Source organism: Peromyscus maniculatus, chromosome 3 (genome assembly GCF_049852395.1).
Source record: "Peromyscus maniculatus bairdii isolate BWxNUB_F1_BW_parent chromosome 3, HU_Pman_BW_mat_3.1, whole genome shotgun sequence".
NCBI classification, from domain to species: domain Eukaryota; kingdom Metazoa; phylum Chordata; class Mammalia; order Rodentia; family Cricetidae; genus Peromyscus; species Peromyscus maniculatus.
In genome coordinates, this window is record NC_134854.1 from 75,066,214 (window position 1) to 75,344,987 (window position 278,774).

The 278,774-nt window shown below is 48.2% G+C and overlaps 13 protein-coding genes and 6 long non-coding RNA genes across 49 annotated transcripts; 7 read left to right on the forward strand and 12 right to left on the reverse strand.

Moving 5' to 3' along the window:
- Positions 1 to 15,141: 15,141 nt before the first annotated feature.
- Hoxa1 (homeobox A1) lies at positions 15,142 to 17,928 on the reverse strand. 2 transcript variants are annotated; one of them, XM_016000769.3, is made up of 3 exons: positions 17,423 to 17,928; positions 17,119 to 17,213; positions 16,513 to 16,642 (listed from the first exon to the last, which is right to left on the reverse strand). In XM_016000769.3, the coding sequence occupies exons 1-2, from the start codon at positions 17,777 to 17,779 to the stop codon at positions 17,154 to 17,156; spliced, it is 417 nt and encodes a 138-aa protein (XP_015856255.2). In that variant the 5' UTR covers positions 17,780 to 17,928; the 3' UTR covers positions 16,513 to 16,642; positions 17,119 to 17,153. The 2 variants fall into 2 exon arrangements, with proteins under 2 accessions (XP_006982263.2, XP_015856255.2); XM_006982201.4 differs by having other exon boundaries at positions 15,142 to 16,642; positions 17,119 to 17,928.
- Positions 17,929 to 17,988: 60 nt separating this feature from the next.
- LOC143272351 (uncharacterized) lies at positions 17,989 to 21,574 on the forward strand. 15 transcript variants are annotated; one of them, XM_076566819.1, is made up of 4 exons: positions 17,997 to 18,247; positions 18,753 to 18,961; positions 19,167 to 19,264; positions 20,719 to 21,574. In XM_076566819.1, the coding sequence occupies exons 1-3, from the start codon at positions 18,178 to 18,180 to the stop codon at positions 19,248 to 19,250; spliced, it is 363 nt and encodes a 120-aa protein (XP_076422934.1). In that variant the 5' UTR covers positions 17,997 to 18,177; the 3' UTR covers positions 19,251 to 19,264; positions 20,719 to 21,574. The 15 variants fall into 15 exon arrangements, 4 of the variants coding, with proteins under 4 accessions (XP_076422934.1, XP_076422935.1, XP_076422936.1 ...); XM_076566820.1 differs by having other exon boundaries at positions 18,001 to 18,247; positions 21,446 to 21,574; XR_013049836.1 differs by having other exon boundaries at positions 18,007 to 18,247; positions 19,167 to 21,018; positions 21,446 to 21,574.
- A 462-nt stretch (positions 21,575 to 22,036) lies between these two features.
- On the reverse strand, positions 22,037 to 24,899 carry Hoxa2 (homeobox A2). Of its 3 annotated transcripts, none has more exons than XM_076566813.1 (3): positions 24,747 to 24,899; positions 23,793 to 24,003; positions 22,037 to 23,150 (listed from the first exon to the last, which is right to left on the reverse strand). In XM_076566813.1, exons 1-3 carry the CDS (start codon positions 24,756 to 24,758, stop codon positions 22,411 to 22,413), a joined length of 963 nt encoding a protein of 320 aa, XP_076422928.1. In that variant the 5' UTR covers positions 24,759 to 24,899; the 3' UTR covers positions 22,037 to 22,410. The 3 variants fall into 3 exon arrangements, with proteins under 3 accessions (XP_076422928.1, XP_076422927.1, XP_006982264.1); XM_076566812.1 differs by having other exon boundaries at positions 24,767 to 24,888; XM_006982202.4 differs by having other exon boundaries at positions 23,793 to 24,888.
- Positions 24,900 to 25,146: 247 nt separating this feature from the next.
- LOC143266850 (uncharacterized) lies at positions 25,147 to 39,632 on the reverse strand. The gene is made up of 3 exons (XR_013049849.1): positions 39,518 to 39,632; positions 25,538 to 25,899; positions 25,147 to 25,394 (listed from the first exon to the last, which is right to left on the reverse strand). It is a non-coding gene; the product is annotated as an uncharacterized LOC143266850 (long non-coding RNA).
- Positions 25,895 to 28,692, forward strand: LOC121827976 (uncharacterized). The gene is made up of 2 exons (XR_013049850.1): positions 25,895 to 26,534; positions 28,144 to 28,692. It is a non-coding gene; the product is annotated as an uncharacterized LOC121827976 (long non-coding RNA).
- Positions 28,665 to 73,006, reverse strand: Hoxa3 (homeobox A3). Of its 2 annotated transcripts, XM_006982206.4 has the most exons (5): positions 72,867 to 73,006; positions 60,513 to 60,616; positions 43,348 to 43,430; positions 31,743 to 32,394; positions 28,665 to 30,382 (listed from the first exon to the last, which is right to left on the reverse strand). In XM_006982206.4, the coding sequence occupies exons 4-5, from the start codon at positions 32,272 to 32,274 to the stop codon at positions 29,577 to 29,579; spliced, it is 1,338 nt and encodes a 445-aa protein (XP_006982268.1). In that variant the 5' UTR covers positions 32,275 to 32,394; positions 43,348 to 43,430; positions 60,513 to 60,616; positions 72,867 to 73,006; the 3' UTR covers positions 28,665 to 29,576. The 2 variants fall into 2 exon arrangements, with proteins under 2 accessions (XP_006982268.1, XP_015856251.1); XM_016000765.3 differs by lacking the exons at positions 43,348 to 43,430; positions 60,513 to 60,616; positions 72,867 to 73,006 and adding an exon at positions 35,232 to 35,370.
- On the reverse strand, positions 49,928 to 51,452 carry Hoxa4 (homeobox A4). Its single transcript, XM_006982226.4, has 2 exons — positions 50,857 to 51,452; positions 49,928 to 50,366 (listed from the first exon to the last, which is right to left on the reverse strand). The coding sequence occupies exons 1-2, from the start codon at positions 51,365 to 51,367 to the stop codon at positions 50,020 to 50,022; spliced, it is 858 nt and encodes a 285-aa protein (XP_006982288.4). The 5' UTR covers positions 51,368 to 51,452; the 3' UTR covers positions 49,928 to 50,019.
- On the forward strand, positions 51,630 to 52,729 carry LOC107401841 (uncharacterized). 2 transcript variants are annotated; one of them, XR_013049848.1, is made up of 2 exons: positions 51,630 to 51,875; positions 52,205 to 52,729. It is a non-coding gene; the product is annotated as an uncharacterized LOC107401841 (long non-coding RNA). The 2 variants fall into 2 exon arrangements; XR_006070336.2 differs by having other exon boundaries at positions 51,630 to 51,760.
- Hoxa5 (homeobox A5) lies at positions 61,481 to 64,411 on the reverse strand. The gene is made up of 2 exons (XM_006982205.4): positions 63,517 to 64,411; positions 61,481 to 62,559 (listed from the first exon to the last, which is right to left on the reverse strand). The coding sequence occupies exons 1-2, from the start codon at positions 64,409 to 64,411 to the stop codon at positions 62,309 to 62,311; spliced, it is 1,146 nt and encodes a 381-aa protein (XP_006982267.2). The 3' UTR covers positions 61,481 to 62,308.
- Hoxa6 (homeobox A6) lies at positions 66,111 to 73,307 on the reverse strand. Of its 3 annotated transcripts, none has more exons than XM_042273333.2 (3): positions 72,867 to 73,307; positions 67,887 to 68,001; positions 66,111 to 66,370 (listed from the first exon to the last, which is right to left on the reverse strand). In XM_042273333.2, exons 1-3 carry the CDS (start codon positions 73,257 to 73,259, stop codon positions 66,111 to 66,113), a joined length of 768 nt encoding a protein of 255 aa, XP_042129267.1. In that variant the 5' UTR covers positions 73,260 to 73,307. The 3 variants fall into 3 exon arrangements, with proteins under 3 accessions (XP_042129267.1, XP_076422929.1, XP_006982266.1); XM_076566814.1 differs by having other exon boundaries at positions 67,887 to 68,148; positions 72,867 to 73,303; XM_006982204.3 differs by lacking the exon at positions 72,867 to 73,307 and having other exon boundaries at positions 67,887 to 68,552.
- A 1,030-nt stretch (positions 73,308 to 74,337) lies between these two features.
- On the reverse strand, positions 74,338 to 81,588 carry Hoxa7 (homeobox A7). 3 transcript variants are annotated; one of them, XM_076566817.1, is made up of 4 exons: positions 81,380 to 81,588; positions 81,087 to 81,095; positions 76,848 to 77,115; positions 74,338 to 75,841 (listed from the first exon to the last, which is right to left on the reverse strand). In XM_076566817.1, exons 1-4 carry the CDS (start codon positions 81,458 to 81,460, stop codon positions 75,525 to 75,527), a joined length of 675 nt encoding a protein of 224 aa, XP_076422932.1. In that variant the 5' UTR covers positions 81,461 to 81,588; the 3' UTR covers positions 74,338 to 75,524. The 3 variants fall into 3 exon arrangements, with proteins under 3 accessions (XP_076422932.1, XP_076422930.1, XP_076422931.1); XM_076566815.1 differs by lacking the exons at positions 81,087 to 81,095; positions 81,380 to 81,588 and adding an exon at positions 77,594 to 77,897 and having other exon boundaries at positions 76,848 to 77,431; XM_076566816.1 differs by lacking the exons at positions 74,338 to 75,841; positions 81,087 to 81,095; positions 81,380 to 81,588 and adding exons at positions 75,890 to 76,486; positions 77,594 to 77,910 and having other exon boundaries at positions 76,848 to 77,431.
- Positions 81,589 to 82,985: 1,397 nt separating this feature from the next.
- Positions 82,986 to 88,047, reverse strand: Hoxa9 (homeobox A9). Of its 2 annotated transcripts, XM_076566822.1 has the most exons (3): positions 85,742 to 88,044; positions 85,479 to 85,568; positions 82,986 to 84,380 (listed from the first exon to the last, which is right to left on the reverse strand). In XM_076566822.1, the coding sequence occupies exons 1-3, from the start codon at positions 86,022 to 86,024 to the stop codon at positions 84,142 to 84,144; spliced, it is 612 nt and encodes a 203-aa protein (XP_076422937.1). In that variant the 5' UTR covers positions 86,025 to 88,044; the 3' UTR covers positions 82,986 to 84,141. The 2 variants fall into 2 exon arrangements, with proteins under 2 accessions (XP_076422937.1, XP_015856259.1); XM_016000773.3 differs by having other exon boundaries at positions 85,479 to 88,047.
- A 1,366-nt stretch (positions 88,048 to 89,413) lies between these two features.
- Positions 89,414 to 92,644, forward strand: LOC121827978 (uncharacterized). The gene is made up of 2 exons (XR_006070338.2): positions 89,414 to 90,398; positions 92,001 to 92,644. It is a non-coding gene; the product is annotated as an uncharacterized LOC121827978 (long non-coding RNA).
- Hoxa10 (homeobox A10) lies at positions 91,288 to 101,318 on the reverse strand. Of its 4 annotated transcripts, none has more exons than XM_006982210.2 (2): positions 100,678 to 100,845; positions 91,288 to 92,884 (listed from the first exon to the last, which is right to left on the reverse strand). In XM_006982210.2, exons 1-2 carry the CDS (start codon positions 100,685 to 100,687, stop codon positions 92,610 to 92,612), a joined length of 285 nt encoding a protein of 94 aa, XP_006982272.1. In that variant the 5' UTR covers positions 100,688 to 100,845; the 3' UTR covers positions 91,288 to 92,609. The 4 variants fall into 4 exon arrangements, 3 of the variants coding, with proteins under 3 accessions (XP_006982272.1, XP_006982270.1, XP_015856258.1); XM_006982208.4 differs by lacking the exon at positions 100,678 to 100,845 and adding an exon at positions 94,067 to 98,544; XM_016000772.3 differs by lacking the exon at positions 100,678 to 100,845 and adding an exon at positions 93,131 to 94,041.
- Positions 101,319 to 102,495: 1,177 nt separating this feature from the next.
- Hoxa11 (homeobox A11) lies at positions 102,496 to 106,169 on the reverse strand. 2 transcript variants are annotated; one of them, XM_042273336.2, is made up of 3 exons: positions 105,443 to 106,169; positions 105,072 to 105,182; positions 103,883 to 104,019 (listed from the first exon to the last, which is right to left on the reverse strand). In XM_042273336.2, exons 1-2 carry the CDS (start codon positions 106,167 to 106,169, stop codon positions 105,079 to 105,081), a joined length of 831 nt encoding a protein of 276 aa, XP_042129270.1. In that variant the 3' UTR covers positions 103,883 to 104,019; positions 105,072 to 105,078. The 2 variants fall into 2 exon arrangements, with proteins under 2 accessions (XP_042129269.1, XP_042129270.1); XM_042273335.2 differs by lacking the exon at positions 105,072 to 105,182 and having other exon boundaries at positions 102,496 to 104,019.
- Positions 106,170 to 106,334: 165 nt separating this feature from the next.
- Positions 106,335 to 110,235, forward strand: LOC107401842 (uncharacterized). Of its 2 annotated transcripts, none has more exons than XR_013049853.1 (2): positions 106,335 to 107,253; positions 108,223 to 110,235. It is a non-coding gene; the product is annotated as an uncharacterized LOC107401842 (long non-coding RNA). The 2 variants fall into 2 exon arrangements; XR_001578796.3 differs by having other exon boundaries at positions 109,535 to 110,235.
- Positions 110,236 to 113,257: 3,022 nt separating this feature from the next.
- Positions 113,258 to 121,129, reverse strand: Hoxa13 (homeobox A13). 2 transcript variants are annotated; one of them, XR_013049854.1, is made up of 3 exons: positions 120,138 to 121,129; positions 118,860 to 119,413; positions 113,258 to 116,166 (listed from the first exon to the last, which is right to left on the reverse strand). XR_013049854.1 is itself a non-coding variant. In XM_006982227.4 (2 exons), exons 1-2 carry the CDS (start codon positions 121,051 to 121,053, stop codon positions 119,169 to 119,171), a joined length of 1,161 nt encoding a protein of 386 aa, XP_006982289.3. In that variant the 5' UTR covers positions 121,054 to 121,129; the 3' UTR covers positions 117,172 to 119,168. The 2 variants fall into 2 exon arrangements, 1 of the variants encoding a protein (XP_006982289.3); XM_006982227.4 differs by lacking the exon at positions 113,258 to 116,166 and having other exon boundaries at positions 117,172 to 119,413.
- Positions 121,130 to 121,406: 277 nt separating this feature from the next.
- LOC121827979 (uncharacterized) lies at positions 121,407 to 128,584 on the forward strand. The gene is made up of 2 exons (XR_006070339.2): positions 121,407 to 123,628; positions 125,280 to 128,584. It is a non-coding gene; the product is annotated as an uncharacterized LOC121827979 (long non-coding RNA).
- A 42,756-nt stretch (positions 128,585 to 171,340) lies between these two features.
- On the forward strand, positions 171,341 to 176,359 carry Evx1 (even-skipped homeobox 1). The gene is made up of 3 exons (XM_006982212.3): positions 171,341 to 172,320; positions 173,811 to 174,067; positions 174,577 to 176,359. Exons 1-3 carry the CDS (start codon positions 171,894 to 171,896, stop codon positions 175,114 to 175,116), a joined length of 1,224 nt encoding a protein of 407 aa, XP_006982274.1. The 5' UTR covers positions 171,341 to 171,893; the 3' UTR covers positions 175,117 to 176,359.
- The last annotated feature ends 102,415 nt before the right edge of the window (positions 176,360 to 278,774 follow it).

Consider the following 278,774-nt stretch of genomic DNA (forward strand, 5'->3'; position numbering starts at 1 on the left):
AACTTAAAAGAGGCTTGGCATTAAAGCCCACTGATAAGATACCTGCCTGTCATGGGTGAGGTACTAGATTCAATCCTCAGTACTGTGAGGAGGAAAAAAGAGCTACCAGGTGGTTCTAATCCAGGCTCCTTTTGTCTTCCAACTAAGAAATGGTTGCCTGTGATATCAATAAGGTGAGGTAGTCTTGGAGTTGAATCGATATACTATAAATTAATGTAGAAGAAAACATCAGGTCACTGTCCTGACACAACAGATTTATTATTACAGTAGGTAACACCATAGCAATTGAGTACATTAGTTTTTATAAAGTAAAAGTCATGAGAGATCAATGGTTATGTTGCCTTGCTGTTGCTCTTAATGGTTCATTTATAATAGCCACTTATCTCCTGTTATTTCAGCTTGCTTTAATAATGTCGGGCCAAGAAAAAAGATAATAACCATTATGGGAATATGCATTTAATTCAAGTCTCTCTAGCTGTTCTTTAATCTGATTCATGTATTTGTGGAGTGGACGGAAATAATTGAAAATGCATAGTGATTCTCAGGTATGTAAAGCCCTCACTTTATAGTCCATAGTAGGTTCAGAGTCCATACATCTTGAGGCTCTCTGTGTGTACTTCCCTGGGTATACTATTAGATAAGCAGATGTTTTTGCAGTGCCTACCATGGCCCCCACTAGCTCAGACCTACCTGCTGCTGTCAACACCAAGGGTAGCAGCTGAAGGACCACTTAGCCTCATTGTGTTTCCAAGAAACTGCTGTCTTTGCAAATAAAGGGCATATTTTTCCTCTGGAGGTGGAACTTTACCCACACCTCATTCAAGGATTCTCTTGCCACTTCTGAGTGGATGTTCCCTTGACCTCAGTGGATGATGGTGAATGAAATCGACTTCACCTGCTTCTCAACAAGGCTCAGTGGAAAAGGTCCTTACCAACCAGCCTCCCAAATACTGTCTTCTAGGGAACAGAGGTAAAATAGATACTAAAATGGAGAAGAGAAGCTTGAGCTAGAGAAGGAAGCCTCCCTGCTACCACCACTGAGGTTAAACAGTAACTAAAAGGAATATGGGTCCTTCTGGCAACATTAGGCAGTTCCACCACTGTTTGCTCCTGTTGGTAGCTTTGTGAAGCCTCTACCAGAAGCAGACTATGACTGATTGTCGCTGAGTCTCCACGCTTGTGGATGGCACTATTGGTTCTGTACATATAATTTCAGTCTAGGTGTATAAAACAAGGCATTGGGGTTGGGGATTTAGCTCAGTGGTAGAGAGCTTGCCTAGCAAGCACAAGGCCCTGGGTTTGGTCCTCAGCTCTGGAAAAAAAAAAAAAAAAAAACCCACAAGGCATCGGGTCACTGTCCCGACACAATAGATTTATTTTTAAATTGTTATTAAAATACACACTCCCAAAAGACTAAAGACTGGCTGTATTAAGCCTTGGCAAGGAGGTGGAGTATTTGCAATGTTCTGACACGGATGATGAAGGTAAAATCAGTGTAATCATCTTGGCAATTGTCTAGTGGCATCTATGAAAGTGTCATAGGCTTAGCCGATACCACAGTTTCACACTTAGCAATAGATCCAGAGACAAGGGCGAAGAGTCTGAAAAAAGATAGCAACAAAAATGTCCATAAAATATTTCCTTAAGTAGCTGAAGAGGTGGCTCAGTGGTTATGAGTGCGTACTGCTCTTGCAAAGGACCCAAGTTCAGTTCCTAGCACCCATGCTAGGCAGCTGACAACTGCCTGAAACTCTAACTACACAGGCATGCAATGCCTTTGGACTCTGTGGGCACCTGCACAAATGTGCATGTAACACACACACAAATTACAAATAAAAAATAAAATCTCTTTAAACACTGACTGACTTAGAAGCTGAAAGTGTAGCTCAGCAGGAAGCACTTTTCTGACATGGGCAAGACCCTGAGTTTATTCTTCATAACCACAGGATGAGGAAGAAGAGGAGGAAGAGAGGGAGGGAAAATAAAACACCTTAAATGCCATCACAATAAATAGGTAACTTATACATAGAGTATTTATTTCTAGAGTGAACTACTACACAGTGGTCTTTTTAAAAGAACAATTATTGCTAGCTATGAATGCTAATGAATCATGGAGATATTAAGAGACATACAATACTGAGCTTGGGATGTAGCTTGATTGGTAATGTACTTGCCTAGCACATAAGAAGCACTGGGTTTAAGACTCAGAACAGCGTGAATCAGGTAGGGTGGTACATGCCTGTAACATGTGTGCTTAGGAGATAGAGGAAGAAGGGTCAGGAATTAAGGACATCATAGCAAGTTTGAGGCCAGCCTAGGACCCATGAGACAGAGAGAGAGAGAGAGAGAGAGAGAGAGAGAGAGAGAGAGCATATAACACCTACTACACAATTTGGTTGTATGAAACATAGAAACAGGAATACTAATCCAATGGTAAAAGTTAGGGACAGTATTAAATGGACAAATAACCAAGCTTTTGGGGTGCTGAGAAAGTTCTGTTTTCTAAGGGCATTCTAGCCAGGCATAGTGCACACCTTTAATTTTAGCACTCAGCTGGCAGAGGCAGGGGGATATCTATGAGTCTGAGGCCAGCCTGGGCTGCACAGAGAGTTCCAGGACAGCTGGCCATGGCTAAGTAGAGAGGCCCAGTCTCAAAAAGAAAGTAAAAAGGAAGAAAAGAAGGAAGGAAGGAAGGAAGGAAGGAAGGAAGGAAGGAAGGAAGGAAGGAAGGAAGGAAGGAAGGAGAAGGGAAGGAGAAGGGAAGGGGAGGAGAAGGGAAGGAGAAGGGAAGGGAAGGGGAGGGGAGGGGAAGGGAGGGAGGAGAGGGGAGGGGAGGAGAGGGGAGGGAGGGGAGGAGAGGGGAGGGGAGGGGAGGGGAGGGGAGGGGAGGGAAGGGAAGGAAGGGAAGGAAGGGAAGGAAGGGGAGGGGAGAGGAGGGGAGGGGAGGGGAGGGGAGGGGAGGGGAGGGGAGGGGAGGGGAGGGGAGGACATTCTAGTCCAATCTCTGCTACTAGTCTGCTCTGTGAACTACTTTCTAGTCGTTACTATTGAATAAAACTGTACAGAATTAGTTGACTTGGAATGGGCTCCAAGACTCTCTAGCATCACCAGAATCTGAAGAGAAAATGTCCCACTGCTGGTCAGTTGTGGAGCCAGAAGTAAAACCTAAGACATTTGACTCCTAGGCTCTGCTTGTAGTTTAAGGGGGCTATAAATAATAAATAAATAAATAAATAAATAAAGTGGCAAACTGATCACTTGACATGGGATGAACAACATGCTTCAACCCATTGAATAGCTCCAGACCTTGGCACCCATTGACTTCCTACTTCTAAAAGTGTTAAGGAAACAAACCAGACGTTTGCAAAGTGCCCTGAGCTACTTAAATAGCCCTATGGGAATAATCTGATAAATCGAAGGTTCTTTGATATTAGCCATTTATCAATATATATATAATATAATATATATATTATATATAATATTATATATATAATATTATTTTTATTATATATATATATATATATATATATATATATATATATATATATATAACTCGATTTTGAGTTGATCGCCTTAAATGAGGGGTGGTTATTGAGTTGAGCTCAACTCAAAATCAAGTTATGTTTATCTTTAAGCATTCCCTATTTAGCAAACACTCAGCATCATTTAGTTAATCATGTAAAATACTCAGAGGATTCTGGTAAGATGTTTTAGGATTCAATCTAGATTATAAAACCCTTTCTTTAGTTCCTCTGGAAACATAATTACTTTGTAAGGAAGTCACTTGTTAAAGCATACATACACACACACACACACACACACACACACACACACACACACACACGCATTCCAGATCTTTGTAGTAATATATTGTGTACCCTAATAAAATTTGCCTGAAGATCAGAGAACAGAACAAGCCACTAGATTAAACATGGATTTATGCAGTGGTGGCACACACCTTTAATCCTAGCACTCTGGAGGCAGAGCTCCATCTGGATCTCTGTGAGTTCAAAGCCACCCTGGACTACATGAGAATGACTCAGTCTAGGAGAGAAACAGAGCCAGGCAGTGGTGGTACACACCTTTAATCCCAGCACTTGAGATCTCACGCCTTTGCTTGGGAAGCACACATGCCTTTAATCCCAGCGCTATGAAGGAAGTGATATGGCTGGGTGGAGAAAGGTGTATAAGGCATGAGGAGACAGGAACAAAAGGCCCTTTTGGCTATAACTTTCCAGGCTGAGGAGTCCTAGAGGTGAGTCATGTCAGTGGCTTGTTCCTTTGTCTCTCTGATCTCTCAGCATTTACTCCAACATCTGGTTTTGGGTTTTTCATTAAAAGAAAACTGGTCTTAACTGAAACACTGTTTGTGGACTAAAGAACCCCCAACACTGTTTTCACAGCATAAGCATCGTCCACCTCTCTAAATATGAGACATTAAGGAAATACGAAATCCATGTCCCCAAGGCTCCCTGTCTATGTTTTGTAGCTTCCCAGATGACCTTTTGAACTCCTGTCCCTGGGAAGGCCCAAACACCGACTTCTCCCTGACCCCTACCCCCTGTCAAAACAGAAAAGACCCTAGTATCAGTTATTTACACTTTTTGATTGACTGATGGGTTACACTTCAGTTTCAATAAGCTTTAGTCTCTATGTTAATTTAAGCGACATTTGCATTATAAGCCCTTTACTCCTTGTTACATAATAAAAAATAAAACGGTTGATTGATTCTCCTTAGAGAATTTAAACTTTAATTTACCTAATTTTGAACTTCAGTTTCAGCAAACAACGAGAAAATTTTTCAGGAGCAAGGAGGAAAATACAGCCTTGTGAGGGCAGGGTGTCCAAACCACATTGGAATGCTACGGAAAGGACCCAAAGGACCATTTGCTCTCTGAATCATTCACTCATTCACAAATTCTCCATATACTGCCAAGTACTCACCATGTGCCAGGGTGGTGGCAGAGACTATGCTGAATGGTTTATCAAGAGCTGTCATCCAGAGCTACACAGTGAGACCCTGTCTCAAAAAAAAAAGTCACCATGGGCTGGAGTGATGGCTCATCAATTAAGAGATCTTAATGCTCTTGCAGAGGACCCAAGTTTGGTTCCCAGCACCTACATGGCAGTTCACAACTGCCTGCAACTCCAATTTCAGGGGATCTGGCCTCCTAGGGCCCCTCTACACACCAGCGCATGGTGCACATAAACTCAAAAATAAATAGTATATATATAAACCATGACATAAATAATATAAATAAAAATAAATCTTTTAAAAAGATAAGAAGAGTCACCAACGTGTCAGAAGAAGGTAAGATCCAACAGTGAGAAGAGGAAAGTGCTGAAGGAGAGCAGAGCAGGCCTCCTTCGCCTGAGAGAAGGCTTTACAGAGACCCGGCAGGTCCAGCTTGAAGGAGTCTGACAGGCAAAAGGCCAAGACTGGAGCAAGGTGGATTTCCCAACTTTTGGCCAAAGATAGGAAGCAACCTGAGGAGAATCGCTATCTTTTATGTGCCTACAGGGTTTAGTACATGACAACCCATGACACACCCAGTGTCCCCCAGAGCCACGAACCAAGAGGGTGATGGTGGCAGCTGGGGCTTTCATCTTCAGTCACACAGAGTGGCCAGTTGGCCACCAGCCTTGCCAGGATGGCCTTGATGACTTTCAGAGGAGGACAGGTGCCACATTTTCAGGAATCTCCAAACCCGGCCAACACTGGTCAGAAAGTTACTTTGTATCAGGATACACCGATAGGACATGACTTTTATCCAGATCTTTAAAAATTATACTTTGGGTTTGCTTTCTCTTTAGCCTTTAGAATCTCAGCATTTGTTGTCCAATTTAGGGTAACAAAGGTTTAGGATCAAATAACATTCTTGCTTCAAAATAGTCTCCAATACGATGAGATGAGAAGGAGATCCTCCTTGCTTTTACAGTTAGCAGTATATTTCTGGAAGGCGGAGAAGTTCCCATTCCGTTGTCCTCTAAGTCTAACACAGCAGGTGTGTTCCTACAGAGACATTGCCCTGAACTGCCTTACACTGACTTTGCATAATTGCTCAGCCCAACTCTCTCAACAACGAATCCAAAACGCCCTCAGCTTCCAGAGCGCCTAAATCAAACAGAGACTGAGGGGCTGGCATGCTGTAATAGTAGCTTGGGCAAAGCAGTTAAGGAACTTGAGTCTCATGATGTTGTCTTTGCCTCACCTAGAAAAATATGTCTTTTTTTTTTTTTTCCAAGACAGGGTTTCTCAGTGTAGCTTTGCACCTTTCCTGGAACTCACTCTGTAGCCCAGGCTGGCCTCGAACTCACAGAGATCCTCCTGCCTCTGCCTCCTGAGTACTGGGATTAAAGGCGTGCACCACCACTGCCCAGCTAAAAAATAAGTCTTAAAAATTCTGAAATAGGCCAGTGAATCTCTGAGTCCGAAGCCAGCCTGGTCTGCAGAGCCAGTTCCGGGATGTCCAGGGCTACACAGAGAAACCCTGTCTCTGGCAGGGGACGCGCACGTGGAGCGGGAGGAGGGTGCGGAGTGGATCTGAACTAGAACTGGAAGATGGCTTAGTGGGTAAAGTGAGTTCAGATCTCCAGCACCACATAAAAGCCAGATGTAGCAACACATCACTGTAACACCATCGCTGTGAAGCAGGTAGGGAAAGATCCCCGAAGCTCACTGAATATCCAGTCTAGTCAAAAGCATGAGTTCCAGGTTCAATGAGAGATCCTGCCTCAAAAGATAGCATGGAGGGCGATAGAGCAAGAGGACAGAAGTCCACACAAGCATGCACAGACGAGTGCACCTGAACACACATGTGGGCATACACCATACACTGCACATACACATGCACAGAAATAAATTTTGAAATTCTGGAATGGAAGAAACAAAGTAAATTGGCTAGTTTCTTTTAAGGTATGAGAAAATGTCTGACCAAAATCTGGTTATTCGGATTTGCTTATTCTTAATAACTTCTAGTTATTATATAGGACCTTTAATATTATTTTGTATATTACATATAATGTATATAAAACCTTTAATATTTAGTTACTACTGTAATTGCTATGCTTACTGTAGTAATTATTAATGTGACTATATCCAGCATGCAATTAATTTTTAAAATATTTATCCAGGAAAGGCACAAAGCTACACAGAGAAACCCTGTCTCGAAAAAATATATATATTTGTTTGGGTGTGTGTGTTCATGTTTGTGTGGAAGTGTGAGCCTGTGCCATGGTACTGGCAAGGAGGTTAGAGGACGGCCTCTGGGGTGGTGCCCAGCATCTTGTTTTGGAAGCAGGACATCATTTGTCACTGTACTGTGTACTCCAAGCCAGCCTGCCCAAAGCTCCTGGAACATTCTCTTGTCTCTGCCTCCCGTCTCACCTGAGGAGCGCTGGGGTTACAGGCCTGTGCCAGCACATCTGGCTTTTACACAGGTCCCAGGTGTCTGCACTCAGGTCATCAGGCTTGTACACGAGTCACTTTTACTGGGGAGTCATGGGCTCAGCCTTGACTTTTGATTGTTGTTGGTTTTTTGTTTTGTTGGTTTTTTGTTTGTTTGTTTGTTTTGTTTTTCCAGACAGGGTTTCTCTGTGTAGTTTTGGTGCCTGTCCCGAATCTTGCTCTGTGGACCAGGCTGGCCTCGAACACACGGAGATCTGCCAGTGCTGGGATTAAAGGCGTGTGCCACCACCACTGTCTGGCTTGATTGTTGTTTCAATACGGGTTTAAAGGTATATTTGAGATATGAGTAAATATTTTTGTTACATTCTTGCTGTTAACATGTTTTGACCATCAGTGGCTTCACTTTTTAAAAATAGCTTAAGAAGCTGGCATGTGGTGGCCTATGCCTTTAATCCCAGCACTGGAAGGCAAAGGCAGGCAGATTTCCATGAGTTCGAGACCAGTCTGGTCTATAGAGCAAGTTCCAGGACAGTCAGGGCTACACAGAGAAACTCTTGTCCCTCAAAAAAAAAAAAAAAAAAAAAAAACAAAGGAATAATAGTAACCTAATAAGTTTTTTTGGGTGAAGATTTATACCAGTTCCCTCAGTTAACTCTGTAGAGAAGTAAACAGCACTTCATTCGGGATTCAGTAGATGGGTTACTTAACATCCTGGATCACTCCTTTTTCTTATCTACAAAATCAAGACAGCAAAAATAGCTTCTTCTTGGGGCTAAGTAAGGATTATATGAGTTTGTACTTGTAAAATATTTCTCACAGGGCTTGGCTCAGGACAATTCTAACTCAGAATTTCAGGAAATTGAAAAACCACATAAATTGGATAGGACAACTTAAACATTAGCAAGAATAGTCATTTTATAGTTTAAGAATCGGAGAGACAGAGCTAGAACTCAGTGGAAGGGCATGTGTATGAGGCCTTGGGTACAATTCCCACCCTTCTCTCTAAGTTTACATTGTAAGTGAGAAAAAGAAAACATAGCTTTGTATGCGTACTCACACTCATAAGTATAATCTAAATCTTGATCTCACAGAAGCTGAGTGTGTGTGGAGTAATGCTTACCAGAGACTGTGGATATATATATATGGATATATATATATATATATATATATATATATATATATATATGAGGGAGGAAGGGAAGGCCTACAATAATATTTTTGATAAAGGAATCAATTCTAGGGTCCTACAATATAAGCACCCATACAATGAATAATAATGGCTTATATATTTCATATTAGGAATTTGACAATACAACAAAGAAATGATGAGAACTTAAGGTGCCCGGCTTGCGTTGATCATTACAGTGCATACTTGAACCCCATTATACCTGAGATTTTTTTTTGTTTGTTTTTTGAGACAGAGTTTACTCTGTGTGGCCCTGTCTGTCCTGTAACTCACTTTGTAGACCATGTAGACCAGGCTGGCCTCGAACTCACAGAGATCCGCCTGCCTCTGCTTCCTGAGTGCTGGGATTAAAGGTGTGCGCCATCACTGCCCGGTTTTATTTTATGTGCATTGGTATTTTGCCTGCATGCGTGCTTGTGTGAGGGTGTAGAAATTCCTGGAACTGGAGTTACAGACAGTTGTGAGCCATGTGGGTGCTGGGAATTGAACCAGGGTCTTCTGGAAGAGCAGCCAGTGCCCTTAACCGCTGAGTCATTTCTCTAGCACCTTAACCCAGAGTTCTTCTGGCTACAAAGAACTCCAAGTTACCAGAAGTCAAGAGCTGTGACCTCAAGAAGCTTGAGATCCATGTGAAGAGTCAAGACTAACATTATGGATAGCCTAGTTCACATCCTAGCTAGGGGTTATACAAAAAAAAAAAAAAAAAAAGTGTTCCCAGGAGGTGTTTAGCAAAAAGAATAGAAAGTAGAATAGAAACTTTCTAGAAACAAAAGTAAGACTGGAAGGAAAGTTCTATGCTGGAGCCTGATTCCACTCTGGAAGTAGGAGCGTCAAGGCTACTTTCTGGGCGCTCACTCTTGAGTTTAGAGCTGAAGTCCCAGCTCACTCAGTGGAGCACTCCCTCAGCCCACGGGAACCCCTCAGAGATGGGGCGGGTGCGGTGATGCACACCTGTAATCCTAGCACTGGGGAGGCAGAGGATGGAGGATCAGAGATTCAAAGTCATCTGCTGAGTTCCAGGCCAGCCTGACATACTGTGGGGCGGGGTGGGGTTGGGGGGGGGGGAGACAGACAGACGGGATGGGGAGGAAGAGAGGGAGGCAGGCAGAGAGACAGAGACAGAGACAGAGGGACATAACGTTTCTAACCTTCTACCCATCACTCCTCGTCCCTGTCCTTGCCGTGTAAGACTGAACTAGAAGAGTGAGGTTACAAAAGGAAGCTCATACTCAAGTTTCTTGGGGTGGGGGCTGAGAGGCAAGCCGCCTTCCTTTCAAAGCCTTAGAAAGATGGACCCGTAAAGGTAGCTAGCTCTCTAGGCCTTGAGCCTGGGTTTCTCCTAAGGAGCGAAACTGCTAGGTCCTTCTTCCTCCTGTCTTGGTTGGGAACCCCTCCCATCCCACAGAGGTCAAGAAAGAGCCGCCCTTCAGCAGCACCTGGAAGCAGGGCTGTGCTGGCGAGAAAAGAATACAGAGAGGTTTTCTTGTTTCTTGAACAAGTTGGGGTTTTGGCAGCCAGGGAAGATGAGCTCCCAACTCCCTTTCCATTGACTCCCAAGAGAGCTAGCAAAGGCATGGACCCAGGGCGCGATGCTGTCCTCTGGGGAGCGAGGCGGAGTTGCGGGGGGGGGGGGGGGGGGGGGGCCGCTGGTGAGGAACGCGGATCTCAGGCCCCCTGCGGCTGGCCCCGCGGGTACCCTCGGCACCGCCAAGCCCGTCGTCTGCGGTCCTGCAGCTGGGAAGCCGCAGCTAAGCGCCGCCGGCACAGGCTGCCACAGCCGCCCCTGAAGGAGGGACCCCATTTGTTCCTCCGAACGGAGCGTCTCCTTTCAAACTTGACCAGAACAGCATCCTCGCCACTCTGTGAGACTTCGGGAGGGGGCGGAGGAGCGGAGTCCCCCCTTCTAAACCGTCCTTCTTGTGGTGAGCGGTGATTCTTTACCATGAGGCAGGCCATAGTTTGTAAAAGATCCAACGCAGCTAAAAATATGCCAGTCTGACAAGAAAAATGTCATTTTTTTTATCTTGTGTTGCAAGCAGTTGCATATTTTTTTTCCCTAAGCCATTAACCACACACGCCTGAAGTGAAAACCCGAGAGAGTCTGATGCCTATAGATTAGCTTTGTGATTGAACCTTTGTGCAGCACGTTTTTAATTGGAATAACTCAAATTTTTGAAAGATGGAAATAAGCGTTTTAGTTGTGCCCGGAAACGCTGAAAAAGAAACATTGGTCTCTTCATGTATTTCCAATAAACTCTAAACACAGTATCTGAAGGGAGTGCTACACGATATAATTAGAGCGTTGGGTTGTCCTGTACCCTGTACGTCCACTCCCAAACCCCGCCCCCCAAAAGCCAAAGCAGTTGTTTTGTGTGGCTAGCCTCCATGCAACGGAGTTGCCTGACTGACGCTTGGTTTGCAGGGCGATCCAAAGCCAGCTGTACTTAATGGCGTTATTAAAAACAGGGCACTAACTGTCTGAGGGTTCCAGTTCAACTCTTCAGCATCGACAGCCCTTGACGTCCTTCGGGCAACAGGTTCTGCTGAGATTAGTGGGACCCCATGGGGATGAGAAGGTGGAAAGTGCTGTCACAACAAATCTATATGTTAATGTTTCAGATTTGGAGTCTGTGCATCTTAGGAACATGAGTGAGTCATGGATAAATTAAGAAATATGGGTCAGAACAAGTCAGGAGGCAAACCCAACAAGAAAAAACAAAACAGGAAAATAACAGAAGACTCGGGGCTCTGGAAACGTTACCTGCACTTTGAATCTTCTTTACATTTTGAAGAAAACTACTATTTCACTTATTCTTCTCAAGCTTGTGTTTTAAAGGCAAATCGTGTGTGTGTGTGTGTGTGTGTGTGTGTGTGTGTGTGTGTGTGTGTACGTGCCCTTTCTGTGTATTTTTTAAGACGGTATACCTTGAAGAGTAAGAGGCCAAAACTGTACTGCTTAAACAAGATGATAAAAACATGTCATTTAAAGGTTGTTTCAAAGATTCAGTGGTTCCACTGTAAACAGTAACTGGAATGAGAGAAAGCACATAGGATAAAGAGTGGAGAAAAAGAGCGAAATTAGAATTCTAGAACGTAGAAGTGGGCTGGACTTGGGCTCTAAGTTATCCTGGTTTTTATTTGAGAATTGGGTACTGCTCGCTGGTTCTCCTTCAAATCAATTATCACTGGCTTCTTCTGATTCTCAAAATGAGTGGTTAACTAGATGGGCCTCACTCAATTCTGGTCTTGTACGCACCAGGGGTTCTAAGGCAGAGCTTCTGTGAGGCACCAAGCAGGCTTCCTATCTGAGGAGAGCCGCCAGAGTTAGCCATCCAAGGCGTAGCTCATCTGACATGGACGCGCTAAGTTGTGTTCTTGTGTGCATTGAAAGAGCCCGAGCTTTCCTAGGGATGAGAGGCATTTTGCAGTCCCATCCAATGTAGAGAAAGATGCTGCCCATTCACTGACTTCAAATTTTTACAACAGAAAGGTCGCCTGTCTCTCAAAATGGTAAATTAGATGGGAGCACCTAGAGTTGCTACTTCAAGAAAAATTATTCTTAAGGAAGAAAAACAAACAATAGTGGCCATTTTTCACAGGCATGTTCAGCCATCAAGAAAGCTTAATAAACCCCTATTTAGTATGCATTTATGCAGTGATTACATGAACTTTGACCTCTGAAGAGCTGTAGCAATTAGGTTCAGGGATCTCCTACACACCATTCCCCACAGGCTTCCTTCCTTCCTTCTCTCTGTAGTTTATGCTCTCGGAGGGTGTAAATTATTAAAGCTGGCTTTCCAGCCCAAGATTTTCTTCCTCACAAGTCAGATCTGCCCTCCACTCCTGTCTGAACATCCCTCTTAGATATCGGGACTCTGATTATCTATATTGCTCAAAAGCAACGCATTTCAATTCAGTCTTAGCCCACACTTTCACGAAGATTAGCGCTAATGACCCAGTGAGTTTCTTTTCTTAGTTCATGGCATCTGAAATAAGTCTGAACTCTTTCGCCGGAATAAGTTAACATTTTAAAAAGTATTCAGTGTCACTTATTTTAACTAAGACCTGAGTGGGTTGGCAGAAAAACTGGAGGAGACGCAGTGGGGGGCCGCTAGAAGTGCCTCTCTTCCCCCCCCCCGAAAAAAAAGAGCTAAAAGGGAAGAGGAAAGTGTTTTAAGTTTCTAGTAAACATTGTTTAGCAAAAGAATAATAGGAAGGTTGCCCCTTTCCCAAGGAGGGATGGAACTGTAATTGTTGCCTTTAGCTGAGAGCTCAGATAAACTGCTGGGACTCATTCTAAAGTGACCCATCACTGCCTTCATCTCTTCTTGAACTTTCGGTGAACCTGAGATTAAACAGGGGTGAGCAGCTAGGCAGTTTGTTGTTAGCAGCCTTTTCACCAACCCTTTCAGACTGAGTAAATATTGATCGGTTTGGATCTGATTGCCCCAGAGGAAAACACCGCTGATCTGAATAGCCTCCAAAAGTAAACTCTCAAAGGTGAAGCCACAGCAGACTTCACCGACCACGCCGAGCCCTAACTCAGCCAGTTTGAGGACACCCCCGGTTTAGCCAGTGCTTCGGATGAAGGCAGAGGAAATAGGGAGAGGGCGCATCTGAAAACAAATTTTGTATTGCAATTACCCGGGATCCCTGATGAAGACCTTTGTTTCATTTTTAAACGTGTGAACAAAATGTTATTTTCTGTTGTCCCTATTTAGGTTGTTTCCGTTACAATTGCTGTCATTTTTCAAGGCGTTTAGCTATGCCCCTCAGAGACCAGAACAGAAAAAAAAAAGAGACCTTGAAATAGGATGCACTAAACGCCTTTGATTTAATCGATTGGGACAGCTAAAAAGATACAAATGTTTTCCTTGTTGAAAGGTGTATTAATGTCTCCTAAATGCATTGCTTGTTAGCTGATTTATTCTACAACCTAGGGAAGGCTAGGGATATTTAGCCGTAATTTATCGTTCTCTTTCCTCTCAGCTACATGAAAACAGCACCTTAAAGATAGGAATCTCCAGGATTCCAGCAGGTCGGACCCTGCTTTCAGATATTGAAATCAGGACAGTGGTATGCAAATGACACCTTAGCACATTAAAGTATTTGAAAGCCAGCCATCTGTTTTGCTTTGTGGCCTTACACTAATAAACAAAAGATACAGTATAGCCAGGCGGGAAAGGAAAGAAAAGGGTGGTCTCTTTGAAGTTCTCTCCGTCCACTTGAATCCTTTCAGGCCACCTCAGAACCCAGCAGCTGAGAGGAGGGTTCCCAGAGCTCTTGATATGCACGCAGCAACTGCTCCCACAAAGTCCATCCCACTTAACAGGGGTGTGCAGGAAATCTCACAAGTGCTCTAGAAGGCCTGCAAATTCCCAAGTTTGGTAGCTTTTTCTCCCAGCCCATCCTTTCAAGGCCCCCTCTGAAAAGGAAGGAAGTCATACGTCTGTGTTTGTGATGCTGTAGATTTCCTACTCTGCTCTTAGGGCTCAAAACCTCCAAATAGGTGTGAAAAAACTGACAATGGAGACTTGTCTTTTTGGTCCAACACTTGCCTAGAATGTACAAGGCTCTGAGTCCCATCCCCAGCACCATCAGGAAAATTCAGAAAATGTTGCTTACACCCTGAAATACGTTAAAAATAGACTGGAATTGGCAAGAGGTCTAGGAGAGCCATGTTGAATGCCATCATTTGTTGACTTCCTCTGAGATCTGACACATGCCTGGGTCAGAAACAACTTGGGTGACAAAGACGTGAGTTGGTTTCCACAAGGTCACCTGGAAGAATCTGACTCTAGAGAGGAGAGTATAAACTTCTTTCCCGCTGGTGTGGCATGGAATTAGAAAGGTAGACCCTTTACAGTCATGGCGCCAATGACTTGAAAGTTGAATCTGAAGGGATAAGATGTGCAATGCAGAGATGTGAGGGGGTGGTTGGATGGGTGGACACTGAGGAAGGATAGGGGAACAGAAGCAAGGCTCTACTGAAAACAGACCGTACTCAACTTAAAAGATAGAATATACTGAAACACTGCCTGACTATCCAACAAAGAAAGGGGAATCCTTAACAAGCCTTATACTGAAGCTGATTAAATGCAAATCTCTCTGCTCTTGGTTTCCTAATGTGAGGAAAGACTGACTGAAGACAGTTCTCAGCTTTTGAAGGGGCTCTGTTTATATATATGTCATCATTCAGTTGGAGGTGAAAAGGTTAGCACTTGACCCAGGAAGTATCCATGTTTGTTTCAAAAAATAGATCTCCTTCATAAATTTCTCCACTAGTTTTTTTCCATTTTGAACTTTGATTATAATAAAGGAGCTGTTGTTACTGAAAAAAAAAAAAAAAAAAAAAAAAGACCAGTGCATTAACTGGACATTGGTTGGATGAAAATCTGCTTACAGGAAAGCTGCAAGCTGCCTGGCAATGGAAGGCCCACTTCTTTGCAAATAAACACCACCCTTCTGTCCTTCCCCACATGTCCTTCCCCTAACTTTGTAGTAAGCCACCAACTGTAGCCCAGGCAAACACGCAGATGCTTAAGCATACCCGAAACTTGAATATTTTTATTACAGACATCTTAAGACCCGTAAATTCTGCTCTGGATCACATCCCTCCAGGATCTCAGAGCTGTTCATGATTGTACAGGAAATGGGGACTATCATAGGCTCACAAAGGATAACTGATAGAACTCAGTGTGGTACTTCAGGGACATCAAAACATTGTGCGACATGCAGAAGACTATTCACGAATCACACAAAATATACATTCATTGTGCCATCCATCACATTAACAATCAGCTGAAAATACATTGTATCCAGCCATTATAACAGTGGATAGAAAGGGTGATTTGAAATACCTTTAGGTTACAAATAATCCATCACTTTTTTTTTAAAATGGAGGGTGGCCAGAGAAGTAAGAAGAAATCGGTAGTTTGGGAAGACTTGGCACAGCAAATGTTTTGAACTTTGGGCTTCTCAGGCCTTCTTGACTCTGAAATAACAAATTGAGGCTACCTTCTGAGGCATCTGGTTCTGTTTGAATGAGAGAGGCCCCCCACCTGTTTTTCACCCATAATCACACATAAACTGTATCAGTTTTGAGAGTTTGCCCACCCTGTTTGATACAGTTACCTATGCGTTTCTAGAAAATCTGTATAAAGATAAATCTCTCGAGAGAAAGCATTTAGAACCAGCAAACTCACACGCATGAAACCAACTAAGTTAAGGAGCTAATTAACTGTGTAAACACACTCAGTGCATCTCTTGTTCATGAGCCTTCGGATACTCTCTTTTCTGTGGGTCCTACTTAAGAGCCAGGTAGAGAAGAACAATACACAGATTAAAGGTGAGATGCCTCCCTCCTGCAAATGTCTGCTGGCAAATGGAACTGTCCTCACAAGGACATCTGAAAGGAACCATAGGTTGTGTGAAAACTCTCACAACAGTGAGGAAGGAATGTTGGGGACCACCGGAAACTGATGTGGGTACCCGATGTGGATTAAGAAGTTAACTTCCAAACAAGTCTGCAGAATTCTCTGGAACTACATTCGCCTGTCCAGGAGCTCCCTGGATAGGACCAGAAAGGAAAAGAGAGACTGTAAAGAAAGGAAGATAAGCTAAGAATGTGCTTTGGGTAAGAAATCCCAGACCAGGAAGAAGCCTGGACTGCAGAGTTGGGCTGGAGTGGCCTCAGTGGGAGGTAGTCAGGGTGTCTGAGGTAGATGATGCTGGAGAAGGGACGCAGGGCGAGGAGCTGGATTTCTCAGAAGACTCTTCAGCTTTCTCGTCGCCTCCAGGAGGAGTGGCCGGAGAGATGGGCAGGAGCCCCTCCTTCTCACGCTTCTTCTGCTTCATGCGGCGATTCTGGAACCAGATCTTCACCTGGGTCTCGTTGAGCTGCAGGGACGCGGCTATCTCCACCCTGCGCGCTCGCGTCAGGTACTTGTTGAAGTGGAACTCCTTCTCCAGCTCCGTGAGCTGCTTGGTGGTGAAGTTGGTGCGCACTGCGTTGGGCTGACCCACGTAGCCATACTCTCCAACTTTCCCTAGGGTAACGGAAGAAGAGAGGAAAAGGTAAAAATTCTTAAGCCCTTATCCGATTGCCTCATGTTTGGGGCAATATTCGGTTAACTGCTCAGCACAACCCCGGCTGGGAAGCGCCAGTGACGAACGATGTGTATGTAAAGTGTTAACCTGAAGTCAACCATTAGCGTGGTCAGGCTCGTGATTAATGGAGTTTGTACATATTAACAGAACTCCACCACCACCGACACCTCCCATCCCCAACATACACACTTCCTGCTCTAGACCACCTAAACCTCAGCCCTTTTCAAAAAGCCGGGCCCGGGGACTCCTTTGCCCCAACACACCTGGGCACCCTACATCACACACTACAACTCCAGAGGACACTAGATAGAAGCAAGAAGCCATCGTTCAAAATCATGAACTTTCCCAGGAAACTAAGGGCACCGGCCCCTTTTCAAAATCAGGCAGCATTTGTTTGCTAGCCGGCAGGACTCACCTGTTTTGGGAGGGTTTCTTTTAACTTTCATCCAGTCAAAGGTCTGCGCTGGAGAAGGAGTCTCTGAAGCAGGGGAGCGACAGGCTTCTTGGTGGCTGGCGTGGAGAGGGGATAAGGAGTTATTATACGTGGCCAGGGCCAGGCTCTGGTGCTCTTGTCCATAAGAGTGGTGAATGTACTGAGGCGAGCCCACCGTGCCCCCAGCATAACCCTGGTGGTGGTGGTGGTGATGATGCTGGACCATGGGAGATGAGAGGTTTCCAGAGTAAACAGCGGGAGCGCACGGGGGGTACCCACCACTTACGTCTGCTTCCTGATTTATTCCATAGGGGCCATAAGGCGCACTGAAGTTCTGCGCGCCATAGCTTGGACCACAACTCGAGTGAGAATAGGAAACCCCCAGGTTCCCAGAAGTCTGGTAAGTAGCCGGCTGGGGGTGGTGATGGTGGTGGTGGTGGTGGTGGTGGTGGGGCGAGCTGATCTGCACCCCCCTGCCCACTAGGAAGCGGTCGTCGCCGCCGCAGCTGTTGGCACTGACCGCGCAGGATTGGAAAGTTGTAATCCCATGGTCAGAGGGGTAGGCTCGCGCAGAGCAGGTCCCGGAGTCGCCACTGCCAAGGATGGGGTATTCCAGGAAGGAGCTCATTCTTGCATTGTCCATCTGTCACTGAGTGACTGGGTCCTGCGAAGCCCTGGGTGACCGTGCCAACTTTCTCACTTCCTCCATGGGACCAGAGAAGAAAAATGATATGAATGTACAGTGCGCAAGAGGCGGGGCGGGAAGGCGGAGGGCTCTAGGGGGAGGACACGTGACTTTGTCAGCCAATGGCTGAGCCGCCTGCGAAAGTTTACCGGCTGCAGCGGTGATGGATCACCGTTTCAGTGGCATTTAAATCCCCGGCGCTCCTCAGTCTAGGTGACGCGCGGTCGCCCCCCCAGGCAGCCCGGGCCGCGGCGGTCGCTGCGGCCGCTGCCAGAGCTGACTTGGAGCACTGGGGCCAAAGGGAGTCGAGACTGCCTTTCTGCGCGCACCCGACTCTGCTCGCCTCCGCCTCCAGGATGTGGGGGATGGGAGGCGACCCTCGGCGGCCCTTTCCCCACCCAGCCCAGAAAGCTGAACTGGCAAGAGGTGAGAGGGGACCAGGCCTCCCGGCTCCCTTGAGGCGGACATCGGTAGGCCAGAGCTCTCTGCATGGTCGCAAGGACCCTGGCGGAGCCGGGAGCAAGCGGGGTGGGAAGGGTAGGAATCCAGTTGACATGCCCTCGGCTAGGGACCGCCGCCAGCACCCAGCCCCTGCAGAGACTTGAGCCCGGAACTGCGGCGCCTAGGGCAAGGCTGCGTGCGTCACTGGCTCGCCAGCCTCGGAATGTAGGGGGACGTGCGCAGAGGATTGTCTGGGAGGAACCAGGATGGGTGTGCAGGGGAAAGAAAAGAAACCACTGTCCTCCTCCGGAGGGTCTCCGAGCCCTCTTTCCTGACACGTACGGCCCATAGCGAGGTCACGGGAGCTTCTGTAATTCGACCCCAGGGGGCGGGGGAGCCCTAGGAACCTAGCTCTCCGGGAAAGGCCGAGCGTTCGCTCTCTTCTCTGCCCTCCTTCTTCCCTAGATCTCTTCCCCTTTCTCCTCCCCAGCCAGCTTTGCCCTTGGTAGCCTTGCAGGATCCGGAGCTACTCTGCTGCTGGAGTTTGAGGCTAGAAGGCAGAGGAGAGAGATGACGCTAGCAGACGTGGCCGGCGTGAGGGCCGAGCCTGAGCTGCAGGCCATCTGTCCCTTCTTAGAGACCCAGGAGCTTGCGCACTCCAGCGTAGGCCTCAGAGGGCCCGATCGCAGCTCCTACAAAGTATGCTGACCTCCCCCGTCACATTTCTCTCTTGGGGGGGGCATGTTAGGAGTGGGAGAGCCTCCTCTTCCCACCGCCCCCTATTGGAGTGTGGAGTGGGGGGGTGCGGGGATGAGGACTGGCAGGTGGGAGGGGCAGTGGACAGATGGCTGAGTGGATGGGACACTTTCCAACGGACTGTGTAGTTGCTTGTGTGAGCCTTCAGGTCACTCCCTGGAGAGACACGTGCAGATGTGAGCATCATCCCAAGACAGGGGTCCTGTTTTCCATCAACCTCGCCCTACAATGATGCTGATGGTGTTGGTAATTGCTGTTTACTATTGGGTTTAATGTCAGCCCTGGGCTTGGAAAGAGAAAAGGCCAAACAGAATGGACGCAGCCTTAAGGAAGAGAAATTCAGTGGTCACCTAAGAAACCTTGCAGACAATTCTGCACAGTTTTTACTCTGACCATGCCTCTAGCCTTGGATCCAGACAAGAAATTAACAGTGTAATGTATGAGTTTGAGGGTCTTTTCTCTATAGAAAAAGGAAGTTTTGCTCAGGGCCGGGTTTTTCAAATGTGAAGTCACTCTTCAGACTTCTGTGTTTTGTTCTCCACATATAGAGGTCGGAATCCTCCAACCCTACCCCAGTCTCCAAACCTGAACGTCCTCAGGGAAACCTAAGCAGACCTTTGTCCCTGGACTCCCTCAGTAGCAACTGAACATTTCCCCCAACCACTTATTTCTCTGTGACCTTTGACTCGCCCCCAAAGCATGCTTAAGGGGGAGCAAGGACTGGAAAGTTTCCCCTGCCTTAGCTTCAGCTCCTGGGGAATCATACCAGAGGAAAGCAAGGCGGACCTCCCGGAAGAGGTTCTCTTGGGAGGGCAATCCTCCAGCTATGAGGAAAGGAACTCCAGTGGGTCAGGAACAGGAAGTGAGAGGCTCAATGTTGTGAGTGCCGGTGAGCTGGTCTCTTAGTCTCTCGGCCTTCTGTGGGCCTCCTCTCTCCGGATTCGCACTAACCTTCCAGCTCCAGGACGCCCGCCTCAAAGCTGCCCCAGGCCTCTGCTGGCTTCCTTGTGCTTGTTCTCGCTCCCTGCAGCCCTCTCCCTCCACCTCTGTTTTCTTGGGCAGCCTAGGTGGGGTGTTTTCCTCGAGATCGCAAACACACACTGGAACCCGGCCCACAGTTTCCGGGGCTTCCACAGACCTTGCCCTATTAACTGCGGCCTCTGCGGGCTGTGGGCCCGTGCTTTCCCGGGGAGGCTCTCCAAGAAAACCTCCCCCAGCCTGGAGCGGGTAGGCTTCTGCTCTGCAGCCCGGATTCTTTCCCAACCCCCACCCGGAGGAATCGGGAAGGCCACTGTGCAGGGTAAGAGACCTTTGGTCTTTTGAGCAAGGAGGCCAGCGACCCACGCAGGAATCGAGCTAAAGTCTCTTTAAATAGCCCCCAGAGAGTGGGTGAAAGGCGAGCTTGGGCCATGAGTGAAATAATCCTCTGCAAGCGGCTTGCTTGGCTCCAAGTGCCTCTTTTAGGGCTCTTCTACTGGAAAGGGAATGAGCAAGGAGGAGACAAACCGAGGCCCAGAGCTGTTCTTGGCATCCGCGGCTCAGCCAAGCTGTTGTTTTAAAAGAGCAATAAAAATGAATTATGACTAAACGCCTTCTAACTTAATGCTTTCGGACGGGGATCCCCGGCAAATACGTAAGAGGATTTTTATTTGTGCATGTGTTCCTGCAATTGATCTCTTTGATGACATTCTCATTCATAGAAAGCATTTGATTTATGAGCTTAGGACGAATCGTATCCAGGAGCTGCACAGCCCTGCCACAGCCGGGACAGCCAGGACGCCCTGCTAGGCTCTCTCGGAGCCTGGGGCTTGAGCCGGCACTGTCCCCACACACCAAAGCTGCTGAGGGGCTGGAGGAGTGAAGGGTCGCGGGAAGGTAGGGAGCAAACCCCTGAAGAAGGATGGAGGTTTCTTTGTAACTCCCAAGCCTTTGCAGTTAAGAGCTGGCTTCTTGAATGTCAATCAGCTCACCCCACGCACATGTTGCTGCAGTTTCTCACGGTAAGTAAGCCATCAGAACAGAGCCCAGAAAGGAAAGAAATAAATAAATGTAGGGGCAGACAAAAGAAGAGGGAAAAAAGAAACAGAACACCCCAATAACACACCCTAGATCACATTTTATTGATATTTCATTTAAAGTGCTCTTTCTCTGTCTAAGAAAGTGGGTTAATTAATAATCTAAGGTGCAGAAACTCTCTGTTTTAAAATCTCAACTTACTAACCTGACTTCAAACCTTTAGTGATTTATTATTAGCAATGTAAACAGATCTAAGAATTAAATGTGTGTGTGTGTGTGTGTGTGTGTGTGTGTGTGTGTGTGTTTTGTGGGGACAAGAATCCTGGGGTGACTGGAAAGAATCCTTCCTGGCATGGTTTTTCCAGCTAGTAACCATTGTTTTGTTTTATTTTGTTTTCCTCTGTCTTTTAGGTCTGTTTTGCCTGAACCCATCAACAACGGGGAGATTAATCAACCACACTGAAAACGGGGAGAGGGAAGGGAAGAGTTGGAATGTAGATGTTTGAAGCAAATGTGTATAAATAAATGAATTTTTGATAACTTGGTTATTGACCTAGAGGCTGGCAGCTTGTTAGGGGAACTCCACTTTGCTCATCCTAGATCTGGGAGTTTCTTTAGGCACTTTATTTCTCCACTTTCAAAAGCTTGGGCTGGGGCCAACTCAGGCAGCCCAATCCTGTTTCTATTACTGATTTACCTCTATGGCTTGAGTCTCAACACTGAAAACCAAATCCATTCCCTTAGGGAGAAAAAGCCAAAAAAAAAAAAAAAATCCAAAGAAACAAACAAAAAACCACTTGCCAGAAGCCCAGGCTACTTTCTGGCTTTCTTCTTTGCGCTGTCTATTGCAGACTTTGAACATGCTACCCTAATAAAATATATTAAAACTGAAAAAGGTAAACTGTGACCAGACGTTTATTTACCATATTAGACTAAAAGAAGTAAAAAGAAATCAGAATGAGCCTTGAGAAAGAGGGGAGGAAAAAAAAATAAGAAAGCTACTTTATAGCAAAGGAGAATTTATTCTACCAAAAATACGCATGACAATGCATCCTAGTGTGATACAAAAATAAAAAGAAAGTGACGAGACAATTTATGGTCACTTTCTCGCAGGCCTCGTGTTTTGCTTTCAGGAAAATCACATAGAAGCTGGTTGGGTTCGGTGTAGAACGACTAAAACTCCGACATAATTTGTAAGAGATGGCTTTAAAACTGTGTCGGGGGAGAGCATCAAACAGAAAATCCTCAACATTTAAGAGAGTAGGGGTAGATCAAGAAGAGAATAAAACAAAAATTAACTCCCGGAATGAAAGAAGGCAAAACCACCTGGTCACAGGGGGTTTTGTGTTGGGATGCTTTGTTTGGCTTTAATGTTCTTAGTAATTCAGATGCTGTAGGTCGATTGTGGTGAGTGTGTCTGTAAAAAAGTCAAAGCTGTCAGCTGAAATATCTACGGGGCTGTCCAGGGAGCCTGGCAAGCTGGGCGACAGTGCATCTGAAAGCTGCAGGCAGGAATCTGTAGAGAAAACATTGAAGTCCTGCAAAGAGGGGACCTCGAGGGCCTCGGGACTGTCATTGTTTAAGCCAGCTCCACAGTTCTGGCCCATTGTTGACAAGCAGTTAGGAACAGTGGGTGACTGGTGCTGAAAATGTTTCAAATTTTTCTCATTGCTGGTTAAAGGCGAAACTGGGAAAGTTTGGGAGTCGCCATTGTGTCCGTTGGGAGCCTGCTGTTGCGAGAGCGCATTTTGCTGAAAAGTGTACCCTTCCCTCTCCAGAAGGGCCCCGGAGACGCTGAGGGCTTGCTCAAAGAGGGACTTCTCTTCCTCGTCCTCCTCCGCTTTCTCGGAGTCCTCCAGGCTTTTAAATTTCCCTTCGCTGTTTTGGTTCTCCTTGCACTGGGTCTGCCTCTTGTGCTTCATCCTCCGGTTCTGAAACCACACTTTCACTTGTCTCTCAGTCAAATCCAGCAGCGCGGCGATTTCCACCCTCCGGGGTCTGCAAAGGTACTTGTTGAAATGAAATTCCTTTTCCAGCTCCAAAAGCTGAGTGTTGGTGTAAGCGGTTCTCAGGCGCCTGGATCCCCCGCCGCTGCCATCGGCTATTTCCAGGGACTCTGCGGGAAGGGAAACCAACAAGAGACACACGTACAGTTGAAGGTGGAGGGGTCTGAGCAGGGTTATTCCACTGGAGAATAAATACAGCAGAAGAGATCAACGCAACAAAATGGCCGCCCCTGGATGCAGAGCGGCTATTGTGCTGCCTTTCCTGGGAGCCCAGCCCCGGGGAAGCCCAATCTCCTCCACCTCCATCAAATCCTGACTGTGGCTCCCCCCAACCTCTTCATCCGGGAGCAAACTTTATATTAGCTACAACACAATTTATAATTAATGCATCAGCTGCTTAGCTGAGCAAGAGCGGTCTATCACTCTTCATTACTGTCAAAAAGCCAAACTCTAGGACAACTAGACAAGAGGAGGTCAGTTCCAACTCAAATAAATCATCCTACATTACACAAGTTAGGGAAAGTCCCCCCCTCCTCAAAATATATATGTCTCATTGTGGAGCTCAGGATCTATTTTCTCCTCCATCAAACCCACACTCCTGAGCCCACAGGGGCAGGGGACCCGCCACCAGGCACCTCTCCCTCTCTCCCTCTTCCCTGGAAGCCCATGGCCCCCTCCCCCATAACCGCTCTCTGGGAAGCCCGCAGGGGGACGAGGGTCCCCGGGACCCTGGGCCAAGTCTCGGGACTGACCTTTGTGGCCGAGGCAGGCAGGGCCCGTGGAGGCGGCGGCCGGCGGCAGCGCGGTTTTCTTGGCTGCCTTCTTCTCCTTCATCCAGGGGTACTCGGGCGGCTGCAGGGCGCCGGCGGGCACCGGACTGCCGCGACTGCCCGCGGGGCTCGACTTGGGGCGGCCGCCAGCGCCGTGGCGAGGGTGACTGCCCGGGTTCAGGCTGGGAATGGTCTGCTCAAAAGGAGGAGGAATCAGTGTCGAGTGTGAAAGCGTCGAGGTCTTGATTGATGAACTTTGAAATGTATCAGCGACAGGGGGAAAAGATGTCAGGCACTCAGCGAGCGACGGCTGGCTATTGATAAAACCAATCTCTCGCTCAAATTCGTAATTCATGGCCTTCTCCTTGGAGCCCCCTCGGAGAAAAAGTTCCCTCTTTTGGAGGGGCTTTGGGGGGGCAAGGCCCAAGAAAAAGGCGAGCGCGGAGGAAAAAAAAAATCTATCATAGAAGATCGCTGCTAGGGTGTTTTTTTTCTAATTCACTGATTACAGCCGTATGGGGACCGCGCTACTATTAAACTATTGAATTCATGGAGACAAGGTTGAAATTGGACCGAATTGGCTGTCACATGATTGCTTCTGCCCAATGACAATTTGGGCTTTAATCAAAAGAAGCCACTGTCTGTTTGATTGATCCAAAAAAGTCAGAAAGGAACGCCTCATTGGGGGCCATCGAGGCTTTATTTACACTTTTTTCAGGGCAAAAATACATATATGTGGGTGTGGATGGGAATGCCCCGGAGTGCGTGGGGGCCAGAGTGCCTGTTTGCCTCCTGATCTGTGAGATCTAGTGTGCTCCCTGGAGTGTGTGTGAGTGTGTGCGTGTGAGCCCTGCTGCCGGTCCCGCCAGCGGCTGCCCTCTGCCTCCCCCGCACACTCCGCGCATTGTTTGGGACTGTCGGGAAGACGCCTCGCACCTCACAAATCATTTAAGCACCTCAGCCTGACGCCTGCAGTCATTAACAAAGTAATCCATTAATCTTCAAAGTTTTGACACCCGAGGGCCCTGCATCCCAGCCACATAAGTTCTGCTAAGGCAAGAGAAAAGAGCAGAAGGAGGGAGGGAGGAAGAGAGAGAGAGAGAGAGAGAGAGAGAGAGAGAGAGAGAGAGAGAGAGAGAGAGAGAGAGAGAGAGAGGATATTGGGGGTTCCCCTTTCCTTTTCCTTCTCCTCTACTTTTCCTAAAATCACTTTCTGGATCTCAGAATCGATTCACATATTCATTCTCTCTCTCTCTCTCTCTCTCTCTCTCTCTCTCTCTCTCTCTCCCTCCCTCCCTCCCTCTCTTTCCCCCTTCCCTTCCTCCCTCCCTCCCTCTCTCCTTTCCCTTTTCCTCTTTTTCCTCTCTCCTTCCCCCACCCCACTCTGCCCTGTCCGCCTCTCCTCCCTCGCAGCCCCTCTCCTCCTCTCAATGTCCAGCCTGGGATCTGCGCCCCCGGCCCGGCCATTGTTAGCTGCTTTTCCACGGTAGCTTTGCATCTGGCTCCTGCGGGCAGCGGAAAACGAGAGGCGACTCTCGAAGCTCGCCGATCTTCCTTCCTACGCCATCAACTTCTCAGGCATGGCTGGGAAAAGATAGAGGCATGAGCCAAGAGAGACAGCAGCCCCAGGTCCTTGTGTCCAAATCCCCGTAGCCTGGGCGGCGGCCAGCCAAAGAAATGCCGCCCCGAGCAGACTCGTGCGGCTCCTGGCACTCTGGGTTTCATACCCGTAGGGCTCGGGTGCGGTGAGTATTTCCGATTTCCAGGAAGGCTGCTGGAACTTATCAGCAGGGAGGGAGAGGACTCTTGTTCCTCGCTCTCTTCTCCCTCTTATTCTTCTTCGAGTACTGGTCGCTCTGGTTGGGGACTGGTTGGTTCAGATGCAGCGAGTGTTTCTTGGCAGCCTGAATTGCCTCCCACACCTTCCGGCTCTTGGGGCACCAGGGAGATTTGCACCCCGGTTCTGTTGTGGGAAACAGCATTGCGGGGGGAGAGGGCGACTCAAGGAGGAGTTACATCTCTTCAACTTCTCCTTCATCCTTTTTCCTCCAGTTCTGAGACAGGACTTCAGATTGAGTGCTGGACAGTGCTGAAGGATTCAAAAGATAACACCTTTAGGTACCAAGCAAGAACTTAAAAGAAAAAAAATCACCAAACCAGAAAGGAGAGAGAGAGAGAGAGAGAGAGAGAGAGAGAGAGAGAGAGAGAGAGACTGCTAAAGGTACCTTCTCTCCCACAAACCCTAAGGATGGCGATTCATTTTTTTTTTTTTCTTCCTTTGAAATGGACCAAGTGATCAGGGTGCCCCAGGCCGGCAGGCATCAGTGGCAGGAAAATAAATCATTCTGATGGCCAAGGAGAGAGAGGTTGGTGGGGGAGAAAATTCTATGCAGGAAACAAGAAAGGCCAACCAAGGAACAAGGGCAGAACTTCGTCTCTGAGGCCAGCATCTGAGGGGTTTGGGTTGGAAAGGAACTATAAAGTGGTCTTCAACCTTGACCAGCCCAGAGCACTGCCTTGCAGATAGAGATGCTATTTTGGAAAATGTAAGGTTTTCCCGTTTTTCTTGCTTTTATTCCAAACAAAGCTCTGAAGGAAGTCTGGGTGTGATCAATCTTGCTCACCAAAAGCCTTGACAGCTTCTGGCCCCTAAGAACACATTTCAGCTTCAAGCTTTTTCCAAGCTCAAATGTGGCCGAGCAAGGAGGAGAGCAGGAGACGCAAGTAAACAAGGACAATTTGTCTTTTTAAAGATGGGTTTGGGGCAGTGGAGAGAACTCCAAGGCAGCTTTTAGGGAAGGTGCTTTGCCGGGTCGGAGGGTGGTGGCTTTGGGCATTTGCTTTTACCAGAAAGTATTGAGGGACAGGGTCAGAAAGTTAGAAAGCAGCTACCCACACCGCTGGGCTTTGTCAGGGTGCGTGGGTGAGAGAGAGCTTTGCCTCTCTCAGCTGCCTTAATTCAAACGCCATCTGGAAGAAAACCCTTTTCTAAGATGGCCCAGCAGCATTCAGATCTTCCCCCAATCTATTATTTTAACTCTGGAGATATTTTGATAAAGCTGAGGATGAGATGGATTTTTTTTCTTTGCTAGCCAAAATAAATGCCTTGACTGGCAAGATATGGGAAATAGTATTAGAATTTCCCTGAGGGAAGAAGGAAACCCCCCAATCCATTCTTGCCTTAAAGGGAAGATGTTAGGAATGGGTTCAAATGCTGATACCTCTGAAGGGGTTTCAGGTGGAGACCCCACACACACCTCTTCCTTTTGATGCTTCCCAGGTAATTTTGTGCATGTTTTAAAATGCTTACATTAAAAAGACTACTGTATCTGAACCACATCAACAACCAAAAGGCTCCAGTCCTCACAAAGACTGGTTTTCCAGCCTTTGCATTTCTGATGTGTGCATCATATTTCGGTAGAGAGGTTGGGGGTGGGGTGGGGAGCAAATCCACTTCCCCACAGGCCAAAATCTTTGAAAAGAGACTATGAGCCAAGAGCTGGAGGATAGACGTGGGCAGAGCGCCTTCTGCGTGAGACTCCGAGGTTTCTGCAGCGGCCTGGTTTTGTATCCTCCGAGATTTTTCTTTTTCCTAAAACATGGAAAGGGTCCCTTAAAGCTGCTCTCTGAGACTCAGCAGGTACCCAGAGATGACTCCAGTGCTAGCTTCTAAGGAGTTTCTTAGGGTGCTGGGGTGGTGGGTGGGCAGAGGCCATGATGATAGATATTTGAGGTTGCAAACAAAATGGCGACATTTTTCACTTCTGCCTCTGAAAGATACAATCCAAGGAGAATGGGGGCTCAGATCCTCCTAATTCCCAGACACAGGCTGTTCACCTCCAGCTCTGGGGGGTTGATGATGAGGTGCAGCTCTGAGGCTTGTATTTTCTGAATTTGGCTTCTTGAATCTGTAATTCTTTACCTTGAAGATGGAAATGTTTCCCTTTTCCTGTGTCTGCCTTTGACTCTGCCAGCCGGTCAGCCTGCGTCCTATCTTAAATCCAAACGTGGAAATGTAATATTAAGCTTGTGTAGCAGCAAATGAAGGAAGCACTTGTACAATTGCATTTTTATTAGAAAGATACCAATCTCCTTTCTCTCTCCTCCTCCCCCTGGGGCCATAAAAAGAGAGGAAATAAATCCACAGAATGGCAAATGCTGAATTCCGGGAGGAAGTTGATGCTGAGATTCATGGAAGGGGTTCCTTCCAGTCCAAGGAAGGCCTGGAGGACTCTCTGGAGCTCAGTTCTTTTGCTGGAGACCAGAAGGAGCAGCAGTCCCTTTGGAGCTGAATTTAGGAGACCCCCCCCCTTTTTTTTCCTCCCTTCTCCAGGAGCGATAATGAACCACAAAGCATCCGCGATGGAGACGTGGAATGTGATAGCTTGTGGGACGAGCTCAAGACCCTGGGAGATTCCCAAGGTTGAGGCGATGGCCGGTGCGGGGGAGCGGAGAGGAGCTCCGGGTTCTCGGTGCGCATCGCCCCGCACCTGTGCGCCCCCCGCCGCGCCGCCGGCCTGCGGCCTTTGTTTCTTCCACGCCGGCCCGGGCCCGCACTTCGCTGCCAGGCGCCCTCCGCCTGCTTGGGCGGCAGCTGGGAACCAGGCTGCCCAGCCGACCCGGAGGACGACACTTCCCGAGCTGCGGCGGCCTCCCGAAACCACGGCCTCTGGCTCCTGAACTCGCTGAGCTTCCAGGCCACACGCCACCGCCTCCGCCGCCGCCGCCGAGCCAGGCCGCACGCCGGAGTCGCGGGGCTGCCGCAGCCGCTACCCGCTCGCTCGCTCGCTCGCTTCTGCCGGTACTCCACGCTGAGCCCCTTCTTCAGCCAAAGACACCCTTTTGACACAGATCTTAATCAGAATAAAAACTTTATTTTTTTTTTGTTTTGTTTTGTTTCTCAGAATGTGAGCAGCAAGGAATGTAAAACTCTCAAAACAAATCTAGTATTTTTAGCGTTCAGTTTTGCCGGATGTTACAAACCTAAACCACGGTTTTCAAACGCTGGGTCGTCTCTGTTCTTATTGCATCGCTACGGTTTTTATAAAGGAATTTTATTTCCCTTTCAAATAAATTTTTTTATGTATGCCAATACACCATTGAACAAAAGGCTCCAGAAACCTTCTGAACAATCAGGGTACAGAATTTCTTTAATATAAATACGAACGGATGGGGATAAATAATATTTAAAACTTAGACTATTCAATGCTTGCAAAAAATATAAATAAATCTGACTGTTCACAAGCATACACACACGGAAAGACGTACACTTAGTCATTTTTGCGCAGGGAGCCCCTGTTCCAAAGCGCCTTTGATTTCTTTTTCTCGCTCATTACAAGAAGTGCAATTTTAAAAACTAAAACTTAAAAATAAAAAAATAAAAACAAAACCGCAATCGCTTCCTCTCGGGAGCCATAACGTACAAACAAATTCACATTGAAAACTCAACTAGAAAGTTTGTTCATATACCCTGTTTCTTATCAACGAGTAGAGAAGGTAAGGGTGCAGGGCCAGAGGCCTGGGCCGGGGTGGGGGTGGGGGTGTAAATGTCACTACTGATACTGACAGCCTTTCCAGCAACCAAGATTGCTACGTCACATAAACCATAAAAACGCATTACCAAAGGCAACGAAATAAGGGAGGGGTGCAGAGGAGAAAAAGGGAGAGGCAGGAAGAACATAAAACAATAAAAAAAAAAAATGTTTAAGGAAAAAGAACCAAAAGGAGGTGGGGAGGGCAACTCTCCTGGCTCGCAGCCCGAGCCTATCACAGGTGTGTGAGCTTGGGCGCTTCCTGAATTCTTCCCTGAGAAGCGTGGTGGGCAGTAAGGTCCGTGTAGGTGGGGTGCGGCTCCCCAGGCCCCGGCCCATGGTGGTGACCGCTGCCCAGCGGCCCAGTGCCCCCGTAGTCCATGGCAGACGAGGTGGTGTGGGGGAGGTGAGTTAGGCCAAAGAGGGCTGGCCCCGAGTTGCTCATGGGCTCCACATAGCTGCCCCCCACGAAGACGGGGCTTCCCTGTAAGTGTGGGGTCCCATAGCTGCCGCTGCCCTGCAGGCTGTGAGCGTGCGGGTCGTAGTCAGGGGTGCCCCCTGCGCCTGACCCCGCCGCTGCATAACGCTTCTGGGGGGGAGGTGGGGGTGCGCAGCTGGGCAGGGGAGCGGGGTAGGAGGCCGGGGGCAACCCGTAGGCGCCTTGGGGGGGCTTGGAGAAGGGAGGGGGCGACTGGGGCTCGTACGGGACACTGTTGACGAGCGAATGCATAGAGTTCAGATAGCCTCCTGCGCCGGGAGGCACGGGACTGCGACTTGGGGACTGGCCCCCCGACGAGGTCAGCATGCCCTTGCCCTTCTGGTCCTTCTTGTACTTCATGCGGCGGTTCTGGAACCAGATCTTGATCTGGCGCTCGGTGAGGTTCAGCAGGTTGGCCATCTCCACGCGGCGCGGCCGGCACAGGTAGCGGTTGAAGTGGAATTCCTTCTCCAGCTCCACCAGCTGCGCGCTGGTGTAGGCCGTGCGCGCCCGCTTGGACGCCGCTTGGCCCGGCGGGCTCTTGTCGCCGGCGCAGCTCTCCCCTGCCGGGACAGAGAGGAAGAGCCGTGTCAGGGGCTGCTGGCGACCCCGCCCAGCTCCCCAGCGCTAGCCTAGCCCCTCCTTTCTTCACCCCACGACCAGAGAGGAGCAGGACGTCCACGCCGCCCCAAGTCCTCTTGGTGTGCGGAAACGGCCCGGTTAGCTTGCCCTTCCTTCCGGCTAAGGAGAGAATCATGGGCTTTTCGAGGGAAGGACCGAGCCAGCCGCCGAGCGAGCCTCCTGCTTGCCGCTCTGGCCTGCACTTCCTCTCTAACCCTTTACTTGGCTGGCTTATTTACTGGCCCATCAGACAAGAAGCCTCCTGTGGGCAGGTGTCTTCGCGCCTTCAGTTGCTGAAATGGGAGAGATCTAGAATACGCACGAAGGCCTTTCATCCTCCCTGTGTGATTGAGAGTGATCAGCCATTAGCTGCAACGAACCAGTTTTAAAATCTACCAACAGGAGCTGGGCAGAGTGCTGAGGTCAAACTGGAAGACCTTCTCTGACCCAGGCAGACCAGACCTCACTGAAGCTGTCTAGTCCTGGTAGGGAGGCCCAGGCCCTTGAGGAGTCCTGGTCATTAGGGGTCTTAAACGTCATCAAGCAGGCTGCCCAATTCGGCCCCTCACGTTTGTGCCTCCTGTCTTTCTTGGCTCTCCCAATACTGGCTCTGGATGTTCCAGATACTCAGGCTCAGGGGAGAGGGAGGGACCAAGGTAACCAGGAGACTTGGACGCCCAAGGCCTCAGGGCTGAGGCTCCTCCACTGGAGTCCAGTTCCCAAAGCCCCATGTGGTTCCCATTAGGGTGATAAGCTGAATCCCCTCCCCCCGGAGATGGCGGCTGCCTCCTTCATTGTGCTAAGACTGAGCAAGGCCTTCCCAGAGGTAAGGCCGCCTCCATCTGCTGCAGCAAAGCCTGGCTCTGATCATAGACAAAGCATTGATTCTGACTCGGGTGATGATTAGGCCTGCTTTTATTCTGCCCCATTTCTGTATGGGGAGGATGCCACTGTTTGCTTAGAAGAGAGCTTTGCTTGGAGAGACAGGGGCCCTCAGGGTGGTTCTGCCTAGAGGTCACAACTCCCAACAGTGGAACCAGGAAAGATTCCAATCACTTCACCAGGCTCAGCCTGCCCTGGAGAGGTCCAGAGGGACTTGAGTCAGGTTTATGTCTGGGGCATCCTTGTCACAGAAACCTTATCACCTCCCTAAGTAGCAAAGATTCTGGAAACCTTTTTCTCCTTGTCTGTGTGGGGAAGAGTGTGGGGGGATACATTTTCTCTGCTCCTAGGCTGTGCTGGTAGCTGGAGGTGGCTGAGGGAGCTGGGCCATGGGCCCCGCCTCCAGAAGGCACCCATTACCTGAACTGGAGCCGCTGGGTTTCTGCTTAGTGTTCTGCCTCGACTCCTTCATCCAGGGAAAGATTTGTTTGCCCACCGTGGGAGAGTTGAGGAGGGGGCTCTTGGCTGTGCTGGCGGGGGTAGGGTTGCTGTTGGCACTTTGAGGGGGGGAGACAGACGAGGGAGGCGGGGGAGCTGCAGGGGTGGGCGCAGGGGGCTGGGGTGGGGGCTGGGGAGGCTGTGGGGCCGGGGGCGCCGCCTGGGGAGGAGGTGGAGGCAAAGGCGGATCCCCCAGGCCTGGGGGCTGGCTAGGAGGGCCACTCAGGGTGCGCAGACACGCTTCGCTCAGCTCGTGAGCTTTGGGGTGGCCCCCAGAGCTGGCGGGGGACTGGAGGGAGCAGGCGGGTCGGTGGTACTCAACGCCACCATCGGTGCCCAGAGCCGCAGACGGCGCGTACGGCTGCTGACTGGCACTGTAAGCGAAGCCATTGGCTGCCTGGTAGGGGTAGCCACCGTAGATCGCCGAGCTGTCGTAGTAGGTCGCTTTTTGCATCGCGATGTTTCACGATCGTGCTCGCACACTCTGACAGGGGCTTGACACCCGTAAGGGAGCACATTGGCACGCCCCCGCGGTCACGTGACGCTCCGCCGCCAATGGCCGCCGCGCGCAGACCTGAGGGGTGGGGTGGGGGGGAGAAGTGCAGCGCCGTGAGGGCTCCGCGCAAATCCATCTTACTCTCAATAGCTAAGTGACATGAAAGCCATAAAAGAAAAAGTGGTCAGCAATATTTAGCAGCACGACGTGGCCCCGGGCGCAGGGAGCTGCGCTATAAAAAGCTGCTGGAATTTACTGGCAGCTACAAATATTTGCTTAACTTGTGTCTGGAGTTGGGGGCTTTTCCGCGGAGAGGAGCAGAACCAGCAAGGGCTGGGAGCTGGGTCTCTGGAGTCCAGGTCCAAAGTGAGGAAGGCTTTGGAGGCTAGGTTGGGGTCTTTCTTTTCCAGAAGAAGCTGTGATGTCCCTTTGTAGAGGCCGAGGCTCTCTCGAGATCTTGGGGGAACTCTCAAGAGGGCAATGGGTCGACATTTTTTTTCCCTCCAATCCCCACTTTAGGATTTATATTTGCCCCAAAGACCTAAGATAGTCAGACTTCCTTCCTAGCCTGCCTTTTCCTGGAGCTCTCAAAGGAGGTTTGCACACACACACACACACACACACACACACACACACACACACACAGAAGCAACTGTCCTATCAGACCATGATGGACTTCAGAAGCTGAGCCTGTGAGGCAGTAAGTCTGCTTTAGTTCAGTGAAGAGGACCGACCTCCTCCAAATGAACCCTGTGAGGTCAAAAAGTGGGTGGGTGCGAGAGAAAAATTTGGGTGGAACTCCTCTCTCTCTCTCTCTCTCTCTATTGGGGGTGGGGAGTGTTAGGAACGACTAACACCACCACCCCACCCACAAGTCACAACTCAAATCCTGTAACTTTCTAGACCCTTTCTCCCACCCTATTTTTCAGGCACTTTGAAACAAGCCACCCCAACCTCTTTTTCCAAGTTACAGGAGGTTCCCAGACTTTCCTGGCTTGGACTTTCTGAGGTGCTGTTATTCTGGGCAACTATCAAATTCTACCTGTTAAAACATGATGGATTAGAGAAAAAAACAACCCACCAGGAACCTGAAAAACCAGCGTTCATCTCCATGACCACGGCTTGAACTCTCCTTCCAACTTAACGATAATAGGTTCTGTCTTAGAAACTGCTATGCAATTTGATGTATGGGGGTCATTTGACTCCAGAGGAGGCATGGAAGCACAGACCATAAACTCCTGCCAGACTTCCCTGATCTTTGTGTACTGTTGTTGATCATATTTGTTATTTGGTTTATCTTCTGCCTTCAGAAACACTATAAGTAAAGAGAAACCTAAAAAGCAACTTCACATCTCTTTTATTTAGAAAGCAGTTTGTAGAAGTGAAATCTGTGTTCTCTTGGTTTTCAACTCTTGTATGGTAAACTTCTAGTTCTCAGCAAGAAAAGTTCCTTGTGAGTCTTACATGTACACACACACACACACACACACACACACACACACATTCAGAATGCTAGTCCCTCTGACCATTAAGAAAATTACTGACAAATCCAGGCAGATAATGTTTTACATTTCAAACCCCAACTATGGCTATTCAATCCCAGAGTTATTTAACTTTTCTAGAAATAGCAGATATCAACCAGAAAAAAAATAATAATATAAGAAACATCCACCAATGGGTGGTTATAATTTTGTTTTTAATAATGAACTCCCTTTGATTTCATCACTAAACCAACGATCTGATCAACATCTGGAAAACAAGCACAATTAATTTTCCAGAACCTCAATAAAGAATTAGAGCAGCACTTATCCAGAGTTATTGTGCGTGGTCATGAACCCTGGAGTATTGTTTCCCTTTTGGAAATGTCTGGGAAGCTACAGATAACGCTATGGAAAGTAAATAAAGGGTAAAATAAAATTTTAAAGTGAATTACAATTTAATGTCTACTTCGTTCGTTCTTACACTGAAAACAGTTCCTATTACACTTGGCGGTGTTAATGCCTGTCATTATAAATTTTTGAGATACCAAGTTTGATTAAGGTAAAACGTCAGGTTAAGAAGATTACTCTAGACATTTGAACAGCAAGATACTAGATAAAACAAAATTAAGTTGATTTTGAACGTGCAGTATTTCTAGTGACTTTCTAAGCCATCATTAGCACAGGCTATACCAGCCTGGTGCTCGGTTGAGCCTTTTCATCAGACTGTATATTGTCTTTTAAAATAACAACAACACAAATCTTCAAAATCCAAGTGCATAAGGGAGCGTCCGCAAACTTAAAATCCGAATTCAACTTAGAGATCCCATTGTTTGAGGTCCGCGATCACCTTGGAGCCCACACAACCCGCCCCCTCCAGCCCCCAAAGTTTTCAACCTAGTGAAGAAGTTGGAGGTTTGCCAGCCAGGAAACTTTGCTTTGTCCCCCCAAGCAAGAGCTGGGGGTGGAGGGGGGATTCCTCCGCAAGGATCTCTTCCTGGACAGTAACCTCCAGGTGCAGGAGCAGAAGCGACTTGAGGAGGCTGAACTGAGCACAGGAAGCCGGCCCTGTTGTCTCTGCCCAAGGTATGGCCAAATTCACCTCCCTCTCCGCACCCGGCACCCTCGCCTTCCCTTAGCTGCCCTGGCCCGAGTCTGCCAGGGGACGTCGAGGTAGCAGCCCGCGTTCCCAGCCCCACTCCTCCTCCCTCTCTCCCCAACCCAGAAAAGTTGAGGCTGGGCTGGGGGAGAGGGGAGAGTGGGGGCGGGGATGGGAGCGCGGCCTGAACTGAAGTGTGAGGGTATCAGTCACTGCCGGCGAGGAAGCTCCGGCTTGTGAACTCTTCTTGAACCGAGATTTAAGTCTGCAGCCATAAATCACCGAGACACACACTCTCCCATTCAGCGCGGAGAGAGGCCGCCGGTGGCCCCGCTTACCTTAACTTCTGACGGCCGCCGCGGGCTCGGGCTCGGGCTGCGGCCCCGGGTCCCCTCGGCGCGGGATGATGGCCAAGGACCCTCAGCATCCGCCGAGGCGGGCGGGCGGGCGGGCGGGCGGGCGGGCCGGCTGGCGGGAGACCCCCCGAGGCCGGGGCTCCGCGGAGAGCGGGGCGACTAAGCTGCTCGGGCGGCTGGCCCCGGGCGGACTGGGGCTCCTGGACCCCCTCCCCTCCCCTGCCCTCCCCCACGCCCGCCCCCGCCCTGCCCGCGGCCGCGGCCCCAGATGAGCGCTGGCGCGGCCGGCCGGGCTCCGCGGGGCTGGTGGCACGGACTTGGGTATGTTTCTTATGAATACTGCGCCGAGCAGGGGTCGGTCGGGGGGTGCGGTAAGGGGTGCCGGGGCGGGCGGGAGGGGAGAGCCGAGCGGCTGGGGCAGCGCCGGCGTGGGGGATGGGGCTGAGGCGAGGGGAGGAACAGGAGCAGAGCGAGCTCGGCGGCGGCGGCAGCGGGAGGAGGGCGGCCTCCCCCACCCCACGCCCTCCCTCTCCTTCCTAGGCGTCACTAAAGTCCAGGAAAATTATGCTAATGAGGACAAACGGCTCTCACAAAGGGGCTCTCTTGCGGGGCTCTGTTTCTTAAGAATCTGTCTGAGAAACCACGCAATTCCCTGCCCTGGACATTTGCACTGGAATGGGGGGCGGGGGGGGGAATGAGTTGCCCTGACTTTGGGGAGTTTACTTCACCTGCCGCTCCCCCTACAGACACCCCGAAGCCAGTCCCTGTGGTGCGGGGAGAAGGCCTATTTCCAGACACACACACACCCCCAAACACAACTCAACTGCCTTTGGTTGTATTTCTAGGCCGAAAGGAGGGAAGTGTCCTGGGGAGAGAGACAACTGTCCCCACAGCGAAATGAACCTCTCTGGGCTCAGGCACACACAAAGATACCTAGAAACTGGAGTCTCCACCTCCTGCGTGCCCATTTCATGGCACTGCACGCAACCAGGTCGCCTACAAGGAAGACAGATAGGGCTCTGACACCAACACAAATGGACATCCATGAGGTTTCACCCCCTAACCAGCGGAGTGGCCCTTCCTTTGGCCGGGTGGAGCAAAGGCCTACATTTGCCTGCTCATATACCACAACTTTAAAGAGGATGGGATCATCCCTCAGCTTGCCAGCTTCAGAAGCCAACTCCTGGGCAGGAGTGTGGCAGAGAGAGAGAGAGAGAGAGAGAGAGAGAGAGAGAGAGAGAGAGAGAGAGAGAGAGAGAGAGAGAGAGAGAGAGAGAAATGGAGCTTTCGTGCCATTCCGAGGCGTCAACTAGGGTCCTTTCTCAAAGGAAGGTGTTAAAAATATAAGTAGTATGTTTAAACTGTCAGGGAGCCAAAGTGTCACCTTAGAGCAAAAACAAAGCCGGGGGAAAGGGAGAAATCAAAAAGCACTCCGGGCCAGGGTGGCCTCATGCATACCAATGGTTTTTGTCATTTATGGCTGGGCAAGATTTATGACTCGGCTCCCCAAAGCTGTAAACAGAGCACAAACCAGCAAACACTTGCTCCTTATGGCATATTGCAGCGGCGCTACTTGAAAGGGAAGAGCGGGACGTGTAGGAGGTGAGACCCGGCCGCAAAAATCCGCTCGGCGGCGGCATTTTCTCTTCAAACCCTCAGGGTCGGATGTGGCATTTGAAGAAAGAAGGCGTGGGTCAATAATCAACCCGCACTTTCTCCTCCAAACTGCTGACGCGACTCTCACCGCCTTCTCAGCTGAGCCAGCTGCAGGGAAGGCCGTGAGAACCAGACCTGGGAGTGGACTGTCTGGTCCAAGGGGCTGAGAGCGCGGGAGCTGGGGCTTCTGCACCGCGTACCTTTCCGGCTCGACCAGACCCAGCCCAGGCACCCAAGCGCTGGGACCAGGCCCGACCTGAGGAGTTGGGGGAGCCACCGCAGAGCTTGGGTGAGAGCTCTCTACTCAGACCAGGGCCTCCACCGACTCGCGACTAGGTGGCTTCAGGGCGGTGGGCCCCAGCGGGCGAAATAGAGCTCTGATTTCAAGACACGGGTCTGTACCCCGGCCTTATGCCTCTCATCTGAAATCCAAAAGGCTGGTTTTGGAGCAAGCATGGGCGAGATGATTAAAACTAATGATTTGCAATAGGTTTTTGTTGGTTTGTTATTGTGTTGTGATTGAAAATACGCTGTTTGATTTCCGCCTCTTGAAATTGCTCACTGCCGCGGTAAGCTTTCTAGGCAAATTCCACCGTTCACCCGACTTCTTCAAACCCGCCAAGTTTGTCTTTGCTCAGCAGCTGAGCTTCCCTAAATCCCATGATTTCCAGAGGGACTAGAAGAAAGCGTTTTCTCCGGCACAGACCAGTACTTAGAGCCATGAAGGTGCCTGGCGGAACCTTACTGCCGTTCCAAGGGGTGTCCTACCCATCTCTGAGAGGTTTCACCGCTCCAAGGCTGGCTGTGCAAGCCAGGGAGGAAGGTGAGGAGCAGCTTTTAGCAAGAAGCCTTAAAATCCAAGAATGGGGAGGGAAGGTATTAAGGAAATACCCTGGCCTGTGAGGTTGAGGCTGGTACTTTGGTGCCTAGGGGGACCGGTCTTTTTAATAGCGAATCGTTTGGCTGTAACAGAGTGGCTTTAGCTCTTTCCTGGGAGGGAAAAAACCACTGTGCTCTATGAAAGCAGTTATTGGCTTCTCACTGTGCATACTTTTATATAGAACCAGTTTGGAGAGTCTGTCCTTAGATATTTATTCGGCTGGCCAGCACTGAAGCCACAATAAAAAGACTCCTCTGACAAACCTTTACTCCATTTCTCCTTCTTTCGAGTGAAACTATATTATTTATGAGTCTTTAACTGGGTCAAAAAATGCACCAGAACTGGGTCATAAATCATATGAAATGCTGACAAGTAATTGAGCAGCAATTAAAGCTTACATTTTATTTCCAAGGGGTGTTTTAGAGCACTCCAAACGCCCTCAGTTCAGCACAGTTACATCCGATCGGCATGGGGGAAGGCAGAGGCGGCCCTTACTGGGAAAGTAAATCTCACTCAAGTAGAAGAAGCCTGATTTGTTTTTGTTTTTTTTAATAAAGAAATACGATTTTTTTTTGTTTTATTAAAGAGAAAAAATTTGATTCCAACTTCTCACCAGGCATCCCTTTCTCTGCTCCAAGGAGCAAAGTAAACTCCAATTTCTTCCACCTTTCCAAAGACTTGCACTCCTCCCAGGAGCAGAAGGTCCCCAAAGTCTAATTAGCCCCAGCCTGGCCAGTACTTTAGAAGCAAGCGGTTTAGTTCATCTGCCTCCATGCTGGCAACAGCTCCCTTTCAGGGAATATAAAGCCAGAGAAATGTCTGTCTTTGCTTGCTGAGAACTGTACCTGCAAAATTCCCTCTGATTTTGGGCACATAGGCCAGTTCTTTAACTCAGGCTGGCTTAGGGATATAAGAAAGCATCCAAACCAAAAACAATGATGGTAGCCCAAACCGAGCCCCAGTCGGCTTCTGAAAATCACCACAACCCAACCTCCAGGCAACTGGCATGCTCACCAGCATCCCAAGCTTCCCCTAGGTCCGAGCTGTCCTTCTCCATCCCTCCCAGGCAGATATTGCTCTGGAAACAATGGCTTGCCCCCAGGTTGGACTCATTGGGTCCGGAGTGGGGAACTCTGCCCCTGCAAACCAACACTGAACAACGTGGTTGGAAACATCATCGATAAAATGGCAGCGCATCTGCACATTTTCCTCATTGATTTTCCTCCTCCATCTGCTCAGGCTGCCCAGGTCAGCCCTAACCCTCCATCCTGCTCAGTAAACACTGGCCAAATGGAGAAAGACTCCCCTTCCCAGCTGCTGGCCCCCACTCTTTTCATGAGGTCTGGCCCTTCCAGCCTCTGGCGGGCCACCTCTGCCTGACCACAGCTTCCAGCTACCTCAGACATCAGCACCCTCCCTCTGCCTGGGGCTCAGCTCCTGGGACTTCAGCCCTGCAGGTTGCAGTGGGACAAAGCAAGCCTAACACTGGAGAGTACTTGGTCCATCTAGTAGCCCCCCAAGTGCCCTCTCCTTTACACCTCACAATATTTTCCAGGGAATTAAACCCGGAGTCTGAGGAGTTACTGGGAATCTTTCAAATGCTTTCGGTTCTAAAACAGAAACAAAGGAAGACAGAGGCTGAGGGTCCTGTCCATGATCCAGTGTCTCCTCGCCTGACCTTTGTCTCTCATAGCCATAACTCACTCTAGATATGAACAATCAGAGGAAATACCTTAAAATAAATTCCATCCTCCTGGTATGGCCTGGAGTCCCATCGGCTAGCTTGCCCAGGACTGCTCCATGAGAACTGAAAACTGCAAGCCGCTGGAAGAGCGCCTGCCTGCTCCGGAGAAAGGGAAGGAGAAGGAGAAGGAGGAGGTGGGTGCGTGGGGGTGGGGGAAAAGCTCTCGCTCTAAAGAGAATCTAGAAAACGTAATCACAGAGGAAGCCTGCCTGGGTCTCCGCTCCAAATACCACAATAATGTGCAGTATTATGTGCTCACGTGGTCATACGTCAACTTAAATCTTTTTATTTGAAATAGGGAATCACTGAAGGAACCAGGTTAGATTTGGGGGGAGGAAAAGTAGGGGATCTTGACCAGGGTTAGAGGGTTCTGTCTTACCAGCAGGACCATGAGGGGGGTACTCCACACGCATACATATCACACAAAGCCGTTTATCTCCACTTACATATCTTTACACACACTCCCAACACAAGAGAACGCTGTCTGTCTTCTTAGTGTCCACTTTCCCTGTGGCCTCCTCTTCTACAGACAAATTGAATTCAGCATGCCCAGCCACTACCCCCTCCTGGCTTCTCTGACCCGACCCACAGACCAAAAGGCAAGAGCCAAGCCCAGAGATAACTGGCCAGTCAGTGGATCAGTCAGCAGATTTCTTTATGGCATGCAATTGTATGGAGTTTGCTAACACCCACGCCATCCACCACAGTCACTGGAGAAACCAAAAGGGCCTGTAATTACCTGACAAAACGTTAAAGCCTCTCCCCCAAGTCCAGTTGGTTTGGGTCAGTGGCAGCCTACTAGCAAAGCTGTGTGCCGCTATAAAGTTGTGGGTCAAGATTTTGCTAAATCTGGAGAGACCTAATGCCCCATACTTATGCATTTCCTCAGTGCATAGCTGAGTGATACGTGAAATTATATGCTTCCAACGATGAAAAATGTAAGAGGGAGTGATCTAATTGCCTCTGAAATAGGGGGAAGCCCTTATTTCCACTGGAGTCTCCTGCGCTGACCTACCAGACAGCCTGAGACCCTACCTGCACACTGTTCTATACACTCACCCCCTAAGACAACTAACTCCACATCTGCCAGCTGAAATGGAACTGAACTGGTTCTGCTTAGTAGAACCTGGCTAAAACAAACTGTCCTCCCAGTCTCCACCCACCCCCTACTCTTGCCTTCTGCTTGGTGACATCACCCACACATTTCAACCTTTTCACAGGCTGTCTAAAAAAATTCCCAGTCCTGGTATCTGAACTTGGAGTGTTGTGAGCATGCCACAAGTCTTATTCCTGGAGAATTAGTCTTCAGCTGGCCCTGAATGTGGGGACTTATTTGTAGCAACTGCAGAAGACCTTATGTGAGTCTCCCATTCTTTCTCTCCAGAAGGGACCCAGAAGGAGTTTGTTGAGACTTTCTCCTGAGGGATGGGGGTGCCCAAATCACAACCTTGGAAGTGAGTACTAGCCTAAGCTGGTGGCAGCACACTTCTAAGGTTCTGACTGTGGTATGCCTGGAGGACTTCCATAAAAACTTTCCTAGCCATGACCTAACTCAGATGCTGGAAAGCAAGAATCCAAACCTTTATCTCTTTGAGATAAAGAACAGACCAAATGCTGGCTTCCATAACATATTCTTCTGCCTTCCAAGGACTCAATCCACTCATCTTTGTGTCTTCTGTCCATTCCCCAGTGCCTGTCATTCACATTGAGCTTTCCAGATACCATAGAGAGGGACCTAGAGATATGGCCCAATCTCTGACAGCTCCCTCCTAGGTTTCTGCAGAGGCATTGATTCAAAGATAAGAAGGGCTGCCTTCCGAATTCTCTCAACAGTTTCAAGCAAACTGGAACTCTTGAGGCCATAAGTCAATAGCAGCAGCCCCTGGAGCTGCTTCAGAGAAGTGCCTCACCTGCAGTGAGGCCCACTGGCCCCTCAGACCCATGTTGCAGCCTCCATGCCACGAACATCCCCATTAATGCTCCGACTGCTGCCCAACAATTAACATTGAGGACTGATGTGGGTGATTTGGTGGGATGAGAAGGGAAAAGAACTCGGAGGAAGTCAAAAGAAATTTAACTTGTGAGAAAACAAAGCAAAACAAAACTCTCCTAAGAGTGAAGTGAGGCTAGGCAACCACACAGGCGCCCAACAGCTGAGATTCTTCCTTCACCACTCTGAACTCCACGTTCCTGAAGCAAAACTAGGGGGTGGGGGTGGGGATGGGGGGTCCACTCACTCTGCTCTGGCCAGGCCAGAGAACCCATACTGTGAGCCAGGCCACCAGAGCCAAAGTGGGGGAAAGTTGGCCTGGGAGGAGCAGGTGACCAAGCATACAGACTATCAGTCAATATTTGCCAGGCTGTTGGCAGATTAGATATATCTGTACTCAAACAATGCAATCTGATTTCTCTATCAAAACTGTACTTAAATGACAAGTCTGTATTTAACATGAGATGTTTCCTGTGGGTACAAACTGCCGTACAAATGGGCTCCAAGCTCTCTCGACACCAGTGGATATGTGTGTGTGTGTGTGTGTGTGTGTGTGTGTGTGTGTGTGTGTGTGTGCATCCTGTTAGACTCCTGCAGCTTCCGATATCGGCAATCATTCTATTACTTGTAGATATGCAAATCATGTATACAGGCTGAGTTGTAAATAACTAAAATGTTCCGTCTGTATCTGATATAAACAGATGCCCATAGCTGAGACTCCATTACTGGGACTGTTTACTTCCTATCTGATAAAAATAATGGTATTCCAAACTGCATCCCAGCCTTAAAGCACCACTAAGTAGCATGCTGAAATTAATTTGCAATCTGATATCTGTCTGGGGAGCAAATTTTAGGAAAAATTTGGACCTAGGGAACAGAATACAAAATCTGAAAAGTTTGGCTTTTTTTTTTTTTTTTAAAGAAGAATCCCTGGGTTGGAGGTACCTCATAGGTCAATGGTAGAGTGCTTGCTTGATATGTGCAGAGGCCCTGGGTTCCATTCCCAGCACCAGAAAAAAAAATTAACCCCTGAAAGAACAAAGCAAACTCATTCGTTCACACTAAACTTCTGAAAACTATTTCAGCAGCCCCTCCCCCAAACAGGCCTGTAATTTATGGCTCTTTTACAAGGTAATAAACCACAGTAATTACCTCCCTGCATCTCAAACTAAAAGAACAAATTAAGCCAGAACTTGAAAAGAATTTTAAAGACTTTTTCCCTTGTTCCAAATAGAAAAAGAAAACATTCAGACATAGAAGATCTGAGCTTTTCCTGTGGGAAGTACTGTGGATCTGCTCTCATAAAAGACTGGGACAGACCCTGCCTGAGCAGGGCCTACACACTGGCAAAAATCTCTCAAGGCAGAAAGACCAGAGACAATGCAGGTGGTGGAGACAAGTTTTCTCAACCCAGAGTTGGAACTGGATGGCAATTTCGGAACTCATAGCATCCGGCCTCCCCAGCCACAGCCCACATTGCAGCCCCTTCGCCACCCTGGCTCTCCAGTCTGCTTCTGCTGGGTTTGCTTCAGTTGGGGGTCTCTTTGGGGCTTGGAGGAAGACACAGCACACCCGCTCTGGCTCTCCCTCCCTCATCCTTTGCTCTGCACTCTCTGCTCCTGCCTACTACGGGCTCTGGAGCCTGCTCTTTGTCTGCCTTCACAACCGCATGGTCCTCCCGGAGCCCAGCTCCAAAGTCTGCCAAAGTTAAATATTGACCAAAACCTCTTTCAACCAGCTCTAGTTGCCAGGAGTGGGGGCGGTACACTTCTCCCTGCCTCCTGGTGCAAAGTCCCAAGCCTGAGGAAGAGTTTGGCGCAACACTTACCTCCAAGGATGTTTAAATCTGAATCAGGAATGGTCTTCAATCCCAGGTGCTCAGGGAATCGCTTTTTCCAGGGTCCAGGCACTCTGCAGACAAATAAACACCAGAGGGTGAATGGTGGCTGTGAAGGAAGGGAATGAAGACTGGAGTTAGAAATGTGTCCTGTGTGGGCGCCAGGGTGGCCCCAGGGTGACGCGGACACGGAGTTGTCGCCAGGGCACTGGTCCATGAGACGCACTCATAGCTCGAAATATTCCAGTCTACAAATGGCCTGAAGATGGTGATTTATTTTTGTAAAACAAATACATACTCCATCTCTGCACCCACAATCTCCTTTTCCTTTTGTATAGCTTTTGGGGGGATGGAGAATGAATTAGAGGGAAGAAAAAATAAGATGGCTTTGCTGGTGATGCGGATTCCGCTGGCAGAGCTCTGCTTGTACCCCAACTTGGGGAATGTGAACGCAAGCTTTATTTTCTTTTGCAAACAATGGGAAGCCTTGTCTGGAAGCAGTCAATCAGAGGCTCTGCTGAAACCTCACTAATAGCGTTCATTTCTGTTGGCGGGAAATCAGACCCCTGCTCAGTCCACAGATCGGGGCAGTCTTGGGAGGTTTTGTCTTCTGGTTCATTCAAGGGCTGGGCAAGCTATTTCTCGGTCCTGGTGGGCTGGCAGGACTAGAGCGGTGCCCAGTCCCTAAGAACAGACCAACTACTGCTGCCAGAAACCAAGCAAGACCAAAGTGCTGGACAATAAATACCCACCTGTGAAAGCCTCCCCATCCCCCAGCACCCCCCAGACTTCACTGCAGCCCCATGCCTCTGTATTTTAGCACCCCCTTGTCTACCAGCCAGAAAATGGTCAAAGTGCCCCTGATGACTTTCTGGGAAAAGGGAAGTGCAGAGAATAATCCCAGCTTGTTGGGCTTCTGCTGAGACTGTGCGGGATTTTTTGCTTCTACAGCCCAGACCCAATCACTACCCACCTGCCAGCCTGCTCCAAACCAGCCCTGTGTGGGTCTGCCCTACACCCATGAAATCCAGCTGATAGCCAGAAAAGAATTACCAAGGAGCTGCGGAATTGCCTGGCTCTTGGCTTGGGAGCCTCCTAGAATGCTGAGGTTTTGGCAACACACTGGCAGGTGCCTTCCGCCACGAATCCACCCATAGCCCTTACCCTCCACAAGAGTGCTCAGGGCCAGAATCTACTCTGGACCCCTTTGTCCTGTTCAAACTCTCACTTTGTGTCTTCAAGTCCCTGGCCTTGGGACTCCTGAGCAGGGTGAGGGCCTAAGATGTTGTGTACTTTACTACTCAGCTTCATCCCAGAAAGATCTGCTATGCCCCAATCCACCACCACCACCACCACCACCACCACCACCACCACCACCACCACCACAAGGCTTAGGAGTATTGAAATTATTATGGTTATTATTGTTGCTGCTATCTCTTTATCCTTAAGTCTAATATTCATGGTTCCTCTTCCCCCGTAAATCCTTCAGACTAATGAGTCACGGAGAGATGCTGTTCAGGTCTCTCGCTCTGCAATGGCTGCAGCCGTTGTGGCCTCTCTGGTGTTTTGGCGTCCACTTGCTCCCTCACTTGCCTAGCGCCTGTGATTTATGAACACCGGGAAAAATTGAACAAAGCCGCGTGCTCCTTCTGTGGTATCTCTGCAGCCTTCCCCAGCGTGAATCAGAGCATTACCAACTGTCTGTGCTTCTGTCCCACTTCATCACCAAAACCAGGGCATGACCACAAGAAAGAAGAAAAAAGAAAAAAAGAAAAACCCTGAACCCAAACTCACATTTCCCTTGACACAGAGCCTCCCTGAACTCGCAGCAATCTTACAAGAAAGCCTTGGACCCGGTAAGCGCCAGACAGCTCCGTTCTCCACGTTGAAAGGCTCTTCCTGAAGGAGTTAAATGCCTTTGGAGATAGCTCTGAAGGTATGTGTACTTAAAAATCAAATAGGAAGTTGGAGTCTCACTACTGAGAGATTCATTCCTAGTGAGGCCCTGACGACTCAGATCCATTCCTGACGATCTGCATTAATTATTTAATGAGTCACGTGACCACAGGAATCACAATTTCAATATCTCCCTCTACTCTAATAGGTGCTACACCTTGATCAGGGGCAACCAAGGTCCATACTTGGCTTTTTTGTTCCCTGGGCCTCCAAAACACAACCATCCTTGTCCTAAAAGGGAATGTCGTGGAAATACTAGGTTGAGCTCTCTGCAGAACTAATCATCCTGGGGCTACCAGCACTGTAGGGACCAGAAGTCCTTCACCTGAACTCAGTGGTCAGCCCACCTGTTGGAATGAACAGGATACAGGATAAGGCAGTTTAGTTACCTAATCTCCCAGGGCAGCATTAATAATTTCCCAGGCTATACACACACCTGTGGCCCTGCACATCAGCACAAGCCTAGACATCTATCTCCAGTTCTCCATTTCTGTTTATCCCGAAGCAGAAAGATGCCCATGCACTTATACCCATCCAGAGCAATGCCAATGGTTCTACAACCCACATTCTCGTTAGCATAAGGAAAATGAAGAGAGTCATTCAACTGCCTCAGTTTCCTCTTCTGTAAACTGAGACAACTGAACCAAAATGGCCCCCCATTCTCTTTCATCTTGAACACTTGACATCTTCAGATTAGCTATGGGGACATCTGAGTTCCAAGGCAGAAGTTACAGATTAGAAGGTTTCATGACACCAGCACCAGCACCAGCACCACCACCAACCACCACCAGCAGCAGCAGCAGCAGCAGCAGCACCACCACCACCACCCATGGTATTAGCCCATTTCTTCTCCTCTTCTGCTTTGTATACCATTCCTTTTTTTCAAGACAGGGTTTCTCTGTGTAGCTCTGGCTGTCCTAGAACTCACTTCATAGACCAGGCTGGCCTAAAACTCAGAGATCCGCCTGCCTCTGCCTCCCCAGTGCTGGGATTAAAGGCATGCGCCACCACTGCCAGGCAGACACCATCCTCTTTGAGATACAAAGCATTTTTTCCCCTTGATGCAGTGCATAATACAGAAAAGGGATGCCAGGGGCAGCAGCTGGGAAGGGTTAGGCCTGAGTTCTTCCTTGCAGGACTGTACCTATTAATTCATCAAGAGAATAATGGTGAAGGCCTGTTGCTTGTACAGAGCCCAGTCATGAGGATGAGAAGCCCGAGGTTGTCATCTGCTACATTTATTCTCTGGGGTGTCTCTCTAAAGGGTTGCTGATCTGTTTCTATGTTGGAACTGCTAGAGGGAGTCCAGCAGGGGACCAGGGCACAGTTGGAAAGCTTAGGGGGACAGTGGTGTCCAGGAGCCATGGGGAGAAGGGGACGAAGTAGAGGGAGTGGGGCACTCTGGGATTGATGACATAAAGACAGAGGGTGTGAGTGGGCCCACCCCATATATCTGGGTAATCTTCCCATGAGCTCCATCCTGGGTATTAAGTACTCCACTACGCCTGTCACAGATGAATTCCTGCTGTAATAAAACACCGGGTATATCGTAGATTTCAGCAAAACTAGCAAAGAAAGCCTGCAAACTGCCATTTTTCTTCAAGGGGGAGAGTGTTAAGTACTTAATTCAAACTGTGACCGTTAAAGTGTCTCCTACCCGATTTAGGTTGATTTCAGATGTTGACAAAACTTTTCTCTCCAGAGTCTTGCACAGCTTGGCTCTGTGACTAAAGCGGATGAGTGTGGATTGAAGGAAGAGAGGGGAAAGTGGGCTGAGCATGTGCCAGGGCCGCTTTGGCGAGAGAGCTAGGAGCTTACACAAAATACTGTCTTTAAAGGTCAAGGGTTTGAAGGACTAGTAGGTTTGCTTTAAACACACACACACACACACACACACACACACACACACACACACACACGCACGCACGCACGCACACACACACACACACACACACACACACACACAATTAATGAGATAGAAAATCTGTCCTCTCAGTGAACTCCTATGGTTGCCCTGACAAAGGGCAGACAATGAAGGATTTTAGAGCACACAGTGAGGTTTTCTAAGCTGTTATAGCAAGCTCCCTTAAAGGCTGGCTGAATCACAAATCAAACACCCACCATGAAGAAATGGCATAATCATTTGTACCATCTCCAATAATTTTGGTTTTGCAAAACACCAATGCCTTAATCATCAATACAAAAATGACATCCCAAAACAGCAGAAAAAAGGATCCTGTCTCTCACTTCCTTTTCTGAATGGACAAATGAAAGGCGTACCCTTTACCTACCTACCAAGATCCAGAATGAAGCCAGTGAATGTCTCACATCCTTCCTTCCCCACTGAGGAGAAATATACGAATTTACCTTAAATGATGAAAATCTGCCATTTGCGGTTTTGCGGCTTGACAGTCAATTTCCACTATGAGCCTAGGCATGCATATATATATATATATATATATATATATATATATATATATATATATATGCAGACAAGCAAGATGCTGCCTCTTAGCCTGAGAAAGCATTATTTGCAAGAGCATCCCTCTCTCCTCCAAAGACTTTTCCCAGAGAACGCCTTTTCAGAATTGCTGTTGAATTACAAAGAAGTATTTATTGTATGAGGTGATTAATGATTCCTGGGGAAATTGCTATTTTCAGTGTGATTTAATTTTGCTTTACAAGTGCATGTAGTAGGGGGGTTAATAAGTTGTAGCAGCAGCTACATTGCCTCCAGAAATGCTTAGCGCCTGCTCTCTCCTTATAAAATGCACTTTATGCCAGGTTCTTCCTAACCTGGGAAGGCATGTGTATACTCCTTTCCCCATGGATTTTCTTGGCCTCTCACTTCTTTCTAAAAGCTGGCCTAACTCTAGGTAGAGAGCAGACCCCCCTGGCTTGTACTCAGTGCAGCAAGGGTGGCTGAGCCTGTGTCCCACTTGCGGAAATGGCTTTAAATCTCCTCTTACAGAAGTAGGTGAAAAACTCTCCCCTCTCCTGCATTTACTACAAACCTCCAAAACTGCTGTTTCAAGGCCAAGTGGCAGTTCTAATATTCTGTTCTATGCGGTGTGTGTGTGTGTGTGTGTGTGTGTGTGTGTGAGAGAGAGAGAGAGAGAGAGAGAGAGAGAGAGAGAGAGAGAGAGAGCGCTGTCAGAGGACCAAATTTCAACCAATGAACAAATACCAGGGTTACAGAGGTTGAGAGGTGAGTTTTCAGTGTTTTTTTCACCCTTGAGATCTGGAACTCAGAGAGTGCACAGACACACCCCAGGGCACTGAGGAAAGTGACCCTAATCAGGGGTTGGCTTCCTTCCAACAGTGAGCTCTTCCAAATCTACCTTGCTTAGGGTGTATTTTGGGGTGTCATTCCACTTCTTATTTCCTCAGAGGATACTTTGGAGCGTATGGGGGGGAAAGTCCACTTTACTCTAAAGGCTCTTCTTAGAGAAGCAAACAAAAATTCCCAAGCTGTGCTCAGCGAGAAGACCTTAAGACCAGCCAAAACCCAAAAAGCAATCTCAAGCCTTTGCATAAACTATTTTTTATCTCCAGGGAAACAGGCAGATGAAGTGTGAAGGTACAACAGATGCCAAGGGCCGCCTCTCTCCAAGTGTGCTCAGAGTTCACCCTGTGGAGCAGCTGCAGAAACTCCTGGGCCTCTGCTCTGCACGGTTTCAACTTTCACTGCGGGGACAGACATGTTTCTCTGCCTTACAGAGACTTGAAGCCTAAAAGCCTGGCCAAGTTTGGAAAGAAGAGGAGCCCTCTCAGGACTCAAGAGCATTCTGCTTTTTGGAACATTTCCACAGTGGGTCAAGCTTGACAAGAATTCAGATCAAGTTGAGCACACACTTATACAGACACATACAGAGGCACACATTCTGGGAGTACTAAGAATGTGACCCCAGCTCACACTGCCTACAAGGCTTCTGCACACAAGGTCAAATATCTCCACCAAGAGGAGTTGATTTTTGTTGTTTTGGTTTGATTTTTTTTGTTTTTTGTGAAAAGCTTGGAATACACACAAATCTGTCTCTTAGGCTTTTAATGTTTTTTAAAATGTTTATTCTTAGCACTTTCCTTTTTACACAGCCATATCACTTTGTACAGTTGCAAGTGGGTCTAAATGCATTTCCCTCTCCCCCAAGATTGTGCCCGAGAGTAAGACAACAATATCTCTATAACAGTATCTTAAATAAATGCAAGGAGAGGAAACTACATGCCACACCTACCATCAAGGTCTACACATTTTTGAGAATTAAATAATCTGGTGAGGTCCACAATGTCTACTCAGTAAAGCTCCTGTGAGCTGCCTTAATGTAGAAGAGGAAGGTAAGGAGCTGGGAAAGGAAGGGGCTGTTTCTTCTGCTTGTAACAAAGATACAAGTACACGTCCCCAGTCAGCACGCTGTCCAGCTGACTCAAAGGTATGTGATGACGCGTGCTTCCTCACAGGTATCCAACCCTGGCAAGGTTGTCCAGGTCAGCAGGTTGTTCCACTAGGCAGTGTCCAGGACAGATGTCCTCTTGGGGATCGCACAGACACTTACCAGGGATAATGTCTTCTTTTTGGTTATGGTTTCCACCAAGTTGAATTTTGTTTTGGTGTCTGTTATGGTTTCCTTGGAGAGGAGTGGATGAGGATAGGGGCAGGAGAGGAGAAGGGCAGGTGAGTGACAGAAACTGATTCAGGTCCCCAGATGGTTATATGGAGGAGGGAATGGGTGTGGAGGCACTAGGTAGAGGGTGGGGATGGGGGTGGGGGCTGTGAGTTTGTGCTTTTCCAGGAGGGCCGGCAGGGGCCGAGGCAGGGTTGGAAGATCGCATCTTGGTGTTGGGAAGTTTGTGGTCTTTCTTCCACTTCATTCTCCGATTCTGGAACCAGATCTTGACCTGGCGCTCAGACAGGCAGAGCGTGTGGGCGATCTCGATGCGGCGCCGCCGGGTCAGGTAGCGGTTAAAATGGAATTCCTTCTCCAGCTCCAAGACCTGCTGCCGGGTATAGGCGGTTCGAGAGCGCTTGGGCTCGCCTCCGTTATAACTGGGGTTGACTGAACGCCAGAACCCCGATAGAGAAGGCCAAGGAGGAGGGAGTGGAAGAGAAGGAGAGGAGGAGAGAGGAGATAGGGTGGGGAAGAGCAATTGGACATCATCATTATATAATAACCTGACACCAAGTTCACGCAAGATACATAAAACGGCAAAGAAAATGTTTCACAGGCTATTGACAACGGGAAACACCCGAGAGCCATAAAGAATGGTGCTGGGCATTGGGGCTGAAGAAAAGCTTCAAAGACACATGGCCCGGAGCCTCTGCCAGGGCAATTAAATTTATGGGGGCTATAATTACTGCCCTAACAGTTTGGCGTCTCGTAAATCTTGGGATAAAGGGACCCTGGGTACAAAAGGGTTCTCACGTTGGGACCAGGCTTAGGGCAGCGCGCACACACCCACAGCCATAGCGCGGGCCAGATGGGGGGTCCCCTCCCGCGCCCTGCCCCGCGCCCCCTCGCCCGCTGCCCTCCCGGCGGCGCCACATACCGGCGCTCACGTGGATCTTCTTCATCCAGGGGTACACCACGGGCTCCTTGCCCTTCGGGCCCGCCGGCCCCTGGTCCGCCAGCAGCAGCGGGCACGCGGGGGCGCTGCCCCCCGTCGCGACAGCCGGGGTGGCGGGGCCTGGAGCGCAGTGCCGAGGGGGCGCGGGGGGCTGCGGGGCCGGGCTGGGGTGCGCGCCGGGGGCCGGGGACTGCTCGGGTCGCGCGGGGCTGGCGCCGCGGCAGGCGTAGGGGCAGGCGGAGGCGGGCGCGGGGTACAGGCCCCCGGGGTAGCTGGACTCGCGCGCCCGCGGCGCGTAGTAGGCTGGGGGCTGGCGGGCGCCGTGCAGGTTCGGGGCCGGCAGGTGCGGGGTGCTCTGGGGCCGCGGGAAGCCGGGACCCCCGCCCGCGCCGCCGTCCCCACCGCCCGGGCCGCCGTGCGGCGCGAACTCCTCGAAGGGAGGGAACTTGGGCTCGATGTAGTTGGAGTTTATCAAAAACGAGCTCATGGTCATTAATTTGTGAAGTGCAAAAATACTAATTTTTCTCGCGGTGTCGTTTTTCTGCGCTCGCCGAGGCCCCTCCCCCTCTCGCCGCGCTTCCCATCCCCCCCCATCCCCGGCGCCCGCCCCTCCCCCCGCTGTCAAACGCCTGCCCTTCCCCCCTCCCGCCGTCCCCGCCGAAGTTCGCGCCGCTCCTCCCCCCGCCCCCGCGCGCTCCCCGCAGCCCTGCGCGCCCCGCCCCCGCGCCCCACGTGCCGCGACCCGGCCAATGGGCGATCCGCGCGCGCGGACCCGGATCAGGAAACGTGCGGGGGCGTGATGGATGCCGCTATCCACCCGGGCGGGAGGAGCGAGCAGGGGCTTGGGTTCTTCAGCCCCCCAACTTGGATTCCGGCTGAGAAATCGGTGCCTGTTAGGCTATGGGTCCTTTCGAGCCCCCTTCCTGCCCAAGTCTGTCCTAGGCCTTGGGGCAGCTGGTCTCCAGGGCTCAGCGCTGACTTCCTGTCCATCCAGGCCTCGGGTGATCCTCCAGGGGTTCGAGGCCTTCCAGGAGAGGGAAGGACACTGGGACCAAGAGGCAGACCCTGGCTTTTTATCCTAACTCCGGAACAAAACGAAGGAGGCCTACAGACCCGTTTTTTTCGCCCATTGATTCCTCACCAACACCCTGCACATCCACCCAGCTGCTGGGGGTGGGGGGGTCCCTGCTTTGCGAAGCCGGCCTGGAGCCGCACAGGAAGGGTGGGTGGAATGGACCGCTGAACAGTCCAGTCAAGGATGTCCAGCGAGGGCGTTCCAGTAAAACCTCATGGATGCTTAATTTTTTTTCTTTCTTTTTTTTCCCCCCAGAGGCAGAATTTGTACAGCATTTCATTTACGATTTGGAACTTCCCATATTGCAGTTGATGGAGGGGCAGACGAGAGCTAAACATGCCTCCTTTACCAGGCGCTGTTGTGAGACCTCCACCCTAGAATGGGGATGCACAAAACCCGGCTTGAATCCAGTAACTTCGCATTACAGAACAAACTCCAAACAAAAACAAGCTTGAGATAGAATAAGACCCTTGCGGGGTCTGATCGTCCATCGGCCTTTTCTAACCTTTTTTTTTTTCCTCCTCCTCCTTTTGGATGCTGTTTTCTCAGGCTGTATCAGCGGCGAGGGCTATATTTACAGGACAGCCTGTAATCCCTGAATTGCTGAAAATTAGCATATTAACGATATCAGTAGCTCCGGAAAGGAGAGAGAGGGGACTGTTGTCTGCCATTTGGTAATTGAAATTTGATGGGTAAACTAATTATGCCATTATTAACAAATAAATTACTTATTAATTCCACCTAATGTTGATCTTTGAAGTAAATACTGATGCTTCATTCGTACTGTGTCCGTCCTCTTTCCTTTCTTCTGAATAGCAGACCCGCCTAGATCCCCTTTGTATGACAGGAAAACAGTGCACACTGGCATGTCACCATTCTAGAAATAACTCATGTTGGCATACAAAGCAAAGATAGTTGAGGTGGAGCACCTAGTTGATTTTTCAGACAGCAGGATAAACCAGCAACCTTCTCACAACTGAGTCTCGAAGACAAGGAAAGTTATAACCCAAGCCTGGAGACACTTCAAAAAGAATGTCAGTTCTCTCTTCATTTATATCGGTTACTCATTTGGGCTACTAAATGCTGGAATATATCCATTTGATGGATAGTCATTTAATGCTTAGCCACATAAAGACTATTATATGAGACTAATCTTTAAACTAATTTAGAAAAAAAGAGGTTAAAGAAAGGATCATGTTAGTTTCAGACTGGAGTCGCCCTGAAGTGGTACAAAGAGCTTTTCCACACTGGGTGCGTGTGCCCAGAGAGAACTGTCCACTGACATGAGTCACCCTGAATTTTTTTTTTTAATGAAATCTGAGCCGCAGACAGAAATCAACACTGATTATAATCTTTAGATATCCTCTCTAGACTGGAGGGAGGAAATCGAGCCTGTGATGTGGCTGCCCTCTCTAGCAAGAGAATATATACATAAATTATCCAACATAAGTAGCACACATATAGACTATATATACAAATATATATGTATTACACATCTGGCTACGTTTCAAGTTGCAGAAAAAAGCATGATGAGGGAATCTCGCCTGTTCCTGGTGTCACCAAGCTTGAGCACATGAGTCCTAGCCGTGTCTGTTTAATATTATTTACAGGCACCGAGACACAGAATTCATGTTGTTTAGCCTCAGAATTGTCTACAGAGTCTCTACTTTTAAGTATTAAGGAGACACTGGCACTGTTTTGTATATGGTTAAGCTGGGTGAGTTAACTATGCCTGTTTCCGGAGGTTCTATTACTTGAGGAAGATGGGCTTACACAGAATCCCTCAAGGCCTGTAACTTGTCTTTGCGCTTCTATCATAAACACAAACGGAGCCAGGACCACCAAGTGTTATCTCACACACCGACATTTTGACATTTTACTGCAAGATTTATGGCTGTAATAAACAGTCTCAGTACCTTTCCTGAACCTTCCACAGCCTCCCTCGGCAAGCAAGCCATAGCATAATCCCACTGAATCGGATAACCTTTTGAAAAACATTAAAACTAAAAAGCACCTCTTGTCTTTACATACTATCCAAGACACCAAAGAAGAGCTAGGAAGAAACTAACTCAATTAGAGAAAACAAACCAAAGTTTACCAGCAGCATCTTGCCCGGGGAGGAAAGATGGGGTGCCCTGGAATGGAGCAGAGAGGGAGCGTGCTAATCTCCGCACACCAACTGGCTCTAGTCCCAAGCGGGGCTGAAGCTACCTTTTCCTTGGGAAACTGCTAAGCACATTTGCTCATTTCCATGTGCAGGGATAACATACATTCCCCCAAAAGCTTTCTTAAAATCCCATTAAGTGAAATAACTTTTCATCATGTCCTCGAATCCCAGATGGAGGAGGCGAGTGGAAGGGAGTCTGGGGGAGAGGGGGAATAGGAGGAGGCAGTGTTTGCAGCCCGGTTTGAATCTGATTTGAATCATTTTGAATATATTTGGAACAGCCTTCCCACTTGAATGCAACCCTGTCCCAAGTTTCAAAGTGACCGAACAGTGACACCGTGTGCATTTTGTTTCTTATTAATCTTACACATTGACAGTCTTTGTTAAGTCACAGGCGCGCCCTCACCAGCCGACATTTTCATATTTGTTAGACGCGCTGACCTGAAGTTCACCTCAGCCTTGGACTTTGCGCTTCTAAAAGGTCTATACAGTGTCTTTTAGAGAGCAGGGTGCTTTGCCCAGGTCAGCCCTTCCCAGGAAAAACCAAGGGGAAAAGGCAAAGGAAATGTAAGCATTATGGGATGTATTGACTGTATTTGTCCTTTGTTCTTTAGAGTGAGGGCCTCCAGGCCGTCCTCTATCTCCAGCGCTTCCCTGGAGCACACAGGGGAATGGCAGGATTTTAAACTGCCTCGGAGTGACATTTTAGGGCTTCCTCCCACCTACACGAGGCGTTTGGTTATAGAGGAACAACACTTGACTGACCATTTTTACCAATTAATTTGTTTAGGGTGTAATTTCCTGGTGATGGTTTAAAATAAAAATACAGCCCAGATATAAGGACTGATATGCATTTTAGGATTATTATATTTTAGTACCAGGATGGTATTAAAAAACAAAACAAAACAAAAACTTAATGATCAAAATCCTCTAAGGAGGTAAGCATTCTCAAAACAGTGACTTCCACAGGTCCATTTTGTCACTAGACTAGCTTAAAGGGTGTTTTTGAGTATTGATGTTAAAATGTTTCTTAGGCATGTCACATGGCTTTAACCAAAAATACAATGGAAAGGTTCCCTGGGAGAGACATAATTTCTGGGTGAGCAAGTGGGGGCTGAGTTCTCTTCTTTTCATTTCAAGAGACCAGATGTGAAGTGTTCACTGCTGTAACAGCAGTGACCTTCCATTTCATCTGGCAAACCCCATTTGGCTCCAAGCTTCTGGCCAGAGTAAATCTTTACCCATTGCACAGTAGAGGAGATCCTCTGGTTACTTGCTTCCATGAAGGCAGCATTTGGGAAATATTTACTTTACCACTGAACATACACCTGGCACCATTAAATCTAATTAGCCTGAGTGTGTAGAGATTGTCTCAAACATACTTGCAAGGTTGACATTCTGAGTCCTTAAATTATTCCCAAAATAAAGAAGAAAAATATTTTATCTTTCTCATTGTTGTTTTCCCACCTTGATTGTTTGAAGGTCAACATATAGGAAAAGAAAATATGTCCCCTAGAAAATAGATTCCAGCCCAGACACTTAAAGCTAATCTAGATGTATGAAAAATAAAATATTGGTTAACACTTCATTTGCAACAGACAAATGAGGCATGGTTCCCCGTCTGCTTCTTGAATACACTGTCCCCTTTCTCTTCTGTTCTCCCACCCTCCTCCTTAATTCTTTTCTTGTCCTGGGTTCATCCTCCACCCCTGGTCCACACCTATTTTTTAGAGGTGTTTTCTGGAGAGCAGAAGCCTGGTGGTTTAACAATGGCATGGCATGTAGGAACTACAGATTGTCGCAGTATTTATATCCAACAGTGGTTTAATAATAAACATAACAGAGAAATTTCCAACCACGTGAACACAATAACGCTAATAAGCACTTTCCTCCGGGTAGTGGTGATTTTAGGAATCCTGCCCCTTTTATGAGGGCTTCCACCTCCCTGCTCTGACAACCTCTGCGTTTATTGGGTTGCAGTTTTTGGGGTGCATAATCTATGCTTGAAAATTGCCAAGAATACTCTTTGCAAGATATCTGCCCTTTTCTAACACACTTTAGAGATCATTATATGTATTACAATATAAAAAAACCCACTCTGACTAATCAGAATCACTCCCTTTTTTCATAGAAAAGGGACATAATGGAACGTTAGAAATGTTAGAAGCTCGCTACTTGGTTTTTTTTTAGTGGTCCTCTGATGAGTTCTAAGCATTTTTATTTTGTGACAAGCCTACAAACCATTCTAGATTCTCCAACATTTAAGGTTTTGGTATTTTGGTAAGCCATGCCTATTTACCTGCAGCGATTCCCTCAGAATGGGAGTGATAATTCAATATGAAATACAGCATGTATTACTCCCGAAAAGAGGAATTCTCTCCCCTTTCCTCCGTAATTGAGGTCACTCAACCACTAGGGTTCACCTGGAGTCCACACCGTGATACACGCGTCACTCTGAGCTATTTTATCTTTTGTGCTGATAGTCAAGATCGCAGCTCTAACGTTGACATCAAACTCTGTCTGTGCAGATGACTAAGAGTGCTGCACAATGTAAACTTTTGACCCTCAACTTTTTGACCTGCAGTTGTAACGCACTAACCACAAAGATACACAGCCTGAGCCCCCTCTTCAGGAGGAAGGGGCCCCCCTCTGGATCCTAGGCAGTCCTGCCTCTGCCACTTTCTGTTGGAATTAGAGGACAGAGTATATATTTCTGTGTATTTGTGTTGTGACCATGTTTCCTGTCAAACCAGCCTCCTCCCCCTCCTCCTTTTTTTTTTTTTTTTTTAAAGTCAGGAATTAGGAGCTAGATTAACTTGAAGTCGCTGGTGACCCCACTAACGAGGACAATTTAGGGGAGCCCAGGAGAAACTTTTGAAGCAGAAGTGTAAGAAAAGAGAGAGGGGAGGGTGAGCTGGTAAGGGGGTGTGGGGTGGTTTTTGTTTTATTTAAAAATAAAGCCGCAGCCTTAATTGTTGGGAGAGCTGGCCCGGGCGGGCGGAGGGCCGGTTGACTGTGAACTTGTACTAAAGCGTGCTCTGCTGGCGGGTCCTAGGGTGTGCAGATTTATATTCTCTGCATTTACTTAACCCGGCAGTGAACTGCATGGGCGCCATTTGTTAGGCGATGACAGACTTCACCTCCAGCTAGGGCTGCTTCACAAAATCGCAATAATTACCCAGTAACCTTCATAACAAATATTATTATTGAAAAGGCCAGTTTGTGAAGAAGGGGTCTGGTAGAGGGACAAAATTCTTTTCAGAAAACACCAAACGAAACAAATCTAGGCTTCCCCTCCAGTTCTGGAGCTTAGGGCTGTGGATCCCCCTCCCTGTTTGACTGAAACACCCCCCCCCCAACTTTTGCCTTGGCATCCTGTTTATACTCTTGTGGAAGCCAAGGGTCTGCAGCCTAAAATGCTCTGCCTCCTTTCTGATGGGCAAGCCATGGGTAGACCCCAGCCAGAGAAGGGAAGGTGGCAAGGGCATCTTGCAAGCTAACAGCCAATTTTCTCTTCTGTGGTCGCTGGGATGCTACATTCTCCAACTCTCAACAAGTGAGAACCACTGTTTCTGGGAGAAAACTCTGTCTTGCTCTCTCAGAGCCAAATGAAGCAGGGCAAAGTGAGAAATCATAGGAGAAAAGGGATCTTGGCATAATGTTGTGAAATTAGACCAGAGAGACACTAACAAACCCCTAAGCAAGTGTGACCAGAAGCTTCCTATGATACTCATAGTTGAGGGAATATATTCCTTTTGGCTTGTAGAAACAAACAGGGCCCTGCACATTTCCATCACCTTCTCCTTTTACAAGAGAACACACAGATTTCTGCCACCAGCTGAAGCTGGATGTCTTCATAAAGCCCTCAGTGGGAGAGTTTTTTTTTTTTCTCTCTCTCTCTCTCTAAGTAAGTTCCTCTTTAAAAAAAAAAAGACTCAAAAGAATCCACAAGAAGATATAACTCATCTACAAAATGAGCAGATAACCAGCCAGCATCTTAAATACACTTCCCGTGAAAACAGTAAGAAAGGGAACAGTCCCTCCAATGGCAGCCCACAGTCACTTGACTCCACGTGGGTCAACCTGCCCTCTCAGATTCTACTTAAGCCTTGTGAAGATTAAAGCACACAGAAACAAGCAAGCTGACAGCACTCATAGCCTGTCATTTTTTTTTTTTTTAATTTGTGGGAAAGATCCCTAGGAATGTATTTGGTTGGATAGGATACCATCAGCCTTTTTACCCATTCCCACACCTCAGGGTGTGGCCCACGGATATTGTGGATGCTTTCTTTCTCCCAGGTACACCCAGGAATACCAGCATTTCTACAACCCTTGGGTTTTTTTTTTTAAACCTCCTAATTTCAACCACCAAAAAATTATGCAAGCAAAATCACCAGACATATAACCAAAACAGAACCACAACCCAACATTTCCAATAACCCAAACTCAGAGCAGCAAAACAAAGAATCCAACATTCTCAGAAACATCAAATAGTAAGAACCCATTCCCACGTACATTTTTTTACTCCCGTTCTTTCTAAGAGGTGGACACATATTCCCGAGTGCTGAAGTACTAATATTCACTGCACACAAAATAACTTTGTGGATTCTGCAGCTCACCACTGTTTAGGGGAAATGGGATTTATGAGAGTTTTGATTTTTTTTTAATGTCCTAAGTTTAGCTTTCTTTGGATCTCTGAATTAGGGCTTCTGTGGATTTATGTTGAATGAAAGATACATCTATATAATAATACTTGTTAGGATTTCAAATCAACACTTTGAAATGTTTCTCTGTAAGTACTTGGTAAATACCTTTACCAACCAGTACTTGAAGGAACTACCCAGCTCCAGAGAAAGAGAAGAGGCCTATTATTTTTTTTTTTTTTGCTTCATTTCTAAATATAGTTGGAAATTTTGCCTGAGCTCCTTAAACAGGATTGAGGGGAACTTATCAGGTCTCTGGTGGGTACCTACCCTGAAAAGACCCCAGGACAGGCCAGAAAGTCCTCAGTTATTTGGTTTGCGTTGCCATTGAAGGAGGTGGGAGGCTGGAGCCCGGATGGAAGTGTATCCAGGAAATTTGTATTTTATTTAACTTCACTCATTGGTGTAATTTTGGAGACTGTTTTGGAAAACATATATTATGTAAATTTCCTGGGATCAAACAGAAAGAACAAATAACAAAAGAGACAAGGAAATCTCCTCCTGACAAAGGAGCAGTTTCTTCCTAAACTGCCCTTTATGATGTGTCAAGAAAAACAGCCTAATGGCTCTAGGGACTTTTAAGTTGGGCATTGAAGACACCTCAATTTCCCTCAAAACTTTAGGCACAGTTTCAGAAGAGAGACTGTGTCTGCGTGCTGAAGAGGGGTGCATTTCTCTATCTTTAGTGTCATCGAGGGAACCACCCCTAAGCGGCCCTTCGAGGGTCTTGAGCATTGATGTCTTACTCCTACAAAGAAATGGAGGACAAGGTAAGAAGGGAGTCAGAAGAAAGGCAGGGCGGAAGAAAAGAAAGCGCTTTTTACCCCTTTCAATTAGCCTGAGGATTCAAAGACTGAAGTTAAATCCGGCCATAAAGTTTATTGCTTCAGACTCACAGGCGGGTGAGAACACGGCCAGCGAAATGAAAAGAACAGGCGGGCGAACTGGGTTCAGGGCCTGGCCCGGTGCGTGCGTGCGGGGAAGCTGAGTACCCCCTACCTCCTAGGTGGGGACCCGCTGTCCCCAGCACCCTGTGGGTGCCAGCAGCCTGGTCTCTGCCACACAGCCAGGGCCCCAGGCAGCATCTACGCTCCCCAGCCAGTCTGAAGCCCAGCCCCAAAGGCCGCCGCCTCAATTCAGGGCTGCCAAATGACCCTGGCCCGTGAAGACATATTGCCACAGCCCCAGAAGGAATCCCGCCAGTGTCGGCCTCAGCCCTGCCTGGGCCTTTCTTTCAAACTCTCCAGTTCAGTTCAGCCCTCTACTCCAGTGGCCCGCGCCCCTTCAACTCCCAGACCCCCCCTCTCCCCATACCAGAGCTCCACGACCCCCAAAGAGCCTGGACCTGGCCAAGCTTAGAAAGAGGGGCGGGGGCTGCCAAGTTTTCACACACAGACCCATTCTCACACACACAAAAATCATCTTTTTTTGCACGCCGGCGGGAGCAGCGGAAGTCATTAACATCCACGATGGTGCAGCAATTAAAGTTAGGCCTGGGATGCGGCTCGGCCACAGGCGCTGATCACCGCGCTGCCTCCCTCCACAGAGCTGGCTCTGGCTCTGCTAATTTGGGCAGAGAGAAAAGTTTGTTTTCCCATTTTGGATCCAGAGACAGCTTTAGCGTTACTGAGCCAGAGAGAAAGAAGAGCAAGGAACTTTGCGGAGTGCAAATAAACTCAAGAGGCGAGCTTACCTTAACTTGGAGGGAGCCATTTTTCAGAGAGTTTTGAGAACTTGTGGTTTGGACACTTCTGGACCTAAAATTGACAATTTGAATGACCAGGCAGCACACGTAGCCTGCAAAAGAGTCAAATGGAGTCCAGCGTTAGTGAGATTATATGTTATGTGGTATATAATGTTGGATGTCAACTCCCCAAAACCATAAAACTTACTTTAATGGCCCCACGTGACGTTTTATAGCCAGTGAGCCGATCTGTCTGTGCTATGGATGATTTTACGATCTAATTCATAGACAAAACCCTATTCATTTGGCACCCAAATGTCATATAGCCGGAACTGGGGCTTATAAAGTTTACTGTTTTATAACTTTTAAAAGGAAAGACGGCATCCGTGTAAGCAGTCGGTAAATGTGCAAATCTCTAGTTGCGCGCTTTAGCCGTTCTGAGGAGTTTCCCAATGGAGCTAGGATGGGGTAAGTACTTTCCATTTGTAGCAAATTAATTGTAGCAAAAGAAGCCAACTGGGTTAAGTGAGAGGAGTGGGGAAGGGGTGCTGGGGTGGGTTAGTAGGCAGGGGGTTTGGGGTCTACATCCTGGCAGAGAATCCCCTTCAGCAAGGCCTAGGACAGCCTTAGGAGTGAAGGATCTGTGTGGGCCGGAGTATGGCTAACAAAGACCTGGCTTTTCTCTCTTCTCTCTTCCTCTCCTTTTTGGCACCCACTAAGTTAGTTAACTTGGTTTCCTCAGAGATGGACAGGGTGGACTCATGCTTTGGAACCTCCTACAGCTTTTCCCACCTTCTTCTGGCCTGAATTTTCTGATGGCTCCTAGTTAGGAAGGCTGTGAGTCAAGGTGTCGGTGGGAGACCACCTTGGACAGGCAAGCTGCCCCAAGGAGCCTCAGACTCACCAGCTTCCAGCACAGCCGGACAGACAGACAAACAGAAAGAGCCGCTTGCTATTTGGCACAAATCAGACCAAGAGAACTTACAATAGAAAGTTTATTTTTTTGTTTCCAGTCAGTATTTTTTTCCTTAAAAACAAATACAAATAAAAAAAAAAAAGCTGATCACAGTTTGCTTAAACAGCCAGACTTGGACAATATTTGTAACTTTGTTCACAAAAACATACATCACTGAAGCTGGGCTTATAAGAGCCACTTCCAGAGTCCGTGCAAAGGGTCCTACAAAGGCACGCAGGGACACACACCGCTTGGAGTCACAGTCTTCGTCACAGCCACTAGCCACTACACGTTGAACAAGTTAAGTTGTGTCTCATCAAGTCACCTCTACAACAGCATTAATTACACAAGGAATATAGGTAGTTTGAATAAAAATATCTTTAACAGCTTGGAGCTATTGAGACAGGAACACTTCCACGCACATGCACGTAAAACAACTCAAGTGCAACACACAACATTGGCACTAAACGAGGTTGGAGGGGGGGCTTTTTGTGTGTGGGTTTTTTTTTCTCTTTTCTTTTCTTTTTTGTTTTTTTTTTGTTTTGTTTTTTTGTTTTGTTTTAGTTACTTCAAGTAACACAGCTTGCTTCATATAAATAAGTTAAAACATCTATTTTTTTTTTCAAGACAAAGCCATTCAGGACAAAGAGATGAACAGAGGCAGATCTACTTATACAGGCGCTATAATAGCAATAAACAGGCTCATGATTAAAAGATGAATTAGGGCATCGAGAACAGGGCTTCTTCACAGAAGGAACACAGGGGGAGTTTCAGAAAGTCACCTTAGTACTGACACTACGGGCGGGCGGGGAGCCCCGCTAACACTGCTCAGTACTTTTCACTCAAAGACTCAGGGGCGGAAGGCCCCTCCCGCGGCCGCCATACTCATACTTTTCAGCTTATTATCTTTTTTCCACTTCATTCTCCGGTTTTGGAACCAGATTTTAATTTGTCTCTCGGAGAGGCAAAGGGCATGTGCTATTTCAATCCTCCTTCGGCGGGTCAGGTAGCGGTTGAAGTGGAACTCCTTCTCCAGCTCCAGGGTCTGGTAGCGCGTGTAGGCCGTCCGGGCCCGTTTGCCTTCCGGGCCACCTATGTTGTCTGCAACAGAGAAGTCAACGGTTTAGCCACCAAGCCCTTAGCACCTGCTTCCAAGAGTCAGCCGGGGTCCTGAGCTGGGGAGAAAGCTCAACAAGTCCTCCCCTGGCTCCCCACCCACCCTGCCCCGAATCTCCTTCCCTCTGCCTCTCTGGAGAGAAAAACAACAGGATTTGGACTCGGGCAACAACCGGCCCACCTGAGGCTGGAACCCTGTCTTGAAGGACAGCCTGGCTCTCCCTCGTCCCCATTCTGCTCTTTGGCCCTGCACGAGTTGTCAGAAGCAGGGGCACTGGTCTCCCAGTCTGCCCACCGCTCAGAAACGCTGCCCCGAAGCACTGCCTTTTTCTGAGTTCCCAAGTGGCCTCCAGGTCACCCTCCGTTAAAGTTCCAGCCGCCCCAGCCGCCTCCTGTTCCAGCCTGTACGCTTGGGGCGCCCGCTTTCTTTTCCTTCCCTGTCCTTTTCCCTCTCTCTCTCTTGCCCCCAAACTTCAGATTCTCGCCTACCCTCGCCGGGATTATTCCCCCCAAGCCCCTTTTAGGGGACTCTAATTAGTAACGCCGTTTCCCCCGGCATAGCCCTTCTCATAAATTATCCACCCTGACAAGCCCGATTCACGGCCCCTACGACCATCCCTACCTCTCCATGCCCTGCTCGGCTGGCCTGACCCTTAAACGCGCTCCGAGGCGTTAGGGTTCCAGATGGAATTTCTTCCTCTTTCAACATCTAAACTTGCTCGGCCACCCCCTTCCCCCCCAGTATTTGCGAACACAGGATGCTGCCGCAGTAATGGGGAGGAAGTAAAGCGGAAGGCAGGGAAGGAGAACCGCAGGGAGAGGCTCTGCGGGCTGGAGAGAGGCGAGACTAGGAGAGAGACCCGGAGAGAGGCTGCAAAGAACAGAGGGGGACCGAGACCCGCGCCCCCACGGACGCGTGGATCAGAAAACGGCTGGCTTTACCGTGACTAATGTGCAGCTTGCGCATCCAGGGGTAGATCTGGGGCTGAGCTGGCGGCGCCGGGCTCGGCTCGCTCTGGGCGCTCGCCTGCTCGCTGCTGGCAGGGGCGTCCTCCTCGGCTGCGGACGCCGTGCCAACCCCCTCTCTGCTGCTGATGTGGGTGCTGCCGGCGTTGGCCGAGGCGCCGCTGGAGTTGCCCAGGGAGTTTTTCCCGCCGTGGTGGCTGTCGCTGCCGGGCGAGGGGGCCACCGCCGAGCAGGGCAGCGGGTCGGGCGGAGGCGAGTGCGTGGACGTGGCCGGCTGGCTGTACCTGGGCTCGGCGGGCGCCGCACTGGCCCCGGCCGCGTAGCTGCGGGCGCGCTCGCCAGAGCCAAAGTGGCCGGAGCCCGAACGGCCGACGCTGAGATCCATGCCATTGTAGCCGTAGCCGTACCTGCCGGAGTGCATGCTCGCCGAGTCCCTGAATTGTTCGCTCACGGAACTATGATCTCCATAATTATGCAACTGGTAGTCCGGGCCATTTGGATAGCGACCGCAAAATGAGTTTACAAAATAAGAGCTCATTTGTTTTTTGATATGTGTGCTTGATTTGTGGCTCGCGGTCGTTTGTGCGTCTATAGCACCCTTGCACAATTTATGATGAATTATGGAAATGACTGGGACATGTACTCGGTTCCCTCCTACGTAGGCACCCAAATATGGGGTACGACTTCGAATCACGTGCTTTTGTTGTCCAGTCGTAAATCCTGCCTGATGACCTCTAGAGGTAAACTCGTGCACTAATGGGGGAGTTGGGTGGAGGCGAGAGGGGTGGTGCGCGCGCCCTGGGCGCGTGCCCGCCATCCGCCGCCGCCGTTCAGTCGGACTCGAGCGCCACCCTCTGGAGGCAGGGCGCATTGCATCGCTTCCGACCTCGGGCTGCAAGGGCCGGGGTCGAATTGAGGTTACAGCCCATTATGGCAAAATTATTGCATTTCCCTCGCAGTTCCATTAGGATGTACCAATTGTGAGGCCGTCAGCTGCCGATCGCACGCCCGGCGAGGATACAGAGGATTAGGGGGAGGTGGTGACTTGGAATTATTTACAACTTTATTTCCCTGGCTTTGTAGCCCCTCTTATTTTTGTGTAGAGGTTGGGGTCGGTTCTGCCCGTCCGGCCCGCAGCTGTGAATTTTGGAAACACAGATATCACCTTCGGGGAAGGAAAGACCATTTAGCCAATTGAAGAAATAAATCCTGCCCACAGCAGCAGCCACAATTACGGCTCTGTTTTTGTGAGCGCGCGTGAAGGACAGTGTCCCTGCCGCTCTTAAACGACAGGCGTCTATTAAAGATAGCTTTTGTGTAGTGTTGCTCCGAGGCGAGGTCAAATTCCATACACTCGTATAACCAGAGTCGATTTTCCTCCCGTGTAAATATGTTTTTCGTGTCATTAGTTTGCTGTCTGATTTGCTTATTTATCCAGCCTGGAATATCTTCATCCCTGGTCCGGTTCCTCCGGCCAGCCGGGCCCCAGGTAGCAGGGTTCTTGGTGAACCCAGAAAGTGGGCCCTGACTCCCTGCAGCCTCTGAGGCTGCTTGGAAGCTGGGATCCGTGGGCAGAGCTATCGGGGTCTCGCTTAGACCTCCAGGAGGAAATTGCGGGAACTAATGGAACCATTTTGTGGCAGTGCCTAGTATCTCCGTAGTTATTTTCCTGGGCTCCGAAAGACGAAAGTAAATCACAAATGTAGCTGAGAGGCGAGCAGATTCTCCCCACTAGAGGCCTGGCATCTCAGGCGTCCCTGGCACGCTTGGAAGCTGGACTCTTGCTGCTCCTATGGTCCTGGGCCCCCTCCTTGGGTCCTGAGAGCTTCTAGAATGCGGCGGCGCCCGAGCTATAAGAGGCAGGGAGTGGGAATCGGGAGCTGGGAGCCTGCGGGAGCCTAGTCGCTCCCGAGGCTGTACCGTTCCACTCGCGCCCAGGTTGGCTCGCCTCTGCTGAAGCTGCGGCTCTCCCACTGACGGTTACGCGCCGGCAGAAAGACTTGGTTCTGTCGGGGAAGAGGGGAGTTCCCCTTTGTTCCTCCGGCTTCTTGTTTAGGGGCATCCTGAGAGGCCGAGACAGGGCTGGGGCCCAGCTCTTAGGCCCTTTCTTTTCAGTAGCCAGGGCCGATTTGGAGATGCCCTTCGAGATTTGATGGCGAAGGACTAAGGCGGAAAAGTCCAGGCACCAAACCAGGCACTGCCTGGGGCTCTTTCTTCCCCCAACAACCCCGCGTCTTGCAGCTCAGGGAGCGCAGGGGCGCTAAGACAGCAGCAGGGCCAATTCTGGGTGCACCCCGGGACTCCCAAGCTGGCTCGGGCAGCTTTGAGGAGAGAAACTGTGTGTGTGTATACAGTGCGTCTGTCCCACAGCTGACATTGGGTGTGTGAGTTTTGTTTGTTTGTTTTCTGTAATAAGTAAATGCGCAGACGCTTGCAAAGCTTTGGACTTCCCTAAGCTGCGGGAAGCACCCGGCTGGGAGCAGGCTGGAAGAAAACTTGGGGAGCAGGCAGGGGCACCAGGGGGCAAAGCCAATAGAGGTTAGGACGCTGGCCTGGTCCCTGCCTGGAGTCTACTCGCCCGCCTTGGCCTCAGAGTCTTCCCCGCTGGGCTGTGTGGAATTGATGAGTTTATTTTCCTTTTTCCACTTCATGCGCCGGTTCTGGAACCAGATCTTGATCTGGCGCTCGGTGAGGCAGAGCGCGTTGGCGATCTCGATGCGGCGGCGCCGCGTCAGGTAGCGGTTGAAGTGGAATTCCTTCTCCAGCTCCAGGGTCTGGTAGCGCGTGTAGGTCTGGCGGCCTCTGCGCCCGTGACTCCCATACACGGCACCTGCAGGCGAAAATGCAGGGCGGGTAAGCGAGGCCAAAGGAATCCAGTCCGTGTGCCTCCCGCCAGCAGTCCCTAAGCTTGAGAGCACCTTACTTCCACCCCAGCTTCTAGCACCAGCCACAACCGAAGGCAAAAAGCCGGCTGGGTGGCAAAGATGATTCCTACCAAGCGAGATGTTTTTCACCTAAAAACGACTTGGGGTGGGAAGTCATTGCTTCTGACAAATGTGGCCTGTGAGCAAACCATTAGAAGTGAAGAAATAGCATGGGCATTGTTAATTTGAGGGGCCAAAGTCACTGTGTCAAGGGAGGGTAGCATTTATTTTTCTGTGGGTGGAGTGGGGATCCTGGGAGCAGCATGGAAAACTGAATTCTCACATTGGTGTCTGGGAAAGATGCTATGGCGGCTCCTCGTGTCAGAACTCGGTGTATTTTTGGAAACTTAAATATGGCCAGCCTTCTCAAATCTTTGCATATTGTTAGCAAGTTCTGTGATTGCTCTGAACGCACTCCACTGGGAGGGTGCGTTTTTAAAGTCCCCATTAGGCTCTGTCCTGCTGCAAGGGGAAAGGGGAGTCCCTGTGGAGTCTTTAAAAACCTGGGATGGAGAGATGGTCCCATAGGTGAGGTGGTGGGGTTCTGGCAATGTGGGACTGAGTTGGGCTGTCTGGGTACCAGAGGTACCCAAGGCAGGTGTGAGGCTCAGGCAGGGTCTCAGGAGGAGAGAGAAGTTGGCTAAAAGTGTGAAGTTGAGTGGAAGGTAAGACTGGGAGGGAGGAGAGAGAGAGAGAGAGAGAGAGAGAGAGAGAGAGAGAGAGAGAGAGAGAGAGAGAGAGAGAGAATATGAATATTCTAAGGAGGTAGCCCTCCACAGCTCCAGAGCTTTGGTGGAGACCCTGAAAGGGTCAAGTGAGGAAAAGAGCGCCTCTGTCTGTCTGGGCTTCTGAGCTTCCGAGGGGCAGAAGGAAGAGGGGTGGGAATGTGAAGGAGTTTGTCTGTGGTACCTTCTGGAGGCCCCCTTTGCGTGGAAACCTGAGGGGTGTCACAGGGTGCACCTGAACAGGCTTTCCTCTCCCCTCTGTTGCCCCGTTTCAGGTCTCATGTAGCTTGGCAGTGAATCTTTTACACCCCTGAAGTATCACCTTACATGGAGCTGTGGCCCAGCCTGTCCTCTGGCTGGGCCTGACTGCCCCACTGGGAATGTTTGGGTTTTTTCTTTTTTCAATTTTTCTTTTAAAAAGAGAGAGACAGAGACAGAGACAGAGAGAGAGAGAGAGAGAGAGAGAGAGAGAGAGAGAGAGAGAGAGAGAGAAGGAAACTTTGTCCTTTCCTTCTTCCTAGTCTCTCTCCTTCCTTCCTTCCTTCCTTCCTTCCTTCCTTCCTTCCTTCCTTCCTTCCTTCCTTCCTTCCTTCCTTCCTTCCTTCCTTCCTTCCTTCCTTCCTTCCTTCCTTGTCTGCCTGCCAGCTTTTCCTTCTCCCTACACTCTCTGGGGTGGGGGAGCAGGGAAATGCCTTACCCGCACAGGAATTCATCCGCTGCATCCAGGGGTAAACAGGGCTCGTGTACTTCCGGTCGGTGCCTTCCTCATGGAGGGCTTTGCCCTGCACGCTGCTGCTGTCAGGTTTGTATTGCTGCTCGGGAGAAAAGTGCAGGTAGTCCCCGGGGCCCCTCTGCTTGCTATTGCCCGAGGGTGAGGCGCCACTGAGGTCCTTATCAGAATAGAAACATGAGGCCCCGTACTCGTAGGATGCCCGGTTGCAGGCCAGGACCGAGTTGGACTGTTGGTAGAAACAAGGTGAGGTGTACGTCTTGTCCGGAAGACTCGACGCCCCGTAAGAGGCCGGGAAGGGCCTCAGCGCGTCATAGCCGGCCGGGTAGAGGGGCAGCTGGCCCAAGAAGGAGTCCTGGCCGCTGGGCAGGCTCCCAGGGAAAGTGGGATTCACAAAATAGGAACTCATTTGCGCGCCCCTCTGCAGGACTGTGATTTGTTGTGTATTAGTACATCTGGCTATAACTATTAGTAGTCATCGAACTGGTTTGTTTCTGGATGGCCGAACGCCAAAAGCGACAGCAGCAAATCGCACCAGCTGACGCAGCGGCGGCCAATGGGAGCGAGCGCCGGAGCCCGCTCCCCGGGGACCGCGGCGACCGAGGCAGCAAAGTTACAAACAGCCCCCAGCCCGCCCGCCCGCCGCCCGCCCGGCAGATTAATGGGCGCACACAGCCAGCCGGCCCCCCGCTCTCCCCCACACACCCCCCGAACGCCAGCGGCGGGCACGGCCCGGGCAGGGAGGTGCAGCTCAGAGCCGAGGAGAGGCACTGGTGCCCAGGTCAACGAGGAGGCCACTAGGCCTGCTCTTTCCTCTTTCCCTTTCTGCCTTGTTGGGTTTTTTTTTTTGCTGGTTTTCCCCTCCAAACAGGAAATCTGACGAGCCTGAGCCAGAAGGGGCGGTGACTAGAAGGGCCTTTGCTCGTGGGAGCCCTCTGTCCCAGGCTGCCCCTCCCCTAGCGCGCCCTTAATCGTGGGTGTGGGTTCTGGAGCTGGAGATGGGGCTCTGAGAAACCAGGCCTTCGCTCTGCTTTTCAGCCCTAGGCTTTAGGGATCCGTGAACGCCTTGTCCCCTCCCATTCTTACTACAGGTTGGGCCTTACTGCCCAAAGCTGAAAGACCACCCTCTCTGAGCAGACCCAGGCCGAAGGCAGGTCCTTCCTGCCGCCCCCTCTGCCCACTACCGCACTCCATGTTTGCCTCGCCTGCAATGGCCCGTGCCTGCGTGGACTTAAAGCGAGCAGCTACACCACCGGCTGAGCACCGCATCCTGTCTTTGAACCCCGAGAAAGGGAAGGCTAAAAACCCGTGGTTTCGACAAGAAATGCTCTACAGAAGAGTGTTTGTGAAACCCGGACTAGGAAGCCATCCAGGGGATTTAACTCCCCTCACCCAGCGTCCCAGGACTCCCCGAAGCTACTGGGACTGCTCCGAGCAGTGACAGATAAAATTCCAGCTGCAGTCTCTCCCTAGTCTCCTTCCAGAAGCGAGAGAGGTGCAGGGCCCCCAGTTGCAGGGCACGGAGTGCAGCTCCTGGGGCCCAAAGCTCCCCACAGGATAATTAATGGGCTTGGTTTCCTGGTAGTCCGTAGATTGCACTGTCGTGGGGCATACCCACTTGTCCCCTACCTCCCCACCCCCCAATACCCCTACTGCAGCAGTAGCTCCAAAACCAGAATAGTCCTGCCATCTTGTCACCAGCTCCAGAATCCTGAATTGCCTTGACCACCGGCCCAGGCCTGGTGACCTCCAGATTGGACATGGAAAGCCTGTCTTGGACTTGCTGGTACAGGGCTCCGTCTCATTTTGTAAAACGTGACCTCCGTTCGGTGGCATTTGTGTTTGTAGGGCTTATAAAAAGCTCTTGAATCAGCTTTAAAACCCCCAGTTCTGTGGGCGGCGGAGAGATTGTTTACAAGGTTTGGTTGGAAATTCAGGAGGTTGTTCTGTTCGTAAGATCTGTAAAACCCTGGCCCATGCGGACTGATGAGGTTAGGCTTTGGGCCGAGGTGACAATTGGTAATGGTCCTGCAGGAATCTGGTAACGACATTCTTAATCTCGTCTTTGCTTTTCTGTTTTTTCCCTGGCCTTCTTCCCCCCTAAAAGGGAAAAATTGGAAAAGGACTTGCCTCCAGAGAGCCTATGAAGGCACATTGACATTCTTAATCTCGTCTTTGCTTTTCTGTTTTTTTCCCTGGCCTTCTTCCCCCTAAAGGGGAAAAATTGGAAAAGGACTTGCCTCCAGAGAGCCTATGAAGGCACATTGAAGGAAGGCTGTGCCAGAAACCGTGTGCCCTAAGTCTTTATCTCTCCAACCCAAGAAAGTTTTTTCTTTCCATAAAAGCAAGAGTTATCCAGGAGAGGATAAAATTTAGCTTGTCTCACTGAGAAGATGCAATACATGAAAAATGAAAACTTGGGAGAAAAAATGGGGGATTTTTTTCTTAAAAAGCTGTTTGAAGAAAATAAGTTTGAGTTATTATGCTTCTTAAACAAAAAAATCAGATAACAATTATTTCACCCAATATGATTCGAAGTGAAAACAGCCATTTTGCAGGTGTTAATTGTTTACATTTATCATTGCTCTTTCATCCTTCCATGTCCTGCACAGGGCTGGAGCTGGTAATAGTTCACCACTATTATTGTTATGTTTTGCTCTGGAGTCTACATTTAATTGTCTCACCAATAAGAGAATTTGATCTCTCAGCTAGGAGCCAGAAAATGTCTTTCCAGCTTTTGTAAACATTAAGATGGAAAAAAATATTAAATTGAAATCTTTACGTGTAAGACAAGGCTAGTGATTATTTAAGTTGACAGTCGATCTATTTATTCTTCCACATATATATGGAGGGGGGGTCAGTCCTGACTGCTCCACTGAATGGGGAACAAGAACTCTCCCTCAATAGAGCCTCTCCTAAGGTGATGAGAGTGACCGCCCCGGGACTCTGTTAGGTCAGAGCCACGCAGAAAACTTACCTCTCATCTTCTCTTCAGAGGGGGTAGGATGGCACTTTGCCCTTGCCCTGGGCTGCCCATTGAGCCCCTCCACTTCGGCCAGCCTGGAGCCGGGCCTGCAGGTGTGTGGGAGGACCCCGAAGGTCCATCTCCATGCAGCCAAGTCTCCAGCCCAGAACCCAAAGCACACAGGTGTGGCCTCTGCCAGTCCCAGGCCCTCTCCAAGAGCCGCCTTCCATGCCATAGCCAATTCTCAGGGCCAGCCAGGCCAGCAGGCCTCAGAACTACAATTGGTCTCTCCGATGTCAGAATCTCAAAGCCAACGCGCGCTCCCCAACTGGCAACTGGCGTGCGCCCCCAGGGCGCCTTTGGGACGCGGAGTTTGGACAGAAGCAGCCATGACCGGCCGGGCGGCCTGTACAACCAGTCTCCATGGTGCTGGGTTGGGGGCGAGGGAAGGACCCGAGTCTATTCCGGCGGCTGAGGTTTCTGCCATGGGTAGCCGAAGCAGGGAGGTTTCACAGCCAAACAGACCCTGGGAGACTGCCCCTCACGTCCCCCTTTGTGCCCCCCTTCCCCTGTTTCTGGGGGATCTCTGAGGGGCCCGTACAGCAGTCGCGCCAGGCTCGAAGAGGCGGGCCGCTGCTGGCGCCGGTCCCGGGGACGGCCACAGCGTGGCAGCAGCGAGCTCCCAGCACGGCCGCAATAAATAATCCGCCCCAGGCAGCCACAGTCAGGCAGCCAGCGGCCCTGGGAGGCAAAAGCGGCGCTTTATCTGCCCCTGCCCCGGGGCGCACCCACAGCGTCGTCCAGCGAACATCCCAAATATCAACGTGTCCATCTTAATTATCTGATCTATGCCGATACACTCTCTTGCGAGAGGAAAACAACAACAACAACAATAACAACCCAAAACCAAATAAACAAAAAGAACTATAGCCCAGAACCTCGCGACTGATTCTCGAGTGGCTCTGTCTCTCGGGGGGTGGGGGGACGGACGGAGGGGGGTGCAAATCTGACCTGGTCAGCTGCGCTTTCAGGCTCAGCCACCACGGCTGGTACCACGGCGCAATGCAAAGCTACAGCCAGGCCAGCAACACTCAGTGCCGCCTCGCGGCTAGCTGTAGTCCTCTCCCTGGCGGCTCGGGAGGTAGGGGACCGTGGACACCAGCCTATCACTGTCCTTAGGTGGGCTGGGGCTGCCACCCTGTTATTTCTCAGACTCCGTTTCGCAACCTTCCTTCAGAAACCTTAGATATGGTCCTTCCACGCGCGCCAACACGACAGTCCTCTGCACCGAAACATCCTCCAGTAGCACCCAATTAATTCGATTCTCTCCTCCAACACAGAATTCCACACATGCACCTAGCCCCTTTCCCAGGGCTCCAGACATCACTCTGGTCGGAAAACCGGGCAAATGAAGCAGGCAACCATCGGAGAACTCTGAATTAGTAAGTTTTGCTTTTGTGTTTGCTTGTTTGCCCCATCCTCCCTTCTCTCTGAGACTAGCCCCACAGGAGAGAACAGTGTGCTGAAGCTAACAAAACGCCCGTGGGCTACCTCGCTCTGCTCTCCTCTCTGCCCACATTCCCAGGTCGGGAACTATCTCTGGTTATTAGGGGAGTCAGTTGAATCAATTGGGCCATGAATGAAATAATCCCAAGCCCCAGAGGCTGATAGGGAACAGGAGAATGCCAGATGACTTCCCTTTGGGCTTCCCGGGGTCACTGGGGAAGGGCACTGTGCCACAGAAGGAAGGCTGATCTGCCTTGAGGGAGGAGAGCGAGTGATGTAGGTGGTGGCGGTAGTGGGGGAGAATGAGTGACGTGTTTGGGCTGCGGTGTGTATTGGGGCTGGGTGTGAAGGGACAGTGCCGATGATGATGATGATGATGGTGAGAAATGCCCTTTTTCAAAGTCGTTCTGGGTGCCCTCTCCCACCGCTGTGGCACCTCACCCACCTTTGCCCTGTCTCCTCCCCACATGTCTCACCTTCAGACCGCGGCTCCCAGAAGCTCCTGCCTCTCTGACAGCTGTCGCTTCGGCAGCCCAGGAGACGAATTGTCCTCCTTCCTGGTGCCAGAGGACGCAGGAAATTAGCCAGGTTGTGAGTTGCAAAGCCGCGGCTGCTGCTCCAGGAACTGGACGCGCCCCACCTCCAGCGCCAGCGGCCGGCCTGGGCCTGGCAGTGCCTTCCCCTCGCTCGCCATCGCCGGACAAAGCGGAGCCCAAGCAGGCTGGGAAGGCAGAGCTCCGAAGCACGCAGGACGGAGCGGAGCAAAAGAATGCGGCTCTATTCTCGCAAGGGAAATTATAAAAAAGTTCATGTTCACGGTTCCTATCCACATGACCGACAGCGGCCAATGGAAGGGCCGAACAACTCATAAAGTTGTATTGCAAAGTTGTAAATTTTCATAAACAACAACGGATTTATGACCCTTTCCCCATCACTAAGAGGAGGCAGCTCTTACACCGGCGCCATCTTACCACCGAGGCTGTCCCGACTTGGGGCTGCAGGTTTTACAGACCCTTTTAGGTTCGATTTTATTAAAAGAATCCTAAGAAGCTGGTTCAACCCAGCCAGGAGATAAGAATGGAGATCTTCGCGGGCCAAACTCGGGATGCTCTAAGCTACTTCCACCGCCCCTCGCCCCTGGTCCCTCGCTGCTCGCCCCTTCCCCATCCACAGTCCCTCTTCTGCATCAGGACTTGCCTAGGTCTGAGGCCCATGGCAGTCCCAGAACCCCTCCGCTGCAGTGTTGGGCCCTGGGGCATCCTCGCCTCTACTGAAGGCTAAGTGGGGGTGCTGCGGCAAGGACCCTGAATCCTATTTCCTACTCTAGGGTGGACTCAGGGCGCATGCGGAATCCGGAATCAATTGGAGGGTAGGTAATACCCTTTGAGAGCTCAGTCTACACCTTTAGAGGAAAGGTTGAATTTGGAATTCGTTCTTGGAATTTGTGGAAGTTTGGGATGCCACAGACAAAATATACTGTATTAACTAATAGCTGTTTTCAATGGATCTAGGTAATTGGTGCACACAATAGCCAGACAAAAACATCTACAAAGAGGAAGGCACGGATACAATTGCAGACGCAGAAAAATGGACGCATAGACACAGAAAAACGTGCAGTTGGACACAGAAACGCACACATCCAATTATAGACATGGAAAATGTTGACACACAACACAGATATACACACATTATGGATGTGTAAATGTACACAATTATGAAAACTATAAGCAACCACAAACAAAAAATATAGAAGCACGCTTACTCACACAAATCTACACACACACATGGGAAAAGAGACAGGACACATATATACATGAATAACTAAAACTGAGACTCAAGGACAGTCTCTCTATGGTGGCTTCCCCTTGGTCCTTTGACCTACAAGGCTTGCCCTTCAGCTATGGCCACCTCCCCTTGCCCCAGACCCTCTGGATAAAACAGTCCGCGTTTCTTTTTCACCAAGCATCTTTATTGATACATAAAACATAGGTAACTGGGCTGGTAAGCATGCCTTCCCCGAACCCAGGCTGGGTCCTCGGGGGACATGGGACAACACGGGAGATAATGGGCACCCGGGTGGGTATTGGACCTCTCCCACCCACAACAGAATTAGTTCAACACAACACATCATGCTACAAAGTCACCCCATTTAAAACAGCCTTCCCAAGTCAAGACATTCCTTTACAAATGAGCTCCAAGATTATAGAAATGACAAAAAAAAAAATCTGGTTCAAATATACAGTATTTGCCCTTGGTAGGAAAAGTCAGAGTATACATATTCGACATGGCTGAACAGTAGGACTCAGAAACAAGGGGGGGTGGGCAGAGTGAGGCTGGGGACTTCTCCTGAGTCCCACAAAGCTGAAGCTATTCCAGAGGTCTGCAGCCAGCTCGGGAATGCTCCCCTCCAGAAGTAGGGGCAATGGCCCTGAACTTGAGGTGCCAAAGCCAGAGAAAGAGGGATTCTAGGCTGCAGCATTTGGTATGTTTTTGGAATAAATATATTATTTTTTTTTCAATTTAAATAGAAGCCAATGCCCTGGTCCCTGAACCTCATTGCCTCGTCTGGGAAGCCTGGGAGACTCCAAAGACTGGCAGCTTGAAGCGTCAAGGCCTGGCCTGGGCGGAGTGGGTAGTACACACGCAGGAAAGCTAGCCAGCACAAAATAGGTAGTTCAGGCCTAGTAGGTAGTACTGATCGTGTTTTTGCAGGGAGGGGGCGGGGAGGGGCAGGTGCTGGGTGTCTGCCACTGTTAGGACACGGAGAGGACTTCTTAGGAGTGGTGGCCCACCGGGGCTGGGCCCATAGGTAGTTTGGGGGTGCCTCTCAAGGAGGCCTGTGCTAGGTAGTATTTTAACTGTGCCAGAGCACAACACTGGCCCAGGGGTGTGGGTATCTACGGGGGTCCTCAGAGGCAGAGAGGGTCCCCAAGGTGACCTAATCTCCCTGGGAGCTAAAGCGGGTGATGGAGTGGGTGGGATGAGGGTGGGGACTGATTCCTTCTTTTTCTTTCTCTCTCTCTCTCTCACTTTTTTAAAACACTTTATTCCCTCCATTTTTGTAACTAAAATCAGAGTCTCTTAAAGACGCTTTTCCGACTGTCCTGTGCAGCCAGGGCCCTGTGCCTGGCCCTTTATTCCTCTTCCTCCTCTTCCTCCTCCTCTTCCTCCTCGTCCTCCTCCTCGGCCTTGTCAGCAGCTGCCGCGGAGACAGAGGGCACGGCGTCTTCGGGGGCCGCAGGAGGAGCCTGGCTCTCATCTTTATGTTCTTTCTTCCACTTCATGCGCCGGTTCTGGAACCAGATCTTGATCTGGCGCTCGGTGAGGCAGAGCGCGTGGGCGATCTCGATGCGGCGGCGCCGCGTCAGGTAGCGGTTGAAGTGGAATTCCTTCTCCAGCTCCAGGGTCTGGTAGCGCGTGTAGGTCTGGCGTCCCCGCTTCCTATCGGGTCCTGAGAGCAGAAATTTGGACATATAGACAAACAGACAAGCAGACTGGGATGTGGACAGAAGAGTGTTTTAGTCAGGCCCGCTCGCTGTCCAAGAGCCTGTACCTTCCACCCTGCCCAAACCCAGGCTCAATCCCCATCACCCCCAATTGAGCTGGGGGAGGAGAAGTGTGAGCGGCAGACCCCGGGTCCAGACAAACGAGCCCGTCTGTGAAGAGTCTTAGAGCAGAATTCCAACTTTACAACCGGCCCTTCCAGCCGGCTACGTTTCTACAATGTCCTGCTTCCCCTTGACAAAGGGAAATTGTAAATATAGAGTGTGGCAAGTGGGAGACTCCGCACTTTTGCCATTCAAAGGCAAGCCTAGCCGCTCCCCAGTCCTGCTAGAAAGGGAGCGACCCTCCTCGGCAGCCTCATGCACCAGACCTTCCTGTAGCAATCCCACCCTCTGTCCCATTCGATCCAGCTAGGCTCTGGAAATGGCCTCTGGGTACAGGGGTGGGTGTGGGATCCCGGAGGTCCTAGCTCTCTCCTTGCCGTTGAGAAGGAAAGCCAGGCCGAAAGAAAAGGAGGGTGGTGGTGGTGGTGGTGGGGAGCTGGAGTCAAGAAAGGAATGAAGGACAGGAAAGAAGGGAGAGAGGGGAGAGGCTGAGGGAGAGAAAAAGAGAGGGAGAGGGAGAAGGGGGAGAGAAAGAATATGAGAATGAGAACAGCAGAGAAACTTACTGTAAAAATTCCAAGGCAAATGGAGTTAAATAAATTTACGAGGATCGAACCCATTAATTGGGCCATAAAAAGTTTTATGAGCCTCATTTACATACAATGCTACGGGTCTCTCCACGCAATGGCGCCTCAGCTCTAATTAAAACCAGAAAGGCAGCGCCACCGGGACTTGCGGGGCGGCCGGCTGGAAGCCGCCAGGCTGGGCTCTCTCGGCCCCCCGCGCCCCGCGCCCGCACCCCCCCCCCCGCTCCGCCCGCACGCCGACCCGGCGGGTCGGGGCGCCTACCTGAACTGCGCATCCAGGGGTAGATGCGGAAACTGGCCTCGGCCGGGCCGTGCAGCACGCCCTCGTCCGCCTTGTCGCAGGCGCCTTTGGCGAGGTCACTGCAGAGCCCGGGGATGTTTTGGTCGTAGGAAGCGCAGGGCAGGTTGTAGGCGTCGGCGCCCAGGCCATAGCCCGACGCGAAGGGGCTCTGATAGAGGGGGCTGTTGACATTGTATAAGCCCGGCACGGTGGAGGCGAAGGCGCCGGCGCCCGGCCCGTAGCCGCTTCTCTGCGAGTTGGGTGCAAAGGAGCAAGAAGTCGGCTCGGCATTTTGGAAGAGAGAAGCCCCCGCCGTATATTTGCTAAAAAGCGCGTTCACATAATACGAAGAACTCATAATTTTGACCTGTGATTTGTTGTCCGGCAGCTTTCAGTGTCGGTTTTACGAGGTAGCGTGATATATGATAACATTACACCCCCAGATTTACACCAAACCCCATTTTCTTTTGGACGGAGCTCGCCGCGGCACGTGACCGCCCACATGACCGCCTCCGCCAATCTCAGCAGCCCTCACAGGTGGTCTCGCGCCACGGGCCGGCGGCCGCCTAGAATGGAACGGGAAGAGGCTCAAATACGCGGCCCACGCAGCGGCCTGCACCCCGCCGGCCCCCGGGCGCCCGACGCAGTCAGAGCCCCCATCCTGGTGCCCGAGCCTGCGGAAGTCCCGCAGGGTTCGCTCCCCCTCCCCCCCCCCCCAAACCTCATACCTATTCCTGAACCCCAGATCCAGTGTGTAGAGCCCCCTGTTCGTGTCCTCTCTGCAGACTCAAGCCCCTGCGGGGTCTCTGCAACCTGTCGGCCCATAGATGGTCTCGAGAGAAAGAGCTGCTCTTTGCCCACCTCTCTCTCTAAGCGGGAGAACGTTTGAGGCCAGATTTGATGCTCTGGTGCAAACCCCGCAGGCGCGGCGTCGGCTCGAGCTGAGCAGAGCGAAGTGCAGCCACAAACTGGAACCATGTGGTTCGAATAAAGTCAATGTCTCCCAGCTTCCTTTCTTTAATCGGCTCGGCGGAGCACTGTTTATCCGCCCTAAAGGAAGCAGTGAAATATTTATCTATTAATGAGCCTCATTTGCCAACAGATTTATTAACATGGGATTCCCTTTCCTCCTCCCGGACACTGCCGCCCTGCAGTCTCTCTGCCTTCGCTCCTGGGCACCTGGCTGGCCCGCAGCAACCCCATAGGTGGCTCAACACCCCCTTTGTCCTTCCCACAACCCCTGGTGTTACCCCTGTATCACGGGGAAACTGGGTCATCCTCCCGCAGCTTGGAAGCTAGAGTCCACAATTTTCTAAATGCATCCTTCATACTGGAGGTTTCTGGCATCTCCCAGGCAAGCTACCCCTGCACCTCCGCCTTGTGGGCCGGGGAACAGTAGACTTTTAGAGCTAATTTGGAGTGAAAAGAGGGGGGGGGTCTCAGGGACTGGGACTGTAGCCCACCGTGGAACCCCAGTTTTTTAGGAGACTGCAGAAGCAAATAGGGGAACCCTCTCAAGGGCCACCCAGATCTCACAGCTTCGCCTTTCTAGGCACTGGTTCACAAAGGCAAACAGTCTCATTCTCTTCCTCCCAAATAGTTCCTCACCCTGGAGGCCTACCTTGCGGGACTTTGGACCCCCGTGCAGTGATAGGTCAGATGGAGGCCCTGCTGCCCAACGCTCTCTGGAGGATATTTGGGTGAACCCGTTTCCCTAAGCGCCTCATAAACTGCCCAGGCCGCGCTGGAAGACTGGCCACCTTTTACTGCTCAGCTGGATTGCACACCATAAACCGGACTTCACAATGGAATTGCCCCGGAAATTCTCCTCTAAATGAGAGAGTTTGGTTCCTGGTATACAAAGCACTTTCTCATCACTTTCAGTGGGTCCAGGCTGCCCCCCACCACCGTTCACCGCATCCTCTCTGGGGGGGGGGTGTCTTGGGAGCACAAAAGAGGAGGATGGTTCAAATCCCGCTGCAAATCCCCCAGCGCCTACCTAGCAAAGGGCGCAGGCTTTGGTGGGGAGAAGGGCAGGTGGGAGCTAGGCTATCTCCCCGGAGCATAGGGACCCTGGGGCGGCAATATCCGGGATCCCCTTTATGGTGGATCAGGATGGGAAACAGAGGGGGTAAAACAGGAAAGAAAAAAAAACACCCCAAATAGCAGAGTCTTCTCACAGAGAAATAAAATTCTAAAAAAGATAAAGGAAGACGAAGCAAACAAAAAGAAGGCCAGGAGATCAAAGAGGAGAAATTAGGCGGCTTTAGACCAATAAATTGTTCCTGGGCTGACACAGAGCCAGGCGCAAAGTGAAAGACTAGGCAGGCCCCGGCGGTCTGTCTAGACTCAGGCGACTGGAGCAGTCCAAAGCGACGGTGTCTAAAGTGGAACTTTCCTTTAGAAGGAGACCTGACAGCCAGAGTGAGAAGCGATCTGAGGTAGCACAGGAAAAACCACACTCACACGCCTAGGAAGGTCGTCTGGAGCACGACCAAGGAGTCCCCGGCAAGAGGCTCTTTTCCCGTTTGCCACGGCCAAATATGGTCCAAATTCTGCTGCTTTCAAAAGGCCTTGGCACTTCTGGGCCCAAGTCTTCCATCTGAGCAGGTCCTGGGGTCACCGAAAACCTTTCCCTTCATTTCTGGGTCTCTCTTCCCTAGCTAGACGTCACAACAATTAAAAAAAAAAAATCTGGACAAAATCCGACTCTCAATAAGGCCTATTTAATTCTGTCTTCTTTGGCCATTGGTTCCCTATTTATCTGACAGAAATGCATCTCTTACGCATGATAGTATTTCCACACAATTTAGCCCAGGCCCTGGAGAAGAAGCCTTATACGCAGGTTTTTAATCTGTGGAACTATCTAAATATTTCTCAACGCTTTTCCAGAGTTAGCTTTCAAAACTACTGTCAGAACTTGTTTCCTGACGCCAAATAGTCCTCAGTGTTTAAATCTAGATTTAAAGGTAAACCCAGCCCTTGGCGGCGAATGGTGCCTTCTGGAGAGTTTGGGGTCTTGAAATGTTTCTGTCCTCCTCCCCCGCAGGGGCTGCGGGCTTCAGCTTCTGTCCCCCACCTGGTGAGAAGCTTCTACCTTGGACGTAGATACCAATTCCTCCCTGAAGCGGAGGGAAAAAATAAAACTCGGTTCCTTTTTGCCGGTTCTTGCCTCCCAAGCAGCGAAAACCAGAGAGCAGCCTGGCCGCCAGCCGCCAATCGGCCAAGGGCAAGGGAGCTACCGGCCCAGGCAGTTCACCAGGCCTCTGAGGCCCTAGAGGCCCACACCTACCTGGGGCCTGGAGAGAAGAGGTGCCGCCAACCTGTGACTTCCACTGTTAGAAAAATAGAGCCTCCTATTGTGTTCACTGGTCAGCGATTTCGCTGCTTATTTGCAGTTACATAAAGAAAGCTTTCTGAGAATTAGGATAGGCGAGCACCGGTGCCTCTCCGGGAAGCTATAAAAACCCTTCCTACAAGCAGAGGCTGTGGAGTAGCGTGTGTTGTTACATACGGAAATATAATGATGATATAAATATGTGTCTGTAATGCCCACGTGTATACAGGAAGATTTCTAAAAGGGAGTAGGAGGGAGAGAGAGACGGAGACCCAGGAGAGATGTCAGCCAAAATCGAGTCCCTAGTTTTACAGCGTGTTCAGCACGGAGATGCGAGTCATAAACATTTTGTGGGCTTGGCCGAGACTATTACGACCCAAATAAATGCACAGCACAGCCTTTATTTCGCGGCGCTTCGAAGGGTTGGTTCTGTTTGCGCTTGTGTTTTCTTTCTGAAAGCATCTTACACCGGGAGCTGATCCCCGCACTCTGGCCGGGCTTGCTCCGGAGTATGTCCCCCGTCTAGCATTAAAAGTAGGCTGGGAGTGGATCGGGGATTTTTGCTTTTCTAGCCTCCACAGCCAGAGACGCCAGAGTAGCCTTGGCATTTCAATGCCAAAGAAATAGCTTTACCAGAGAAGCAAAAGTGACTTCAACCGCGTGAACGCCAATCCTGGAGCTAGGGTGGTATTCTACTTATTTAAACATATCATTTATTTTCGAATAACCTAACAGCTCCCAGTCTGTGCCCTGAGTTATCCCAGAGTGGCCAAATTCGCAGCACATCTACGCTAGACAGCCACCAAATATGTATGGTTTTATAACTAACCAAATTTCAGCAGCCTAATTTTAAAGTCAGGTATTCAAACCGGCCGAGTCCTGACCTCTGGGCTCTCTCTCTCTCTCTCTTTCTGGTGCTGGCTCGCTAGGCCTGGTACCCGGCCCTGAACCAGGGCGCAGGTTTCGGGGCCTCGAGGATCGGCGGAACCCGTGGCCACCGGGCGCGTTCTTTGTGGGGTCATCTGGTCCTGGGGCTGTAGGTGTTCGTTCCCTTGTCCGTCCGTCGTGAATGACCGTTCCTGCGTGCCTCGCTGCCCCCTAGATCACTGCTGGGGTGAGCACTGTGACCCCGGAATGGAACCGGCTCTCTGAGCCGCAGCCCCGCACTCTCCGCAACCGCTGCTGCCACGCAACGCCGCGGTATTGGAATGGGGCCTGGGAGGAGCCAGCGCCGACGGTCAGGCAAGCCCCGGCTCATGCTTGTGTCCCCCGGAGGCTTTCAGGTTGGCATGAGCAGCAGGGAAAATATACGACTGCCGTTCACGCGGATCCCGTTCTAGAAAGGCGCGCTTCAAGTCGACATTTTAGGAGCTTCCCAGGTCGCGGCGGCGGGAGATGGCGGCGGGAGTGCCTCTTGCGTGGAGCCACACTGCCATCTCCTGGCTTTCTCTTGGTACTGCAGCCGCAGCTGCTCTGGCCCGCGTGAACTTCGGCAGCAGCGCCGGTGACCCAAGCAGCGGCCCACTCCCCTGGGCGGAGCGAGGGCCCTGTCCCCCCGGGATCCTCGGGGAGCCGGGAATCTACGCTGCAGAGGGGGCAATGCCCATAAAAAAGAGGGCTGTTTCCGCAGTCTCTTTATCGGCGGCAGACAGAGCAAACAAATGAAAGGGTTTTGGTGGGATACCCTAATTGGAGCTGGACAGTTGTAAACTCATTAAGAACCGAATTCCAGACAGTTCGCAGACCTTCCTTTATGGCACACCCTTACTGCCCAGGCTTTGAAGTCCTTTCTGTCTGCCACAACAGAGGGCGTGCCAGCCTGGCGGCGCATTGGGGGTGGGGGCGCCCCTATCCAACCTCTCCCTGGTCCCCCTTTTTCGAGTTAGAAGACGGTCAACATTGCAGGGGGCGGGGAGGGGGGAGCGAGGAATAGGAGTTGGGATGGGGTGAAGCAAAGCAGAATCCTCTGGCTACATCTGGAAGGGGCTTGAGCCTCCGAAGTTGAAGCCGCTGTTCCCCCCACGCAGCCCTTTACACCCCATAAAGGGTAACAGCCTCATTTTCTTTTATGGCGCTTCGGGGCTTGTCGGTTGCTAAGGCCTGCTTCTGTGGGGGCTTAAGCTCCGGAGATGGCTTAACAGTGTAGGATGCTGACCCCCACCCCCCAACTCACTCTATGGGCAGGACTCAGTGGGGCCCGGGGCGGGGGTACAGCTTTTCCATCTCCTGAAAACCCCTACGTATTTGAAGGGGCCACCACCTCCTTGTGCACATTTGGATCCGGTTTGTCTCCTCAGAGCGTCCTTAGCAGGCCGCAGGCCCTCAGCTTCTGGTCCTGCACCCCTCAACTCGACCACCCTACTTTCAAGGGCCTCAGCCCCTTTTGTGGGTCCGGGTTTGGGAAAAAAAAATTTTTTTTGAGGCACCAAAATGAAAGAATGAATGGCCTTTCCACCGCTGTTGGCCACCGGTGCCCAGTGCTTCTGTCCAGGACCTCAGATGCTTCCCTTGTCGTCTGGCAAATAACACACAAGGCCCCAGTGACTGGCTATGCGAGCGAGCGGGGAGCCTCCCCAGCTTTCAGCCCCTGCTCCTGTCTCCCGGCAGCCGGCCGGCCGAGTTGGGAGTGCTTAGGCCCGGCCCGACGGGTTGCCACAGAGCTGGCTCCGGGCACCCTGCTGAAGACAGAAGTGGGGTTCTTTCTCCTGGACCTCAGCCCGGCCCCCCACCCAGAAAATAGACCTAGAAAAAGAAGGTGCAAAGAGCAGACCCGCACAAAGTGAAAGAATCAATATATTTTATTTGGCAAAAGTTAAATATCTCAACATAACAATTTGGTCAGTAGGCCTTGAGGTAACTATTGCAAAATATACAGTGTATGTTCAGTCCGATGGAAACCCCAAATTCATCAAAGGATACAAATCTACAGTAGCCCATGGCGGTTTCATGGTGTATAATTTATTATCAATAAAATTAACTCCATTACAATAAGCACCCATTTCCCCCCAATTAAAATTAAGCGTAAACCATAGGTAGTAACCCTCTGCACATATGTATAGCTCCGAATTTCCTCACAGCTCCTCTGGTGCAAAAACAATATTCAAGCTTGTCTGATTATGAATATTCCTTTAATATGGAGATTCTATGTACACTGGACAAGACTGGAGTCTAGAACACGTAAAGATGAAGACGCCCACATTTCAAAAGTAGAGAAATCATGAATCTATGCGTCCTGGAGAACTACCTCCCTTTTTCTTTCCAAATTTGATTTCACTGGGAAATCCTGATAGCTAGTTTACAATCGTAGGTTGACGGTCTAGTTACACAGTATTCCACTACAGAGCTATACTCTATGCATCTCTTCCCCCATAAACAACCTGAGTTCAAATTGAATTCTAGCTTCCACAATCACAATGGGTGTCTCACCCAGCACAGAAGTTTGAGTCACAAAACATAATTACCACAATAAAACACAGTGTTCAAGTATTTTGGCAGGGTGATCTGCCACACGAAGAGCAAATTAAATTAACTACAGAGGCTAAGAACTATACAGCCCGTCAACAGTTAGTTGTGCATTATATAAAAAGGTAGTTTTTTTTTTCCTTTTGCTTTAAGTCAGAAGCAGGTAGATTTTTTTTAAATATATATACAAGCTAGCACATACAGCCATCAGCGCTAATGCCCTTCCTTGTGTGTGTGTGTGTGTGTTACAGAAAATGGAAAGCGCACAATACCTCCTCCGATAAAGCCGCAAAAGCCGCAGGCCTAGGAGCCAGCCTGAGCAGGGACTGCCAGGGGGAGATGAGGCCTGGGGTTTAGAGCCGCTTTGGGCGGGTGGTGGAGGCTGGGGTCGGGGGAGAGGAGAGAGAAGGGGACAGACAGTCTTTCTTTTTTTTTTCTTTCTAGCTTGCCCTTTTTTCTAAAGGAGCCCTGAACGGCTCATTCGTCTTTTGCTCGGTCCTTGTTGATCTTTTTCATTTTCATCCTGCGGTTCTGGAACCAGATCTTGACCTGCCTCTCGGTGAGGTTGAGCAGCCGGGCCACCTCGTACCTGCGGTCCCGTGTGAGGTACATGTTGAACAGAAACTCTTTCTCCAGTTCCAGCGTCTGGTGCTTTGTATAGGGGCAGCGCTTCTTCCGTGTGGAGCGAGCATGAAGCCAGTTGGCGGCCGGGTTATCTGCGGGGGGAGAGAGACACTGCGTTTAGAAGGAGAGGCATCCTGGATGGGTGCGAAGGAGCCGCTTGGGGGTCTCCGGCCGGCCGGAGTGCAGGACGCCGCCGCCGCCGCCGCTGAATTGGTTAGAGAAAACACAATGAAGCCCTGGCAGACAGACCCACGGAGGGTCACTGACAACAGCAGCACCCCTTCCATCTCCGCCCTCCTCTCTCTCCTCCCTTGCTCCCCTTCCTCCCGCTCTGCACATTGTGAAAGAGTGAAATTTGGAAACCATATTCTTTTTGCCAGCAAGGCAAAGAGCAGCCTGTTCTGTGTTCATTTAGCAAGATTAACAAGATCTCTCTCTCTCTCTCTCTCTCTCTCTCTCTCTCTCTCTCTCTCTCTCTCTCTCTCTCTCATCACGGTCTCCCCTTGCCCGGTTTCCCTGCAAACTGTCCCCTTCCCTGCCACTCTCTTTGACCTTCCGGGAAGGCCGTGGGAGCTAGAGGGGGGGGGGGAGGCAGGATGCCCCAAGGCCTTTGATCACGTCTCCACTTTATTTGAATAAATCTGGCAAAGGGACCCTCGTGACTCCATAGCCCGCAGCCTCCTCTTGGGCAGGATTTACGCAGCCACCGGCCGGCCGAAAGCAAGAAGTGGAGGGAACCGGAGGTCTCCCCGAGCGTCCGGGGTCAGGTTGCCCGGCTGACGTGGCTGCCGCTGGTCGTGAACAATCTAGCCGCACAAAAGACTTCTCTGCGCTGCTTGCTTTCGAAGAACCGCCCAAAGTCTGTCTGTCCTGGGCCTGGGCAGTTTAGGAGAGGGGCGGCGGCGGGTCTCGGGCTCTATTCGCTGCGCCCGCCCCGCCCCCTCTTGCGGCAGCAGCATCCTCCTCCTCCCCTTCCCCCAGCCGGCCCGCCGGCCTGCTCCACACAGTTCTCTGGACTTGGGGCCCCTACTCTGAGGGTGTTCCAAGCACACAGCTTCTGGTTCTCGACCCCAGATCCAGAGGCTCCCGTGGAGGACGAAGGGCAGGCTCGAGAGAAAGCTGAGGCGCCTGGTAGATCCTGGTGGCCGGCGTGGAGGCAGCGGCCCGGCTGGCAGGGAGGAGACACTTACTGGGATCGATGGGGGGCTTGTCTCCACCGCTCTCATTCTCGGTATTGTTTTCGGAGAAGGCGCCTTCGCTGGGTGGTTTTTCTCTATCAACTGGAGGAGAACCACAAGCATAGTCAGTCAGGGACAAAGTGTGAGCGTCAAGCGTGGGACAGTCACCCCTTCTGGCCGACAGCGGTTCAGGTTTAATGCCGTAAGGCCGGCTGGAGGGCAAGCCCGCGAAGGAGAGCGCACCGGGCGTGGGCTCCAGCCAGGAGCGCATGTACCTGCCGTCCGGCGCCGCCGCGGCCACGGGCGCCTGGGGGTGCACGTAGGGGTGGTGGTGGTGGTGATAGACCGCGGCGGGCACCGCATTGGCGCCCGCCGCGTGCACCGGGTTCCACGAGGCGCCGAACACCGCCGCCTTGGACTGGAAGCTGCAGGGGCTGAAGTCGGGGTGCTCGGCCAGCGCTGCCGCCTGCCTCGGGGGTTGGCCCAGGGCCCCCGGCGCGTAGCGTCCGGCGCCCAGCTCGTCGGCAGCGTCGGCGCCCAGCAGGAAGGAGTCCACATAGTAGTTGCCCAGGGCCCCGGTGGTGGCCATCGCAGTAGCCCGCGCCTGGCCGGCCCAACCCGACCCGCCGAAATTATGAAACTGCAGATTTCATGTAACAACTTGGTGGCACCAGGGGGGGTGGTGGTGAAGTACAGTCACCTAATAAGTTGCCGGCGCCCGCGCCCCCATTGGCCACGCGCGTCACGTGTCCGCCCGGCAGAACAATAACGCGTAAATCACTCCGCACGCTATTAATGGCCCGGTGTTTTGCAGTCATAATTTTTATAGCAAAAGCCATATGTTTTTATGCAAAGGGATCGCGCCGCTCCACGATCTGGTTTGTTTTAATTGTGGCCAACGAAGATTAAAAGATCAAATCTGGCCTTGCCTCTGTACTCTCCCTGGCCACCCCCCCTACACACACACACACACACTCACACACACACACACACACACACACACACACACACCAGACACACACACTTCTTAAGCGGACTATTTTATATCACAATTAATCACGCCATCAGGAAGGCGCGGGTCCCGCGTGCGAGTGCGGCCAGCAGAGCCCCTCACATAAAATTAGACAATAATTGAAGCCATAAAAAGGCAGCCAAATCGCATTCTCACTCTACTGTATTTAAATCTATATTTATGATATTTCATAAGGAGTTATTGTTTCGGAAGCCACACAGGCTGGTGGGAAGTCGGGAACAACCAACAGATTCTTTTGCCTCGCTGCGGCTCCCTGTAAAAATTTACGAGGACTTGGAAAGGTTAAATTAGACTGTTGTGTTTGGTTGGTGAGCACCCTGTAAATAATCCTTTCGGTCCCCCAGGCCTGCCTCAAAAAGTCAAATACAAGGCTCTCTCCACCTCAAACAGAATGGCCACCTCCCCTGCCACGACGCACCATCCCATGGATGGTACAACCTCCCAGAGTGAGCTACCCAGCCTTGCTAGACTGTAAAGCCAACCAGGCGCTCGCACAGCACCCAAATCGCCCTTGCTCCACGAGGGAAGGCCCCACAGAGGGACTGCCAGCCTCTCTCAAGGGTTTGAGGACCTGACTCTATCACAAGTACGGCCTCGGTGCCTCGGCCCTGGCCCACGACTTGGAGCGGTTCAGCGAATTTGATTTCTCAGCCAGCGGCCGGGCCCGGTTCTCGGCTCTATCATCTGTAAGCCTCTCCCCAGACCCGAGTTGGGGAAAAAACATCAGTACCAGGAGAGTTTGTCTTGCTGAAGGGCAACCTAGCCTAAAAGAGGAGAGCTAAGGCCTGTAGTGGCCCTTCCAGGACCCAGAATGAGCACGTCTGGGATCCTTCCCTCCTCCTTTCTTTCCTCCCTTTCCTCCTTCATCCCACTTGCCTCCCTTCCATTCCTTTCCCTTCCTCTCTCTTCCCTTCTCTTCCCTTCCCTCCCTCTCATTTCCTATCTCCAGCACCCCATCTTGGTTATCTGTGAGACAGAGCAACAGAGATCCCCAAAACAAGGCTACTACCGCTCAAGTCCAGTGCTACAGATTACCACGGGAGGAGCACTGGACATTGACTTTTATCTCATCCATTGGCCAAATGGAGGACGTTATTTCTCACCCCTTAGAATCTTTGGGGATGAGAGAAAGTGAAAAGGCCACAGCCACTGTTGTTGGGGTGGGGGTGGGGGGGTGACCCCATCCCAATTCAGAGCACAAAGCAACAACTCCTAGGACCTGTGTAATTAAATTCACGTGTGAAGTCTGCGCCTTCCAAGAGTATGTTTCTGATTACTTCACTATCAGCAAAACTGCTGGGCTGAGACACTTCCATCTTGCTTTTTGATTTCTTTTCTTACAAGGAGTTCAAGAAAACACCTTCCAACACTAACACATTCCTATCCCAGGAGACAGGAATCCCCAAAATGCTAGGCTCTACCAAGGAGGAAGGCTGTGAAGGTCTGGGAATGCCAGTCCCTTCTTTGCCGTCAGCAGGAAGAAGAAAGTGGCCAACGCCAGGAACTGGATGTGGCTTGTCCCAGCCGCCCCAGTCCCCTCCCCCCAATATTTTCCTTTCCCTACAAATTCCTCCAAGTCATTCCCACCCCCCGCCCCCAGCACAGGCCAAGGTGTTCTAAATATCCGGCAGTCCTCTGAGGTTCAGATTCTCATTTAAGCAATAACCCTGGAGTATAACTCTGCTCTTAATTGTAATTGTCTGTGAGTGACAGAACATGTCTGGCTGGCTGCCTTTTTCACTTTTTTTTTAAACCCAGAGAAGAAATAGATTATTATTATTATTATTACTATTATTATTATTTATTAAAAATATTTTAAAAACATTTGTCTCCAAATAGGAGAATTACAAAATAAGCAGCAGGCATTGGGTATCAAGCAGCTGTTCACTGGTGGGCAGAAAGGGAAAAAATCCCCCAAAGCAGACATTGTTCTTGTGAGCCCAGAGATTGGATGCTAGAGTATTCAGCTTTTTACTCCTGCTTTCTTTTGGACGTGAAAGGGGTTGTATGCACATTTAGAAACAATATGTGGGTGAAATTACAAACCACCGCATTTTCAATTGAGAATCTTCCTAAAACCGTGGCCTCTGAAGTAAATCCAATAAATACCCTGATCCAGAAAATGGCAGAGGAGAGTTGAAGGGAACCGGGTGTCCTGGCCTTTCAGATAACAGGTTGTTGGGCTGAGCAATAAAAACAATTCCTAGCCTGAGCTGGGAACGGAAACAGAGTTCTGTGGTCTCGAGGCGTGAGTCGCAGCAGGGATGGTTTGCTCTCAGTTTTCCGTATTGAAAGTGGTTGGGGTGGCTTTCATAGACTACAATTTAGAACCAGTACTCGTTTGTGCCCTCTTAGTTCTTGAATTTGGCATTGTTTTTCACTCATTTAAAATATATTGGAGCTAGGAAAGCCCCCTTCTCAAACACCCAGCTGCACAAGGGGGAGGGGGCGAGGCTAACATTTTCTGGATCCGCTCCGGCTGGCAAGCCAGCCCGCAGTCAAGCCTTGGCCCCAGCGAGCCGCCTTCATCACGGTCAAAGCCCGAGTTAGGACCCGTAAAGCTGGCAGAGCCGGCCCGAAACGTCCTGCTGGAGCTCTCTCGGTAGCCAGGTTCCACAGAACCTAGGCTGGGCTTCAGCTCCGATTCCAGCTTCCGAACCGGGGGGAGCTGGTGAAGGCTTCCCTGCCCTCGGTGTGGGCACACAAAGACGCCGCGGGTGCCCCCTCAGCGGATCTCTCAGGCAGCCGCTAACGCAAGGCCGCCGCCATCCGGTCGTGATCATAACCGAGGCCTTGTCTGCGCAGAGGCCCACCAGGCCAAAAACCACGGTCCTGAACAGCCTCCCTTACGCACCCCTTCCTCCGCACACTCAATCCTGTGCACCGGGAAAAAATAAAATAAATAAATAAATAAATAAATAAATAAATAAATAAAAATGAAAGCTCTAAGCTTTCTCTAAGCCAGCCCTTTCCCCTCCGGAAGGACGATTTGGAAAGGAAACAGATATAGAATTGGACAGAAAGATGGAAGATGCAAGAAAAAAAGAAAAAGAAAAAAGGGAAAGAGCAACGAAAATGCAAAGGGAAGGGATAAAAAAGAAAGAAGGAAAGAGGATGGAAAATAAGTAAAATACACAGCGGCGACTCAGAGGAGCCGAGGGCGCGCTTGCAGAAAGGGTAAGCAACGAGGCCAGGATACCACCCCCCAAAAGGACGATCCCGACTCGCCTATCTCAGCCTGGGGCTCTGCTGGCGAAAGAATTTCCCCCCAGCTCAAGGCCGGATTACAGTGGTGCGTCTGAGTTCCAGCCCAGCCTTGCAGGAGAACAGCAGAGCCCCAGACAGGCACAAGTCTACAGTAGGAAACGCTCAGGCTGCAAGCGAGCGCCCCTGACCTTGAATGGCCCGGGGCCCAGAATTCTTACCACGCCCCCGGCGTCCCAGAATCAGCAGCTAACCTGACCATACCTGCCCCGGGCCAGGTGCGGGGCGGAAAGCGTGAGGCGGGCTGGAAGGCACAGCGCTGAGGACCCGAAGCTCCTCCAGCCCTGGGGATCCGAGGATGCCACCGCAGGCCTGGCACGATTAGGGCCTCGATGGCCCGCCTGGCCACCCCGGCTGGTACCTGGAGACGCTTTCAACTGAAGTAATGAAGGCAGTGTCGTGCTGTCGAGAGAAAGGTGGATCCCAACAACAGGAAACTACCTAAATCACCGACCAGTTCTGTTGCTGCCGGCGCCGGGCGGCCTCGCCCGCAGCCGCCTTCCGCTGCCGCCACCGTCGCCGCCAAGGAAAGAGCCCTGCTCTGCGATCGTGCCCAGACCAGCCCTCCGCAACCTGCGCCAGCCACTGCCCTAACCCCGTGGTCGTGGAAGAAGAAGCCACTGGTCCCCGGGAAGGTACGCCTAGGAGAATGGGAGAAAGGGAGGAGGGGGAACGAGAAAGGGGGAGGAAGAAGGACAGGAGGAGGGGGGCGCGAAGAGAGGGAAGCCCGAGCGGCGTGCCGATGGTTCCCCAGGTCCTGCAGCTTCGCGAAGCCGAGCAGTGCAGCAGCCGCCGCCTTGAACGACCGGAAAGCGCAGGGGACAGCACCGAGCCCAGTCCTGTGTCTGGCCGCGGCCTCTTCGACTTGCTCCCCGCAGCCGCTCGCTCTCCCCACTCGCCTCCCTCCTAGCCGCCCGCCCGCTGAGGCGCGCGCTCCCGAGACCCTCCCCCCCCCCAAGTGTCGCTCCCCCCCCCACCTCCGGCGAGCAGGAAACGCGTGGCCTAGCGGAGGGCCGCCAGGTGGGGGAGGCCCGGCAGGGGGAGGCCCGGCAGGGGGAGGGGGTGACCCTGGACAGCTCGGGCCCCGGTCCACTTAACCGCTGCCGCCGCAGGCACTAGGGGTGCTCTGTGAGTGGGCCCTCCTCCGCGGATTTAGAGCGTGGGGTCTTCCGGGACCTGGACACCCGCAAAATAACTGGCCTCTGCGAGTCTCTCTGGGGTTCCCGAAAGAAATCCCTGTTTAGCTTCCTCTGTCTATGCAGCTCTGCTCGCAACTGAAACCACTGGTCCAAGACAGCCACAATCCAGATATACTAGCAAGTCATAAAACTGAACAAAAGCCGACAAACCTTAAGGCACCAGGGCTATAGGGCCCAGACAAATTACGACCGTCTAGGTAATATTTAAATAGATGCCTAAAGTAATTGCAGGGGGCTCGGGCTAGCCCTCCTGTTGTAAAAGTGGTGGACAGGATAAAGTGGAAGGTGAAGATAAGAAGTCAAAAAAGAGGTAAAATTAAAAAGCTTCATTCCACAGCTTTTATTCTATAAGAACATAAACATCATCTTTTTTCCACGCACAGCAGCAATACAATATTAATTTATTCTGATTTAAGATTTGATGTAAATAAAGCTAGAACTAACATTTATAATAACGATAGAATGCATTTGCTTAAACAAGATTGGCAATTTTTCATAATAATAGACATTTATACAGATTTGTACTTATAGTCTTTTCTTTTTCTGCACCTACAGGTTTGACCCTTTTATGCATTGTAACTTCACAGTATAAAGGAAATCCAAACAATGTCTCCCTTCTCTCATCTGCTTGCCCCAGCCCGCCTAGGCTTCCATGAATTTCAGAAAGCCTACAAAACAAAAAAAAAAGGGGGGGGGAATTAAAGCAAAACAAACAAACAAAAACAAACAAAAAAGACCAACTCCATAAGATAGGGAGAATCATGGTGTGCTTTTCGCGTGTTACCAATTGGTAACAATTTTAATGGCAAAAATCCACTAATTCCACATGTATAAACAAACCTACATTATTTATCAACAGCCAGGATATGGAAATTCAAAGGTAAATGAAGGATTTTAGTCAGGCAGGCAAGACCTTAGCAAACCGGAAGAGAAGGTTCCTTCTCCTGGCCATTTTTATTTTCATTTAAAGCTGGGAGATCTTACAGAGGAAGGAAAAATTAATCTTTCTGATTATTTCTTTCTCATTTTTTTTTTCAGTCAGCCAGGTCAAGCCCTTTAGCTAACTAACCTGCATGTCCACGTTTCGATTCTCTGCTCTTGGCCAAGGAAGAAAAGAAAGAAGAAAAGAGAAATCAGGCCTGTACTCCCTGATTAAACACAGCCCAGCAGCACTCCAGGCTGGCGAACCCGGTGGCGGCTCCCTGCACCATTGACCTCAGGCCAGACACCTCAGGGCCGACAATGGGACCTGGGGCTTCCGGCTAAGTTTACCCAGGGCTGGGCAGGAAACCAGATCTATGTCGGAGTACTGGGGCTGTTTCTAGCAGTAGGGACCCCCCCCCCCCCGAGGCAGCGAACCCAGCCCCGTCCGGACTTGACAGTGAGGACAATCTCAATCTCTATAGAATTTTAGCGATATGGCTTTTTCCCCCAGAAGACAAGTAAACCAACACCAAGCAAAACAGACAAAGAAACAAAAAGTCAGAACAAACCAGCCCTGCACAGACGAAACGGCCTGGGAGATGGCGGAGAGTGGAAAGGAGGACTAGGGCTCCGGTACAGGTGCGAGTTCTGGGCCAGAGGCTGGAGGCAGGAGGGGTACGGGGCGCTCTGGAAGCGGAAACGCGGCATTGCCTGGAAGTTTCATCAGGAAAAATTAAAGTTGGCTGTGAGCTCCCGGATTCGGTTTTCTCGGTTCATTTTCTTCAGTTTCATCCTGCGGTTCTGAAACCAGATTTTCACTTGTCTGTCCGTGAGGTGGACGCTGCGGCTGATCTCTAGGCGCCGCTCTCGAGTAAGGTACATGTTGAACAGAAACTCCTTCTCCAGTTCCAGCGTCTGGTGCTTCGTGTAGGGGCAGCGTTTCTTCCGGCCGCTCTTTGCCGTGAGCCAGTTGGCTGCGTTTTCGCCTTTGGAAATGCCTGGAGTTTAAGAGAATACAGAAGGGAAGGTTAAGTCGAGGCCACTCGGGCTGTGCGAAGGGGGGGGGTGAATTCCGGGTCTTTCCCATTCGAGGCTTGCCCGAAGTCATAGAGAGAGGGTTATGGCCTCCTTTGACTTTCGGAGAACAAGAAATCCCTCCAAAAGGCATGACAAAATCGAGTGGGCCTCAAATCCACACCGGGTCCTCCCGATTTACATTTCCCTCTACTTTTTTTTCCAGGCACCTGTTTTAACACCACGCCGCGGGGCGCTCAGAGAATGAAAGGCCGGAGTAGGCAAGGCCGTACATCTTGAACTTAACGCCTTTCTCTGCCTCTCACCCAGGGGCAGGGAACCATTTCCTGCGGGCCCCCAGGCTGGGGGTAAGGGATGCTTATTTGGACCAGAAGCCGGCCTCTTTGCTGGCCCCATAGTCTGCCCTAAGCCAGAAGAGAAGGACATAGTTGGGCCAATTGGGAAGTCCGGAAAAACCGATCCTGGGGTCAAGGGCTGTTCCGCCCGTCTCTCCAAGAAACTGGGGTGTGCAGCTGGGCGACACCGAATTCCAAGAGAAGGGAAATGGCCACTTCTAGGTTTCAGTTCAGGGCCCAGGCGTCCGGGCGGGATTTGCCTTTTCTTCTTCTTGCAACCAGGATTCCCGCCCCTCCAGGAACTTTGAAAAAAGGCACGGGGGATCGTAAACTCGAACTTCGCCGGTTAATGGGCTTATTTATTGGCGCTGGCGGCTGCTTATTTTGGATGCCTTACAAACATCCGTGCTATCTGCAGGCGAGCCACTTTCCCTCCCTGCCCCTCCCCCCCGCGTGGGCCGCGCTGAGCAGGCTGGGCTGGGGACCAGGGCTTGGGGGGTACTCAGGGCCACAAGAAAGTGCATGCACGGGAGGAGGGCTGCTCACTGGGGTCCTCATCATCCCCCAAGTCTGGGTGAGCTGGGGCCAGCACTATGGACCTCTTGATGTGGGGCACTAAGCCGGACATGGGTTTTTACAGCGTCCCCACGCCCAAATATTAAAAACAAGTTCAGAAGGTCAGCCTGCCTTCAGCTTTGGGCCAAGGCCTGCGGCTGCCGCGCGGGCTCCTGGTCCTCGGCTCCTTCCTTGTGGGTCTGTCTGTTTGTCTGCCCGCCTGACCGGAGCCCTCGGTGGTGGCACTCTGCTTACCCAGGGAGTCCTTCTCCGGCGAGGCTTTACTGTTTTCGGAAGGGGCCGGGGACAGCTCCTCGGCCGCCGAGGATGACGCGTGCGCCTCCTCGTCGCCCTGCGAGCCGCCGCCGCCGCCGCCACCGCCGCCACCGGCGCAAACCAGCGTGGGCGGCGGCGTGGAGTCGAGGGTTCGCTCCTTCCCCGCTGCCTCGGCTGAGCTCGAGGCCAGTGCGGGCGGCGGGTCGAAGCCGCGCCCCGGGGGCTGCGCAGGGAAAGGACTGGCGAGCTGCTGTGTGCCACCGCCGCCGCCGCCGCCGCCGCCGCCGCCGAAGCCCTTGGCCGTGCCGTAGGCCTGGGACAGGCGGAAGTAGCCCGGCACTGGCACTCCGCTGGAGGCGCCCAGGGTGCAGCCGTCGGGCGGCGGGCCCCGCGGGAAAGGGGCCAGGTCGGCGGCGGCCGAGCCTTTGGGGCATTTGTCCGCAGAATCGTAGAGGCAGTAGGAGCTCTCTTCTTTGATGTTCTGCGCAAAAGAACACGATGTGGCCTGTGGCGGGGGCTGGGGCGGCTGCGGCGGGGGCGGCGGCTGCTGCTGCTGGGGTGGTGGCTGCGGTGGCGGCGGCCCGTCGGGTGGCTCCATCCGGCAGGAGCGGGGCGCGTCCAGCCACAGGTCTAGGGGCGCGGGCGCGTAGCCATGCGTCCCGGGACCCAGGCCCCCGTTGCCACCCCCGCCACCGCCTCCGGGCGATGGCGCTTCATTGCGCTTGCTGCCCAGCGCGGGGAAAAGCCCGCAGCTTTGCAGCCCGTAGGGCAGGTCGCTGGCGGGCGGCAGGTAGACCCCGCTGTGGGCGTAGTAGCCGCCTCCGCCGCCCCCCGCGCTACCGCCACCGCCACCCGCCTCGCCTCTGGCTGAGTTGATGAGCGAGTCGACCAAAAAAGAGTTCGCGGCAGGGCTCTCCGAGCATGACATTGTTGTGGGATAATTTGGCGAAGGGAGCAGATAGCCCTTTCTGGCTGACATTTCTTGTGCAAAACATGCTGAATACGATTAGCAATCCCCCCGCACCGCGGCGGGCGCCCACAGCCAATCCCGAGCCAGAGTTTCCACGCGACCACTCCCAGTTTGGTTTCGTAGGCGCGGGGCCGCTCTCCGAGGGCGCCCTCGGAGCCCGCGATTGATATAAATATGTAATCTGTATTGATGGGCCAGAAGACGCACGCACGCCTGACACCTATGGCCCGAAGGCCAGAACTGTGGGGGCTGCCTCAAAGTGGCGGTCTGGGGACCTGGCTCTTGAGCCTGCAACTCGCCCCCCCCCCAGCAAAGAATATATTTGGAAGCGCCCTTGGGCCCTGCGCTGTTAACAAGTGGGGTGTTTATGATGTGCACCCCAGCCATCTTTGGGCGCTCCCATGTCTGCTGTGGAGTGGCCATAAGTCCTTGTCGCCCCTTGATCATTTAAGCAGGCCCGATCGCAGTCCCTCCGTCTTATTCATTTCTGGACCTGGAGCTGGTTCTAGTTCTTAAATTTGGCTCCCCCCAAAGTGGCTGGTGTGGTCCTAAGGCTGTCAAGACCCTCGGAGTGTCCAGAAGCCACAGTGAACTGGAAGCTGGCTAGACCACATCGCACAAAGAATAATATCGAAAAGGCACTGGCTGATCGCCGCCGCCCGAGCCCGTGCCCACGACTGACTTCCCTTCTCCATCCTTTGGCCAGTCAGGGTTTTTCTCCTTCCCCGTGCTCAGTCGGTTCATGTCCTCTACTTCTGTCATCCGGCCTTGCCTAGCTGGCTCAGTGAGGTGAAAATCAACGGTCTGGCAACCCCAGCCAAAGACTTGCCACCACCCCTCGGTTCAGAGTCAAATGCATACTCCCCGCCATCCCGAGGGGTCCCAAATTCACTTCCTTTGGGGGATTAGAATGTTGGCCTTGGGTTTCTGGTCTTTCTGCACTGGGGGCGGGGGGACGGGACTGGAGGGGAAACCTTGGAAGGATGTGTCCAGCACATACCTCTACCACGCTGCTTTCTGTCCTAGCATTAGTAATCCTTAGCATTGCTATGCTCCCTGAGGTTATGACAAAAACCTGTCACTACACCCATGTCTTGCTGTCCTCCACCACCCCAAACAGGACCCCGCCCCCAAGACATGACTAGGGCAGTTCTTGTTCCAGCCATTTTGAGTATAGTGTGCACATTTTAACAAGGTGGTGATGAGGCAATCCATTCCCTGGAAGGCTAAGCTGGGTTCGGGCCCTGTTATAAGAGACTCCAGAGACCAGGAGCTTTGCTTAGCAGACACTGGGTTCCACTCAGGGGTGCTTTCTTAAGCAATTACAAGTGGTCAGCCTGGGACACATGTAACCCCCAAGTGTGTGCCTCCTATCAAGCTCAGGAAATGTGACCTTTTCCGGCAGGATCCAGTGGAGCTTGTGCGGTTGATGCTCTGCCCCTGACCTGTAACCCACAAGGTTACAAGGTCTCCAGGATGCCCTGGGCCTGCCAGCTCCAGTTGGAACTGGAGCCTTGCTGACTGCCCAGATCCCAGCAACTACATTGTTTTCAGGCCTCTGCAAACAGTAGAGAAAGGCTGAAATGGTCATGTTCTGGTTCCTCCCAGAATGACTCCAGCCACTGGACAAAGACAACCCTGAGAGGACCCTGAATGCAGAAAACACGTAGGAGACGGAGCTAGGAAGAGGCCAGCCTCTGGATTCTGCGATTCAGGCAACCGAGGTTGTTTGCAGCTGCTTGGCCAGCCGCGCCCAGGAATCCGTGCTTCTGCTAACACGAGGGAGGCATCCCTGTCACCTCTACCTCTGTCTCTCCAAGGTGACTCTCTGGTAGGGCTGGGTATCTAAGCAACTGAATGCAAAAGAAAGGAGTGGAGAAAGAAATCGGGCGGAGGGAGATGAAGAAGGAGACAAGGGGATGAGAGAAAGGAGGGGAAATAGGAACACAGATGAGCATCAGCTCTCTGCTGCCGGAAGCTTCAATCTGCAGCAGCCACTCCGGAAAATAAAAGCTGGGTCTGTGTGAGACATCGTTAACTATCTGTTTTGCTTCTGCACCCAAGGCCGAGGCAAATTTAAACTTGGGTGGGCCTAAAGAGCCAGACAGCTAGAACGCTGCAAACCTTCAGAGCATTGAAGCCTATGGTCGGTTCTACCTTAAGCTTCCAGGATATGCTGGGTCCCTACTCTGTTCACAGGCTTGGTGGAACTCTTGTGTTCAACGTATCACCTGGAAATGCCCTGAAACTGGGGCTACCTGGGGCGGAAAAAATGCCCTTTGCTCTCCAGCTGTTCAGATGCCTCTCTGGAGAGCTGTTCTGTGGGGAAGTGGGTTCCCAGAGCGCTGACTGTTCCTTGAGGAAAAGGAGCAGCAGCAGACCAGCAGGCTTGGGGGCCAGGGTGAGAGCCCTCAGCTGCCCCTGTCTGGATCACATGCAAGAAGGAGCTTCCCTGACTGTGGTTTTTGGAGAGTGGCCACTGGAGAGTGCTTGAGACAGCAGAGGCTACAAGAAGAAAGAGGAAGACGGTGATACAGACACAGCATCCTCCTTAACCTTCCAGGGTTTCAAGGAGCCCTCTGAGTAATCCAAGGGTAGTTCTGACTTTTATCATATGAAAACTCCAAATCTGCATTCCCATGATTTGACCCATCATTTTCAAGGAGTTTGTAGAACCTCACCCCGCGTTCCCCCCCCCCCAAAAAAAAAAGCCTTCTCTTCAATTTCTCTAAAGCATCCAGGACTCTCCTGGGACGCAGCAGCCCCTGCCTATTTGCCTGGTAAAATAAGCCAGGTGCCCAGCTACAAGCCGCTCAGGCTGGTCCTAGCCAAGGCCTTGTAGGATAGCCAAATGGGCTTCTAGGCTGGATGGGATCCAGAAGGCAGCAAATGCTGACCAAGGTTAAAAAGTCAGCTCCGGCACTGCATATAAAGGCCGCCCGTCTGCTAAAGGTTGGGGGAATTTAGATTGCCTGCTACCAACCTCACAGACCATGGCATTGGCCTGGATCTTCATCAGCTTTTGTGGAGAGCAGATATGTTGTTCTCAACAGTAACTTCCCCGGCTTGCAGGAAACCAAACGGGGGTGTTTAATTTGAGCTCTTTCTTTTCTTTCCTTGTTTAAGCGTGTAAGCCTTCATGGAGATCCCATGCTGCCTGGGAGCTCTGGTCTACACCCACTGAGACTTGCTGAGCAAGGGGACAACAGGAGAGCCTACCTACCGTGGGATACTGTGGGGTGTCTGGCCCACTGATGTGGCGATCTCAAAGTAAATACAATGACTCAGAAACTCAAGGTAAATGTGGTTTGCAGTCCCAGGCATCCCTCAGCCACCCTGAAGGCTCCAGTGTCTCCCTAGACCACAACAATGAGGTGTTAGCCTCCTCAATAAAAATATTCTGTTTATTGAGCTCCTTGGCTTTCCGGAGATTCACCATCCCCAGGAGATTAAGTATAGTAATCCCCCTTTCCTTTCTTTCTTTCTTTCTTTCTTTCTTTCTTTCTTTCTTTCTTTCTTTCTTTCTTTCTTCCTTCCTTCCTTCCTTCCTTCCTTCCTTCCTTCCTTCCTTTCTTTCTTTCTTTCTTTCTTTCTTTCTTTCTTTTCTCCTTAGCCTTTCCTCTCAACTGCTGATTTCCCTTTTCCTTCTCTAGATGTCTTTGACCTAAACCCCGTGGTGCCTGCTGGCCTTAACCAAGCATGTGTAGCAATCACCCTGCTGCCGCCACGGCTAGAGTCTGTGTTTGTTCGGGAGTAAATATTGCTGGATTCTACCTGGTGATAACACCCATTCGCTCCATGGAGCCACAGGAAATACCAGGCACATGAATCAAGAAAGTTGGAGGATTCCTCTGCATTTTACTTGATGGCAGATGCCTCTCCCTGAGCAGGTCCTTGTGAGGCCCCCCAAATACATTCTTATTATGAAAATAAGCTGAGTTTTTCACTAGGACAACACAAAACAAACAACAACAAACTAACCCCCCCAAAACCTAGGTCCTGAGAATGAAATACAAATCAGTTTGTGTATGGAGACCATTCTCAACGTTTTTTGGGTGTTCCAAATTTTGCAGAGGGCTGTAGAACTGGGTTGAAGCTTCAGAGTGGAAAATTAATACGGCGTCAGCACATCCAGCATTAACAAAATTTCAGAAATTCTCCCAGTTATACATTTATGAATAACTAGATTTTTTTCATAAGCAATATTCCTCTCCTGTTCTTTAAGAATATTGACATTTCCAGGGATGTTTAATGTGTGGGTTTTTTTTTCTTGTCTACAACGTTCAGTCTATTCTCAGATTAAAATATTTTTCTATTTTTCTTTTCTGTAAATGCAACCATCGAGTTGGCCTTGCAGGTTAGTGGGGGAAGTATTGGGGCCTGTTGTCAGCGGTCCTGAAGGACCAGTGTGCTCTTGGTTTTGTAGGTAAGGAAATGGCTCTGGCCTGAAAAACTGGAGGCAGCTCAGGAGTGTAAGAAGAGTTCCCAGCAACAGCAGATCACAGGGTGGGCCCTCATTTCTGCTCAGGCTGACTTTTTTTCTGGCACGACTTAGGAGCCCATGCTTTACAAAACTAGCCATTCATAAGCATGATTTTTGCTCACACACATGTGAACAGAGTCAGCACCTATTTGTTATGAAATTCTTTTTACTAATCCATGGTGTGGTATATTTGTGGAAAGAAACTATTTCGAGAAACAAATGAAAATATATTAAAATAAAAATGTAAATATGGGAGAAACAGGAGATTTAAATCTGGCCTTCAAAATGCAAGGACTTTGGTTATTTAAAAACCAAAACCACTTGTTTTATGAAAGTCTTGAACAAATGCCTCGTGGGTCAGACTTGATCCTCCGTGCCGTTTAAACAAATATAACGATATTTACCAATGTGTTTTTGTATAATTTGCAAAATATGCAATAACACTCCCCCCTCGTTTTAACAGCTAGAAGATTTTGTTGGAAAACGCCAACCAGTATTATGATGCCACATTCCAAATACGCAGTACACAGTACGGGGCTGTCTCCAGCATCCTCAAAAAGACAAAACCAAAAAACCCATTCTTTGAATGGCCTTTTTTGGAACAAAGCTTATTTCTAGCCTGCTGAGCAGACTTCTAGTCAGCACCTACAAGAAAACCGGTAACCTCTGGCGGGCTGCCCCAGGGAATAAACCCGCTCCAACCGCCACAGATGCTGACCACTCCATTGTTTCCAAGGAGAAACTTTGTTTTCCTTAGTCTACAATCTCTTTTTTCTCTCTGAACAGCCCCAATCCCAGCACAGCTGATTCTCTTTCGCCTGGGTTCCGACCATATCTAACGCGTTCAGAGCTGAATATTTCAGCAAAAATCGAGAGATCGCCTGGGGCGAGAAGCTTGGGTGAAATGCTGGCGCACAGAGCTAAAACGGACAACTTTTCCACTCAGGCCTCCCACTGCTTCCAACTATAGAGAGCTATGGGGAGTGCGCGCGGGGGGTGGGGGGTGGGGGGAGTGGGGGGTGGCAAACGTTCATCACCCCACAAACTCAATCCTGGCCTGGAGCTTCGCTTAGGCATCAGCTACGTCCCCACTCCCACCTCTGCTACAGTGAAATTGATAAACTTGTGGCCGCTTACCTTGAGTCATTTCTGAAATCACTGCCAAAGGGCAGCAGCCTCTCCACGCCGCCGCGATGCGGAGAGGCCTAGCGAAGGCGCTGTGCTTTAAATTACAACCCCAATCACTTCTTGAGCGCGAGGCTCCCCTTTTTTTTGAATACGAAGGGGAGCCGGACAAGTGAAATAACGTACCGTGCTGCTCTTAGTATCAGAAGCGAACAAAGGCCAAGAATCTCGCTGGGGTTCCCGGCTCCCTGGCGGCTTTGACATTGATCGGAAGTGCGCCATCTCGTGGCGGCTGCGGGCCTAGGCGAGGCTGGAGATCCAGCCTGACGCCCAGAAAAGGAAGCTGGCTCCCGGCAGAGAAAGAGCAAGAGAATGTGCCCAACCCGCTGCTATTGAGATCTCATTTTTACATCTAAGAAATTGCTGCAAAACCCCAGCCGGGTTTATAGCGGCGCATTCCAAATATGCAAATTGGCCGGCCCCGGACGGGTTTACGACCACATTGTCACAGCCATCGGAGGATGGGCTTTTATAGGGCTCAGAAATCAAACCCGCGCCCGCCCGCCGCCCGCCTGCAAGCAGTTCTCCTGGCTAGACTCTCTCTAGCAACTTGAGAGACTTTGGTTAATCTTTAACCATCCCAAAGGAAGTCTTTTCCTAAACCGGGCTTCCCTGCCCGCCCCTTTTAGCCCCCCAGGAGGGCCCTTGTTCTTTTCAGTGTGTCTGTCTATCAACCTAGACTTTCATCTAGGGGGTCTGTCCCTCTCCCCTTTCAGCTCGCTTTCTCCCCGTCGCGCCAGTTAGACAAACACACAAACAAATAAACAGAGCGCAGTCTGGAGCCCAAGGCCTCTCTCCAAATGAGACCCTCTTGGCTGCTTTGGCTCTGCCTGGGTGGCTGGAAAGAGGGGGGGGGGTGTACAACAAAAGGCCCTGTCCTTTCAGCTCTGCCCCTCAAGGTTATGGGTGATGTCCAAATTTAAGGCAGAAGTTCAAAGGCAGCAAACAAAGAGCAAGCCCCGCATCTTTCTTTGCCCAAGGGAACGGAGAGGGAGCTGGAGCAGGACAGGAAACACACTGAGAGGTTCCCGAGGTTCGGCTCTGCCTTGATATCTGGACTCATGTCCCTGTTGCTGAAGGGATCCACAGGGTACACCCAGGGGGGCCTCTACTCACTCCTGAGGTGAGCAAGGTTAGACCCGGTCAGGCCATTGGCCATTGCACACCCCCAAGGCCTTCTCCAAGGCTGAAGTCAGTCTCACATGCTAGGCCCTGACATACCCCATCCCTAAGCTTCTGCTTTCCTCAAGGGCATATAGTCCCAGCTTCCTATGCTTGGCTTCTATTGTAGTCAGTTCTGATTCTACCACCTCTACACACACCCCTCAGGGGCCTGGGAACGCTAAAAGGATGCTAGCTCAGAGGAGACATTTGGCAGGAGAAAGCAACCAGGGAGAGAAATCTCACACCAGGACCCAATACTCAAATTTCTATCCTCTTTATTTTCTGTGTGCCCTATTGTCTGTGGGTATGGTAAGACATATAGGAAATGCAGGGTGGATAAGAACTGGCCGAAGGCACTCATTACAAACAGAGCCGCCAGGGATTTCTTAACACAGGGAGGCAGAAGAGATTCACTTGGAGAGCGAGCGCCTGGCTCCTCAGAGGAAGTCCTCAGGTCTTGGTAGGCTAGCCCTAGGCATGCCAACGCTTTCCAATATTGTGAGAGATTGAAAAGACCATCCCCAACATCCTTCCCATCCTCTCCAGCACCCTCAAAGAAATCAACCAAAGGGGGTGGGGGTGGGGGAAGAAGAGTTTGGAAACACATTAGGTTATGGTTTCTTTATTTACAAGTCTTTTGAACACCATCCCTGTATGAAGCATACATTCAAATATTTTTAGCAGTGAGCAAGTTTAACCGTGGAACACTGTAAACAGATAGAGCCTTTAAATATTTTTTTTTATTATCCCTGCCCCCTCTACATTGCATCTTAAAATTCGCTTTGGTTCCTTCGGGGAAATATATATATAATATAATATTTATCTTTTAAAATAATTCCAAATCACTCTCCGGCTCTTAGAAGATTGCCAGAAGCTTCCAACCTCAGTTCTGAGTCAATGAGAGCAGAGTGCAGCGTAGGAATGGGGGATTTGTGAGCGGGGAGACTTCAGCCCCTTATAGCCAAAGCCAAGGACCCACTGGCCAGGCAGGCCTGTTGCTCTGCTGTCGGTTCTGACACCCACCGAATCCAAGCTTCCTTAACGTGGAGGAGACTTCGCCAAACCGTAGCGTTCCACAGACATTTCCTGCAGAGACTGAGGGACCAGCAGCCAGCACAGCCTCTGGATTTTTCAATGTCTTCTACCCACCCGGGAATAGTCAGCTCTGCCATCAAACTTTGGGCTTGAATGGCAGTTACCACCATTGGGAGCCAGAAAACCCAGGTGGGCTGCAGGAGGTGGCCTCTAGGAGCTTCAGGCCTGCATGTAGAACAATGGGTAGCTAGGAGGGATGGAAAGATATTCATGTCACCTGGACAGATTTCTCTTTCCCCCAGGGCCCAGCTTTCTCCCATTTCACAGCCACCTTTTAGTCCAACTTCCTTTCACATTGCTTTTGGAAGGCGACCCCATTCTGGATATCTTGGAACCCTCCCCTTTCCTCCTACCCCTGTCCCCAAGCTGAACTAGGCCTGGAGAGCATACACAACTTCTGGACCTAGGAGTCCTGGGGGTGGGCAGGCTCTGTGCAGAGGGTCCTGAGGGGGTGGCCTCCAAGGGGTTTGGCAGGGGGCCCAATCCCCGGTGACCACACCCAGCCCAAAGCTTTTGCAGGCTCTAAGAGTGAACCACCAGGGGTCCCAAACCATTCATTCTATTGATTCACAACTCTTAGAACCCAATTATTAAGAGGAAGCTTAGCCATTGAGATCTGAACCAAGAGTTTCAGGCCCCTTCCTATTGGGCTATCTCTGCAAAGGCAGCCTCCCCCTCTCCTACATCACCCCCCCCTTTTTTTTCTCCCAAGTCACTGTGTGGCTTGACCTTGTCAAGGGCAAAATCTGCATATTATTTCACATGTATGAACCCCCCCTCCCAATTCCAGGAGGCTGGAGCCTTAGAGAAGCGGATTAGCTGAGTAGTACTGTAACCGGTCTCTGTTAATCTTTTTTTCCTTCATTCTTCTGTTCTGAAACCAGATTTTGACTTGCCGGTCGGTGAGGTTGAGCATGCGGGACAGCTGCAGGCGCTTCTCTTTGTTGATGTAGACGCTGAAGAAGAACTCGCGCTCCAGCTCGCGGATCTGATATTTGGTGTAAGGACAGCGCTTTTTGCGGGTGCGTTGGCCACCTAAGCAGGGAGAGAGGCCAAGAGTCAACAGGGAATAGGGGCTGCAACTCACCCCCAAGACCCCCAAAGGAGAAAAAGGTCTGGCCACTGGGTCTGGTGGCTCAGTCCAGGCCCCTTCAAAGTCTTCCCAGGCCCTTGCCTTTCAGGCTCCTATGGCTGGCCAGGGACAAGTTGCAGTCGGAGCCGGCTTCAGATAAAAGCCAGCTCCCTAGATAGGCCCCCAGGGAAAGGGCTCCGGCTGCCCCTTGAGCAAAAAAGGAGGGCTCCCCACAGCAACAGGCCAGTTTGCTCTGGCTAAACCGCTTTGAAAGCAGGCAAGTGGGGGTTGCGGGCTGCGCCTTGCCCCGCCAGACTAAACAAACAGCCGCCCGAGGACATTTCACCTTCAGCACCTGGGCCGCCTGTTCCTGAGGCAGTAAAGGCATGCATCCTGGCCCCAGGCTTTCCTGGTTGCAGCCATGATTTAGCCCTCCTTAACATCTGGGGCGGCTGCGGGGTCTTTGTCAGCCTGACTCCTGATCAAGAGCTCTGGCATCTTCCGCCAGCCTCCCAGCTCTCTCGAGGTGGGAGGTGGCAGAGGAAACCCCCAACCCCGGGCCTTCACACTGCGCTCACTGCCACCACACAGCCAGAAGGCCCTCAGCAGGGCAGGGATGCTGTTTTAGAGAGGGAAGAGGGAAGAGAGGCTTCCTTAAGCCTCAGGCAGGAGCCAGTTATTCACCCCCACCTTAAAAACAAAAACAAAACACACACACACACACACAAAAAAAAAAGACAAAAAACCCACATTGCTTTTGACTGATTTAATAACAACTGTGAATAACAGAAGGCGGGCGCGTAATTGCCACCGCGCCAAGGAAAATGGCTTCCTTTAGACAAAAAGGCCAACTTTAGGTTAATTTGTTTCTTTTAATATATTGCTCTAGCTAAGCGGGCTACTTTATCTGTTAAATGCGCTCCTAGCGCCGTCGTTAAACAGCGATGCCTTTGAATCCCAGCCGGGACTGGAGTCCCGCCGCAACACATGGCTTTTATAAAAATCTCCGGATTACCTCGCTATCAAAGGCTCCTGAAGCCCTTGTAGGGGGAATTTACAGGCGCCCACCTCCGGCTCCCCAGCCTGGAGCTGGCCTCGAGCGGGATCATGCTGTTGGGTTTGGGAGCTGAGAAGGGAAAAAAGGAAAAAGGGAGTTGTATTTTTTTTTTTTTTCCAAGCGTGCTTTGGCCGGTGGGTATTTCACGGCCAATTTCAGCACTCGCCACGTGATCCCTCCTTTTATAACAAAGTTTTGTTGGGGGAAACCTAAAGGCCCTTCATAAACCTTATATGCTTATAAAACAGCATATAAAAATTTAACAGCGGTGCTGCGCTAGATTCCCAACTCCCCTTTCATAAAGCGCTGGGCGCTGCCTTTATACGCACCGGAGCCGCCGGCCTTGTCCTCAGTGTGGCCGGAAGACGACTCGGGGCTGCTGCTGCTCTCGGGTCGCCGCCGCCGCTCCTTCTCCTCCGCCGCCGCCTCCCGACAGCCGCCGCCGCCGCCGCCGCCGCCGCCGCCGTCCGAACTTGAAGTTGCCGGCGCGCCCGTGGCCGCCGCCGCCGCCGCCACCGCCGCAGCGGAGGTCGCAGCTGCCGCTGGGGGCCCTTTCTCGGCGCTCTTGTCCCCGGGGTAGTCGGAGGAGGCGAGGTTTTCCGGGGTGCCGTAGGCCGTCTCGAAAAACTGGTCAAAAGCCTGGGGCAGGACGCCGTTCCTGCCCACCGTGCTATAGAAATTGGACGAGACGGCGGGGGTGGGGTGGTGGTAGACGTTGGCCGAGCTCTTGGCCAGCACGTCGCCAGGCACGCCGGCCGCGCTGGGCGCCTGCAGACAGTCTCTGTGTACGAGCTCCTCCGCGGAGTAGCAGTGGGCCAGATTGCCGCGGGGGTGCCATTTAGTGGCGGGCTCAATGGCGTATTCTCTGAAGGTCACTTCGCGCACGGGTTGGACCTGGGGCAGGTTGGAGGAGTAGGAGTATGTCATTGGGCGCGAAGACGGGGTCTGGGGCAAAAAAGAAGGGAGGCTGGAGAAATCTGGACCCGAGACGTAGTAAGTACAACTTGGCAAATACATGTTAGAGGAGCAGGGACCACGCTCATCAAAATCCATCATTGGGCTACCTTGGGCTCTCCGCAGTAGCCGAGCTTAACATGATTCTCCACTGCAGCTGCCTCTTTGAAGCGGATCCGTGAAGTAGAAATTTGGAGACGTAAGCTGACGTGGAAATCTATCCCCATCCTTAGCAGGGAGGTGCTGGTCATGTGACCCGATGTTGAAATTGACAAGCTGCGAGCTAGTCCCGGCTTTTTTTTTTTTTTTTTCCAAACCCCCCTCCCTTTCCTTTTTTTTCCCCCCTCCCCTCCCTCCCCGGCTTCCTTTCTTTGTAGCCACCTCAGGGGAAGCAACAGATCGTCACTCGGTGTTCTCACCGAAAGCACGTAATCGCCGGTGTAACTCATGTTGGCTGGGGGGCCTCCCCGCGCGCAGAAAGGCTGGGGTGCGCCCCCAAGCAACTCTCCTGTGCTCAGCTACATGGTCCTGGTCCACGAGTGCGCTGAGGTCGGCGAGAGAGGGCAACTCCCGACGCCTCCCCCCCCCACTCCCCGGTGGGTGAAGGATGCTCTGGGCTGGGGATGGCCAGGTGAAAGCCCGGAACTGTGTGACTCCAGGTCTCGGAGTCTGTTATCCGAAGGCTTACGTTCGCCACCTCCTTCTTCGCCCCCACCCCCAGGCTTGCTCTCAGACCCAGGCTGGACCCCATTTGGGGCCAGGCTTCGCAGCCGTGGATGTGCCGGCCTCGTGGCTTGTCCGATTTGCACGGTGACTTGATTACACGCTCTCATTCATGGTCACTTCCGAAGCGCTTTAGTGCCTTCCGTCCCCAAACCGCCAACAGGCAGAGCAGCTTTCCTCCGCGGTTTGTCAATAATCCGCGCGGTCCGGAAGGGCCTTCGCCTCACCCGGGTTCCACCTTCCCTGTATCTTTTTGCTTACTTCCCTTGGAGGAACCCCCTTCTCCTCGCTGCCTGTAGGGGTTCGGAGGGACTCCGCAGAGCCAGAGGCCCTGGGACGGCACTTCTGCTCACCGGTCCGCAAGCTGCCTAGTCTGCTGAAGCTGACGAATCGGGAAACCAGGCAATTGAGGCGAACCTTGGGCTGTTTTAGAGGCGCTGACATCCGAGGAGCCTTCTCCTGGGTATGCTGCACCTTTGGGGGACCCACCAGGCTGCTTGCAGCTCTTCCGAGCTGAGAGGGAAATGGAGGGTGGCAAAGAGGGAGTAATGGCCCAAAGGAGCACTGGATAAGAGAGAAGTAACCCGTCTCTTTTTCCTTGCAAAGCCTAAGAGTGAAAGCAAAGGATATTCAAGGGGAAAAACCCCAGGCAGCTCCCATCATTCTTGCTATTTAGTCCACAGGAGAAGCACAGTGCCAAAGAAAAGAGGTGGTCTCCGAGCTGCCTGCACCTTGGGCCACAGAGATGTCTTGAAAAGGCTAGGCTTGTCGTACATACAGATAATGCTCACGAGGCCATAACTGCTGGGATGCACTTAGCTCTCTTCAGAGGAGGAAACGGAGATTAAGAAGACAAAATAATGCTTGCCATTCTGCAAGACGAAAGAAGTATTTAGGGAAAATGAAAGAAAAAAGAAGGCACAGGGCAGCTAGGCATGGCCAGAGCAGGGAGGGGGGCCCAAACCTGGGGGCTCCCCACAACTCCCTTAGAAGGAGCTAGGGTGTCACAAAAGCCAAGAGTGAAAAATGAAAACCTTTTTCCCTTTCCTCATCCAGGAAATAACCAAAGGTATTTACATATCTTGGGGAGATTTAGAGTATAAACGCTAAGATCTTTGGTATTTAAGTGTCAACATCGATTTATTTATTTATTGCTGAGCTGAATGTAACTGACTCAATAACAAATTTAATCATGTATTGCTCTGGAAAAGAACTATTCTCATTATGTATTTTCTCCAAATAATGACCCACCATTGCATTTGAATGCCCACTGTAAATATCAATAATATCAAGTAATTACTGTGTAGTGGAGTAAACTAATTTATTAGCATTAATGTTTATGTGGCTCCAACCTCCCCCCCCCCATTTACAAGGGTTGCTTATCACAAATCAAGCTCCTTGGACACATTGGTTTAATGAACTCTTTATTCAGGATTTGCTGCAGGAACTTTCCTGCCCCTTGAATCCCTGAGAGCTGAACTTGAAATTGCTTGTGCATCTTCAGCTTGACATATTTGTCCACTGTGGCTTCATAGATGACGGCAGTGGCCTGAGGGAGAACATCTCGGAGGAAGAAAGGTTGCCGGGGAAGGGTAACTTCAGGCCTCCTAAAGCTGGGGATCGAAACTACCGGATGGTCCTGCAGCAAAAAAAACTTCTATTTCCTGCAGTCGCCAAGGAGGCAAAATATTTATCTCTTCACAATATCTTTTTGGAGACTAATGTGAAAGGGGGTGAGGTTTCGAGCAGCAGCAGTATTTGAGCAGCTCCCTGGGCTGATTTTTTTTGCTACCTCAAATTTTCGCCCAGCAGCCCACCCAGTCCTCACCACCTCTACCCTCGAACAAAAGGAATTCGTGAAGGGTTTCAGTGACTTTGCCATAACAAAGGCGCCACCATTGCAGTTCTTGCCCCGCCCCTGGGTGAAGGCAAACAAATTCTTGCACTTGTATTAGGGCTTTTAAGACCATAATTGAACCCGGGGGCGTCTAGGAGAACCGAAAACAGTTCTAGACAGACCTGCGGTTTTATAGCAGTTTTGGCAGTCAACTTCAGCTTGTGCCTGAACGGTGGGGCCGAGGTGGCCCAGCCACGGGGGACGTCCCCTGACTGCATGGCAGCTTCTCTCATTATTATCTCGACTTCTCCGGATGCCAGGGAGAAGGGGTGCCCGCAGAAAGGTCGGTGTGGCACTGTGCAGTGCTCCGCACAGCCAGTACTCTCTGGGTTCTCACCGAGGGCTAGTTGAATGGGAGCCGGCAGGTAGGTATCCCATGGGTGTCTGCAGGAGACCAGGCACATTCCCCAGGAAAGGCTGTGGGCGAAGAAGGTGCTCCAGGAGTGGTCGGCAGAGCAATTCGACAGGCTGTGGAGAAGAGGGGTGCCCAGAGGGATTTGCATCCTCGAAGGGAGCGTGTGGGGGCGCTGCGGTGAAGATGGATGAGGGAAAGGCTTTTGATGGCCACAGAAGGAAAATGGCCTGGAGCTCTGGATTACTGTTAGCTCTGTAAGCAGAGACAAGAGATGGGATGCTAAGATTCCCAAGGCTGCTCAACAGCAGCCGCTTTGCCTGGTCCTGTCCGGCTTGAACCCGGTACAGTGAATGTTCTCCAGGCAGGCATCAAGGTACAAGGCGGGAGCTGCTGTGAGGTTCGGACCCAATCGGGGGAAAAAAGGGAGGTGATTCTGCGGGTCCTTGGCTTTCACTCAGCTCTGAGCCTAACTGACTGTTTTCGACTTTGCAGGAGGCCGAAGGTCGATCTCAGCCCACCAGGCTCTGGGAAAGACCGGACTAGGGATAAGACCACACCGGAAGGCCAAGTCCGAGTTCCATTCCTAGGAGAGGCGGCTGCCGGCAAGGCTATGACATTGGCCCTGGACATTGGTTTCTGAGGAGGAGCTGTTCTTTCTCAAGAACTCCACAGCGCGGGCTGTCTCCAGAAAACACTCCTCAACGTTTATTTCCTTTAATCGTCAACCCGGAGCCCTACGGCGGCTAATGCAAGAGGCCAAAAATGTTTGGAGGAAGAAAAACAAAGGCAGGAAGTGGCCGCGGCCTGACGGTGCGTGTGTGTCTGTAAAGAAGGGAGGGAGCCGGTTCAATCTCCTCTTGTTTTTCCCAACTTCAAGGTCTAGGCAGACCCTCTTAGCGCTTGGCCAAGGCTCCTGGCCCAGCGTTTGGAGGTGGCCAACGAGTTAGCCTTGTCGGGCTGAAAAGCTGAGAAGGAAATTTGATCAGCAAAACAAACCAAGCCTTTTGGAGGTTTCTTCTGATTTGGTCCCGAAAGGGTGAAGGGTCTATTGCTATCCGCAGAGGCTGCTGTTTTCCTCCCGTCGGGCTTAACCGCCTCAAGAAGGGAGGGAGATTCCGGCACCCTTCTCTCCCTCCACCCTCCTTTCCGAGGTAGAATACCAGAATAAAGTGTGTCCAGGTGCCTCTGTGGAATCTGCTTTTTCTTGCAGTTGGAGGTGTATGGGGCAGTGGTAGAAGAGAACCGCGGGGAAGCTGCCTAGGGTGCCTGTGGCTTTGAAAGGATCACTTTGTAGAAAGGCAATGTAAGGCCTTGTCACCAGGGTGTCTGTGCCAGGGGGGGTTTCCAACGCAGTCGTCATTCAAGAGACGAGCTGCCAGCACTGTCACTCGGTAGGCTACATAGTGCTATGCCCCTTCAGGGGAAACCAGACATGGGCATGGGCACTCCTAAACTCCAGCACCAACTGGAAAGGCTGCAAGGCTCTATTGCCTTCTCTGGTTGCTTGGGAGGCAGCCGCTGCCAGATATCCCTAACTCGGGGGAATCTGAAACCCCCATTGCAGGTCTTGGAAGGCTCAGCATGGCATCCATAATGTGAATGTTCAACCAAGCTACCCCCCCCCCCACCTCCAGTGCCTGCTCAAGCTTTTCTGTCCCCAGGCAGCTCCTGCTGGTCTGCTTGCCTCCTATCTTGCCTCTTAGCCTTTCTCAGGCTTCCTCCCTCCCTTTCCTGCTCTCTCCCTGTGCCTGAGCAGGAGCTGGGGTGTTGAAGTGCCCCAGGAGGAACCTACTAGGCAGGTTTGGAGAAAGGGGTCTATTAAGTTTCTGACTTGCCCAATTTGGGCCTCCACCAGAGACCTGAACTGGATTTCTTTACCTCGCTCAATGAGTACCACATTCCAAGCACAGCCTCCTCCCTTCTTCCTTCCCCCAAGAATATTTGCTTCTTTCCTGAGCGCATCTCCTTTTTTTTTTTTTCCATTCTGAGTAATCCCAAGCGCCCGGCATGGGTTGGACCCACCAGACTGACCAGGTCTTGCTCTCAGTTGTCTACAGCTGCTGTTCAGTGGATTGATTAAAACACCATAAATATCTCACCCTCTGTTGCTTGCACGAGCCTTTCTTTCTTCCGTCCCCAAACACTGCATTGTGTTTATAAAGCTAAACTGGAAACTAATGCTAGGCTGGTGGCCATATTTTACTCAGGTGTGAGAGTCGGCTGGTGATAAAACAGCCACAAAACCCTTCCCAGGGACTAGAGGCAGACCACATAGGTACTCTCTCCTTCAAAGTGGGAGGTGTCTTTGAAGTATGTCTTTCCTCTATGGTGAGCTAAGGAGATGGATTGCATGGAATGGCCCAAAGATCTCCAATTATTTATCCTCAGAGTATGGCTAACTGGCAGATTATGGCCAACCCATCACACTATACTTAGGGAAAATATCAGGGGATCTCTCTTCTCACTACCAGGTGGAGACAGGTTAATTTGTATCTTTGTCAACCCTCTCCTGAGCTGGCCTACCTGTTCTCTAAAGCAAGAGAACAGGTAATACCTTGAACTTGACCTCACAGTTGGTTCTTAGCCTGACTAGTGGGTCCAATTACTATCCAGTGCCCCTAAACATCTGAATAAGTCCACATCCTTCTTCCGGCCACTGGAGGGTGGAGCACAGAGCTCAGCTTAGGGTCTCGATCGCCCAAACAATCTGGTTATCATTTAGTTTAGTGAGTCTCAAGCTGATGGGAGAAGGGAGGGACTATTGGAGAACTATTTTTATTTTTTTATGGTTGCCAACTCATTAGAGAAGATTTTATTTATTCTTTTCCTACAGAGCGGGAGAGAGTGGGGTGAGGAAAACTTTGAAGGGTGAAAACTTGGTTCTCAATACCGGCCTTCTATTCACTCATTCCTCGCAGCAGCTTCGGCCCAAACGGGGTTTCCTCAGCTGAGTGTGTCTGCAGTAAAGACAAAGGGGTGTAGCACAACCAGAAGGTTGGCTCTGGTCCTTAGGCTGAGGATCTGAAGACATCCTGAGGCCCTGAATTACAAATGTCTCCTAGAACAGATCCACTTCTACTCATTACTGGCGGCAGCTTACATTTGAGATTCAAGAGCAGCCCCCCATGCCCGTCCATTCCCGCACCAGGAGCCCCGAATTAGGAGCCTCCTCCATCCACCTTGCCAGGCAGTTCTACCACGGTACCGAGTCGGTGCTACCCGTCCTGATGTAGCTCCTTGGGACAGCTCTAGGCGGAAAGCCCCGCTTTTGAAAAAGGAACAAGATAATTTGCAGGTCTCTTTCGGTTCTCTTTGAGTGATAGGCTCAGTGGCCAGCTAGTCTTAAGCTGTGTTTACTGCTGGGCCTGGTGCTGAGACCTACTGCAGGCAGGCATAGAGGAATTCTCTGTCCTGTAGAGCTCAATGGAGTGTGTGTGTGTGTGTGTGTGTGTGTGTGTGTGTGTGTGTGTGTGTGGTGTGTGTGTGTGTGGTCAAGGGTTTTGCATTGGCAAAGTCCACCTCCTATAAAATAGATTTAGGCAGAAAGGGCATTAAGGGTCTCACCAAAGACGTGAAAAACCCTGAGTCTGGACTGGAGGAACCCAGCATGCTTTTTATTTCCATATCGGATTGCCAGCCGCCAGGCCGGCGGAGCCTCTCTTCCCATCCGCCCAGAATTTCGATTCAGCCATGTCTGTCTTCCCGGTGCATACGCTCGATCTTGCCCTGGTTAGGCCTCCGTGGGCTCGAAAATCACTCTCACTGGGGCGATTTCTGTCCTTCCAGGATGAAGACATAGCCTGGGCTATCCCCACCTTCAAAGACTCCTTTCAAAGGAGGGTGAGGATAGAGGGAATTGAAAATTAAGAAAGAATCTTGCCTCGGTGCTCAAGCTCAGGCTGCCAGGGTCAGGATCCGCTTGCAGCAAGAGTGATGGCCTGGCCAATTATCCTATGCTTTTCTGTAATCGGGGCGGCTTCTTAGGCGGCCCTGACCGTGAAGAAGGCTGTGGCGCCGAGGACTTGACCTTTATGGCGAAAAGCCTATGGTGCAGGAGGAGGACTCAGCTGTCTCCAGTCTGCCACCCAATAGCAGCCCAGACAATCCACGCACGCCGGGCCGCTCACCCCCATTCCCCTTTGCGGTTCGACAAGTGTGGGACCACAGGTTCACCGGCCAGGAAACAAAGCCCCAGGGGCGGCTTTCACCACCTACCTAGCCCCCCCTCCCCCAGGGCAGAAGTCAGCGCTAAAGCCGAGTCTCCCAAGGCCCCCTCTTCTTGCGGGACCCCAGCCGCCCTCGGCTAGCGCCTGGGTATTACACAGTGCCAGCCAGGCTCGGGCGGGCGGTGCTGAGCTCCCGTGCACCCCGGTCCTGTCTTCAGGCTTTAGGCGGCAGATGCTTGGGGGAACCGTGCGGCCCCGAGGCTGCTTCGCTGCCCAGGTAGAGCCTGCGCGTAGCTCTCCCGGGGTTCATCCCGAGCTCAGCTCCGGGCCCTCAGGGCGGAAATGTTGGGAACAGCAAAGCACGGCTTCTTTTCAGCCGATCCCCAAACCCCTTTTTGAGAAAATGCTCCTGTCAAGTTTTATTTCCCGTTGCGAAACCACCTTCCACGCTGCCAAGAATTAAGACCAGGAGAGATTAAATACCCGATTATTCTCCTGGGGACGGAGGGGCGGGGCAGAGAAGGGGGCACCCTCACAAAACCTTCGATTCGGTTGCCTGTCCTCAGCAAATAGAGCCCTGGAGCCGGGGCGAGGCCTGCGAGGCCTGTGGTGACGTCAGCCTGCAACTGGGGTGGCTCACCGCGCGTGTCCGCGGCCCTCCTGTGTCCACGCGGCCGGCGCGGGCTGCTAGTCCCACCACAGTGACCTCCGCTGGGGTCCCGCGGTTCTTCTGCCTGCCGCCCTCAGGCCGTCGGAGTCGGGTGGGCCCGGGCAAGGTTCGGGCCTCCATCTTGAGCTGGGGTGTCCTGCGCCAGGTTTGGGTTTGGGGCAGCGCCTGTCCCCAACGTGCGCGACAGCCGGCAGCCCTCTAAGTCCACGGACACGCTGCTCTCACTCGCCCACACCCTTGCACCTGGGCAGGCCCCGCGCCTCCCGACGGCTCACAGAAATTCGAAGATCTTAAGACACCGGTGGAATTATTTCTGCCGGGTGGGTCCAGCTCTGCCGCAGAGCCGGATCGAAACGAAATCGACTGTGGCAAGGCCTTGGCTGCTTTCACGTTGGAATTTTTCCGCACAAGCATTACCTCTCTTTTATAATAACATTTTAAATAGCAGGCACCTCTCTGGCATTCGTCTGCTCCAGGTAGATGCGTGAGGACTGAGTGGGTAATTTTCATAAAAAAACGAAGCCAGATTTTATTTACCCGGCGGCCAAGCAGATGAAAACTTAATTAGCGTGCCTGTCGAAAAACCCAGGCAGGCATAAATCTCGCCAGGCCTTTTGGATAAGGCCTCATCTTTGCTTATGAAAAATGGGATGCGAGCAACTCGCTGCACATTTCTCTGATTCTCCAGGTCTTGGGCTGCTGACACGCATTCGATCAAGTTTAAAGGAATGCGCATAAATCAGCAATCCCCCAGCGTCTCTTCAGTCGAGGTTCACAAGCCCAGAAGGGCGCCTCTGAACCCCCATCAGGGGATTAGTAGTCCCAGGCAACCTTCCTCAGAGCTCCTAACCGGGGGAATTCACAGAGTGGAAGCGAGACGCTGCACCTTCACCCACACAAACACAGCATCAAACAATCTGTACTCATCTACTACCGGGCTACTACTCGCACACAAATACATCATCTCCGCTGAATTTCACAGCCTTCTAGTGTATCTCTCAAAATATTTAAATTAGGTTGAGTGTTTTCAAATGAATATTTTTCCCCTTTTGTCTGTAAGTTCGTTTGTTTTCAAAATCTTACGTTAATTAAAAAAAATTGGCTTCAGCTCGGCATTAGGCATAAATACTTAGTGAAATGCACAATGACGTTTTACAATCGTCCACTTAAAGTTACTTAATAAATCTGACAGTATTAGGAGCAGATGGAAAAGGTCGTTTTTTTTCAAGTCCCATATTTATAATTTTTTATTCAGGAAGTTTCCTTTTTAGAAAAAAAATACGTGAATGAGGTTTTCAACATCATTATTCATGGATCACTGTCTGCCATTATTATTCCTATTTTTTTTTTTTTTCAGAAGGAGGCCAATGTTCTCCTGACTGTCTTTGTTCTAAAGGTTTCAGGCTGGTTGCTATTTAAAAACTAAGAAGTCTGGGGGCAGGCATGATAGCGGGACTCCTTTAATCCCAGCATTTGGGAGGCAGAGGCAGGTGAATTTCTGAGTTCAAGGACAGCCTTGTCTACAGAGTGAGTGAGTACCAGGACAGAGAAACCACGTCTCAAAAAAACGAAACAGAAACAAGCAAACAAAAAAACAAACAAAACAAAAAACAAAAAAAAATAAGATTAAAAAAAAAAACCTTGAGAAGTCATTATAATCCATAACCACCTCAACTAATCTGGTAAACCCATGGCTATTTTAAATAAAAAGGGTGTTAGGAGAGGTTGACACTATCAACAACCATTTCAGAACTAGAGGGAGGGGGACCCTGACATCTTCTGGAGAGATACAGATAGATAGATACACAGACAGACAGACAGACAGACAGATAGATAGACAGAGAGAAGTACTTTACCCAGGACTCCTGCAGTAGTGGCGGCATTCAAAAGGGGCAGTATTCCATCTGCAGAGCTACTGCTGGCCTGTTTCCTAGGCCGTAGGCTCAGAATATTTCTTACATCTACAGAAAAATATCTCCCTTCAACAGAAGAGTCCCCTTTGGAACGGTTCATAAACAGTGTTTGATCCAACTTGGAGGGGAATTTCCAACACTTTAAACATTTTGGAGAAGTCATTGACTTTGCTTGATGGTAGTTCATTTGGAAACGGGGCTGCAGCACAAGGTGCAGGCTGCTGGGTCTGAAGCTGTGTTTTCATTTGATTCCACAAATGGTTGGAAATCCTCAGGGCAGCAAAATATGATTGCACTTTACAAGATCATCTGAGGTGGATGTTTCAGGACCATCCTTTGTTGAGACAGCTTTATGTCTTTTCCATAATTCCTCATCTATAACGATATAAAGAAGCTCTCAGTCTTCAGGCGAGGCTGGAGATGTTTCCATCATCTGGGATTGGAACTGGCCAATATTAACTTCCACCAAATGATGAATCCAGTTCTCCCATGCACTATTATTTCCCTCTAACATAAAGATAAAACTAACCTGCACCTGAAAATCCAAATCGCAAAGCTACTGGTTCCATCAACGTTTTAATACATGTGTGTGCAGAATGGACTTTACACCACACACACACACACACACACACACACACACACACACACACACTACCCTATGTGTATATTAAATACATAAACATACATATGCATTATTTATGACTCCAAACACATCTCTTATGTTGTTAGGGGTCAATAAATAGTAGCTATAATACTGATTGTTAATATAGTTTTGATTGTGGTTGTTAATATTAAGTACATTTATTTCTCCCACAAATCAAACGGTAGATTTGCAAGCATCAATATAAGATTACACACCACCCTGGAACAACACTCAGCCTTTAGCAGTCCAGGATAATTTTCCTTGTACATCCATACTCTGACCATTTTGTAGATGAAATATTTAAGTTCTTTTACTGACTTCTCAAAGAGGTGGATTTCTTTGAATTTCTGAAATGTAACTCTAGAACTCTAGAGTTAGGAAGGTATGTGGACTTTTTATTTGCCGTAAAGATTCCCAGATAGTTCTAATTAAGGTCATAGACCACCTTGGAGGGAGCAGGCCAGGAAAGAACGGTTATTTAAGAACACCTCTTGGACTGTAACAAACATATACAGCTTTAAAACAGATCTGCAGAAATCTGATGCAAAGCAAGCCGCTATGAGGACGAATTAAAGTTGGCCATTAAAGAAAAAAAGCAAACTTCACCGCATAAAGAACATTTTGTACCTCAACTCTAGAATTCACCTTAAATTACAGTGTCTTCAGTCATCAGTAATTAATAATACTCTATCTGTACAAATTCTACAATTATATACACAAGCACACAAACACTGATATTCAAATGTGTACAGTATAAACATATATTATATATTCACATATATACAAGCACATGTATAATTTACATATTTTCAAATTTTCTTTTAGAGTAAAAAAAAAAAAAAAAAAAAAAAAGCGTTCCAAATCTCTAAAACAGGTCAAGGAGGTAAAGAGAGCTTGCTTGGATTCCCTTGAAGTAGAAGAAGTACAAGGAGATTTGTAGACACTAGGTGGCGCCCTTGATCTACTGATCTGGCTGAGGCCAATTCATGAGCTGTCAAAAGTCAAGGTCACAAATTGTCTTTTTTCGTCAAGGTCAAGGTTTAGGGCCTTTCCTACTCCTGTCATTTCAACAAATGCCCAAACCTGTCCTTTCAGTCACATGCAGACCCAAGAGCAGATTTTAAAATACAACAGTCTAGGCATTACTGATACTCAACAACTGGTTTTCATTTTCCACAGGGAGCCTGGGAACTTAGACTCTCTCTCCCTCCTCCTTTCTCTTCTCCCCCTTTCAGAATACCTGACACTTGCATCTCCTTGGAGCCTTTTCATTTGTAGGATTTTAGTTATGCGAGATTTTCCTCTTCTCAAAAATTTTAGGGAAAAAAAGCTGAATAATAATAGAAAAGAATGGTCCTTGGCTTGTACAGGACAAACCGGCTCATTTTCTTTTTGTGCAGTGCAAGTTCAGCATAGAAAAGTAACTCGAGTGTTTCCTTCAGATTTTAATGGCAGTGATTATTTTATTAACAGAATTAATACCACTATCTACAGATCTAATTTTTCATTTTTAGTAGAAGTATTTTAAAAGCAGGTGCACAAATACATTTTTCACAGTGTGCTGAATGTCTTTATTTACAAGATAGCATTTATAGTGCATATGAACAAAACGAATGTGTGAACTGAAATTACTGCTTGATTAAAAATGTACTGTGAAGATGAATCCCTAAACTTTCTAATGCGGTCTCATAACACAATAAACAAGGAAAAATACTAATCCTTTAGTAGATTAAAATATAGAATGTAGACATCTAAATATTTTGGGAGAACGGGTTTCCATTTTGAGTTTTCTTTTTTAAAAGTTAAAAAAGGAAAATGATGTCTCTAGCAAAATATTTAACAAGTATTGAAAAATGCCAATTTAAATACGTTTTAAAAAGGAGTATATTTCAAGAGAAATCCATATTAGGATTCATCCTTCCAGGACATGGGGCGTAAAGTGAATCTTTCGGATCACTTGGTGAGTTTTAAACACTTTCAAAATTACAATAGATCCTATGGAAAAAAATCTCTGATACTGGTTTAGTCCAAATGCCACCAACGTGCTTGTTCTAAGTAATTGAAAGGTATTTCTAGAAGTTTGTTACCCACCCAGGGGTCCCTTGTAGCCTCAAGGGTTTAGCTGGCCGTATTCACTACCAAGACACTCGATCCTTGGATGAGTATTCTCCCCTTTCCCCTTCTTAGCAATAGTTCAAGATCAAAATTTCAGTGCCTTTCTCTCTAAACCTATACATGAAACATTTTCTTTCCAGAACATACGATGGGAGGAATTTCAATAAAGTTTACCTGAGCAGGCATAACTTGCAAAGGGATGGTGCTGGACAAGCGGATGTAGAAACAGCCTTTTGCTTCTGTAACCAGTTTTCAGATTATTACCAACTAACACAGTATCCTAAAATATAATGGTCACATAAATACTTACAAGATTTGAGTAAATTCGTAATTTATCTGAAATTGTGTGTTTTAGGGGCTGAGGAGTTGACTCTAGAATTTGTCACTTAACGGTCTGGAAGGCTTGTCGGGAGAACTGGCAGTCTTTACCATTTCCCAAGGTTTTTGTTTTAAACTGTAGGTTCCATTGAAGAGAAAGAGATTCCCCTTAGGAGAGCAAAACGTCAGTGTCTCTCTTTCCAATTCTTCTGTTGTTTTTTATTAAGCATTATTATTATCTAGGCAAAGAAAGAGTCCTTAGGTGTTTCTTCAAGCTGCCCTCTGCTCCACTTTTAATCCATTAACTAGTGGTCTTCAGCTTATTGATGACTTTTTTCTCTTTGACCCTCCTGTTCTGGAACCAGATTGTGACCTGCCTCTCAGAGAGGTTCGTTGTGGCTGATATCCTCCTCCGTTTGTCCTTGGTAATGAATTTGTTCGTAGCGTATTCCCGCTCGAGTTCTTTCAACTGCACCTTAGTGTAAGGCACCCGCTTCTTCCTCCCCCTCCTGTAGGAGCTGGCATCTGAAGGATGGGAGACGACGTCTGCAAGATAAGGGAGAAGGCAAGTTACACTGGGAGACGACCAGAGCCAGGACACAGGCGGCAGACAGCTCAGTCTGAGCTCCCGGCCCTCCTTGCAAGCCCGGTTACGCTTTGCCACGCGCTCTGTACAACCCGGCCTTCTGCCAAAGCCTGGAGAGTTAGTAGGGGCATGGCTAGTTGTGTATTGACAGGGAATCGCCCAGAGTTCCAACGACCACCCCATTCGGGTTATCCTGCATGTACCGCGCTCCTCCATAGCCTGACCTAGGAGTCCACACCTTAGCATTCAACAGGGCACAACATTTCTGTAGAGCCTGCCTCTCAGCTTGCCCCAAGTCCCAACATTCTAAGCCTCTTCGACGAAGCCATTTTTTTCCCCCCAGAGAACTATCAGGGACAATTTGGTGAGCTCGAGATCATCTTGGAGTCAGTGTCAAGGGCTCGGGAGGGGGGGGCACACAGGGAGAAGGGGGCTGCGGGGAGTTGAAAGCCACAAGCTCCCTCCCAGTCACCCCTCACCGAAGGAGGGCCAGGGGGCAGCTCAACTTAGGGCAGGGCGGACAGCGCCAGCCAGCCGGGCTCAGTCTCCCAGGGGTTCAGAATTGCTAGGGCAGGCCAGGCCAGGGAAAGCGCGGGGGGGACACCCGAGTGACCCCGGGGCGCGAGCCGAGGAGAAGCTGGAGAAGAGCCCCAAGACCCGGGCTGGAAAGGGGGCGCCATTTACCGGGTAGAGTGGACTTCCAGAGGTGGGGAGGCTGCGTCTGCTCTTTGGGGCAGTACATTTGGCCGTTCCAGCCGTTGGGCAGCGCCCAGGGCTGGTAGCTTTCCATGGGAAGCCCCAGGGGCTCGTGGCGCGACTCGCCAGGACCCCCGAGCCCCGGGACCACCGGCATATCCAGGTAGCCGGGCACCGGCTGGTGGTGGTGGTAAGGCCCGGCTGCGTAGCCCTGGTGGTAGAAGGCAAACTCCTTGGCGCGGGAGCTGAACTCCTCGGCCGCGGGGCCCGCGGTGTCCATGTACTTGTCGGCGAAGGCGGCGGCGGCCGAGGCGGGCTGCGCGCACGACTTGATGGCGTTGGGGTGCGGGCCCATGCGGGCGCACGGATAGTAGCCGCTGCCGAAGTAGCCGTAGGGCAGCGCCGCGGGCCCCGACGAGCTTTGGGCCGCCGCCGAGCAGGGACTGCACTGCTTAGCGGCCTCGGCACCCGCGGGCCCCGCTGGCCCGGGCCCTCCCGACGAGGACGCGGCGGCTGCAGCGGCGGCGGCGGCGGCGGCGGCAGCGGCAGCGGCGGCGGCGGACGGGGGCGCCTCCCCCGGCGCGCTGCTGTAGGCGGCCGCGGCGCCTGGCGCCAGGGGTGCGGGATGCGCCATCAGGTTGCGGCACTGGTTGGCCGCGGCGGCGGCGGCGGCGGCGGCCGCTGCGGCTACCGAGAAGTTGCCCCCCGCGGCCGCGGCAGCCGGGTGGGGGAAGCCCCCGCCCCCAGCTCCCGCCGCCGCCGCCGCCGCCGCCGCTGCCGCCGCCGCCGCCGCCCCTTCCATGTTCTTGTTGAGCTCGTCGGCCACCAGGCCGCCGCCGTTGTCGTAGAGGAACATGACGGTGGGCTCGATCCAGCGGGGGTGGAGGAGCACGGAGGCTGTCATAGCCCGAGCCGCATGGAGAAGACCCCAGTGGCGCTGTTTTAAAAAGCCCCCAAGAAGTGAAGAGCGCGCCGCGCGGGGCCGGGGCCCGAGCGAGGGGGGCGGGTCGCGCCCTGCGGGGTCGCGCCAGGCGGCCGCCCATTGGCCCGCCCCCGGCCCGCCCCCGGCGTATGCAAAGCGGGCGGCTCCAGCTCGGCTCGGCGCTGGGCCCGCCGTCCCCGCCGCCGCCCGCGCGGTCCTCTGCGCCAGCGCCCGCCGCGCGGCCGCGCGGCCGCGCAGCAGTCACCCACGGAGGAGGCGGGGGACTCGGGTGGGTGGGGTGGGGAACACAGGGCGCGCGCCTCGCGGACCCCGATCCCTTCCCCGGTCTCACTGGGCACCAGGGCATCGCTCGCAGGCTGGGAGGGGCCGTGGGCTCCCGCGGTTGGGGTGAGAGCTGAGGTCGTGGGGGACGAGTCAGGTAAATTCTCTAGTAGCCAGGGAGGAGTGAGATGGGGTTGGACTCGCCCAGCGTGGCCCTGGGTGTTTGGGGGGGGCCTCTGGAGCTGTTCTCTTTCCAGGTATGGAGACGCCTTTCCGCAGCTTAGACCCTACCAGGGATGTCGGAGCTTTCGCCTAGGACACGTCGAGATTTGACTCCCCCTACCCCTGGGGAACAAGGGCAGGGAGTTTGTTTCCTGTCAGTTCCTGGGAGAAGTCTGGCGCAAGGGTCCTAGGACATTACAAAGCTGGGAAACTTGGGCTTCATTTTAGGAGCTCTCTTCCCTGTTCTCAGGCCCTGGAGGACACTTTCAATTAGGCCCACAGACTCAGAATATCAGAACAACCAATTGTATCTCCCTGCTCCCCTCACACGCGCGCGTGCGCGCGCGTGCACACACGCACACGCACACAGATGCACACCGCCACATTCTCCCACTTGTATACACAGCTCACTATTCATTTTGATGCAGCAACTATTCTCTCTGGTCTGCAGAGAATGTCAGATGAAGGAAGAGCCATTCACTCCTGCTCTTGTCTCCTGAGTCCGGCTGCCTTTTCCTGAAGGGGTTTAAGAGGAACAGGCCCCAGCTGGGCAGCTGGCTGTGACTCCAGCTCCAGTTCTGGGGCTTCCTACAAGCCACTCCATAGATCCTGAGTTGGACGCGATTCTCCAGACATCTGGGAATCCACTGTTGCATTCCATTTTGGGAAAAGAGAAAGGGGACCTTTGGGGTCATTTCATGCCTTTCCTCCCAGTAGGAGCTCAGCCAGACTGATGAGTCCCCCTGTACCTGGGAGCCTGGTGGGGTGTTTGTACTGGAAGAGTCACAGTGTCTTGGTGAGGGATACTGGGGGACCCTGCCTCTCTAGGACCGTATCCACTTCTGACCGTGCATCTGTGAACAGGCCAGATGTCCAGAGGGTAGCAAACGATCAAAGCGAAAGTGGGCGCATTCTGGAATATATAAGCTGGGAGCGGTTCTGCACCCTTTGGTCTCAGGCGCTTTGGTAGGCAGCCAGGCTTGGACTTGTCTTCGGGTCCCAGTGTGTATGCAGACTTATCCCTAAGTTAAGGCACCACACATATATCATCCAATCCATCTGCTGCTCTCTAAGCCCCCTGGGCTTCTGGCAAGATTGGGACCCATCAGGCTAGGCTCAGGCTTTTATCTGCCCAGATTCTGGGTTTGTTCTGACTAATGTTAAGTGTCGCCCAATAAAACCTTCCCTGATTCCCCACACACCCAATTCTCCCCCACACCCAGTGCGTCCTTTCTCTCCTGACTTTTTAGCAGTCCTGGGTAAATATTGGTTTGCCCCCAGTTTACCTTTTCACTGACTGGCCATTTGCAGACTAAGGAACAAACCTCTGGGAAGACTTGATTTTTGTGTTCCTTTGGAGCCCTATTCATCCTTCCCGTTGACTCCTTCCTCCCTCTAAGTGGTATTGTAAAACTCCACGGTGACAAAGAGACCAAGTAGGGTTCCAGGCTCCAGTCCTCGCAGACTTGAGGGCTTGAGGGCAGTTTACATACAGGTCAGACGCGGCTGGAGGCCAAGGTCAAGTTGAAAGTTGCTGTCTAGTCAGCGTGAGAAACCTCAATGAAAGCCTGGGGTCTGGGGGCAGCAGGGAGGCCGACCGCCCACCTCCCCTCACTCTCCAGTCCACGATCCTTTGCTTTTCTAGTCTCTGGCTCTGTTTGGCTCCTCAACACCATTTTTTGCTCTTTGTAGAGTTTTGGGGGCGGTGTTTTACGGACTGGACTGATTCTTCTCTGCCGCTGCCCTGCTCTTAGCTGGGTTTTTGAGCCTCCGAAGTTTTCCAACTAGATTCGGAAAAACGAAAACACAGCTCGGGAAGCCTCCACCAGCAGATTCCTGTGCCAGTTCGCCTCTGGCAATGGCAGGACTGCTGGTCCACACAGCAGCCAAGACCGGCTCCACATTCTTCCCTCCCCCTCATTTCTCTGGAGCCGGGAGCCTTGCACTCAGAGGAAGGGCCTCAGCTCTACAGACTGCCAAAGTCGGCTGGGTCGCTCCACTCCAAAAATGGTGAGAAAGGATCTCATCTTTTCCGCAGAGGAGCCAGAAACAGGTTTGTCTGGGGAGAATGGAGCAGGGGAAGGCTTTGGGTCGCATCTTGAATCCATTGGGCTTTGCTTCCTACACGTGGCATCCCCACCGTGGAAGGCTTTGGCTCTGACTTACTGAGGTTTATGTTTTCTTATCAATTAAACAAACAAACAAACAAACAAAAAACCTCAAGACGGCATTAGTTAGAGAAAGGCAGCCTCCTTGCTTTCCTCCTGTCTCATACACTGATGCGATTTTCTCCCAGGCGTGTGTCAATGGCATCTTGGCACATCTGACTCTTTTTTTTCCTCCTTCTGTGTTGTGTCTTTGCTATTTTTTAAATGACTGCATTGTCGAGCTGTAGGCATCACTGGAAATTGTTTCTCGAATTATAATGCACTCTGGGAATAATTTGGGATAAGACTTTCTAGAATTTCTACTCCCTTCAAAACAAGAATAATCCCTCAATCTTTCAAAGAGGGAGAGAAGAGATTCATTAATGATTTCTAATACTATGCCCCAGGCAGTTCCAAACCAGCTTGGTGTGGGGAGGAAAAGAAAGGGAAGAGGATGAAGGCTGGCGCTCTCTCCGAAAACCAGCAGTCTCTTCCAGTGTTCTTCCTCATTTCCCAAAGGCACAGGCAAATTTTGTTTGTCCATCCAGCTAGCAGGGCCTGACTTTCTGAGCTCTTTTTGTCTCCCAGGCTTAGGATTCTTCTAAGATATGGCCGAAGCACCAGCACCTTAGCCATTTTATCCCCGGGTTCCCCATGGCTCAGAAAAGAGAAGCCAGAGCACCCACGATGACCTTCAGGCCGCAGTGGTCATTAGCGCCAAGCCAAGGGTGGGAGCTGGACAAGTCTCTGTTACTGTCCAGGCTTTGTCTGATGCTCCCAGATTTCTCAGCGAAGCCCTTTGAGGGCAGCATGGCTGCAGCCTGGCCTTTGTTCCAGGAGTTTCCATAGCTTTTCTCCTGCTCTTGGTTTTTACTAGGGCAAGCCAGGGGCCATGGACTTTGACAGCCCTCCTGTATCTGGCTTGAGACCTTGGTTGCAATTTTTTTTTCTTGGTAGAGGACTCCTTACCAACTAGGGCGACAGGGCCCTGGGTTCCTAGGGTTGGAGAAGAACAGGACAAAGGGAAACCAAGGTCTAATCGAGTTTGATTTTCATTAGCAAATGAAATTTACCTGCTCTCGCTTTACCCCAAGGAGGCTGTCAGCGCTGCTCTCTGGAAGCCCTTCTTTGCATTGATCTGGTATTAGGATAAACATTCCTTGTTTGGTTTTAAAGACACTTTGTATTTCGGGATATTCATGTGTTTCTAATGTATCCAAGCCGCTTTATGAGCTGCATTTGCAGGACGTCTTAACCCTCTGTCTTCCATCCCAGGCAGGCTGGGGGCAAAGAGATAATGGCAAGGCAAGAAAGATGCGGAAGGGGGAGGGAGCTGAGGAGCCTAGGAGAGAGGAAGGAGAAATCCCCAAAGAAGGCAGTGCCCAAAAGAACAGAGCAAGGGGGAGGTTGTGGTTTTGGAGGGTCCTCAAGCCTGTGTGCACCAGGGTGAAAGCAGTGTCTTGGGCTTGTGGAGGAGAAAGGGTGTCCGGGATTCTGGGCTGGCTGAGCACAGGGGAATGTCATAGCTTGAGTCACTCATATGAGGTTTTGTTCTAGAGTGAAGCAATAATGAAGTCAAGGACAGGTCTGGTGCCGTGGGGGTAATTTTGGAACATGGGAAATAACTCTGGGCTACGGTGACCAAAGGCTTAGAAAAGTGGAAGTGGGAAGTCAGGGAAGAAAACCACAGACCTTGCCCCTAAGATCACCTAAGATCACCTCAGGATGGACTTTGAAGAGAGCAAAATATTGGATAAGTGGCCTATTCACTGCCTGCCAGATTGAACCAGGTACAGCGAAACCAGCCGGGAGCCAGCCACGGGGAAAGAGGCTTACACAAGGAAAGATAGCAGAAACTCAGAGAGGACCCCAGTTACATCACTGGCCTGTTTTTTTACAGTTCCAAAGAAGAGAGAGAGGGCAGCTCCTCCACACCCCCATTTTAGAAGAACCAGCAGCGGGGCTCAGGCAGCGGTGAGGAGCAATCTTCTGCACCCTGAGCTTAGATGGTGGCAGGAGCCTCCCCTGTCCTAAAGGCGGCGGCTGCGTCACTGCGCCGCCCTCCACCAGATCTGGAAACTCAGCCTTCACCTAAGGACTCGAATGTGAGTTGGAGGCACAGGGACCGAGTTCCAGTAAATAGAGGCTCAATCTGAAGGAGGACGCTCCTTTCCACAGGGAGTGGCAGGCAGCCAGGACAGGGACCAGCTTGTGGGACTGCGGGGGGGCCCAAGCCACTTTGGGAGTGAGCTCGCTGCCACTGGGACCGAGTGCTGGCAGAATTCGGTACCTCCTGGTAACCCAGCGCCTGAAGCTGCCACGTGAAAAGGACCAGGACGCTGTACCCGACGCCACCAGCCCCCACTCCAACCCTAGGTTGGATGCTCACTGCTCGCTACAAAACAGGAAGCCAGCGCCGGGTTGTGGATTCTTTATGTCAACAAATACACCGAAGACGTTCAAGAGTTCGGAGGAAGTAGGGCTTTTGCACGTAAGCCTGGTCCTTTTGGGCTCGGTGTTTCTCTATGAGAAATTAGCTAGGAGATCTGGGCCCACAGGAGTCCTTCCCTGTAAGGACTGGTCCCACGCTCCTGATCTGGTTGTGGAGTCTTAATAGGCAAAGCCACAGAGGGGTGGAAACTCACCACCAAGGAGAAAGGGGAAACTCAAGACCCCTTCATTCAAGTACACACTGAGGTGTAATCAGATTTTACAGGCACGGTATATACTGTAATCATAACGATGTGTGCCTTCATACGCACGCACAGGCACACGCGTAGTGAATGCATGTCTGATATGTTGTTGGCGAAATACAGTCATTATACCAAGTCCTAAGGGGGAAAAATCACCTTGTCAAATCAGCCTGGTGGCCGAAGTGTCTTCTCCGGTCCCATTCCGATTTCTCAGACCACCGGCCATCCCTCCTGTCTCTGTAAATACTGTAAATACACCTGTCTTCACTGAAGGTCAGGCGGCCCTCAGCATTTATCTGGTTCGGATGTCCTCCCCTAGAATCTTTATGTAGCTCCGAACCCCACTGAGCAGTCTCAAGCTGGTGAGGGAGCCTCTGGCTTGCAATCCCTTTGTCTGCGGGACTGGAGCCTGCGTGGCCCAATGCTCCGAGAAATGGAGAAGCTCAATAAGAACTTTTGATATTAGTTTTTATAGGTATTTACACTCGGGTGAGGGTAGCTGGGTACGGAAGCTTCGCTAATCAGCCCCCGACCTTGGGTTTGGATAGTCTGCTTATGGGCTGGGATAAAAAAGAGCTGGCCTGGAGAGGAAAGAAAGCATGTCGGAAAGAAAGAAAATACGCAAGGTCTTTCTGTTTCTGGAAACCGAGGAGTACGTGGGCAATTCCAGGGGCTGCACAGCTGACCACTTTTCCCCCCTCCCTTGCAGGGAAAACATTTTTCTTTGCCTAATACAATTAAAATTATGATTTAAAATATAATTTCCCTGAATAGACACAAAAGTGTAAAAAGCCCTGCTATGCCCAGCTTACCTTTAACCTTATGATTATTTACCTTGCACTCTTTTTTTGAATATTTAAAATTAAATTAAATTCCAGGCATTGAACTGCTTTACTCACACTAGAAGGTTTTGAGAATATTTCAAGATTGAGAAAAGGGAGTTGTTTCAGTTTTGGACTGGGGAAAAAAACAAACAAACACAAAACAAAAAACAAAAAAAAACCCAAAAAACAAACAAACAAACAAAAACGCCCAAGGTTTCACTGAGAAGGAACCTGGAACAAAACGATTTGGGATCTTATCTGAAATTGTATGTGTCTTCTTTTTAAAAATTACACATGCCTAAGGGGACTTATATCAACCTTTTCTGTGAGTCACCCCTTCACTGAAGATTTCAGTCATTCCCTTAAGATTAGGGTGTGTGTGAGAACTATAACCCAGTACTGCTTATGTCCTAAACTGATACATTTTCATTTTGAGCAAATGACTATTTCCTATTTCAAAACATTCCCTTCCCTGTAGAAACTCCAAAGAAAATTCTAATGATTAAACTATGAGGAGAGAGTTGTACTGGATTGATACCAAAGTTATCATGGTTTTCAGAAGAAACACAGTTCTGTGTACTTTAAAAAATATCCCTTCTACAACAAGAGATTTAAAAAAAAAAGTGAATAAAGGCATTGCTGTTTTATTCATTCCATGATCTACTTGAAAATGAACATGATTCCAGAAAACTCTGAAGTTGGTTTAACTAAAAGTCTTGGCAACCTTAGAAACCAAAATGGCAAAACCAAATTATTGAAATTCTTAAGTTTGACAAATCCTACAACCTGAAGCTGCTTAATAAGATTCATCCCCATCCAGTCCAGCTTCTTTTCAAGGCCAAAGTATTAGGTTGTTTATGAATTTTTTTAAATTACCTTTTTTTTTTGCTGCTAAATATCTGGGATGATTTTTACAGTAAGTATATGTAACTGTTCACAGCAAAGTGCTATTTGACTAAACTCATAAGGGATGTATAAATTAAACAGGAGAATGTATGTGCTTATACTTTATGTCAATTTCTATCAGTTCCAGTAGTATGTGGCAGAAAGCCCTAGAAATGTTCCTCGGGCATTTCCTCCCTGACTGTAGCCCTGGGGTTCTCACAAATCTGCTCTTGAGTGGCCTAGGGCACAGTGGCTGACGACAGTGTGGGTGTCCTAGGTCTCCTGATCTCAAATGAAGTTCACCAAGGGAGTAAAAGCTTGGGTCAAGGTCGGGGCAAAGACTACAGAATCAAGAATATAAAATATTCGGAGGAAGAGGGAAAAGGGAAGGAGACACTAAGAGAGAGAGAGAGAGAGAGAGAGAGAGAGAGAGAGAGAGAGAGAGAGAGAGAGAGAGAGAGAGAGAGAAAAGGGAAATGAGAAAACAATGGAGCCATAATTCCTGACAAAACATTTACACCATGGCAACCCAAGAAAGGCCTGTTTTAAAATTAACGTGGAAGCCCCGTCTCTCCAGAAGCTAGCTGGCTGTGTTGTCTCTGCACCCCCAGCCCCTACCACCCACTCAGGCCCCACTTTTGCAGCCCAGGCTTCAAGTCTCCTTGTGATTTCTCTAATTACACAAAAATAATTTGAACTCTGAGGACCTGATTAGGGCCCGGAGTTAAATTCAAAATTGAGCTTCTGTCTATAGAGGCCAAGCGTGTGAATTCCAGCTGGGATCTGCTTTGGTCGGTAGCTGAGGTGGGGACAGCCCCTCAAGCCTGCTAGCAATTACTTGCTCTCAGCCACTTTTAAAAAGGCCATATTTCTTTACATTTTTAGGATCTAATGTGAGGTTATGTAGGGTCATGGGACCCTTGGCTGGTGCAAAGTAATTTGATGTCACTGAGAGCAAGCAGACTCGTTTGTCACCCCAGGAATAGAAGTCCCTACAGCTTGTGCTAGGAAAAGGAGAGCGTGGTGCATGTGTGGTGGTGGGACCTGTGTAAGAATCTAGCTAGAAGTCCAGTGTTTATCCGTGGGCTGGCCAAGGTGAGGGGACTTCTCAGGTAGTGCACACACGGTTGGGATGAGAGAGGGAGCAGAAAGACTCCAAACAGCACACCAGTCCATCTCAACTCAGCATGGGACCTGGGCTACTCCTGGCCCTCGGATCCCCGGATGCCCGGTTCCTTTGCAACTCAGGTCTCTGGTTAATTCAGCTGCTGTCCTGCCTGCCAGCCCCTACCCAGGGCTGCTTCAGTAATCTGTAGCTGAGTCAATAAAACCTAAGGGAGTTTCCTATGTGAGGGGATCTAGCCAATAGGTGGTACTATGGACTGTGGTGAGAGCCATAGACTTTGTAGTCTTTGGAGGATGTGAAGAGAACTGGCTACTGTTTATGAAAAAGCAGTAAAGGCATTTTGCCACGAATGGTCTCATCTGCCATTTCCAATCTTTAATTATTTTTTTAAGAAGCTGGCAGTAAATAAAGACCCTCCTTTGAGAATTGAGGGGAGTCCAAGCTCAGATAGGATTATGTGTAGATGTAGAGAAAGTTACTTGGTGGGAAGCACCGGCGAGAAGAGGCCATTTCCCAAAGCCATGGGTAGTCCTGGTCCCGCCAATGAACAAGACTGGATGTGTAGTCCTTTCTACAGAGGCAGCTCCCAGAAGCCATCATGGCCTTGGCAGCCTTCACCTCCAGAAGGGTCCTGCATTGGGATCCAGTTTTGACTTCACAACATCCTGGGATTCATACATTAGAAGAGGATGTAGAGCAGTGTCTCTTGGCTTTCTCTTTAGTTTTTCAAAGGTTTATTTATTTTATGTGTATGAATGTTTTGCCTGCATGCATGTATGTGCACCATGTGTGTGGCTATTGGATCCCTTGGATCTGGGGTTATGGATGGTTGTGAGTCACCATGCGGCGGATGCTGGGAACCGAACACGGGTCCTCTGCAAGAACAAGTGCTCTTAACCACCAAGCCAGCCTTCTAGTCCCCCTCCCCCATCACCGCCACCTTTTAATCACAAAGACAAGTGACATCCTGATGCTACCCTTGCCCTGACAATTCTAGGATGAAGGGGTACCACAACAAATGGAGACACCCCCCAGGAGGCTGCCCGAGATTAGGATATCCTCATTTTCTTGAAGCAGATGAAGCCAGCTCCCAGAGAAACTACATCTGGCATCTCTGAAGCACAGAATGTTGATCTGGCCGGAAAGTTCCAGCTGCTGCTAGAGCTGGGAGAGGAAGAGGACAGAAAGTAGTTCATATGTGGGGTTTGTTTCCACAGGGTTGTTGTTGTAGCCTGACTGTCCTCCATTTCCACAGATTAAGGTTTGGTCTCAGGATTCCACAATGGAGATGAATTGATAATGCTCCCTGAGCACCCTGGGTAGCTGACCCCCTGCCGTCGGCTAACTGCCTAGTGGATTGCGGTCCAAAGCTGGCAGGCTTGTCTTTCTTGCCTCTGACCTTAAGCGACTCTACTCTGTAGCCACATATAGGTATGTGGGGCTCCTCCCAATCTAGGATCAGGCGCTTCCGGAAGGGTTGGATCAGAACAGGAATCTTGGACAACACGTCATCCATCGGCTGGATACTAGAACCACAACCTGGAGAGAAGGTCCACCAGAGCTGGGTCTTTGCTCTCAGAGTGGAAATGACCCCTCTGCACTCCGCTCTGGGATCTTTGATAGTTGAGTAAGCATGTGGCCGGCTTAAAGACTGCACGGGAGAGACTGGCTACTCTTGGTGGCCTGGTACCTCATCCCAGTAGCCCAGCAGGCCTGCAGTGCGGGTTGGCAGAGGCAGCGGATGCTCCGAGGACGTCACTGCAGTTGCGATCTCTCCCCACTAGATGTCTTCCAAGTTAATCGGAATTTCAGAGCGTTGTCTGCCCCTGCGTCTGAGACTTGGTTTCCCCGGCCTCATTTTGGAATCTGGAGTTTCTCTGGGAAAGCAAAAATTGTCCTTTGTTTCTAACCGCCCCTTTGCTCCCCTACTCTCCAAATCCTAGCCCTGGAAGCCAACTAGAATAAAATACTGGCTCCCTGCGGGTCCGAGTCGCCCTGCTCAAGCCTTTGGAATCTTTTTATGACCTTTGATGTGTTTAAATAACATGGCAAGGCTGAGCACACACCTCGGATTAAACTTTAATCGGCTGCAGTCAAGGTCGTCCAGGTGGTAAATGCGTTTCCTGTGACTTCTCCTAGCGGATACGGCAGGGTCCAAGGTCTGGGGGCACAGCCCTGGGCTTCTAGCCTCACCTCCTGCCTCTGCCTAGGCTTGGGAGGGAGAGAAGTGGGGCCACCTCATAGAGCTCCAGAGGAGACGAAGGAAATGGAATCCGAGGTGGACACCCAGGGTGGGCTAATGACCGGAGTGATTTTTTTTTTTAATGGCTACTAAGACAGAATAGTTAAAAACTCCAAGAACCACTGCCAATTTCCCCTCACCTCAGAGAATGGTGTTCCAAAGTCATGGTCAATGCCTTGATTATTTCTCCCAGCATGGTTCTGCTTCCAGGCAACTGGAAAGGGGGCGGGGGTCCTCTGGTAATGACAGTTAAGTCAACTTAGCTGCTTGTACTGGAGGTTGCCACGCTCATTCACATAGATCAAGACCTAGAACTCAGGCTGCAGTTGCCCCTCTGTGGGCCACACAAGGTTACTTTTGCGTTTTTTTTTTTTTTTTTTTTTTTTTTTTTTTTTCCCTGTCTGAGTCACTGGGTCTGAATATAGCTTTCTGAGCCAATACACCTGTCAGTGGGAACTGTCTTACGACGCCAGGACAGTGAAGCCTCTTTCTGTACTTTTAAAAAGTCATCACTAAGAGTGACTTCTGGGGAAAATGGGGGTCAAAGCATTGGAGTAGATCTCTCTCTCTCTCTCTCTCTCTCTCTCTTTCTCCCCCCCCCCCCCCCGTGTGTATGTGTGTTGTAATTTGTAATCAACTGACTATGTTAGCTGTCTGGATGGCACCTCTTCACAAAATGGGCCAAGAATCCCTTTGGGAAATTTTATCAAGCTATATTTGGATTCAAGAAGGGCACCACTAAAGTGCAGTATCTCAAGGGTTGGACCTCACCTTTATAGGCATCTACTCAGACTTCCCCCTGGGGTCAGTTCCTGGTCTGGAAATGAACAGTCTATCCATGCCCGTGAAGAACTATGTTGTCCCAAAATTAAATGCATGCCTCATCTTCAACCTTTTTCCCATCCTGAGTACTTGTAGGCAAGATCCCTAATGCTTCTCTAGAGCCGAGGTTCCCGGAGCTCATACCTATAGTAATAGTATCAGTATGGTGGTCGTGTATGCTTTTGATCCCAGCACTGAAAAGGCAGAGGAAAGTGAATCTCAGTGAGTTCAATGCCAACCTGATTTATATAGGGAGTTCTAGGACTATCAGGCCATATAATGACACCCTGGCCAAATATTAATACTATTATTATTAATAATAACAGCAACACTACATATTTTATTTATACTTTTCAGCATTGGGAGATCAAATACAAGGCCTTGCGCATGCTACACAAGTTCTTCACTACTGAGTCACATACCCAATCAATTACTTACTGGTTCTTTCTCCCAAAGTCAAGAAACTCCGTATACTAAAATAGGTTCTGAATCTTTGAGTTGGAGACAATATCATCACACACTCAAGTTAGTTTTAAAATTCCTTCTTCACAGAAACTTCTGGGAGCTAGTAACACCACTCTATACCTTGATCTTTGTAGTAGTTCACAAGTGTATACATATATATAAAAAATCACTCAGCTGGGTATTTGAGATTTGTATACTTGGCTATATGTAAGTTATACAGCAATAAAAACAATTTTAGTGCTTCCTCATAACGACCTGTGAAGTAGGTCCCGAGGTTATTATAATCATCTCCATTTTACAGACCACGCGGCTAAGACTCAAGGGAAGCTAGAGAGACCCCGGCCTCTGTGGATGAAAACTACCTAAGCTTCTTCCTTCAGGCTTGGTGCTCAGCCTTCAGTCAGCTCTTCCTCTCATATAGACTCCCCAGGTAGCAGGGAACTCAATCTAGACATTGGGTTTGCAGGGTGGTTTCCAGGCAAGAACTCAACCATCTCTTTCAGTTTTCTTAGTCTTCGGGTGGAGGGATGATGGGGAGGGCCTGGTGCTCAGAGCCTTGAGGCCTAGAGGGCCCTACTAGTCTCTCCTATAATGAGGAAGCTGTGCCCTCGGGGCCGGAATGCATTTCCTTTGTATAGTCGCTGGTCTCTGTCCAGGCTCAGAGGGGCTGGGAGACCTTACCCGGCCAGCCTCACTCCGGTAACTTCCTACCCCGGTAACCCACCACCAGTTTTTCAAAAGCACTACCGGAACGGGGTGAAGGGTGTTCTGAAATACCGCCGGCTGCAGTTGGATGGCCAAGGACATAGAAAGAGGTTGTTATTTATGCCAGGCACAGTCACAAAAGGCTCCCCAAAATATCGAGCGGAGATATTTTATCGCTCAGCCTGTCTGCAGCCTGTAATTATGCGTTCAAGATGTTTAATGCATTAGCTCCTTTCGCTGGTTGAGAGCCTTAGCTGGGGGCACGGGAGAGGCAAGTCTGGAGATGGTTATGTCGTACAGTCGCAAACATTAGTCTGCCCTTACTGTAAACGGCCAGGCCACCTTTATGAGAAGTCAGGAAAACTTTAAGAATAGCCGCCGCCGCCGCCACCGCGCGTTTACCCCGGAAAGCTGCTTTTGTTTTGGTTTGGTTTGATTTTCTTCCCTCTCCCGGATTGTTCGAAGTGTCTATCTGAAGGCTTTCAGGTCACGTTCCGGGGAGCTCCAGAGAGGGCTCCCCGAAGAGGCAGGCTATGCCAGTCCCCGGTGCCTTAGTCTTCGAAGGCCTCTCGCCACAAGGGGCTCCCCGGCACGCACCGGGCGGTGACGCGGCCTGGGGCGGTGGAACCCTCGGGGCGGCGGGGCGGCCCGCTTGAGCAAGGTCAGACTCCTCCGGCAGTTTGGAGTTGTAACCGGTTAGTCTTCACTTTCTCACCCGACACCAAGGTCACTCCAGACTGAGACGAGACGTCTTGAAGGAGGCCTTGTTCGCGTGAACAGGATTGAACTTTGCTGGGGTGGGGTGCAAGGTCAGCACTCGCAAGGCTGACCTGGGCTGAACTTGCTATTTCAGGTCCAAGTGCTTTGGGGCCAGGAGGACAGCTGGGATGGGGGGGAACCCCGCCTCCATTCCCGGGCCAGCACGTCCTCACCCCGGGCAGGTCAACCTCCCACTTTCTCAGTGGCCAGGGCAGGCGCCAGGGCTCCGGGGGGAACCTTGTAAGGTCCTTGTAAGGCACCTGCCCGGCACCCAGCGGTCGTCACTTCGGGCCCCGGTTCAGACTGCTGCCCGCCTGCAGTGTGAAAGTGGCCAGCTCGAGGGACCTTGCCTCTTGTCCCCAGTTCTAGAGCAGCGGGGGTGTGCGATTGAAAGTCGTTGATAGCTCTCTTCCTCCGAGCCCCCGATTTTCACTTTAGTCCACGCTTTTAGCATAAGAACAAGGTGGAGACTACAAGAGTGCCCGGCGGGGCTCAGCCAAGTTGCTGGGCGACAGTGTTTCTGGTTATATGTGCCACTTTCGTCCACCATCGCTCAGTCTAACTGGGTCCTGGTCCGCAGGAGGGGCGCTACCGAGGGTTTCTTTGCTGGAGGCGGGCAGGCTTGCCACCCAAACCCCTGGATCTGCGCTCCCTTTGACTCGGCCTTCCATCACCCCGCAAGCCTTGGCTTTTCCTTAGAAAAGATCCGATTTTTAAACTCGTTTTTAGGCTGCTGCCTCAAAACTAAAACAAAACAAAACGACCGATCGCTCCCTGTGCGTTGAGAGGCGAGTAGGAAAATCTGTGTGGGATCTAGGCCCTTTCCGGACCGCTGTTGATGCCTCCGGGTACGGAGAAAGGGAGGGTGCGCATGGACCTGAGCGGAGGGCGAAATTCCAGGGAGGGGAAGTGCGCGCACAAAGAACTAAGACAAAATTTCGTAGCTGGTTCCTGATCCAAAGGGAGACCCTTTGGGCGACAGTGCTTGCGGATTTAGAGTCTGGGCCTTCAGATTTAGGGAGAGGCCCTTGAGATGTTCACTTCCGATCTGCCTCTGGACGGTTCGGTTGGGGCTCTAGTCTCTGAGAGTTAGAAGGAGGTCCTGGGTGGCTGCACCCTTAAACGCTGCGCTTTGAGTAACTTTGCATAATGAGGCCTCTTCAAATCTGGTTGCGATGGGATTGTATCAGTTATGGCTGGACATTGGGGAGCAGACTTTGGGAGGAGCAGACCTTCTCTCTGTTCTTTTTCCTTCCTCATCACCCTCTCCCAGTCTTCCTCAGTCTGCCCAGTTTCTGAGTCTCCGTCTCTATCCCTCCCTCCCTCCCTCCCTCCCTCCCTCCCTCCCTCCCTCCCTCCCTCCCTCCCTCCCTCCTTTAATCCACAAGAGTCAGAGCCCCCAAGTCAATCTGCTGGGACATTTAAGGAAAGGTCGAACTGGGGTGCATATTTCAGACCCCAGAAGTAGCTTTGTCCTAAAGGCTGAAAAGTTAAATGAGAGCCATATTCAGTGTTCTGCGAGCCTGTAACCTGAAGGTTCCCACTTACGCAATTTTCTAGAGACACTTGTAGAACTGCTTGCTTGTGAGGCTAAGCAGAATTTAGTACACCTTTCCTGGCGCAACTGAAAAAAAAAAAAAATCAGTACCCTTAAGCAGTTCTCAACCAGTGGGTCGCGACCCTTTCACAGGAGTCACCTGAGACCCTCGGAAAACACAGACAATTACATTACAATTCATAGCAAAATTACAGTTATGAAGTAGCAGCAGAAATAATTTTATGGTTGGGGGGTCACCACAACATGAGGAACCTTATTAAAGGGTCGAGGCACTAGGAAGGCTGAGCACCACGGCTCTAGAGGAAGGAGGGAAAGGCACGAGTCTTTTTGCTGTTTTGAGAGGACTTTTCCTGTCTCTCCCTTTTCTCTTGTGCAGAATCACATTTTTGGAGGTGTTCTAACAGCAGTCCAATATGTGATCCTCTCTCTCCCGGAAGTGAACCTGAGCAGGGCTTCTGTGGTCCCTCCTGACAGTGTTCCTTAGCCACCCAAGAAGAGCCTGGGGGAGCAGAGAAATGTATTCCCAAGGCCTCCCGCTTCTGCTTGGGCTTCTGCTTGGGCCCTGGGACTGGGGGAAGCTGGACTTGACCAGGCTCCCGGAGAAGTGGCACATTTCCCTTGCAGCTGTCCCAACCAGGAAGAGGTGGACAGAATTCGGCAGGACTCTAGCAAATTGGTGTTCAGGCCACCTGGAAAACCTTGATTTCTCATTTCTTCAGATCCCCAGTGGAGGGATTACCAAGCTGAGCCAGCTCCTTGCCAGTTTCAGCCTCTACATTTGGGTTTCCTGCCCAGGAATATTGGAGCTTTTGTTGAAATTTTTCCCTAGCAGCCCTACCCTCTTACTTTTGGCTTTCTGGTTTCTATTAGCAAGGGACTTCATGTAAGATAATCTGGGTTTCTCCCTCTGACCTCTGAAACATGTAATTTGGGGGAGATACTGTATTTAAAATGCCAGTCCCCGTAATGAGCCCAGCTTAGCAGTGTGAGCTCCCCCCCTCCCCTTAATGAACAGAGCTGTCGAGAAATCATTTCACTTTGATCTCGTTTGTGACCTGAGTTTTTGGCTTAGAGAAGACTGGGCAGCTAATTGGATTCTTCAGTTGCCTTTAATCTCCTCCACCTCTGCACTTGGAACCTGACCAAGCCGAATTAAAACGAGTCTGATAAACAAGATGTAGCTGGCTCCCAGGTTAGCAGCGACAAGAAAGCCACTCCCCACCTGCCCCCCACCCCTGTGGGGTTTAATGATCACGGTGTGCTTGGCACCTCACAAAACCCACAGAGCTACGGGCTCCCAGAACCTGCAGCCCGGAAGTCTTCAGAATCCTTTCCTCTCTCTCCTGACACCCTGGATGTGGCTTAATTAGGAAGAGAAGGAGAGGTCCAGGGAGAGGGGGAAGTCCACTTACAATTGGTGCTGAGAAGCAAGGTTGGGGTCATCTTAAAGAGAGGCAGTGCGCGTCCAGAAGGCTTTGTCCCCAGGAGAGGAATCAAGCCAGGCTGAGGTTTTGAGGGCCAGACAGTAAAGATTTGAATTTCCAACTGTGCTTCAAGAGTTGGGGGGTGTAGGAGAGAAATAGGATCTGAGGGCAGGGTTATGCAGCCTGAGGGGCTGGGAATCGTGGGTTTTTATTTCATCTCCTCAGATGCCAGGGTTTTGCGCTCTGAAGGCAAAGCAAAGGAATGGTACCTCCCATTCTCAGTTGGGGCGAGAGAAAAGATCCTCTTAGGCTGCTTCCTGAGGATCCAGTGGACCTTCTTCCCCGGCTGGCTGGAGGAGTCCTGAGGGCATGCTTTCTCTAAGGTGGTGGGGTTTGGTCCAGGTGGCCTCCTTTGCAGTGGAGGCTGCTGGCCTTTGCCTTCAGGACATGTAGTCTCATTTTTTGTCAGTTGTGAGGACAAAGGGTGTCTTCAGACATTGTCAAGTGTCCACTCCGGGGCAAGAGTTACTTCCAGTTGAGAACCATCAGTCCAGGCCTCCATGAGGCAGACACGGTTGGTGGGGAAGTCGAGTGTTTTGCTTAAAGTGATCTTTGTAGAGTCTTAGAGGCTCGGGTCTCTGTTGCCAGGTACAGGAAAACCTTCCTATGGGCGTCTTGAACGTCTATTGCAGTACCTTCCTTAAGGCTTTGGATAAGCACATAGCTTCCTGGGCATGTAATCTAAACCTTTAGACTTATTGTGAATCTAGGATAAAGGTGTTTGTGAGTTTGTTCAGGGTGAGCACTAGATGAGAGAGAGGCATACAGGTCTTACCTTTTCTGCTTGATGATGATGTCACATGGTTAGGCCACTGTACATCCTCTGTAAGTGGTGCCTGTGAATGGAGCGCCTGTAGCACATCTTCCAGTGTGATGCTGTTGGTATATGCAGACTCCACAGCTCAGCAAACATCCCTTCCCTCCAGCTCTGAGACCCATCCCTCTTGAGTCTGAGTAAGCACTCCTCACATAGGCTCTGTGCAGTCTGTTGTAATCAGCAAAGAGTGAATTTGTCATAACTTCTTTTTTTGTTGTTGGTTTTTCAAGACAGGGTTTCACTGTGTATCCTTGGCTATCCTTGAATTCTCTCTGTAGACCAGGCTGGCCTTGAACTCAGAGAGATCAGTCTGAGTGCTGGGATTAAAGGAATGCGCCACCGCGGCCGCTGCCACCACCGCTGCTGCCACCACCATCTGACATTGTCATACCTTCTTAAATATTTAACTCTTAGCTGGGAGGTGGTGCCTTTAATCCCAGCACTCAGGAGGCAGAGGTAGTTGGATCTCTGTGAGTTCGAGGCTAGCCTGGTCTATAGAGTGAGATCCAGGACAGGCTCCAAAGCTACACAGAGAAACCCTGTCTCAAAAACCAACCAACCAACCATCCAACCAACCACCAGCAACACCAAAAACCCTTAAGTTCTTCTATAATGATGGAAAATAATTTGTAAAATAATAATTTTATGGGCCTGGAGAGATGGTCCAGAGCCCTTGCTGCCTTCCCAGAGGACTGGAGTTCAGTTCCCAACACCCATGTGGGGCGGCTCACAAACACCTGTAGTTCCAGTTCCGAGGGATTTGATGTCTCTGACCTCTGAGGGCACCTACAGTCATATGCACATATTTACACACAGACACCTATACATGTAATTAAAAATAATTTTAAAATCTTTGAAAATAAGAGTTTTACTATAGCTATCTCTGTTTTCTGTTTGCTTGGGTTTTTTTGTTTGTTTGTTTGTTTGTTTTGTTTTGTTTTTGTTTTTGTTTTTGTTTTTCAAGACAGGGTTTCTCTGTGTAACTTTGTGCCTTTCCTGGATCTTGCTCTGTAGACCAGGCTGGCCTCGAACTCACAAAGATCCGCCTGGCTCTGCCTCCCGAGTGCTGGGATTAAAGGCGTGTGCCACGACTGCCTGGCCATTTTGTTTCATTTTTGAGACAGGGTCTCTCTGTGCTTCCCTGGCTGTCCTGGAACGCACTATGTAGATCAGGCTGGTCTCTAACTCACAGGGATGCACCTGCCTCTGCCTCCTGAGTGCTGGGATTAAAGTTGTGTGCTATCATACCAGTCTACTATATCCATCTCAACCAGATTTTTTTCTTTCTCTTCTTGGTCTTTCTTTTTGAGTTCGCCTTTTATATCCTCAGAAAAAGTGGTAAGGATTGAGAACAGTTGATTAATTAACAAAGGCAGTTCTATTAGTTTTGAATATTAGTAACAACACAAAGAAACATGAAGGTTAGGTAATATTTTACACACACACACACACACACACACACACACACACACACACACATATAAATAAAATTTTAGGTATTTTTCACCAGCAAGACACATTTTGGAATCAGGATATTGAGATGCTGTCCTTTGGCATTTGACAAAAGTCACCCAATACTAGAGCTGATCGAATTATGAATATTAGCTAATTTAATCTGCCTAATAACTCTGATTTATAATCATCTCCATCTCTTAGAGGGGGAAAGAAAACCAAGGTTCAGTCAGGTAAGTAACTTGCCCAAGCTCGTTCTGCAACTAGGAGATGACGTTAGAATTGTTTTTTACACTAGAGCCAAGGCTAGCACCCCGTCCTGTGCCGAGGACTAAGCCATAGCTCTTGTACGTACTAAGCATGTGACCTAAAACACCATGTCCCAGGACCCATTTTTCAGTGACTGATTCCTCCCATCCTTTATGCTGGGTAGAAGCAGTGGTCGTGACGGCAGCTAGAGATGATGGCCTCATGGTCAAGAGCACATGCTGGTCTTGACCAGAGTTCTGTGTCTACCACCTACTTCTGGTGGCTCACAACTTCCTGTAAGTCCAACTTCCGGAAACTCACAGACTCATCTGGCTTCCTCTGTCACTGCACTCATGTGGACATCCCTCACTTGCATATTCATAATTCAGAACATAAAATATTACGTTTTAAAGGGAGGACAGCTGTTGAGGAGATGGGCATCTCTGTGCTAAGTATGAAGCCACTGTCCTAGAAATGTCACTCCGAACAGGCTTCAGGGCCGGACTCCTCCTCAGCAGTGGGTCTATTAATAGAAGATTTCCTGATAATTTCAAGTTATGGGAAATGTAGCTCATATGCCAGGTATTTACTGCCCCAGGAACACAAGAGACGTACTGAAGGAGGGAAGTCCGTAATTGTAGAAAAACATCCATTCTGGGAACAGAACTCAGTGGCAGCCAGAGACGTTCTTCACAGGTTTCCGGCCCTGCTGGTGGCCCCTCCACCAGGCTCCATACAGGCAGGAACCCCCAGAAGAGGAAAGGGGCCTGTGTTAGGAGTCATCAACCTGTCACCACTGCTGGGGTGAATATGGCCTCTGAGTTGGATGGGGGGGGGGAGCCTGCTTTATAGCAGGACCAGCTGCAGGGCTGGGGGCAGGGTTTAGGACTGTGAGAGAGACGTAGAAGCTGGAGGCAGGCCACACGGAGGTAGCCCACGGCCCCTGAGCAGCAGGGAGGTGCTCACAGGAGGTAGCGCTGAGCGTGGACACGGAAGTCATTTTTGTGTTCACGTGTGGACTTCTGTGAGAGAGAAAAGAGGGGTGACCTCACTGGGTAAATGATCCCGTGAAGAATGACATGAGAAACCTAGGAAGGAGCAGGGGGGGCAGGTTCCATAAGAGGTGTGGGGTGTGGGGTGTGGTAAAGGTGGGCAGAGGAGGCCGGGGTGCTGCTGGTGGACCTAGGTGGTATCTCTAAGTTTGGCAGACTGGAAGAGCTTGCTCCTGGTGGGTATGGGAGGTTGGTGCTGGAGACCAGTACCATCTGGATATAAATGGAAGGTAACAGAAGTTTCGTTGAGCTCCTACTGTGTGCCAGATGTGGCAGTTTACTTTGTTTCTTTTTCTTCTTTAAGATTTTTACTATTTTTATTTATATGTGCGTGTCAGTATGCGTGTATGCTATAAGCATGCAGGTGCCCACAGAGGCCAGAAGAAGGCACGAGATCCCTCTGAGCTGGAGTTGCAGTCATGAGCCCTGGACCCGGGTTCTGTGAACCACACTTGGGTCCTATGGAAGAGCAACAAGCCTCATAATCTCTGCAGCTCGTTTTTATTTTGTAGGAATCTTCTCATAGGGCACCATCTCCCCGGTTAACTTCTCTGAGTTGTGTACTGGTGTTATATCCATTTCACAGATGGGGAGACTGAGTCAGAGGTCGGTGACTAAAGCAAAGTCTTCCCCATTGGGTGGCAGAGCCCTTTTCTCAGCTGCTGGGCATTGGGACTACAGAGGGAGGCCTAAGATGGAGCATGGTGAAGGGGAGACACGTGGGAAGCTTCTGTGTATGGTTTTACTTGTTTTCAGGCCCACCTTAGGAAGGCATCCAAAGGTGATGAAGATCTTCTGTTTCTTTTGGGGGGCAGGTGGGAAGGCATCATTGCTTGGGGTAGGGGTTCTAGGATGCAGTGGCTGTGCAGTTCCTAGATGACTGATGATGCCAGCTGGAAGGGCTGGGCCAGACACCGCAGTTCCACAAAGCTCTGCTCCCCAAAGCTCCGCAAAGCTCATGCAGTAGACCTGAAGAAACCCTGAGGCCTGGACCAGACACACAGAAACCTGCCTCCTGGCCTCAGGGCCTCTGCACTGCATCACAGAGGGCTGCACTAGACCTGGCGCATGGCGCGTGACTTAGCCTCTTCCTGCTCCTCTTTGCCGCCATCTTTGGCTCCCAGCTCCATGACTTCACCAGGGCCCAGGACCTTTAGCAGGCATGGGACCTTTCTTTTTCTCTCTTTCTTTCTTTCTTTCTTTCTTTCTTTCTTTCTTTCTTTCTTTCTTTCTTTCTTTCTTTCTTTCTTTCTTTCTTTCTTTCTTTCTTTCTTTCTTTCTTTCTTTCTATTTTTGAGAGAGGATTTCTCTGTGTAGCCCTGACTGTCCTGGATCTCACCTTGTAGATCATGCTAGGACTTTTAACCTTAAAGGGAAGCTTGATAATGCAGCATGGATTAATACTTTGAGCACCATTTGTCTCAGATGAGACCTTGAATGACAGGTGCTATAAGAGATGCAGTGGTGCACGCCTTTAATCCCAGCACTCAGGAGGCAGAGGCAGATGGATCTTTGTGAGTTCAAGGCCAGCCTGGTCTACAGAGCGAGATCCAGGAAAGGACAAAGCTACACAGAGAAACCCTGTCTCGAAAAACAGAGAGAGAGAGAGAGAGAGAGAGAGAGAGAGAGAGAGAGAGAGAGAGAGAGAGAGAGATGCTTTACATTCTAAATATTTATTTTAGTTTATGTGTTTTGAATAAACTTTATTGAAGCGGTATGTGCAAAAACAAGCATAGAGTTATGAAATCAAGAAAATATCACAAAGTGAAGAGAGACATGGGTAGGGTAGACAGCAATACCAGGGAAACAGAACATAGCCAGTCCCTGGACACCCCAAGGAGAGCCACTATCCTGCTGCTTAATGAACACCCAAACGTTTACTTTCACTGGACAAGTGGGCAGTGCTGGGATGTTTACGGACCCTGGGTGAGGACATTGCAGGCCGTCAATGCAGTGCCATCAGTAAGAGGCCAGCGACCGACCGCCTTACCTGCTTTTGAAGTGGCACGCAATCTCCACTTCCCCTCATTCTCGTCAGGGGTCTGGAGCCTCAGTGTCTCACTTCTGCACAATAATTGAAATTTGAGGTCACCTCCTGTGATCCCCACTGGGCCTTCTCTCCGAGTACCTGTCCTGGGGCTGCTGAGGGTAGATTTGTGTATCTCGGAAGTCATAGGATGGGTTTAGAGCACAGGTCTCTGTGGTACTTATGGTTAACATAAATACTGATACATTGTACTAATAACACATCTCCAACACACTTGGAGTAAATGTAGGGCCTGAGGTTCACCATGAAACCTCAGGGACGCTGCCTTCAATTACTGGCACTCTGGAGGCACCTTTGGCGGCAAGCGCCTGCCTTGTCTACGGTTTGCATACGCACAAGGTCTGATCGTCAGCCCAGCAAAACCAAGGGGTAAATAACCTCTTGCTACTCAAATGACCCAGAGTCTTCATAGCTTTGCAGACAGTGTGCTGCCGGCCCTGCCGAATCTTCCTACAGAGCAGAACCGGGTTTACCACAGGGTAGTTAGTCAGTTGCCACAGTCCAGTCTCGCTGTTACCATGTATCTCCATATTCCAATATAAAAATCCACAGTGGGCTGAGTGCAGGGTGTGGCTCACATCTGTAACTCTAGCACTTGGGTAAGAGGATTGCCATAAGTTCAAGGTCTGCCTATGCTACAAAATTAGCTACAAAATTCCCCTGTCTCAGAACATGAAATATCAAGACTGGGGAGATGTTAGAAAGGGATGGACCACAGGACCATTCACTTTGTTGAAGAACAAGGGGTTCTGGTTTGGGTTCTAGAGTCAAGACTTGAAATTCGAGCCCTGATCTTGGGTGGTGGTGGCTCACGCCTTTAATCCCAGCACTCAGGAAGCAGAAGCCAGGCGGATCTCTGAGTTCAAGGACAGCCTGGTCTACAAAGTGAGTTCCAGGGCAGCCAGGGTTCACACAGAGAAACCCTGTCTTGAAAAACAAAAAACAAAAACAATTTGAATCTCCTATTTGCTTTGTGACCTTGACCGAGACAGTTCATATTTGCACAGTTTAGTTCACTCAGATGGAATATGAATATAGTACCATCACCTAGTTAGCCCGTTAGGCTGCTATGAGGTATGAATTTTATGATTCAAATAAAGTACTTGACTCAGGACCTCAAGGACCTAGATACAACAATGACAAGGTAAAAGCTGTTTATTTGTTTTTATTTAATTTATTATTACAATTAGGTTTTGGGATAGGGTTTCACTATGTAGCCTGAAACTCACTATTTAGATCAGGTTGACCTTCAACTCACAGAGATCCTCTATTTCCTATGTGCTGGGATCAGAGGTGTGGCCACCATGCCCGGTTTATTTTCATTTTTTAGTCTCATATTTCTTAGGCGCCCTTGAACTCATTGTGTGGCTGAGGATGACCTTGAATTTTGTACATTTTCATTATTTATTTGTTGGAGGAGGGGCATACATACGGTCTGGCATCAGTGTGGAGGTCAGAGGGCAACTTGTGGGAGTTGGTTCTCTCCTTCTATCGAGTGAGTACCAGAGATCAAATCCAAGTCATTAGGCTTGGCATAGGCATATTTACTGGACTAGCCATCTTGCTTACCCATGACCTTTGAACTTCTGATCCTCCTGCCTCCACCTCCTGAGTGCTGGGATTTACAGTGGTGTGTCACCACAATGGGTTTATTCAGTGCTTGGGATCCAACCTAGGGTTTCTTGAATGCTAGGTGATCACTCTACCAACTGAGCTACATCTCAGCCCTAATATCCAGACCGAATTATGTATTCTCAATATTTCATATGTTCTGATTTTTATAAACATGATAAGAAAGCTTGTTCTGATTTCACAGGTGATAAAGTAATGGAATATTGATACATATTACATGTGGCTAAACCTCAAAAATAGGCTAGGAGATAAATGCCAGAACAAGAGAATAGTAACTACTGTATGATTCCAACTACCTAAAAAGTACAGAAATGTCAGGCGGTGGTGGCGCACACCTTTAATTCCAGTGCTCAGGAGGCAGAGGCAGGCGGATCTCTGTGAGTTTGAGGCCAGCTAGGTCTACAGAGCAAGTTCCAGGACAGCCAGAGCTACACAGAGAAACCCGTAGAAAAACAAAAAAACCAAGTGCTTTCACAGAGGAGCTGGGTTCAATTTCCACACCCATGTGGTGGCTCACAACTGTCTGTGACTCCAGTCTTAGGAGATCTAACACTCTCCTCTGGCCTCTACAGGCACAGCACACCCACAGTGTGCAGACATACATACAGGCAAAAACACTCATACACATAAAATAAATAAATAATAATAAAAATACACTTCGACAAAAGATTAGTCCCTTCCCTGTGAAAATACCACAAGGAGAGAACAGAGCCCGGATTTCCCTTTGCTGTTCATTAGATGGTGGTGAGTTTTGTTTCTCACTGGGAAGGAAGGAGGCCAGCATCTGGGGGGAGCTAAGACTCACCGTGACTGACAAGAACGTGGGACCTAGACTCTTGGAGGATAGAGGCGGACGGGATATTAGGAAAGGAGAACTGGGAGGAATAAGCTTTTCCAGGGGTATAAAAGAGGAAGTAATAATTGTGTCTAACTTACACTAAACCCTTAGCAAATGCCTCACACCGAACGGAGGCTCCGTAAGTGTCCACATTCATAGCCGTATGTTGTGAACAGCACTGTTCCCTGTACTCCAGGGGAGCGGGACTTGAAGCATGGGGAAGTTGAATCTGCTGACTAGAGGAATACGCTAATATGGTGGGTCTAGACAGGAACTCCGAGTATCCGTATCTTTACCCTGATTGGGAGGGTGGGGAATGAGCTTGCGGAAAAAACTTAAGTTGTATTGGGAGTTTGAGCCTAGAATAGTCAGAGAACCTAAGAAAACATAACTGAAAGAAACTTTTAGGTATTTCAAAAATTTTATGTCTATGAATGTCTTGCCTGCATGTATGTGCACCATGTGCATGCCCACAGAGACTAGAAGGGGATGTCCGTCAGATCCCCTGGAACTGGAATTAAAGATGACTGTGAGCCTCCATGTGGGTGCGGGGAATTAAGACCTGGTCCTCTCTCTGCAAGAGCAGTAAGCAACCTAACCACTGAGCAATCTGCCAGCTGAAGAAAACATTGTGTGTGTGTGTGTGTGTGTGTGTGTGTGTGTGTGTGTGTGTGTGTGTGTGAAAAAGAACCACACCATTGTGGCTCATGCCTTTAATAAAAAACAAAAACAAGCCGGGCGTGGTGGCGCACGCCTTTAATCCCAGCACTCGGGAGGCAGAGGCAGGCGGATCTTTGTGAGTTCGAGGCCAGCCTGGGCTACCAAGTGAGCTCCAGGAAAGGCGCAAAGCTACACAGAGAAACCCTGTCTCGAAAAAACCAAAAAAAAAAAAAAATAAAAAATAAAAATAAAAAAATAAAAAACAAAAACAACCCCTCCCCCCACTAAGACAAAACAAACAAATAAAAAAAACTTACATCAAGTTTCTTGCTGAGGGGATGACTTCGTCCTGGTTTTTTGTTTTTTGTTTTTTTTGAGTGCCATTTTTTATATACGAATATATGGTTTGTCTGTTTTTGTTTTTGTTTTTTGTTTTTTCTTTTTTGAGACCAGGCATCACTGTGTAGCTCTGGCTAGCTTGGAACTCACTATGTAGGCCTGGCTTTGAATTCACAGAGAACTATTTGGCTCTGCCTCATGAGTGCTGGGATCAAAGGTATGTGCCACCTCACCCAGCTGACTTTGTTACATTTTTATTTATGTGTGTATGTGCTTGTATGGGTTCATACGTGTGAAGGCCAGAGGACAACTTTCAGGAATGTTTTCTCCCCCAACACCATGTGGGCCATGGTTGTCAGTTTTGGCAGCAAGGATCTAATCCACTGAGCGGTCTTGATGATCCCAACATATGAATATTTTAAACATTCAGATAATCCTCATCCTTCCTGCATGGTTGAAACATGGCTGTGTTCATTCTCAGAGTTTAAACTAAACTTGTTTATTTTTTAAGATTTTTCGAGACAGTGTTTCTCTGTATAACAGCCCTGGCTATTCTGGAATTTGTTTTGTAGACCAGTCTGGCCTCAAACTCACAGAGATTCACCTGCATCTGCCTCTGCCTCCCAAGTGCTGGGATTGAAGATGTATGCCACCAAACTCAGCTTTTAAAAAAAGATTTATTATTATTATTATTATCATTATTATTATTATTATTATTATTTTATGAGTACAGGTGAGTACCTACATGTAGTGTATGTATACCATGAACTTGCCTGGTGTCCCCAGAGGCCAGAAAAGGGCAGAGGTACAGATGGTTGTGCACCTCCATGTGGGTGCTGGGAATCATATCTAGGTCCTCTAAGAAGAAGCAGAGTTCTCAGCCGCTGAGCCTTCTCTTCAGCCTCCTGAGCCCAGGTTTTTAGAATGACAACAGAACTGATTTAAGCAATCCCCAAACGACAGCCCAGGCTGTCCCACCAACCTTTCCCAGTTTCATTCCCAGCCACCTCCCTTCCTATTCCCCTTCATACTCCTGGAAATCTTCAGCTGTTCAGTTCAGTTCCTCCACAAGACACGAAGTCTTTTGAGGTTGAACAGGAGAAAAGGAACGTTTTAAAGATCCACTCTTTTGACTTGCTGTACAGAGAGAAAATATTTGCAGGAAGAGAGAGGACAGGCAGTCCAGGAGCAAGGCTAGGCTGGGGTGTGGCTCGGTTAGAACTCACCTAGCATGCGTGAGATGTGGGTCAGATCCAAGCTGCAAACAACACACAAAACGTAAGCGGTGGGGAGACGGTGAGAGGTTAAGAATGATGACTGCTTTTGCAGGACCTGGGTTTAGTTCCCAGCACTCCTATGGCCTCTCAACCTTCAGGCCCTGGAAGGCACCACACACACAAGGTGCACACACGCATGAAATTGAACTCAGGCACATACACATACAACTAAATAATCAAATATTTAAAAAGCCCAAAACAACTTGAAATGCTTTCAAAGGGCAAAACACTGTATTTTCATTTAAATGGCATGAGCACCTGGGATGTTGGGCGTGACTCAGTGGTTAAGAGCATGAATTGCAGGTGGTAGTACATGCCTTTTTTTAACTCCAGCACTCCTGAGGCAGAGGCAGGAGGGTCTCTGTGAGTTCGAAGCCAGCCTGGTCTACAAAGTTACAAAGTGAGTTCCAGACAGCCAGGGACATTACACAAAGAAACCCTGTCTTGGGGCATGAATTGCCCTTGCAGAGGACTTGAGTTCAGCTCCTAAAATCCATGTCTGGTAGCACACCACTGCCTTAACAGTTTCAGGGGAATATGACTCCTCTGGCCAATGTGGGCAACTGCATTTATATACACAAACACACACAGACATACAATAATAAAAATAAATTTTAAAGATAATTTTATGCTGGACAGTGATGGCTCACACTTTTAATCCCAGCACTTGAGAGGCAGAGGCAGGCGGATATCTGAGTTCAAGGCCAGCTTGAGCCGGGACTACACAGAGAAACCCTGTCTGGAAAACAAAACAAACAAAAAAGATGCTATTTGTGTGTGTGTGTGTGTGTGTGTGTGTGTGTGTGTGTGTGTGTGTGTATGTGAGAGAGAGAGAGAGAGAGAGAGACAGACAGACAGACAGACAGACAGACAGAGAGACAGAGATTGGTGGTAATGAGACACCCAGTGTGGTGCTAGAAACCAAACTCAGGTCTTCAGCTAGGACAGTCTCCTAACTGCTGAACCATCTCTTCAGACCTTAGAAATAAAACAAACAAACAAACCCCATCATAGAAAAAAATAAAGAAAAACAAAAAAGAAAGAAAGAAAGAAGTAAACTGAACGAATAGACGAACTCCTGCTTCTTTCATTCTTTTGGGTCACAGGACTTAGAATGACATGTGTATATAAACCAGCAAATCTGTCGCAGACATTAAAAGGACGCAGCTTTCTTGGACACTAAACAGGGAGGAGAAGAGGCTGAGGGATGAACACGGAAATGGGAAGATCAGAGAGGAGTGGACGGTGATAGCGATCTGATGGTCGGGATGGAAGGGATCTGATTTCTTATCTCTGTTTTGTGTAGGAGGAAGTAATGAACTGATACATGCTCATTTAGAAAGAGATCAACGTTTACCTCGATAAGTTAATGCCCCACACATTCCCCTGCCGTCCCAAAGCAACGGTGGGGTGTCTATTTCTCCGCATCGGCGTTGTACATCGAATGTAGTTTCCTACATGATCTCCTGTGAAGTCGCTGACACCATCAGACTGGCTGCAGAACACTGCCCCCCCCCTCCCCCACACTCTAGCAAATGTGGACTCATGATACACAGGTTGCTTTTGCAGCTTACTCTTTCATTTAACGTGAGCTTAGTCGTGTTTGCCTGCAGGTGGGTAGGGTAGGTCTCCTTTGTACATTGAAAATGCTTCTATGTGTGCGGTTGTTTCATTTAACCGCCATTCCATTCATATATTATTGGGTTGCTTTCCCTTTTTTCTTTATAACCAAAGCAACGTAAGTATTCTTTAAAAAAAAAATATTCTTGAATGCCTTGTGTAGGGGAAAAACATTTCAGGAAGGAGCATTTCGAAGACAAACTGAATAATTAAGTGTAGAAATGTCAAATTGTCTCCAAAAAGTTTTTTTTTTTAATCGCTCCCGCCCCCACAAGAAAAAGAACACAGAAATAATTGCACGCTAAGGCAGGAGAATATTAATGTCTTTTCTTTGAAATTTCAGCGGTATCAGACTGACTGTGTCTTTGTGTGCGGTGGTCTGTCATGAAAGTTCTACACAAAATGCACAGAATTGTAAAGAGGCTTGTATATCCGAACTTGGCAGAGCATCGCCTAGGTAGACCGCAGGCCGGAATGGGGGCGGGGCGGGGAAACACTGACGTCTGTCGCGCAGGAAGAGCAGGTCAGAATGAGGACCTTGGGTGGTGAAGGTGTTTGCAGGACTCCCCACAACTCAGAGGGATTGGATCCCGTCGCGCGGCGGGATCCCGAGTCTTTCTGGGCAGATGGAGAATTCCTTTTTAAGCCCAGACAGGAAAGGGCGCAGACACCAGCCCACTGCTCCTGGAGGGTCGAATTTCCTCCCAACAAATACCAAGCATTGGAATGGAATTCTCTCTCTGGGGTGCATTGCCCGCCCGCGCCTCCCCTGCTGCCCAGGCCACCTTTCTCTCTCTCTCTCTCTCTCTCTCTCTCTCTCTCTCTCTCTCTCTCTCTCTCTCTCTCTCTCTCTCTCTCTCTCTCTCTCTCTCTCTCTCTCTCTCTCTCTCTCGGAGCCATGCATCTCCAGGCTGCTTGGCTCTACCCACTGTGCTCTCTGCCTGAGCCCGGGTCACTCCGCACTTGCTGGTGGCATGAGCCTGCAGCTAGCCGAACCTGTGGTGGTCACTACAGATAAGGTGCACCCTGGTGTCCCGCCAAGGCGGCGTCCCTGAGAAGTAGGAAACAATAGAACCTGTTGCCAACATGGAGTGTCTGTCCTTTGTGCTACCATAGGCCAGAGACCTCAGGCCACTCCCGGTGCACTGTGCCTTTCGGATTTGGCAGGATCCTCCTGGGACATTTGGGTGCTCAGAGACTTTGGTTCTTTGGTTCTCAGCCTGCGGAGAAAGGAGAAAGGCCTAAGCTAACCTAGCCACTGCAGAAACTCAGAAGAAGCTGTATAGACTGAGGCTGGACATGCAGCAGATTGGAGGCTGTCAAGCTTGGACCAGTGAGCCCCAGCCTTGGGCAAGATGCATGCCCATGTCTATGCAGCCTACCCAGGTGCGCCTGGAGACATGGCCACACCCACTCCCGCTACCCCACAGGTTCCTTCCTAGGTTTCTTCCGTGTACTTCCTAGGTTAGCGGGCTGTAGAAGGTTCCACTGCGGCCTAGTGGGGACACTCCTGGGCTGGAGTCATTGATTAGTAAATACAGAATCTCACAATGATTCAGATTAAAAAAAAAAAAAAAAAAACCACTTGAAGATGAAACATCTTCCAACACCATCAGCTTCAGCTGAGTATCTGCTCCTCCTCAGTCTCGATCCTCTAAGGCGTCAGAGGTGCTTTCTTCCATTTCTATCTGTCAGCATAGGGGGTTGTCCCCTGAAGATTTTCCTACTACTGGGTTTGGTGGTGGCTCTCTGAGAACCTAGCTAGTTCTTTCTGGCTCTTTAGTGAAAAATAGAAGCCAGAAGCTAGAATTATGACAGAGGTAGGAGTTACAGAATGCCTGACTGGGACGTTCTAAAATACCAGTTCTCTCAATGTCTTTTGCTATTGACGCTTGGAATTGGCCTAATTCACCCAGGGTTGAGACTGTATGTACTCTATTCACCAATCAGAGCCCAGAGGGAGACAGTGGCTTCTTTAAGGTTACACAGTGGCTAGACAAGTTTAGACCCCACTTCCCTGAATCTGGTTCCACCCTCTGGGCTGCACAGCCATAGAGTTACACATGACCCTCGCCTGGGCTCCTGGGCTTTGATCCAACACTTGTTTTCTCTGTCTGCATGGATAAAGGGGGTCAGTGAGGGCTGGCGTTGGGGCTGGCTTTCAGTTTTCAGTTCCGGTTAATGTCTGAGAAAGCATAGAGCTGTGGGCAATTCTGTTCCTGACCCTCATAATCTGAAAGGAGACCTGCAATTGTGGCTGAACGGGCTAATTTGATCTTGCTGGAAATCAGTCTATCCAATCGTTAGGGAAATCCTCCAGACCTTCGAGTTTGCCACCTATGTGGGGTATGTGGGGACAGACAAGGAACAGCCAGGTCGTTTGGCTGGCTGTCGCAATCTTGAGTTCTGTTCCCCGTTTTTTCACTGGAGAGCTAAAAGGAATTGGCCAGACTAGCAGAAGGGATTTCCTATTCTAAAGTACATGGAAAAATGAGTTGCTGGCAGTAATAACGAGGGTGGGAAAAAGAAGTATTCTTAAAGTGACTTCGTGTTGTAGTTACGATCATTTCCCACCCAAGACCAAAATGTGTAAAGCAGGCCAGAGGCCTTCACGTTTCTGCGTGAAGGGAATAGCAGCGTGAGGCTTCCATGTTGAGTCAGCACACGGAATAACTGTCTGCAGCTGTGTTAACTAGTCAGATGTATCGCCTTACTTCACACGGGGCAAGTGAAAACTCTGCAAAAGCTACAGCTTCTGCGGGAGAGGCTGGGTTTGGACTTGACACCCAGGACGCTCAGCAATGGCTGCTCGATGTGAAGTTGCCACCCTGTTTTAGTAAGGCGCTAAGTGTTTACCCGTTCACTCAGGTTTTTACAGCCAATCGGGAAGAGGGATTAGGAGCTGGCTCTTTTTCTCAACAGGCCTTCTGAGAAAATGTATTCGTTTCTCCTTCTGTCCCTTGAAAAGCTTCTTCTCATCTGACCCCTTCCTCAATATCTCTCTCACTTGGATATCACCACCGGGCAAGCACAGTGGTTTTTTACACATTACATATGTAGAAATAATTGGGTTATACCAGGTGGTGGTGGCACACTCTTTAATTCCTGCACTCGTGGGGCAGAGGCAGGTGGATCTCTGTGAGTTCAAAGCCAGCCTAGACTACAGAGTGAGTTCCAGGACAGCCGGGGGTACACAGAGAAATTCTGTCTTGAACGACCCCCAAAATAATAATAATGATGATGATGATAAGTAATAATAATGCTACTAGTATGTTCTAGCAGCTTCTTCTCAAGCCTGCCTGGAGGAGGGATTACTGTAGCCTGAACTTCGGTGAAGATGCAAACTTTTCAGTGAAAATACTACACACGTGTGCACACACTCCTTGTCACATATGATCGTTAATTTCTGTTGTCAGCTTGAGTAGATTAAGGGGCATCCGGGGTGGTCAGGAGAGAAGATCAGTAGCTAAGAGCACTCACTGCTCTTACAAGAGGACCGGGGTTCAGTTCCCAGCTTCCATTCCTTGACTCACAACCATCCTTAACTCCAGTTCCCAGGTGGTGAATACTCTCTTCTCACCTCTCCAGGGCCCAGCCTTGCATATGGTGCATATACGTGTATTCAGGTGAGATGCTCATTAAAAGAAAATAAACCCAAGAAGAAAAGAGTCCTCTAGGGCACACATTTGGTATGTCTGTGAGTGTTATTTCCAGAGAGTCCTAACTAAGGTGGGTGTAGGTGGTATCTAGAATGGACTCCCAGGTGTAATAAACAGGGTTTGGTGGCCCATGCTTGTAATCTCAATACTCCAGAGGCAGAGACAAGAGGGTTGTGTGGTGATAATGTGTTCCCCAAAATATATCGTGCACCCTAATAAACTTATCTGGGGGTCATAGAACAGAACAGCCACTAGATAGACATAGAGGCCAGAAAATGGTGGCACACACACCTTTAATCCTATCACTTGGGAGGCAGAGATCCAGATGGATCTCTGTGAGTTCAAGGCCACACTGGAAACAGCCAGGCATGGTGACTCGTGCCTTTAATCCAAGGAAGTGATGGCAGAAAGCAGAAAGGTATATAAGTCGTGAGGACCAGGAACTAGGTCTGGTTAAGCTTTTAGGCTTTTGAGCAACAGTTCAGCTGAGATCCATTTGGATGAGGACTCAAAGGTTTCCAGTTTGAGGAAACAAGATCAACTGAGGAATTGGCGAGGTGAGGTGGCTGTGGTTTGTTCTGCTTCTCTGATCTTCCGGCATTCACCCCAATACCTGGCTTCAGGTTTGATTTTATTAGTAAGACCTGTTACGATTCCTGCTACAGGGTTGTTGTAGGTTTGAGATCTGCCTGATCTGTATAGTGAGTTTCAGGCCAGCTAGGGCTTCATAGCTGCACGGTAGTAAGGACTAAACATAGGGCCTCATGCATGCTAGGAAAGCACTTGCCATAATATCCCCAGTTTATATGCATATCTCTCTCTCTCTCTCTCTCTCTCTCTCTCTCTCTCTCTCTCTCTCTCTCTCTCTCTCTCTCTCTCTCCCTCTCCCCTTCCCCCTTCCTCTCCACCCTTCTCTCTCTCTCTCTCTCTCTCTCTCTCTCTCTCTCTCTCTCTCTCTCTCTCTCTCCTTATCTCTCTCTAAGATTTAGTTTGCTTTATTTAAAGAAAATTTTTTTGAGACAGGTCTTTCTATATAGTCCTGGCTGTTCTAGAACTTGTTATGTAGACCAGGCTGGCCTCAAACTCACAGAGATCCATCTGCTTCTGCCTCACAAGTGTTGGGATTAAAGGCATGTACTACCACACCCAGCTCATTTTTTTTTTTTTCTTAGTAACAGGGTTTATCTGTAGCCCTGGCTGTCCTGGAACTTGTTTTGTAGATTAGGCTGACCTCGAACTCACAGAGATCCACCTCCTCTGCCTCCCGAGTGCTGGGATTAAAGACATGCACCACCATGCCTGGCTTATTCTACTTTTAATCACGTGTGTATGTATGTATCTGTGTGAGTGTGTGACATGTTTACAGGTGCCCCCAGAGACCAGAAGCATCAGATCTCCTGGGGCCGGAGTTCCAGGAGTTGTACGCTGCCTGAGATTCGAATGCTGCCAATCTCCTCAGATCCTCTGAAGGGTAGTGTGCACTCTTAGCTGCTGTGCTCTCCCAGCCCCCACCCAGCTCTCTTTTCTTACCTTTAATTTTGAGACACTGTCTCACTAAGTTGCCCAAGCTGGCCTTGAACTCATGCTGTAGCCCAGTGAGTCCTGTAGTCCTTTTGCTTCAGCCTTCTGGGAGCTGGCATTGCAGCTCTTTAGCTGTTTGCAGTCCTGGGAATCCAGCCCAGCGCCTCACCAACTGGAAGCAAGCGCTCGCTCATGGAGTTACAGCCCCATCCCTTGCTGTCTTTACTGCTTTGTCCACAAGGCAAGTACAGCAGAAGCAGTCTATGTTCTCATCAGCACTGGAGGCTCAACTCCCACAGGCTGAGAACTTTGTCTTATATGTTGTACTAGTGAGAAATTGCTCCTGGTGTCATAAAGCCTAAAATAAGGGTGTGGTGTGTTATTCATCGGTAGACAGGACACAGGGTACACTCAGCGTGCAAGGTTCTGGGTTTGGTTTACAGATTCAAAAGTCAACCATCCAAGCATAGCAAATGAATCTAAAATAATCATGTTGTCTTAGTTACTATGCTGTTGCTGTGAAGAGACATCATGACCAAGGTAACCTATAAAAGAAAGCATTAGCTGGGGGCTTGCTTCTAGTTTCAGAGAGTGAGTCCATGACCATCACAGCAGGGAGTGTGGCAGGCAGGCATGGTGCTGGAGCAGTAGCTAAGAATTTGCATCCTGATCCACACCCAGGGAGGGGGGGGAGAGAGAGAGGGAGAGGGAGAGGGAGAGGGAGAGGGAGAGGGAGAGGGAGAGAGGGAGAGGGAGGAGAAGGAGAGGGAGAGAGGCTGGCCCTGGCATAGGCTTTTGAAACCTCAAAGCCCACCCCCAGTGACACACCTTCTCCAACAAAGCCACACCTCCTAATCCTTCCTAAACAGCCCACCAACTGGTAATCAGACATTCAAATATATGAGCCTTGGGGGCCATTCTCATTCAAGCCACCATGCATGGCTTAAAAAGAAATAATGGGTTAAATTTCCCACCCGAAAGTCTGGGTAGGGATTCAGGGCTGGTGGAGAGCTCCTAATGTCAAGGATGCAAACTGTTTTCATCTTACTGCTCTGTCTAGATAAATTCAGGTTGTCAGCAGCAGACAAGCCCGGGGCAACAGGACAACAGAATGATAAAGTCTGACAGTGGGGTTCTCCCTTAATGTCTTTTAGGGACCAGTGATTTCTGCTTCTGCTCCTTTGGGTCTCAGTTTAGATATGAGCCAGCAGGGCACAGTGGCACAGGGGTAGAAAGAGGAAGGAGATCAGGAGTTGAAGGCCAGCACCGGATAAGTTGGATTTTTGTCTCACCACCACCACCAACAAAAATACTGAGCCCAAACAAATAAAAACTAAGACCAAACCACTGGCAACTTTCTCTGCACTCAGGAAGAACAATTTGGGAGGAGATGGTCAAAGATCAAAGGACTTCTGCTTTCCAAATTTGCTATACATTTAAACCATCTTTCCCAGCTCAACTACCACTGCGATCCACGCCAATAAGACTTCTTTCCCTTTTCTCCTCTCCCCCCCTCCCCTCCCTTCTTCTCTCCTTTCCTCTTTCCCTTGCCCAGGCTGGCCTCAAACTTCTAGCTTCAATTCATCCACTTGCCTCATTCTTCTAGCAGCTGGGACTACAGACGTGCCTCTGCCTCCGGAGTGCTGGGATTAAAGATGTCACCATGTCCAGCATCCTTTCATTTTTCAAATACCTTCACCTCCTACTGATACAAAAGAATGTCTTACACCATCAACTGTATCTCTTCCATCTTGTTAGGCCAAGATTGGCATGAATAGCTCCTACTGAGCAATTAATGCTACCACACCAGTGGAAATCTCAGAAGGACTGAGCTGAATGCGCCTTGGGTAACAGTGAAGAAGCGAGCTGTCCTTGGAAGTCCATTCATGTCCTGAGTTCTCTTCCCTTCCCTTGCGTCCCCACTCTTTGGCCCTCCTTCCACCCATCCCCATCACACTGGTCAAGTGTTAATGGGTCACCAAGTCTCAAGTAAACAATGCCTGGAAATGTGGCTCCTCCCAGGAGGGTGGACGCTGTCATACACAGAGGAGGAACCATTACAAGCCCAAAGATTAAAAGCTACAATGACAGGCAATAGAGCTCCATGTGGGCTAACAGCTATGCAGAGACAGCAAATCAGATTTCACCCACTGCATTTGCAGGAAAGCTGAAGTGTCTAAGGTTACGTGACTTAACCAGGTCAGTACTGAAGCCGGGTCTGTCTGGCTTTGAACATATGCCGTTCCTGGTGGCGAATTTCCTCCATGGGTGGGGTGTTGCTTTATTCATCTTCCTTTATCCTACAAGCTCACATTAGGGAATTGACACGCCATAATGGCAATAACTAGCATTTATTGAGCCTTAAGAGGTGTTAGGATATCTTCTGAGTGTTTTATATGTGCCAGCTCATTTCATCGTTACTGGCACCATTTTATAGACGAGGAAGCAGAGGTTGAAATAATCTGAGACACTTCTCAAGACCACACAGCTGGTAAGGGAGTGGCAAGGCTGGAATCAGAATGCAAACTGGTACTTTGAGCTTTTGTCCTCACCTGACATTCCAGATTCCCACTAGATTGTCATGGACAGAGCAGTAGCTGTGCATACAAATCCCGCTGTGGTTGCCATGCAGGAAAAGGGCACATTCTGTGGTGAAATTCATGGGCATCATTCCCGTCATGCTCACTGCTGTGTCTCAGTTTGAGAGCAGTGTCGAGGAATGAGTGTCTCAGATCCCATAGAGTTACATCAGGGAGCCAGTAACGTGTGTGTGTGTGTGTGTGTGTGTGTGTGTGTGTGTGTGTGTGTGTGTGTGTGAGAGAGAGAGAGAGAGAGAGAGAGAGAGAGAGAGAGAGAGAGAGAGAGAGAGAGAACCCATAGGACCCTGCGCTTAGGTAGTACCCACTCTAGGCTACTGTGAATCCTTTTCCATCTCATTAAATCTTCACAACAGCCCCAGAGGCGGGCCTCTTATTTTCTCATTTGGCAGCTGCCTTTTAGATGTAACATCCTGCAGCTTTGGGTGGTCCAAGGTCACACCGGCTGGTAAGTGCCAGAGCTGAAGTTCAAGCTCAGGTCTGGTTTGCAAATGCATCCTCTTGCCATGCCATGAATCTCTTTGAAGTAGAGACAACTTGGCCAGACAGGTTAGAGAAAGCTGCTTCCCATCCCTTCCGTGCTCACCACAGCTACAGCCCCGCTTTCCTCTTCTTAGCCGTCCCTGGGGCCCTGTCTCTCCTCCGGAACTAAGTCCAGGCCTTGCTCTATTTAAGACCAGTTCCTTGATGCACCTCTGCTGGATCAGAAGATCTTACAATCCATATCCATATAGAAAGTGGATCTGTGCCGGCCAGTGGTGGTGCTCCCCTTTAATCCCTGCACTCTGGAGGCAGGGGCAGGTGAATCTCTGAGTTCAAGGCCAGCCTGGGCTACAGAGCGAGTTCCAGGACAGCCAGGGATACACAGGGAAACCTTGTCTCAAAAACAAAAACAACATAAAGCAAGACCAAACAAAAAAGACGGTGGAGCTGTGGCTCCTGTAAGTAAAATTTGTAGTTTACAAGCAAAGGGTTCCCGAGAACCTCCCACTTCCTGTCCGTGGGACTTCAGGGAAGTGGGTTAATGTGTTTATGCCTTGCTTTTTTCATTTGTTAAATGGGGGACTCATCACTCTCTCTGAAGGTTATCATAATATTTAAATGACAATACACAGGGCTGGAGGCTTTTGTAGAAAAGTCAGGTTCATTCCCAGCACCCACGTGGCTCCTCTGGCTGCTGAATCATCTTTAACTCCAGCTCTAGGGAATGTGATACTGTCCTCTTCTGGCCTCCATGGGCACCAGGCATGCACGTGGTGCACAGACATACATGCAGGCAGACACTCATACACATAAAATGTGAATTCAAAAGTAAAAATAAAATAAGATAAATGAAAGTATACAAATTACGTTCTAAGCTGAGAGCCCAAGCATGGCCTTTGTTCTTTCCATTGCCTGTATCAGCAACAGGAGGGCAGGTCCAGTAAAGACAAAATTGGTCTGCTTTTGGAGTTAATCTGGTTCCTCAGTGACCCAAGGGCCATGTTTAGCATTGAAGTCACGACTCGATGGGACGGTTGCCACCTGTCCTCCAACCCTTCCCTCAGAGCCTAGTCCCAGAGCAGAGATAACTGGAACTTGGGTTCCTTTGGACCCTTTCCGTGACTATTTTTGTAACAATGGCATTTCTTTCCTCTTCTGATTCTTTCCAAGAACAGTAAGGTCAACTCCAGGATAATTAGAAAAGCATTCAAAGTTGACATGTTACCAATAATGGAAGTTACAAAACAACTTCAGGCCAATGCTAAAAGCCTGGGCCCACAGCATGCTTGCTTCACAGTGTACACTTTCAGTTGTTAGGAGCGTCTGTGTTGCAGCTGTCTGCCTTTTGTGTGTGTGTGTGTGTGTGTGTGTGTGTGTGTGTGTGTGAGCATTGGTAGGTTTTAAGGATGGGGCAGGGATCAAGAATAATTCCTCATTCATTCTGTAGAAGCCTCTGAAAAACTATTTTTGCTCCTTGAGACTTGGTTCCATGTCATGGCTGTGAGCTGCTGTTGACTAAGTCTCCTGACCTGTCTACATCTTGGTTTCTGAAACTGGTCACTGAAAAGGACAATGAATTCTCTACTTTCTGCTTCCCTAGAGACCTGGGGGAGGGACAGGAGAATGCAGGGAAGGGCCTGCACATCTAAAGAATAGGTGAATGAAGCTGGATGTGGTGGCACATGCCTTTAATCACAGCATAGAGGAGGCAGAGGCAGGCCGCCCTCTGAGTTCGAGGTTCGTCTGGTCTACATAATGAGTTCTAGAACAGCTAGGGCTACACAGAGAAACCCTGTCTCAAAAAACTGGAGAAGGGGAGGGCAAGGGGAATGAACAGGCTGTGGTGGCATATATTTACAGTCCCAGCACTTAGGAGGTAGAGGCAGGAGGATCCGGAGTTCAAGACCCACCTGGGCTACATGGGATATAAGATCTTGTCTTAAAGAAATAAAAAAGGAAAGGAAAGAAGGAAGGAAGACAGAGGCAGGCAGATCTCTGTAAGTTCGAGGCTAGCCTGGTCTGCAAAGTGAGTTCCAGGACAGCCAGTGCTGTTATACAGAAAGACTGTTTTGAAAAAAAAAAAAAAAAAAAGATAAATAAACAAATAAGTAAAAGAAAGACATCAGAGAGCATAGCAGTGTAACAGCTTTTCTCAAATTGTCATTAGCTGGGTTCCTTGAGCAGGTGTTTAATCCCTCCGGGACTATTTCTTTTCTTTTTTGTGGGGAGGACTATTTCTTTACCTGTAAAGAGGGAGTATATAATAGATGTTAAAATTTTCCTTTCTTCCTTCCTTTCTTTCCCTCCTTCCCTCCCTCCTTCCTTCCTTTCTTCCTTCCTTCCTTCCTCCCTCCCTCCCTCCCTCCCTCCCTCCCTCCCTCCCTCTCTCTCTCTTTCTTTCTTTCTTTCTTTCTTTCTTTTTGTTTTTCAAGATAGGGTCTCTCTGTGTAGCCCTGGCTGTTCTGGAACTCACTCTGAAGACCAGGCTGGCCTTGAACTCAGATACATACTTGCTTCTGCCTCCTGAGTACTGGGAATAAAGGTGCTGCCACTGCCCAGCTGATTTGTGGGAGCCCACGGTGACTCCAGTTTGTGGTTTGATTTCCATCTTTACTCAAGGTCAGAGACTTCAAGCTTGCCTTTACTCTTCAAGGCTGGATAACAGAACCTTTGGCCAAAGGTGTGGTTGCCCTGGGTCTTGAGAATTGAGGAGGTCTTTATACTCGCTTGTGCCTTGAACCATGGTGTCCTTGAGAGGGGTGGGTCTTTTGCCTCCTTGCTTTGGGTATAAAAAGGCCCTGAGAAATAAACTTAGTGGTATTGACTCAGAGCCCTCCCGAAACTATCCTGTGTCTCTATCTTTTTCTTTTATGTCTACATCTCTATTTTTCTTATCTATAATTTCTCAACCCTTACCTTTCCCTCCCATTCAGGACTGTTTGATAAGTCAAGTGGGGCCTGGCACTGATTTTAGAATTTTCTGTTTGACAAATCTCTTGTAACAACTGGAACAGTAGTTGAAAAAATTCTGTGAATATGACAGATGATCCAACTGTTAGGTTTTTAAAAATTTAATTATTTGTTTTTGTTTTATGCTTATATTTTCTTTCTTTCTTTCTTTCTTTCTTTCTTTCTTTCTTTCTTTCTTTCTTTCTTTCTTTCTTTCTTTCTTTTTTGGTTTTTTGAGACAGGGTTTCTCTGTGTAGCCTTGCGCCTTTCCTGGATCTCGCTCTGTAGCCCAGGCTGGCCTCGAACTCACAAAGATCCGCCTGCCTCTGCCTCCCGAGTGCTGGGATTAAAGGCGTGCACCACCACCGCCTGGCTATATTTTCTTTTTACCTGCATTTATGTCCATGCACTATTTGTGTGCCTGGTGCCTGTGAAGGTTAGAAGAGAGCATCAGATCCCCTGGAACTGGAATTATAGATGGTTATAATCCACCACATGGGTGCTGGGAATAGAACCCTAGTTCTCTGAAAGAACAGCCAGTGCTCTTAACCACAGGACCGTCTCTCTAGCCCTGTTTTTACTTTTTGAGACAGGTTCTCACTATGTAGCCATGGCTGGCCTGGAACTTTCTATGTAGACCTGGTCTTAAGCTTGCAGAGCTCTTCCTGTCTCTGCTTCTGGAGTTCTGGGTCTACAGGTATGCACTACTTTGCCCATCTTGGTTTTCGTTTTTTGTTTTGAGACAAGGTCTTACTATGCAGCTATGGATGGCCTATGTAGCTATGGAGACCAAGTTGGCCTCAAACTCAAAGATATCTACCTCCAGAGTGCTGGGAATAACGGAATGTGCCATTATTCTATTTTTTTGTTTTTTATTCATTCATTCGTTTGTTTGTTTATTTGTTTGTTTATTATGTGAACAGTGTTCTGTCTGCATGTATACCTGCAGGCCAGAAGAGGGCATCAGATCTCATTATAAATGTTTGTGAGCCACCGTGTGGTTGCTGGGAATTGAACTCAGGACCTCTGGAAGAGAGGTTAATGGTCTTAACCCATGAGCCATCTTTCCAGCCCCCTGGTTTAGTTTTGTTATTACAATTGTTATCCATATCGGACACCTGTGAATGGACCCAGAAGCTCACACACGCTGAGCTTGCTCTCTGCCCTGCTGACTGTGATTCATACTGCTCTTTGTCACCCCTGTGAAGTCCCGAGCTTTGGAGACCAAAGGCCCATAGAGGCAGGTCAGGGAGATGCCAGGAAGGAGGAGGAGCCTGGCCCGTGGTATTACTCCCTTGGATTCAGCTTTTACCTCTGGCTGTGTGTTCTTGAGCAAGCATTTAACCCCTCTTGGACTTAGTTCCTCCATCTGTATCAGAGGCAGGGTGACAATTGTAGTAACCTACTGGAGTTGTGGGCATTGAGTGTCTTAGGAGGACAGAACCCAGTACTCAGAAGACAGAGCTAGTCTTTATTTTTGGGTCACCTTGGTGGTACCTTAGGCCCAGACCACCTAATAAAACTCACTGTACCTACAACTTATGAAATCACAGCCTAGAGTGTGTTTAGAAAAATCCGACAATGAGAGAGAACATATTGACATCTATAGCTAAATGTCTCAGCTCTTTAGGACTCCTCTAAAGATGTTTGATTTTAACCTAAATGAACGTCTTAAGATATTTCCAAAGGAAAGTCCTTTTATAGGGTGAGGTATAGCTCAGCAGTGAAACTGTGGATTCATCCCCAGTGAAGGGTACAGAGTTAAATGATATCTTTGTTGGTGTTTTGTTTGTGAGCTAGGATCTTCTGTAGACTAGGATGACCATGAACTAACTCATTGTTGTATGTATATGTATATATATTTAACTTATTACATTTATTTTATTTTTAAATTTTAGTTTATGTGTGTGGGTATTTTTCAGGTATGGATATCTGCACATCACATGCATGCCTAAAATCTGCAAAAAAATCTGAAGAGGGCATCAGACCCCTTGGAACTGGAGTTACAGCAGGCTGTGAGCTACCATGTGGGTGTTGGGAATAGAAACGCAGTCCTCTGGAAGAGCAACCAGTGCTCCCAGCCTCTGGGCCATCTCTCCAGCCCCTCAGTGGCAGACACTGAGAATGATCTTGAACTTCTGATCCTTCTGCGTTCACCTCCTGAGCTCTGGGATTGTAGGCACGTACTGCCACACCCAGTTTATGCTAGGCTGGTAGTGGATCCTAGGGTTTTATGCCTGCTAGGCACGTGTTTTACCAACTGAGCCACATCCCCAGTCTAGGCATCTTTGTGTGACTCAAGCCTAAGAGGCTGCATGCAAGAGATGCTTACAGAACCATGCCCCCTTAAGGATTAATGTGCCCATCATTCTGGGAGCCTCTAGAAAACCTGTTTCTGTACCCTAGCCTTCCTTGCCCCTGGTTAATCCCAAGGCCCCTTTTCTCCATTCTGTTTGTGTAAAGAGCTACTTAGAGGTGATAACGTGGAAAGGACAGGGATGCACAAATATGGCAAATATACTATCACATGCATACATGTCTGCATGACCTTTAAGGTACTCTTTAAAAACCAGCCTCGGGGAAAGAACCACAGAAGTGATGAGATCCACAGGGCAGCAGTTTTTAATCTTGAATATGCATCCTGATGGCTTGCCGGGCTTGTGGAAACACATTGCTGGACCTATTTTAAGAATTTCTGATTTAGTAGATCCCAGAGTGGAGTTCCCAGATCCTGTGGAGACCACACTTCAGGAGCACTGTCTGGGGGAATCTGAGAAGGGTTGCTTGTCAGTGGACCCCAGAACTAAATGAGGGAAATGCTGCCCAAGACTTGTAGGCAAAGCAATGTCCAGGGGCTCCACAGCCTGGTCTGGGTGAGTCACATCAAGTGGAATCAAGCATGCTGGGAACATGACTGGACTGAATATACTGGCTGACCAGAGAAATTTATAATTACTTCTTTCTATCCTGTGATACAGTTCTTACTGGGGGGTGGGAGGGGGTGGGGGGGGCAGTGTGGTTCTGCCCTGGTTCTCAAATGACTGGGGAGGAGGCAGGGTGGCATCATAAGGGAACTACATCCAGTTCCCCACCTGTGGTTAATTACCGGTCCTAGGAACTGAGAATGTGTGGGCGGAGACCTCACATCCAGTCGCCCCAGGAATCCAACCTCAGGGCAGGCGCTCGGGGCGTGAGGCTCACTAAGGCGCCAAAATCAACGGGACCTTTAGCTAGGCAGAATCTGGGTGCCTGGAGCGGCAGAGCCCTGGGATCTGAGCCAGCGAGGATGCTGCGACAAGACGCGACTTCCGCCTCTGGCGATCGGCAGTGGGGGGCGCACCAAGACAGCAGTTCGAGAGCTGTGCTTTGTCACTGCGGCAGCGAGGGGCGGAGGACGCAGGATGGGAGCGAAGACCGGATGGGACGCCGGACTGTCTCCCAGCTTGAAAGGCGATAGTGTGGCTGCACCCGGTGCCGTTGCGGTGGTGAACGGAAGGGACGTAGACACCGTGGCAAGCCAGTCTGGGCGCTTTCTACTCTCCTGGCCCTCCGCACTTGTTTTCTGGGCTGACATCACTTCTACGCCTCCCTCGTTGCCACAAACTGTGTTCCATCCTCAGTGCTCTCTCCGATACTCACCGCCTGATTCCTGGGCGGGGAGCGCACAGTCCCTCCACGTCGCGGCGCCCTGCGGTTTAGCTATTCTTCCTGTAGTGTCGGGTCCTGAGTCTAACCCTAACAGCCGCAGCCTCCCGGCCAATTCGGAAAGGGTGGCCCTTGTCCAGATATTTCATTATCCAAAGCATCTTGGCTGTTTGGGTGTTAGGGGATGTGATGTGGTCATGGGTCCTGGGGGCGCAGGGCCAATGTTTGAACGAAAAAGCTGGTCTTTGGAAGCTCAGTCGTTCACTTCTCACTTCTAGCTGTGTGTCCCTGAGTAAGTTCTCAGTCTCTCTGCACGAACTCATCTGGGTTGTGAGGGGACTTTGTGAAAGTCGGCCTCTAGAAATCTCAAAACCAAACCAAAGCCTTAGAGAAGAAAGTCCAGCCTCAGCGACTACTTGGGATAGCTGGCCTGGGCAGAGTAAGGGGTGCAGGGTCAGTTTCTGCACCTCTCATCCAGAAAATTCTGGTGCTGGATGCCTGGCTGCGTGCATCTCCTGTGAGGGACAAAGGGCAGGGAGAGTGGAAGGGATGTCAACATCCTTCTAGGCTGGGAATCCAGAGGAGACGGAAAGAATGGACTCATGAGATCCTTCAGGGTCAATAGGGGCATTTTGATTCTATGCATTCTGAGGTCGTTCTGGTACCACAGTGCCCTTTCATACACTATCAGTGGATGGGGTGAACGCTGGGGAAGGCAATTATGGGGGACATTAAAGCTGACTCTTGAGTCCTTCAGCACATGGAAAGGACTAGCCTTTGGACAAAATGTTAGAAAGCAGACAAGCACTAGATAGTGTGCACATGCATGAAATCCCAGAGGCAGAGGCAGGAGACTCACCCAACTTGAGGCCAGCCTGAACTATATACTGCAGAACTTCCGGTCCTATCAGCCTAGGCTACACAGTCAGACTCTTATCTCACCCTCCTACCCCTCTGTAAAGTGCAAAGCAGAGGCCCTGGTGGCAAAGTGACTGATTAGTGTAGGCAAAGCCCCAGACTGGCTACATAACCACAAAATAAAACCCAAACCAACCAAAGCAGAGACACTCCTCCCTAGGCTGAGAAAGGAAGTCCTGAAGTCATATAGTGATGTGGTAAGAGCCAGGCAGTCCCAAGCACTCTTGCCTTTATCCCAATAGCCAGTCAGTCAGCCTTTTAGGGAAACCCTGGCCAGACCATGTCTCCTTGATGCAGGGCCAGAACCTAGAGGTTTTCAGTGATGCTCATAGGCCAGGTCAGCAACATAAACAGGCCTGGCCAGCCACGTAGGTTTTGTCCCTTGGGCCAAGCAATCGGGACAGGTTGAGGGAGGAAACTGCCATGTAAGGGAAAAACCCAGGTACATATATATCCCTAAAAATGGTCATTCTGCTTGGAGTATGGTAGCTCTAAAGGGATTTTTGGGAGGGGAGAGAAACCCCAGAAACCAAAGGCTAATTTCAGGGCTTCTGTGAGTTTTCTAGGAAAAGGGCTGCCAGATATTTAAGGGGGCTATAATTACCAAAGGATTAAGTGTGTCATGGTGGTTGGCTGGGCGTGGTGACATGCCACATACCTGTAAATTCTAGTACCCTGGCAGGCTGAGGCAGGACGGTACCTGTGAGTTGGAGCTAGGCTGGAGGATTTCAGATTGCCCTGTGTGACTGTGGTCTTGCCTCTTAAAAACATGGTCCAGTGGCCCTGGGAAAAGCACTGAGTTGATAGCAATGGTCTGAGGGGATGCCTTAATGTATCCAGAGTCAGTGATTACAGTGACATTTGGGGATTTCTGAGCTGGATCCTGAAGATCTGAGTTTATACCTTCAGGTCCCAAAGACCTGCTTGGTCACAGTGGTTATTTTCTCCTACAGGCCTTCGCATGGTCCGCACCCAGCTGCTCTTCCCTATCCTGTAGAGGGAGTATTTCCAAATGGTTTACAGTTTTTTGTTTGTTTGTTTGTTTGTTTGTTTTTTAAACTCCTCTGCAGATCCGAGGGGAGTAGCTGGAGTTTCATTGTCCTACCTCCTTTTTGAGTTCATCTATGAATGAAGTGGGAGAGAAAAGACTGGAGAAAACCACAAGCTCACTCTTAAGGATGAAAACCCCAAAGCCAATGCCTGGCACTGTACAGAAGCCAAGGCCTCAAGCATGCCAAGCAAGTGTTCTGCCACACAGATAACACCCCAGCCTCAGAGACTTGTTTTGAGAGTGGACTTCAAGGCAGAGGGAGGGGAGTAGCATCTTCTCACTCATGCATCTACTTCCTTCCTGTTTAGGTTTCTCGGCTGCAAGCCAGAGATAATTCATACTGTACCCGCCCCCTGCCCCCCCAAAACCTGCTGAGGCTGAGAAACACAAACCCACAAGAAAAACTTAGAGCAGTGGCTGATCTTACCTCGGGACTCTTTGTCCTTCTAGGAAAAAGATATATGATAGGGAGGGGTGGCATTAGTGTGGCCCGGAGCCCTTTCTCCAAGGAGGAGCTCTTGAGGGTTAGGAAGGACATGCTGAGGAACCAGACCTGGCTCAATTATAGGAAGGCTGTGGGGGCCAGGTGGTGGTGGTGGTGGTGCATGCCTTTAATCCCAGCACTCATGAGACAGAGGCAGAGGCAGATCTCTGTAAGTTTGAGGCCAGCTTGGTTATACAAAGCAAGTTCCAGGACAGCCAAGACTGTTACAGAGAGAAATCCTGTCTCGAAAAACAAAAACAAACACAAAACAAAAAGGTTGTGGAGTGTTACCTCAACAGGGGTGAAGTCCTTGTTGAGTGAGTCCCTGAAGATAGGGGAGAAGATCTTCATAGGAGGGGCCTGGGCCTGACACTCAGCCATGGCCTGGCCATTTCTTAGGACTACTGGTCACCCTACAACTGAGGGAGAAAAGGCACTGCAGTCCGTCAAAGCCCTTTAGTGAGCTCTTATGTAGATGAAGAGACATGAATGTCAACTAGCGTTGTAATAATAGAAGTCTCACCAGGCAGTGGCGGCACACATCTTTAATCCCAGCACTCAGGAGGCAGAGGCCAGTGGATCTATCTCTGTGAGTATGAGGCCAGCCTGGTCTACAGAGCGAGTTCCAGGACAGCCAGGGCTACACAGAGAAACGCTGTCTTGAAAATCAGGGGGGAAAAAAAAGCCAGTTTCACAGCACCAGACCAGTAATGATGAAAGAGGCCATGCCACTTCTTAGGGCAAGGCTGGGAGCTCTCTTTGCGTGTGCAAGTGTTGAGGAACTCTCTTGGATGGGCGGGAACAAACTGCCTGGGACCCATCCAGGCCTTGTCCAAAGAGAGGGGGTTAGCATCATTAGGAAGGGCCTCAGGTATCTGTCAGTCCCCACAGTGAGTGGGGGATAGGGCGTCTAGGCAGACCAGGGCCAGGAAGCCACCAGACTCCGGTTTGCGGAAGGTCAGGAGGACAGGGTACAGAGGGAGAAAAGGCAGCCTGGAGATCTTGGGGTTCCGAGAAGCATCTTGTATTGGGGGCCAGGAGGCACCCAGTTCCTTGTCTCAGATACCGGTGCCCTTTACGGCAGGAGGTCCAGAGGCAGAGCGCTTGTCTACACAGGACTTGAGAAGCCTCCAGTTCAACCTTCTGAGGAGGGAAACTATTTTGTGCTGCCCACTGCCGATCTCCATTGCCTCCAGCTCCCTTAACAAGACTCTTCCACCCATTCCCTCCACCCCCTCCACCCCCCATCCCCGCTCAGGACAGGGTGGACGAGGGGTAGGGAATCGGTTCAGCTTTGATCTTTGGTCTCCTGGAAACCCGAACCCCTGTAGTTTGACTTCCAGTGAATCTTGTTCTCCCAGGGGATGGTTGCCCCGAGGGGCACCACTTAGTGACTCTGGGCTCCAAAACAGGCCTGGACCGCTGTGGTGGGAGATGTGGGGCTGACTGATAGACACTCCCACTGCCGGCCCCTCTAGCTGAGGAGGGAGATAAATCTTCACAGAAACTTCCAGGGAATAGCCCTGCCACCGCTTAGAAAGTCACCGAGGACCAGAGGACACTATCTACGACCGCTGGACGACTTACTATGTAAAAGGATGCTCTCTTTGTTCTTACGTTTGACCAAAGAAATGTTAATTTTTTTCTTCTTTTCCCCCTGATCACAACCCCCCCCCCCCCGCCCCCGCCAGCAGCAGGAAGCAGCAGCTCCATGCAGCTTCAGGTCCAGGTTCAGTTCCCCGGACTTTCGCCCTTTGCTATCACCGGGCGCAAGCTTGCAGCAGAGAGCCTGTGCTCCAGGCTTTGAAGCTGCTCGGGACGGCTCAGGACCGCAGTCGATCGCGCTCGTGGGCCTGGGGTCACCGAGGCGGCCCTCACAGCAGCCGCCGCCTCTCTCCGGAGCCGGGTTTTCACGCGAAGCGACGCTGTCTCCGTGGATCCACGCGTCTGGTGGCAGAAGCGGTGCTTCAGATTCCATTTAAAACGACCGGCGCGGCTTATCTCCCGTCGGCTCCCCAGGATTCCCATCCACCCTCTACCCCTCCTAGCCGAGGCGGAAGCCAAGCCTGCAGCTTTTGAAGTTCAGAGAATTTCAATCCGCAAGGCGCTGGCGGCGTCCGAGCCGGTCGTCCCAGCTGGGGAAAGGACCGCGGGTCCGGAGAGGCTGCAGGGGAGAGGGATGAGCCGGGGCCGGACTCATTTTAGGCTGTTGTCTCCCCCTTCTTCGTTTACGAAGGGTTACCCTGCTTCCCGCGCTATCAGAATTTTCCTTCCTTCTTCCTCTGTGCACTAAATAACCTTCATAATACAACGACAGTGACTTTTAAAGCACACTCCCCACTCAAGGGAAAACAAAAACAAAAACCTAAGACAAAACAAGCCCGAAACCGTGTCCTTCTCCAGCACCCTCTTTTCATCTGTCGTGAAAAAAAAAATCCCACCTCTCTTCATTTGACGTCGGCCAAGCGCTGATTTTTAGAAGTGACATTTAGTTGGATATCTTTTTCCTGTAAGCATCGGGGTGGGGGTGGAGGCGCATTCGATAGAGACCTAAAAACTAAATACACGGAAGCTACTTTTCAAAGGTGGACTGAAGTCTGGAGAGGAATGGGAATGGGGTGGGGACGTCCGTGAAGCTCAGATCTGGAGCTGAGAGGAGGCTGCCGCCTTCTGAGAGTCTGAGCCCCCCTCCTGGGGATGTAAGGGGGGAAGCCCTGTTCCATAAGACTGTCCCAGGAAGGAGACTAAGTGGCACCCCTTGATCTCACAGCCCTGCTCTGCTTTCATCTCCAGGGAAAATGCTGAGTAAAAAGGATCAAACATTGAACATTCCCATTGAATGCAAAGTTGGGGGCGGGGCGGGGCAGCCCAGAGTCACTCTAGGGACCAACCTCCCTATGAGGGGGAGGGCAGTGAGATGGCTATGGGAAGGTGGCTTGTTCATGGGGGGTGGGCAGGGAGAGTGGGTGTCGCACCGGCGCAGCACTGGGAGATTTTGATGCAGCAGCAGCAGCAGCAGCAGCAGATACACAGTCCCGAGACAGACTTATAAGACAGCAGACAGAGCAAGCCAGGTGCTCCCGCAGGCTCTGGCTGCAGCGAGGAAGGCAGGACAAGCCAGAACTGGTGGATACCTCCTCCTCATGGCAGAAGGTCCTGGGACCCACTATTCTCCCCCTCACCCCCACCCTTCTTGACCTCTGAAATGTTTCTCTAGGTTTCTGGGCTGGCAGTGCCCTGCAGATGGTGGCTTTGGGACTCACAGGGAGTGGAAATATCTACGTGGACACCACCCTCCACGTCCCTCTGCCCTTGTCCCTCAGGCAAGGTTGACAGCAAACGTTTGCTGCATCAGAGCAGAAGCGGAGAGCGTAGTGGGGAGAGACTGTTTCCTTGAACCCCCTGTTTCCGCCATCATTTCCATAATCCCAAATTAGAAAGGCTGAGGGAAGGAAGGGTGGAGACAGAACGAGAAAAAGGTTAGAGACAGATGACAAAGACGAAGTTGTTGTAGAAACTTTCTTAGAAGCTGGGGCTTTGCCTGGCAACAGAGAGAAGGAGCTATTATTCTTTTCAGCTAGGTGGGCAGGCCACTCGCCAGTGGAAACTGTTGCAGAGGGGGAGAGAGAGAGAGAGAGAGAGAGAGAGAGAGAGAGAGAGAGAGAGAGAAAGAGCTCAACTCAGAAGGCGCTCACCTCTGGCCCTCAAAGGTGAAAAAGACCCAGCCCACCTGCCAGGCTCCCAAGGAGAGTCTATTCTCTCTCCCAAACACCAAGTCCCAGAATTCCACAACCCCAGATCCTAGGAGTTTACCTTCTCTCCTCAAAGGATTACCCCAGCCCCTGATCACCTGTTTTTTTTTTTTTTTCCTCCGTACATTTCAATGACTTTCCCTTCAACCTCAAGCTTTGGAGGCAGAGCCCAGGAGAGGACCCTACAAGTTCAAACCCTGCTGATACCATTTGTCACACACTCCATTCTATCCACAACCGCCGTAAAACCTCCAGGGAAGGCCGGCACCTTTTCCTACCAGGGGTCCTTCAGTGCCAGCACGGTAGGGCCCCTGATGGCCAGCGTCTTTTCATTTAGAAAAAAAATCTTTTGTGGCAGAATTCGTTCCTTTGAACAAATATCTAAAACACAAGCAGGAAAAGAAAGACCACTCAGACCCTTTCCCCACCCGACATACCTGAAATAGCCCGGAGACCAGCCGAACCAAAAGATGTTTTCTTCCATGAATAGCCAACCCCAAGTCATGTCAGGCCATCTAGAAAGGGGAGAAAATTAACAACAACAACAACAACAACAACAACAACAAATCATCGAACACTTCGAATTTAAGCCAGGTTTTCAGAGTAGGGAGAGATTTTTTTTTCCCCTTAAATCATGGAATACTGAGTCAGAACCCAAGGCCAGTTTCCAAAGAGAGAAACAAGATTATCTCTTGGCGAAGAAAAATAAACTTTGGTTCTCAGAAAGGAGACAGGTGGAGCTGGGGAACAGAGGGAGGGAAAGGGTACCGCAGGCTCAAGCTCTCCAGACAACGGGGGTGGGGGTACGTTTTTCAGTAGCTTGTAAAAATTTTTTTGAAGCCAGCTTGAAGGACAGGCGGTTGCCTTAATGCTCAGAGAGCCCGGGTTTCTAAGCAGCTTCTAAAGAACAGCTATGGATTCTTCCATTAGTATTAGCTCGAGACACCAAGTTAAGAAACCAGAAGTCAAAACAACAATAAAATAAAAATTTCAAAAGCGTTTTCAATTACCGAGTCCCGCTGCCCCTGTGGAACTCGCTGCGCGCCTTTAAGCGCTCCCTTTTCTGTCTGCGGAATTCCATTTGCATCCTCTCTGCCTGGGTGTCTCCCTTTCTCAGTGTGTGTGTCTCTCTCTCTGTTTTCACACTCTCCTCCCCATTCGAGCGAGGCCCACACCTGGCGCATCACTGCCGAGCCATTAGCTGCGGGTCTCCTTTCATCTTCGCTGTGGCAGACGTTTCTATTTATCCACTTGCGTTAGCCGAGTGGCGTCACCCGCCGTACTGTAATGACGATTGCAGCAGGAGGATGACAGCTTAGAAAGAAGAGGGCAATGGGGCTTCCTCCCAGAGGCGGTGCGGCACAGAGGAGCTCTCGCATCACAAGGTGACCCTAGCTCCCCACTGCCATCTCCGCGGTCGCCGTCGACAGCGCGCTGGGGCTACTCGGCGCCCTCCCAGTCTCCTGGCCTCTTTAGCTCCTTTTCTCGGCCAAGATTCCCAGGGAGCCTGGGGTTAGGAGCTTACTTGGGGGCTTCCCCCCTCCCCCTCCTCCGGAGAGCCCGGGGATGGAGAGCCGAAAGGACATGGTTATGTTTCTGGATGGGGGTCAGCTTGGCACTCTGGTTGGTAAGAGGGTCTCTAATCTGTCCGAAGCCGTGAGCAGCCCGCTGCCTGAACCGCCAGAGAAGATGGTGCCCCACGCTTGCCTGAGCCCGCGAGCCGGCCCTCCGACTGCCCGGGAGCGTGGCGGGGGAGGCCCGGAGGAGGAGCCGGTCGATGGACTAGCAGGCGGTGCTGCAGGGCTGGGCGCCGAGCCACGGTCTGCAGGAGCGGCCGTGCTTGGTCCAGGACCCCCAGTCTCCTCCGCCGACAGCCTCTCTGGCCAAGGGCAACCCAGTAGCTCAGACACCGAATCGGATTTCTATGAAGAAATCGAGGTGAGCTGCACCCCGGACTGCGCCATCGGGAACGCCGAGTACCAGCACAGCAAAGGTAGCCACCTTGCCCCTCCGCTCCCCGGTCAGCCCACTGCGCCCACACTTTACTTCATCTCAGGGCAGGTGGAAGATACTCCTTTCCCTTGGGGCAGGATGGCTGGGGTGGGCGTGGGGGGGCACCTGAACAACTCTTTTGCTTTCTGCACCTTGGTGTATGTGTGTGTGGGGGGGTGTCTCTTGTGTTATGGCATTGGTGGGACTGAGAGTGACAGCTGTGCCTTGGACGTATGTCAGGGTTGACACAAGTCCTAGGCTTGAGGGATCCAAAACGCACCCCCCCAAGACCCCCAGAGTTTTGTGGGAATGATTCAGCTGAGCCGGGAAGACACCTTCCTTCGGGTAGGGCAAGATCAAACGCTAGTCCGGGCAATTTGTGACTGGAGGGGTGCAAGGCACATGGAGACGCGGAAGCCAAGAGTATATAAAGGACCGTAAAATCGTGGCGGACTCTGGTCTCCAGAGTGCTGCAGCCCACCGACCAGTTTGCACGTCGGTCAGAGGTCCAAATTACCTTGTCACTTCCCGGGCCGGCGGCGCCAGGTCGGAAATGGTCCCAATGGTCTAATTGCCTTTGGTCTCCGGTTGCATTTGAAAAGGCGGGGATTGGGCCCTCCCCTCCCCCTTTCTCTCTGTCTCACTTCTCCACCCAAAGGAAAAGCAGCTGCAGGGGGCTAGAGCCCCACCCTTCTCTGGGGTGGGTCTAAGGGGTTGGTACTTTGACTACAGAACTCCTTCTCACCAGGGGCTAATGGGAGTGGGGGTGGATAGCGCAGAAGGGTGCCTTCTCTATAGATACCAACAATATCGACTCCTAGGAATGGAAAAAAAAAAAGGCGGGGGGGGGGAGCAGGAGTCCATCAGTAGACACACCTCCACAGAGCCGTGAGAACGGGTGGGAAAGGCTTGCATCTACATCTAGGCCATGGCAGCCAACACCACCTTGCTGAGAGTCCACCTCCATGCCCTACCATCACATCATCTGCTTAACCCAGATTCTCTACCATATCGTGTCCTCACAACCTATACTCAAATATTCCACTCCTGCAATATATGCAACCCAACACATTCTCACACCTGTGCTGGAATTCTGGCGCACACCCAAGCTCACTGCATGCCCAACAATCTACGATGCACTAACCTCAAGAGTTCATAGTGTTCCAGCCCATCCCTGCCAAAACATGAGCAGAGAGCTCAGAGATTATGCCCTTTACTGTGCCCAGGGGCAAGAGGACTGGGAACGTATAGACCCAGCCTACCTTAGGTACAGGTCTTCCAAACAGCCACATTAAGCCTGCCCCAAACCCTTTCTGTTCCAATCACCCAAGAACTCCCGCCTGAAACTTCCAGAGCGCCACCCCCCCCCCCATCAGTGACTTGAGGTAGCTTAAGGGTTCTCCTAAGGTCCCTCCTCCAGCCTGAAGTCTGCATTGTTTGTGTTTGTGTTGTGTCTCTGTGTCCACCTGTGTGCTCTGGGCTCCTATGCAGGGTCAGGCTCCGACGCACTGGGCGGCAGTCCTCACAGTGGCAGCGAGGTCCCCAAAAGCAACGGTGGCAGCGGCGGCAGCGGCTCCCAAGGCACTCTGGCCTGCAGTGCCAGTGACCAGATGCGCCGATACCGCACTGCCTTCACCCGGGAGCAGATTGCGCGGCTGGAGAAGGAGTTCTACCGCGAGAACTACGTATCAAGGCCGAGGAGATGCGAGCTGGCTGCAGCCCTAAACCTTCCTGAAACTACCATCAAGGTATGCTGGGCTAGGGCGACGCTCGAGACGGGGATATGCCCGGGTTAGCAGGAGGAAATGCCAACCGCTCATCTCCTGAATTGCAGCTGGGGAGTCTGGGCCTGGGCTCTCCAATCTGGGACACGCAGAGTTGCCCCTTGAAAGTCCCTAGGCAGCTGCTGCTGCCACGAGGTGATCCCGTCCTTTTCCCTAGGCAAATACACTAGGCAGGTGACTGCGAGTGACAAGGGAGTCCCTCGAAGGACAGGGATAACATGGGACGTAAATCTGGAGGAAATGCCTTTTACCTCCTTAGACCAATGGAGGCAGGCCCTGCTACTTGCACCCTCCTCACTCGCGCTGGGCAGGGCAAGTGGGTCCCCAGGTGTCAATCTGGGATGGCGGTGGGTGGCCCTGCCCTTGCTCAGCTGGAGTTCCCTGCCCTGTGGATATTGCTTCCCTACTACGCCCACCCCGAGTTGGTCCTGGGCCTCTTGCCGCCATCCAACGCCCTCCTCTCCTCTCCCCAGGTGTGGTTTCAGAACCGACGCATGAAGGACAAGCGTCAGCGGCTGGCCATGACGTGGCCGCACCCGGCGGACCCCGCCTTCTACACGTACATGATGAGCCACGCGGCGGCCGCGGGCGGCTTGCCCTATCCCTTCCCGTCGCACCTGCCCCTGCCCTACTACTCGCCGGTGGGCCTGGGCGCAGCATCCGCGGCCTCGGCCGCCGCTTCGCCCTTTAGTGGCCCGCTGCGCCCGCTTGACACGTTCCGCGTGCTGTCGCAGCCCTACCCGCGACCCGAACTGCTGTGCGCCTTCCGCCACCCACCGCTCTACCCCGGCCCAGCGCACGGACTGGGGGCCTCGGCCGGCGGCCCCTGCTCCTGCCTTGCCTGCCACAGCAGCCCGGCCAATGGGCTGGCCCCGCGGGCCGCCGCAGCCTCGGACTTCACTTGTGCCTCCACCTCCCGCTCGGACTCCTTCCTCACGTTCGCCCCCTCCGTGCTCAGCAAGGCCTCCTCGGTGGCGTTGGACCAGAGAGAGGAGGTGCCCCTCACCAGATAAGGGGTTGCCCTCGGGCTGCCGGCTGCAGGACGCCATGGGGGTGGGGGGGGGCCTTCGGGACTCCTCCAGCTACCCCTCTTCCCAGATGCAGAGGGGAAAGGGGAGGGTACCACCAAGGACTCAGCCTAGAGGATCCAGGGAGCCCCGGAAACGGCGGTGGCTGTCGCTGCTTGGGAGCAGGGATGGGGTGGGAAAGCAGAGGTTGTGAGAGCTTCCCCTGGGGAGGCCGGTCTTTGCCATTCTCCACCAAAACCACAACCCTGTCAGAGGTGGAGGCCTTGGTTCAACAGCTAAACAAAATTCAGCAGCAGCAACCCACCCCACACCCTTCATATCCTTCACCTGGGCCCCCACTCGTCTGTCAAGGGCAAGCATTGAGAAGGGAAATCGCTGTCTCGTGGAACAAAATGCTGTGTATGCAGAGCAGGTAGAGATTAATCTTCACCGGCTTTTCCAAAGCATGGCAGGGGGTTTGTTGATGGCCACACACCAGCCATTTAGGGGAGAGATGATTTACTGCTAGGGAGAAGCTTGCCCCTTGGCAAGGAACCTGGGGCTGTCTCACCTTCCGAGAGCTTCAATTACACAGCATCTTTCGGTCCTAGCCTCTACCAGCCCCTGACCTCGTTCCATATTTCGGGCTTTGTGAGATCTCGCAACTTGGCAACTCCAGCCTTCTCCTCCCCTTCTGTTTCACATTGGCAGGGGAGCTGCAGGGTCCCCAGGCAGCTTCTGTAAGGCAAACCTCTCCTCCCTTAACCCAGCACACACCCTGATTAGCAAGTGAACCGGGAGGAGGGTTTTTTGAATGTTGAATGTATGTATAACAATGATCACCACTCTGCAGGGCCACCGAGCCCGGAGCTGAGCTGTTATAACAAGGCACCCTGGGAAGAGCTTAGGGAGCGGAGACTTCTTACATCCTTCTCTTGGTGTCTCCTCACATGGCCACAGGGCCTTGGCTTTCAGCTGCTAGTAGAAACCCCAGCTCTTCTGGAGGACCCCGTCTCCACCTTTCACTGGGGGTTGTTTGGGAGCCACTCACGAACTCCTGTGCTCATCCTCCTCGTAGCCAGAGTTTGAGGACAAGGACCACTTTCATCACCCAATGCAAGCTTCACCCCACTGGGAGGGAGTGGTTCTTCCTGTAGGGAATGAATTTGGTTTGGTTTGGGGTTTTCCTTTGCAGCCCAAAGAATTTGCTGTTATGATTTGTTAACCATATTGCAATAAAAGCTGAACACAATTCTTACTTTAGCATTTAAATATAAATACTTTTTTTTTTTTTGGCAGCAGGGAGCACATTTACTATTTTCAACTTGCCAATTTAGCCACCATGGACACGGATAGGGAAAGAATAAAAGAGATGGACTCACATGAGGGTCGGTCTCCTAAGTCCCTGCTGGGCATTGGCAGGCTCCACACAGACATGCTGGAAGATGGAGGGCTATCTGCCAGCTACCTTGGGTGTGTGTTTGGTTGGTTCTGGAAATATCTGGGACTTGCCATAGATAGATAGCCCCACCCCAAGTGTTGAGTCTGTCCAGGGCTCACCCCTCTAACGGATGGATCTTTCAGTTGCTCCAATAGGGGGCCCCAGGATTGCCATCTCCTTGAGACCTTCCTCCAGCCCAACCCCAGATGAGATAAGTGGGCACTGACCCGTGCTGGACCACTGCAGAGAGAGCAGTATCTGCTGGTGGAGTCAAGCCTCCATTCAAGCATAGGAGGAAGTCGCTGGATGAGGGTTGGGACGGTCTGGGTGTGATCCATCCACATGCTGGGAATCCTATCTGAAGGATGGAATTCTGGGACTTGGGGTAAGGTCTCTGGAGGATCAGGGAGTACTTAGCAGTTCCCCCCACCTGCTCAAGAGTGGCTCATCCTGGAATTCCCGATCAAGAGCCTTCCTGGAGGCTAAGAAGCTTTAGATTGCGTAGCATAGCAGGCAGGGTTCTCCGCTGGGCAGGTGGGGACTCCACAAACCCCCCTCTGCCCTCTTGCATATAGTGGGCCCTGTCAGGAGCCTCCCACCGGCAATTGTATGCCCACTCTACCCCACCCCCAGGCCCTCCAAGTTCCCTCCAAAGCCAGAGGCTCCCCAGTGCCAAATCCCAGCAAATTTTGCACTTGCTCCGCATCGGGCAGAGATTGCTTGCGACAGGTAAATGGGCTGCGGGTTGCCTTAATGCCAGGCGTATTTTCAGTTAATAGGGAGGGAAAATGAGGTGTCTGCAGCGATATTGGAAAGTACAAGATCGATGATCCGGCCTCGTGTCCAATCAGCAGCCTTTAATTGACTGTATTTTCTGGGTAATTGAGCCTCTCTTCCTCCAAATTGAAGTGGAAGATATAACAATACATCTTGCCAGGAGGAATTACTCATTACTTCATAATGAAATTTCCCTTTTGCCAGGGTCTGCGGTTTGGCGGTAGGCACTTCTCACTCTATGGCCCTCCCACCCCTCATAGGGCTTAGCTGCCTGCACCAGGCCATGCCATCTGGCTTGGCCTGCCTCACGTTGGTAGGGAGAGTAGCGTTGACTATGAAGATACTGTCCATCTCTGACTTCAGTTTCACTCTGCATAAGGGGCAGGACAGACCAGGCAAGGGGCCTAATGTGGGATTGTTTTTGTCTTTGTTTTTTTAAGTTCTGAGTGTCTTGTCTTAGCTGGACCCTGGTATGGTCCCGTTTTGCCTGAGGCTCTGAGCTGTGGGCGTCAACCAGGGGCCGGGTGCACCTGTAAGCTTCATGTTCTGGATCTCCCCTCCTCCCCCGCTTTGGGGCTCTGAGCCCAAGAGCATGCTCAACAAAGTTTAGCGTTTCGCTTCCAACTCATTTCCCCCTGCAGCTTCTGAGTCCTGGCAGGACCTGCAGGTCTGGAAACAAGGTCCAGGGCTCAGCTTGGGTTTGCCTGGACCTGTAAGACTAACCACCCTGCAGCCCAAGTGTGCGCAAGGCCCGGGGCCCGTCGCTGGCTTGTTAGTGTGTGATTGATTGCCTTATTAAAGCGTGTTCTTGTAAGTGTGACCAAACTGATTGCATTGCATATGTTTGGGATAATGCTCATTTTAAACAACAGGATAAAGCGGATGAGCTCGGCAGAGCCTCGAAGACAAAATGATTCCGGCCAGCAGTTCCCTAACTCTGGCATTAAATTACCCAGTTACATAGCAAATCACTTAGTTCTTCCATCCTTACCCCACTTTTTTTTTTTTTACGGGGGGGGGGTGTCTTTGCAGTTTGATCGCATGGTCTATCCTACTGATGGCTTTTCTAGTCGCCATAACAGAGCCACCTTCCTAGACTCCAAACCTGTAAGGAACCACTAGGCATGCACTGGACATGGAGTCCTCCACACTCCAGGCAGCAGGAAAAAGAGCTTCAACATGGACCCTGTCACCCAAAGGACACAGCCCTAGACAGTCACCCCAAGTGGAAGCCTTGGGTCCTCACAGTGTGTCTCCTCCATCCGAAATGCCTTTATGGAAGTTTAAAAGATCCCTTTGTTCTCCAGGCTTCTCCTGCTCCATTGCTTCCATTATTCTCCAGCCGAGGAAACACCCGCTGCCATATGTCCTCCCGAGAGCATGGGTGTCACAGTGGACAGTTGTGGAAGATGTCCAGAAGGATGGCATACTCCAAGTGGGACGAGCTTCCTGTGCTGAGCATCCTGTCCCCGCACAATGAGGGATGGGAGAGAAAAAGAGTGTAGCAAGGTGTGTGTGTGTGTGTGTGTGTGTGTGTGTGTGTGTGTGTCCTAATCGTCTCCACTCTCAGCCATTAGCTGCAGCAGCATTTTTTTTCTGTGTGCCCAGTTCCCAACAAAGAAACCCTCAGCTTGTCTCCACTCACTCCTGACGACTTGCACTAGAGCCAAACTGCTAGAAGATTGAACTTCCTAAGGAACACCTTTGGGATATGTTGGAATTCTGATTTGTTCAAGATGATCACGGTCATCAGGACAAATCAGAAACAATGCCACTCTTCAGGGTGTCATTTGTAAGTGCGGTTGCACAGATTCGTTTGCAATCCCCAGCTGAAGCAGGTCTGCGTAAGAGAATAGATGCATCGGCAGATTTCTTCCTTCATGCCCCTCCTCCCAGGTTCTGCAGGGGCGGGCACATCACAGTGCAAGAGGAAAAACACTGAGGCCAAACTCACTGTTTACTCAATGTATGGGACCCCGGAAATGTTGACCCTAGGGGAAAAAATCAGATCCTAACTATAAAACCCATCATACTATCTACAAAACAAACAGAAACACAAAGTCGTTTCCAAAATTGCCTTCTCAGCAAAGAAGTATGTGATATTCTGAGCAGGAGGGAGAAAGATTGCCACTTAAAAATAACATGAAAGCATTAAGTAATTATTTAAAACAAGGCTGTTTAGAAAAATATTTGTATTTATTGCAGCTGCTCAATTGGCCTCGTTAAAGTCGGCAAGCATTTAAATTGTGTTACAATCTCATTTAAATCCTGCTCCGTTCCAGCAGGCTGAAGAGCTTGAATAGACCAATCACTTCATAATGATGATGAATGAGAAATTAATTCAGATACAAGCAAGACAATTTAGGCCTTCATCTGTTTAAATAGCCTTCCAATATTATTCGCGATCGCGGGTCACAGATTGAATCAATTGTCCAATCTTGTGAAAGTCGTATCCTTACATCTTCATCGAGATTATTTATAGCGCAGTGAGGGCTGCTGAAAGGTATACGCCGTTAACAGGGACAATTACTTAAAGGGAAACGTTTATAAAATGGAAAACAAATGCCAGGGTTGGTAACAAATGGAATCAAACGCCGCCATTCCAATCTGGCAGCTGGAGAGAAGGGAGCGGCCGCAGCCGCTCAGGAAGGGAGGCGGGTTTTGACCTCTCCAGGGCCCAGGTGAGGCCCAGCATTGAGGGCGCGTGCGCTGTAGCTGTCGCTGTCGCTGCCCGAGCGATCTCCTCATCTGGCCCCGGCTTGCTTTAGGTACTTGCGTTAGTGCAGGTGCCAGCCTGCAGTTTTTCCGGAACCTGCAACTTGAGGAACAAGGGACCCCCCGCAAGGGTCCCAGTTTGTGCTCAGGTCTCAGTTCCCCTCAGGCGGGACTCCAGCCTTCCTCCGGCCACCACTGCCAGGTGGCCTCGGGCCTTGGTGGTGGAGATGCAGAAGCCGTCCTGTGCGAACAGAGTGGAGGTGGCTGGTGGTTTTTGATCTCTGCAGACTCAGTCTCCTCTTAATGTAAGCATCCTTCTAAACCGAAGGCTGCGGAGGGCTCCTGGTTCTGTAGGCCCCTCGATTCGCTCCCCGCTGCCTTCCCATCCGAGAGCAGCGCCCAGGTCTCCCCACCCTGAAGTGTCTCGTCCTGAGTCTAAATCTTGAAATAATCTTTTCCCAAGAGGCTAGGCTCATTTCGTCCTCTACCTTTGTCCGGAGATCCTCTGCCAGGACCCATGGACTCAGGGTGATTGTTACGACTTTGAGGGGACAGGTGCCTTCCCAGAACGTCTATCCCTCTCCTTGGCTTGTTAGGAAAGACCGGCAGGGAGATGGGTTTCTCTGGGGTGAGTGCTACTAGCACGTTGAGGTTCTCATCTGAGCCAGCGAAAAGAGCCTGTCCTGGGGAGAGACAGAGAGCCTTCTAGGCGGCGCTCTTAGGGGGAAGTTAGTGGGGTGGCCTCAGAACACAGGAGCAGGGGAGATCCATTCCCTGCGCGGAGCCGGGAGGATGAGAGGAGAGCAAGGGGATCCCGAGAATACAGGAGGAATCCGTGCTGCACTCCAGTCCTGTCCTCGGGGTGGTTTATTTTTTATTTTTCATTTTCTTCTTCTTCTGTATTTCTCTATTTGAAACAAAAGCCCAACTAACGGGTTCCTGGCGCTCCCTCCGAGGACCCACTCCTGGGAGCGACTTTGATGTATTGCTGTCCAATTAGTGCCTTTAATTGGTGTCCTCGGGGACGGGCAGGCCGAGAGCTGGGACGCAGCCTCCTCTCGACTCTCCTGCACACTGAAAAGGTAAAATTTATAACGCGCTGTGGGAACCCCTTGGGAGAGCAGCGAGCAAGGGGGGCAGAGAAGGGAGAGTGGCCACTCCGTCTTGCTGAGGATGCATCCTCCAACCTCGGGGGGTCCTGGGGAAGGGTCCAGAACACGCGTGTTCTGCTCAGTTTTCTGTGCAGGAGCGTTAGAGCGGCTAAGTCGCTGAGGATTATGAATTTCCTTGCAGAAAAGCCAAGGGAGTTTGCATTGTCTGTAGGTGCCCAACCCCATGTGGTCTCCCATCTCGTTAATAATGGCTGTTTGTTAACAAGGATGCGGAGGTTAAATAATCCGGGTGGAAGATTAAACACGCCTCATCAAGGCGCTGGGAGCTGAGCCTCGGAGCAGAGACCTGCATCACAGCCAGCTAGCCTGCTGGAGCCTGGAGGATGGTGGGAATAAAGGGCTGCCATGAGCACTGAGGTGGAGGAAACCGGAAGCTCTGAGGCCCTTGAACGCCCAACTCCTAAATCTGCTAAGTTGAGAATCCAAGTCAGAGGCAGGTCCAGTAGGAGGTGTTGGTCAAATTCGCGGAGGAATCTGCTTAAGGATTCAGAAAGCACCTCCGGGTTCTGAATTCAAGGCGCCTCTGTTCCAGTTACAGCACTAGGCAGTAAGGGGTGTTTGTATCCCATGTGACTAGCACTCGATGGACACAGGAACCTTGGCTCCTGGCTGGGTACCTGCCCCTTACTAGCTGTTGGAGTAGCATCCTGTTATTCTCCCCAGTGCATTTTTTCCCCCTATTGTATGAAATGAGCAGGACATGTTTCACACAGATGATTTTTCCCCCTTCTTTTCTCCATTTTCCCTAGCAGAATTAGAAAGTGGAGCACTTTTTCCTCTGCACTGTGTCTTTTGAATCTCAGAGAGTTCAGTCAAGGGGGATTTCATTTGGGAAATATTTAGGACCTACTATGTGCTGGTCACGGTGTGATGTGTGTGCTTTTAAACTGGAGAGTAGACTAATATTCCCAAACCTGTGTCATAAAGGAAGACGGTTCTGAAGGAGAGACTAGGAGGGGTGTGTGTGTGTGTGTGTGTGTGTGTGTGTGTGTGTGTGTGTGTGTGTGACAGAGTAGCTGTGGAGGGAGGTGTGACGGAACTATAAAAAGGAAGTAAAGGACTTGAAGAGTCAGCAGGGAGGTCAGTCAGGACAGACTGCACACAGAGCGGGCTGGGGGAGTAGAGGAAGAGGAGGGGGCCTCTCTGGAGACTTGGTGAACAAGGGCCAGGGCCTCAGAATTTGGTAAGAAAGGGTATGTGCGGTGAGTGTTGCCCATCTTCTGTTGGAATTTTGTACTCATTACCTGTTTTCGAAAGAAATCACTTTCCATGTTTCACCAAAGAGAACTCAGCTGCTAGGCTGGTACTCCAAGCTTTCCCTTCAAAGAAGGTGGTAGATGAGCGTGCGTCCCATTGGGCTTTCCTCCAGACAGCAGCGTAAGTGGCTTCCGGATTTGTCCACCTTGGGTTGGAAAGGCCAGAGGCCAGAGCTCTGGTGCTGGGCAGTGAGGAAGACAGAGCAGTGTCTGAGTCTGTGCTGGTACCATCCTCTGACTGTGCTTGTCCGGAGTAATTTCCCTTGATAATCACAATAGCCTGCTGAGCTGAGGAGCGAGCACTGTTTTCATTCTCACCCTGCAGAGGAAGCTGAGACCCAGGGAACTCTAGCAGGCTCATTCCTGGCCCGTGTGGCCTAGTCAATGGATAGGGCTGACCCCAGAACTCATGCTCACAATCACCCCACTAAAGCTGACTGACTGACTGCCTGGTGTAGTAGGGTGGCTGAGGGCCGCTGGGGAGTGTGTTTCTCCTCGAGTTGCTAATATCAAGTATCAGTTCTAGACAAAGGCAGACAGTGTGGGGAACAGGGTGGGCTAACACTCATGTGTTTATTTTAACAAAAAATATTTGTACCTGTTGCTAAGGATCCAACCCATGACCTCATAAATGCTAGGTGAGCATTCTGTCCTAGATGTCTATTTTAATTCATATTTATTATTATTGTTGTTATTATTTTTGGCTTTTTGAGACAAGTTCTCACCATATAGTTCAGGCTGGCTTGGAACTCAGTGTATAGACCAGGCTGGCCTCAAATTCATAGAGATTTGCCTGCTTCTGCCTCCAGAGTGCTGGGATTGAAGGTGTGCACCACCACACCTGGCAGATGTCTGTTTCTAAAGAGCTTAATTCTTTCTTCAGTTAGTATTTCTTCGGAGGATGTTCTGTGAACAATGCAACCTAATACATGACTCCAATGAACAGTTCTTAGTATCTTTCATATGGCTGATACCAGATCAGAATTTGCACAATGTCTTCATTTCAAATTAGGTATTGATAGGGCTTTGTTTGGACCTCCTCACAATTAATTTGTACTCTTTTCAAAAATAACTCATTAGTGGTTGACAGTTGTGGTCAAGATGCTCCCATGGTGGGGCGTACACTAGCTTTGGCAGGGCAGTCTGACAAAAGAGAGTTTGGGAATACCTACAACTCATTTGCCGTCTGATTCAGAGCCTCTATTTTTTTAGTATCAGAAGCTTTATGCTTTACAAAATATAAAATACAAGCTTGTTGACACCTATCGACAGAAACATAGATAATTTGAGTCACACGAAAACATATGTTCTGGCCAGGCAGTGGTGGTGTACACCTTTCATCTCAACATTTGAGAGGTAGAGGCAGGCAGATTTCTGCAAGTTCGAGGCCAGCCTGGTCTACAGAGCAAGTTCCAGGACAGCCAGGGCTACACAGAGGAAACCCTATCTCAAACAAACAAACCTCAAACCAAACCAAACTAAAAACAACAACAAAAATCACATTCTGGAGTCAGGGTCCCTGGGCTTTAATCTCCACCTCTGATCCTTACGAATTGTGCAAACCTGAAAGTTTCCAAATCTGAACTCCAGTTTCCTCGTTGGCTCCATGGAGATGATACAAACAGCCCTGTGGCTGTTATTTAGGACTTAGCCATTTACATGGAGAGTTGTATCTTAGTTTCTGTGAGCCAGGAATCTTGATGCTTGTCCCCAGCACAGGTTAGTCTCCTGGTCTATCAAAGGTCAAGGAGGAAGATAGAGCTCCAGGCTCACTCGCATGGTTGCTGACAGCAGCCTGCACTGATGGCTGTTTGGTGAAGGCCTCTGTTCCTTGGTGGTTCTTGGTCAGAATCCTCGTTCAGCTCTTTGCCTACAAATAGAGTGACTCACAGTAGGACAGTTGTCTTCTTTCAGAGTGAGTATGCAAAGGGTGGGTGGGATGCAGAGCCCAACAGAAACCATGGTCTTTTCGTTAACTAATTGCGGAGGTGATATACCATCACTTGGACTATATGTATCATAGTCAGCAGGAGTAAGCACTAGATCCAGCCCATGTTCGAGGGACGGGTACACAGGGCATCTAATGCAGGGGGCAGGAATCTTTGCATGCTAGCTTAGAGGCTGCCCCTGCAGACCTGTCTTAGAGGGGTGCTGCGTTACCTGGCTTTATATTTACGCAGTGTTAGGCAGCCCCTGTGATTGCCGCTGTCATTTCCCACTGATCTGCCGGGATACCCAGTTCTTTGTAAAGATGGCCCTACCTCAGCTGCAGACTCTATTCATCCTATTTCTGAGAAAGGGTCTTTCGCTGGCCGGTAGCCTGCCAATTAGGGTAGGTGGCTGGTCAATGAACCTCAGGGATAGGCCCAATTCGGCCTCCTCAGTGAGTTCTAGGGCTAAGACCAAGATCCTCCTGCTTGCAAGGTAAACATTTTACCAAACTGTGTTGTTTCCCTAGTCCTCTTCTTTATTATTATTGTGTGTGTGATGTGTTTGTGAGCGCAGGTAGAGGTGGACCATGGGACCACGTGGAGGGTGGAGGTCACAGGAAGGCTTTCAAGAGTTGGCTGTCTGTTTCTATTCTGGTTTCTGGGGATCAAACTCAGGGGTGAGGGTTGCTTGGCAAGAGGTTTTTATCTTTTCAGCCCTGTTTCATTTTTTTGGGTTTTTTTTTTTTGGTTTTTTTTTTTTTTTTTTGGTGACAGGATCTTACTATGTAGCAGAGGCTGGCCTTGAACTCAGGATCTTCTGGCTTCAGCCTGCTAGGATTTCGGGTGTGAGTCCCAATATCCAGCTCTGAACTTCCAGGAGGGTGAGGCAATTTGGACAGAGACAAGGTCTGGAGAGAGAGACTGGTTTTAGTTCCTGGTTGTTGTTTATTGGTTGAGAGGGCAGGAGTTTTCAATCTCCTAGACAGTCTAGTCCTTTACGGTCTGGAGCTGCAGTCTTCTCCTGAGGTGGAGTCTACCAAATGAGGTGATAAACGGGGAGCATCTCCCTGGTCTTCCCTCTTCTTTGTTCTTTTCCCAACCCTTTATCCACTCATCCACTGACCCTTTGGGCAGAGAAGATGATTTAACCTCAAGTCTCACTTTCTCTGGGGTCAAGGGAAGCAGAGCCAATGTTTGCAGATTCTGCCCATTAGATTTGTCACGGAGTTGGGGCAGGCCACCGCCGCGGCTGCCGGTGGATTAGCTGTGGAGAGTTTCATGCTGCTGCATATTAGAATCACCTGCGGGAGACTGTCCACTAGGCCATGCCCTAAATTAGCTGAATGTGACTCTTACAGTCATCGGCTTGGGTATCTGTGGTTTGTTTTCCCAGCTCTCCAAGAAAATCTCAAGGCAAAGAAATATGTCATTTACCAAAGTTGGGTGACCTTCCATGCCGAACATATTTCACTTGGGCCAAGTTAACATGCCCAGATTTAAAGGCTAACCCTGTATTTCTGAATGGCCACTCAACTCAGAACAGGCCGTTTCAGCTGAGCATCTCTGAAGTCGAACTTAGTGACTGAACCTAGTGAAAGCAAGCGCTGGGGTGGGGCTGGACAAGTTGACAACAGGACACCGAGAACCCAACCAAACCAGGGTGATCCGGCCTACTTTCACCTACAGGCCACCGTACTAATCCACCAGGAAGGAAGTGCAAAAGAGGAGAGGCGGGCCAAAGAAGCTCCGAATGCAGACGCTGGGAGATAAGCTCTGTGTTGACTCAAGCGTGGTGCCTCGGGAAAGAAACCTTTGGAAATCGGAGCAACTTCTGTTATCTAAATCACCAGCACTGGCCAGGTGCCTTTAGGAATTAAGATTGTTTAAGATCAGAGATGGCTGGTGGGGGTGGGGTGAGCGTGGAAGAAATATCCTGCCATTCTACAGAACACTTCCTGACCCCCAGGAAAATACTCAGCACTACCAGAGTAGGTTGGCTTCTGAAGTATCAAGATTTTTCTGCAAGAAGAGATTTTTTTTTAATTTCCTGCAAAAAAATAAATAAATAAATAAAAATGGCTACTTATGTATTTATTTTAAAACCGATTTAGTCCAAATGAGGATATAGTAATTCTTAAAGTTTGGAAAGAACTTGTTAAGGACATCTTCTTCCTGATGCCAAAGCTGGAGACTCCTGTTTGCTGGAAGAACAGTATCAACTCTAGGGAAAAGAAGAGGGAAGGACAGAGGGTTAGCTAACCACGCAAGCCACAGGCTGCCTCTGAAACCCGTGCTGATGGCACTTGATCTAGAGACCCGCGCTTGCCTCTGAGCTCTTGGTGTGAAGTGTGTGAATTCCCAGTTCCTTGGAGGTGATTTAGGGGCAGTTATTGGTCACTAAGACTAAGCTGAAGACGTGCCTCATTTCTAAGGGTCTTTTAACAGATTAGAAGGACCATTTAGCCTGAGGAGATTTTACTCTCACGTTACCTGTAACAGGGTTTGAGTGAGCTGTAGCAAGGGGCTCTGGGCTGGCTTCACGGCGGCTCTTTGCATCACTTACCCATCTGTCCACTACTGGACTCTTAGCTTGTTTCCCAATCTTGGTGTCTGTGAATATTGTTGCAATGAATTCCGGATGCATGTGTCTTTAGTGGATGGTGATTTCACCTCCTTGGAGTTCAGAGTTGACCTGGAAGAAGGATTGCTAGGGTACGAAAGTTCTGTTTCCAATTTCGTTGGGAAGCTTCGTTCGGTCTTCCATAAGGCTATGCCAATCTGTATTCTTGTTAACAGTACACTAGGGGTTCCCTTTTTACCACACCCTCACAGCCCTGTGTTATTTCCTGTCCCTATCTTCCTCACTAGGAATTGAACCCAGGGCCTTACATACTAGGGAAGCACTCTAGCACTGAGCTTATATTCTGCCTTGAAATACTTAAAAAAAAACATTTTTTTTTTTTGAGACATAGTTTTGCTAAGTAAGTTGCCCAAGCTGGCCTCGAACTTGCTTGTCAGGTGGCCTTGAAGTTTCAGTCTTCCTGTCCCAGTCCTCTAAGTAGCTGAAATTCATTCTCTCTCTCTCTCTCTCTCTCTCTCTCTCTCTCTCTCTCTCTCTCTCTCTCTCTCTCTCTCTCTGTATATTTCACAACCAAAGGATGACACAGAACACTGGTTTCCTTTGCTCCTGGATGCCCTCAACTCAAACACTGTAACCATCATGCGTAGAAACTTTCTTTTTTGGTCTCTTGTATGTTTTTTTTTTTTTATTTCCTTCCCCCCCCCTTTTTTTTTCTTTCCGTATTTTGATACTAGCCATTCAAGGGAATGAAGTGATAGCTCCTATTGCTTTTAATTTGTACATTACTGATGATCAGTGATATGGCATTTTTCATATACTTGTTGTTTTTTTTTTTGTTTTTTTTTTTTTTCTTTTTTGAGATAACGTTTCTCTGTGTAGCCCTGGCTGTCCTGGAACTCACTCTGTAGACCAGGCTAGCCTTGAACTCAGAGATCTGCCTCTGTCTGCTGAGTGCTGGAATTAAAGGCGTGTGCCACCACTGCCCAGCTTCTTATTGATCATTTTTAAGACTATCTTTGGAAGAACTATCCAGTCAGGTCCTTAGCTCATTTTTTAAAAAATTATTAGCTTTTAAAATTAAATCTTTTGAAAATTTTATGTGTATGGGTGTTCTGCCTTTAGTGCCTAGAGTTACAGAGGGTTGTGAGTCCCCGTGCGGGTGCTGGGAATCAAACCTGGGTCCTCAGGAAGAGCAGCCAGCACTCTGATTACTGAGTTTCTCTTTAGCTCTCCTCAGCTCATGTCTGATGTTTTTTCTTTCTTTTTTCTCCTGCTATTTTGCTGTAAGATTTCTTTATGAATTTTGGATATTAACCATATATCAGAGAGATGGATCGCATATACTTTCCCCAGTCTGTACAATGATTTTTTTCTTTTTATTTTGTTGACTGTTTCTTTTGTTGAGCAGAGTTTTCTTCTCCTGCTTCTCCTTCTTTTTCTCCTCCTCCTCCTCCCTTTTCTTCTTTTTTTCTGGAGGTTTTTTGGGTTTTTTTTGTAAGGTATCCAAAGATCATTGTCCAGTCCAGCCTCAGGCAGCTTTCTCCTTGTGTTCTCTTCTAGGAACTTTATGCTTTCAGGTCTCTTAGTCATTTCGATTTGGTTTTTATGGATTCTGTGAAGTAAGACTTCAGCTTTATGATGTGATGTGGAACCCAGGAGTCGTGGAGGTGGGCGTGGATACGGTACTCCACGCTGTGCTTCACCTGAGGCTTCCCTTCTTCTTGAGGAGGGGAAGCAAGAGCTGTAGTGGGCCCAGGGCTGTTCTCCCGGGTTGCTGTGTGTTTGCATGAATGTGCATCACTCACATCTTAGACTTGGGATTTCTAACTTTCCCATCTCTCTTCTTAGAGCCAGGCGCGACTCTTTCTGCACACCTCCCTTCAATACCGTCAGGAGCAGTCCTCAAAACAGTCTCCGTTTTATAAACCTGGAAGGTTGTTAGAGGCCTTTGGGGAGAGAGTTTCAGCTGATGGATAGTTGAATGGATAGACATATTGTGTTCTGGAAAAAAGCATTTTGCTGTGTATCCCAGGCTGATCTTGATCTGGTCCTCACGTGAGAACTGGGGTTACAGGTAGATTACAGGTAGATATTACCATGTCTCACAGTTGAAATGTCTTTTGAAGCTGAGTGGTGGTGGCACACACCTTTAATCCCAGCACTTTAATCCAGGCAGGTGGATCTCTGTGAGTTTGAGGCTAGCCTGGTCTACAGAGTGAGTTCCAGAACAGCCAGAGCTACACAGAGAAACACTGTTTAGACGCCCCCCCCCCACCTCCAAAAAAAAAAAAAAAAAGAACGAAATGTCTTTTGAAGTGATTATTGTGAATTTAACTACACACACACACAGGCCTACATGTGTGCATATGTGTGCTCTATACTGGATTATACTCCCAGGCCTCATAGTATACCTTTGGATGTGTGTTATAAGCTTTCCTATTGATGGGTGGTCCTTTATTTACACCCATGACTTTGAGATGGCTTCCTGTCTTCAGCAAGAAGCTATGGACCTCGTAATTTTTCTCCTTTCCTGTGGTGTTAAGTCCCAATGACATAAGGAGTTAGTTTGACCCTTTTTTCTAGAGTGTAATTTTTGGACAAATCATGCCTACGAGATTGCCTTGACACAGATAGTGTTTGAATGCTTTGTGAAGTGTTACCCCTTGATGGACAATCTTGTTGCTTAAAGGAAGTTGCTTTGGTTATTGGCTAATACACACGGCTTACAGCATGTTCTATGCCTGTTCTTCCCATCCCTCAAAGTCAATTATTCCAATTTCGGGACAAAGCAATACATTCCTGGGAGAAGGGCTATCTGAAATAGCTTCATTTTTGTTTGCCTCACCTTTAATCCCATTTTTCAGGCAGTGTCTTAATTCCTATCACATTGGATTTAAACATATGTAGCAAACGGCACAGAGACCGGGCAGTGTTGTGTGGACCAGGGGAGAGCTGATTTCTAAAATTGTATTTACCAGGTACTATCTGTTGATTTTTGTGAAGGATGACAATGAGAGTATCTTCAGTCTGCCTGGTGTCAGGAGCCAAAATGAGCCAAATTAAGCTGAATGTTCACGCTGTGAGGGTGCTAAGTGGTTTTCAAAGAGCAAGGCTAATATGAACTGATTTAATTTCTGTACTTAGGAGCTTCAGTGAAAGCAACTGGGTGCCTTAAGGCACACCCTGCTAATGACGTCTGTTATAATTTGGTGTGATTTTGAACTAATACACGTGGCCGCTTTAGATCTCCAGTATTCATGTCAAACAATGTCCTCCGTGACGGGTCTCTACATTTAATTTTCCAACTGTCTCTTCAAAAAAGCTGCTAAATTGGAAAAAAAAAAAAGTCATCCCGTATGATTTAAAACATCCCATTTAAAACACTCACCAATAGCCCAAGTTCACTGTAAATTCTGAGGGATTGGAAACAGTGGTTTTTGCTATCTCTGCAGCAGGTAATTTGAGATCTTCTATGGAGAGGGCAGTGTGAAGGCTTTAAAACAGCTGAAGTGGAGTCAATCCAGATTTGTAAGAGGCAGGCTTGCTTTCTCAGGACTAAAAAGGCAGACAGGTCATGAAAAGGGGTTAGACTTTGAAACCAAGCAAGCCTGAGTTCAAATCCCCTCTTATCATTTATTAGCTGTGTGTGAAAATTAACCTCCTAAACCCCAGGACGTTTCTGAGGAAGAATTCCCGCCTGGCTCTGGAGCAGTGACGAATTCTAAACTGATAGCAGCACCCAGACTTCCTGCCTCCCTCCAAAGTTAGAATGATTAGCCCACATCCCCCTAAAAGCTCCATACCTGAAGATAAGGTGGGCACTTTGAAGTGCAGACCCAGTCAGCAGGGATTACCTCCCCTGCTGAGGAGATGTAGCCAGCAACGGGAATTGCAAATGATGTCGATAAAATCCTGTTTGGAGTGTTTGGAATCCTGGGAAATACCAAGGCCCCATGAGACAGTGGCTAGTGTCTGGGCTTCAGAAGTCTTGCCTGGTTCTGCTTGGTCACTTACAGAAAACTAACTAGCCACTGAGGCCAGTTCCAGGCGCTCAGAGAAAGGCCAGGGACATTCTGCGCCATGAGAAGCCTTTCTTCTTCTCTTCCTCTTTCTGAAACATTCAGAGACAACTTTCAGAGAGTCCAGGTGGGAATTTGGACCATGGGGGATGGTGCCAATCCAGCTTTGTTCTTACACTCTCCTAGGGCTATTTCCGGTCTAGAAAGATATCTCTCCCTCCAAATAATCTTACTTAGCATTTTTCAAACTTTTAGAAACAACCAAACAAAAAACTACTTTTTTTTTTTTTCCTTTTAATGTGGTGTTTTGCCACTGGAACTGGAGTTCCAGACAGTTGTGAGATGCCATGTGGGTGCTGGGAACTGAACCTGGGTCCTCTGGAAAAGCAGCCAGTGCTCTTAACTGCTGAACCATCTCTCCAGCTCACAAATAACTATTTTTAAAGGTTAAAAAATGAATGTGTATGGTGTTTTGCCTACATGTATGTCTGTGCACTGTATGCATGCCTGGTACCTGTGGAGGCCAGAAGAGGGCATCAGATCCCCTGGAACTAGAGTTACAATGGTAATGAGCTGCCATCTGGATGCTAGGAATCAATCCTGGTCCTCTGGATGGGCAGCCAGTGCTTGTATCCACTCAGCCATCATAACCACATCAGCCCCAGCATTTTTTGAACTCTTGAATGTTTCTTTCAATAGCAAGCTTCTTGCAATGGATAAGCTCTTGAACATTTTATATGACCCAGTACACACACGCACACACACACACACACACACACACACACACACACACACACACACATACACACACACTCCTCTGAAACAAATATTTGCTAAAACAATATTTATATTTACTCATGGATGCTGCTGGTTTCTTTCTCTTCTATTTTATAGATGTTGTACCCCACCAGACTTCTCCACTCACCATGTGAAACACACCAGCCTTAAATGAGTTATTATCAGTAACACTAGAACCTCAGGGAAGTTTCGAACTCTGCAGAGTAGATTCTCTCCATACTCACCCATTTTTGCCTATGTTATATAGGCCTTGAACCCCAAAGCCTGGCCCAAACTGGACCAGGCACATGATTTATTTATTATATTTACTGTCTATAGTTTTGTGGGTCCCCAATGACTCCAAACTAGATTGCCCAGCTCTTTTCTCAGGATACAGATGGTGAATACAGACTATGGAGATGAGAGCCGGAAGGGCTGAAGCTTACATTGTGTAGGAGGAAGCAGGCTGGGGGCGAGGGGTAAATGACTTTCATGGGAGGATGGCAGGAACACGGTGAGCACAGTTTTTCATTAGGGTCCAGGGCTGCTTCTCTGCTCCCTGCAGAATCCTTTATAGCAGTCTTGAAATTGACCTGGGTGGGCTTTCTCCACTCCCCTAAGCTGCTGAATACTCGGCTTGGCTGGAAGTCTAGGACTAAATGGAGTGTATTCAAGGCCCGTGTTTGCAGAGATGTCAGCTAGATTTGGTGTCCGGAGAGTCACGGGGCATCTCACCTGCCCCTCTACATGATGGAAAGCAAGAGGAGATACACTTGTCTGTTCAGAGACTTGGAAATGTGTCCAAGAGCAAGGCTTTTCAAATCTGACTGTGAAAGGACTGGGGGACTGGCTAATATACAGGCTCCAGGCTTATCTCCAAGTGTCTCCTTCAGAGTCAGGGCAGAGCCTGGAAATTGCACATGTGTTAAAACAGGGTTAAAAATAAAAAAAATAAAATAAAAAACAACTAAATAAAATGAAAATGTAGACCAGCCATCAGGATGCATTCCTATAATCAATCAGAAATGGCACTCTGCTCCATAGTAAGTTTGAGGCCTACCAAGGCTACTTGAGAACCTGCCTCAGAATAACACAATGAACAAAACACATGCGTGGAGAAAACAGTTCACTCTGATAACGATTTTTAGGTGTCCAGTTGTGTTAACCGTATGCACATAAGTGTGTGGTACATCTTGAGAGTCTTTCGTCTCACAAAACTGAAACTGTAAACTGGATGTTTATAATGAAGCTCCCTGTTCCCCTGCCCTGTCTCAGACCCTGGGCTGGCCCCCAGACCTGTGATCCTCCTACTTCTTCTCCCCCCACCCCCAAGTGCTGGGATTACAGATGTATGTCACCATGCCCAGGGGTTTGAAAACATGATGTTTCTATAATTTTGACTGCCCCAGAGAAGGCGCATAAATATAACTAAACAGTATGCCATGATGCTTTCTGTGGGCAGACAAGCACATTTGCAGGGTATTTGTGGGAGTGGTATGGCTGAGCATGGCAGAGCTGGGGGCTTTCTTGTCCTCCTGGGAAATGTGATGGGATGTTTCATCATTTGTTAGAGAGTCCTTAACCATGGAACAGTTTGTGAGGTACATCCTCAGTTAGCCTTATAGGCTGTGTTGTTGGCAGGGTCTATTGTTTTAGTGAACATTCTCATTCTCTCTCTCTCTCTCTCTCTCTCTCTCTCTCTCTCTCTCTCTCTCTCTCTCTCTCTCTCTCTCTCTCTCTCTGTCAGACAGGGTTTCTCTATGTAACAGCCTTGGCTATTCTGGAACTCACCCTGTAGACCAGGCTAGCCTCTATCTCACAGAGATCCATCTGCCTCTGCCTCCCAAGTTCTGGGATTAAAGGTGTGCGCCACCACACCCAACTCAAACATTTTCTTTAATCGAGAGAATTCTGAGGAAAAAAAAAAGATAAAATAAAGAAGAAAGAGAGACATCCTTCCAGATTCCCAGGAGTACATAGGTTATAAATTTCATTTCAGTGTGTTAAGGGCCAAGGATACTTATAGGACAGAGATATAAACAAATATCTACTAAATATTTCTCATGTGCCACACTCTGCCTTAGCTGCTGGGCATAATCTGATTATAAGACAGGATCTGGGAAGGCTTCCTTCAGGTAGTGAGATTTGAGTGAATGGATAATAAAAATGGACTAGATACTCAATAGAATATTATTCTCCTACAAAGAAAAATGAAGCCCTATAATTTGCAGCAAATTGGAGAACATTATGGTAAGTGCAATAAGCCAGACACAAAAAGGTCCACACTACATGTTTTCACTTACATGTAGATGCTAAAGTGAGTAAATCCGAATGTGAGCTGAGTTACAAAGGAAGAGTAGGCCCCAAACTGTGTGCATCCATCTTCACATTGAGCCATACTGGGAAGAGAATTTGTACTTTTGCAGAAGGTAACACAATGTTGTAAATTCTTCATCAGGCGATGAGATCATCTGCTTTGTATCTTAGAACAATTAATCAACTGTGGAAAACTGACAGAAACTCAGGAGCTGAGAGAGAAGTGAGACAGACAGAGAGGAGGGAAGAGCCAAGATTTCTTTAACAGGTAGGCCTTGCAGAATTTATTAGCAGCCAGGCATGGCGGCACATGCCTTTAATACCAGCACTCTGAAGCAGAGGCAGGAAGATCTCTTTGAGTTCAAAGCCAGCCTGTTCTACAAAGCCAGTTCCAGGTGGGTCAGGTCCACATAGTGAAACTCTATCTCAAAACAACAATAAACAAAACAAAACAAAACAAAAGTCTACCACCACCCCAGCAAGCAGTTTATTGACAGAGTGGATACAGTAGGTCAGAAAAGCGGGGAAGCCGAGGAGTACTTTGAAGGTCTGCTTGGATAACTTGGATACTAATGGATAACATACTTGGATAACTATGGATCCATTAGCTGAGAACTATCCAGGAGAGAGAACAGGTTCTTCGGAGCATAAGGAAGACGAAGAAAGAGGAGAAGGAAGAGAGATGATACATTCGCCTTGGGAAATGGTCAAAAGTGAGGTACTTGAGGTACAGAGATGCGCATGCTGGGGCACTGAGACCTTTCTGTGAGAGAATGCTCAAGACAGCCAGGTGCCGGGCTGAGGAATTTCCATAGTTCACCCTTAATCAGGACAGCAGCCCTGAGGAGGAGAAGCTGTTGGCTCCATTTCATATGTGGGGAAACTGAGCAGCTGAGCATTTTGGAATGCTCGTGTAATTGGCTGAGAACTATTTTATTTCATCCTCAAAAAATTTCAAGAAATCCCTATTCTGCCATCCTGTCCTCTTACCGTAAACTTTCCATCAAAAAAGCCCTTTACCTTTCCATTCGTCTGCCTTCTCCTCATTTGCTGCAGACAATCACAGAAAGAATGATGCCAATTTGAAATGAGATATGTGTCCAGACTCAGCCTTCCTGCAAGATCGCTCTGAGGCACACATTTGTAAAATGGAGAGAGAACAAAGCCCACCCCTTTACTCCCAGGGAGGTAGAACTGGACCAACATTCACCTTGTTAGGACATTTAGGAACAGCTGGGTGTGGTAGGACATGCTTGTCACCTCAGTACTCAAGAGGCTGAGGCAGGATTGCCAGTTCAAGCCTCGACTACACAGTGAGACCCTGTCACAAAGCAAACAAGAAAGGAGCCGTGAAAGAAAAGGAAATACATAGGAATAACGGTTTCCAACGAACAGCCAAACACATTACCACAAGGGTAGGAGAAGCGGGTGCGTGTGAGGCAACTTCAATAACACACGAGCTTCAAAGAGATTTCATGGCTCAGCTGAACTGTGATTGAGCTACTTCCTCAGATCTTCATGGATCAAAGTTCAGGCTCCACCAGCAGAAGCGGTAATGGGGAAGACGGGAACTTGCCACGCAGTCTGTTGATATCTAGGACTGAAATTAGGACCAAATGATCAGCAAGGCTCTGAAGGATCACTGTGAAACAGTTTTGTTAGAAAATGCAGGGCAAATGCTGTCTAGCTCCATTTTAGTTACCGGCTCGCTCAGGCTTTGCACGCCTGTCCTCCTCCACCCCAGCTTCACTTATGACAGACTGACATTTTATCTGGGCTAGTCGCTTCCTCACTGTCTCTGTCCCAGGTGTGAGCACAGAGAACCAATGTGTTCTGATTTGTTTTTGTTTTTGTTTTTGTTTTTGTTTTTTTTTGTGCACCTAACTGCCCTGCCCCACCCCTTGCCTTTCTGGCTGGTTCTGACTCTCAGCCTCCTTTAGTCCACAGTCTCAGGCCCTTGGTTCTCAGACTGGGTCAGCACTGCGTTATTTCCTGCATGGATTTTCCCAAGGCTGACCAGTTCAGAACAAGGCTGACATTGGGCTCTGATGTCATGATTATTATGCTGGTTGGTGTCTGTCAACCTGATACAAATCTAGACGTATCTGGGAAGAGGGAATCCCAACTGAGGACGTGGCTCCCTTAGGTCGGCCTGTAGGTAAGTCTGGGGTCGCATTTTCTTGATTAACAATTGATGTCGGAGGGCCCAGCCCACTGTGGGCGGTGTCACCCTGAGTAGGTGGTCCTGGGTGGCATAAGAAAGGAGGTTTAGCAAGCCATGAGGAACAAGGCAGCTGTTGTGGTTTGAGTGAGAACAGCTGCACCCAGGGAGCAGAAGCCCCTGAGAGACAGATGTGTCTCACAGGTGACAGAAGTAGGTCAGAGCCATCTAAGCCCTGTCAGACATAGAGCCAGAGCATCTGAAGGTCCCCCTGCAAGGCTTCCCTCTGTCTTGCTTTGGTCCAGTATTTCTTCACTAAGCATGCTCCCATCCCTCCCTTTTGGAACAGTAATGTATATTCTATCTCATTGTATGTGAAAGTGTGTAATTCGTTTTTGACTTTATACAGGGTTACAATTAAGTGATTGCCTTGAGTCTCAGAAGAGATTGTAAACTTTAGGCAGTGTTGAGACTGAAAGATTATGGGGAATTTTGAGGTTAGACTAAATTTTGCATTCCTATATAGCTGCAAGATTATGGGAGCAGGAGAGTGGAACTGGAATGAGAATGGCCTTCCTAGGCTCATATGTTTAAATATTGGTCCCCAGTTGGTGGAACTGTTTGGGAAGGATTAGGAGGTGTGGCCTGGTTGGAGGAGGTGTGTCACCGGGGGTGGGCTTTGACGTTTCAAAAGACTGAGACATTCTGAGAGTATTCTCTCTACCAGGCTTGTGAATCAAGATATGAGCTCTCAAAATCACCCCTTCACTCCACCATCATGGACTCCAAGTCTCTGAAATAGTAAGTCCAATTAAACATTTCCTTCCTTCCTTCCTTCCCTTCCCTCCTTTCCTTCCTTCCTTCCTTCCCTTCCTTCCTCCCTCCCTCCCTCCCTCCCTCCCTCCCTCCCTCCCTCCCTCCCTCCCTCCCTTCCTTCCTTCCTTCCTTCCTTCCTTCCTTCCTTCCTTCCTTCCTTCCTTCCTTCCTTCAAGTCTCTGAAATAGTAAGTCCAATTAAACATTTCCTTCCTTCCTTCCTTCCTTCCTTCCTTCCTTCCTTCCTTCCTTCCTTCCCTCCCTCCCTCCCTCCCTCCCTCCCTTCCTTCCTTCCTTCCTTCCTTCCTTCCTTCCTCTCTGTAGCCCTGGCTGCCCTGGAACTCATTCTGTAGACCAGGCTGGCCTCAAACTCACAGACATCCCCCTGCCTCCACCTCCCAAGTGCTGGGATTAAAGGTATGTGCCACCACTGCCTGGCTTTTTTTTTTTTAATTTGAGACAGCTTCTCATTATGTAGCTCTGGCTATCTTAGAACTCATTATATGGACCAGGCTGGCCTCAAAGTCACAGAGATCTTCCTGTCTCCACTTCCTGAGTGCTGAGATTAAAGGTACTATGTCCCACTTGGACACTTTCTTTTAAATGTTGCCTCGGTCATGGTGTTTTATCACAGCAGTAGAAAAACTGTAGACAGTTTTTTTTTTTTTCTATAGACAGAAAACAATGAAGACAGTAGTGTTTCTCTGGCTCCTGCTTTGCTTGAGCTCCTGCCTTTACTTCCCTCAGTGATGGAATCTGACCAGCGAGCTGTAAGAAGAAATAAACCCTTTCCTTCCCAGGTTGCTTTGGTCAGGGTGTTTTATCACAGCAACAGTAACCCTAACTAAGACAGCTATTCCTTTCATGTACAGACTATCAGGGACCCCCATTCTCAGGGACCCAGATATCTCCTCTTCCACAAGTTTTGAACTCTTACTTTCTGTTTTTGAATGTTGCCCCACCAGTCAACAAAGTCGCTTGTAGGTTTCTTTTATTTATATTTTATTTATAATTGTATTTTTATTTTATGCGTGTTGGTGTTTTGCCTGCATGTATGTCTGTGTGAGGGTGTTGGATCCCCTGGAACTAGAGCTACAGACAGTTGTGAGCTGCCATGGGATTTGAACCTGGGTCCTCTAGAAGAGCAGACAGTGCTCTTAACCACAGAACCATTTCTGCAGCTTCTCATTTATGAATTTCAAGAAGCAATCGTTTTCCAGTACTAGGGGTTGATCCTAGGACCTAATGCATGCTGGGTAAGTTCTCTATTACTGAGCTCTCTAACAGGCCCATTTTTTTCACATTTTTATTTTGAGACAGCGTTTCCCACAGGCTAGCCTTGAGCATACTGTGTAGAGGCTAGGTCTTGAACCTAACCCTCTTGCTTTACTTTTCCAAGTAGCTGGGATTACAGGCCTATACCACCAGGCCTGCCTCAGTTTTTACTTCTGAATATAGTTCCAATTTAGGTTACAAGTTAAATCTGTTACATATAGTACCGTGTAAATATTCATGTCTTTAAATTTAAAAAAATCCTCATCAAAGTAACATAAGCTCGTCAAGGAAAACAGTGCAAACTAGCAAAAAGAAAGTACACCCCCAGTATTTTGGCAGGAGTCTTCCGAGATTTAACCTTTTTATGGAAGGTAGAGGCAGAAGGATAAGGAGTTCAAGGCCAGGCTGAGCTACTTGGAAGGGTTGGTGACATGGCTCAGAGGGGAAAGGTGCTTGCCACCAAGACTAACAACCTGAACTGCATCCCTGGGACCCACGAGGTGGAGGAAGAAACGGATTGCTACAAGTTGTCTTCTGATGGCCACATCTCACACACGTGCTATGGTAAGCATCTGCCCTCACACACACACACACACACACACACACACACACACACACACACATACACACACACACACAGAGAGAGAGAGAGAGAGAGAGAGAGAGAGAGAGAGAGAGAGAGAGAGAGAAAGTAAAATGAATGTGATAAAAAAATTAAAACAGCAACAAATAGCATCATTTTATATTTGTTAAAATTCATCTTTTGGCAGGTACACAGTGTACTTTGAGCTGAGATTACTTATGGGTGGACTTTAGGGAATGCAAATTTTCTAAAAGTCTTCATGTGCATGGGCATATGCATTACGACTGCTGTCATTTCACTCAGCTCTGCACAGGTAACAGCATCAGCAACAACTAAAATGCAATTCTTTTCTTTTACACAGGAGGATACAGGAGCATGGAGATTGTTAGAGGTGGGGTATGTGTGAGGATGCTGGCAGGCTGCTGCCAGATTTGGAGAACTTAATGGCTTGCACTCGGTTGCCTCTGGGATCACGAGTGCCACAAGCACCCGAATTGTGTCCCTACTGGGTGCTTGCAACTACGCTGCTTCATCTGTTCCTCCTAATCTTGCTTCTGTGGAATCTACAAATAATTACTAAATGATTTCCATGAGAGATTGACGTCATTATCATTTCTCCTTGGCAAAGAAAGCAAAGTGATGCTTAGAAATAGCCTCGTGGGTTTGTTTGTTTATTATTCTTTAATTCTCGGCAGCAGGAAACAAGAGACCTGGTGTCTGATCACACACACTTCACCCGGCCTTTTGCTACATCCTTGCTTATCACAGTGCTTTTGGGAAGCACTTTCCATCAGAATGGTGTCTGCAGGTCAGTTGATTTCTGTAGGTGATGATCAATAAAACCAGCTACTAGATGGTTTGATCATTAACTTCTCAGAAGAGCAAAAAGCAATTGCCCAAGCAGTGAGGATGGAGGATGCGTATGCACTCTGTGCTACAGACTCCTTGAACCTAATTTTCTTAAAAACATGTCCCTGTTCTGAGGGCTGTGCTTAGTATGCTACTTTTGAAGTCTTCCATTTCTGTCCTTAGAACACATCCCACTAACATTAAAGACATTTACTTCTCATCGTGGAGATAAGTGTCCCGCTGGAGAGGGATATGAGCTAGGTAGAACCTAACAGATCTGTAAAAGAGAGCTGTGCTAAATAGTTCATAACAGGGAGATATTAAGAATTTAACTTTCAAGTGTGTGCGGGACATCGCTTTGCTGGCAAATGCTCACCTTTTAAATAAAAATGTGCTTGTAACAGACCCAAGGAGATTTTATAATTATCCTTATTATTCAAAGATTTGATTTATATCAATACAATTGATGAAAGTGCTTAGCAATAGATTTTCAAACTGCTGTACTTTACACATCACACATTAAATTGATTTTCTCATTTTTAGATATTACACTTTAAATGTTTCTCAAATGCTCTGCAGAATATTGAAGATTTCAGAAGACAGGGATTTTATCCAGTAGGGTACATGTACTCTGCAATCAGGTCTCCCAGTGGGGCCATACATTTTCCTAGAGAAATAGTTAGTGTTGAATAATTAGTGCCATAAGGTTCAAGGTGTCCCAAATGCCAACGTCAAGATGCTTGACAATTAGCAGCAAATTATTTAACAAAGAAACCATGGAATAACATATTTTTGTAATCTGCATTTTGATGTTTCATGACATTTGATGCGTGTGCATTTGTGTGTGAGCATGTGCGCATATGAACATGTGCCTGTTCCTATGTGTAAATGCTAGAGAATTAAGCAAGGGTTCTACCATCCATCGAGCTACACTCTCAACCCTCATTTGATTATTTTAATACCAAATGCATATATGTTGGTGCTTTTCAACATATAAACACATCTGTTTATCATACTTTCAAAAGTCAAATGATTTTTAAATTATAAAAGTGATAATTATTAGCCAGGCGGTGGTGGCGCCTTTAATCCCAGCACTTGGGAGGCAGAGCCAGGTAGATCTCTGTGAGTTCGAGGCCAGCCTGGTCTATGGAGTGAGACAGGTACCCAAACTACACAAAGAAACCTTGTCTCGAAAAACAAAAAAATAAAGTGATATATATTAAAGGATGAAAAATTAGCATGAAAGGCAGGTAGAGAACAAAAGAACCTTGCCTAACTTCTCAAGCCTTAGTTCTACTGATCAGGGATAAACAGGTTCAAACTTCCTACCAGCAAATTTCTGAGTCAGATGCATACATGTCCTTTAAAAAGCCCTACAAGCATGATTATTTTGTAAATAATTACTGTCTTGAGCGTCATTGTTCTACTTCTGTATGTACAGGTCACTTTCATTCTTCTTGGTGGTCATTTTACATGCCACTGTGAAAATATGCCTGAATTGATCCAACCAACTCCTTAACAGGGAAATTCCGATGGTATCTAGGTTTTCTGTTTTTCTTCCTTTTCTCTTTCTCTTTCTTTCTTCCTCCCTCCTTCCTTCCCTCCCTCCCTTCCTTCCTCCCTCCCTTCCTTCCTTTCTTTCTTTTTTTTTTAAAGACAGGGTTTCTCTGTGTAGCTTTGCGTCTTTCCTGGAACTCACTCTGTAGCCCAGGCTGGCCTTGAACTTACAGAGATCCCCCTGCCTCTGCCTCCTGAGTGCTGGGATTAAAGGCTTGCATCACCACTGCCCGGTCTTTCTTTCTTTCTTTCTTTCTTTCTTTCTTTCTTTCTTTCTTTCTTTCTTTCTTTCTTTCTTTCTTTCTTTCTTTCTTTCTTTCTTTCCTCTCTCTCTCTCTCTCTCTCTCTCTCTCTCTCTCTCTCTCTCTCTCTCTCTCTCTCTCTCATCTTTCTTTCTTTCAAGACAGGGTCTACTATGTAGCCCTAGGTGTCCTGAAACTCAATATGTTGATCAGGCTGCCTTCAAACTCATAGAGATCCACTTGCCTCTGCCTGCTAAATGCTGGGATAAAAGTCATTCACCACCACCACCCGGCCCTCCATCATGTTTCTTAATTGCAAATAGAAGCATGGGGACTGTTGAAATGCCTCAGTAGTCATAAAAGGTCAAACATGCCAGACCTGGTGGTACACACCTTGGTATCAATACTCTGGAAATTAAGGCAGGCAGATCTCTATGAGTTTCATAGAGCTAGCCTAATCTACACAAGCCTGCAAGCCTGTCTGTCTGACTGTCTGTCTGTTTGAGACAAGATAATAAAATCTTGTCTCAAACAGACAGTCAGACAGACAGACAGATAGACAGGCAAACAACAATAAAACATACAAATAAGCAATGTTGGATGTGATGGGTATCTTTCTTTCACTTATGAGAAAAGGAAGAGTTAGTGAGGTCATCTTGTGTGAAGACATTTTGTCCAAGGTCAAAAAGCTAAGCTTCAAGATGTTTACTATGCCATTTTATAAGGGTATTGACCATCTGGGACTTTGAGTATCTATTGGGATCCTGGAACCATGTCCCACAGATACCATGAGGATTGTTTAATATGCACTTAAAAAATATAAGTGGTAGAATTTAACATGGGCTATGTTAACTTTACACATGGTAAATACCATTCTTCAAAATGATCAGCTCTATTCTATTTCCACTGAAATTGTGTGGAAGCCGGGGCACTTCCACCATCCTTGACAATCACACCAGGTATGATCATACTTTTCATGTTTCCATCTGTTGTTTGTTGGCTTTTTTTGTGATGCTGGGGATTGAACCTGTGGTTGGTCTCAAGCGTGCTAGGCAAGCACTCTATCACTGAGCTGTGTCCCCAACCCCTATCCTTTTCCCATCTGATACGTGATGTCTTTTAAACACTGTTTATTGTACTTATTTATGAGCAAGGTGGAGCTACACATGATTGTCTTCCTTACTGGGCACTGTTTTATTTTTCTTGGTACACCTGCAATCACATGCAAATATTTCTACTCTTCTGGAGCAGACACCTACTCAGTCCCTAGAGATGTTTTCTTCCACTCTGATGTCCTTCAGTGTGAGGAGCCAGACAGAGCCAAGACTTTCTCAGAGACCCTGGTGAAAGGACAAAGGGAACTGTAGTTCTGTGTTCTTGTCCAGGAGTGGACTTGGCAAGGCTGGTCTAGGGCTGGAGCCAGTGCCTTGGAGGAAGAGTCAAGGCTGTAGTTTCTGGGGACCCAACTCCTCCCCCTGGGCTGTAGTTATTAGTTCTTGGGGAGCTGTGTCTGGGGTATCCTGCTCTCCCTTGCCCACCACATTGTCTGACTTAGCTCTCTGCTGACTCTTACTTCTCCCCTATAAATCATATATATGATGCTGTACTTTTTAATAAACTTGCTTGGTATATATATAGGTCATCAGCTTCTCCATGACCTCTGGTCCCCACTCTTGCTTTTTCTTTATTCTTGTCCCCATTCCTCCCCCTGGACGCCTTGCCACTCAGCACCCTTATTCTTTTTTTTTTTTTTTAATATTTCAAATTTTTTCTTTTCTTTTTATTTTTTAAAATTAATTAATTAATTAATTTTTCTATTATCAGCTTGATAGAGTATGTATTCTTATCTTAATAGTGAGATGTTTCATTGAGGTTTGCTCAGTAATTGAGTAAAACTAAAATTTGTTATAAGTCACAGTCGTCCTAGGGACCTCCATGCTATATATATATAGCCTCCATGGTTCTGTGGGTTGTAGTCTGACTGTTCTTTATTTTATATCTAGAATCCACTTATGAGTGAGTACATACCATGACTGTCTTTCTGGGTTTGGGTTACCTCACTCAGGATGATTTTTTCTAGTTCCATCCATTTGCCTGCAAATTTCATGCTTTCATTGTTTTTCTCTGCTGAGTAGTACTCCATTGTGTATATGTACCACATTTTTTTCATCCATTCTTCAGTTGATGGGCATCTAGGTTGTTTCCAGGTTCTGGCTATTACAAATAGTGCTGCTATGAACATAGCTGAGCATGTATCTTTATGGTATGAATCAGCATTCCTTGGGTATATGCCCAAGAGTGGGATGGCTGGGTCTTGAGGCAGTTAGATTCCTAATTTTCTGAGAAACCGCCATACTGATTTCCACAGTGGTTGTACAAGTTTACATTCCCACCAAGAGTGGAGAAGTGTTCCCCTTTGCTCCACATCCTCTCCAACATTGACTTTCATTGGTGATTTTGATCGTATCGGCACCCTTATTCTTGCTGGTTTGGGTCACTTCCTCTCTAGAAAATGAGAATTTTCTGAGAATGTTCATATGCATCCTTTGTCACCTAATAAAACCCTGTTGTCTTTTGCTCATTGTCCTTCTCAACCCTGCCCTCAGCTCCCAGGTTAGACAGAGGTTTAGACTGTGAGGGAGGGGTCCAGGAGAGATCTGCTGAGTCTTTCCATGTCTCTGCGTTAGGTCCTTTCATCCCTACTTGTGAGTGATATCCTGAAAGACAGAGCCTTTCTTTGTAGCTTTCCCTTTCTTCCTCTCTACTGGTCTGTTCGTGAGAAACATTGATGCTGTCCAAATAAATTCTAATATAAGGAAATGCTGAGAATACCGCGTCCCTTTTTGTCCTTATTTCCAGCAGTGTGTGGGATATTACCTCAGAGTTCCTGGACCACAGTGGAAATGTGAGTCCCACAAGTTTGTGTGCTCTGAGACTAACTAAGTCTGCAATTACTGCATCGTGTGCTCCTGACAGACTGTCACAGAGTTCCATCCTAATGTGACTCCGAATTATCTCTTCTCCCACTACTAATGGCTTGAGTCATGACTCATGACAGTTAAACACAAAAAAATAAACATCTCCAGGCTAATTTCTAATGAAATTTCCTTCTTTAACAATAACTTGTGTATCTTTTCTGTAGCTACTATTAGTAATTGCATATGAAAATCATATTAGTGTATGGTGAGAACACAAGGGACTTTTTTATAGATGCATATCAATTTTAATAGTAAACATAATTGAACATCCAAAAATACTGGCAACTCGTTTCCAGAACAATACTCATAATTCAAATCATAGAACTGTAGATGTAGCATGTAACACTGGAATTGTTCTTTGTGGGTTTTTTTAGATTATTGAATCTGCTTTAATTTTTTTTTAATTTTAATTTTTATTTATTTATTTTTTTTTTCCAGAGCTGAGGACTGAACCCAAGGCCTTGCGCTTGCTAGGCAAGCGCTCTACCACTAAATCCCCAACCCCTTAAATTTTTTTTATTCATTTTACATACCAACCACAGATCCCACTCTCATCCCTCCTCCCAATCCGCCCCCCTCCCCCCTCCCCCACCCACCCTTCACCTCCTCCTCCACCAGGGTAAGTTCTCCCATGGGGGGTCAGCTAAACCTGGTACATTTGGTTAAGGCAGGACCAAACCCCTCCCCGCTGCATCAAGGGTGAGCAAGGTGTCCTCCATAGGCAATGGGCTCCAGAAAGCCAGCTCATGCACTAGGGATAGATCCTGATCCCACTGCCAGGGGCCCCTCAGACAGACCCAGCTACACAACTGTCTCCCGTATGCAGAGGGTCTAGTCCGGTCCCATGCAGGTTCCATAGCTGTCAGTCTAAAGTTCATGAGTTCCTTTGAGTTTGGTTTAGTTGTCTCTGTAGATTTCCCATCATGCTCTTGACACCACCCCCACTTTGCATTGTTTATATAATCCCTCTTCCCTCTCTTCAACTGGACTCCTGGAGCTCAGCCTGGTGCTTGGCTGTGGCTCTCTGCATCTGCTTCCACCAGTTACTGGATGAAGGCTCTATGATGACAGCTAGGGTAGTCACCAATCTGATTACCACGGTAGACCAGTTCAAGCACCCTCACCACTATTTCTAGTAGTCTAGTCTGGGGTCATCCTTGTGGGTTCCTGGGAGTTTCCCTAGCTCCAGGTTTCTTCCTATCCCCATAATGTCTCCCTCTATCAAGATATGTCCTTCATTGCTCTCCCACTCCGTCCTTGCCCCAGCTTGACCACACGAGGGACTTTTCCAGTCACACATCTATATCTTGAATTATTATTCTTAGCATTTTTTTTTTAGCATTCTGGTTGCTTAAATGATTTTGTGTCTGATATTTGATATTCAAAATATCCCACTATGATAGAGAGGAAGACTTGAGATATTTCACTATTACTTCTTTTTATTTTATTTTTTTAGACAAGGTCCCTCTATATAGCTCTGGCTGCCCTGGATCACTATGTAGACCAGGCTGGCCTTGAACTCACAGAGACTTGCCTGCCTCTGCCCCAAGTGCTGGGATTAAAGGCTTGCATGACCAATGCTGGCTTTGTGTACTTCTTGTGGAGACAGATACTGCTCCAAGAAATGGTAGGTCACAAAAGATTAAACATGCTGGGCATGGTGGCATATGCCTTTAATCCCAGGAACTCAGATTTAAGAAATTAGGAAACCACTGGTGAGCATTAAGAGAATGAGAAGGTCAGAGTTCTAAAAGAAATCTTTGGGTGCTGTTTAGAGAATAGGCATGTCTGGGAATAATGAACTAGGCAGGAAGCTAGGAAAGAATATTAACCAACTACTTAGAAGCCATCCCAACCTTTTGGATCCCTCTGCCATATATCTGCTAGCCTACTTTTTAGTTTACCAAACTCCTTTGCAAGTACAAGTGGCCATGTGATCCAAATCTGACCTCCAAAGCATAAAACAAATTTTCTGGAAGCATCTGGAAAAGAGACTGTTTTCTTTTTTTTCTTCTGGTTTTTCAAAAGTTTATTTTTAATTATGTATACACCTGTGTATCCATCTGGGATATGATATGTGCACATGGGTACAGTTGCCCACAGAGGCCAGGAGAGGGTGTTGGCTTCTCTGGGTCCCGTGGAGCTCTAGTTCTGGGCAATAATGAGCACCTCAGGTGCTGGGAACTGAGCTCAGGTCCTCTGCCAGAGCAGCCCACATCCTTAACCACTGGGCCATCTCTCCAGCCCCAGACATTGGACTTAACCATTGAGCCATCTCTCCAGCCCTGGAAATCTGCCATTTGATTAAAGGAACAGGAGCAGTGTGAGACCCAGCTAGTGCTGACTTCTCTCCTGTTGACATGTGCTTTTGTCTTTTGCCTCTGAACTAATGATGCCTGGCAGCCGTTTTGTGACTATGAAGAAAAAGTCAAGAACATTGCAGACACACAGCCTGAGACAGGGGACATCTCCTAGAGTCTTCAGCAGACTTCTTGATCTAGATGCAGTCCACCTTTATTATATAGGCCACTAACAGCTAAATAGCTGCCTGAAGCTGAAAGCATTTTGGACTAGCCTAGAAGCTCTTGCCAGGTCTAGGGAAGAGTGGATGGCTTTGGCTGGGGAGACGGTGCAGAGGTCTAATATGGTGATATTTTATTTGTGCTGAAATGTGATTTTATTTGTATATTAATAAAGTTGCCTGGAGATCAGAAGTCACATCGAGCCATAAGTGGGAGTCAGGCAGTGGTAGCACACGCCCTTAATCCGATCACAAGGCAGGCAGAGTCTCTGTGGTCAAGGACACATCCAAAGCCAGGTGACCTGAACTTTTAATCCCAGGACCAACCATAGAGACCTGGAGGTCTGTATAGACAGGCAGTGAGGAGGAAATCATGTGGTTGGGTTTACAGCCAATGAGAAGGCAGAACAGAAAGTCAATAAAAAGACAGGACACAAAAAGAAGCTCTCTCTCTCAGGGGAGGGTGGCAGCGAGTGGTAAGATACGGTGGTCTTAGCTCTTGGCTACTGCTCTGATCTCTGGGCTTTTAACTCTGCATTTGGCTCCGTGTTTCTTATTTAATAAGACCGTTTAGATTTACATCTACAGCACCTAACCTTAGGTGCTTACTTCCATACTTCATCTTCAACAGGGATCTCTTGCCTTTTTATGTGTGCATATGTGTGTGTACATGTGGGTGCTCATGTGTGTTTGTTCACATGGGTGTGCATATGTGTGTGTTCGTGTGGGCGTGCATGTGTGCTCATGTGGCTATGCATATGTGTATGTTCATGTGGGTGTGCATGTGTGTCTGTGTCCATGCATGTGTGTGTAGGCCCAAGATCAGCATCAGGTATCATTCCTCAGGAGCTCTCCAAATGAAAAAAAATTATTTATTTGTGTGGTGTGTGTGTGTGTGTGTGTGTGTGTGTGTGTGTGTGTGTGTGTGTGTTTGATCCCTAGTCTCTAGTGCTGGGATCACGAGTACACACAACCACCACTTGCCTTTTGTTTAAGTGTGGTTTGAGGGATCAGGTACTTGTGCTTCTAAGGCAAACACTTCATTGCCTGAGCTATCCGCCTCTTTTTCTTTTTTGATTGGTAACCTGCTTGTGGCTTATTTCTTTTCTTTTCTTTCTTCTTTCTTTTCCTTCTTTCCTTCTTTCTGTTCTGTTCTTTCTTCTTTTCTCCTCCTTAAATCCATTCTCCCTGCCCCCAGTCTTTTTTGTGAGACAAGATTTCACTATGTAGCCCTGGCAGTCCTGGAACTCTCTATCTAGACCAGGCTATCTATCTAGACCAGGCTGGCCTTGAACTCAGCTCTATCCACCAGCCTCTGCTGGAATGGTGTGTGCTACCATGCCTGGAGGGTTTATTTTCTTACATCTAAATATTCCCAAATAATATTAGGAGCCTTTTGGTTCCCAAACCGAGGTTGATCCTTTCTCTACTGAATCTCTTAACTGTCAGGACAATAGCCAGACTACCCCCCCACACCCTATCCAAAACTCAACAATGGTCCCTGACAGTTGCTTCAAATGACACAGAATGATTCTGCCTCGTATTCAAGGCATTTTCCCAGATGAAGCCCTTCTGTTTTATCTGTATCCAAACACGCACCGTTCACAACTCTGTTCTTGTTCATTTCAAAGTGGCTGTGGACTTACTATGCCCAATGTTTTCAGAGCCATTAGCTTTCACGAGCGTGATCGTTACAACCAAGCTGTAAGATGGCTTATCCGAATTTCACTGATGAGGAAAGGAAGAGGGAGGGAGGCCTTCTTGCTCATGATAAAAAACTAGGAAGAGACACAGCCTGGGTTTGAACGCAAATTCTGTGATCCAGAGCCCATTACCCCTTCCTAGGCTGAGTGGAGAGTCCCAGTTGCGTCGCCCTGTGGCTCTCTGGTAACCCTCTGCTCCTTCAGGTCCTTTCTGGCTCAGGAGTCCCCCTCCCACCCCCGTTCTGTTTCCTGAGTGCTGTGAAGGTGTCAGGAGCTGGTGGGCTGTCTGAACACTGGTGGCAGTGATGGAAGCTGGTTTGTGGCTCTCTGGGGACTCTGCCTCTCTCTGTGTCTTCACACTTCAGGCTTCCCAAGGACAGGAACATGCAGCATGCTCTTCCTTGCCTTTTGGGGATTAACATTTAATACTTGGGAAAAATGGAACAGTTAGTGGAGGCTAACTCAACAAATGGGCAAGCAACCGTTGAGAACCGTGCATTCTATCTGCACTAAGTGGTTTCCACATCCTCAGACTCTGTCCTTACACCCACAGACGGGAAGTCCTAATAAACACCATTGTTTCTCTTTTTACGACAGAGATTCCAACGTGCTCCCTATTGTGGTAAGTATCATATCTGATACCCTTCCTAATTAGCATTACATTTTAAGCACTTTTAAAATTCCCCATTATGCATGTGTCCGATAGTCCCTGGCAGTTCTGATATGTAATTGCTGTTATGGATTACCTGTCGATGTCATTAAATGGCTAGAGAGACTGAAACATGTGTAATGGCAATTAGGAAAATGATCGACTGTGTCTGGCTGGCAGAAAGCGGAGCAGGATGGTAGTGTTGTTTTGGAACCACAGTGAAAACATGGCTACATGCAAGGAATCACTGCAACGATGGAGAATCTGGCACAGCAGCAAGGAGTTTGTGGGGGGTTGTGCCATGTTTCTGTCATTGTTGACAGCTGGCTGTGCCAGCCAGACACTCCTAGACTGTCCCAGAGGAGCAAGGGGAACCAGCAGAGAGAGAGAGATGTATCCAGGGAGGGTCCCCTCATTTGCTCCCTTGGAGCTCACCCCCAAACGAGAATGACTCTCCCCAGCTTTGCTGCTGGGACCTTGCAATCCATTAGGTCACTACTCAATATTTTCCGGTTATATGGTATGGTTTTCCCCCTCTAGTACCATGGACGGCTGCCTTGTAAGGAGCCACTCAAGACTGCCAGCATTCTCATAACGACCTCTTGAGCTGACCGTTGTCTCCAGCAGCTCTTGCTTGCTGGAGAATGGTCAGAACCTAAGAGTAAGGAGCGCAACCAGTTCTCTGAAGCAGCACGACGTGGCTTTGGGATTTTGTGTGTTAGAGAAATGATATTTTGCTAAGTGGGAAGAGCTGGGCTTGCTGGAAGTTTTAGAAACATACAAGCACTAGTGGATGAAGCATTGCTAGTGATCTTTCTCAAGGGAAGGGCTGACTATGAGCTCCTGGCTTCTGCCCTCAGCCTTTGGAGGGCTGCTGATGGAGGCTGAGGAGGTAGGTGCACATCACACTTGAGGCTCAAGATACAGTAGGCTCAAGGGACTGGGTACGCTCTGTTGGGAACAGTGGTAAAAAGGATTGCAGGCAAAGCAGATTGCAGGGCTGGGGAGATGTTTGGCTCTGTGGGTAAGAACTTCCGCTGTGTAAACCAGAGGACCTGAGTTCGAATCCCCAGCACCTATATCAAAGCTGGGCATAACTGTATATGACTTGAATCCTAGGATTGGGGGCTAGGGACAGGTGGATCTTGCTGGTTGGCCAGGCTAGCTGAAACAGTGAATTTCTGCTTCAATAAGGGACCTTGTCTCTGAAATAAATTAGAGAGCAATGGAAGAAGACATTAGGGCCTTCCTTTGGCCTCTGTGTACGCATGCCCATGCATGCATACCAAGTGCACTAGCACGCACAACACTCCCCTCCCACAATATACCCCCCTCACACACAATACACCCCCCCCCACACACAATAACGTTTAAAAATTGATCCAACAAATAATGGGACTTATTGACAAGGTTGTTGAGGGATTACAGGAAAAAACAATCTGACATTCATGAGGCTTTGTGCCTGGTTCTTTACTTCAATAAATAATTCATCCTGAACGTTACCTCTCCAGGAAGCAGTTCCAGTTTTCAGTAGGGAAAACTAACTTTAAAAACCTTTTTATTGAGGGCATTATGCATCTCCTGATAGAAGCACGAAAACAACCTGTGAATTTTGTTGGCCCAAATAAAAGTTCTACAAGGCTGAGTCTCTAGATACTCTGGTCACTGGCCGCGCATCTGAGCACACCTGAGCATGCTAAACAGTACATGGGAATGCAGACAGCAAACCCAGAGTGTGGGCGACTACAGGACTTCACACACAGCTTCTCTGGAGACAGTTGGACAACCTCAGGCATTCAAAGAGGAGAAAACACTGCACTCAGTCTCCCAGGTATCCGTTACTCATCTACAGTTAGATACGGCCAATCTGATTTCACAGAGCCCATCATTATCCAAGCCCTGGTTGTCCTATCACCACATCCACACATATCTCCATGCACGCCTTTAAAAGACTAAAGCAACATGGCACCATCGTCCTACTTAGATTAAGAGTGACTCCATCCATACCAGTGTTGTCCCCTGTGGTCAGTATTCATACGCTTTTGGTTGTTTCTGAAGTTAAAAGCAAATCATTTCTATTCTTTCTTGTCCTCCCTCCCCCCTCCCTCCCTCCCTCCTCCTCCTCCTCCTCCTCCTCCTCCTCCTCCTCCTCCTCCTCCTCCTCCTCCTCCTTCTTCTTCTTCTTCTCTCTCTCTCTCTCTCTCTCTCTCTCTCTCTCTCTCTCTCTCTCTCTCTCTCTCTCTCTCTCTCAGACAGGGTCTCTCTATATAACCCTGGCTGTCTTGGAACTCAGTATAGACCAGGCTGTCCTTGAACTCACAGAGATCCTCCTGCTCCTGTCTCCAGAGTGTTGTGATTAAAGGTGTGTCCCCCCACACCCGCCTGGCTGTTTCTTTTGTTTTAGTTGCAATCCAGAGGCATCTGGACACGGATCACCTTGCTTTCTCCTCCTCTTTTCTCTAAAACCTTCCGCCTGCCTCTTCGTAGTTTTTTGGAATTTATTTGTTGAAAACACTAGGTCTGGCTCTTCATGTTTTTACATTCACAACTTTCCAGGTTTGTCCCTCTGTTTTGTGTGACATAATTCCTCTTTCCTCTGAAGATAATCATCAGCTTGATTAGATTCCTAGACACAGTTTTGGGGAGGAGCCACACTGGTGGTGGTGTGGTACTTTTAAGAGGAGGCTGTGAGTGCCAGGCCCTGCCTGCCTGCCTCCTTCTCTCTGAAATTATTTTGTTAGCTTACAGAATAAAGGATTTCCTTAGCTATTTCTCCCATATATCATTGTACCTCTTGTTCACACTCATCCTCTTCCTCCCTGTCACTCCCCTGCCCCTGTTGTTCCCATATCTCGTCTCCTTTTGTAGAGCATTTCATTAGCTCATTCTCCAGCCAGGAAGTGGGGAGACATTCATGGAAAACTAATACCAGTGTCACACACATTTTCTGAGCATCTCTTCATTGCCTTCGGAGAGTAACCTGGCGGTGGAATGAGGACTGGCCAGAAAGGCCCTGGGAACTTAAACTGTCTCCGGGGAACATTGGTGTGCAAACCACCGCTTGGGCCATGAAGGCAGTCAGTGATGTGTGGGGATGAGCAGTGACAGCAGGGACGTCTCTACCCTGAGAAGGGAGGTGCCAACCGTAGACCTGGCAATAGTTTGGTTTTATCAGAACCCCTTATTTACCAGAACCCTGGGTTCTGTAGCCTTTGAGTCTGCTGAGCTCCCGGGACTAGCAGAGAATCTGGAAATCATCCAGAACTGTTAAATCATTCTGATGAATTAAAAACTCACTTATGTCTTTGCCGTGCCCTGGAAGTTATGTGAGGGATTTTTTTTTAAAATCAATGTTTTGTTTTTTTCACTTTTATTTCATTTGCATTGGTGCTTTGCCTGAATATAAGCCTGCATGAGGGTGTCAGATCCCCTGGAACAGGAGTAACAGACAATTGTGAGCTGCCATGTGGGTGCTGGGAATTGAACCCGGGTCCTATGGAAGAGCAGTCAGTACTCTTAACCACTGAGCCATCTCTCCAGCCCGAGATTTTTTGTTTTTAACTTTTTGAATTAACTGTTTTCCCCCCCAGATAGCAGTATTGCACTTGTTAAAATGAACACACACACACACACACACACACACACACACACACACACACACACACACGCACGCACACACATGCACACACACACATGAGCGTGCACCTCAGAAATGTCTGAAAGAGACCCTATCTGACAGAGGTAAAAGTCTAGAAGCAATCTGTCCTTCTGTTAGCGACAGATATTTCTGGCAGTGGCGGGAGGCGGGCTGTCTAGTGCTAATCTGTCTGGAGTTGTTGAGTGACGCATCCTGTTTGCAATCTGGAAAAATCTGAGCTTGAACACAGACAAACAAAAAGCCAATAGATGAGGTTAAAAATAATTTAAATAAAACAGCACTATATTAGATACGGCTTCACCACTCACCTTTTCTTTAACAACATGTCTTGAGAGGTAGGACAGTTAATTATTTATCATGGGCATTAAACTAGAACTCTGGGCAGGCATTGCTTATAGACTGTAGTGATGGAGGTAAGAAAATAAAACTCGGGTCCTATTAGTTAATCAGTGGGAAGACTGTATCATTTGTTACTGCAGACAGTTTGTTGGGGACTTAGTTCCGGGAAGCCCAAGGACTGAGGCTTAGTCCTTCCCGAGGCTCATCTCTTGAGCGGCTGCCTGGGTTTGGCCTCACGGACTTTTCAAGGTTTTTCAAGACGGTGTTTCACTGTGTAGTTCTGGCTGGCCTGGAGCTCACCATGTAGACCAGGCTGGCCTTGAACTCGCAGAGATCCACCTGCCTCCTCCTTCTTGAGTGTTGGGATTAGAGGTGTGTGTTCTCATGGGAGGCTCAATGGCCTCCTTTTTACCTTGGACATAACGCTGGTAGGGTAGTAGTCTCCCCCCCCCCACGTCTTCCTCCAATCTCCACCCCTCCCTCCTCTTTCCCTCCTTTTCTCCCCTTCTCCTCCTCCTCTTCCTCTTTTGCTTTCAAATTGAGAAAATATAGATGCGGTAGGGGGCTGAGGAAGCCCTGAGTGTGTATTGCTTGACATGGCCATAGCCAAGTAAGAGCCAATGCCTCAGACCCACGGGAATGGGCAAGCCCTTTTCTGGTTGGAGTTCAAATGCTGGCAGTGTGTGCAAAAACCAGGCTCAGACGGCTGCCTACAGGGACCTGTGACCACGCCTAACTAACTCTTCCCTGTTGTGCTGTACATAATGCATGTGCTGAGGGGCCGGGTTGTTGGGGGGGGGGGTATCGCTCCACCTGACCCCAGCTTTCCTGATTGTGGGTCTGTTGCCTGCCATTTCTTCATTCTCTCTCGCTGCCTCAGCCAGGTTTCCAGGACCCAAGCTGTGCTGTGTGCTGCAGAACGTCAAGGGGAGACAGGAAATGAAGGCATTTGTCTTTTTAGTCATGCTCAGGACTTGAAGTGAGTTCTCTTTGAGCAGAAACAAAAAACGTGGAGTTACTGCCCTGAGGTTCCTAAATATACAATTCCCGTAATAGCCCAGGGCTGAGAAGGAATTGGTTACCAAGACAATGGATTGAGGACGGTGAGGCGGGGTCCTTTCTCTGAATTCAGGCTGTGGGGTGGGCTTGGGTCTGCAGCAGCCAGGGAGTGATTAGAAGGCTTCTGCATGTATCTGCATATTTCCTCAAATGTGATCCACAGGCCACAATGCAATTAGAGCACAAACCACCAAGTTTAGTTTCTGGATGCAGAGACGCTCTGGGCCTGACTTGCATATTAAAGACATCCATGAGCACATGCTGTCAATCCATATTCTGTTTACCTGCTATATACACCCCTTCCAGGGCTGTCTTATCTTTAATTATTTTAAAGGCAAGATCATAAACATAGAACTTAGACTATAACGACTAAAAACTTAACTGGTAACTCAAAGGACAGAACTCCACCCCGGAAACCGACTTCATGCAACCATATTTTTGCCAGCTTGGGTTTCACACTCCCATTATCTGCAGCAGTTTTCTCCCATGGAGTGCCATTTACAGACAGCTGCCAAGCCTGGTTGAGACAACAAGCCCCTGAAACAAGAGTTAGCATATAAAGTGCGGTGGTCGGGGCAACAGTCTTCTCCCCAGGGCTCTCTTTTATCAACCAACCCTGGCCACAGAATAGAGCCCCGTATTTTATGTTTCAAGTGTACCATATGGCACGATATGAGTGCGCTTTAATGACTTATTAGCATATTCCTCCAACGAGGCTTTCCTAGTTACACCAGTCTGACAAAATCTGAATTTCAAAATATTTGCAGCAAATGTCCTGGAGTAAACAAGGCTTGGCCGTTTGCATGCCTCCCTCGCATGCAAACTTGAGGGCATTGATCTTTTGTGACGGTGCCGGTGGAAGCCATCGGGTCAGCCTCTTCTCTCTTGTCCTGGATCGGAACACTTTCTGGAATGTTCACACTATTATCTAGGTGTCCCCGTGGCATGCGGGTTCTCCACTCTGCTTAGATCCTGTGCTTCAAATAACACTTCCTCTGCCTTCTGTGACCTTGATGATCTTCCTTTGTGGGAATGAGACTCTGGCTGAGGGCTAGTCACCTGCTCGTCTCATTAAAAAAGGGCTGTGAGCATTTAGGGCAGACCCAGGTACCAGCTCAGGTACGGGACTCAGGGTCCCTACTGTGGCTTTGCTAGGGGGACGAAACTCTGGGGGCAGGTCATGTTTCTATTGTGATGGCTCTAATGAAGGGATGTGTAGGGACAGAGGTGAGCAGAGCACAGATGCCACACTCCCTACAGAGGAATGGGTTGGGCTTCTGTCTACTGCCCACACCTCAGCATCTGCTATGCTTTGCAGATGCCGCTGAATGTGTCTCCTTTTCTTGGTACCTTTGGTGAGTCAGGATGATCTTGGTGGAGGCGGCCAGTGACCACATAGGATGAAGTGGCAATCTTGACTCCACAATAAGCCTGCCTTGTTCTTTCTAGATAAGCACAGTAACATGAGTGTGTGAATATTGATTTTAATCAAAAAGAAAAAGCTTTCAACTTGACGGCACACGGGGTCACAAATGCCTTCTGGATTCTTTTCATTAGTGGTAGTCATTGACACTATTATTTTGAACAAGACGTGAGCAATCGTCTGCTGGATATATGCATCTGCATCTACACACACACACACACACACACACACACACACACACACACACACACACACACAGGCAGACTTTTTGTGTCTGGTAAGAAAAGAGAAAAATGTAGCTAACCAGTGTCTTGTCTTTGCTTCTCCTTCCTTCCTGTGTGTAACGTCGTCCATGAGATGGCTGGAGACGCCGCAAGTGTCTTGTAATCCTGAGACAGGCAAAAGGACCAAAGCTGATAAACGAAAATGAAACCAGCAGCCAGGTAGGGTAGCACAAGCCTGTGGTTTGGCACTGGAGAAGCTGAGGCAGGAGGACCTCAAGTTTGAGAACACAGAGGCCATATAAAAAAACAAATAGAAGAAAAGAAGCTAATAGGAAATGAAACAAAAGGCCATGTGTTTAAGTTAAAGGCACTCTGGGACTAAGGATGCCGCTCAGTTGGTAGAGTGTATGCCTGCCACGCTCAAAGCCCTGGGTCCATTTTCCAGCACTATATAACCTCATAACCTCATAACCTCGGCATGGTGGCACACTCTGGAAGCAGGAAGATCAAGAGTTCAAGGTCATCCTCAACTACAAAGTGAGTTTCAGGTCAGCCTTGGTGTATGTAAGACCCTACTAAAAATATAGAGGGGATTGTTAATTGGATTTTCCTAAACATTCTACCTAGGAATGTTTAGGAGCCAGGAGCCAGAATGGCTGAGACACTGGCTCAAGATGAGGTAGGGAAGGCCTCTGCCTTCAAATACTGTGCTCTTTATACACTGCTTACTCTGGTCCCCAGAATGAATATATTTGGAGATAGGGTCTTCAGGAGGTGGTTAAGGCTAAATGCTGTTATATGAGTGGGTCCTTAATCGGATTCTCACCTCCCCCACCCCGGCCTCCCCACACTGAAGTGTAGTCAGAAGGTGGCCATCTCCAGCCGGAAGAGGGCCTTCGCTAGACCTGCCTTGACTGCTACCTTGATCTCAGACTTCCAGCTGCTAGTACTGTAAGAACTAAGTTCCCAGAAACATGTAAACCCAGCAGTATCAAATTATGCCAACATTAGCTAGGCATGATGGCATACACCTGCCAAGACCCAGCAGGCAGGGGCAGGGGGATCTGGAATTGGAGGCCAGGCTGTGTTACATGGGATGAGTTTGTTTCAAAATAATACAGTAAACAATACGCAAATTCTATCCATGACAAAGTCTTATGCTCTTAGGGACATATACAGCTCTAAGCAGTGTGTCTGTTGCTTATGTCACCTGAGCAGAGAGCAAGACGAGCAGGCGCTGCGGTTGTGCCTTCTGGCTGATGAAGAAACCGGAGCTCAGAAAGATGAAGTGTTTCCAAGGCCACGGAGCTAATAAATGTCACCCTCCCTTTCTTCAAGAGGTGATTGAGCAGCCTGTGGCCAGTGTGTGGCCACTCCTGCTAATAACTTCAAAGGAGATTATCTCAGTTTCTAAAACTGTAACAGTGATGCTTCAGAACAGGAGATGGGCAGGCTCTTTCGGGAACAAGCTGGACAGACAGCATGTAGTTTTACGCTTTCTGGGCCATGTGGACGCGGTGGTAACTACTCAGCTCTGTGCTGTAACTGCAGCCATGAGCAGTACCTGGCTGGACAGGCAGGGATGTGTCCAGATGAAGCGGTATTTGCAAAATCAGGCAGCTCACTCCATTTGGTCTACAACCCAGGCCACAGTTTACTCACCACTGTCTAAAATGTGAAACCACAATGTCTGAATGAGAGGAGATGGCCTTGAGCTGTACTGCATGAGGTTTCAGGGAGATTTCAAGTTAGAATGGTTCTCCTGCCCTGACAGGCCAGCAGGATCATTGTCATTGTGGAAGATACTGGATGAAGGAGAGAGCTGAAGAGGAGAAAAAACTTAGGCAGAAAGAGTTTGGTACCAGCAGAATTTGATACATAGCTCAGCTTGCTCCTGGACCCTCCACCCAGCAGAACATCTCTGGCTTAGAGGCTGGAGCCAGCTGAGGCTCATATGGGCCCTGGCAGGCAAGACCCCACCTCCTCTCACTGGGGCCCCCCACCTCCAGTTCCCTAGGAGGCTGAGAGAAGGTCCCAGGTTCCCTGTGTGAAAAGCTTTCCTTGATTTTGAGCCCAGATCTTGAGTGACAGAGCTGTTTATCTGCACCAGGGAAGGGCACACCGGGAGCTGAGGCAGAGCTGAGGTCTCCCCGACCAGCTTTCACAGTGAATGTTGACCTGGATACTGCCTCTCTCGTCTATTCAGCTTTTGATTTCCTGCACATAATATTTAGCTCTTAAAGAGATCATCTGTAACAGCTTTTAACTTCTGAGAAATGTTTTGGGTTCCATTACAAAGTTTTTTTAGGTTTATTTTATTTTATGTATATGAGTGTTTTGCCTGCATGTATCCGTGTGTACCATATGTGTGTGTGATATCTGAGGGAGTCAGAAGACGGCATTGGGTGCCCTGGAACTGAAGTTAAGGATGGCTGTGAGCCACCCCGTGGGTGCTGGGAACTGAAACCTGGGTCCACTGGAAGGGCAGCCAGCACTCTTAATCACTGAGTCATTTCTTCAGCACCGATTTTGATCTCCAAGAATTTTAGACACCCAATTTCTTGAGGGGGGGAGGACAGCGCAGAAGACCCTTAAAAACATGTCTCAATGGGCTGGGAAGGGTATCTTTGAAACATCGTGGACCGCTGCGCACAGGCTACTCTTCGTCATCGTCCCCCACTGTGTCCCCCACCCGCCCAGCCCCTCTGTAACTGCATAGCCCCGGGACCAACTGCATTCCTATTCTTTCAGTTCCCCAAGTGCCCTCCTCTCTCTCACACACCTCTTCTTACCCGCTCTTCTCCGAAGCTGGGCTCTGAGCCTCCTTACTTCCTCACACACAAAGCAGCAGGACATTCTGTCCCTCTGTTCCCTCCCTTCCACCTGCCAGCCCCCTTTACTGCATCTCTGAGACTGTACTCTCTCAGCCATATTTGTGTTCTCTTTCTTTCTTTCTTTCTTTCTTTCTTTCTTTCTTTCTTTCTTTCTTTCTTTCTTTCTTTCTTTCTTTCTTTCTTTCTTTCTTTCTTTCTTTCTTTCTTTTCTTCTTCTTTTTCTTCTTCTTCTTCTTCTTCTTCTTCTTCTTCTTCTTCTTCTTCTTCTTCTTCTTCTTCTTCTTCTTCTTCTTCTTTTTTTTTTAAGACAGAGTCTCTCTATGTAGCCTTGGCTGTCCTGGAACTCGCTCTGCAGATCAGGCTGGCCTCAAACTCATAGAGATCCATTTGCCTCTGCTTCCCGAGCGCTGGGATCAAAGGCGTGTGCCACCACCATCTGGCTCTCCATATTCTTATGTCTTAATAAGTACCAGCTGAAACTAAATGAGAGGCGATGTTTTCGTCTCTCCCTAAGAGCGGGACATCGTGAGAAAGCGCTTTGTGAGCTGTGATGCACTGCACATCCTCAAGACCTTCATGCCTCTACTTCCTACCTGATGTTTCGTAAAAGCACAGACCCGTGTGACTCGGGAACAGATCTGGGCATGTGACTCTTTCATCTCTGCCTGGAGGTGGGTCTTCTCTGAGACTAAGGGGGTTTGATTTCTGGACTTGTCCATCTTCTAGCCTGGGCCAAGGCTCAGGTAGCACGCATCTCATACTGAAAGGGGCTCATCTTTGAAATCTGACCTGACCCCACCAGCCACCTCCCCAGAACTTCCATTTCGTTTTTCCAGAATCTTCCTCCTGATGGTCATCCTGTCAGACCTTGGTCTGACACATGTCATCATCTTCTTAGCCTTTGGTTTCTATGGGAACAAGGTCAAGGGACAGTGATGCTAGCCAATCCCTGAAGCTTAATGAGACTAATTAACTGGCATGTGCCACAGACAGGAGCCTGCACTATTTACGGCACCAAGAAGTGAGAAAATGTCCCCTACCCTGGGTATCACGTAACTCTCACAGTTCTGGCAATGTTGGTTGTGAAACACGAAGCCTCTGAAAGGCATTGGTGTTAAGTGTGCACCGAATATTCAATCCAGACATGTCCTGCTCCGGCTATTCTGGGGCTCATAAACCTTTCATCAGAATTGGGGTGAAATGCTTGGCCTTATTTGTAAGTCCCATATTTCTTAAGGCCTTGGGGGCTTATTTAGTATTCCCAGAGAAGGTCACAAGGTTGTGTTTTAGGGGTCCTGGCTTAGTGGAACTGATGGCTTTAAGCGGGGGATACTTTTGTGACATTCTAGAAACAAGAACCACACTCCCTGTGCATGTCACGCCCCTCCGACCCACTCCCCCTCCCTAAATGCTTTCCCTGGAACAACCTGGACACGACCCCTCGTGTGGCTGGCTGCAGAGAGCCCTGAAGTTTTCTAACGGTAACGCTGAGATCCCCCCCAATTCTCTAATACATTATATTCAAATGGAATGCTTCTGTGTAGAGTTTGGATTGAATTCTGTCCCCCCCCCCCCCCGCCTAGTTTTGCCTTTTTTCTTTTCCATTTATTGAAAATAGATTTTTGTTTCCTACATGATATATCCTGATTACGGTTTCCCCTCCCTCTGCCCCTCCCAGTTCCTCCCCACCTCCCCTCCCATTCTGATCCACCCCTTTCTGTCTCTCATCAGAAAACGACCAGACTTCTTAGAGATTATAAGATAATGTAATAAAATAAAATAAAATAAAATAAAATAAAATAAAATAAAATAAATATAACCAAACCTAACACATCAGGATAGGACAAAACAAAGAAACAGAAGGGGGAAAAATACAAGAAACAGATACAGATGCAAAGACCCACTTGTTTGCACTCTCAGAAATCTCATAGAAACACTAACCCAGCAGCCATAATATATATGCAAGGAACTTGTAGCGTAAAAAGGGAGAAAAAACCCTAAAATATATATAAATAAAATAAAAAAAAAGAGATTAAAAAGCTCTGACACATTATTATGAGACAAGGAAACTCCAAAGATGCTGTTGAGCTTATTTTCTGTTGGCGTCTACTGCAGGGCATGAGACCTGCCCTTAAGACTAGTTTGTTGAGGCTGGAGAGATGCATCAGCGGTTAAGAGCACTGACCATTCTTCCAAAGGATCCAGGTTCAATTCCCAGTACTCACCCAGCTCACCACTGTCTGTAATCCCAGTTCCAGAGAACCTGATACCCTCACAGAGACTTATATACACACAAAACACCAATATACATAAAATTTAAAAATAAATAAAGCATTTTCTTTAATTTATTTATTTTTATTTTATGTGTACTGGTGTTTTGTCATAGGTGTCGGGCCCCCTGGAACTGGAGTTATAGACAGTTGTGAGCTGCCATGTGGGTGCTGGGAATTGAACCTAGGTCCTCTGGAAGAACAATCGGTGCTTTTAACCACTGAGCCATCTCTCCAGCCCCTAAATAATTTTCAAGAGTAGTTTGTTTCCCAGTGAGACTCCCTCAGAGAAAACTAAATTTTCCTTTGCAAGTGGTTATCAGTTGGAGATAGCTTCTGGGTTAAGGACGTGGGCATGTGTCCACTTCTCCTTTCGGCTCTAGGACCCCATCTGGTGCAGTCCCTATGAGAGCTGCCTCAGTGTCTGTGGGTTCAGACATCTGTCAGTCCTGTTGAATTAGAAGGTCCTGTTTCCTTGGTGTGCTCCATCCTCTCTGGCTCTTACACTCTTTCTGCCTCCTCTTCTGCAGGGCTCCCTGAGCTCTGAGGGAAGAGAACACTGAACCTTGTTTATATATATATATATATATATATATATATATATATGAATTGCTTTTGAGGCAACTTATATTCTCAAAAATCTGGTTCTGAAAGGTGTGGCTTAGTTGTCAGAAACCTGAAATCTAAGTGTTAGAGGGGATCCTTAAGACCCTGCCCAACCTTCCTTTTGTAGGCAAAGTGACCCGAGAGGTGAGGGGACCAGCCCAAGACACACAGCTGCGTTGAAGCCGGGCTGTGTTGTACAGCATATTTACTCTTAGACCTTAGGCACCACCTCCAACTATTCTTTGCCTCAGTTTCCTTGTAGAGATTGCCAGTTATTCGTCCACAAATGCTCAGCATGGCACCTGGTGTAGAGTGGGCATTGGCTGCTGCTTTGTCGTTGCTATTCGTGGCAAGATCATCTGTTCTTGTTCACTGTACCCAGGTCTGTCCTTAAGTGACCCACCCTAGACCCAAGTCAGCCACAAAAGCTGATGGAGACTCGGGTGCAGGTTCAGAGATGGTATCAACCTCTCTTCGAAAATATTCACAGCTATCAGAGGTTCCGAAGCCAGATGAGATCCAGCTTTGGCCACTCTCTGGGGTTCCTGTCCCCACATGTCACATGGACTTCATTTTAAAAGCAGAAACACTGTTTTCTTTATTTGGCAGCCTCGGACTTAAACCCACAGGGACTCGTAGCGATGCTGTTTCTGGTGACGTGCTGGAGATGGTGGGAGCATGTGGACCTTTGTCATATGTGTTACTCCCTAACTCTGCCTCCTGCAACATCCTTTCCAGAAAGTACCTCCCTTGATGGTGGTGGCACTGATTTGGGGGAGGCTGGTCTTTCACACCCAGAAAGTCACTGTCTTCTGACACACCAGGCCTTCGGTCCTGGGGAGACATGTCTCAGAATGTGGTAGCAGCTCTCTCCTCCTGAAGGAGGAAGGGACTCGTGGATTGGCTCACTGCTGACCAACAGTAACAGCCAAGGTTTCTCTGTGGTGTGCAAGCTTTGCATTAAACATTTTACGTGTATTTTTCCCTTGAATCTTCATATTCCGCTTTACTGATAAAGAAACTGAGGCTCCATCTGTTACAAAGCTTTTCTAAAGGAACCACACTATCTCTGGTGTCCTGGCCTACGATTCCCAGAGCTGTGTACTGTAGTGGATCACAGCCATATCTATGGATTATTCAACTACTGGAGAACAAATTAGCCAGATCCTGGTTGAGGATGCATTACAGACAACTTTTTAGAAGCTGTGGACTCCCACCTCCCTACAATCGATTCCTTCAATACCCACCCAACCTCAGGTAGCTCCTATCATGGGGGTTAATGTTATATTCTTCCCTTGAACGTTTCTGTGCTTCAGGTATAAATGTGTGTAGCTACACATAATGTATAGAATTATGTTGACCGTTTGTCTGTATGATACATAAATGGCGTACTAGAGGAGCTGTGTTGGCATTCTAAAACTCCAACATATTTCTGAGTGTTATTCACATTGATGTATGAAAATGTGGTTCATCTCATTTAACTGCTATATATGGTGTTGTAATTACATTATAGGTTATGTTTTCACATCTCCTGCTGATAATATTGCTGGGAATGTTTGTTTATGTCTTTTTGGATATGCAGTTAATTTGGGGGAATTTGTCTAAGAGGAAGTATGGACACTTATTAGCCTTTTCTAGACATGGCCTGGTTACTCTTCAAAATGAGGCAGCAGCTTACATCCCCACGGGGAAAGAGGAGGAGGAGGCTGTACCTCCCCCCCCCCACCTGCTGCCCTGAGACTTCCACAACTTGTGTTTCAACTGCTATCCACTAAGCTTTTCCTTTGTGAAACTAACAGCCTTCTTTTTTTGCTTATATCTTTCAAAATTAATTTTAATAAAAACAATATGTATAGAGCATGGGGAAAATTTCAGAGCAGAAAAACACACACAACAAAGAATGGGAACTGTCTCAACTTATGACTCCATCCCTCGGTTTTCCTTCCTAGAGGGATGGAAACTGTCACTTATGTGCCCTTCCAGAGACACTCTGTGCATCGACAAGCACATATGCACAGCATGTGTATTAACAGACACATGTAAGAAGTAATAACATATACATGATAGTCCTACCTGCGTGGCTCTGTACGTTGCTTTTTCCATTCAACCAAAGGGCTTGGAGGTAGCTCCAATTCAATATTATTTTTGTTTTGCTTTGTCCTGTTCAAAATAGGGGCTCTGTGTGCCATCTAGGTTCTGTTTGAAATAGTGGCTCTGTATTCATTCTAGGTTCTGTTTGAAATAGTGGCTCTGTATGTCACCTAGGGGCTCTGCTGTCATCTAGGATCCCTCTTGGCTCAAGTGATCCTCATGCCTCAGCCTTCCCAGTTGCTGGTCCTACAGGTGAATGCCACCAGACTCAGCTTCAACTCAATATTAATATTTAGTTATTAGTGTGTGTGTGTGTGTGTGTGTGTGTGTGTGTGTGTGTGTATGATACAGGTGTGTGAGCTTGCATGTGGAGGTCAGAGGAGAACACTGTAAAGTTGATTCTCTTCTTCTATGTGGGTTCTGGGCATCAAGCTCAGGTTTACATGACAAGCATCCTCATCCAAGAGGCCATCTTAGGTCCTAATATTTTTTTTTCTTTTGGTTTTTCAAGACAGGGTTTCTCTGTGTAGCTTTGCGCCTTTCCTGGAACTCACTTGGTAGCCCAGGCTGGCCTCAAACTCACAGAGATCCGCCTGGCTCTGCCTCCCAAGTGCCACCACCGCCCGGTGGTGTCCTAATATTTTATCATCATTATTATTAAGATTTATTTTTATAGCCAGGCATTGTGGTGCATGTCTTTAATCCCAGCACTTGGGAGGCAGAGGCAGGTGGATCTCTGTGAGTTTGAGGCCAGCCTGGTCTACAGAGTGAGTTCTGGGATAGCGAAGGCTTCACAGAGAAACCTTGTCTCAAAACTGAAAAAGATTTATTTTTGTTATTGTAAAGTGTGTGTGTGTGTGCATGTGCGCGTGCACATGAAGGCAGTGCCTGAGATAGTCAGGGTTGTCAGATCCTCCTGGAGTTGGGGTTATAGGCAGTTGTGAGCTACCCAACATCGGTGCTAGAAACCAAACTTGGGTTCTCTGCAAGAACAGTATGCACTCTTAACCACTGAGTCATCTCTCCAGCCCTAATATTTGATTCCTTCCTTCTCTCCTTCCTTCCTTCCTTCCTTCCTTCCTTCCTTCCTTCCTTCCTTCCTTCCTTCCTTCCTTCCTTCCTTCCTTCCTTCTTTCCTTCACTTCTCCCTCCCTCCCTCCCTCTCCCCCTCTTTCTTCTTTCTTTTTTTGGTTTTTGGAGACATGGTTTCTCTGTGTAACAGCCTTGGCTATCCTGGAACTCACTTTGTAGACCAGGCTGGCCTCAGACTCACAGAGATCTGCCTGCCTCTGCCTCCCAAATGCTGGGATTAAAGGTGTGTGCTGCCATGCCTGGCTTTGATTTATTTCTTAAAAAGATTTGTTTTCATTTTTATTTATATACATATATGCATGCATGTCTATATGAGAGTATGTCATGTATGTGCAGGTGCCCATGGAGGTTAGAAAAGTGCATTGGATCAGCAGAGCTAGAGTTAAGGTGGTTGTGAGCTGCCTGATGTAGATTCTGGGAACTGAACTCGGATCCTCTGGGAGAGCAGCAAATCCTGTCAACCACTCAGGTCCTCTAGAAGACCTGAGTTTGATTAACCACTGAGCCATCTCTTCACCATCCCCTACCTGTTGATACAAATGTAAACTATTTTTATATTCCTGTTTAAGATAATTTGTATATTGATACAAATACAGAACTATATTTGTTATAATGTACATATATTCCTACTCTTATTTAAAATATTTGTATATTGATACAAATGTAAATTTATATCTGTCATACTTTATGTATGTTCTACTTCTGTTTAGGATATTTGGCATATTGATATATATTTAAGATTATTGTCACATTGCATATCGCACTATATATTCCTACTTCTGTTATAAATACCTTGTGTATTGTCACAATTTTGAAGTCATCGTTCTTTACCATACATTTGCTTATAGACTGTTTACCTTGTTTACATGAAGCCTTAGTCCTTAGGTTATTTCAGTAGATAAGACTTACAGATTTATAGTCACCTATGCTTGTCATCTCTATAGTTACGTTAGTTAGGTTATCCAGATTTACAGATACATAGGTCAGATGGACAGGTAATCTTCAAACACTTCATAGACCTGGAGAATATGGCATTTAAATAACTTAGAATTCTGTTGACGTGAGACACAATTGCTTCTGGCTGCACCAATTTGATCCCGAGAAAATGCTGGGCTTCTAAGACATTTCCATTTGGAAGTTTGTCTTCTTGGCACAAAATGGCCTATTGGGCAAAGAACTGCCTTTGCCTCGACTGCTGACAGTACAAATGCAATGCTGTCCTTTCTGGACAAGCGGGACACAAGGAAAGCGACCACTGTACTCTGCCAAGACAGGGTAAGATGGTCTTTCAGAATTCCTATTTCTGAAAATGGTCTGTCAGATACTCTAGGCCTGTAGCCAATTTAAATGCACCAACAATGCTGAGAAACATTAGGTGACTGTCCAGGCTGCCAGCTGTCTTGGTCTACTCTTGCAAGATTCCCCAAAGTTTCTTGCATCCATCTACCATTTTTCAGGTACCATTATATTCCTTCTCGGGTCTTTGATGGGATTAAAGACTAGCAGTTATAGTTACAACTTTATATACATACACACACACACATATATATAATCTTAGATAGAACATATTAAGTATTAGATTCAGGTTCTTTAGGATAGGACACCTTTTGGAATGATCTTTGTAACATGCCATTTACCTGTGCTCTATACTTCTCTGGATTTTAGTATTTGTTTCTTGCTTGATATTGTTCGCATTGGTTGTAGTTCCATCTTATTTAGGTCATTATCCCTCATTATTCCTGGACAATATTTGATAACCATTCCTTTGTATATAGTCTTGTATTAGTTAGAACCTTCCTATTTAGACAAAAAGGGGGAGATATAGTGGGTAGCCATTTCAGCTTTAATCTGAAAGTTCCAACCCCCATTGAGGCTTTGGCAACTGTCATGCCTACAAGGCGGGGCCAAGGAAGGCACCTGGAGACCCGAGATCTGGATGGGCCAGCATTCTCTCTGTTCCTGGACCCTTGACAGTGGAGGTTGATCGAGCAGAACTCCAGAGAACACCACTGGACTTCAATACACCTTCCCCAGACCCCACGACCTACCTATCCCTTCATTTGTAAGTTACCCACTAAATAAATCTTCCTTTTAACTACGTGGAGTGGCCTTAATAACTTCACCAATACCCACCCCTGGAAATATTTAATTTTTAATGGATAATTTAGAAGTCTGTTTTCAGGGCTGGGATTGTAGTTCAGCAGCAGAGTGTTTACCTATCATATACAAAGCCCTAAGTTGGATCTCAGCACTACCAAAACAAACAAAAGATTTAATATTAACTAGGTGTGGTGGTGCCCACTTGTAATCTTAGCACTTGGGAGGTGGAGGCAAGTGAATTAGGAGTTCAAAGCCATCCTCAACCCATATAGCAAGTTTGAGGCCAGTCTGGGATACACAAAACCCTGCCTCAAAAGACAAAAACAAAAAGAAATCTGTTTTAAGTTTGTGGCTTTACTGCATGAAATGCAGTATTTCCATTGCCCAGTCTTATCTGGCCTGGATACTGATTTTCATCATTCTCCCTTGAGACTCTTCAATCTTGATCAAGTCTTTCGAGCACAGGCCAACGTTGCCCAGACAGAAAGACCTTACAGGAGTATCCAACATGAAGGCAGATGCTGACAATCGAGGCATCAGGTGACACCTGAGGAGCTCACTGTCCTGCCTACACACGAGAACACAAGAGCCATGCTGACGTCAGCAATGGTTGCCGTTGTTGAGTTCTGACCACTGCCAGGCCTCCTGTGTTAGTGAATTATATCTTCAATTGTCTCAGCGGTGCTGTTGGGTTGGTGTTGTTGGGGGACACTGTGGTTAGCACCCTCATTTTTCACCTCTAGGCACTGGGCTTGGGACACTCACATTATTTGTATAAGGTCTTAGTCTGGGAGCGCTAGTGTAGCCAAGGTTCAAACCCAGACTGATGCGACACTGAGGCCTGACCACGATGTCTGCCAGGCACTCCACACACGAATCTCACCTAGTATAGTCGGTGGTTATGAAGGGCTGTAGGTGAAGAGTTTATGGATTTATATGTTAATTCTTATACCAACACTGGCTATTAAATATCATACAACCCTCAACTTCTGATTTCATTGCTCACTGCTCTCCCAGACTTGAGTGTTGTCCCAGTTAAATGGAGTTGGTCACACTTACTCGAATATACCACACATTCTCCTGCCTTCTGGTATATCTACACTTTGGGTTTGAAGTCTGAAGCAAAGCCTTGTGTCAGATGGTTCTGTTTTTCAACAGTTTAGTTCAGCAAACATTTACGGAGCAAATGAAAGTGATGACGGCCACGAGCAGACACCAAGAGACAGAAACTCCAGGATGTTTCCAGAGGCTTCATGGGCCAGCTCGACACAGACGGTGCCTTTTCCTGCTTTGAACCCACTGCTCACAGCTAACGCCCTATTCCTGAGGGTTGTTTTTGTTTCTCCCAACAGCATCTTGTACATGTGCTCTCCCACTGGGTGACATCCCCAGACTAAGGCTTCTTGAAAAGAGAGAAAGAACCACCTCCCTCCCACTGTTTTGCTTTGCCATTTTTCTGTGACCACCATTAAACCCACGTACACCACCGACATCACTGACTGAGCTCTGAATAGAGCCCTAAGTGGTCATGGTTCCCACCGTCTCTGTGGAGCTGTCTGTGTTGGTGGCAGAGTGGAGGAAGGAAGGAAGAATGAACAGGGCTGTGCATGATAACAGGAAATATAGACCCGTCGGGAAGAGCCAGCCCTGTGAGATACAGGACTGTTAAGAAAACCGCCCTGTGTTGGCCATTGATAGTAAGAATTAATGTCTGCTGAGGAAACCTCTCTCTCTCTCTCTCTCTCTCTCTCTCTCTCTCTCTCTCTCTCTCTCTCTCTCTGTTTGCAGATCAGCTGTAGCTTGCTGAAGAATCCTAGGAAGACAGAATAGGCTCCCATCTTTGACAGCTTTCTTGTAACTTCAACACACCTAGCATCCTCCTTCCTCCTTCCTCAGGGCCGTGCTCAGCTCAGGGGTTCTTCGGGCACCTCATGACTCTGCTTTGGAGGACTGCTTGGTCCGTTGTAAGATGTTAGCAGCCTCCCTGACCTCTCTTTCTAGATGTCTATCACATCTCCCACAGTTGTGACAACTGAAGCTTTCTGGAGACATTGCTTGAGACTCTTCGGGCCACTCCACTGTCCTTGACTGTGAATAGCTATGCTTGTTCCCTGTCTGTCATCCTGACCCAAACATCATTTTGCCCCTCCCTCCTGTTGTCTTCTGTAGACCTGACTCCTGTGAGCCTGTTCTCATTATTTAGGGTAATAAATCATTCCTTCCCTCTCCCTTACTTCCCTGATCCTTCTGGTCTTTTTTTTAGACACCTGCCTCTGTCTCCTGAGTGCTGGTATTACTTTTTTTTTTCTATTTTTAAAGACTTATTTTTATTATTTTTAAGTGTGTGTGTGTGTGTGTGTGTGTGTGTGTGTGTGTGTGTGTGTGTGCAGGTGCCACTGGAAGCCAGAAGCGTTGGGTCCCCTGGAGTTGGAGTTCTAGGTAGTTGTGAACTGCCTGAGATGGGTGCTGGGAATGAACTCAGGTTCTCCCCAAGAGCAGTACATTCCCTGAACCACTGAGCCTTCTCTCCAGCCCTTTCTTTTCATTGTGGATGGGGCTGCCCCTGAGCCAGCAGTCCTAGGTTCAATAAGAAAGCAGACTGGGCAAACGACGGGGAGCAAGCAGGTAAGCAGCTCCCCTCCATGCCCTCTGCATCAGCTCCTGCCTCCAGGTTCCTGCCTCCAGGTTCCTGCCCTTCTTGAGTTCCTGTCCTGATTTCCTTTGATGATGAACTGTGATATGGAAGTGTAAGCCAAACGAACCCTTTCCTCTGCAAATTGCTTTCACCATGATGTTTTGTCATAGCAATAGTCACCTTAACTAAGACAACACGGTTAAAAAAATACCAAAAATAAGCCAAAAAAAGGCACAGTGAGAAGCTTCAGAGTTTCCTTATATCAAATCAAACAAGCAGAAATGTGTCTTTCTTACCCAGTTTTAGCCTACAATGTGATGCTTATTTCTGACTTTTGAACATATGTACACACAGCAGTAGTTCTGTCTAGGAAGCTCTTGCTTCCTGCTTGCATATTTCTCCCCTGTGGTTGAAACTTACAAATCCGTAGTCTAATGAACGCTGGCCTGACTTCCCTGTCCTCCTCTATACCCAAGGGAAAAGTGCCAGTTGAACTTGACTTCTGTCTCCAGCCAGTCTATGCCAGTCAGCAGGTCTGACTGCCTTGTTCATGCAGGAGGGCTAGTCATTAACTGAAGTCTGTATGCCATTAGATTGTTTTACATGATGTAACAAGCTTCCTTTTCCTCCCTTCTCTCCCTCTTTCCCTCCCTTCTCCCCTTTTTCTTCCTTTCTTGTTTTGGCAGTATCTCCCTATGTAGACTTGGCTGGCCTGGAACTTGCTGTGGAGATCAGGCTGGCCTTGAACTCACGGAGATCCACCTGCTTTCTCCTCCTCAGTGCTGGGATTAAAGGCATGTGCCACAGTGTCCAGCTTCTTTTCATCTTGGTGCGATTTGAACTGGTTCCCCCTATGATAAGACTCAACACTGGTACTACTTGGAAATCAGCCAGCTATGGACAGGGGGGGATCCCTGTGAACTCAGAAAGAGTTGGCATGGACTTTCAGACAAGACTCTCCTGAGGCTCTCCAGGTGGCATTTCCAGTGAGGTGTGCAGGAGGGGATCGGCAGAAGCATCCTCATAGGCTGGGTTTGAACCCACTGTGAGACGGGCCCTCTGGATTTGCATGCAGAAGGGAAGGACCTCTTGGGGGGCAGACACAGGGAGGCCCGGCAGGAATTAGCTGCCGTAGGCATCCAAATGTGCAAAAGGCTCAACAAGAAGAAATATCTGGCTTGGTGCCCAGGCAGGAGTCTGTGATGAATGTTTCATCCCAAGGGAGCAAATGCAGGGTGTGTGTTTTGAAATTAAGCACTTAGTGATTATTACTTTAGAGGTCTTAAAGTATTTAGCTCTCAGCTTATCAGCCCTCGATATATGACATTAAAAAAAAAAAAGACCTAAAAGATAAAATACTTCTGAAATTATAAACAGAGACTTAGAATGACAGATCACTAGTGGTTAAAAGAAGTCATTAACTTGGGGCACAAAAGACTCTCTCCTCCTTGGGAGGAGCACACTCAGGTCACAATAATTAAACCTTGTCTTTCTTGCCTTAGTCCCATGGAGGTTGGAGGAGAAGTTTCAGCGGAGAGAGGGAACAGCTGGATCGTGCATCTTTCAGATGGGAAGAACTTGTGCCCTCAACACAAGGGAATCCTCTAGAGAAGGGCAAGCCATCTTTTCATAGAGTATGCAATCTAGCCAGCCCTCTCCAAGAGCAGAGCAGGATTAGAAATAATAGTCTGTGTTTATTTTTTGTCTGGGATATGTAGAAATGTAAGTTTACAGCTTGAGGTTTTACTGTTATGATATATGGTGACTGGAATAGCCCCAGCTGCAGCCTGGGCCCAGCTAGACAGCAGGTTGTGAGCTCACTAGAGCTATAGTTTCAGGAGCAGGGACCCCATGGACTGACCCTCTAAAGAAGTCTCTAGCTGCAAAATTGCTAGCTGCAATTTTCATTACAGTTCATTTGTGTGTGTGTGTGTGTGTGTGTGTGTGTGTGTGTGTGTGTGTCTACACATGCCATGGTGCACATATGAAGGTCAGAGGACAACTTGGAGGAGTTGGCTCTGTCCTGACATGTGAATCCTGAGGATCAAATTCAGCTTGTCGGGCTTAGCAGCAAGTACCTTCACCTGCTGAGCCATTTTCCTGGCCCAATATTCTAATTATTTTGAAAGATTTCACCCAAATCCTTCATTTGTAGTACGTTTTGGGTGGGAGATGTAGGAAATTTTGAAAAAGTAGTATTTTGAGATATGATTCATAGCTCATGTAGTTCATCCACTTAGCATGTATATGGCAATGGTTCTTAGCATGTTCCAGAGCCATACAATCATTACCCAAATATTCTGGTCATTGACCAAAATGGAACTCAATCTCCATCAGCAGCTGATCCCCATTTTCTTACTCCCTCAATATGGTGCAGCCACTAATCCACTTTCCATTTCTGGATATTTAACATAAACAGGATCAGGTAGTATATGATCTTTTGTCTTCTTTCACTTAGCATAGTGTTTTCAAGGTTCATTATATTGTAAAATAGCTCAATACTTTGTTAATTTTTATTGACATATAATAAAATATGGATATAACATATTTTGTCTATTCATCAGTTAGCACATATCAAAGCTGTTTACTCTTTACAGTATTCGAAGATGTTGTGGTAAATAGTTACGTGCAGGTTTTTATGTGAATGCATACTCTCATGTCTCTGAGATATATACACAGGAAGAATTGCTGGGCCATGTGGTAACTTCCCAATTAATATTTTGAGAAACTGCCAAATTACCCTCTGTTTTTTTAATAAATGACAACTATGTCTTAGGGTTTCTATTGCTATGAAAAGACACCATGACCATGGTAATTCTTATAAAGGAAGATATGTAATTGGGGTTGGCTTACAGGTTCAGAGGTCTAGTCCACTATCATGGTGGGAAGAGTTCTATATCTGGATCAGCAGGCAGCATGAAGAGAGAGTGACTGGACCCGGCTTGAGCATCTGAAACCTCAAAGCCCACCTCCAGTGACACACTTCCTCCAACAAGGCCACACCTTATAATAGTGCCACTCACGGTGAACCTATGGGGGCCATTTTCATTGAAACCACCACACTGTGCTTGGCCAGGGATCTCTGCATTGACTCAGGTGAAGAGCACACATTTGAAAACAGTTGGATTGCAGTTGTGGATTTACATGTGACATTAAAGCCCTTTCTCAGGAAGCTGGCATGCAGTCTCTAAGTTTCTTCATTTGTCGGCTCACCTCCCTTCCTAACTGATTTATGTTCTCATCAAGGTTCACTGAGCCTCGTTAGAAGTGGTGCAAGATTACAAGCGAAGGAGACTGGACATAGGTTGTGAGGGCATCCCGGGACTGAAGGGCACACACTGGGCCACGCCTGCCTGTGTCTCCCCTTGTGTTCTCTTGGAGAAAAACACTAAAATTTCAAGTGTGCATTGTATTTTCATTTCGCTAGGAAAGTCTAAAAGTAACCCTTATTTTTGTTTATGTTCTAAACAATACTAGAAACTAGGCATGCCTTCTTCCCTCTTTATGCCTACCTCTAATTTTCTACATTTAATCTAGTGATTTACTTATACTTTGCTATCATAAATTAAAATTTACATCTGGTATCTTAACAGCAGTGCCTTTTCTCTGTGCTTCTATTTCTTCTCAAACCTTTCTGTGGAGCCATTTGGTTTTGTTGAACTATATTTCTTAGTAATCCTTTCAGGAAAGAACTGGTCACACCTTATGGCCTTCCCTAGATGCTGTCTCATAATTCAGACCAGTATGCGTGGTAAATATTTGTGCCAACTCCCCACCATTTCCTCTCCCTGATCTCCACTGTCATGTCTCTGGAGCTTGGCACAGTTTAAATAACTTCCCATTCACGTCTAAGCTGTGTCTTAGAAATCTTTGCCTCTTCCAATATTATAGTTTGGCCATATTTGAGTCCTTTTTAGAGAGAGCACTGACTACTGAATATATTGGACTTTGAGTGTGTGTGTGTGTGTGTGTGTGTGTGTGTGTGTACATTTCCCTGACAAACCTAGAAGAGACACACATCATTTCTATTACATTGTGTTGGTAGAAATAGTGGGGTCCCAAGGGAAGTTGGGAAATGTAGTCACCTGTGCCCTTATGAGTAGTGATGGCTGCTTATAGACTTATCTCTGCTACATTCTTCTTTGGTAGTTATTTTCCCTAGCTATTTAAAGATTTTATTCCATTTCCTTTTAACGTCTAATGTTGACAGAAATTCGTGGCCAGTTTGATGTTTTGTTTTTGTTTTTTCTGTTGTTGATGATAACCAGATGTTTCCCACCTCCCTACTCTCTCCATGCACAGCAGCCCCTAACCTGCTTCCCACCTCTGTAGACTTGCTTTGAAAGACCCCAGCATACTTGCTTAGCCTAACACCATTTTGAGCAAGGCCTGAAAAGTACGGGGAAGTTCAGTTAGAGGACATGGGCACAGGAGCAAACAGGGTATCTACGGTCGGCCACCTGGCCCCAGAACAGGGAACTAAAGGTCAGAAAAACAACTTGTAACCAAGTCAGCAGGCGTGTCGAGCTCGGGGGGGGGGGGGGGGGGGGAACCACAAACTGTCCTGAGTTTGAACCTGGCCTCATATGAATCGTCCAATCAGAACCCTGTAAACCATGCTTCTCGTGCTTCTGCTGCCCGACCCTATAAAAACCCTCCACTCCAGCCCGTCGGTGCGCCAGTCTCTTGAGCCTCTTGAGTGACTGTGTCGCCCCGGGTACCCGTGTTCCTGAATAAAGCCTCTTGCTGTTTGCATCTGACTTGTGGTCTCGGTGTGATCTCTGGGCGAGGGTCTCTCCAGAGGGAAGACTACCTTCGGGGGTCTTTCAGCTTATTTTGAACATTTAACATAAACAGAACCATGCACTACGTGGTCCTTTGGCTCTTTTCCCTTAGCTCGGTGTTTTCTAAGTTCATCACATTGCAGAACAGATTCTTGAGTTCTTTCTAGGAGATCACTGACTGTTCAATGTATTTGAATTTGTGTGTGTATCCCAAACATAATTTATGATTTAAGTCTATTTGTGTTTCTGTCTTTGCTTTGTTTTTTATCTCCTTTGTTGAAAATTTAATGTATTCTTTAAAAAAAAAAAACCTGGAAAATCCTAAGCCATGATATGTTGGAGCACTGAGTTTCTGTCTGTTCTTTGTTCTTTACTTTGGGAATTTTAAAATTCATTTTTCATGTTTTATAACTTTTCTTTCATATTTTTATACCTATAGCTATTTGTCTTTTGCTCCAAGTATTTGCTTAGTTTATCTTTTAATTCTCTATCTCTTTACTTAGCTATGTTTAATTTATTGTTTAACTTGTATGGTGATGGTTTTAAAATTTTCAGTGATAGCTGGGCATAGTGGTACATGCTTTTAATCCCATCACTTGGGAGGCAGAGGTAGACAAATCTCTGTGAGATCAAGGCCAGCCTGGTCCATAGAGTGAGTTCCAGGATAATTAAAGCTTCATAGAGTATGTCTCAAAAACAAGGACCCCCTTTTTTCCCCACAAATAGCGTTTAATTTTTCTGATATGTATTTATATTTGGTTTTTCAAGACAGTGTTTCTATGTGTAATAGCTCTGGCTGTCCTGGAACTACTTTGTAGACCAGGCTGGTCTCAAACTCACAGAAATCAGCTTTCCTCTGCTTCCCGAGTGCTGAGATTAAAGGCATGTGCCATCACCCAGCTAATTATTATTATTATTATTATTATTATTTTTAAATTGAGCTTTCTTTTTTTTGGCATGTGTATACACGTGTATGTATGTGTGTGTGTGGAGGCCAGAAGGTAAGACCAGGTGTCTTCCTCAATTGCTGGTCACCTTTCTTGAACAGAGTGTCTCACTGAACCTGGAGTTCCCTGGTTTGGCTTGATTGGGTATCCAGTGAGGCCCAGGGATCCGCCTGTTCCTATTTCCCAGTGTTGAGGATGCTGACATGCTCTGCTTTGAAATGTGGGTGCTGGAGTCCCCCACTCAGGTCCTTATGCTTTTTCTAAAAGCTCTTTTCCAAGTAAGCTGGCTCCTTGAAGCTCCCGAGGTTTCACTACTCAGACAGTACACAGTTGTGCTTTTTTGTTCAGCAGCTGTGGGATTTCAATAAAGTTACATAATACTTCTGAGTTTACGTTTCCCAATTACATAGTGTGTATTGTAGTTGTGGTTTGAGTGTGAAGCGTCTGCCACAGGCTCACATGTTTGAAACCCTTGGTGACATGGAAAGGTTGTGGAGCCTTAGGGGATTGTCACACCTAGCCAGTTATGCACCACAAGGAAGGAGAGAGGCAACACTTATGGGTTCCAGAGATTTTAATAATTCACCACATAAGCGGGCACTGATCGATCAGGGCTGCAGGACAAGGAATCAGAGCCTTGTTTCTCCTGACAGCCCCAGGCGGGGCCAGAAGTGGGGTTTGTAAGCATAAAATTCACAAACATTTGTTGCCAAGTTACAGTTATCATTTTCACCAATCAGGATTTAGAGATTGGGGCTTCTTTGAATGTTCCGTCATTGCCGACCTATATCTAATGCAAGTCTTTCAGTCCAAGGAATCCGATTCACTTGCTCCTTCTGTTGTTAGGAACAGCCACTACGTTTCTGAAGAAGAAAAGATACATAAGGGCTATTTCTCTAGTTTAGGGAGGAGGTTGATCAACCATTGGAAAGTCCTCAACTCCCCTAGGGCTTGGGAATCTGAACTTTACTTCACCCTGAAGGTAAAATGGTGGCACTCGGGCCAAGGTGCTTTTGCCTGTTCCCTTGGCAGAGGAAGAGGGTCACTGGAGATGGCGGAGAGCTTGAGGCTTTCTGCCCACTTCCGTTCACTCTCTGCTTCCTCAGTATGGACGTAATGTGACCAGCCCGTCCTCTGCTCTGCCACTGTGCCTGCCAGCCGCCAGCCTGTCTTTCTCTCTGTGATAGACTCTGTCCCCTGAAACCGAAAGCCAAAATAAACTCTTCAGTTGCTCTTATCAGGGTCTTTTTTTTCCCCCAATCATAGTGAGGAGAAATTAAAAATGATGATCAAGTACCTATTTTCTTTTATGTTTGGAGCTAAGAACCAAGCCCAAGGCCTGGTGTTTGCTAGGTAAGTGCTCTACACAGAGCTAAATCACTAACCCCAAATCTGCTTCTTAACTAATAGATGTCAAACGGTTGGCTATACTTTCTAGATCAAAGACGAAGGGGAATGTTGTTGTACCAAGTGTCCTAGCCTGAGGAAGTCCCACAGTCCAGCAGGGAGACCCATTGCATGATTTGGTGAAGAGAATAATCTGTGGAAGTTGGAGAGAGGCCTGGTTAGCATCATGATCACGGAGGTGAAAAGGAGGGATGCTTTAGACTCGGCTATTGCTACCCTCACTGGTGCCATTGCTCAGCAGCTCTGGCTGCCACTCAGCCCACAGGAACGGTATCTGCCAATGGCAGCAGCATCCGAAGCACCCATCTTCACAGTGACCAGATAAATCTGCTCGCAGTCAGATGAAAGTCTTAGTTCCAGACTTTACCAAAGCTCCCAAATAATGCTAAATCACCCACCTGACTATGATGTCTGAAGGGTATTGAATCGAAGGTGTGCAGTAGAAATGAAGTTAACCCAATTCTCGTCGTCTGAGGGTGGAGGTTTATTTTATTGGCTTGGCCATTTGCTCAATGTTGATGCAAATCTTACAACAGCTCGGTTGTTCGGGAGTCTAAAGCGAGCTCTACTTTCCTCCTCCTTACTGTTACCATTCTGTGGTTCCACCCTCCACCCTCTGCCTTTCTCTTTTCCTCTGAAACAGGGTCTTACTCTGTAGCCCTGCATAGCCTGGAACTTGCTCTGTAGACCAAGCTGGCCTGAAACTTAGACTACCTGTCTCTGCCTTTGAAGTCCCACCTTAATTTCTTAATATTTTTTAAATTAATTAATTAATGAAGAGTGCGTGGCTGTGCCACAGTGCACATATGGAGACCAGAGGCCAATTCACGAGAATCAGTTTTCTTCTTCTCCCATGTGGGTTTAGGGATTAAATCTAGGTTATCAGGCTTATAGATAAGAGCCTTTACCCACTGAGTCCTCTTGCTGGTCCCTCACCTCAATTCCTTTTTCTTTCTTTCTTTCTTTCTTTCTTTCTTTCTTTCTTTCTTTCTTTCTTTCTTTCTTTCTTTCTTTCTTTCTTTCTTTCTCTCTCTCTCTCTCTCTCTCTCTCTCTCTCTCTCTCTTTCTTTCTTTCTTTCTTTCTTTTTTTCCTCTGTGTTTTTTTGAGACAAGGTTTCCTTTGTAAGCCTTGGCTGTCCTGGAACTTGCTCTGTAGTTCAGGCTGGCCTCGAACTCATCGAGATCCACCAGCCTCTGCCTCCTGAGTGCTGGCATTCAAGGAGTGTGCCACTGCCCAGCTTCACCTCAATTTCAATGTGACTTTCTTCTAAACACCCTTGTCAGTACAGAGGAGGGTTAGCCGATCTGGAGGAGAAGGAGCTGTATGTGGGCGTCAGCATCTGCTTCACGTGCTGAGACAACAACTTGTAGATATAGTTGAGTCTTTTCATGGTCACCTGCCACCTAGTCTGTACTCTGAGTTATTCCGCCATCCCAGTTTGCCATGGCTGACCCACCCATCCTACCTCTTAGGTTAAAACCCAGGTATGAGAGCCTTCCTCCCACTCAACTAGTCACAAAGGGATGAAGGCCCCACTTCTCTAAAAGGGAATCTAGAAAACATCTTATTTTCACATAATACTGTGAGCAAGAGACCCCTCAGCCTTCAAACAGCTTTACCTCGGCACCCCTGGCATAAAGAAAGCAAAATTTGACAAACTAAATTCAACTTCCAAGTCTTTGAAAAGGTCTGTGGAAATAATTTTCTTTCCTATTTTTAATGCAGCACAACCCTCAATATAATAATTAATCATGCTTCCTTCATATCTAATGGGCTAACATCATGTGTGACGGCCCTTTTCCCAAGGAGGGATAAAAGTAGAGAAAGAGATCATTACCATGAAAGCAGAGAAAATTTGAAAAATCAGCAAAGTTTAACATGAAATGTTCCTAGTGGATTTCTGGTGCCGCTCGCCTAATGACACTGTAACGTATGGTTATAACCAGATCGAGCAGTGCCGGAGCAGGAAGGAGATGCTGCTTCAGCTGTGCAGTCCTTCAAGGCAGGGAGCCTTCCTCAGAAGCCTCGGAAACGCACTTCCTGCAATGCCGCCGCCACAGCAGCATCTGCTGTGAGCCCAGCTTTCGCTCCGCTCTGTTCGGGTAGCAGATCCTCAGAGGACTCTTATTTCTGTACGCTGGGCTTCTTATGTAGGAGGATTCTCCTAGTTGAGGGATGGTCACATGTCCCATGTCTGGTCAGTCAGAGACGCTCCTCAGTGGAGCCTGTAAGACAAAGATGCCAGTTACTGATTCTTTTAGGCAGAGATATGCTGACGAGACCTGTTTTGCCCTTGTCTTGGTCCCTTAGTCATTGCATAGTTTTTCCTTCTTTTTAAAGTCATTTTTTAAACGTTTATTTATGTATTTAATGTGTGGGGGCATGCTGCGGTGTGAGTGTGGAGATCAACTTCCAGGAGTCCGTTCTCTCCTACCACGTAAGGCCCGGGGATGGAACTCCATTGTCAGGCCTGATGACGGGTGGCTGATGGCCTAAGATGGCCGCCCTCCACAGGTTCTCGTTAGATTCCCTTGCCCGTTAGCTGACTTGGTCAAGTTGATCCACCTTTGCTCAAGCTTGTTCAATCCTGTGTGATCTCCCGGACTTTCCGTTTAGCAGGCGGTGTTCACATGTCCAACTTTCCTTCAGAAGCAAAAGGCATGTCATACCTTCCTAGACCCTATGAAGGGAACGTCATTGTTAGAACAACCAGCGACAGAAAGGTAGTCAGGGCTCAGTGGTGAGCGCTTGCTCAGTTCTTGGTACTCATTCCATGTACTTGAGTACTTGGAGCCTCAGTACTTAAAAAAAAAAAAAAGGCTGGAAAAAGAGCTTAACAGTGAAGAGCATACACTGCTCTTCCAGAGGACGCAAGTTCGGTTCCTGGCACCCTTACCAAAGAGCTCACACTTGCCTGTAACTGTAGCTCCAGAGAACCTGGCCTCCTCAAGCACCTGAGATAGACACACACACACACACACACACACACACACACACACACACACACACACACACAACAATAAAATGAATGAAGAAATTGAAGGGCTTGATTTCAAGGTTGCTTCCCTTAACAACCTGACATTTATTTTTAAGTCAGGGGCAGAATAGTGTCCCTTGCCCAGCACCTGCTTTGGTTTGGGATTGGGGTGGATGCTTCTCCTTACATGATGTCAGTGCTGGAGAAGATAGCCCATGCCTCTGCTCAAAGCCTAGATTTCTGGCTCAACTAAGCATCAGTTTCTCTATCCATTGAGAGAAAGTAGCAGTGTCTATTTTAGGTTGAGAAAATGAAGTCAGCTAATTCATCCAAAAAAGCATAAAACAAGAGACTAGAGAGATGGCTCAGTGGTTGAGAGCACTGACTGTTCTTCCAGAGGACCCGAGTTCAATTCCCAGTAACTACATGGTGGTTCACAACCATCTATAATAGGATCTGATGCCCTCTTCTGGCATGCAGGTATACATGCAGAGCTCATAAAAATATATAAATAAATAAAATTAAAAAGAAAAAAAAACATGACACATGGCTTTAATCCTAACACTCAGGAGGCAGAGGTAGATAGATCTCTGTGAGTTTGAGACCAGACTAGTCTATTTAGTGAGTTCCAGGACAGTCAGGGATACAAAAACAGGACCTTTCTCAAGAAAACCAAGGAAAAAATGTAACACAGAGTCTGGTACATCCTTAACAACATTATTGTAACAATAAGCTTATAGTACATTTCTCTAGGTGTCTCTATTTTGTCTGAATGGCATCTCTTTAAGGTTACAGGACCAAACAAGCATTTAAAAATGCTATTTAAAGATTTAAAAAAGAGGGCAACCTCAGATTAAAGACAGGGTGACCAAGCCAACAGCTGGACACATGTCCAGGATTCTTTGGCAAATGATGTTTCTTAGAGCCTTGACAGGCCTTGGGGATGAGTCCCAAGATAACATTTTTCATATTTACTTGTTACTCGATTCCTTTTCTCTGGACAACACATCCAATCTTGTTCTTCTTTCTCCATGTCTATATCTGAACTACAGCAACTGATCTCTCTCCTCTCAATCTCCCTCCCATCCTATATCTTTCTCTGCTAGATTAGACACTCTGAAATCCATCTCTGACTTTATCATTTCTACCATCTCCCTGTTGCTGGTAGGTGAACTCCTTCCCAATGGACGCCATTTATTCCCCCTCCTACTGATCCCCACTGTCCTGGCCATCCCCTGTTCTTCCCTGCAGGAGTTTTGTGTCCCTCAGCTGTGTTTCATACACTTAAAATCCCTTCCTCACACCAGGTGAAAGCCGGCCCATTCTTTATGGCCAGTAGATGCCACTTCTCCCAGAAGTGGTTCCTGGGTTCATAAAACACACAAGGCTCTCCCTCCCCTCAACTCCTAAAGCTCATTAAAACACAATTTTAGCTTTGTAAGGACTCGGCCTTGTTTTAGGTAAAGCAGGAAGGACTCCTTGATAGGAAAAAGAAAACTCTAAAATGCACATCCAAGCGAAGAGGGGTGAGTTCTCTGCTTTCTCTGGAAATATGGAAGGAAGGTGTAAGCCCTCCAAGGGGGCTTTATCTGGAGACCAGTCAACGGATTAGCAACTGCCAAGTATCCAGGAATTAAAACTCTGGTGAATTTCTTGAGACAGTTTGAATTGTTTGAGCAGATATGTGTGTGGATAAGAAGCTAGACCACTAGTTCAGACTCGAATGAAGGGGATTTAGGGCTGACATGGAGCCACGTTCACTTTGCCTGCCCAAACAGTGACCAGAAGAAACACTTCAAGTGTGGATGGCTTGGGGCATTGCCCACTTTCTCAGAGTTAGTTATCTGCCCTTTTCCTCAGATTTGGGGTCCCTGTATGCCCTATTCCCTAGTTCTTTGTAGAAAACTTGAGTGCACATACAGGCCACTTCAGGAAACTGTGAAAAGGTGAGGATATTGAGTTGCCAGCACATCCCATAATAGCAGGGGCTTAGCTTCATACCGATGGGTAAAGTAGATATTCTTTTCTTCATTTTCCTGTGTCAGGATTTAGGATTAGAGAGCTGAGTGACTTCTCCAGGATTCTTCAGTGTTGGAACAGGTGTTCCATAGGGGTAACACTCTGTTTTGGAATCATTCAAAATTTCCCAGCAGCCCACACCACTTCCTCTTCTCTTTTCCACTCTCTCCTTACACATTCTTAGGGCTGTTCTCCTCACCCCACTAGCCTTCCATATCAACCTAAGGCCCATCCTTCACTTTTGTCTAGGATCAAAGAGAATGTGACCTATGACCTTTCCTTCTGGGCTGAATTACAAGCCATCTCAGGGACAACTGTGAGCCAAGCTGTCAGTGATAGGTCATGCATGATTCAAAGACTATGACCCATCCGTAATTGTGGATATATTTATTCCTCCTTCGTTTTCACGATTTTTTTTCTAAATTTATGCTAATAGGCACATAGAAATTAAGGCTTGGTATGTCTTTCTAACGAATTGATTGCTAAATCGTTATGAAATGTTTCTCTTGGTCTGTAATAAGATACATACATACAGGCAAAGCACTCATACACATAACATAAAAAGAAATAAATAGAGAAAAAAAGTCAAGTCTGGGCTGGGGATGTGGTTCAGTGGTAGGGCATATGTACTTAGCATGTACAAAGCCCTGGACTCCATCTCCAAGGTTTGCTGTATAAGTTTAATGTATGTAACATGTTGTTTTTATGTACAGTTCATTTATCAACTTTAATGTGTTGATACAGCAAGACTTCTTTCTGTCTCAACACAATGTTGTAGGGGCATTTGAATCTCTTTCTCCTTCCTTTCTTCTCTCTCTCTCTCCCTCCCTCTCTTCCCCCTCCCTTCATTTCCCCATCCCATCTGTTCTGTTCTGTTTTTGTTTTGCGAGACCATCTCATGGAGCTGAGACAGGCCTTGGAATCTGGGTCCACTTGCTTGTATCTCCTAAGTGCTGAGATTTCAGGCGTATGCCATCATACTTGCCTCCCTTTCTTGCATTTAGGTTGGAAACTTTTAGATACATCTCTTTAAAGCCTGATTGGCTCTCTGTTTGCTTATCATAGCAGATTAAGTGGATTTTCCCTGACATCTTTTAAGTGTTGCCTAGTAGGCATCTGGATTTATTTTACCTGTACTTTTTACCTTCACAAGTGGTACCTCAAAGAGCATCCTCCCACCCATCCTCCCACCCAGCCCTTCCCCTTGTTGGGCTGACAAACAGGATAGCATGATGCTACAGAAAAGCACCAAACATCCGTGAAGTTGACACACACTCTTGTGTTTAGCATTTGCCGAGCCTAAACAGCCCAATCTGCTACTTACCACCATCTTAAAAATCCACTCAGGAATTTATCATTTAACCAGCAGCACACAAGAAAAAAATTGCTGCACCTTTATCAGCATGGGATGTTGTCATTTAATTAACGTCTTTTATTTATAAAGGTAACTGTGCTGTAACTTCTGGCAGTATATTTAGTATATCGTGAGCTCCTCCAGAGTGGTGGAAGAAAAGATGAAATGCCTTATTTATTGTGCAGAATATTCAAAAGAATGATTTTGTGTAGCAGAGTGAAGAATGGTTGAGGAGACCCAGGGAGGCTGAAGAACCTCTCGGTTGTCTCCAAAGATCACAATGGATACTCATAGATTGTTCTATCGTTCACCCTTCAAAACCTCACACCAAATCTATATTCTGCCTCATCCTAAAGCTTTCTCAAAAGGAATTGTGCAGTGCAAATGGTGATGCACCTAAGGGACAGCTATGTGCTTAGAATAGTGATCACCCCCCTTCCTGCCCATGACATGGGGGGAGGGAATGAAAATCTTTGCTAATTAGGCACCTTCGTAATAAGGAAACATAATGATTTCTATTATGCAATCGAGTACAAACGTTTACTTCATTATAAACTGTGATTCTTCTTTGTTATGAGAAAGCAAGAATTAATTTTATTTTCAGATCAATAGTTGGTGTGCTGAGTTAATAGAAGTGAAATTTTAATACAGTATAAGACAGCAAATTAGGCCGCTGGGGCTTGAGAACATCTTTCTAATCAGACTGCATGGCCACGGCCAGGTTGCATGAATCAGAGCAGCCTGTGCTCTGGAGTTTTCTGGATTGTGGAGATGTTCCTGGGAAAGCAGTCTCCTGAAAGTCACAAAGGGTTTGAATGGATGCTTTCATCTCTTGGACCTGTCCCATAAAACTGGGGAGGTTCTGAAATGTGTTTTCTCAAGGGGACATAATGCATATTTGCTTTCTGCTGGGCGGGCTGAGCCAATAATGATTGCAATCAATAAGAAAGTCTTTCATCAGTTGAGTTTTATGATAGCAGCTTTAAGGGTCCCTAGACGTGAGATGAACTCGGTTAAGTTTTATTGGTAATTTACCAGATACACTTCATGAAATCTACTCAGAGAACTTCAGAATTCATTTTCAACCACCAAAGCCTCCAAAGTCTAAGGGGACCCAACCCATTTCCATTCTGGCCAACAACCGAGGTTGCCAATCCATGTAAAATAGCTCTGCCCGGACTTCATCTCTCACGAGGATGCTGGCGTCAGTGACAGAGGCTTAATCCCAGCCCCAGGTCTCTTCTTTCCCTGTCCTTCCTCTGAAACCTACACGGGAAGGTCTGTCTGGGTCATGCCCGGTTCCTGCTCTGTGGTACTGTAGATTGAATCTAGGATTTTTCACATGCCAAGCAATATCATATTCTACCTTTGAGCTACAACCCTAAGCCAAGACACATCTGTTAAATGCCTGTTCTCTGAGTGGTACTATTGGTGGCTATTTAGGCATCCTAAAACAATATAGGCTATTGCCATTACTTTTGGTTGCTGTGGTGGTTTGAAAGAAAATGGCTTCCAAAGGGAGTGGCACTATTAGGAGGTGTGGCTTTGTTGGAGAGGGTGTGGCCTTGTTGGAGGAAGTGCGTCACTGTGGAGGTGGGCTTTGAGGTCTCATAGATGTTCAAGTGGTACCCAGTGTCTCAGATTACTTCCTGTTGCTTGCAGGACCAAGATGTAGCTCCTTCTCCACTCTCAGCTCCTTCTCCAGACTGTGCAGGTGTTTTCCTGCACACCTCCATGTCCCACCATGATGATAATGGACTGAACCTCTGAAACCCAATCATATGTTTCCTTTTTACGAGTTGCCATGGTCATGGTGTCTCTTCACAGCAATAGAAACCCTGACTAAGACAGTTGCCTACTGGAACTTGATGATAAGAGACTATTGTGGAAGACACCACATACTTTGGCCACAGGACAATGGAGAAATTAGGCTGGGATTGAACACAAAGCTTCCTTCCTGCAGTTGGCTTTCATAGTACTGGAAGGGGCTATGCAGGCTCCTGGGAGAAAAAGCTGGCAATAGTCTTACCTAGTTGTGAACTCTGTGACCTGCAGTAGCAGCCAGCATGATGAGATATGCCCATGGTGCAATATTTGCACAACTCTTATGGGTGTAGACAATTTTCTGAGTGGACTTTATTTTTAAGGTTTATTTATATGTATGAATGTTTTGCCTACATGTGTGTATATGAACTACATATGTGTCTAGTACATGAGGAAATAAGAAAAGGGTGCCAGATCCCCTAGAACTTGAGTTATGGATGGTTGTAGGCCATTATGTGGGTGCTGGGAACAAAACCCAGGTCCACTGCAAGATAAAAAAAAAAAAAAAGATGAGATGGCTCAATGGTTAAGAGCACTGACTGTTCTTCCAAAGGTTCTGAGTTCAATTCCCAGCAACCACATGGTGACTCACAAACATCTGTAATGAGATCTGGTGCCCTCTTCTGGCTATGCAGACAGAGCACTGTATACATAGTAAACAAACAAATAAATCTTTTTTTAAAAAAAATTGCTCTTAACCACTGAGCCAACTCTCCAGCTCCTCTGATTGGGTTGAAGGTTTACTCCACAGGAGGAAACACATTCCTGTTCCTGTAAATCTGGCCAAACCCATGGCTGGGGAGATCACAGGCCCAGCAGTGAACTTACTACTATTATTTTACTAAATGGACACCATATATCTAAGTTCACATCTCTTTACCCATAGATTAGTGTGGTCTGTAGCTAGAGTTTTCCTGCCTTGCCCACAGTCAGGACAAATCTTTGTCACCTGCCAGTCCCACAGCCGCTCAGACCCAACCAAGTAAACAGAGACTTATATTGCATACAAACTGTATGGCTGTGGCAGGCTTCTTGCTAACTGTTCTTATAGCTTAAATTAATCCATTTCCATAAATCTATACCTTGCCACGTGGCTGGTGGCTTACCGGCATCTTCACATGCTGCTGATCATGGCGGCGGCTGGTAGTGTCTCTTTCCTCAGCCTTCTGCTTCCCAGAATTCTCCTCTCTCCTTGTCCCACCTACTTCTTGCCTGGCTACTGGCCAATCAGTGTTTTATTTATTTACCAATCAGAGCAATTTGGCATACAGACCATCCCACAGCAGTGGTCCTCAGACCTCATCAGAGAAGGTACATTGTGCAGTGACCGTGGTGAACATAGAAGTTCCCATCGGTCAAAGTTCAGGAAATGTTGACTGCTTAGTCGTCTTTTGTTTGTTTGTTTTTGTTTTTTGTTTGTTTTTTTGTTTGTTTGTTTTCTAGACAAGGTTTCTCTGCGTAGCTTTGGAGCCTGTCCTGGAACTCACTTTGTAGACCAAGCTGACCTTGAACTCACAGAGATCCGCTTATCTCTGCCTCCCAAGTGCTGGGATTAAAGGCATGCACCACCACCACCACCACCACCACCACCACCACCACCACCACCCAGCTGACTGCTTAGTCTTAAATGGGACATCTATGTCACATCTCCTTACCTGACGCTCAGGGGTCATCTTGTAAAAGGAAGAAGGAAGATTGTAAGAGACAGAGGTCAAGGAGAAACAGAGCAAAACAGCTGGATGGAGTACATCTTTTTTCTGTTACAATACCAGAATGCCCACGATAACATCAAGAGAGAAAAGGTTTTGGCTCATAGTTTGGGAGGTTTTACACCATGGATGATTAGTCCCATTGCTTTTGGGGACATGACAGGGCCTCTGCACTCACTAACTCATAATAGCTCTGGTTGTCTGCATAAGACCTGAACAAGATCAAGCCAGTGAATATTCCAGCATGGATGATGGACAGTTTACAAGACCCCCATGCCTGACTGAGGAACTATCGACAGTTGATGGTTTCTGGAAGAGGGAAAGTTGGTTTTCTTTATTGGTGTGGCCCCTGGTAGGTGGACCATGCTCCAGCAGATGGCCCCACATCCATGAGTAGATGAGTAGAACAAGCTGGACTTGGTGGGATATATATCCAAAATTTGGAGGGGGTGGGGTCGGAGGGTGGATCTTGGAGGAGTTAGGAGGAAGTTTGTAGGGGTGAATATAATTAAAATTCATTGCATGCATGTTTTTAAAAACCAAAAGAATGTTTTAGGTGAGTGGAGGTAAGCTCTGGAAGGAGACTTGGAAATTCCAGTCTCTTCCTATTTCTTTTGCTTTGCAGTGAGTGGGTTTCTTCTGTCATATTCTTCCCACCACAGCACACTGCCTTATTACTGGCTCCAAAGCAAGGGGATCAACTATCCATGAAGTAAAACTGTGGTGGTATTGTGTTTCCCAAAATATTGTGTACCCTAATAAATTTATCTGGGGTCAGAGAACAGACAGCCACTAGATACAAAGGCTAGAAAACGATGGCACTCACACCTTTAATCCTAGCATTCCAGAGATAGAAATCCCTCTGGATCTCTGTGAGTTCAAGGCCACATTGGAAATAGCCAAGCATGGTGACACGCCTTTAATCCCAGAAAGCCAGCCTTTAATCCCAGGGAGTGGTGGTAGAAAGCAAAAAGATATATAAGGCGTGAGGACCAGAAACTAGAAGATTTTGGCTGGTTAAGCATTCAGGCTTTTGAGCAGTAGTTCAGCTGAAAGCCATTGGGATGAGGACACAGAAGCTTCCAGTCTGAGGAAACAGGACCAGCTGAGGAACTGGCAAGGTGAGATAGCTGTGGCTTGTTCTGTCTCTCTGATCTACCAGCATGAACCCCAATAACTCGCCTCGGGTTTGATTTTATTAATAAGAACTTTTAAGATTCCTGCTACATAAAACCTCCAAAACTATGAGCCAAAACTTCTCTTTTTATGTTATCATAGATATTTTATTACAGCACAGGAAAACAGATAGATGTATCTGTCCCTGTAAGCAGGAGATATTCCAGTTTTAATAGTGTTTTACACGCTATCTGTCTTTATAAAACTCTCAATAACTCACAGAACACTTCCAAATGATTTTTGAGTTGCCAGTGCTGTAGACATATTAGTTCACTTATGTCTTACAAGGATACTTTAGAGTGAGTTTTCTTCTTTTGCGGAGGAGGAAATTGAGGCTGAGCAGAGTTGAACAGCTTGCTCACAGCCATCGTAACTATTAATAGTACATAGTAGAGGAAGGATAGTGATCTGAGGGGCTATGTGACTTCAAGACCCATGAGATTACCAGATGCTCCCATCTTCATGAGAGAAGGCAGAAACTGTACACTTGCTTTAACAACCTTGGCTGTCCCGTCTAGCCAATCAGTGAACCCTGGGTTCAGTGACTGACCCTGTTTGAAAAGATGAGGTGGATAGTGATCCAAGAAGACCATGTCAACCCCTGGTTTTCTCAAGCATGCACTCATGTGCATATAACCCTGCATGCACCTCCCTCTTCCTCCCCCGCCCCACACATACACTCTATACTCTGTACACAGACAGAAAAATTATTTTAAAAGCAAAAGAAAAGAGATCATTCAATAAATATTTTCATTTGTGCTTTCTATTTTCAAAAATGTCAACACTTAATAAACATTATATTTATAATAAGATTGCTTTAGTTATTTTAAAAGTTCTGAAATTTTCAATTTTCCCCTGCATGATCAGCATTATGAAGAACTTTATGTTTCTTCTTTGAGTTCCCCCAACCTACTTTTGTATAATGATGACTATATTGATTTTGTGATTGGTAAAAAGAATTTCATAATAAAGGTTATTAAAATTCACCATTCAGAAGTGTTACTGTACTTTGGAATGTTATTGCTCAAGTGTTCTCTCTGGCATATGGACAGAATGTTTAAAGATTTTAAAAATAGCCATGCTGTTTTATAACAATGTTTCCAAATTTACTGTCCCATCTTAAACACCTTTGTGTATCATCAAGATTTGGTCCGTGTGGTCATTGTAGGATCTTCTAATCTGTAGTCGCATGTATCATCTGTGGACCCATCAGACACCTCGCCGTAATTACTGTCTGCAGTACAACCACAGCATCATTTATTTCAACAATTTGCTGTTGAGCATCTGTGTCGTTTTATGTTTTCACTGCACCAATTCCCTTGAGGGAATTCCCACACCTAGAACTGCTTCAACAGCTTTTCCCCTTGCGTGGCTACTGAGACGGTTTTAATGCTTGTGTCTCCTTCAAATTTCATGTTCAAACTCAATTCTGAGCACAACAGAGGAGGTGAGGCTTTTCAGGAGGTGAGGGTGGAGCCTCAGGAGCAGGATTAGAGATTCTACGGAAGGGCTGAAGTGTGTAGCTAGCTCATTTTCTGTTTTAAAGAGCACCTTTATTTATTCTTAAATGATTCCATGCATGTACACTACGTTGTCGTGGGAGGCTGTTTGAGCCAGGCCCTGAAGCTCAGCCCTAGTGCTCTTAACTGCTCGGCCATCTCTCCAGCTCCTCTTTCCCTTTTTAGTAGCTCACCGAGTCCAATTAGTGGTGCCCCATATACATGGGTGTGGGGCATCCGCAGGCACAGTGCCCACTTACCAGCAGCCACACACTCAAAGAACAGCGACTTTTCTCCCCCAGCAGCCATCAGCTGCCAGTGACTCCTCAGCTTAGATCCTCCCCATCTCTGCTAAAATGTTGATTGGTTTGCTTTTGTGCAGGCAACCAAAGTTGCTGTGAATGCGGTGGTCACGTGACATCCAGAAGACAGCATTTCATAGCGCCCGTCCCCATCTGCCAGTTCTCACCTTCTTTCTGGCCCCTTCAGAAACATTCCCTGAGCCTTGTTGGTGTGTGTTGGTTAGATCAGAGTAAAGGGAAGTTACTTTCTATTGTGGTTACCTTCATTCACTGTCCGAATTCCAAAGTTTATCGACTCTGGCTAAGTTCTTTGGATTTCTGCTCACATGCTCTGCCTTTTTGCTGGCTGCAGTTTCAGTTTCTGTTTTACTCTTGTTTCAAGTTCTCATGCACCTGTGTGATGCTCTCCAGAATACATCTGCATGGTTTGTGAGTTAGCAAGACGATGCTGCAAAGGTCCCGCTCGGGCCAGTGTCTTAGGTGTGGGCTCACTCCTCTGTTACTTCAGACATAGTGAGAGGGCTGGACAGATGGTTCAGTGGTTAGGGCCACTTATTGTTCTTGAGGAGGACCCAGTTTCAGTACCCAGCACCCATGTCAGGTGACTCATGCCTACCATGCTAGCTCCTGGGGAATCCAGCACCTCTGGTGTCTGCTGGCTCCTGCATGCACACACTTGCCCACAGAATCACACACATCATAATGCAAAATACGTTTTTGTGCTTAGCAGATAAAGACTCCTGCTGCTAAACCAGGGTGACCTGAGTTCAATCCTGGAGACCCACGTGGTGGAAGAAGAGAACCAACCCCAAAGAGTTGTCTTTTGACCTCCACATGTATACTATGGCACATGTGTGTTCATACTCACACACAAACCGACACACACACATACACACACACACACAAGGTGAACGAATGGATAAGCAAAATCTTTAACAAAGAGTGCAATAAAAGGGATTGATGTTCTGAGTGGGGTTTGGGCAAAACAGTTTCTTTAAATTGAAGCTGTCTAGATTTTCTACAAGTCTTTACTTATTTAATGCAGCTTGGGGACTTGCTGGAATCAGAAGCATTAAATATAACTGATCTTAGAATATATTGAGGATAGAAGAGAAAGATGCCACTATTTGATGGGCAACCTAACCATCCCCAATACTAAAACTTTATGTTCACCCATAATACTTCTCTCTTAGGAAAAAAACATCTGAGCATAATTTCAAAGTGGGGGGTGGGGTGGGGACTCACTAAAGAGTAAAGTTATCCCTCGCCCACAGAAGAGGAGACATGTGAAAGCCCCCTATTCCTCCTGGCCATTTCTATGATAAAAGTTTCATGATGCATTCATCCCTAGCTAAATCCTGTGGTGACTGAAATACCCAGCGGCCCAGTCACTAGCAGCCAGCTGAGGGATGGATAATGAATGGTAGAACACGAAAGCAGACCTTTGGATTCAAGCGGTCTGTTTCTGTGGTTTCTACTTTTGTTTTCTTTATGACACAATGCACATCGAGACAGCAATGGAGAGGAATATAAAGAGGAAAGGAGAAGTCAGAGGCGAAGACGCCTGAGTCCAGGCTTTTGTGCCTGTCTAACCCAAATAAATATCGGTAGCATGTCCAAACCCTCTGTCAGTGGACAGTGCACCCTGCTTAAATGCCCAGATGTGCCAACATCAAAATGCTATTCATGTTTGAAATGCGTTTGGTAGAAGCATATCTCTGGACAGCTTGGCTTTTTAAAACAGTGTTTTATTGATCTTTGAGAATGCATACAATGCATTTCCATTATGTGTGTTCCCCACTCCTTCCACAACATCTCCCAGATCTACCCTCTACCTTCTCCTCCTCTCCCAACGTCGTGTCCTCTTTTCTGTTTTAATGACCTGCCAACTCCAATTTGTGCTGCTTGTAAATTCATGGGTGTGGGTCCATCCTCTGGAACATGCTGTGCCTACTACCAGGGGCCACAGCCTTAAAGGGAAGGGACTCTCCCTCCCCCAGAAACTATCAACTATTGATGTCATGTCCAGAAGACATGGTTTTGTCTACATCCTCCCTGACCTCTGGCTGTTAACAATCTTTTCGTTCCTTCCCCACATCCTCTATGTCTCCCAAGCCTTGAGGTGAAGGATCATGATACAGATGTCCCATTTGGTGGCTGAACACTCCACAGACTCTTATTCTCTGCCCTTTGGCCACTTGAGTTCCTAAGATACCGCACACACACACACACACACACACACAAAGAAACTTCTCTGATGTGGTCTGAGGGCTCCAGACCTCAGATACAGAGATTCAAATGCAGACGGAAGTTCGCTACTTCACCCATTTAGCAAAATAATGGTGGTAGGGTTAACGTGTTTTGTGATGTGGATGATGACAGAAGATTCACTTCTAAAACCTTCTGTCCCGCCCACCACACACATGCGCAAACTCTCACATGCACTCATACATACATATGCTTGTACACCCACATGCACATGCACACATGCATGCATTCTCTCTCATGCACGTGTGTACACGCGCACACACACTCACATTGTGATGACTTTCACTTCTTTACACTAATGAGTCCATTCACACGGGTTGGTTTTTCTCTTCGTTCTCGGTCCTGCTTATTTGTGTGCCTGGTAGTTTTTCTCCTGGGAATTCAGAGGTTATGAGTTTTATCTTTTTGGGTGCTAGATATTTTTGTATTCCTATATACAAATCTCCCCTGTTTTATGGGAGTGCTGAGATTGAAGCCAGGGTCTCATACACACTAAGCATGTGCTCTATCTATCCCAGCCCCCTGTGTATGTATTTTTGAGCTTTTAAAATAAAGTGCAGCTAACTCATCTCACTTGACAAAATCCGAGCCTTTCAGGTTTTGTATTTAATCTTTTCTTAGGCAAGATCTAGAATTTTAACCAGATGAGGACTTTTGCCCCACTGGGAGGAAAACCATCTCTGGGCACTACACCAAGTGCCCTGTGACCTTGAGGGCCCCCACTGGCTGGTAGGAAAGGAATGTCATGGCCCTGAGAGCTCTCTGCGCATTATTTTTTCTGATGTTTCCAGGTGCTTCTTTTTCCAGCCTCAAGCAGTTTCCTCACTGCTGTGCACCAATCAGGGCTCAGGTAAAGACGAAGGGTTCAGATGTGGTGACACACACATGCCATATCATCAAGAGGATGGTGAATTTGAGGCTTCCCTGCACTATGTAGAAAAACACCACCACCGCCGCCGCCGCCGCCACGGCCGCCGCCACCGCCGCTGCCGCCACCACCACCACCACCACCACCACCACCACCACCACCACCACCACCACCAAATCCAAACAAACACAAACAGAGACTCCTCAACAGGTCTCCTAAGTTCTCTTCGCAATTGTCTTCTCTTTGGCGTTCCGACAGTCTGGCCACTCAGGAAGCCCCGCTCTTCCTAACTCTAGGAGAGCTTTCTATGTGAGGGAGGATCTCAGGGAGTGGACTGATAAGGGGGAGTCTTATCTTCTGAGTTTCCTCTTTCCGGATCACGTCCCTTCACTGACTCAGGTCTTCTGTCTTGAAGACCATTGTTCCTCCTGCCTTTTGCCGTGATTGCTGTTATCCAGGTAGAGTAGAACAGATCCCTCTTACACTGTCCTGGCCACAACAGATTATGAGTCTCAGTAATTTTTTTTTTTTTTTAGGTTTTGTTATTTAATTACGTGTGTTTGTGTCCGGGGGTGGGGTGGGGTTTGTACAAGTGAGAACATGAGCGCAGGGGCTGGAAGAGGGAGTTGTGAGCCACTCACTGTGGGTGCTGGGAGCCGAACTCAGGTCCTTTAGAAGAACAGTATGTGATCTTAACCACCCGGCCATCTCCGGGCCATTTCTCAGTAATTTTAAGAATTTGTTGTCTGTGTAAATGAAATGTGGTTCTGATTTTGATGGAATCCGTTGCTTGATAGTTGCTCACTACCCCTGTGATGGGAGTTTACCAAATGGTTGTAAATGAAAATCGTTCTAATCCTTGAAAAGCACAGTCGAGAGGGAGCGGTGGCTCCTGAGGACTGAGGAGCCATCTGACCATTTTGTCTAGCCACCTTGTGCTAATAAATAGATTAATTAATAAATCGGCACCCCCTCCTTCTATTCCTATGCTAAAGATTGCACACTCTGGGCTTGGTCGGTCCGTTTGGACCAGATGTCCTTGTTGCAGTTTGGGAATGCAAAGATGCCTTGGGTGACAATCCCGTCAAGGCTGATCACTGTGGCAGGAAGAGAAAACTCTAAGAGGGAGCAGGGCTGCGATTTCCAAACAAGGAAGAGGAGCTGTGCAGCTAGACGAGTGTCCCCTGCCGTGGGGACTGGGATGCTGCGATTAGACTGTTTCAGCAGTAAGTTTTCATTGCCCGTGGCACCGTGGGGTGGTAAGTAGACGGCGGCTCACTGTTCGCCTTGCCCTGAGCGGCTTCTCATGAGACACCCCTCAAACGTGTGCTGTTTCATCCTAGTCCCTGAACTCCCCTGCTCCATACCCTGGGCTCTGTCCTGAACCTCTAAAACTGCTCCTATATACAATGTATTTTAATACTAGGGTGCTTGCAAGACAGGGCAAGCCTGGAGGCCTCTGGCTGGGAACCAGGCCAGGTTGATGGGTTGGGCAAAATATATGGTGTGAGGGTAAGAAGTTACGAGGAAGAAGGTGTGTGTGTGTGTGTGTGTGTGTGTGTGTGTGTGTGTGTGTGTGTGTGTGTGTGTTGGAATCCAGAGGGTATGATTCACTTCTATGCTTAGGTTTTTGGTAGCAGATGATCGAAATACCTATGGTTTCCACCTGAGACTAGGCACATAAGCACACTGAGCCTGGGGACCTAAGCAGAGACCCTCACAAGATGATTCCCAGTGCACAAGTTCTGTGTTGGACCCAACACACGTGACAGATGTTAGCTCCGTGACGCCTGGTGGACTCTGAGGTGGGATTGTTAGCTTTCCTGTGACTGGTGATTACAGCGCCAGCCCGAGGGAGCCACACTGCTCCAGGGTCCATTTCCATTCACACTCGTGTGTCAGACAGAACACCTGGATGACATGGTGCTGTTTGTAGACTCGCATGGCAGATTGACACAGTGAAACCTGAAATGTGCGAAATCAGGCTGCACCTCATTCTCGGGCACCTATGTAACAACAGTACGAAGAGATTTAAGAAAAATTGTAAGATGGTAAACCGAAGATTACGTAGTAACTGTTTTGTGAACATGCCAAAAAAGAAAGGAAGAAAGAAAGAGTTGTTTTTCTATTTTTTTTTTTTTTTTTTTTTTTTTTTTTTTTTTTTTTTTTTTTTTGGTTTTTTCGAGACAGGGTTTCTCTGTGTAGCTTTGCGCCTTTCCTGGAGCTCACTTGGTAGCCCAGGCTGGCCTCGAACTCACAGAGATCCGCCTGGCTCTGCCTCCCGAGTGCTGGGATTAAAGGCGTGCGCCACCAACGCCCGGCCTGTTTTTCTATTTTTTATTGATTCAGCACATACATTGTGGGGGGTTCCATGTGGGTAAATGCTAAAATGCCTCAGTGTACTTCACAGTTTCTTTCTTAACAAGCACTTTTTATGGAAAATGTAAGCCATTTATGTAGTATGTTATGGGTTAGCAAGACACACCCACACTCGACTCTTGCCCTGTGAGGATCCACATGCCACTCGAGTGCTCTTCGGGGAAGGCCTTCTCACTGCCAGGCCACTAAGACCGTGACCGTCCCCTAGCATAACGACCATGTGACAGCTCTGCTGTCACTAGCTCAGGGTCCACTTAGGCTGCCGAGCTGAGGACTACAAAGTGGCCCCAGCCGGTGACTGACGGTAACTGGTCCGCAGGCCCGGCCACCTCTGCCTGCCTTGGCGCTGTTTCCACGACCCGGCTAAGCTGTGCGCTCCCACTGAGCGGACGGAGACTTCGCCCACTCCACCCAGCAGCCTGTCAGCTCTTCTTGGACAGTCCTCCTCCCTTTTCTCCTTCCAGATGTTTCTTCCCAAGAGCCTTTGTTCTCCTGACTCCATCACACACCGGCTTCTGACCCTCCTAATGGGGTGGGGTCACGGGGGTGGGGGGTGGGAGGGTGAAGAAGACAATGGTGTCTGAACACACAGTCACGGGGCAGGAGACTGTTGCCTCCCTTCCAGGACCAGTGTTCTGACCAGGAGCCAGTTTATCCCATTGCTATACTTTGGATAAACAGTACTTCGGGATTGTCATCTTTGTGTCTGACTTTTTACTCCAGAACGCACATCCTTTCACATGCCTTTAAGGTGGTGGTGTGAATTTTCAGGTAAATGATTACATTTAAAAATGATTATTTTTTAATTATACGTACGTACATGTTGGGTGTACGTGAGTGTCAGTGCCCAAGGCGATCCGAGGCTTTAGGGTCCCCTGGAGCTGGACTTATAGACCTTCTGATGTGGGTGCTGCCAGCAGAATTCCGGTCCTCTGCAAACGTTAATTTATCTCCTAAGCACTGAGCTGTGTCTCCAGCCTTGCTTATCTTTTTTTTTTTCATCCTTCTACCCAGAGATTCTGTCTCTGACCATCCTTTTGCTTCTCACATGTGCTCATGCCGTGCACGCCCAGGATAACAGGGAATCTTCTCCAGCTCAGTTTTCAGTACAACGCAGGACAAAGACGTAATCACAGAGTTAGGTAGACTTGCCGGTACATTAACAGCCAAGGCTAGGTAGGACAGGCTGTGATCATTACTGCTGACCACGGTTTTCTACTTTAACTCCACTAGATCTGAGCCTCCAGGGATGGATCAACCTTTAAGGCTCTTGCCGAGGACACGGAACTGGCTTCAGACAACCCGGATGGATCATCGATAGATAGTACCACCTGTGCCAAGTGGATCTTTCCAGAGCTTGAGTTAAATCGATTCCCCGGCTCTGCCCTAGAGAAATGAACATCTTGTCACACACACCCCACCCCACCCCCATCTGAAGTTTTTCTTCACTCATTAACTGCTTTATAGTTCATTAGTACACAGAAAAACTCCCACTTCTTAAACTCCCAATAGCCTGTGACCTCACTCATTAACTACATTGTTCGAAATTTGTTTTGATTTTTATTCTCCTACCCAACTTAAGAGCACCACACTTCAAAACAATAAAGGGAGACTTGGAGGCATTTCTATTACTTACAGGCACTGGGGAGTCTTGTTAACAGCCCTGGCGAGAGGTCTCTTTATTGATGCTGTCCATCTTTGTGAATAATTTTGAAAAGCTAACTCTCCATTCCTCATCGAGGCCCCCGGGCTTGCTGAAGGTTGTTGCACTGTCTGCCATACAGGACTTTATTTCAAACCCTTGACGTCAGAACGTTGGCTCGGAATAGTCAGCCTTCTCTGCCTACTCCTGAAAGCGTTCACAGTCGTGGAAGAAAGACCACTGACATCAGGATTCTTGTTCCATCAATTGTCACTTTTCTTCTTTCCATGCAAGGATGTGTCCATATCACTGAGCAGTTTATCGGTTGTCTTAGTCTGGGGTGTGGGGAGGAGATCAAACACTGTCCTGTTCTCTGTTAAGAAAGGTGAATGGGATGCATAAATGAACTTATATCAAAGACTTCTATACTTACATATTTCAAAATTGAAATGACATGTATTTCCCCCTCAAGTATCTAAAAATTGTTTCTGTGGCTGGAATTTGAGAGTGGAGGCTGTGAGAGAGCATGTTATTTGATAATCTGGGTGATTATTTTGAGGCCTGGTCTGAAAGCCACAATGAAGTTTTCCGGAGTTGTAGCGGAGTTGTGTTTAATTAAATGTGCTTATAATATGGACTGACTGTTCAAGATCATTGAAATGAACCCCCCTCAGCACACTTTTATAGATGGAAAAGCCAAGGCGATGATGTGGGAAGAGATTTTCTTGTTCCCCCACCTGGTAGATCTGTGGCTTTTTACTCTACCCTAATTTTCTGCACTCTGGGTAGCCCGGACTATTGATTTTCACAGACCATCAACAAACTGGCCTGTAATTTACCCATCACCAGTAAAGAAGCAGTCGCCCACAAAGGGACACTTCATTTCCCTCAACATCCCATCCATCTCAGTGAGCTCCCATTTCCGTGTCCACATGTTCAAAAATCCATCCAACCAACATCTGCTGGAGGAGCAGGCAGACTTCGGGGCATGCAGCCCGGGAGGAGACTGACGCAGCCACACAGGGAGAGTGCAAAGCTGGAGGGAAACCAAGGAGACACCTTAACCCACAACTGAAGGAGCCTGGCCAAGAGGACAGAGCTTCCTCTGCCAGGAGAAAGTGCAGGCCCAACAGCCACACCCCGAGAGCGTAAGTCAGTGTACTGCTCTGTATCATGGAAGGAAGAGGAGACTAAGGCATTCTCAGGAAACAGATCTTATTTTGAACAGAGAACTTGATCGACAGTTTGAAACCCTCAGAAGGTTCTAGTGGGAAGTTCGGGAATTCAGGGTCTCTTCCTGCCTCTGCTGTGACCTTTTGAGAACCCCAATAAGTCACAGGAACTCTCTCATGCCCAGGTTCTTCAGTTGGAAAGTCAGGGGTGGGGCCTGATACAGTTTCAGAGGAGCCTGTGTGTTGCTCGAATCTTAAATAGGTCTTTTAATAAAAACCCAGAATCAGATATCGGGGTAAATGCTGAAAAATCAGAGAGACAAAGGAACAAGCCACAGCCACCACCTCTTACCTCACCAACTCCTCGGCATGAAAAGCCCTCAGCCTATAGGCCTCTAGCCAAATGAGCTTCCTCAGCAGAAAAGGCTTCAGCCGAAAAAGCCTCCAGCGGAAAGGACACTTCTGCCGAAACACCTTTAGTTCCTGTCTCCTCACACCTTGTATACCTTTCTCCACCCAGCCATCACTTCCTGGGATGAAAGGCCTGTGATTCCCAGTACTGGGATTAAAGATGTGTGCCGCCACTGTCTGGCTCTGTTTTCTCTCCTAGACTGAGTCAATCTCATGTCGTCCAGGGGGGCTTTGAACTCACAGAGATCTGCCTCAAGTGCTAGGATTAAAGGTGTGCGCCACCACTGCCTGGCCTCTAGGTTTAATCTAGTGGCTTGTTCTGTTCTCTGATCTTCAGGCAAATTTTGTTAGGGTACAAAATATATCAGCACACCTGTGGGTCTAGGAAGCGTCATGCACTGTCAACACACAAGGAAATCAACGGTATAAAGGTTCGAAATTCTAGTCCCTCTATCAGAGCTGGGCTGAGAGTTAATAGAGCTAAGTCAGGGAGGCACCAGCAGCTCCCGCTTCCCTGTGACTTCCCTTCTTTTCCTAAAGAGAATATTTGTAATTTCTTTTGTTTCAAGCATTGCATTCAGTCCCTTAAATAATGCTATAGACCATATATTACTCTCTTCATTTTAAAAATGAGAGAACTGGTGGGGGCTGGAGAGATGGCTCAGAGGTGAAGAGCACTGACCGTTCTTCCAGAGGTCCTGAGTTCAATTCCCAACAACCACATGGTGGCTCACAACCATCTACAATGAGATCTGGTGCCCTCTTCTGACATGCAGGCAAATATGCAGGCAGAACACTGTACACATAATAAATAAATGAATCTTGAGAGAGAGAGAGAGACAGAGAGAGAGAGAGAGAGAGAGAGAGAGAGAGAGAGAGAGAGAGAGAGAGAGAGAGAGGTGGGGCCCGCAACATTCTTCCTGTCATCCGTGGAAAGCAGTAGTTCTGGGGTGACTTGAATGTACAGGAACTCAAAGCCTAGCTTCTGTCCATTATGCCAGTTCAAAGCACATTCCTGTTAGAAAAGTCCTTACCATAGGGCAATCCATAGTCAAGCAGACGGGCACACTGGGAGGAGTCCTCAGGATCTCGCCCACTCACCACCAAGCCCCTCCTGCATTGATTCACTGGCTCGTTCTCACCTTTGTTTTTGAAATGAGAACATTTTGTACTTAGGAGTTGAGGCTTGGGTTGTTAGGTAGAAAGGGAACTAGGAAGAGAGCCGATTAAGTAATTTCTTAGAGACACCGAGTGCTTTTGCTTTTACCCAGAAATAGGGTGGAAATTAGCTCTCAGACATCTTACCATTCCACGCGTTTTCAGTAGGAGAGTTAGGTGGCATGCCTTGCGAGCCACAGCAATATTCTCAAGTTCAAGAAGGAAGTGTCTTATATAAAAATTGATATCAAGCTTCATGCAATTTCAAGACTAGAGCTAAAGCAGGCCAGACTTCACAAGTCCAAGAACCAAAAGGCACTTCTGGCTCTAACATGGCTTTAATGGTCCAAGGACTAGCAGTTTATGAATCCTTATCCTAGAGTTCCATCTGGTTGTCTGACTCAGCATTTGGGGTGTCTCTTCTTCTTTATGGCCAATTGTAACCAGATCAATTGGCTAATAATTATTTTCTTCTACTTTACTCTTAAAGCAAGTTGATAGTTTTTGTTTAGTTTTTGCTTAGTAATAATTTAATCTTGAAAAGTTCCCTCACAGCCTCTACTCTACTTCTTCCTAACTCTAACACAACTCTCTCCAACTCTCTCTCTCTCTCTCTCTCTCTCTCTCTCTCTCTCTCTCTCAGTCTCTCTCTCTCCCTCTCCCTCTCCCCCTCCCCCCCATACACATACACACATTTGGTTTTTGCCTTCTCAGATCAAGTTTCCCTATATAGACCAGGGATGCTCTGGAACCCACTGTGTAGCCCTGGCTGGCCTTGGAATTCTTCCTCCATCTCTCATTTGCTGAGATTACAGATGTATGCCTCTCAATTTCTTTTTATACACCATTATATCTCGATTCCTTATGCTAAGAAGTTACCTATATGAATTCATGTTTTCCAAATAAAATCCCCAAGGAACTGTCCCAGATCTTGCTTCATGTTACAACATGAATCTTCCTAGTCTTTAAGATCCTTCCCACCAGATCAAGGTGGATACACAATTCAGCATGGACATGATTTATGATATGGAGTGGAATGGAAATATGGGTTGAGGCATCACCAGGGGAGCCATCGGTTCCATTTAGAAAGGTATGGGGATCATAATCGACCTAGTTTTTATGACTAATATTGATCTATCTGGAGCAGCTTTTCTCTCCACGAAATCTGCTGGTCAATAACTCTCCTGGACGCATATTTGAGGTGCTAGTTCAGGTTAGCGCAATCTCTGTAAGTTTTGGAAGGGGGTCTTGTTGGAACTTTTGTTATAATAAAGTGCATCTTGAATAACCAAGATGAGGACAAGGAGTTATGCTTTCTTTAGTGTGGCGCAGGCTGCCTTTCCCATAACTAAAGCCCCAGCACGCTTTGAAGGCTACTTTCTCTGAACACATATATTTCTTTGTCCAAAGGCTACCTGTGCAGAGTGATGGTGGTCATGGTGGGCTATGGGAATGTTCTGGACCTGATAACAGGCAAACTGTAAGAATGAGTGGATTAATGCCTCTCAAATCAGTACTCTTTGAAGATGTACTCAAATCAGTACTCTTTGAAGAGAGAAGATGGCAGACACATTCCTTGTGGCCTCGTAGTTAGGGAACTAAAGCACATTTCTTGGTTCTGCCCTGATTTTCCTCTTCCTCTGTGCTAACTGACTTGATAATGCACCCTGTATTGAGGGTCCCTAGTCTTCTCTGCCTCTCTTCATCACTCCGCTGCTGATGTCTCCTGGGTCCACTCCCTAAGTAACCCATCTATTCTTTAATCTTTGACTCAAGGCCTGCGTTGGAAGAACCCAAACCCAAACTTCCCCTTTATTTCTGACAGGACAGCACATCTACTAACATCTAATAAGTCCCTAGAAATATTGATCTAAGGTACACAGAAGCTAGGGAACGTGACCTTTGCCTCAGAGTAATTGAATTTCCTAAGATTTGTTGATTGTAAAATGTATAGTGTGAGCATTCCTGATTTCTTCATGGGTAGTATATGAAGATATTTAGATCTTAGCCGTGTAACCATTCTATTTTTATTTTACCTCTTTGTAACTCTCTTCCTGAAATATGGTTAACATTGCATATTTTATATTGCTACATTTCACAAGAAAGACACCGTAGAGCATTTTTCTCAGTGTGATTGTAAGCCCTGATTGTGTTTTGAGTCTTACGTGTCACCTTAGGGATGTTGTGAGTTATTGCTTACATGCTTGTGATAAAACAGACAGTATACTTTGGTCCAGGAGTATAAGAATTTTTTTCCACCATGTGAATTAGAATTATAATGGCTTTTCAAGAGAATGTGTATTTTCAAAATTTTTAACAAATAGGCTCTCTGATCTACAATTGTTAGTAATTAATTGTTAGAGATGCTGGTTTTCAAATACTGGGGTGATTTTTTTCTTTCCTTCTCTCTCTCTCTCTCTCTCTCTCTCTCTCTCTCTCTCTCTCTCTCTCTCTCTCTCTCTCCAGACAGGGTCTTACTATGTAGCTCTGGCTGTCCTGGAACTCACTTTGTAGACCAGGCTGGTCTTGAAATCACAGAGATCCACCTGCTTCTGTGTCACCAGTACTGGGATTAAAGGTATGTGCCACCACACCTGGCTTTGAGGTAATTTTATATTGGGTTCTTAAGATACTTACAAAACTAGACAGAAGGGGGGGGGAGGAAAGTATATTTTAAAGGAATTTGGAATGCCTCACAAATGTAGTCCTATCAACGTGACGTAACTTAAGATATATTCAACTAGTTGTGACATGATTTTAAAGACTCTTCCATTCAAATACTTATCCAGGAAACTCCAACCCAACTGTCCTGAATACTAAAGGAATTTTATCCTCCAACACTTCAAAGCAAGGCGTTCTGAGGTCTGGTGGCTACAGGAATTGCTAGTCTGCTCACATACGCTAGGACCCTGGATTCCTGTTATCTCGCCGTCATCTTCAGTGTGTCGATTTCTTCCTGAGGCTAGCTCACCCTAGAAGGAAGAAAAGGGGGCAATTTTTCTCACGTGCTTCTCTAAAAGCAAGCCATCCTGAGAAGGTCTCTGTAGACTTTCCCTTGAGTTCACTGGGCAGCATCGGGTCTCACACTTCTTCCCAAACCCACCATGGGCCTGAGATGCCATTGCCTTTATTGACTTGATCTAATCCAATTTTACTAATGAATTATTGCATAGAGAAAGGGAAGTCCAAAGACAAACTCAATCCTCAGCAAAGAAAGATGGTAGGGCTAACTATTGCCTGTCCAGCAATAGTCTGCTACCACCTCCATTTTATTCGTTTTGAGATGGCCAATGCAGAGTTCCCAGAGAATTTTCTTCTGTAATAGCCATTAAGGTAAAAAAACACAGCCATTAAAGGACCAGCAACAATGATCTCATGCTGTGATTTGAAGATGGCTACCAAGCATCATGTGATAGTTTTCCAAACTTCAAACATGGAGTTCGTTGTAGAGAGAGGAGGAGATTTGGGGTCCCCCCTGACTTAGACAGTGCATGAGTTAATTTTATGTGATAAATTAGTTCTCTGAGGCTTAGTTTGAAATCACCTGTAAATTAGAGATTTCTGTAAGCTATAAATCAAAGTGTGCTATGAGGGCTCAATTGTGTGTCCATGCATGCCTCTGTGTGTGTATGTGTGTGTGTGTGCACGTGTATTATGTATGTACAGGTACACACTGGCCTGGAGTTTGCAGGGTAGGTGAGGCTGGCTGTCCAGTGAGTCCCTGTATCATTGGGATTACATGTACACTCCACCAAGTGCAGTAGACTCTGGGGAGAAGACTTGGACCAGCTGAGGCCTCTCCCTAGATTCAGTTAAGCTGTGTTTGGGGTATAGTCACAGCATTCTGGAGTCTGAAACAGGAGATGTGTCAGTTAGAGACCAGCCAGTCTGCATGAAAAGTGAGGCAATAAGACCCTGTCACAAAAGGGCTGGGTGTAGTGACATCTGCCTTTAATCCCAGCACTCTGAAGGAAGAGCCAGGTAGATCTTTCCAAGTTCAAGGATAGCCTGGTCTGCATAATGGGACCCTATCTCAAAAAAAAAAAGAGGCCTAAACCAGATAGGTCAAACTGATATAACAGGCAATAAGGAAACATTCCACCAAATTGATTGATTCAAGAAATTGTGAACTATTAAGCGGCCAATGCATGAGAAATTTTAATTAATTAATTTTTAATTAATAAAGTGCCTGTTTATGATGTGCAGTAGATGTTTGGATAGACATATGCATTTTGTGTGAAGAATACTTAAAATCTACTCTGTTAATGAATTTTTAAGTTTGCTTTTAATTGTACTTACCATGTTATAAGAAAACATGTTTTAAAATTATTTTATGTGTATGCTATTTTGCCTACATGTGTGTCTGTACACCATGTATGTACAGTGCCTATGAAGGCCAGGAGAGAGAACTAGATTCTCTGGAACTGGAGTTGTAGATAGTTGTTAGTTGCCATGTAGGTGCTGGGATCTGACCCCAGGTCACCTAGAAGAGCAGTCAGTGTGCTCTTGACCACAGAGCCATCTCTTCAGCTTTTTTTAAAGGGCAACAATGTGCCATTTATAGAAGTGAAATTTTCACACCAGTCTTGACCATGGACTGGCAGAGGAGTGTGGCTAATGGCTATGTTTTTGATGTAATACAGCTGATTTATTAACAACTCCAAGAAGCTTTGTGTCTCCAGATGATGCGTTAATATGCTCAGGAGCAGGTGTGGATGTATATATGTATTATTGCCTTTTCCCCTTCCCAACATCCAGCTCAAATAAACAGGGCTATGTTGGCCTGAGACTAACAAAGGAGTGTGTTGACTTGAATGTTGCTGTTGTTGTTGCTATTATTATTATTATTTTGATTTGTTTTTGAGGCAGAGTCTTACTTTATAGCCCAGTCTGGTCTAGAATTTGCTACAAGGTCAGGTTGGCCTTGAACTTGCAGTCCTTCAGCTTCCACCCAACTGCTAGGATGCCAAGCACGTGCCTTTGTGCCCGGCTGACTTGTTGACTTGTATCTTTTTTTTTTTTTGGTTTTTCGAGACAGGGTTTCTCCGTGTAGCTTTGCGCCTTTCCTGGAACTCACTTGGTAGCCCAGGCTGGCCTCGAATGACTTGTCTCTTAACCCAGCTGGAAATCCAAGTCCTTCGTCTCTCTGCAGGTCAGCTTCCTGTGTTGCAACAAGATTTTCACTGGGTCTGATTGCGTGGGATGTCTTGGTCACCTACATGAGCTCTAGTTTGCTCAAACATGCACATGTCTTAGACCTCCACATGGCCTACCAGAGAACCGTTTTCTCCTAATTAGTAAGTTGCTGTGACCTGCTCTTCAGAGCCTGAATTATTCATCTCTAGGCTCAGTGCAGGGCTCCAGATGCCCACGCTGAAAACAGTTCTGTTGACCTTGAGAATCTGCGAGTGTTATAATACGGATGTCATTAAAATATCACGTTTGCCTGCTGAGAACAACATTATACTATTTATGAAACCATATAATTTCAGTGACTAAACTCAGCAAGATTTTATTGCTCTCTCCACCTGTAATCACAGAAATGCTGACTCATCACTGGGGGGATGGTGCTCACCAGTGTGTGGTGGCTTCACCGCACATCGGCAGCGAGTCTTGTTTTTCATCATTTCTAGGGTAACCTTTTTTTTTTCTTTTTAAAGCAGTTAAATAGCCTCTTTCTAAAAGGTTATAATTAATTAAAGGTTCAAATTAACACCAGGAAACTTTCATGTTACAAAATTCTCAGGACCTCCATGGCTAGAAAGGGCTATATTTTTAATACCATCATGATAAATTAAAATTCATGAATGCCTTTAAAATTTTTATAGGGATTTTAACAGTCAATTTAACTTTCTCTGAAGATATACTAGAATACAAAGAATATTTCTTTGATGTCCTGAGGTGATTTCTTCCGTTTCCTGACCGACAGCTCTGGCTTCTTTTCTTTATTTTATATCACACCCACGCACGCATGCACGCACGATTGCTTGCATGCTCTTCTTAACTGTCTTCAAAAAATTCAGAATGCATAAGTGATTTTGTAATTCCCTTAAAAGCCTTTGTCAGGCTCCAGTGGCCATTTGTATTTCTTTACATCTTGGTTTTGTTTCTTTCTTTCTGATACAAAGTCTCCCACATAACTCAGATTGGGATCCTCCTGACTCAGCCTCCTGAGTGCTGGGATTGTTGGGGTTTTGCCGCTGCAGCTGGCTCTACATTTTGATTTCTCCCCCTAAAGGAAGGGGAGAATAAAGACGTGGAAATGGACAAAGAGGTCATCCAGTCTCCATCGTTACTTCCACCACACTTGACACCACGTTGTCAAGATCAGATGAAGGTCTGAGAGACAGAAATAGATCCAGTTCTCTCTCCATCTTCACATAAATAGGGCGAGGTGTGGAGGTGTCCTGATTACAAAGGGTTCAGGTACACAAATGTGACGACCGATGGGATAAGTGACATTCTTATCTGCGGAGTATCACATCCACATCATTTATGCCCTCCTCCAAGCTGTTGGCCTCCACTCTGCCCGGAAGCAGTTATTTCCACCGGTTAGTGACATTATATGAAGAACCATTTCCTTTTTCTTCTTGGTGACTCTGCCTTTTAATTTCATTTAGATACCATTTTTGCCTTACATAATGAGATGGTGTAGGCTTGAATTAACTGTCCAAAGATTGATAAAGTCGGTGTATTAGCTGTGCTTTCAACTATGCTTCAGGCTTAGAAATGGAACTTGATGTTTTCTTCTTAAAAGGGTGATCATAAAGAATATTGGATTATTTTGGTAAAGACAGGCTTCCCTTAGTCAGAGATGGTATGTTACAGAATGACGTTTATGACCTAATGCTGTTTACATAGAGTGGAGTGGAAAAACAAACCAGCAGGACTTCAACAAGGGGAGAAAATTTAGGAACTAAGAAATTCTGATAAGAACATAGCCACCCATTTTCACTTTGTTGAGTGAGGCCATGTCCTTACCTGCTGGCCTAGAAATCTGGCAAGTGGATTTATAAATCATTTCAGGAAAACGAAGGACGGCTCTCAGGACAACATCCTCTCCCTGGCTTTACAGATTCTTTTTAGGTTTTACTGTTAATAGCATTAAATAGGAGATGGGCAGTAAAGATACTGAAGCCGAGTCTATTATGAGAAAGAGCACACACACGGAATACGGACTCCCCGCCACTTAGCTCAGTACTCTGTGTACATATCTTGCCATTCAGATTTTTTTATGACTGTTTGCTCAGGGGGGAAAGTCTCCGCTGAAGGAATGCGGCAGGGGTACATTAGCCGGCTCTCAGTGCTCTTTCTGTCCGTCGGGCCCATGGATGGCGCCCAACTTTGTAGTTCCCTGCTAGCTGGGACTGGAGGCTGCTGCTGGCCGAAACCCAATCTCTTTGCAATAAAGGAGCCATTTGACTGCATTGTATTTACTGGGGCCTTTTCTGGACCAATCAGGGGCTGCCCTCAGCAGAGGGGATGAGGAGAAGTTTATAATAGGATCACTTTTGTTTACAATTTGTTTCTAATAGATGCCAATAAGCCAGTTAACTAGGCTCCAGTTAATGGACATTTTATTGTTTCTCCCGCCAACCCCCACCCCAGCCATACACATGACCTTTCCTTAGAAGCCCTGTGATGGCCCCTGGTAGCCCGGGGGCTCTCTCTGCTCTAGAAAACTTGTTTGCCAGCTCTGTGTGGCCCGGCAGGCCCCAGCACTTTGATCGCCCTGTCAGTGGGAAATTTACAGAACATTCGGGCTCTGGTTCCATGTGTATTTCTCCAAATATAATATCTCCCTCAAGAAATCAATGATAAGCTGTTAAACTAAAGAGCATGGTAACATCCACAGCGCAGTAAATTAATGGTCTTTTGTGGATAGATGGTTACAGATTTCATCATAAAAAATGGATAAAAGATTACATATCACGCAGAGCGAAACTTTTAATAACTCAACATGACTTTTCTTAATGGGTTTTATTCATTTTAATCATTATAGTGTCAATGATGATTATAGCCTTATTAGATTGTAGTGATTGAGGGGCCTGTTTATGAGATATTGAAAATCTCAGGCAGCTCAGAATAGGCTGGCGGCCTGTGTGGGTTTGATGTGTGACTTTATCTGAAGGAGTGGGGCATGTCAGGAGAGTTTCAATTAATACTTTTACTAAATTGCTCCTGTCTTTGGTGACCTGGGTCACAGATGACTTAAAGATTCCACAACATCAGCTTTTCAAAACAGTTGGGCCACAGCCATGTAAATCAAAGGAGGTTGTGAGTGAGTGCTAGTGTTTAAACAAGGCTGGCTGGCCAGGCAGGGCCTCCGGGGATGGCAGGTCCCTTCCTCTTCACTTTCAGCCTCCATGGAGCAGCTCCAGGACGGAGTTATTGTAACAACATTTTAATAACTGGATTACAAGTTGGAATCAAGAATCTGGAAGAATCTGGAAGGTTCTGTTGCCCTCACCCCTGTCTGGACACATATGACGCCAGGACTCTGAACGTAATTAATAAGGTACTGTTGCAGAGAAACGCCCCAAGCAGAGTCATCTGGAAAAAATTATTAAAATAAAGGTGTCGGTGATGTGCCCAAGATGAAAAATGTGCTAACAATAAATAATCCTACCAATGTCTTCAGGCAGGAACACCGCCACCCAGCTGATACCCTCCTGATTTAATATTGATTCTTCAGAATGTCTATTTCCATTATACGCAATTCTGTCACCTAAAAAATCATTCCAGATGTTTCTCTGTGAGGGAGCTCATCTGTCACAGGGCTCTGAGAAGCAGCGTGTCACGGAGCCCCGAATGAAGTGGGCAGTGTATTGTTCTGGCTGGTGAACCAGGAGTGTGCCCATTTCCACTTCTCCGTCCGTGGAAATGGAGATAACAGTAACGAGTTTGCCCCCTTTCCCACCGAAGATTGTTGTTATTATTTGATTTTTAAATACAAGTTCTCACCCCCGTAGTCCATGTTGGCCTTGAACTTGGTTCCTCTGCCTCAGCCTCCAGAGTACTGGGATTACAAGTGTGTCCTGTCACATCCGGCTCCTAATGGATTACTAAGAGACTCAGAGAAACCCAGGGCGGGTCTGGGGAGAAGGCTCAGTTGTTAGGCACCTGCCGCCCAAGTCTGACTACCTCACTGTGGCTGCAGAAAAGCACACGGTAACACACTTGTCTGGGAACCACTACCTGGAGATGGGTGGCAGAGACCGGAGAATCGCCAGAAGCAGCTAGCCTGGCATCGACAGCAGAGAAACAAAAAGACCGTGCCTCGAAGAAGGAAGATGGCAAGGACTGACATCTGAGGTTGTCCTCTGACATTCATATGTATGTCACAGTATGCACGTGCCCCCCACACACACCACACACCTGCATACACACGTAACACACACAGACCCTGATAAAAGTTTTAAAGGGGGCGTGGGATGGTGGCCTCTGGCTCAGGGTGGAGCCCTTACCTAGCCTGTTTGATCCCCAGCACTGCAAAAATAAAAAATGAGACAGAAGAACAAATGACTCCACATTTATTTTAAGGAATTCTTTGTTTTCAAATCAGTCTGTAACTCTCCACTAAAAATCAAAGGGCCAGATGACCTAGCTTCTAAAGACAAATTATTACATCATTTCTTCAGAGTCTGTGTGTGTGTGTGTGTGTGTGTGTGTGTGTGTGTGTGTGTATATGTATGTGTGTGTGTGTGTGTGTGTGTATGTGTGTGTGTGTGTGTGTGTGTGTGTGTGTGTGTGTGTGTGTGTAGCACGTGTGTAGAGGTCAGAGGACAGTTTTCAGGAGCCAGCTTCCTCCCTTCACTGGGTGGGTTCTCAGTTATCATGCTTGCTGCTGGCCCTACACGGCTTTTCATAGGGTTCTATAGTAAACAGAGAACAGCCAGAGATGTTACGATCTGCAAAGGTCAAGTTCAAGGTGAGTGTAAATGATTTCACCCTGATCATTAGAAAAAGGACAATCTAAGTAAAAAGGAACTCAGAAATAGTTTTTCCTTCCTGGGGATATTAAGGTTACGAAAGTCTGTGCTGGCTAGTAGAAATGATTTAAGATTAACTAATCAATTAGTTAATTAATTTTTGAGACGGCGCCTTGCTGTGTAGCCCTGCCTGGCCTGGAACTTGTTTTGTAGCCCAGGCAGACCTGCAGCTCCCAGAGATCCGCCTGTCTCTGCCTCATAGGTGCTGGCATTAAAGGCGTGCGCAGCCGCCGCCGCCGCCGCCGCTGCCACTCCCACCTGACTTAGAATTTAAAGTCCAGGATGTGGGAGTCCCTTGTGTCCTTTTGTCAGATGTACAGAACCACACAGGCCAGCTAAGGTTTATGGTAAACTTGGTGAAGACAGAGGAGGAGGAAGAGAGGTGGTAGAAATCCTGGACTTAGGGTGGAAGAGAAAGGTATAAAAATTTGGAGAAAAGCCACAGAATTAGAAGTATAAAAACAGGCACTGATAAGTGGCAAGTTAGCAGAGCGTCAAATGTGCCTGTGCATGAAAAACACAGAGCAAGGAGGGGAGGCTGTGGTGAGCAGGGCCACGAGCCCTAAGATTAGACAAGTTGGGACCGTTTTTTCCTCCACAACCAGCATGTAGCCCCTGGCTGCCAGGCTTCCCTGTCTTAGTTACTGTTTTATTGATGTGAAGAGACGCCATGACCAAGGCAACTTTTATAAAAGAAAGCATTTCATTGGGGGCTTCCTTACAGTTTTAGAGGGTGAGTCCACTATCATCATGGAAGGAAACAGACAGGCGTGGTGCTGGAATAGTGGCTGAGAGCTTTGCATCCTGACCTGTAGACAGCAGGTGTGGGGGGGGGGGGAGAGGGAGGGAGGGAGGGAGAGAGAGAGACTGGGCCTGGTGGGGATCTTTTGAAACCTCAAAGCCCATCCCCAATGACAAACCTCTTCCAACAAGGCCACACCCACTAACTGGGAGCCAAGTATTCAAACACACAAGCCTATGGGGCCATTCTTATTCAAACCACCACACTTCCCATGGATGTGTTCTCTCAAGTCATCATACTTCATTTGTTTGGGGTAGATATAGTCCATGCAGAGTCTGGGGACACTTAAGGGACCTCAACACTCAATTCTTTCTGTCCACTGATCCTATTTTTTTTTTTTTTTCAAATGGATCACCAGGAAGTCCCACTAAAGCCCAACTTTCCCTGTACAGCAGAGACTCGTTTCTTGTGTGGCAGTCTCCAGCCTTCTACTGGGGTCTCGACATACCTTTGCTAGCTCATCCTAAATCTACCGACTATAAAAATCTCTTCTGGAATCCCATACCTTGGTTAGTAATTTTCCTGCTTGGAGATCATCTTCACTACTACATCCGATCAACCAGTAAACCTACTGATGCTATTTCTTCCTGCGGTGGGTTCTGAAATATATCAGAAAGTTCTTTGCCTCTCCTGTGAAGAGATGGGTATGATTCACACCTGTTTGATTTATACAGCTTGGTGACAATGGGGCCATGTGACTTTCAAACTATGAACTGTAATTCAGTTTCCTTGCTTTCTCTAACACTTGTGTTTAAATCTCTGACCATGAAGTCTCCATATTGTCAGGCAGCCCAAGCTAGGATGCAGGGAGAAGCCACAGATCCAGATCCTATGTCTTAAGTTAGGGTTTCTATTGCTGTGATGAAACACCATGGCCCAAAAACAAGTTGGGGAGGAAAAGGCTTATTAGACTTATTAGGCTTAATAATAATAAATTATTATTACATTTCAGCATTGCTGTTCATCCCTGAAGGAAGTCAGGATAGGAAGATGGGGCAGGATCCCCGAGGCAGGAGCTGATTCGGAGACCATGGAGGGGTGCTGCTTACTGGCTTGCTCCACGTGGTTTGTGAATCCAGGACCTGCAGCCCAGAGATAGCACCACCCAAGAAAATGCTGGAACTCATGGAGATATTTCCTTAACTGAGGCTCCTTTTTTTGACGACTCTAGCTTGTGTCAAGTTGACACGCAAAACCAGCCAGTGCGCCCTGATACTACCCCGAGAGAGATGCCGGGTCATCTCACAGCTGCCCTGCCCTCTCTTCCATTTCAGCTCCAACAACCATCAGACTACAAGGATACGCCTTGCCTAGAAGGCTACATGTCAGAGTCCTTCCCAAATTCCGGACCCAAAGGAATGATGGAATGATGATTGTGCTAAGTCCTTAAATTCCAGGGCAAACCCTAACTAACATCACCGTGGAACCAGCTCACACCATCTCCCTCCCCTCCCACAGCACCACCTAGGCCAGTCCTGCATCACACAGGAAGGCCGACCAGCATGTTTGGATGAATGAAAATAAACACCCTGGCAACAGCTTTTGTGGCCAAGGTTAGCACTTTAAATCTAGTTAGCTCAGAATCCTGTGGCAGTAGATAAATACAACTCAGGGGACTCCAGGAACGTGCCTCCCTCAGAGACAAAACAGTAACAAGACACCCCCGACCCCAGACATTTTTGCAGGTGCCTCAGATGGTTCCTTTGTCCAGTTTTATTCTTTGCCTTTTTAGTCCAGTAGCTTGTGTCTTTTTTTCCTACAAGAGTAAACAAACATTATCTTCCATGTTTCTTTTATCGTCTGGCTGGTGCTACCCAGTTTCTGCTGGAGGCCTTTAGGTTTTAACTTCTGCTAATCCTTAGGCGACACTAAAAGATTCCAGGGACCTGCTGATTTACACATTCCGGGAGACACCACCTTCCAATTCTTACAGCCTTTTACATGTTCCGTTTTTCAGTTTTATCTGTCGCAGAGACAGAATTCAGCCCCTTTATAAATTGCCTCTTAATATTTAATTTCTTATATCATTGTATTATTAGCAGACAACCACAATTGTCGCATGGGACAATAACAGAAGATGCATTGACTATCGCTAGATGGGGGCACAAGTAGATAACACAGGTAATATATATGAAAAATAGTCTGTCAAGCCACACCGGCCCCAACGCGTGGGAATTAACAGTTCTATACAGTCGTCACGAAGGCTCTGATTGTTGATCATGCTCTGATCGTTCCGCTTTCACTGCAGACAAAATGCTCCAAATGAACACCAAGATAGTAAGTAACAATCTATCACCTCCTTTATTTTTATTCCGGGCTAGGAGAATTGGCAGAGGGAGAAGAGAGAATGGCGGTTCCTGCGGCTTCTGTATCATCAGACCCTTTTAACACACTGAAGGCAGTGTGAGTTATTTAAGACACAGACTAGAAAGCAGGACTTTGCAGTCTTGCTGAAGCTTAATGTCAAATGCTTCCCCATGCTCCTACACAGGCGTCTTAGACGACATGGTTTTGTTGCTCAGAAACAATCAGTTTAAGAGCATTTGCCAGGGAAAGAGAATGGCTGAGTCAGGAATCACGAATAAATATTGCAGATACAGAGAACTCAGGGATGTCATTTTGGTTCTTCTGGGAATCTTACACAGGTCCCTTTAGGTAAGCTTAGCTGCTTCACATCACCATGGGTAGCATTCCGCAGACATCTCAAAGCCACCAAACGTAAGGTAAGGTTCACTGGCACATTCTGCCCTAAATATCTCCTAACTAAACAATTCAGCCCTGTGCCTTTTCTTCTCAATTGTTTTTTTGGGGGGGAGTCTTAATGGCATTGTAATTGTCCCCTGTACTGAGCTCAAAGCCCTACTTCTTCCTCTGTCCACTCACTGTATCTAGTTGTTGCCAAGAGAGACCAATTTACCACTAGACAGACAGAACAGGAACTTTAGGACACCCTTGTGCACGGACCTTCCCGGGTGTTTTCTGGGGGTGGGTGGGTAATGCGTTCACAAGGCTGTCGGTTTTAACAACTTTGAAAAAAGCAAGCTGTTGAAGCTGCTGCCCTTTCTAGGCCACCTCCCCTCACCTGCACTTGCCCTCTGTCAGTGTCAATTTGGACCCAGGGTGAGGGGATGTTGAATTGATTCTGGGGTCACATGGGGGCGTGTGTTCGGGAGGCTCTTCTGTTACGTTCAATTACTGCTAGTTGTCACCAGGTGGAGGATGGCATACAAAATGTTTCTTTCTACTGTGCTGACTTGCCTGGCATTGGGCCACAGAAAAGCAAGGCTAGCAGCACATGGCACTGTGTGGCTATGAGGAGTAACAGTACATAGATATGGGGGTGGGGGAGGGCTGTGCTCTAACGAATATTCTTCTTGTTCTCAAGCATGTGAAATTGCAAGCACGGAGGTCACTTGTCACTGATACTTGATCAACACCCTAGTTTTGCCTCCCAGGAGTGTACCCCAAGGCCAGTGACATGGCTTAACAGGTAAAGGGCTTTACTGCCAAGTCTGATGATCTCAACACACACACACACACACACACACACACACACACACACACACACACACTCACACACACACACACACTCACACACTCACACACATACTCACACACACACTCACACACACATTCACACACACTCACACACACACTCACAGATGCACACTCACACACACATTCACACACACACTCACACACACACTCACACACGCACACTCACACACACACATTCACACACACTCACACACACACTCTCACACACACACACACACTCACACACACACAGACTGAGAGACAGAGAAACAATTTAAAGTATATATAACTGTGAGTTATGTTAAAGATTTTTAAAAACAAGAATAATTAAAATTTATCAACCTGTGTTTATAGGGCACAGATCTATAGAAAGTGTGTCTAACATAACTGACAAAAGAAAGAAACTGATGAAGGCATTTCTTTATTTAAGAACAATCTTCAAAATCTGCACGGCTTCACCAGTAACAAGCTGCCATTCAAAAGAAGTTTTCAGCCCTTGAGGCAGTTGAGCAAATCAAAAACCAAGCTCAATCCCAGGACCCAAGGAGAGAACTGACCTCTGTAAGTTGTCCTGTGACCTCCACATGCTCACTTTGTGGTATACACACATACATTCTTACTCACTCCACAAACAACCAAACAAGTGTAATAAGACAGAAGTTTTTGATTTTTGTTTTTTTATCCTTAGCAGATACTATGAGAAACAACTTTTGATCAACCTTCAGAGGATATTCCAAAATATTTGGCATAAGAAGAATTAAAGAATATGAAGTGAAAAGTAAAAATTATGATTATAGAGGTTTGTCATTCCAAATAAAAATTTTTAGTTACATTGGCATCGTTTGCTTTCTCCATTTTGCACTTCACTGTTTTTTCTTTTCCGAAATAAACATTTACTCTGGACTGCGTGCGTCGGAAAGTGCAGAGAAGGGGCTGGCCCGTGCTACCAGGGCACTGTGAAGGAGGCATGCACAGTTCGTATGCAAGGGTTCCAGAAGACAGAGACGGTTACTATGGAGGGGAAAGTTCTGCACCCGGAAATGACGTAGTCCACACCCGGAAGCCATGGTGGGGGCTCTATTTGGCTGAATTATGACACATTCACACACAAAAGGAACAGCACATCTGGAAGGAAGAGCCTGCACCTTACTGGGGAGAGCCAAAGGGCTGAAGGTTTCCTGGAATCGTTGAAAAAGACTGTGTGTGTGTGTGTGGGGGGGGGGAGAATGGTCGTGTGCTACCATCCATTTGGGAGCAGGAGAAACAAGTTGGCTCTTGTCTCTGTCAAGTGCTCACCTCGTGTACCTGGCAAGCTCCCTCAGCACTGAGTTTCGGTTTCCTTTTCTGTCCAGTGGTATCAAGACCTACTTCTTAGAGCGACTGGGTGAATTAAAGATAGTATACACAATGGACCTGGCACCCAGCAGGTGCAGCCCGAACTATATTTGTTGTTATTATTAAGAAGAAGATGGGCACACTCAGGAGGAAAATCTGCCATCAGAACCATTTTAGGCCCGTTCTCCGCTAGATCACACAAAAAGAAAGGAAGTCAGAAGAAACATGATGTCGGCGACAAACGGAAGCCGAGCCAAAGTTGAAGGCCACTGTGCTGGCTAGTTGATGTCAACTTGAAACAAGCTAAAGTCATCTGAGAAGAGGGAACTTCAGAGAAAAGGCTTCCGTGAGAGCAGCCTGTAGGGTATCTTCTTATTTAGTGATTAATGGGGGAGGGCCCAGCCCACTGTGGTGGGCCTCCCTGGGCAGGTGGTCCTGGTTTCTGTAAGAAAGCTGGCTGGGCAGCCTTGGGGAGCCAGCCAGTAGGCAGCTCTGCTCCGTGGCCTCTGCATCCGGGTTCCTGCCCTGACTTCCCTCAGTGATGGACTGTAATGTAGAAGTGTAAGCTGAAATAAACCCTTCCTGCCCCACGTTTCTCTTAGCCATGCTGTTTTATCACAGAAGCCCTAACTAAGCAGCAACCTTAGAGGAAGGGGTCAGAGGGGCATCCAAGCTCAATGTAGTGTGATGCTTGTATATCCAGGGATCCTTTAGGGAAAAAAACAAGATGGAAAATGGAGTCTGCATTAGCTGCTTCTCTCGTCACTGACTGAATGCCTGACAGAATCCACTTATGGGGAAAAGGTTGATTTTGGCTTCTGGTCTCAGGGACAGTAGCCCGTCCTGGTGGGGACAGCATGGAGGCACCATCTATGTGGCAGGCAACAGCTTCTACTTATGTTGTGAAAAACCAGGAAGCAGAGGTTGGGGTCAAAGCCAACCTGGCTCCTAGTGGCTGAGCTAGCCAAACCCCGCTTCCTAAAGGTCTCACAGTCTTCAAAATAGTGCCACAGGCTGGGGACTGAGAACTCAAAACATGAGGCTGTGGGGGACATTTCAAAATCAAACCCTTGAATACAAACTGTGCATGCCCCCTTCACAGTGCCCTGATAACACGCGTCAGCCCCTTCTCTGTACTTTCCAACGCACTCAGTCCTGATGGAAGGAGCCAGATGGGCACTCCTCTTTACCTGGTTATGACCGGCTTGTTGCATGCTTTTCCTATTGTACCATCATGGAATTTTCACTAATTCTACGTTCCGTTCCTTTGATTTCTGTAGTTTGGCTCACGGAATGAAGGCACTTGCTGGAGCGAACTCGGTGCATTAGATACTTTTCTATTGCTGTGAGAAAACACAGCATCAGCTTAAAGAAGGAAGAGTTCATGCTGCCTTATGGTTCCGGAGGAGTCGAGTCCATAACTGTGGGGATAGCATGCATGGCATGGCTTGGTGGCAGGAGTGAGAGGCTGACTGGTCACATCTTTATCCACACACAGAAAGGAGGGAGAAGGGGCAGGGAGTGGAGAAAATGGGGGACAGGAAGTAAGGTAAGCCTGCCTCCAGTGATTTGCTTCCTCTAGCAAGGTTGCCCCTCCTAAAGGTTCCATAACCTCCCTAAGCAGCGCCACCTGGTGGGGACTAAGTGTTCAAACACATGAGCCAGTGGAGGACATTTCTCACCCAAGCGACTAAACCTCCTTAGAACTCACATAAAGGTGGATGGAGACAAATGACTTGGTAACCTTGTCCTCTGACCTTGGCATGCCTCTGTGGCATGTTCACTTCCCCTCCATCGCACATAAACCCACATATTCTTTTAAAAAGATGGAATGATGAAATAGGAAGATTTTATGAATAATTTGTCACAAACTAAAAATAACTAGAAGCATAACCATAGCTAGGTCTTTGAAATTATAAAAGTAGGATCTCACATCCAGGTTCAGTTGCTGATTGGTTGGATATTACTGATGCAAATACCACAGTGCCAGATGTGTAATTGGACAACCACTACCAATTAAATGAGGCAGGAGATTAAAAGGGTCCAGGAGATAATTGATTCTCCAAATTAGTAACTCAATTGGTCAAAATTACAATACCTGTTGAAGTTACTTTAAATTATGCTCTGATAGTAATTAGAGGCTTCACTCCGTGTTCTATGAAATATTTCCTTTGCCGATGAACTACTAAGGGACTGGTAATTTAGGCAAATAAATGATCATTACTGGATCAAAGTCATTAAATTAATATAAAATGTAATGGTAGTAAATTCTCTGGTAAAAGAAAATGGTTTAATATCTCTTCAGGGACGTAGCCAAAATACGTTCTGCAAATATTTGGACACATTTTCCCAAGGTCCAGCGGCCCATTCCATTTTACAGATGTGGTGGCTTCAGAGAGCCGTCTTTTTTCTTTTACTGTGGCAATAAGTAATGGTGTCCATTCCATGCCTTTGTCATACCTAATTGACACGTTATAGTTCCCAAAGGGCAATCGGACAAAGACTTTTAAAAAGCTGAATTGGAAATGACTGATGTGGGTTTAAAAAAGGAACTGAGAGGCTGCACAGCCCGTGAAGCCTGGTGCTGTTCTCCACTGTGACACTGAAGGCGATTAGCAACAGTTCTCACAGTGACACATTGCGGAGAGAGTAGCCATGCTTTCTCAAGGCCTAAGTTTTAAGAAACCCATCATCATCCCCAGGTTGACACCGGCAGCATGGTCTGTGTCTCTGAGACGCTGCTGACCAAATCTTCATGTGCAACTCTGTCCCTCATTAGGAGAATTCTCCCAGCATAGCCCAGTGCACCAAGGAAAGTCAGCCACGGTAACTGTGGCTCTGTGTACTGGGAAAATCCCACTTGCCGTGAGGCAATGCGAGGGTGATAGAGTTTCTGGCGCCCTAATGTGGCTTCTGGTGGCTTTATAGAAAAGTAGGCTATGGTGGCCTGTGCACCTAGGGCACACACGGCCATCTGAAAAGCACTCATTTGCCTTCACTGAAAAGAAAAGCTGGAAGTACCTTCCACCTTGCCAGAGCAAGGTCTGCACCACGATGCTTTTCTCCAATGCATAATTAGGCTGCATTAAATAAAAGTCACAGTCAGGCTGTGTCCAGAATCCGGCAGATCCCTCCACTCCAGCACAAACAACGTGAAAGAGAAACCTGGGGTTTGGAATATGTTTTGACAGAGTGGCCTTGGGTGAGAACACTTAGCAAGGAGACCACACATTTCTGGGTTTGGGTCCTAGGAGCTGGAGGATCTAAGTCTCCCTCATTGACAGCCAGTGAGACGCGGCATCATATTTTAAACGGTGAACAGCTGTTCTAAAAATGTTTTCAAAATAAATGTTCTGAATGTCAGTTTGGTTTCTGGGTTAAATTGCCTCTAAATTGCCCTGTTCTAAAGCAGCATTTCAAAGCTTCGGGAAGCCCTGTCTGGGGCCTGTCTA

What these genes read in the sequence shown, in the direction of transcription:
- Hoxa4 (XM_006982226.4), bottom strand. Translation starts at nt 51,367, where the DNA reads ATGACCATGAGCTCGTTTTTGATAAACTCCAACTACATCGAGCCCAAG. An exon ending in GAAGATCCACGTGAGCGCCG is followed by an intron (nt 50,367 to 50,856) that starts GTATGTGGCGCC and finishes TCTGGCGTTCAG; the next exon opens with TCAACCCCAGTTATAACGGA.
- Hoxa2 (XM_006982202.4), bottom strand. Translation starts at nt 24,165, where the DNA reads ATGAATTACGAATTTGAGCGAGAGATTGGTTTTATCAATAGCCAGCCG. An exon ending in TGCCTGCCTCGGCCACAAAG is followed by an intron (nt 23,151 to 23,792) that starts GTCAGTCCCGAG and finishes CCCTTCCCGCAG; the next exon opens with AGTCCCTGGAAATAGCCGAT.
- Hoxa11 (XM_042273335.2), bottom strand. Translation starts at nt 106,169, where the DNA reads ATGATGGATTTTGATGAGCGTGGTCCCTGCTCCTCTAACATGTATTTG. An exon ending in GGACAAGGCCGGCGGCTCCG is followed by an intron (nt 104,020 to 105,442) that starts GTGCGTATAAAG and finishes CTCCCTGCTTAG; the next exon opens with GTGGCCAACGCACCCGCAAA.
- Hoxa1 (XM_006982201.4), bottom strand. Translation starts at nt 17,779, where the DNA reads ATGGACAATGCAAGAATGAGCTCCTTCCTGGAATACCCCATCCTTGGC. An exon ending in AAGAAACCCTCCCAAAACAG is followed by an intron (nt 16,643 to 17,118) that starts GTGAGTCCTGCC and finishes CCGTTACCCTAG; the next exon opens with GGAAAGTTGGAGAGTATGGC.
- Evx1 (XM_006982212.3), top strand. Translation starts at nt 171,894, where the DNA reads ATGGAGAGCCGAAAGGACATGGTTATGTTTCTGGATGGGGGTCAGCTT. An exon ending in CGAGTACCAGCACAGCAAAG is followed by an intron (nt 172,321 to 173,810) that starts GTAGCCACCTTG and finishes GCTCCTATGCAG; the next exon opens with GGTCAGGCTCCGACGCACTG. An exon ending in TTCCTGAAACTACCATCAAG is followed by an intron (nt 174,068 to 174,576) that starts GTATGCTGGGCT and finishes TCCTCTCCCCAG; the next exon opens with GTGTGGTTTCAGAACCGACG.
- Hoxa7 (XM_076566815.1), bottom strand. Translation starts at nt 77,223, where the DNA reads ATGAGTTCTTCGTATTATGTGAACGCGCTTTTTAGCAAATATACGGCG. An exon ending in CCCCTGGATGCGCAGTTCAG is followed by an intron (nt 75,842 to 76,847) that starts GTAGGCGCCCCG and finishes TTCTGCTCTCAG; the next exon opens with GACCCGATAGGAAGCGGGGA.
- Hoxa6 (XM_076566814.1), bottom strand. Translation starts at nt 73,259, where the DNA reads ATGAGTTGTTCGGCCCTTCCATTGGCCGCTGTCGGTCATGTGGATAGG. An exon ending in CTGGGAGCCGCGGTCTGAAG is followed by an intron (nt 68,149 to 72,866) that starts GTGAGACATGTG and finishes TTCTACCAACAG; the next exon opens with TCCAACTCGGTCCTGGCCTG. An exon ending in GCGGATGAATTCCTGTGCGG is followed by an intron (nt 66,371 to 67,886) that starts GTAAGGCATTTC and finishes TTTCGCCTGCAG; the next exon opens with GTGCCGTGTATGGGAGTCAC.
- Hoxa9 (XM_016000773.3), bottom strand. Translation starts at nt 86,055, where the DNA reads ATGGCCACCACCGGGGCCCTGGGCAACTACTATGTGGACTCCTTCCTG. An exon ending in CAAGCCCCCCATCGATCCCA is followed by an intron (nt 84,381 to 85,478) that starts GTAAGTGTCTCC and finishes CTCCCCCCGCAG; the next exon opens with ATAACCCGGCCGCCAACTGG.
- Hoxa10 (XM_006982208.4), bottom strand. Translation starts at nt 95,066, where the DNA reads ATGTCAGCCAGAAAGGGCTATCTGCTCCCTTCGCCAAATTATCCCACA. An exon ending in GCCGGAGAAGGACTCCCTGG is followed by an intron (nt 92,885 to 94,066) that starts GTAAGCAGAGTG and finishes CTTAAACTCCAG; the next exon opens with GCATTTCCAAAGGCGAAAAC.
- LOC143272351 (XM_076566819.1), top strand. Translation starts at nt 18,178, where the DNA reads ATGTGGGGGATGGGAGGCGACCCTCGGCGGCCCTTTCCCCACCCAGCC. An exon ending in GAAAGCTGAACTGGCAAGAG is followed by an intron (nt 18,248 to 18,752) that starts GTGAGAGGGGAC and finishes TCTCCTCCCCAG; the next exon opens with CCAGCTTTGCCCTTGGTAGC. An exon ending in CCGATCGCAGCTCCTACAAA is followed by an intron (nt 18,962 to 19,166) that starts GTATGCTGACCT and finishes GTGAGCCTTCAG; the next exon opens with GTCACTCCCTGGAGAGACAC.
- Hoxa3 (XM_006982206.4), bottom strand. Translation starts at nt 32,274, where the DNA reads ATGCAAAAAGCGACCTACTACGACAGCTCGGCGATCTACGGTGGCTAC. An exon ending in ACCCAGCGGCTCCAGTTCAG is followed by an intron (nt 30,383 to 31,742) that starts GTAATGGGTGCC and finishes CTGTCCCGGCAG; the next exon opens with GGGAGAGCTGCGCCGGCGAC.
- Hoxa5 (XM_006982205.4), bottom strand. Translation starts at nt 64,411, where the DNA reads ATGCGCCCTGCCTCCAGAGGGTGGCGCTCGAGTCCGACTGAACGGCGG. An exon ending in CAAGCTGCACATTAGTCACG is followed by an intron (nt 62,560 to 63,516) that starts GTAAAGCCAGCC and finishes TCTCTGTTGCAG; the next exon opens with ACAACATAGGTGGCCCGGAA.
- Hoxa13 (XM_006982227.4), bottom strand. Translation starts at nt 121,053, where the DNA reads ATGACAGCCTCCGTGCTCCTCCACCCCCGCTGGATCGAGCCCACCGTC. An exon ending in CTGGAAGTCCACTCTACCCG is followed by an intron (nt 119,414 to 120,137) that starts GTAAATGGCGCC and finishes CTTATCTTGCAG; the next exon opens with ACGTCGTCTCCCATCCTTCA.